Below are 254,361 nucleotides of genomic sequence, written 5' to 3' on the forward strand. Positions count from 1 at the left end.
AGCTTTGTTTCCACACAAAACCTAAATAAACCATATATACACTGACCGTGTACAGGTTGTACCATTTAACTCATATTTACTGTATGTGCCAGCATATCATTAGTTGGGTTTTAGGCCAGTGTGTTCACATGGTATCCTAAGCTGATTGATTTTACTATGGATCAGGCACATCGCCCGGGTGGAGATTAGAGTTGATTAGTTTAATAAACTGCTAAATGTGTTAGTTTTTATGACCACACCAGGGGTGATTCTATTGTGTAACAGCTGTCTTGTGTTATGACTACTACTAAATAACTGTTTCCAGTGCCTTAATTGGGCACAAGACTACACCCTACAGAGTGTGTGCTCTGTGGTAGTGTTTAGTTTTTTGTAGACACACTATCAGCATGTCTCTCTAGGCAATGTTGGTCATCCACTTTAGTCATAAAATTTATTCATGGTCCTCAGAAGATGACTGACTGACTGACTTTTTCCTTATAGAACATTATATAGTGAGGAAAATAAGTATTTGCACACCCTGCTATTTTGCAAGTTCTCCCACTTCTTACTTATTTGCTGCTGTATCATACATATAAATAGTTAAAAAATCATACATTGTGATTTCTGGATTTTTTTATTTTAGATTATGTCTCTCACAGTGGACATGCACCTACGATGACAATTTCAGACCCCTCCATGATTTCTAAGTGGGAGAATTAGCAAAATAGCAGGGTGTTCAAATACTTATTTTCCTCACTGTAAGTGCATTATATCATGATTTTATATCATATCATATATCGTGATTTCTCCAAAACTGCCGAATGGATTTCAGAAAATTTGGTAGAGATATCCATGCATTTTCAAAATTTACTACATGAGTTGGCACAGATTTTTGTAAACATATTAATGGCCTATTGGCTATACACTAATGATATGAGTGAAATATCTTGACAACTACTGGATGGACTGCCATGAAATTACATAGACATGTCCCCCTAAAGATACTTTGTAATAAGATGATCCCCTAATATATCTATGTAGCGCCATCACCTCAACATTTCATTTAGTACTTGTTTAATACTCAGTTGTACTTGTTCAGTGCTAATGTTAACACACAAACACACTAAACTTAGATGGCGAACATGCAGAACATGTTAAACATCTACCTGTTATTACTGTCATAGTAAGCATTTTAGCATCCTGATGTTAACATTTAGCTTAAAGCCACACTTTACGTAGTTGCTAGCCTATTTCTCTTGTTATGACCATCCTTGGAATGACAAACTGTTGTGTAGCAGTTTCCATGTGTTATGACTACGACTAAATAACTTTCCAGTGTCTTAATTGTGTACAAGACTACACCCAGGGTGTATTCCTTTTGGTAGCTATTAGATTTCTTACCCTCGCGTTTTGTTGTTAACATCCTCTGAGTACATAATTTCCATCTCTCTCTGTGTCTTCCTCTATCTAAACCAAATATGGTGCACGTTTGATCGAAGTGATCAAATAAGGTGTCAAGTCTCCTCTGCTACCAAACATGGCAGTGCCTTTAATTCCATCAGTGTTGCTCTCTCTGTTTAACAAATGCCCACATCCAATGCCAAAACCTTGACATAATGTTTATGTGTGGGAACCAAGCCTAACCCACTCCATTAAACCATCAGTGGTGCAAGATTTTCTCAAAGATATCTTCACTTGTAATTGAAAGCGATAGAGACTGCATGCTGGTATATTTTTAGTATTCAAAAGTTCAACAAATGGCACTGTCCTTTGTTTTTTTCACATTTTCAGCTGGACCCATTTTTCTTGTTGGGATTCAAAGAGGCTTTCTTGATCAACGTTACCGCTTAACATTCTAATAATGGAATCCTTTTCATGTGGTTTAGAGAAAAAGCTGTTGTGTTTTCCCACCGCAGTTTAACCCCTATTATTTGTGAAGTAATTACCCTGTGTGATTTACAGATTCTTCTCATGAACTTAGTAGCCCTGTTGTGGTTGCTCTGAAGAAACTGTTTACCTCCTACACATACACACACACACACACACACACACACACACACACACACACACACAATGACTGTAAACGACCACCCTCTTTCCCACTAAAATTGTTGTCAGTCACATCTGTTTCCCTTGAATGACTAAACTGGTGTAATTTCTCATCACACAAACACTGTACTGACACTATAGAGCATCTTTGAGTTGTCTTTTTCAATGTGAGAGCTGTTTTTGGCTGTCCCAGGGGTGGTTTGGTCAAGCTATTGAGGAAAATACAGCCATAATCAATTTGTAGTTTTTGTTAAATGCTCACTCAAGTTATGAGGCGTTAGAAGCAAAAGAAGAAATCTGACCTGGTTCATTATTCTAGAAAGGCTGTACTTCAGAAAGTTTGGCCTGTCTCTCCTGCAGTGAACTTGAAGCCTGTCATAGTCTGACGCCACATGACATTATTGGCAGTAGTTGCTGAGGTCATTTGTCCTCTCCCTGACAGATGGAGGGATGCTGAGAGGAAGCTAGGCACACCCTCCAAATGCCCTGGCTGATAAGTGACCTCATTACAGCTCCACTGGGCATGTTTTTCTTATTCACAGAACACCACGATGATGGCTGGCTCCCCAGGAGACCCCGGCTTTTTAGCAGTGCCAAGCTCTCGGACTTTCTGAGAGTTTTTCTTTACTTGGCTCATGGCACACAATCAGTTTCCAGGACTGTCGTTATCAGCCTGAAACACTTACATATACACAGAAATGCACCACATGTTTAATCCCTCTCTTTACGAGAACATTTGTTGCTTGTAAATGTTCTGTTTGAGTGGACTGAAACAAAAGTGAGGCGAAGATAGCAGGCCTTGAACATGTTATGTAAGTCTTCTATATCTGCCCCTCACTCATCCACACACAATCTAAGCCGTAATTTTAGCCATAATATGTTGTGTACGTGCCCAGAAGCACTCAGTCTTAGAGTACTTTGGGTTGTAGTGCTGCAGCTGTAAGTAATTCTTTCTCTGTGTTTCCCTCTTTCCCTCTTTCTGTCTTCATCCTCCCCTGTGTCTGGAGAATGTAAACATCAAGGGGGAGACCAAATCTCTGCCATCACAACCTTCCTTACAGCTGATATGGAGACAGGGCTACACTGACCGGGAGCCAGAAACAGTCTAATGTACACAGAGGGATCATAACATTTTGTTGACAGTTTAACCCTATCCTGGAGGTTTTCCAGCTCAACATCCCCATCAACGTCCCCTGAAGTGTTGGAAGTGACACCATGGATGCAGAACAATCAAAAACATTTTTTCTTTATAGTGTATTTTATTGCTGGCAATGGGGCCTCAGGATAATGATGTCGGTCAGTCTTTTGGTAAGTAACAAATACTTTGTACCCCAAAGCAAAATATCTTAACAACATGTTTTGGGAAGCAATTACTGCCATGAAATTTGCTCTGGTTATTTGTGGTCCTCAAAGCATCATTCTTAATGACTTCTCTGACCTTTTGTCTGATGCCACCATCAGGTCATGGTTCGGTCATTTACCCTTGATTGACTATATTTCAAGACAAGGTATCCTGAAAAACTGCGATGGACTGGCGACCTGTCCAGGGTGTACCCTGCCTTGCGCCCAATGTCAGCTGGGATTGGCTCCACACCCCCCACCCCCCGCAGGCTAAGCAGTTGACGATGGATGGATGGATGGTATCCTGAAAAACTATTAGCTGGATTTTCAAAGAAAATGTTATTGACTTTATATTTTTGACACTCCAAAAGCTTTCCGCTAACGTTACTGTTAGGAAATATTTCCGATATCCAGATATCCATTACATTGTTGAGTTTGCTGATTTCACGAGGAAGATCCCTGTTACGGAATTTTACAACCGGGATTCCATCGGGATTCCAACCGTTTTCGTTGTGGCATTGAATCATTAGCTCCCTCATCATTCCTAACCACTTGAAAATTTACCTAACAACTAACCATTTTTGTTTCATGACAAGGTATCCAGAAAGAATATTGGCTGTGAGTACATCTTGTCTAGAGGGCAATTTCCTCTTTTTCACAAGATACTGTTACATAACACAAAGGGCTTATTGTCATGACATTTGCTTAACACAATGACACTCACTGAGAAGATCCCTTGTGAATGTGGTAATTCCACAACTAACCTTTATTCCAGTGACATCCCGGGGTCAAACTTTACAGTGTTAGCTCCCCTAACAGCAAGACTGTACAAATAGAAAAAGTGACAATGTGTTATTGGTTTTATCCAACAATTACTGAGCGGGGTTATGAACACCGAAAGCTCTACTACAGAGGCTACAGACCTTTTGTATTGTTGATTCCACAGTCACGTAGCAACTTCCATAAAATCTCTAAACACATTCTTGCATGTTACTTGAAGTTCTTCAAATGTCATTTGTCACAGAAACCCCTCTTCCATGTACCCCAAAAGACATACCTCCACCCTGGTCCCAACCTCTCAAACTGATTTCCAACCCACAAAATCCCAAGGTAATTTTCCCCCTCTTATTTCTTTCTCTGCTGAAGAATTCAAACAAATTACCTCCATATGTGTTTGAAGGAGCCCCAAGGGAAAGGGGCCAAGAAGAATATACTGCTGACAGAACACAAACATTGACTTCATCAACATTGAGAGCAGCATGCTCTGATGCTCTCCATATGTTCACCTGGCACCAGCAGCCATTTGCTGACAGCACAGCAACATCTCATCAGTGAGACTCTTTATCTTATTATGCCACATGTTGTTTAGTATCCGCAATGAGGAGGTGGATGGAGGTTGGGCGGATGAGGTTGCTGGTTGTTATCACAACTGAGGTAACATATCAGCATACAGCCAAACCATTGTGGCTTCCTTCAAATTATAAGCTAATGGAGAGATTACAGAGATTTCATGTGTCAATGAAATGTAAATGTTTCAGATGCATTGCATGCATGGATTTCGTAATGGTGAACAAAATCCCAGAACCCCTCTAAAGGGCCTTGTGTTTTCAGCCAGTAACCAGAGAAACTGCAGAGGGGGTAAGCATGAAACAGGACAGAAAATGGAAAAAGGAGGGGGAAATGAGCATAGAGGAAGACAGGGATAACTTTCCCTGTATGATTCTTTCAATCTCAGCTACCACACTCATTCTCACTGAAACCTGTTTTTCCTCTGGAACCTGGCCAGAGGCTTTTGACCGTGTTCACTGTCTTTTTCATGTCACTCAGCGGGCACTCAGTTGTGACCTTTCCGGCAATGAATACAAGTCTCTGGAGAAAGATCATTTGCAGAATGTCCTAAAGAGAAAAATCACCCAACAAGTACAGCTATATTTCACACAATCATCAATGTCTCTAGAGCTATAGTCTACCCTTAATGCTGACCTCCAATATTAGGAATGTATGATTCACCGTGGGAGGAAAAGGGAGCACTCTGCTCCTATCTCGTTAACTCCAAGCTGCTCTATAACAGAGCTACAGGTTGATCCAGAGGAATCCTGTCCGTGGTTTCTGTCTCCTCCTCGGCATCTCTAACACCACAACATGCACAGAAAGTGAGGGGGAGAGATCGACAAGGATTTGGCAATAACAGCTTTTCTGAGAAAAAGTGGAGCTATTAAAATACAAGGGGGGTTCATTGTGTAGCATTCCATTTGGATCATTGTTTGACAGGCATTTTAATGGTGATTAGAGAGCAGAATTTGAAATCCAACATAAGTCTACATAAGACTGCTGAATTATAGTACAGTGCAACTGCTTGGTCATGTAGTATTATTGTTGTTCCGCAGGACAATGACACTAAACAAGTTAAATGTCTTTGAGGGCAAATTAAGCACTTGGTTTTGATACACAACTAATTTTTTATGGAACATTTTGCATCTTTCAGCTAATTATTTTGGTTTTACATCCAGCAAAATTGTTTTGGTAGAGACTTGCTGCTCTCATCAGTCAGTCTTTTAGCTGCAGCAAACCTCTGTTTTCATTGTAAAAAGCTTTAAAAACTGACTGCACGCTACCTGCTCAGCTGCTTTAGAGACAGATATTTCCCTCTGAATTTGGTGGAGAGCAAAAGGAACTTGGACTAATATCAGATGGTCACAACAAACACGACTCCTGTATCTATAGGATGTTTGCTAACACGTTCACCATTACGAAAAACTGCTCTGCCATTACAACTTCACTATTGTGTTAGAAGCTTGTTATGCTATCCCCAAGTGGCCCAAAAAATCAATTAATGCAGGGTTTTTGTTTTAAGATGGAGAAGTGACATATAATCATTCTTAAAATGAGATGCAGCATTGATTGAAAGACTCAGATGCTCTCCATGTGGTACCAATATTGATTTAGATATTAATCAATATTTTATAATTGGTTCTGACTGCTTATAAATGCCTAAATGGCCAGGCCAGACTATTTACAGCTACAGACCAGCAAAGGTATAATTCAAGGCATTGTGAAACATGGTGAAATTGAAAGACATGGTACATTTGGATCCAAATCTTTTAAATGTGTAGGGACTACGATTTGGAAGACATTATGGGAAAGCTCAGAATCTATTATACTTTTTAAAAACAGATGAAAAACATTTAATTTAATAAAATAGAAAGAGCACAGATGGGTGAATGTAGAATACATATATATATGTTATTATAAATAAATATGTAGAATTTGTAAATGAGTAATAATGAAATCTGCATGTCCCTGTTTCAGGTTGTTAAGGAGCAGAAGCACAGCAGTCTTTGTTGTTAAGGTAGGATTTATGGCAGGGCTTATGCATTAGACTACATTAGTTTTAGCATGGTGAAACTAATAAACTGAATGTATATTGTACTATAAAATGTATTAAACTGTGCCTACGAAACAGTTTCCATACATTTTGAACCTAAGGGGCAACAATGCAAACTGAGGACTCATTTTAGCACAATGTAACAATGTACACATTTATAGAGTTTCCAGCATGTGTAATATGCCATGAAAGAGTGAAGAGGTCTGATGGTGCAGTCAGTGACATATCCAAAATGTCACAATATAAACAGAGCAATGAATGTGAGTAACAAAATTGCCTAAAAACACTTGATATTTAAAGAATTCAATCAAGCACAAGATAGTATTATATTTAGTACAGAGAGAACTGTGGGAAATACCATCGTTTAGCAAAGCTTACATCAGGTGCTTTTTAGAAGTCCCTTGCTATACTTAACCCCTTCACCCCCACTGGTCCTTCTCAGTGTCCATTATTACAAACACATGTTGCGTGGAAAACAATGTGAAACTCATAGTGCAGTGAATATAGCAGCTTTAAGAAAGATCCCAAATAGACAGCATTATGCCACTTATTTCAAAAGATTGAAAATAAAACCAAAACATGGGGTTTGGTCAGATGTGTTAGTTTGTACACTTTTGATAAATGAGGCAGTACCAGGAAGGATAAACCTGAATCCCCCAAATTCTCTCATGTGGTGCAATTTGCTGCAATTTTAGAGACTGTTTTAGAGCTTTTTTTTCGAAGGATGAATAAGACATAAGGGGTTTAAAAAGCTCTTCTTTTTGGCAGAGGGTTCTTCAGCTCCTCCTGACCCCGGGCGATGGAGACGCCGGAGTGATGCCTGGCCGTTCTCCTGGGCTCTGTGAGGAAAATCCTGTTTAATGTCTCCACAATAACATTCCCTGGGGTTATTTATTCAGGAATGTTAATGTGCTTAGAATCTACTAGCCCCTGTGGCCTCTGACACAGGCTCCTCTGGGCTCTCCTATCAAGCATTCAATCAGGCACGGCACAAGCTCTTCGGTGCCGCTGCCATCTGTTAAAACAACAAAGATTGATGCAGCCAGAATCTATTGATGACCCTGCAGTCAGACAGCATGGGCTATCTGTATGTGCAAAAGCCTGACTGTGCATTCACACAATGTGAATCTCTGTCAATGTTGTGCCCTAATTTGACATTGCACATTGGAAGTTGATGTAGGCCATTTCAAATATGCAAGCTTTTCAGTAGATATTCATGGACGTCTCGGTATGCCTCTCATGCACTGTAAATACTGTATTTATATGTCTTCTCAGCTCCAGGATATGTACTTTATGCTATGGTTTGAATAAACACAACACAATTACAGGATGTAAATGGGCCTCTCCATACATATGAGAATCATTACTTCTCCATACTCATTTAATCCCTCCGTAGGTTCCTAAATGGAAACAGATGCACAGCGCAGCATGATCACCTAACTAAAAATTCATAAGCAGCGGGGGTTATTAACTAACTGTTTCTCTTTTAATTTAGAGCCTTTTTTAAATATTTCAGTTAGATTGTCAAAGAAAACACACTTTATATACACGCTTTTTTGCAAAGATTTAGATGAGAAGAGCAATAAGACTGTGTGAGCTGTACAATAAATATGAAGCTACCGCCAGCAGGCGGCTAACTTAGCTTAGCATAAAGACTGGAAACAGCTGGCCTGGCTCACCACAAAGGGAACAAAACTGGTCTCTGAAGCTAGCTAAATAACTTGTTGTATCTTACTTTTTTAATCAATACAAAGATGAAGTATAAAAAAGAAAAATGAGCAAATATGTGTTGGACTATATGGACTGGAAACTCCCTGGAGTCTCTTTTGCATGGTTGCCTGACAACTGGTCCAGACCAAGAGGTTGTCCAACCTCCCTGTAAAACAGTGATTTGACATTTTACACCTCGGTTTTTGTACAGATTAAACAAAAAAGAAACAACGTGTTAATTAGAATAGAAGAATACAACCATATTGTCCACAAGTGTGGAAAATTGTGAGTCTGAACGGTGCTGGCAGATGCAGTTTGTAACCGCTGGATGGAGCCAGGCTAGCTGCTTCCCCGTTTCCCGTCTTTCTGCCCTAAGCTACGTTAGCTGTCAGCTGGTGATAACCATATTTTTATTTCATATTTACAATACAGACATGATAGCGGTATAAATCTTCAAATCTAGCTCTTGGCAAGAAAGTGAATAAATGTATGTCCCAAAATGTCAAACCTTTCCTTTAACATCATAAAATTTCTTGTGCGCTGTACATTTTACATGTGAAGATTTCTTGATTTGATAGCATATTTTTCTTGGGAAATCTGAACAAAACCATTGAGTGTTTTCTGACCTAATTGTGCTGTAAAGGTCAAGGGTTCCCCAGCCTCCCTGAATGGCTTTGTTTGGGCCTTCCACAGACCATGTGAACCTGGAGGATTTCCTGGTCCAGTGGCTTCAGTTATTATGCTGTTTCCTGATACTCGACTCACACACACACTCACCACACTTGTGGGTTATATCTGCTCCTCTTTTCCCATTAACATGTTCTCCATGTGTAACAGACTTCAAGATCAATTCAGTCAGTGAATGTGGTTCCGTGTTCATTTCTCAGCTTTTCACGTTTCAGGTGGTTTGGCAAGAACCTTAGGGCAACTCCCCTAATAAATCCCGCATACTCTTAATGATTCATAGTAAATCACACTGACAGATGCTGTAAAATCTTATCTGCTCATAATGCTGGCCTTTCAATGACATCCACATTTTGACCATTTTTTAATGTTTGTATAAGTTTATGATTTCCCCAAAACTGGAAGTCAGGGGCGCTGACTCGTAAAAAAACATAATTCTTGCTATGTGTAACTTTTTTATGATCACCCACTACCTCATGTAATGCTGACCTCTGGGTCAGTCTGACTTGCCCTGAGAACACTTGCTTATACGTGGGTATTATTTTATAGCCCCCCTTTGGGGTTGCAGTAACCTGATTTTGTATTCACTTGTCATTCCAACTTCCCACTCACTTTTTCACTCCAAGAAATTAAAAGAATGTTGTCTCAAGTATGACAAATTTGCTTTCAGTATTACGCTTCTCTCTGGTGAAATCATGGAACGTGTTCGCAGCAGGAGGGTACATTTGTCAAGAAATCTGGACAATTAGTGGCTGAGACTCTCCTATAAAATTACAGAAAACATATTCTTTATGATTCCTAAGTAGATGAGATGACCTCAGAGTGTTGACTTAGGCTCGGTTTTCAGGGTTGCTGTGGGTTTGACAGCCTCATCTGTGAAACTTGATCTGCACTCTTAAGAAAACATACCTAATGAATGTGTTCCCCAAGGTGCAAAAATGGGGCTCAATTGTTAAACCTCCAAGAATGTCATCCAACACCTGAAAGCTTAGTGAAGTTGGATGTCTGCTGCCATCTACAGGCCTTTTCACAGGAAACACGCTATTTGAATCTAGTTAGCTGATTCTCCAAAGCACATCAATTACCAGATTGCATCAAAAGAAGAGATATGTTATGACCAAAAGCCAGAGAGCGTGGCAGGCTGAGCAGATGTCCCCTCTCTCACAAAGACTTACATGCTGTGTCCTGCAACAGACCACTAATGTGGAGATAATATTAATATCTCTTATTGTGTCTATTAGAAGTACAGGGAATCTAAAGCTTTTAAATCATGAACATTATTGGCAGCTGTAACAATACAGTGACTAACTGGTTCAGCTCTATTTATGTATACGAACATTTATTATTATCTTATGTAACGTATTTAATCTCTCCAACAGTACTTGGCTTTGTTTCTCATCTTGGGTGTTCCAGTTTTAGCAGATGATATATATTTCTGCTTTTATAAACTGTTTCAGCTTCTAGCTGACTGGGAGTTCAAAACATGACAAACTGGGGATATTTATTATTAATCATGCTGGAGTGATGCTTTACAAATGTGGTCAAGCTCTTTATCAAAATTGTTTAAAGCTATATGTTTTAAGTGACTCCTCTTCACTTGTTTCAATTTGGGCTCATATTGGACCCCTTACATTTTTGTGTGAAAAAAGTGTTACACATTGTTAAAGGCAACACATGTGCAAAGTACTTAAAGTGCACAGTAAAAGTGACCAATGGGCAAAGTGATTTTGTGATACAATCAAATTAAATGTGGGCAGATTGCTTTGTCGAACATTATGTTTTAATTACTCCTCTAAAGGTCTGGTATGTTGCTGGCACATTCATGTTATGTGTTAAAAAGTAAATTACAGCTACTCTCTTCCCAACTTTCATTTTGTTCAGAGATGCAATTTGCATGTGGGCAACAATCCATAGCAGTAACTAAAATTTTCTAATACTAACTAATATGATATTGCATATTTAAGCACATATGTATATCAAACAATGCTAGCTCGTATTCAATCACTCTTCACCTGGGAACTGCTCACAAACTACTTTTATTGGCAGCCACAGAGCAGCTCCAGTAAGTCAACCAGGGGATTCTGTTGCACTGTTGAGATTTAAGATTCAAGGTGACTGAACTTTATGAGCCTCTAAATTGTGGAGCAACCCACTGAGGGAGGTAAGGCTATATGCTAGTAAAATTTCATCTTTTAAATCACACATATGAGATCATGATTCGTTCTTTAAAACGTGATTCTACCCACTTGTGTGTCCATTTGTACTTTTTTGTTGTTGCGTGTTGTTGATTTTTCATGTAGCATATGGGTGTTGGTTGTGGTGCTCGTACTGCTGTCACGTTGTAATATTCTGCATGTAAATATAAATATAATAATACAAACTTGAAATAAAGACGTTTGGTGTTTTTCTGACCATACCAACAGTAGTTTTCCACCCAGATCTTTTAACCTACAGCCAATCTCCCAGGCCCAATTGCATATCCATTGTTAATTAAGTGCTCTATAAAAAGTTGGGAATGTTGGAGCTTACTGGTTCTCAGTCAGAGCTACTTGGCAGTTAACAGCTTGTACTGATCATCATACATCTGTGTTGAATGCTGCAGTGTTTGTCTCCCTCTAACAGCGGCCAGTGGTAAAACCCTTCTGAATGTGTTCTCCCAGAGACACAGTTGCCTCCCTCTGTCTGATTTTTCACATAAAAATAACATTTTCTGAAAGCTGTTGAAGCATCATAAACTTATTTGCAGTCTTGCATTCTGTAAGTCACTTTACCTTTTCTCAAGCTGCTGCTTCATCAGTGTGCATCACATGCTCCTTAAACTATGCCATTAATAGGGGGCTGGTGATGGCACAATGGATGGTTCAATTTCCCACTATGACCCCTCTACAAATGTGTCCCTGAGCAAGACTCTTAATCCCTAGTTATACTGGCCTTAACCTCAATCATGAGAAAGCTCCCATAACTGTTGCCCTGCTTTTGAAAGACATTAAAGTGGGGCAAGATGACAGATGAATAAAAATAAATCATCTATTTGAGTGGGTGGCAGATGCTTCCTCTATGCTTGTATGGCCCGTCGCTGTGTCTAAAAGTATGTTGTGCAACTATACAGACCTGTTTCTTCTATAGAGTCTTTTTGGAAAAATTGAAGCACTTCCACGCTGCAAAATAAAACATATTTTTATGAGACAAAATGTTTGAAAACACATTTGTACATGGCATTACAATTAATTTACATATTAATATTTTGTACAATGAATATACCATAGGCTACACCTGACTTGCACCTACACCTACTGTAGGCTAAATCCAAAATATAGCCAGTAAATATCACTTTTCTTTTGTCAGGAACTAAACTAATTTGATTAAGTACTATCAGCTTTTATACATTTTAAAACAAATCTTAACTACATTTCATTCAGTAGGCTACATCACCATGAAAACACCCAAACATCCAACCAAGTGAGTGAACAAACAAACATAAAAATGAATTGTAAATGAATGAGAAATTTGGACAAATGTGGTGCAATGTCTAAGCACATACTTAATTTAGATCTATAAATTATTATGTAAGCCTTACAATATCTAATTTCACACAGTGTATGTTTTTAACCAGCCCTGGTCAAATACACGTCATTTAAAATACTTTTAGTAATGTCGCATGAATGCTAATTTTATAAATGTAATAATTTTTGCGTCAAAATTGGGTTAGTGCAATTGCAAACAGCATATTTGGGGGCTAACTGTGTACAGAGGGCGTGTCATTTTTACAAAAGGTAAAGTAGCTTTATGTCCACCACAAGCAGGGGAGAAGCAGCCAACACAATAGCCACACAGAAATACAAAAACAGTAAAAGTGGTAGTGGTGCAGACAGAATATGAATAATAGTACTTATAATGATAGCAATTTTAATAATGATGATAATAATATAACATTAGGCTGTAGGCTATTTGACTAAATAGGCGTCAATGCCTCATCAGGGAGAGATTTAGGCCTAGACATTAAGCTACCTGTAAATTAGGCACATACCCCTTGGCCTATTTCATTTATGTGGCTATTGTTTACTTAGGTTACATTCTGATTAATACATTTAAAAGGTTAGCCTACATGATAAAATATAAGTCTAATATAAGTTGGCTATGGACTATTTATCTAATAAAGATTTCATATTAGTGGCTAACTAATAAAGTCCTATTTGTTTTTCATGTGGTCAAGGTTTTTATTTGTAAGAGCAGGAAAACAATGTTTTAAGTTGACTCTAATCAAAGTCAACTTGTTCTGCGCTGTCACCAGTTGCTCGCACAGGTGTTACTGAAGCCTCTTCATGTGACCGCTGGTATGAAGCTCCCACTATTGTTTGTTTAAGGACTACACAAAGAGTATTTCCACTTTCCAGCATCATGTTCTGGGCTACATACAAGCAGCACCTCTGTCAGCAGGGCAGGTGATTTGCGCGTTCACACTTCCAGCGTTTTCATGGCTTGTTCTGCGCTTCTGTGGCGGGTTTGTCAGCCGTGATCATGGTTTATTGTGGAGCGTTCAGGAATATAACGCGTGGACTTTGTTGTTGATCGACAAGCGTAGGAGAGTAGTATCTGTGTTGTCTAACTTCTCACAGTGGAAGTTGGAAAGCCGAAGTGACTTTGCGTACTTGGCTCATCCAAAGCCACCGATCGGATTACTTGGGAGCTGTGTGATTACTGCGCGGTGGTATGGCAGAGGAAATCCTCAACGATTCCTTCCCAGATCTGAAAGAACTGGAAAATAAGGTTGGCAGGAAAACTCCGGAAAGTCTTCTGATTTGGATGAGGGATGCTGCAGACTGTGAAGATGGTTGGAGGTCTGATGCGGTCGACAGGGGAGACCGCGGCTCTGCCTCCAGCGAAAGCTTTTCTGACAAAATTAGCAACTTAAAACAAGAGATGGTAAAGATCCCTATTTTCTCAGCAATGAATACTGTGTGCCTATGCATGTCTCTAAATGGACAAAACAGTTCCCTTCTGTCTTGACACTGTGTGTGTGTGTGTGTGTGTGTGTGTGTGTGTGTGCGCCTGCTTGTCTGTCCATCTTTTCATATTTGAGGAGTTCCACAACTTGCACAACTTGTTTTAAGCGATCACTGCTCTGCTCTCTTGGTCTGATGACATGTTTTTCTCTGGACTTTAAAAATGTCACTCTGAGCCACTTCACCTGCTCATTTTAATGCCTAATGACAGACACTGTCACCCATCTTTCCACCACACCCCTCACCTGGCTTCTCTCTCATACACCTCCATTCGTTTGACACATTCTCTGCCTCTTCAGTTCTTTGTGTTTTATTGCTATTTTCTTCTGCTTTATGTAAATGGGGGCGGGGCTCACTAGTGTGTGTGTGTGTGTGTGTGTGTGTGTGTGTGTGTGTGTGTGTGTGTGTGTTTGTGTACCTTCCCTTATTTACACCTGTATCACGCTTAGCCTGACACTCCACTATTCATGCAGAGGTGGCTGCGTTCTGCAGATGTGAGGATTCTGCGACAGCTGGTGGCCGTGCACGAGGGTATAGAGGCCATGCGTTGGCTGATGGAGGAGCAGGGTGCCTTAGCCAGCCGTGGCAGCAGCTTGACAGGCAGCCTGAGCAGCCTGGTGACTGTGGAGGAGCATGGGCCCTCAATGTCCCCCTGCAGGTACAGAACAGAGTTTAGTTGGGCAGGTGCACAGGAATCTGTTCTCAATGAAATGTGCATGTATTTTCATACAAACTAATATCACATTATATGTATAAAAAAATGCATTTAACAAAGTAATAACACAATCAAATCTTTCCATGACCTTAGCCAAAATATTGGTTTAGTAGAGTTGAGTCTTCATTAACACCAGGGACACTTGCATTGCAGAAAGTATGCAATACGACAATATATGTTCAGATAAAAGAACCGTAAACATAACATTTATTTTCAACTTAACTGAAACAGCTTTATCTCACATAATTGACATAATTTAGTGTTTTTCAAGGAGTACATGACTTGAATTTTCAGGATGTGAAAAATAGAATAGGATCAGATCAGCAGTCAGGTAAAAACTCTTGACCTGAGAATTTCCAAACATCTTTGCAAATCAAAGCAAATGTTTTGCCACTTCTTTCCTTGGAGTGTAGCTGTTTTCATTCAACACACAAAAATGTTTCCCAAATAGTATTAGTACATTTACTTCACTAGTGCTCTGTGTGTGTTAACCAGGGATGCAGATTAAAGCAAAAACCCTGAGACACTTTTAACAGCTGAATCATGCTCAATGTAGATCTAGAAGCATTTTCAGTTTTACCGCTGAGGAATTCATATGTGAGTCAATATTTCTGCTGTTGCTCCCACAGAGGAAGCCTGAGTCCAACTCAGGATTTGACTGAAACCACTAGTGAGGATTCAGAAGATCACCCACCACACACTCACCATGGTGAGATGCTGAGCCCCAGACCTTCTGAAGCAAGACCTCCTAACCCTTCCACCTCCAAGTTTGAGGTTGGTTGTTCCACACATGGCAGTCATGGTCAGGCATCATCTAGTCCTGCCAACGGTTTGGCAAGTACCAAAACACCAAAGTTACAACCACAAAAAATGAATGCAGCTCCATTACAAGACATCAAAGCTGGTGCTGCCACCATCAGAAGAGCTCTGCTCAGATCAAACAGAACAAGAAGAGAAGTGGATACTGGTAGTTTTCCCCTCAATAAACAGTCAGGGGAGATAGAGACAGAGCACAAAACTCAGGAGAGTTTCCGAGCCTCTCAGAACAATACAATGGAAGAGGAAGAGAGGGAGCCCAATAGAGAGACGAGTTTGCTGGGTTATGATGCTCAGTGGTGCTGGGTGGAGTCACAGGATGATGTGACATTTTTATGATCTTCTACAAGCACAATTTAAATGTATGATCTTTGATTTGAAGCTACTTTTCCCAACAGTTAACTGCCAGTAAGCCAGGGGTTTAAAATGCACTTTGACACTGATGAATGAATGATGAATGATGCTTGAGAATGATTGTGTCACAGCCTCTGTGTCACTACTCACTCTGTCTGTGTTTTTGGGAAGGATGTTTGCTTTTTTCATTAGACTTAAAACACTTTTAGTAAAAAAAAAAAAAAATCACAAACATGAAGGAGCTTTTTTTCAAGGTGTTGTGTCATTCTCTAATTAGTTTTTTTCACACCGGGGACTTGAATTTTAGATATTGTTGATCATCAACTTCAGGTTTTAACTAAGTCTGATGTCAATGTCTTATCTTATTTATGAGACAAGAATAGTAGTAATTTTTGTGCTTATTTCTCATTCATTGTCCAGTCTCTTTGAGTTTTTTCATAATTGTGGATAAAACGCAACAATAAACCTGTGAGGATTTTAAAGATGATGCCATTGCTCCGCTTAAATTGTTGCGGAATGAGTCTGATGCATCTGTTGGTAATAAACCAGACAAAAAGTTGCCTATTTATTGGAGGTCTTTCTTGTCTCTCAACCCAAACAGCAGAGAAGTGAATGTGCTGATTTATTTCTCAAGCTTGTACTTTTAAGTGTTAACATTGTAATTAACACATGTGCTGTTGTTCATGGACTAATATATATAAATTTTAATAATGCACTTTATATTGAAACAAATCCTAAAGTAGTACATGATAAAACACATAGAGAGCACGAAAATAACAATAACAATAAGGCAAAGAATATATTCTACCTAATTCATATTTGTATATTGTGTTTGGCTTTATTTTATTTCTATGTGTGCATCTTTTGTGTATTTGTGGTGTTTATTTTGATCCTTGTCAAAATGTATGTTTTAGTCCAGTTTCCCACTTGGGATAATAATAGGTGAACTGAACATAACTGAACTCAACAAAAAGTTGTTGTTAATGTCACATGAATGATATTCTATGCTATGATTTGAAGAAATGCCAATTCGTTACTAACAAGTCGTTCATGTGTATGATGTTCATCTTTCCGACAGACAGCAAAGGCAACACTTCTGTGACGTTGTCGTGTATTGAACCATGGAAATCAGGAAGTGTGCAGGTGGGATGGTTTACCCGCATAGATTAGGTTTGTGTGACATTACAGGCGGATTAATGACGATGTAATGATTCAGACACTCGTAAAGAAAACATGACATTTTGTTTTCTGCGTGTTCTCCTTTTCATCGCCCTGACGGGTTGCACATTGGGAGACGGTAAGTGTTCTCAGCGGAGGAAACTAGTGTTAGCATGTTTGCTAACTCTCTCGACTTGCTCGTTCACCAACTTTACCTAAATGCCAGAGTGCGTCCAGTAAAAAACATAAAGTTGCTTATGCTCACATGCACGTTGTTAAAGAGGTACAACATGTATCATTACCGTATACCTTATCTCATTCAATCATGCTGCTAATTTATTATTTAACTTAACTTCAAGGGGCTGTTTGTAACGTTACATGCCGTTTAACAAAGTTTAGCTTTCAGCCCTAAATTAGTTTGACAGCATTTCTCTGATGTTCTACATTACATTTACTCATTTAGCTGGCGCTTATATCCAAATCGACTTACAACTGCTATATACACTCACCCGGCCACTTTATTAGGTACACATGTCCAATTGCTTGTTAAAACATATAGTTAATCAGCCAATCACATGGTAGCAACTCGATGCATTTAGGCATGTGGACGTTAAGACAACTTGCTGAAGTTCAAACCGAGCATCAAAATGGGGAAGAAAGGGGATTTAAGAGACTGAACGTGATCGTTGGTGCCAGACAGGCTGGTCTGAGTATTTCAGAAACTGCTGATCGTCTGGGATTTTCATGCAAAACCATCTCTAGAGTTTACTGAGAATGGTCCGAAAAAGAGAAAATATCCAGTGAGTCCAGTTGTGTGGACAAAAATGCCTTGTTGATGTCCGAGGAGAATAGATAGACTGGTACGAGATGTTCACTGTACTTCAACGGCCTCCACAGTCTCCAGATTTCAGTTCAGTAGAGCACCTTTGGGATGTGGTCGAACGGGAGATTTGCATGATGGATGTGCAGCCGAGAAAATCTGCAGCAACCGCGTGATGCTATCATGTCAGTATGGACCAAAGTCTCTGAGACTTCCAACACCTTGTTGAAAATATGGCACAAAGAATTAAGACATTTCTGAAGGCAAAAGGGGTCCAACCTGGTACTAGCGCGGTGTACCTAAATAAAGTGGCCAGTAAGTGTATGTCAGAGGATGCATGCCTCTGGAGCAACTAGGGCTCAAGTGTCTTGCTCAGGGACAGATTGGTGGATGTGTCACTGTGGGAATTGAACCTGGTTCTCCACTACCAGGTAGGCACATTATCTTCTCCACTGTTCCCTCTTACAGAGTCTAACTTTGTTAGTTGCACTGTATGTAGTTGCATCAGGTGTTATTTGGATGTATTTATTAGTTTTTAATTGTTCCATTGTAATGTTGCAGTTCTAGCATAATGTGTCCAAGGAAGGTTAAAATCAAGGTACCATCAAACAAGTCCTTGGATAACTATGACCTGGATGCCGGAGAACCTTCACAGACATCTAGTATAATGTGGCGAAACTGCTTCCCCTTTTTTCCTTCATTTTCTCCTTCACTTTTATCACCTCTCAAAAATACAATATGGAAATTACATTTTAAAAAGTAAAGGAAAAATCTGAACGATTTCTACATTAACATCTAGAGACACAGACACAATAATCATATGGCGTGTAATTTAAACTTGTTTACTTCCAGGTTAACCCTGGATGCATAATCTATTGACATGGGTCTTTTTCTTTTCTGCAACCTGTGTCTACTATACTGTGCATTTTCATACAATGAAGTCTTGTGCCCTACAGATGGACAAGTGACGTTTGTATCAGAGCTCTCGTCCAAACCAGCCCAGAAGTTGTCAAAGTATGGTTGGTATGGAAATGTGAGGCTGCAAAGGTTTCATATACCAGAGGAGACTGCCATCGCTCGCTGGCTGTTCTCTGTCACCAAGGGCCACACCTTCCACTGTGGACAACACAACGTCAGCATGTAAGCTACACTAAGTCCTGCATCATGAAAACAGCTACTTGTTTTCACTGCTATTTATTTAAAATTTCTCTCTCTCTCTCTCTTTTGTAGCCATATTCAATGGGGTGCCCCTCCAGTTATTAACCCAATAGGATCAGTGTTCCCTAATGCAACACTATGGAGCCCCTGTCTGTCTCTGATCCTACCAGTGACGTCACACAGCTCTACAACAATTAACATCTCTAATCCTGCTCCAGGTGATTGGTACGTCGCTGCCCACTTGCCTGAAGATGACGGGCGCATAGAGCAGAAGGTTTGTATAGCGCTGTACACAGTGCATGCTTGTTGTTGTGTCCTGTGGCCTATACTACCGAACCTACTCAGATTTAACTCGGGGAGTTATCAAGCAAACTCAGGGTTGACAAACTCTAACCGCCTACACTGGTGGTAAACGGTACTACGATGTTGAATAGGATGTTGGTTAGTTGGGTCAGCTTAGTTTTCATAATGACCATTTTGAAAGAAGATTTGACACAATTTTTTTGGCCTGAATATGTCAAAACTTATTTTAACTTTTGATGTTTGTGTCTGTCATATTTGTCTGAATAAGAATGTTGTTTTGCATTGATGAGTCCTCCAGCTGCTCTACTTTTTAATTTTCCCTGTTACTTAACCTGTTCCACCGGAGCAGGAGGTAGATGCTTTGTTTGTTACGTTAAGTAGCCAAACCACATTCTTCTGCTTTGTTTTTTTCTTGGTCCCTGTTCATATTACAGTATTGTTCTTGATAGAAGGGGCACTCTTATTTACCAAGGGCTGGCCTTGAAAGAACATTTCTGTTCACAATTATCTCTTTACCGGTATTTGACATTTTTTGTGTAGAATAGTCCCCCATGGTTTGACTGTTGATCTTACTATTGACTTCTCTTATTTGTGTGTCAGTCCTCTGTAAAACTGTGTGTGTCTGTCTAATATATATTTTTTTGTGTTTATCTGTTAGGGCTTTCCGTCCTGCTCCTACTTCTTCCAGCCTCAGCTATCAATCAGGAGAGCAGTGGACACGCCCATTTTACAGCAGGGTGCATTCCTCCAACAGACTGCAGCACCTGACAGACCTGCACGCCTTAAGTAAGAAGTGCCTGTGTCTACAATTGTATGCATTTCCTGTGGTCCCGTTCTGTTTTATATTTTTCCTATGAGTCTATGTCAGTACAGTTAATGTATTTGTGTCTGTCTTAGATTGTATGTTCCAGAGTTTGCCTCTTCTCTCTTTGTCTCTGTGGCTGACTGTTCGTCAGGGGAGGGAGAAGACAATGGAAACTGTTCACTGGTTCTCAGGCTTGGCTCCGCCTCTCTGCAGCATGGCCCGGTAACGGTGAACTGCTCAGGGATTGGCTGCTCTGCAGCTCTTTCTAACCCTCCTTGGGCTACCTGGTTACGAGTTGTCGTGGAGAGCAGCCAAGACAACCGCACTGTGACCTTTAGTATCGTCTCAAACTACACAGGTGAACACAAACACGTGGCCACATCCTTAAACATACGTTTAACACATTATATCTCTGTTCTAATCCACTACCTGTGTGTATTTTCTCTATTCTGTATTTGTGTGTCTGCCTCAGTGATATGTAAACCAAAGAGTGTAGGCCTTAAAGCAGATGATGACATCAACAGGCTCCGTGGCAACAGCAGCTATAGCAACTTAACATCAGCAGGAAACAACTCTGTGGTTACAGACGAGGTCGCGTTAAGCGACGAATCAGCATCACTGTTAACTCCGCTATCAGCGTCGGCGTGTGTGTGGAGCATCCCTGTGCTCTACGACGAGGTGGATGTTCTGTCGCTCAGATTCACTCCTGCCAACGGACCCAACGTCAGCGTTACGGATACACACCCCACACTGCTCACCTACCCCCTGCAAATACAAGCCACTGGTGGTACACTCAACCTAGAGCTCACACTCAACACTGTGAGTACTACAGAATTACTACACATACATGTGCGATTTGATTCAGAGTTAAGCTTTCATGGTTTTTTCAACGTGTGTGTGTGTGTGTGTGTGTGTGTAGACTAATGTAACCCTGGGGAACAGCAGCAGTGTGGTGGCCTGTCTCTCTCCCTGGGCTCCAGTCTTCAAACTCAACAACTCTCAACCCTGTCACACAGGTAGAACAGATAACTGCTGTAGGTTAACTAATCAGGAAATCAGCTGATTAAACTGGAAAGGTTAGGTTTTTACTACAAATGGAATGACTGTGATGGGATAGGTTCCAACTTCATTATGACTTGGAAATAGTCATAAGGATATTCTAAGCAGCGATGAGGAAATAGGTGTTATTTTGGAGTAGTGTGTGCTAAAACCAATTCCTAGCAACACATAATTAAGCAGGAAGCTTGACTTTGCATTATGAGAATAAAATTTGGAGACAATTCTCGTGTGTGTGTGTTTATCTGCAGGCTTGTTTGGAGGATTTGGTGTTCGTGTAAATGCCAGTGTTCCTAAAGCTGTCGTCAGGCTGCCTTTCCCTCAGGCAACAACATGGTACCTCACCCTGCAGCTCACATGCAACAGGTAACACACTCACATGCATATTACATGTTTATGACCATACTCTCAACAGGCAATAGATGTTTTTGAAATTCACACACACACTTAAACAGTCTGCACATTGAGGATGCAATGCCTCTGTATACTTGTTCATCGGGGGGGTGGGGAAAGGGGGAAAAAAAATTTTTTTTGCACATACACAAATGTATTGTAACTGTTAAATCTACTTATACATGAATACTTTTTTACAGTGTGACATTAGACACACACACTATATAAAATGTTTTATGTAACACTACAGTTTTTTATACATTTGTTCTTATTTTGAAATCTATACTTACAGCACAAATCCATATTTTTTTGTGCGTATGAATGTGGCTGTTGAACGACTTACTGAATAACAGGGAAATGCCCATTTGCAGTCCACACGTAGAGGTCTCAGAAGGTTGAGCCACTGAGTTCCAGTTTTTAAGTGTGTGTGTTTCTTGCAGCTCTGACTGTGGTAATATGTCAGTGGTGTCTGTGGTCCCAGAGGTGTTCATCACTGCCTGTGTAGAGGACTGTGGGACATATGGTGAATGTAGACTTTTGAGATCCTACAGCTACCTTTACGCTGCCTGTGTCTGCAAGGCTGGTATGACACACACACACACACACACACACACCTATGTATCTATCTATCTTCACTAAACTCAACATTTAGCATCAATGTTCCCTGTAGCCCAGTCACCTCACTGCAATCTACCTTTTTAAATACATCACTGTAACTTTTTTTTTCTTTTTTTGATGTATAAATTAAATAATTAGGCTTTTTGCCTCTGTGTGTGTATGCAGGCTGGAGCGGTTGGGGCTGCACTGATGGTTCCACAGCTCAGTCGTACAGTCACCAGTTGACGGCGACTCTGCTGCTCACGCTCAGTAACCTGTTCTTCCTGCCTGCCATCGTGGTGGCCGTCAAACACAGCTACATCACTGAGGCCTCCGTCTACCTCTTCACAATGTTCTTCTCCACGGTAGAAACACACATACACTGTTTCATACATGTGGAAATACTTATTGCAGTTTTTATTGCTCATATTCTTTTGGGTTGCAGTATGAAGTTTCAATAAATCAAAGCGAGCATCTCTTCTAGTACAATTCCAGGCGACCTCAAGACAAACTGACCATCATCACAAGACTGTGAAGACTGCCAGCCACAGTTTTATCACAGAATGTACCTTTTTACAATTAAGTTTATGACCTAATTCTATGTAACACAATAGAATATTGGTATGGTATAGGGATGGAAAAATCAAGACTGCAGCCATGTACATCCTTCAGCCATGCATCAGCTAATAATAATAAACTAAAAGTACTACTAAACAATAATGTGCCTATCGATTTATGTTTTTGAAAGATGGATGCAGTTTACTGTCTCACTTCATCTATTTCAGGACACTACATACAAAACATTTTATATGTAACTATGGTTTCTTTTTTTTCTTTTTTCATATTCTAGTTCTACCATGCGTGTGACCAGCCAGGTGTAGCCGTAATGTGCATAATGGACTACGATGCGCTACAATACTGTGACTTCCTGGGGTCAGTCTGTTCCATCTGGGTCACCATCCTGTGCATGGCTCGAATCAAAGACACATTCAAATATGTAAGAAGACAATGACTCGCGCCTATTTTATTTATTTTATCTGCAATACTATTATCACAATTTATAGAGGACAGTTTGTGCTAAAATGTGTTTATTATTGTCTTTTTCTTAATGCTTTGTGTGTGCAGGCTCTGTTTATGCTTGGGGCTCTGCTGATAGCCATGTCAGTGCAGCTGGACCGCAAAGGTCTGTGGAACATGCTGGGCCCCATCCTCTGTGCCATTCTGTTCATGGTCATTTCCTGGGTAAGATATACACCATCATACTACAGGAAGTATCTAAAACACTATCTGATGGGAATCTGCTGTTGCTCAATGCACATCTCTTTTGTTTACAGGTGTACCGAGGGGTGCGGCGACGACACTGTTACCCGCCGTCTTGGAAACGATGGGTCCTCTACCTGATACCCGGGGCGGTCTGTGCTCTGATCGGGGTATGTTTGTACATTTTTGCCGAGACAGAGGACAACTACTACTACACACACTCGCTGTGGCACATCCTGGTGGCCAGCTGCGTTGTCTTCCTGCTGCCGCCGAAGGAGAAGGACAGGGAGGCGTTGGGCTGGAGCAGGGGCTGGAGCTGGAGCTGGAGACCCCGGGTTTGTGGATACACGCTCTGTCAGAGCAGCAAGGATGAACTCTACACTGTCACATAGTAGGACAAGTGATGCTGTAAGGAAGTGACAAAGTGACTACGCATTGATTGTATCTCAGCACTCAAGCACGTGTGTCTGCTCATGTTGACAAAATCTTACAATATGTTTGTTCATACTCAAACTCAAAGTTTGTTAATATCTTGAATAGAGCCTTTTAAAATCAAATCTAGACCGATATTCTCATAAGTCTACCAGTTCCATGTTCACATTTACATGGTTTGAAACTGGGTTTTTTTGTTTGTTTTTTATTGAAATAAAAATATCTCTGAAAGTCATAAATAAAAATATTTGCTTACAGACATCCTGAAACACACAAACACTCCGTTTAACCCAAATCCAACCTGCTGAAACCTCCAAGGTCATTTGCACCAGCTTATGGGTGAGCATCAAAGCCTTCAGCTAGCACACCACCTGACTTTGGACCTCAGGACCAGGAGTTTGTACATATTTGTGTATGTACTTGTTCTACTAGGCTAGGAAATTCATGTTTGAAATATTTAAAAGTATTAGCACTTTGTGAAACTCTTTAATCTTTATATTCAGCCTATCTTGGAGTCTGCTGATAAATTATACTATATTTATAGTTGATGTAAAAAATCATCATTCTTGTATCATCCTCTATTTTCATTTATCCCACTGGCCTGGGCAAATATTTATTTTTAAATCCATTTCAGAACTCAAGGTCCACTTTCTAGCTTTTTTTAAAAAATCTTTCAACCATATAACATGGCCTTCATCATCTGATGAAATCAGCTTTTTGACTTAAGAATGAATCATTGCAGAATTAAAAGTAGTTAAAAGCTTCAACTAGAAATTATTTAAAACCATTAAATTACTTTTTCTGCTTACCACATGTATCATGCCTTCCCATGATGTCAAGTTAAGCTGTAATTCATGGGCTTTTAGACAAGTGAGCATGTGAAATGTAGACAGATGACAGCGTAGTTTTGGGATACAGGGTGCCACCTTATTCCATTTAAAAATAAATAAATAAATCCACATTTTTAAATACAATACTAAATACTATATAGCAGGATGTTAGGCTCATGTACAGAATGTAGTGAAAGTGAATGACTCTGTCTTTTCTTTTCTTCTCATCTCCTCTGTTTATCTTCACTAAATCCTTACCAGTCCTTACTTTTTACTGGCATTTATTCCACTGCACTTTTATGATTACATAGTGGAATCTGTTTTTAATGTGTATATAGCCCAAATGTGTGTGAATGGGCTCTTTATGAATGTATATTGAGATTACTGTGTCCAGTGCCGCCTCTTGCCTGTATGTTTCTGTGAATGAGTGTACCGCATGAGTGTGTGTTTTGTCTTTTGCACCACTGAAACACTTTCCGTACTAAAGTGCGTCACCTGTCTTAAGTGTCCCATTCTGTGATGATTGTCGCATTGCACAGGTTGAAATTGCAGTCTTCCTTTCATTGTTGAAATTGTTTTTTTGCTTGTGTGTGAGAGTGTGAATCACTTTGTTTTGTTTTCACTTTTAACTAGGAGTATGAAAGGGCGTTCTTCCACTACAACATACTTTAGCTCACACTGCATGTAATGTTCCATGTAAAACTAAACATTTTACTTCCATTACTGAATGGCTGCTGTTCAGTCTGTTAAAAATCCAAACAGGATTTGCCTACCAAAAATAAATCTGTGGTATAAAGAGTTTCAGGAATGTTTTTGCTTATTGCTTTTTATGTGGATAGTCTCATACAGTTTTATTTTCCTCAGGCACTCACACACACTCGCACATGAAGAGAGGATGGGGAATGGAGGGAAGCGGATTATTATAATCCTCAGAAATCTAGAAAGTGCTTCTTTGGCATATTGAAATACACATTTCACTGTGCGCGTGTGTCAGTGTAGTGTGCCTACATATAGCTTACCTCCATTAGTAAATGGGATGGGCTCTCAGGTCCTGCAAAGCTGACACAGATCAGTGCTACAGATCACAACATGAAGCCTAACTGCTCATTGTTTTTCTGAGAGCAGCAAAGACATATTTGCACTACTGTCTGCATATAAGTGTGTACTAAAATCTAATTTAAAAACTTTTAATTGTGCACCTTAAATGGAACCTGGCTTAGTAGTAGTGGTGATATGTTATCATACGGCCTGTATAGATGATAAATAGGGGGTTAAAAAAAAGATTTCTTGTCCACCAAATTATTTCTTTTTCTTTTAAATATTCTCTCTTTTGAAATACTGGCTACCTTCAGCCATCTCCCTTAAATAAAATGGTCTGAGAAGAAAAAAATACACTCTAGTTACACTGCTTGCAACTCATGTTCACACTTAAACCTTAAACTGTAATGAGGGGTAGACATTTGGTCATTTTCAGTGGTCACAAGCCGATAAGATTGGGAACCATCCATCGTCTACCGCTTATCCTGTGTACAGGGTTGCGGGGGGGCTGAAGCCAATCCCAGCTGGCATCGGGCGAAAGGCGGGGTACACCCTGGACAGGTCGCCAGTCCATTGCAGGGCCACACCTAGACAGCCACTCACGCTCACACCTAAGGACAATTTAGGGTAACCAATCAACCTAGTCCGCATGTCTTTGGACGGTGGGAGGAAGCCGGAGCACCCGGAGAGAACCCACGCACAGGGAGAACATGCAAACGCCACACAGAAAGTCCGGGGCAACCGGGGTTTGAACCCACAACCTTCTTGCTGTGAGGCTAACCACTGTACCACCGTGAGATTGGGAACCACTAATTTACATTGAGCATGAACACTGTACTGGTGATGAACACACACAGCCAGTAGAGGGAGCCAGTCCCGTAGAAGAAACTGCAGCTCCCACGGGGTTAATGGAGGGAAGAAGAGGGAGAAATAAAACCTGAAAGGTTATTAGATGGAAAAGAAACATGTAAAAAGAAGTTTGTACGTTCCAACACAGTAGCAGTAGAGAAAGTGAACAACATACAGACAGATGGTACTGTAAGAAACGGATCTGAGCCAATGTTTTCTTCAAATAGCGGCTGGTTTTTAAGCTTCTACAAGTAGGTGTAACATGGGCTGAGTTACTGACATTCTATAATTCAATATTACAACTTTCTGTGATGACAAATATTTCAGTGTCTACATCTGTATTTGATCTGGTGATTGCCTAAATTATATAGTAGTTCCTGTGTTCATGCGCCTTCACATCTGGAGATTAATAAATGCTAAAACAAACTACATAAAGGCTTTGTGCTTGAAATAGTTGAGAGAGGACAAGAGGAAGTCGGTTTAAAAATAACAGCCTGATCACAGGTCCCACACACACTCACAGTTTACCACGGCATGCAGAGCTGAGAACACAATACAACACTGGATGCCGTAATGTAGTGACATTTTATTGGGATGAAAACATGCTCGAGCAAAATTAACAGCGACAGCCATCACAATGTGAAGCTTCGGCATGGAATGAACAAAACAAGCAAACTGTACGATAATCACAGACATGCTGAGGCAAATTTTTGACTACATACATATTTCACATCTCTATTGCTCTATAAATATCCCAAACCTGCTTGAGAGACAGAGTAGATTCTATATAAAAACTATTGTTGGACAAAGGAAGACTTGGTATTAGGAGTCAATATCAAGAACAACAGAGTTTTTGGACTGAGATGGGATGTAGATGTAGGATGACTATGCAGTAAAGGCTGTAACAGTAGCTCTAAATTCTCTTTTCTCTGCTGTTCACAGCTTGTGCGCTAGGTATAAGATGTGATGCTGATGAGGTATGCATTAACAACTGTGCTCTGAGAAGAATTTCTAATGTGGAAATCCTAGCTCTGATAATGTTGCAGCGGTGAAAGAAAAGCTCTGGCTTTCACACAGTTTGACTTGAAAGAAAAGGTGGAGGAGGACTCCTTGGGATTTTGCTATGTTGCCCAACGGAGACAATGGAGACTGATGTGATTGAGTCTGACACCTTTTTTGTGCCCAGCATCAGACATTGGAACCAGCTGCAGAGTTAGTACCTGCTTGCCCGGCCCCCTTAGCCTGCCCGTCTTCCTCCGCCGCCTGGGTGACAGTCTGAGCGGGGGATGGGCTAGAGTGACGCTGGCGTCTCATGAAGGGGAACACGCTGAGTGAAAGGAGAGAAAGAAAGGTGAAATGTAATATTAGAGAATTACTTTATTAGTAATTAGTATTAAGTATTAAGTAAAAGGAAAGTAAGAGTGCTAATTAATGTGAAATGTTACCTTTTCTTTGTCTCCTGGGGGACCACAGCTTTGGCCAGCAGGTTCTTGTATAGGTCAGACTTAAGATATCTTGGATAAGAGTCCTATACGCACAAACAAGCACACACACACACACACAAATACAATGGCATCACACAAGATTACCACCTAAGTTCTAATAACAGCTGACCTCAACAGTTGATGCGTCGGCTTTTAGTTTATATATTAAAAAAAGGCAATTCCAAATCTACCTAGCAACTTTACAGAAAATGTGTGTTTTGACTAAACAAAAGTTCTTGGTTTCTGAATGGATGACATTTTGTCTAGGAAAGATGACATCATATGTGGCATCCCTCAGGGGTCAATACTGGATCCACTGCAGTTAAGTTTGTACATGTTTGCTCTTTGCATCAAAATCTGGAAACACAATGCAAGTTATCATAATTGTGCTGATGACACACAGTTATACCTGTCCTTGTCCCCTGGAGATCTAAACCTTGGTAAATCACAGGGTGAATTAATCATAAACAATTAGATATCCTGCAACATCCTGCAGCTCAACAAAGACATTGGATCTAAAACCCAGCTCTGAGTATCATACCAGTCATTGGGTTCGTTTTCCTTAAGTCTTTCTTTCCATAGCCACATCACCAACAACACCAAAAACACTTTTGTATTATCTTAAAATACGAGGCTTCTCTTCTCAGGCTGATGCAGACATGCATTCATCTCTTATTAGTTGGACTATTGTGATGTGTTCCTAAATGCCGAAAAAGACTCAAAAAACAAATGCTACAGCCATAGTTCTAACAAGAAAGAACAAAAGTGATCACATCACACCTGTCTGCTTTGGCTTCCAGTAATACCATTTTATTAATATACAGTATATTTATGAGCATATTGTGAGCGCACTGTATCTCCCCTGAATGACATGTGCTATGCAAATAAGGTTTTACTTACTTGTGAGTTCTACAGTGACTGCTACAACATTAAAACTGGAAAGACCATCCCAGTGTGTTTGCAGGACTTAGCTCCTTAACTACATTTGGTTTACATTTTGCCTGACCATTTTTGAATGCAGGCTAAACTGTTTCAGATCTTTTTTTGTTATGTATGCGTTTTCCCCAACTCTATCAGGTAGCCAATAATGTGAAAATCATTTAGCAGACTACTTCTTATCACATTGAACATCAAGAATGCATGGTAATGTAAATACCTTTAATCAACCACTTGATAGTGCCTGCAAATGATTATACAATTCATTTCAAGTAATTATCAAAAGTTCTGTTAAAGGATTTTCATATTCTATGGAAATAACCATTGGATGCCTAGAAGAGTAGAAGTGCATTCAATCTTTCATGGTTTGGGAAATGATTAACCGTAATGTAAAGTATAATTGATTTGTGGCAAACAGGATAAAACATGCTAAACCATTGGTGTGTTTCTTTAAGACAAGCCAAGACAAGTGTCCTATCTTTCAGAATCTATATCCAAAGGGTAAAGTTTCAAGTATAAAACTACAACAGGTCAGATGTCAGACCTTCTTCATGAGAAAGTAGATGTGCATTTGTGCGTCGTCCATGACAAAACGATGCGGGTGTCTGATCCCCTCTAGAGTTTTATCCATCGTCTTACTGTCGATGTTGACCCAACGGGCAGCTCCAGGAGCCAGGAAATTTCTGAGTCACACACAAAAGAGTAGCTGTCATCTGATGACATATAAGTTTGTATTTCTGTTTGTGTGCTTGTAAACTTACTTGTAGATCTCTTCCACTTTCTCTATGATCCTAGAACTCTCTCCATGTCTAACATCCTCACAGGCCTGCCAGAAACACAGGTTCTCCGCTAGCAAAGAGACAGACAATGAGGCATGAGGGTATGCATGGAAGTGAAGAAAACAACGCGAGGAAAAAGTGATGGCTGGCCTCTGCGGAAAACCTTGGCCCCTGGCAATTTCATACGTCTGCATGGATGAACAAATCTCTTTCCGTCCTTATACCTATGTTTTTCCTTATCTACTCCTTCCATCTCTCACCACTGGGATTGGAAAATGTCATAAGGGAAGAAAATTCTAAACGCTAACAAGAGTAAGAATCAATTTAAGGTTAATATGAGTAACAATTACATTTATTTTTTAAATAATTTTTTTCTCTTTATTATTGTAATAAGCTTCTGCATATGAATAATTCTCCAGATAACCATCAGGATTCAGGATGAGCACATTGTATTTTTAGTAGGATCCAACATTTCACTCCTCATTACCACTAAACTCTTTTTCCAGGTAGGTCATGAACTCCCGCCTCCCCATGCTGTCATTAAGAAGCTCCATGAAGCTGAAGCTCCAACGTTCCACCCGAAGACGTGTCGGTGTGGGCACCCTGTTCACAACGACACACCAACAACACAAACACAGCCAAGCACAAAGGCGTACGAATATAACAAACTACTGTGATTACTTGACATTTTAATAGATGCTACAAAAGCTGAAACCAACCAAACTGTATGCATATTTGACTGTGTGGGCACTTATTGTGCACCGTAGTTTGGACTTGTGATTGTGTGTGTATCTGTATGTATTATCTCACAATTCTGTATTCATTGTCCAGTGCGCGGTGTCATCAGAGATCCAGGGGTTACTGGGAAGGCAGCCTTGCATAATGGGATCATGGTTCAGGTACTGCTCGCTGTATTTCACAAAGCTGCGCATCCGCACACAAATGCAGTTGCATGCACACGCATACACACACACACACACATACACACACAAAAAATATACACACGGTATTATTGCATTAGTGCTGCAGATCATAAGAGTTAATGGCCACTAATTCCAACTTGCCTCAGGAAGCATCCATTAGTGGCTCTTATAGTGGAAGCCCTAAGCCTTATGTGCTAGAGATGTAGAGTCTCAGACGTAGAGTTGAGGCAGCATCAAGTCCATTACTCTGTGTGTGTATGTGTACATGTGCCTGTGTTTGTGTCTGTATATGTGCGTTCACCAAACTGACACATACCCTTCTAGGCAGATGGATGACTTCACACGGTTTCTTCCAAGGGCCCTTTTACAGGTTTCAATCTAAACAAAGGCAGAAATCACACGTCTAAATGAAAACACACACAGGGAGGGCTATAACATACACTCAATGTACTTAAAGTGAGGGTAGTTATATTATGCATGACGTTTACCTCTCTTTTGTAGTAGTCACTATTCTATTTCTGTTAAGAGAAACACAGTTTCATCACTTTAGGTCACAAAATGACAGCATTATACATTAAAAAGGCAGCTCTGTGTCTTTACTGTATGTGGTCATCCAAACAATGGCTTTGAATATTAAAACAGGATATAACCTGACAAATGAGCAATGCATACTATATTATATACTGGTCAAAACATACTATTTGATTATCACCACAGATGGATATGTTTCTGGACTGCCACAAATTAGAACTTGTTCTAATCAGCCATCAGTTCCATGTGGCACAATGGAGACGGCTACCATGTCATGTCATGGCCTCAAATTTGTAACCTCTATACTGTACTGTCCTCTAATACTGTCCATAGTATCACTTGGACACTTACTTTGAAACAATCCCAGCAGCAAGAAAGAGGAAAAGCAATAAAACAAGGAGAAATGAAATAGATAGTGGATGTGTTATTGCATTCGATTTTTCAGGGAATAAACAGTAAAACAGGAAGTAAAGACATGGGATGATGTCACTGACCAGTGTAACTGGTAAGCTGAAGTTATTTGGTCTCTCTAGACCCATGTCCAACACATTATGGGCCCCAGGCTGAAAAAATACACACATACACACACTAATAACTAAGTGTGTTTGTCACAGAGCATGTGTTTGAGTGTATGTGTGTGTGTGTGTGTGTGTGTGTGTGTGTGTGTGTGTGTGCGTGTCTCTGATAAAACTATGCGTGTGAGGGAGCACTTATCCTTCCTTGAGCTTTCCACTCCACTAGCTCTGACTTTTATTCTCAGCTTCGTCTTTCTTTTTCTCCATGCCCTCCTCCCTAATTCATAAGGGCAAGACGAGATGGAGTTCCTCCTCCAAACCATTGTCCTCTGCTTTACCCTCTCCTCTCTCCCACAGTACCTCTACACTTCCCATCATGCCTTTCCTCCTTCCCTTTCTCCACCCCACTTTTTTCTTCCCTTCTGATCCATCTCTCTGTCTCCTTCTAAGAATCAAATAGGTTGGTGTTAACACCAACATCTCTCTCTCTCTCTCTCTCTCTGTATTTCCCTTGTTGTCAGCTGAGGCTTTTACCAGATGGGTTGAATATTTTATGTAGGTGGCAGAGGATGACATTAGTGGGACCTCTGACTTTTTAAAAATACTGTAGCATGGAGTATAGTAAAGTATAGTATAGTATAATACAGAATAGAATAGTGTAGTATAGTATTGTATAATGTAGAAAAGTATAGTACAGTAGAGTGTAGAGCATTACAGTATAGCATAGTATAGTATAGTATAGTATTCACAGTATTCAGCAACACATTAGAGAACACCATAGTGTAGAACAGTTTAGCATATTATAGTGTAGGATAGTATAGCATATTATAGTGTAGGATAGGATAGCATATTATAGTGTAGTGTAGTATAGTATTGTATAGTTTATTATAGTAAAGTGTAGTGTAGTATAGTTTAATAAAGTATAGTGTAGTGTAGTGTAGTATAGTACGGTAAAGTATAGTGTAGTCTAGTTCAGTGTAGCGCAGTATAGTGTAATGTAGTGTAGTATAGCATAGTATAGTACGGTAAAGTATAGTGTAGTGTAGTGTAGTATAGTAAAGTGTAGTATAAGTAGCCTATAGTGTAGTAAAGTTTAGTAAAGTAGAGTGTAGTATAGTGTTTTGAAGTATAGTGAAGTGTAGTGTAGTATAGTGTTGTGAAGTGTAGTGTAGTATAGTGTTTTGAAGTATAGTGAAGTGTAGTGTAGTATAGTGTTGTGAAGTGTAGTGTAGTATAGTGTTGTGAAGTATGGTGAAGTGTAGTGTAGTGTAGTATAGTACATAGTCCCAACTCAGTAGAGTATAATAATAGTGAACATACCGGGGGTCTGTTGATGAGCCAGTAAGCCTGCTCCTGACACTCTAGAACAATGCGGTCAGCCTTCCGCCTCTGTTTGGATGCTCTAATCATAAATCACACTGTAAGTTAGTGTCAGTGTGGGTGTGGGTGTGCACGTGGGTGTGCATGTCTGAGTGTACCTGAGTTGCTCTCTGGCTTGCATCACCACAAAGTCCCAGGTGTGGTTGATCCTCTTGTGCAACAGACTGTACCTCTCCTAAAAAAGGAAGAGGAGAAGGGACAAGGGATGAATAAGAAAAGAAAGAAACTGAGAGAGAAATGAGGACTAGAATTTATAAAATGAATAATGACATAAACCCCAGACACACTACTGCATAATTCATGACACGCGCACACATTCTCTCTCTTACTTCCACACGTAGACACACACTTTCCTCACCTTTTCATATTCCATCAGTTCTCCTTGTTTTCTTATGTTCTTTTTAGCCAAATAGATTGCTGATAAAAAGGAAAACAAAAACAGTTAAGAAATAAATTTAAATGGAGGTTAAGAGATTTATGCCCTGATCTACATCGTTCTGCCCAAAACTCCTATACATGTAGGACTCTTGTATGAGGTCATATTTGAAATGAAAGCTTTCATGCGTAAAATTATTGGTAGTTTGTCACATTTTATAGAATGATGATGGGTGGAAAATGGTTGCTTCCCCTCAATATGTAAAGGGCTTTTACTTGCGCTGACAACGCATGTCATTTCTCGTCACCCTATTGAGATCCCTTCTTCAGTTTGTTTTTGGCATTACCATAGTCTAGCTCTGAGGCAGGCCACCGGGTACTAGTCCAGAAGTACGGAGTCTGAGAAACACAAGAGACATTTTTTTGAGACATTTCTGATAGAGATTGATAGTGAAGCGGGTGGTGAAAACGTGGCGGCAGAGAGAGGCAGATTGATGGGGGATTAGGAAGTCGGCTAATGGAGTGAGAGGAAGAAAGGGAGCTACACAGTGACAGAGAGAAGGCGACAGCTCAGTAAAAAGGTGGTGAAGCATTTAAACTGGTATGTGGGTGGTGATTTTTTTACACGCAGGCAGAATGAATGTACTACATGGGGAATGATCGACTTACCTGGAAGCGGTAGGGCGACTCATCAGGCCGTAACACAAGAGATCTCGGCTCCTTGAGAGGGTAAATGTAGCCGTATCTCACCAGCATGCCTCCAACGTGCAGTGCTTCTGTTAAACGCCAGAGAAGAAACTAATAACTGGACTGTTTCACAGTTTGTGTAGATGATTGTCAAGCCGGCTTTTGTTTTTTCGAGCTTGGACACCCTGAATGATACCGTGAATGTTTTGGATGCATATTCATAGGACAAACTATACTAAGTTAGAAAATAATTAACATATTATCCAGGTTTATTATTTATTATTTAAACTGTATCATGTTTGATGGCACCTGAATGAGTTGTTGATTTCATTAGGGATGAAGCACTTAGATTGAACAAACTGAATGCAGAAAATGGCCACAAGGAATGAAGTTAGTATAAAATGCTGAGGACCTAATTTGTCGTGCTTTTTTTGCACCCTGTCAGCAATCTCGAATCAAGGCTTTGTTCCAGTGATGAAATGCATCATCAATCTTCAGTCTCTCCTCATTTGTTAAAGAGCCCTACTTTTATGACTGACAGCTACCAAAAAAAGCTGTGCGCTGCATTTTAATCAGCTTTTACCACTCTCTCTATCTCTCTTTCTCCCTTGTTGGCTGACTCCTTCTCCTACCTCCTTTAGTCTGCTCTGGGGCAAGAGGGACCAGAGGACTACTTTTTTTTTTCCAACATCTAATTTAGTTCAGGTAGGGTAAAGTCTCCTGAGGTGAAAATCTCCACAGGGATGCTAATCAAACCCAGATCATCAGGTGAGTTAATCAAACTTGGATCCTCTGAGGCTCGCCCTATTCCTGTTTACTGGAAATAGCAACCCCAACAATAGGCACACACTCACACACACATCACTACCTCGTCAGCTTGAGAGAAAACACCATATCCTGGCAACGACACACAACAAGCAAGTCATACTGAAACTGAGAATTACAGCAAATACTTTCTATAACACACAAAAAATGTATGAATTAGTCTCTTACCCTCCTCGCAGATATTGTATTTCTGGGTCAACCAGTCTATTATATCACGGCCTGAAGAAAAAGAGAGAGACAGTAAGAAAGGAGACAAGAAAAAAGGATAAAATTCCTCCTTCTACTCTGCACAGAATTCTCCAAAATTCACTACTGCATTATGCATAACCACTGGGAAAAACACAAGCTGCAGTGTGCAGGTCCACACACAGATGCTAATGCAAACTGACATAAATGGAAACATATATACACACACAAACACACACATACACACACCTGTCATGGCGTGTGGAATGACAGTAATAAGGAGCCTCTGGTTTCTCATCTTCATGCCCATGTCAGGGTCCTGCATGGCCACAATCACTCTCTCCATCTGTCAGGAGAACACACACACATACACACACACACACACACGAGCATGCAGATACACACTATTAGGCTACAGGAAAACAGTCAAAACACACTAAACTGTATAAGTCAGAAATAAATTCAGAATAACAATGCCAATATTAAATGTTCCACTCTTTCATAGCTTGTTTTCATTCTTGCACTCCTTCATAGGCTATTGAATGTTTTCGATTCACGCATGGGTTATATCTACAGTTCAATGTTTCAAATCATGAAAACAAACACAGAAGACAGAATCACACAGTCTTACCTTTCGAAAACAGGCCATTTGCTCCCGGTGCCATCCTCCTTTAGCCAGGGTGTTGATGGTCATCTTGCGGGCTGCTTGGGATCACTCGACGGGACGGTAAAGTGCAAGATCGAAGTGCAGGGAGCGCGCCGCCGAGAGTGCACCACTGCCCCCCCCCCATCAACCGGTCCGGTGTCTGGCGGGCGCGCCCCCGTGTAGATTAAAAGGGATTACAGTGATTTTCAAATTACAAAGATTTTCAATATTGTGTATAGCCTAGTTTTTGCACAGAAAGAAAAACAACAACTTTACTATAGATGTTTGCATATAGTTGAACTCATTGAAAACATGTCTACAAATTCTCAAAAAAATAACTATCGTATGAGATATACTTCACACGAAATCAGGTCTACAAAATTACTTTTAAACTTTTGTGACATGATACAAAATGGACAGGGTAACGCAGGGTTACAACACAACAGTATAGCCTACTGCCAGTTTTTTGAGAAAAAAGTCTACTAAAAAGCAGTTAAAAATATCAATAACTGCAATATACAACATATACATATACAATTATAGGCCTATACATAGGCCTATAAATCAGAAAAGATATTATAGATTTTCTTATCAAGTAGACTAATTATGTGTGACGTAAAAAAAAATCTTAATTTTGACATGTTGGTAAAATAGGCTAAATTACAATGTAAAAACATACGTCTGGAATGGAATACGTCTATAAGGCCATTCAATCATATGAACAGATAAAACAAACAATATTTGTTCTTTCATGTAATTGTACTGAAATAAATTATGTAATTAAAAAAAGCTAGACTATGCTTTAATTTTGAAAACGTTAGGCTTTGTGAGCTAGCCTATTAAATAAGTTAACTTGTAAAAATCTCTAACGGAAATGTACAGGCCTAATATAAAAATAAAAACTTGCGGTCTTTGTTTTGTAAAATTACTTTCAGTAATTTAGAGTCACCCCGTTTTTGGATTTCAATTTGCCGCGTGCATACATAGCCTACTTTATGGCTAAGATAATGAGTTACAGTCTTTATTTACATTTACAAATAGCACATGCACTGATCCGCTGAAAACGCAATGGCAGTCATTTTTCCCACGTAGGCTTCCGTAGCAATAGGAAGTGGTTCCGTCGTCGTTTCGTGTGTTTTGTGAGCATTCTCTGGTCTCATCTCACCATCGGACGACTTATTGAGTATATTTAGAGCTCTTTTGCAGAGGTAAGGGCTGAAATGAACATGCATTGTTTTCTTGAACATGTGGCTCACGTGATAACTAACGAACGTGAGATTTGTTGCGGAATAGAAAAGAGTATTTTCAGCTAACCTTGCTAGCTGCAGCAGGATGGAGGAGACAGGTTTACTGTGAGAAGTGTGGAGTTACAGCTGTGTACCTACAGTTTTCAACACCGATAACGTTATTTAGAAATGTACCGTTACACTTGTCTTTATAATTTCTAATTACTATTTGTTTCGTTATTCTTCTTTCGTGTATGGACAAATAAGCATCAGCGGTGGATCAGTGCATTGTTCAGTTAGGCTAAACTGACTTAGCTAATGTTAAAGAAAACTTTCTCTGAGGTAAATCAGACACATCTCTGACAAAAAAAAAATAGTCTACAAGATCATGACCATGTTTCGTACATTGAATGTTGAAAATCACAGTTAACTCGTTAACTACAACAGTTCAATGACCTATTCTATCTTGACACTGCTATTTAACATGCCACTTGTAATGCCGATTTAAAGTTTGTCCAATTTTTCATAAGGTGGTGATGGGTGACATTCGTCAGTCGTTGCTGCCTCGCGATGTGCTGAGTGCAGCCAAGGAGCTGCTGTATCACCTGGACATCTACATCTGTAACCTGGTGCAGTCAGGGAGGCAGCCTCCTCAGGTCGACTCTAAAACCCTGGAGCTGGTGGAGGAGTTCATTCTGCATGCACCCAAGGACAGAAACATTCCAGCCAGGGTATGGCATGGCCCTGAAATGCTTGTGCGCCAATATACAGTATATAAACACAACAAATGTGGACAGCCAATAAATTGTCTGTGTTTTTCTTTCAGCGGATGAGTGCTCTCCAGGAGCTCCAGCTGTTGGAGATCATGTGCAGCTGTTTCCAGGAACAGAGCCGTGACACTGTCCGCCAGCTTATGTTCTCTGCCCTCTTTAGTCTGCAGGGCAATCAGGCAGACGAAAGTCGCATGGCACTGTTAGGCAAACTGGTCTCAATGGCAATCGCTGTGGGCAGGGTTCCTATCTTGGAGTGTGCTGCTACCTGGTTACATGTAAGGACAGAAACATACTTTCATAATTAAATGTGCATCAAGTCCATTCGGTTGGACTTTTAGATCTTTTAGACTTTTAGAGTGTGAGACTCCTTGGTGTGTTTCTGTATCATTGATGTTCTGTGCATATATGCGTCTGTTTGTGTTTGTGTCCTGCAGAGAAGCCACCGTGTGTACTGCGTGCGCTTGGCTCAGGTGCTGGTAGACGACTACTGTAGTATGGTGCCAGGCTCGGTGCCCACCCTGCAGAACATCCACAGCGCCAGCCCACGCTTCTGTTGCCAGTTCATCACTGCTGTCACCACCCTGTATGACCTCACCTCAGGTACTTTGTTGGGACAATACAAAAAGTACAGAAACATCTAAAAACTGGGACCTCCATGATGGATTTGACCTCTGTTAAAAACTGAATTTGTGCAGAAGGAATGCGTTATGTCTGCCTATCTCCTTTTTAAATGGCTGAAAATACCCTGGAATATTTTTTTGTAATATTTTGCAACCGTTTTAACAATGTCCTTGTGTGTGTGTGTTTTTAGAGGAGCTCACCCCTCCTTTAGAACTCCTCCAGATGATAGTGTCGTGGATCCAAGATGATCCTCGTCTAGTCCTGATCACCTTCCTAAACACGCCCCTTTCTGGCAACCAGCCAATCAGCTCACTAGATGTCACACCATTAGGGGGGTTGGTGCGCTGGTGTGTCAAAGCGCCGCTGGCCTACAGGATAGACAAGAAGCTGGCGTTAACCAACGGCACCACTGAGAGTGAGCCAGAGGTGGGGCCTCTTTTCTCCGCCCTTCATCTTAGCGTCCTACAGGTGTGTGGTATGTTTAGATACATTTGCTTACAGCATATAAAACACCTCCAACATACACAGGGAATATAATTGAGCCATTTTCTCGTGCCGCCGTCCATCTCCTGCCGCATTTAGGTCTTCATGCTTTTGCCGAACATACTAAATGAGAAGGGGCTTTTCGGTCGCCTGGCGCTGCTTCAGATGGAGTCCCTGGCCACACTGACCTCAGACCTCTCCAGGCTGTTGGACCAGGCAGACAAACACGCACACACATCATCCGCCGACACACACGCACTGTCCCAGCTGGCCCTGGACCGGCTGGCACAAGCCCTGCAGGTGGCTATGGCCAATGGCGCTCTGCTCTGCTCGAGAGGTAAGATGACTATATAAGTAACTGATAAATGGGTTTGGTCACTTGTAATATAGTTTGTCTGTTTGAGTGCTTATTTCATGCTGTCTTGTCTCTACAGAGGACCTGAGAGCCATTTGTTCCCGCCTCCCGCACAACAAGTAAGAACCATTAACTGTCCATTGCACATTGACCATGTGAACGATTTCCACAGTTACTTGGTTTCAGCTAAAACTGTGTGTTTCATCAAGGTATCAGGGTTGTTTGTATATCATTATATGACACAAGGGTGCTACACACAGACCTTAGCAGATAATGAAATATCAGGGGTGGGACGAGATCTTGTGATATTGAAACGTGACAATGTTTCTTGTCGAGGTGAAAAGCAGTATCATGATATCAGCATGAGTATGAGGTTGAAATTAGTCTAGGAGATGCCCCTGCCACTTTTAAATCGTTTGTGTGGCAGGGTGTTTGGTACCCAGTGGAAACAATAAACGGCGACAGAGTGACAGACAAGACATGAACAATATGAAAGTAACATTTCAAAATGCACATGCATCGTTTTGCATTTTGTGACTTTCAGTTGAATGAAAGACCATTTTCCAGTCATATTTCATCATTGGAAGATTTCTTAAAAATAGTGTTAAAATAATCATCTTATAAATATGACTCTTTTTCTGGTTCCGTGTCAACATTTCTTCTCTTTTCTCTCCTCTTCGTGTCCTTGCGTCTTTGTGCATTTGTGTCTCTAGTTTGCTCCAGTTGGTGTTGTCAGGCCCTGTGATGTACTACAACAACATCCACACCCCTCCACTGGCCTTCAGCCCGCACACGGCTCACTCCCCCATCACCTCTCACCCGGCACTACCCACACACCCTGTGCATCCAGCACACACCCCACACACACCACTTGCCACCCATCCCTCATCTCACCCTCAGTACCCTGCTCAGCCTTTCATGACGGGGATGCCATTCCCCTTCCGACCCAGCCACTAAAAGAAATAATTTCTGACTTGTTGCGTGTTTATGTGTGTATGTGGATGCTGGGTAAGGAATGTTGTTGTGTGTATGCTGCCGTGCATGAATGAATGTATGTGTAAGTGATGTGTTATGTATTCTGATGTTAATAAACCTTTTGCTAAAAGTCTGTGAGGCCAACATGTTAGTCCATTAAATATTTTTATTTTTACCTCACTCTTGGTGGTGTTCTTGATACCAACCACACGTGGTCACTGTTGTCCTACTCATAGCTGCAAATACATAACTCAGCTTTAAAATGTCTGACAGTTGCATATTTCAGCTTTATTTGAATTCATGTAAAGTACAAGATAGCATGGAAAGAGAACTTTAATCTGGAAAAAAAATATCTTGTTCGCATGAAACAGAATCATCATTGGTGGAAGGTGGAGATCATGGAAGGGCTCTAACATGATCTGACCCATGTAAGTGCAGGCATACATGCCACCAGAGGCTAAATGATTCATGCTGAGCACAAAAGGCACAAATATCTAAAGGTGGACTGTTCGCCTCTGAAGCAAACCAACGTGGGACATTACGTAGCTGAAGATGTCAGCATGTGATGGAGCCGAGCCCTGTGTGCATAAGCGTGGCCCCTGTTATTAGACAGATAGCATATCATTTGTCTGCAGCACACCAAAGAAGATGTTCAACCCTTCCTGGGACCCCCTGCTGCCCTCATCCAGGATCAGAGTTGCATCATGCATAGTAGTCTCTTCACAGCGTCAATGATGGCGTCTTTTTCCTTCAACGTTTGAGCACATTACACAAAGGTTTAGGACAGCTGTGAATTGAAGTTTTTATTTTATTTAAGTGTTTATTTCGAATATGTGTAAAACAGAGACATCTGACAAGAAACAGTAATTGAAACAAATCAAAATGATTAAACAACAAGATAATAAATAAATTAATAATAACTGCCATGGATCTTTTTAAACACAATTTGTTTACATATCAGAAAGAAGTAGGACTAAAAAAAATGTAATCCTCCCTGTGTCTATAAATCAAATGATTATAAATAATCCATCCACTTTCCAAATTACTATTTACACATGCACTTTGTTATACCCAAAATCATTTCAAAGTTTACATCCATTATTTAAAAAATATATATATATGAGGAAAGAATACATTTCAGCAACTCAAAACAACTAAATGACAACAATAACAATAATAAAACTCAAAATCAACCCTAACCCCAGAAAACTCAAACTAATGAGGGATCCTAAAGGACATACATGATGTGTGTACATCCCTCTTTTTTTTAACCTTACTTCCTCATAGTCTATTAAACTTGCTCTGTAGGCCTACATGCTGAGAGGGAAATAAACATACTGGGAGATGTGAGAGATTGTGTGCTCTTAATCAGTGATGTTGGCATATTTTAAGCAGTTACTACTTCCGTATCTATTTTTACTAGACATGTCTTCACATTGTCTCTAACAAGTGTACAGCGGTTGCTGCTGAAGGCTGTGTTCACATCAGTGGTCTTCTCCCTGCAGAGCTCATGGGCGGGGCTGTGATAAGGATATCTCTTCTGGGAAAGTGATTCGTTAATGTTAGGCAGGCAGCAGGTGACAACAGATAATATTCAAGTGAAAAAGGCGGGATCGATGAGAGAGAGAGTGTGCGTGTGTTCATGCTAAAGAGAGTGCATGAGACTTGGTCCTGTAAATCATACAGGAGCTGTTTGGTGGGCTTGATCAGGCCTCCAGATTCTGTGCACTGAAGTCACAATCATTTTGAAATGACACTGTAATTGATCATTCACTTTCAACCTAATATAACTAAAAGTTGTATGATTATATGTGACTTTGTGTGAACAAAGCTCTCTTCAATACTTGCATGTGTCTGCCTAAATATTCAACCTAACCTGATTCAAATTAAGTAAAAAAAAAAAATGTTTTGGCTGTGTACACTGAACATGCTGGCCAGAGCTGGTTTTGTCTGTGCACATGTAGTTATAAATAAACAGCAGCCTTTTCATGGGTTTCAGAAGAACTCTTGATTTATTTTGTTATACTTTCCCCTCGCAGGTGTGTTGAGGTTGTGAAGGACTGTCTGTGTCAGCAGCTGCAAAACCATGGTTTCCTGTAGCAAAAATACCTCACAAGGCCAAACCCCAAATCTGACTCCATATTCCAAACTAACCATAAACCAGATGGGTGAACTTTAATTTTGCTCTGCTTCAGCATTTATCAGATGAACGTCACAACGAAGTCCTAAGCTTCAAGCGTGAAAACCTAAGTTTGATTCATGCTTGAAACAACATAAGGGAGAAACAGAGAAGAGAACAAAACTGATTTTCACTAACTTCTTCCCCTCTGTATTGTGATTTTGCATAACTCGAACTGCAGGTGTTCAGTGGTTGGATCAATTTACACTTCCTCTGCCATAAAAACAGTAAATGGAAATTACCTGCCGTTTCAGAATAACTGAGCACCTGGCTATTCGAAAGCAAAATGAGAAAACATGAAACCTTCACTGGAGGAAAACAAAGAATAAAAACAAATCTCTTTCACCTGGCTTTTGCGATTCATGTAAATGACAAGATACTGTAAGTGAATATGTATACAGCATAAGGTATCATTAACAGGCTTGTTTTGTCAGATCCTATCCACAAAAGATTATTAGTCCAGCTGTGGTTGCTGTGAGATCAGCCTCATCTGCTTTTCTCAAAGAAAGGATAGCCTGATCTCATAATTGACTTTACCTTGAAAACAAACACATCTGAGTGGTACTTGTTTTTGAAGAGAACACGAAACAGTTTTTTTGATGGGATTTAGCAGCATTATGGGAAACGGAAGACATTTCTTTCTCATGCAGCCTTGAGCTCCTCCAAGAAGCTAAAGGTTTCTCTGAGATTTGAGTGGGTTTTATTAGCAACAGTAGCTTATAGCCACTTCTACTAGATGTTGAGCGGACCTAAAGTTGCATGAAAAGTGATCTGATCCAAGCAATGCTATTTTTCTAACCTGGGGAGGGGGGGGGGGGGGGGGGGGGCGTAATGTTGAGAGATAGAGTTTGAGAACCACTGGTTTAGCCTATAAACATGCATGCATTTGCTAATTAGCACTTGATACAACATACAGATGAGGCTGATGGAAGTGTCATTTAATTAGCAGGTATTTTTATTTCTTAAAGCATATACCTGGACACAATGAAAATATGACCTGATGATGGAGCTAGATAAAAAGTACCGGGATCATCCAAGTCATTTGAATGTATCCCCCAGAGACCTTGAAGTAAAGACAGTTCACTAAAAATGTCAGCCTCATAGTGGCACTAATTGGATTATCATAAGATTTATTAGCCTACATCATCTGGAACCATGGATGTCCATGCAAATGTTTGTCCAAATCCATGAGGAAGATGTCAAGCTATTTCACTGAATAAGTGAATGGTTTGACCTGCTGGCAGCGCTAGATGGAAAGTCAGTAGATGACCAAGGTCATTACAATCTTTCCCCTGGTACCTTAAATATCTGTAGCAAATTTCACATCAATCCAGATTTAAATATACACTTTATTACACCTTTTTAGACCTGTATAGTGCAGGCCAATACAACTGTTTTGCCATGCTACTTATTTGATGCCAGTAATGTTATATTTTTGTGTTGTGGTGGCAGCCCGGCTGACGGTGAGTGTCCTGGATTTTTCTACTTTTTATCAGTTTTTCTGCTTTTTCCCTTGGTTTCCGGTTCTCTGCCCGCCTCTCTGTGTTTTCTCCCCCGTGTGCTCTCTCTCCCTCTGCTCCTGAGCCCAGCCAACTACCTGCACCTGCAACCCATCATCCACCTCGTCAGCCTGCCACACCTGCCAGTAATCAACCTCATCCCAGCCTGTATTTCAACCCCGGTTCTCCACGCCGTCCTTGCTTGATCGTCGCTGCTCCATACCTGGTGCCACTTCCGTGGTCAAGCTTCCATGTTTCTTGTTTTTTCACACTTACCCTGTGCCTTGTCTTTGTCTTCCCTAACCTTGCCTCTCTGTCTGTTTCCCTCCCAGGTACACTCACCCTCGTCCTCCGTTCGGCTGGGCTCGTCCACTGGCCCACTCCTCTCCGGACTTCCCTCACGGCGTCCTCCCTGTTCCCCCCCCACCTCTCCTCGCTTCCTCGGCCCCTGTGTTTCCCGGCTCCCTGGCCCCCTGTCTCCTTGGTTCCCCGTGCCTGTACGTCCCTCAATAAACCTCCTTCCCTCTGAGTGCAGCATTTGGGTCCTCTCTGTCCACACACCACACCCTGTAACATTTTTGTTGACACAGCCATATTCTGTCTATTCTGAAATAAAGTTTATTTGCAGATACTAAAGATTTTTAGGACAAAGTCAACACTGCATAATCTCTTACTGGACATCTCTTTGTCGCACAACAGAATCAATTAACTGTTAACATTTAGAAAACATACATTTCATGTGCTTCTGCTTTGGAGGGGAAAAGGGGGAACTAAAGTGTTGCATGAAGTGTTTGTTAATCATTTCAGCACAGTGGTTTGGTCTTGCAGCCTCATGAGTCTGCATGTGTGTTTCTCAGTACATTTAAAAACAATCCAGACATTTCCAGTGAAATTTCCAGACCTACCTCCACCTTTTTCTGAGAAAACATTTCCTCCACTGTTTTCGCAAGGTGTATTGTTACAGTGCCATGGAAATCTGTTCGCTTGCTGTGCTGTTCACCTCTAGCATATCTGGAGAGTTAAGAGTTCAACCAAACAACAAGGCCAAGGCATTATTAGCTGTTGCTTGACACCACCCTGACCCCATCAGAGTGTCAAGTAATAATTACACTCAACAAAAGACATAATTAAATCTGCTGTAGGACTCTATGGTAACTTTCCATTCTTGGCCTGCGACTGCATGGAACTACAACAACGGCTTGCTTTAAAACAAACACACACACACACACACACACACAAAAATGCTGTTGAACTTTCAGAACTCCTAAATCCTTGACTGTGAGGCAGTTCTTTGTAAGAGAGGACAGAAATACATTCCCAACATGTCCACTGTTTTGTTTAGCAGGAGATATACAGTACCCGCGACCCTGTACGCAGGATAAATGGTTGACAATGGATGGATGGAGATATACAGTAGCTTTATGAAGGTAATCTTTGGTTCTAAAAAACACTGGACTTTGAGGGGGTTGTTGGTTAGCTACTTAGAAAACATAGGTCTTCTAAGTCACATCACATCTTCTTTCACTTCTTAGTTTCCAATTTCAAAGCAATGCCAGACAGTCACCTTAAATCTGGGAAATGTTTTCAGTGGGAAAATGATTAAAACCTGAACTCAGACCACCCAATGACTGGTTTGCACAAAATATAAGTTAGCAGCCTGGCACCTGGCATAAACATGTAATTACTGAAGATACCCAAAAGAGCAATTATAGAGACAGTAACAACCTTACTAACGCTGTTGTAGTTCAATAATCAATAATTAAAAGACATGGTAAATAAATGGGATTGCAAAACCAGCTATCAAAAATTTAAAGAACCACTTGTTTACAAAGATTTACTAATAATTTACCACCACTGGCGACTGCTTTGCTCCTGCCCACCACAAAGGCCCAATCACAGGGCTGTTGATTTGTCAACCATGTCTGTATGAACATAACATTGGGTGATAACCAAACCAAATTATCAATATTTTCTCAATTTAAAGCAAACTACCTCTGTCTTTGCACTAAATGATTCCCCAGTGTTGTCTTCAGGAACAGAGGGCTGCGCTTTAAGCTTTAATTGTACAATGCTGCTCTTCTGGATATTAGAAAAAGGAGCCAAAATGGTCCCAGACAACTTAAATGGAAAAAGATCTGTGCGTCTGACTTAGTCAGCACACTGATGACCAAACTAAATAGGCTTGCACTTCCTTTTCTTTCCCAGAGCTGATATTTTCACAGCTGCAGCATAAATAAAACACTATTTTGTGGACTGCGAGGTCAGAAAAGTAAAAAAGTCCTGGGCACACTGGTGTTATGTTTGTTCTCATTTCAAGGTGAGCAGCAGATGGAAGTCGCCGATTTGTCTGTGACACACTGGGGGTCATTCAAGTTAATCTGTTACTAAGATGAACCATAGGCTTCTTCCCAAACTGAAATACTGGTCTGATTATAACATTTTTTACAGGACCTAAAAAAACATTGTCTTTGTTTGTCTTGTCTATTGTTTGTCTCATTATTTTTACTTTATGACTTAATCAACTTATCTCTGTTGGTATGGCTATAATATTCATCTATTTTTTAATTTATTTAAAAAGGACAGAGTACATTAATGGCATTTTAGTGTAAATATTCCAGATTTAGCCAAAAAGCTCATTTTCATTTGTAATACCAGGCAGGTTACATAAGTCATTACATTAAAGGTCTATATAAGAAAAGTACAACAAAAAATAGAATGAATAATACAATACCCACAATGCAACACAAAAAAATCACATATAAATATATATATATATAAAGTGCAAGTTAATAAGATATGCTATTCTATGCAAATTAGTGTAATTCAAGTGCTGCATCTAGTGTGGGAACACAACAACAGGATGAGACTCCAGCTGTATGATCTTACAAGGTGCTTCACTTTGAGTGCAGAATCAAGGAGGGTCAGTGTACTTGAAAGCCAGACAATTATAAGTAACTATCCTCTTAAAATGTCTCTGTACATACACACACACACACACACACACACACACACACACACACACACACACCCACAATGTAACAGATTCAATTAGTGATCACTTGATGTGTCTTGTGACATCGTTTAGGACATTCCCTTAAGCTGTTGATACATAGGGCAACTTTTTGAGCAATGTTGCTGATCAGTCTTCCTGGTGGCAAGTCCAACTAGGGGTGGCGAAGTAGTGGGAAGGGGATTATGGTGGTAATCTTTACTCATTACCATTGATGACAGCATTGCCCAGTACCAATAAACAATACAGTTTGTCCAAATGTAGTGCATCTACAAGCCTCCTTTGGTAGAGGCCATGCTCACAGTTACGCCACTACTGGTTGATTTCAGTTTAATGTATTTATTTAATGGGGGTGGAGCAAGTCCATCTTTTATATAAAGCAGACATATTTAAACTAAAAATTTCAAAACTTAGGAGGTTTTGTGTCTGAAAGGTTGTGGCAGTGATGAAAAGAAAATGGTCTTCTAGAGTTTTATAACTTTAAAAAAAATAGATTCTATTGGTTTAAGTATGGTTGGATTTTTAAGTGACCAGTTTGTGTCAAGTGACCCTAACCCTCAAAATTGTAATTGTACTTATGTACTTGAGAAAATATACATTGGCTAAATACTTTCCACTAGTGTCCACAGTGACATTGTTGCAACTTTATGGTATAGAACAGTATAATTTTAATTAAAGTTTTACTGTTTTTCAAATGTTCAAGTACCTTACAATGGCCTACTCCTTCAGTACAATTAGTGTAAATATATGTGGTAAGAAAAAAAGCACCAATAATATGCACACCGGTATGTAAACCTTACTGAGAGTGTCAAAAAGCATGTGTATCCCTCACCCACAACTAACTGGTAGGGTGACAGGATCTCGCAATAATTTGGCACGACAAGGGAAGTGACTATGTTTGTTCGTCCCTCCAGACTCTAGCCAATCCCAATCTGATAGATAAAACTGCAACTGGGTGTTTTTGTTTTTGGACTTTTTATTTGGCAGGGCAACAGAGGTCAGGGTACCAACTTCTTTGTTGATTGTAAATATAAAAGTGGCGCCTCCAGCAAGATATGCCCCAACTACGAGTACCATCAATCCAATCCAATCCAATCTAACTTTATTTCTAAAGCACATTTAAAACAACCAAGTGCTGTACACTGACATGAAACAATAAATAGACAAAATACAACACCAAACAAATACAACATACAGCTCTCATGCCTGATTAAAAGCCAAGGAATGCAATGAATAAAAATGCAATTCATTCCACAATCTCGGGGCTGCAACTGAGAAAGCTCGATCCCCTCTGTTCTTGAGCTGTGTTTTAGGGACAACAAGAAGAGACTGGTTCGCAGACCTGAATGACCTTGAAGGACAATGCGGCTTCAACAGATCAGTGATATAGGCTGGAGCTAGGCCATGAAGGGCTTTAAAAACAAACAATAGAATCTTAAAATCAATCCTAAAAGTAACTGGGAGCCAGTGAAGGGAGGCAAGAAAAGGGGTGATGTGATCTCGCTTATGAGTTCCAGTAAGGAGATGAGCGGCAGCATTTTGAACCAGTTGTAGATGAGAGAGGGAGGCCTGGCTAACACCTACATACAAAGCATTACAATAATCAAGGCATGTTGTGATAAATGCAAGTATAACCTTCTCTAAATCTGTGAAGGATAAAAAGGTCTTTAGCTCAGTAAGAAGCCTAAGTTGAAAGAAACTTGATTTCACAAAAGAATTGATCTGCTTCTCCATTTTAAAATCACTATCCATTTTAATGCCTAGGTTTGTTACAACAGACTTAACATAAGGTTCCATGGTGCCCAGGTCTATTTGAGAGACATCAGAGGCGCCACTGGGTCTAAAAATCATGACCGCAGTTTTACTCGCGTTGAATTTTAAAAACTTTAAGGCCATCCAGGCTTTAATATCATTAAAACAATCAACCAGTCTTGTTAAAGAGCTACCATCTTTTCTTTTGATGGGCAGGTAGATTTGCGAATCATCTGCGTAAAAATGGAAGCTGATGTTGTGTCTTTTTGAGATAGATCCAAGGGGAAGCAAATAGATTGAGAAAAGAATTGGCCCCAGAATCGAACCCTGGGGAACTCCACATGTGAGGGACACAGAAGGTGAAATACAGCCACCAAAACTGACTCTTAAATCTCTGTCTAACAAATATGAACTAGACCATTCTAAGGCAGTGCCCTTAATCCCCACACCATGCTCGAGGCAATAAATAAGTACGCTGTGGTCAACTGTGTCAAATGCTGCTGTAAGATCTAAAAGCATAAGAATCGCATAATCTCCAGAATCAGATGAGATTAAAAGATAATTAAAAACTCTTAAAAGTGCAGATTCAGTGCTATAAAATTTCTTAAAACCAGATTGAAACACCTCAAGAATCAAAAAGACAAAAACACAGTAAAGCCAGACGGCTTTTTTCCATGGTGGTCCTTTAATATTCAAGACTCTACAAAGATGAAAATGGTACTCCATAGGGCAGTATGTTGTCCAGTGCTATTCAACATTATGATAAATGATAAATTTGAAAAAGTTGAAAGAAATATTGGGAAGTCTTTATATGTATATGATGGGGCCCTAAGGATGAAATTTGAAATTTATTCAGAAGAAAATATGGGCAGCAATTGTGGAGGAGGAACAGTGGGAAAAAAACTGGGGTTTTGCGGTGTCAGTTTCAAAGACACAAGTGATGTTTTTCCAGGAGACATTAAGAAGTGTCCTTAAAATTATATGGGGCCACTACAACATCATTGTCAAAGATATATCAGGCCTTATTGAGATGATATTATGGATGGACAGCATATATGTCAGCAGCAGAATGCCATCTTAAAAAACTAGATGCGGAACAGCCTTAAGCTTTAAGGACGTGCAGCGGAGCATTTAAGACCTCTCCAGTTGCTGCCATGTAAGTGGAAATGTGGGAACAGCCACTAAGAAGAACAAGAATAATGTTAACATACTAGGTTGATCTTCAGGAACACTATAGCTCTCACCCTGCTGAATCCATCTTAGAAGAGGGTTGGGAACACAATAAAAGTAGGCTAATTGTTTCAGTTTTTGATGGGTGAGGAATGCTAAAGCAGAAAGCCTTGGCCTGTGCAGCATAAAATATTGTGCAACAGTCCCGTATTCAGATATTCGTATATGGTTATTTGTAAATCCATCTATTTACTTGAACATACAGTGAGTAATCAAAAAGAAATCCTAGCATGCATACTCAGGAAGGATAGAAGAAAGTTACATAGAGCAGCACTATATTGATAAGCGCATGGTGTTTACTGATGGCTCTCAAGACCTAGAGACTGGAGGGACAGGAGCCGCCAGCATGCAAAATGGGCATTAAGAAGAGAACCCCAGATCATCTGTCGTTATACTGAGCTTATAACCATTTTGATAGCATTGTAGTGGGTAGAAGAAAATAGTGAAGGCAAAGTAGTCAATGCATCACAGTGCTGGGCAATGCTCACCAGTATTAAATCTGTTAAGTCCTGCAGACTGGTTCTGGTATTTATTATCCATCATTCTCTGTTTAGAATGTATCATAAGGGATTGACTGTCTGCTTTGTTTGGGTTCCTGTCCATGTAGAGGTAGAGGGAAATGAAGACGCTGATATTCTGGGAAACTAGCCCTTAAATCAAACATGCACGTCCTGTTAAGTAAAGCTGAAGGTAAGACATTAATTAAAGAGCAAATGCCAAAGAAAAAATATAGCAAGAATACTGGGAACTAAATGAAACTGAAATACATCTTTACAGTATACAGAAACATGTTGGTTTGGGAAGAAAGTTGGGCGGGAGCCGGAAGACAGAGACAGTCATTACCTGTCTAAGGATAGAACACACAGGGTTTAACCACTCACTTCGTGAAATAGATAAACACCCAACTGGACACTGTACAAAATGTAACAGTTTAGAGCCAATTCAACATGTGCTGGAGGAAAATAGCAGCAGTTGTAGGAAAAGCTAAGCTTAGGTTCACTGTAGAGAACCTCATTGGGGATAAAGACTGGAGAATATCTAAGCACCTCATTAAATTTCTGAAGAATACTGAATTAATGTTGAGGATATAGGTGTTGTTTTATTTTGTCTGTAGTTTTTAATTGGTTTTGTTTGTTCATGTACGTCAGTCTGCAAAGCATTTGAGCCACACTCCAGTCCGGTAGGTGGCGGTAGTGTACCTAATCGCTGGTTTCCAACAAAGAAGAAGATGAAGCCGATAAAACCGCTTGACAGCGTGGTTGAGCCAAGGGCACCGGTTGAAAGACGAGAGATAGCAAGGAAGCTGCACCGAGAGTTACTTTGCATCAAAGGCCGTCACAGAAGAAGTTTGCGGTGTGTTGGAGAGAAGGTGAGAGTTTTATCCGCGACACACACAATAATTCAACCTGAGCTGGATAGGCGTTACAGCTTAATGTACTGAAATAACGATTACTGCCATTCAAAGACGCTCTGTGGACGGGCACGAGCCCTCGTTTTTCTTTAGAGAGTGTATTGGCCAGATGTATTGCATATGTAATCCTTTTTAAAGTAACTTTTAAATGCAGATTACCTGTATGAATGAAACGTTATGCTGCCGTGTCCTTAGCACGTACGACAAAGCCTACAGAAGCAGAAACTGTTACACCACCACCTGTCATTTTTTTAAGACACGTGGAGGTTTCCAGTACTACAGATGGAAATCTTACATTCACAATGTTGGTTGTTACATTGGCAACGTGACAATCAAGGGCGCCATAATGAAGAAAGCCGGTAGTCACGTTCAGCAAGTGAAGCCTTCCTGCTGAGGGGGTAACCCTGTCATTAGGTAGACATTACACTAGCCTGTTTACTGACCTTGATCAATGCTGTATAGATATGCTTGTAATTACAACAATATCATTGCTCTAACCTCCAGTCTAGAAGGTTTTAAAATGACCCATACTGCTTTTTCGCGTTTAACGTTACGCGAAGCTAAAAGACGATTTTATGGGCAAAATGCCTTTTTAGGAACCAGATTTGGTTATGAGTGAGTTGTACCTAATGCGGTGTAACATGACAAGCCGGTGAACTGTTGGCTGTCTTCCTTTTTTTGTCCTTGAAGAGTAACTTATTATTGCCTGTTAGTGCATTTTAGGTCACATAACATGGTGACAACTTATATAAAGCAGTGTTGGGAAGAGACCTGCTTTCAGTTTTAGTAGTATCTGTAGTAGCAGTATTAGTCAATTATAGTAATCGTTTACTGTCTCAAATGTTGCACAAAGCCAACCGCAAAGATTGAGTGTGTGCCCTTTTTTTATATACAGTCTATGGTATGTGCCAGGGAGACATGCACACCATGGTGCCACCTGGTGGGTCCCCTGTGTAAAGGTGTTACAAAGCACCAAAACCTGCATCATAGTTAAACTCTGCTTTAAGTTGACAATAAGTCATTGTGTCCTCTGCACAGAGTACAACTACATCCTGTGTTTTGCCGCTCATGTCTATTTCAAATGCGCTGCTGTTTTTAAGAATACGTGTGTGTGTGTGTGTGTGTGCCTAATAATAAATGGGATTTGCCAACCTCACTGTTCTACTTCATTTTCCCATGAGCAGCTTGCAGCTTTCCCCAGTGTGACTCTCACATGATTTGCCACCGCACAATGACTCCTACGCACCCTTGACCCCTTCTCCTCCACTGCTCCCCTTATCGTGTATCCCTTTTTTATTCTCACCATGCCTTGTCTCCCTCGTTTCCTACCTTTACATCTCTCTGTGCCCTGGTTTTCTCTTGTGACCTTTTTGTGAAAGAGTTCGGTTGCCAGAGATCTGTAGACTAGACCAATTTCTCATTTAATGTGGGGGGGATGTAATGGTGAATGAAGAAATTTTAAAATTAAACTCCTAAATAAAGAGAATTATCAGTAAATCAAGTCTTAGGAAAAAATGTTATGCTTTTATACAAAATTTCATGCGGCTTTAAATATGTTCAGCTGTATTAATCAGTTTAAGTCTTTCAAGTATTTGTGCATTAATTTATTTAAAAAGGCAGGCAAATTAAATATAGTTACAATTATAGTGTGATTAATGTAGGCTTGGCTTGTCAGCTGCAGGTAGTTGTATTGCCTAGGATATATCATTTGTGTATATTTTTTTCAGTTATAAGTACAAGCTGCTGTAATATTTCTACCATGTCTAACTAGGCTACGTACACATGAGTGGCTTGTCTATGCACCTATGATTTCTCAAATTTCACTTTTGTGTCTTTCTGTTGAATATACACAAACGCATACAAGATGTATTAAGAGCCGAGAGCTTGGACAAATAGGTTAAGTTATCATTGTTATGCTGATGTTTTTAAGGTTGCACTGCCTAGTATTAATTATGTAATGTTGAATGAAGAGATTACTTCACTGTCCACTAATGGTGGACTCAATTGGGTTACTTCAGTGAGTGACCGACTCTGTAATTGCACGAGAGAAGGGCATTTTGCTATTTCTTTTCTGCCCCCCCCACCCCCCCAGTGATCGTAAACTGCATACACAACAGTGCTGTTGAAATGTAAGAACGGAAGTCTTCTTGCGACAGCTTCAGTAACCTATTTATAAAGCAATAGTTTACTACTCTTTTAAAACAGGATTTGTTCAGTTACCAATAACACTGAGGAAGCTAATTTTGCAACAAGCTTTAACCCTGGAAACCAGAGAGGAATTCACCTTTCTCACACTGACAGTGATATTTAATCAGCCTGCAGTGCTGTGCAGTCCTTGAGGGTGAACTTGCGTTGTGCTTTATTCAAAACAATTTCCAGGCTCTTGCATGCTCTTTGCAATGTTTTCTAAAAAAAATTAAGCAGCCCTGATATGTGAGAGTGGCAGGCTGTTCCACATTATATTTGGTAATGTGCAGATGAACTCTGCCCAGTATAATCTCCAGTTAAAGCTTAAGGGACCATGCTGCCCTGCCCTCATTTAGCATGACTGTCTAAAAGGCCAAGCCTGCGAGTGTCATTCCCAGAAGGGCGTGACTCACTTTTGCTCCTAATATCTCTCTTGCACACATGTCTAAGAATTATTCAATGGAGATAGTCCTGGTTCAGAGACCGCTACAGGCTAATGGACGCCTTCAAGGACATAAAGCGCATGCTTTAAAGCGCATGCTTTATGTCCTTTCTTTCTAGTGTAGTGTTAAAAGTTGTTTTGCGTTTGTCTTCTTTTGAATGTGAACTATACATTCTTGATTTGTGTCTTATATTGCTAATACCCATAGGTCTCTCATCTGAAAGGGTAGCTAATCTGATTAAAGTATTAAAGCCTGGTATGTGTGGTATGTAAGATTATAGATGGGGCTCTGCCCACCTTAGAGGGCAATTGGCTTTACAAAGCGGTTAAGTGTGGTCTATCAATTTTTCAAGTCTATTGTGAAGTGTCTTAAGTTTGTGTTGCAAAGCAGGCTGTGAATAAGAAAAATGGGTTGTTAAGCTTAATTTTTTTTTGGGGGGGGGCAGCGAAGTCAAGGGAGTCCTGGGGCTGGCTGATGCAAAGCCATGCTCTAAAGTTAGCTGTACTTCATACTGCCTAGAATAGTCGGTGTTGTCTGAACTAAGTTATGTCCAGGTTCCAACATGTCTGCACCCCTGTTTGCTTTATTTAAACACACTTGGAGTACAAGGTTAGGCTTTATCTATGCTGTCTTGGAAGCATGCTGCTCAGAGTTTAGCAAGGCCATGCTTTGGTGCTGCAGATTAGGGCAGGCCTGCCTGCCAACACAAGATCTCCTCACGCAATGTTGAGTTTGGGATCTGCCCCTTCAGTGAAGCTTGTAAAGCTTGGCCTCTGGGGGTCATTATGAATTTTTCTCTGCTGAACACGCATCACTCCAGGCTAGCTCTGCGTCTTTTTTCAGCTTAAATTCTTCTGTTTGATTGTGTTTCGTTTACATTTAAACAGGCAGTATACAATGACCTGATAGTGCACAAATAAGGTTGTGAGAAAATTAGACTATGAAGGGTATGGTTGAGCCTGCGGTCAACAAAGCAGTGTTTTAGTCAGTCCAAAGTTCGGTAAGTGTGGAAATGGTTTAAGCCCTGAGCAAGCCCATGTTCTTCTCACACAGAAGTGGATTGTTAAGGGCTGTTTCCTCCTTAAGGACTTGATAAGACCAGGGTTGTTTGAGAAGTTTTGTTCTTTTCTGAAGGTCAAACAGGGTAGGAGAGGCCATGAGGGTTTGCTTGGTCAAATCATCCTGTCTGCTCACTAGACCTGGAATTAGGGTTGGTTATGAGTTGCTTTACATGTGGCTTAAGCAATTTGTAGGTTAGTTTAAGGTGGAACTGTGACATACTGCAAACTCTTCATGGAAAAGCCATTTGTTGGAGGTTCTTGCTATTATATGCTCACCTATGAGTCATTTGCAAATACTTTGAATGCATAGTTCACAGTGATTTGGGTGAATCAAATTGTTGTGCACCAGGCACTGGTATCCCCTCCCAGTACATATTTAAGAATACATTTTAAAAGTTGCTCCATTTGAACAGAGCCCCCTCTAGCCAAGAGATGGAGACAAGGCAAAAAGTACACACAAAGCACAATTCTCTTACCTGGTATTAATGGTGCCCTGTTAACTATTACACAGCCTTTTTCAAATCCCATTTATGTTTCCGCCATCTACATTGTTGTCCAGTGTGTACTGTAGAGCCCAACCGACATGGGATTTTTAAGACCGATCTCTATTTGTTTTTTTGTGGTTTTTTTGTGGTTTTTTTTTTTTTTTTTTTAAATCCAATAGCCCCCCCTTTATATTAAGAAACGCATTACATAAAGATTATCCGTAACATTTTATGTTAAGACATACCACGATACCATGACATGTGTGTAATGTGTTTTTTTTTTTTAATATTACTGACAGATATTGACTAATCAGCCACTTTCTCGACAGCATTCCCAACAGCAAGGTTGCACAGATTTATGGCTGTGGAAAGACCATGCTTGTGGGTCGTATGCATGCGCAGAACCACGAAGTAGCACATCTCAATAGGTAGCATAAATCGACAGAATGCCAGTGTTCTGACGATATATGCTGCCTTGTTGAAAAATGCTACGGTAGCGAAAATCAATAGCAGAGTCTCAAGTTGCTAATGTGCAAATAAAATGCACCTCAGAAGGGAGGTGGTTTCTCATGTTGCCTTTTTCTTATATTAATGTCTACTGATAAATGTCAAAAGCTGTAAAATGAAGACACAGAAAGAAAACATGAACGGTCTATAATGATTCTGAGGTCTTATAACAGGGTTTTCCTGCCATTAAGACTTAGGGGTGATGCCCACAACATGCAGTGCCATCACTGTGGAGCAACAGAACCAACCAAATTACTTTCTCCAGATCTAAAGGTTGTAGTTCCTCCTGTAGACTGATCTTTGGGTGTTATCTGCTCTAGCTTTTCCAACTATTTGTTCAGAGATGTGGTGAAAATAATGGCCCAATATGATGTGAAATTACATATTTTTCATTGGAAAACACAATTTCCTTTTGGAGGACCCAACCCCCCTGACCAACACCAAAACATTCTCTAAAGCTCACATTAAACTGGGAAAACACTGCAGTTTTAAGCTATTCTAAGGTGCATTGCATGCTCATGGACACGAGAGCAATGTTGCTGAGACATTTTGTTGGGGGTTTTGTCATATTCAGACAAAAATTTTGCTTCACCTCCGCTGCTAAAACTCCATCCTAGGGGAAACACTGCTTTTCTAGTCATATCGGCTGTTATAAACACAGATGTATTTGCAAATGGCTTATATCGGCCGATAATATCTGCAAAATGAGAAATCTGTTGGGCTCTAGTCTATTGTCATAGAAATATGGCGTAACTTTTATGCTGCTTCTATTAACATCCCTTTGTACAAGCCATATTTGAACCAAAAATCCCTAACCTGCCCACAATTGTGCTTTTATGGTGACAAAGGATGTGATTCTACTGGTTGTTTTTTTTTTTTTTTTTTTTTTTTTTTGTATAGCAATGTTGTTCATTGGGCCAAAGGGGATACCCTTTTAGAAAATTGAACAACATTGGCACTTCAGGAAAAGTTGCAGTGCTTGGTTTTTTTGCAGGCCTATCAATTTAACAAGTTTCCAATTAGACAAGCTCAGTGTTTTTGTAAGAACATGTTTACATTTCTCACACGTTTGATCATTTAAACTGTTTATTTTCACTAGATGTGTTACTATTCTACATGTTGTAAACCTTATCACTTGAGGGTGTTTCTGTGTGTGATAAGCCAAGCTTCTTGACCACTACAGTCAACATACACATCTACTGCTATGCCACAGCTAAATCCTGTGTTTCTTACTGAGATTACTAACCTGACACCTGTAACTAATAATTACATTGCCTTAAGTATCGGCCAGTATCATGAATTGGGCTATGTAGTCAATCGGCTTCACAAAATTGACACTGTTACTCAAAGACGATCCTTAGCCAGCATTCAAAAGCAGCAGTATTAGGCCATGACGTGGCTATGCAGTGTCCAAGTGTCAAATACCAGTGAATCGATAGAAAACTCACTGAGTGGTCAGAAATTCTATACTGTGACATTGTTTCTCTCATACTTTAATGTCCATTTATAATAGAAATTCTTCTGATATGCATATGTTTAAGAACTGTGTATATAAAAGCCTTCTGAAAGCAAAATGGTTCTGATAAGTTATTATCAAGCATATGTCTTGTTAAAAATGCATTGAGACACAGGACCCATTTGACCTCTTGTATATGATGCAGCTTACGCAGCAGGCCTCTCTCCTGAGGACGATCACATGCATGGTTCTTATTCCACGGGTAGTGCGTTACAGTGTTGAGAAAATCTACAGAAGACATGCATTTCAGGTCTCGTTCCTCCTGTTAAATTGAGACGTTGCTTTGTTTGGCTGGTCTTTTAAGTCGGAGCTAGTGGGAAGCTAGTTATTCTGTAATTGTATTCTTCTGGCACTGGAGTTCATGTAGAGGGATGGAGTCTGTGTTAACCAGTGTCAGACACTGGTCTTTTGTGCCCAGAAACTGTGCTGCCTTTCTAGTTGGCAGCAAAGGAAACTCTATGGCTGTTTAGACAAGAGGTGGGATGTGTTCTTTGGACACCCCATTATTCCCACAAATGAAACTGATACACACTGTATAGAAATGAAACCTTAAAATATGTTTATACACCTAAAATTTATCTTTTAAAGATAAAACACATCCCTTTTGTTGACTAGCAACTAGTTTTACAACTACTACTAGTTTTTAGAAAGGTGTATTTATAGCCACTAAGTCTACAGGGATGAGCATTTCATACTAGAATAGATGGCGTTTGTGTTATATTTGAACACTTCAAACTGTGAGAGAACAATCAATTTTGAGGCCTGATTGCTTCATTAATACGCCTTCTTTGTCTTGTTTTTTTTTTTTTTTTTTTCTTAAGCATCCTGTGAAGCAGAAATGGACCAGGCAAGGTCAACGATATCCAAAATTGTGAGTATTGTAACTAGCATTACAACTATAATCTTAAAATAACAAGCCTTGCCATAAAGAATAATCCTCCCCTCATTACCACTTCTGAAATGAGTGTTATTATAACTGTCTTTGTTGCATAATTGAATGTTTTGGGAACAAATATTTATTACTTTACACTTCATCAACATCATGCTGAATGATTATTAGGCAGAGGAATGTAAATCTCTTCAGTGCTGTTAATGTTGCATGTTTAAGTGCTATAAGTTTGTCTTTATCAAGAAGGATGTGATTATATTCTAATCGCTGCAAGAGACAAAAATTGTACCACTTTGAAATAATATACATTATAAAGAGTTTAAGTTATAACGTCTAGTTATTGTAATTCATTACATTTTTATAGATTAGTATTAAACCATTAAGAACAACTTTTGAGAAGTTGTTTAGCTCTGTAGTTCCAGTTAACTGTTTCGCCACTTTCGAAAATGACAACGGAGCATTTAGGCAAATCTGTTATCATAGTAACAAGTACAAATGCAACCCTATTGGACTTTTGTATTGGAAACCTATTTTATCAATGAGTTACCACCATTTGTAATGGCAGACTTGATGGCTTACCAACATTTTCAACATGCAATTAGAAACCTATGAGCCTTTTTATTAAAGAATTGTATAAATCCAGAGCACAATTTTGCGATGGAAAATCATTTGTAACTGCTAGCCAGGCACTGGCAAATTGTTGGCTAATTAAAAGGCAGGAAATGTAGCGGTCAAATGTGCCAATAGAAACTCATATGCAACATCCGTATAGAATATAAAACGAGTACAAGAAAGGAACTTGCAGCCATTGCTTTTTGATGTGTTTTCAACAAAACTGACACTGCACACCACACAGTCCTGTTCCCCACCAATGGTGAATAACTTAGTTTTACATTTTCCTTTAACCCAGCACAAGCAATTTGTGTTGAAGTTTATTACCAAAATTTTTATTTTCATTTGAATAAATATGTCTACATGTAGTCTGTAACGGAAAAGGGAGTACTTCCCATTTCCTTCTGAGCAGATCCTCCTGATAGAAGAACTAGTGCTTTGTGCTCATTTTCAGTCGTCGTTCATCCTTCATTTTTAGTTCTCAGAAAGCTACTACTGTAAGTTAATTTTGTTATACTATACCTTGACATTCTATATTTCATATTAGTACAGTATTTATCATATTTGCAGGTGATGAGGAAGTATTCTTCTAGATTGTCTGCCATGTGCTTAGGCCCGAAAGCCAAACTGATTTGTCTATTTTCAGAGAGTAAAGTCTTCTGATCACACTGCATCACGCACTGAAGGGAAAAGTTAAATGTGCTACTTAAAACATTGACCGAGGGGAAAAATAAATAGAAAGAGTGGGCGACCGTAAAAGTGAAACGAAATAAACTAAGCACTTTTTGGTTCTCTCACTAAGCTTCAAAAATGCAAATATGTGCTACAGGCTGCTGAAATGTCATTGTCGGCAAACAATGAGTTTGGGTTTCAGTCTTCTGATAAATCACCAGATCTGCAGGATTCCTTCACTACAAAAACATTAATCTAGATTGTAACTATTCAATGTGTTAAGCTTCTTTTCTGTGCAGGGGTGTCCAGAAGTTCTGAGGCTTTTTTTTGGTTGTTGAAGGGTCCATCAGAGGGGTCTTCCTGATGGATTAAAGTGCTAGCTAAAAGAACAAAGAAACTCATGCTGGAGCACTTAACAACCTAAAAGTTGGTCGTTATTACTTTAAGCATTAACAAAGAACATTTACATTAGTGAAGCCATTAGCTACAACTTATATACCCTTTATTTAAAGTAAGACTTATTAGAAAATGGTAAACTGTAGTGCTGCTGAAACACTGGAGGAACTTTTTATACATAAACTTCTGTAATAAGTGAAGTCATAATTGTACAAACCCCCACTGGTCATAAATTCCAGGTTATGTCCTGCAAATATCGATCTTCAAAAATATGTTATAGTGCTGAGCAATAAAACAAAACGATGTAATCTTCCTCAATAACAATATAACAGATGTTCAATAAATGTGTTTTTTTTCATTTGATTCATGAAAGAATTGGCCCTTTAATCTTAAGATTTATTTGGTTGAGGAAGGAAAAGAGGCAAAATTATTTAATTTTACTCATGCTTAATTATGAATCTTTTCAACAAATGTTTTGAATGGTCTACCACAGACTTAAGTGAACCACAATTAACCATCTGGTTTCTTCTACTTTCACTCGGAAGCAAAAATCATCCTTTAAACTTTAAAGAAACAATGAATTAACATTTATTGTGATAATTATCAAATGATATGAAATTTATTATCGTAACATTTTTGGCCATATCACTGTCCTGATTTGTTCGTAGCTAAATAACAAACCATATTTTCTCCTCATAGCCACATTGTTCTGTCTTCACAGTTTAACGGGGAGCCACACTCCTACACGCGTTTCAACTTGACCCAGAATATGGAAGGTGATAACAGCCAGGTGGAGATGAAGCTGTCATCCGACATGGATGAGGAGGTCGGGGGAAATGGCGTGGGAGACCACCTCAATCACAACTCCAACAGCAAACCCTACGTGTCTCCAAAGCTTAAACACACACCCCAGAACCTTTTCTTCATGGCAGCCTCAGCCCTCCTCATCTTTATCATTGGTAAGAGGTCAACCAGGACAAAACTGAAATATTACTGTAACTTGATGCATTGCGTCCTTGGATGTTTGCCTTCTTCGTCTCTGTCAGTGCAATTGTTCAGTCTTTCCCTGGTTGTTCCTCATTTAAAGCCACTGCCACTTTCAGGGATCTTGATTGGCTACTTGGTTCAACATAAGAAGGATACTCCTCCTCCCAGCTGTGCAGCCTCTGTCCTGCCTTTTGAAGACCCTGTTCCCCACGAAACGGGTGCCGCCCCCCTCATGGATTGGGACGATGTCAAAAAGCTCCTCGCTCAAAAACTCAGTGCAGAGAAATTTGAGCCTATTTTCAGGTAGCCTAAATATAAAAGCCCACACGCTGTAGAATCTGCTGTGAGGCAGTATTGGCTTCTTTACAAAGTTACTATTCTTGGAAAATGTTGTCTTTGTACTGCAGTTTTAAAAGCTGGTTTCTTTTTTTTTTATTTCCACCTATCCTAGTGAGTTTTCCAGTGAAAGTCACCGGGCTGGTTCTCCAGGTGACGAGGTTCTGGGGAACAAGGTCCTCAAGAAGTTTAAAGAGTACGGCATGAACACCTGGACCGACGAGCACTTTATTAAGGTTCAGGACCCCCCAGCTTCTGGCTTCAACAAATTTGTTTACAAAGGAACGGAGGAGCGTCCAGAGGGATTCCTGTCCTACAGTGCCAGTGGAACTGCAAATGTAATTTACAAGCTAAATTAAATGGATAATATTTAAAATTAAGTAAAATGCAGTAACTTATTTTTTATTTTGGGGGGGGTCCAGGGTTCCATCTTGTATGCATATTACGGGATGGAAAATGATTTCATGTTGCTGCGGGACAGGAACATAAACCTGAGCGGCAAGGTCATGCTGGTCAGAGCTGGTAAGATCAGCTTTGCTGAGAAGGTGGGTGCTTTTAGTAAGATACAGCTTTTTGTCCCCTCAATCACTCTACAATACGTGATTTTTGTACAAATGAGATTACTGGTTGGTGACAATAATAGACTGTAGTAACTTTATTTCCCCCTTTTTGCTTACAGGTAGCTAATGCTGCTAAAATGAATGCCTCTGCTGTGCTGATCTACCCAGACCATGACAATGATAACACTGCTAAAGACATTGCACTCTTTGGACATGTGAGTGTGGACAGTTCTGAAGCATAATGTCGAAGGATGAAACCCACTGGACAGATGTACATATGTAGTGTTTTCATTTTGTGCTCTAACATGCCGGCGGGGGGGGCGCAAATTCTTGCCAGTGGTTCACATTAATCCATTAGTGGTGGTTTGCCCAACAATGTGGCAACAAAAAGCAAGGAGTAAGAAGACTGCTTGACACACGCAACAATGCATGTATTCTGAACACTGTCAACACAACTGTAATGTAAGAGGCAGATACACTTCACATTTAGGTGCTCTTCAAAGGGGGGGGGGGGACTTCATCGGTACAGTACTTATACAGGAAGTACTTATTTGTTTTTGTTTGTGCAAATTCTGAGTTGTTTTTATTAAACAACTTCAAATTGAAGCTTGAGGGTAAGGCTCCAGGCTACTGGGATTAAGATTATTCTGAAACACAAATTTAAAAACGTGACTGTCGACTCATAACTGCTTAGCAAACTCTTTAAAACCTGTCTTTCCCTCTGACCTTCCTTCTGTCTCTCTCACAGGTCCACCTGGGTTCAGGGGATCCCTACACCCCAGGCTTCCCCTCATTCAACCATACCCAGTTTCCACCTGTCCAGTCTTCAGGCCTGCCTCAAATCCTGGCTCAGACCATCACTAAAGTCATGGCTGAAAAGATTCTGCGGTAAGGCTCACATACGCTGTGGACCATCTTAAACAACAATGCTGAGGGAAGCATGATGAATACAGTGCCGATCCTCTTTAATTTATATTTGTTTAAATATTCCTTGTGCACTGTGAGTTCCATAGCATTGTTTGTGTGCATCCCACAGACAGCTGGGGGGTCAAAGTGTCCCAGAATCGTGGAGAGGCGGCTACAAACTGGGAGATGAGAGCGATCTTATTACCGTGGAGGTCAACAATGTTCTTACTGAGAAAAAGATGCACAACGTCTTCGGTGTCATCAAAGGCTTTGTGGATGCAGGTATATTCAGATGTTTTAACAAGAGACGCATGCTGTGATCAGGAGTTCGGTGTGCTGAAAAAGTGAACATCTTCTCATTGTCTTATTTATTTTAGATCGATATGTGATTATCGGTGCCCAGAGGGATGCTTGGGGTCCAGGCTTTGCTGCGTCGACCGTTGGCACCAGCATCCTTGTTGAGTTGGCACGTTCCATCTCAGAAATGGTGAAGAATGGTAAGTCTAAATGTTTTAACATGAAATGGTGCAGGATTTTGTCTGGAAATAATTGTACAAATCAGATCCTACCTGATGCAAGTCATTAAACAGCTGAAGAAAGTAGTCGGAGGATATGCTAGTCGAATTCTTGAGTATTTCGTATTTAGCGCAGGCACTGTTCTTTTTCTAAATGTGCATTTGTTATCCCCTTGACAGACGGATTGAAGCCGAGGAGAAGCATTGTGTTTGCTAGCTGGAGTGCTGGAGAATATGGGAGTGTTGGCGCCACCGAGTGGTTGGAGGTGAGAAATGAAACATTTTGGACATGAGGTTTTCCCAACTGCACTTATTTTGATCGACAGCTTAATGCAGTTATCATTGGTGTTAGAACACTTTAATATAATTTTTTTGTATATCCAGGGTTATCTGTCTTCTCTCAGCATGAAAGCTTTCTGCTACATCAACCTGGATGGCGCTGTAACAGGTATTAACTGTCATTAGTTAAAAACATTTTGGGAGCCCCAAGAGGTCTTCCTGCTTGACTCTAAATCAGGCAATTAAATATTGAACACTTTCCTTATACCTATAATATGACACTGTTTTCAGAATGGCTGAGTTTAATTCTTCTTTTCCAGGTCAGACTGGATTTAAAGTAGCAGGCAGTCCCTTGATGCACAGCCTGTTCGAGAGCACTCTGAAAGAGGTAAATCCACAGCTCGAGCACATTTAATACAAGCCCACAGTAATGGCAGTTAAATGTTATCAATTTGTCTGAATGTTTTAAGATATAACGAACCATATAAAATTCTCTCCTCCACAGGTGAAGACCCTAAACAAGGACATGAACCTCTTTACTAGCTTTGGAAAGGGGAACTGGGAATCGAATGTGTAAGTCTGAGCAAGCTATGGGTCCAGTCAGTGTTTACACATCACCTTGACAGCCAAGCCTTTCTCACTAGTATCATACACAGCTGGAATGTATAGGATAGTTGTCACTCATGTTTACTACCTAATCTCCTAATTCCACTTATTATTTTTTATTATTTTTCACCAGGTTGGAGCCTCTGAAGATGGATAACGCAGCTTATCCTTTCCTTGCCTTTTCTGGCATTCCCTCAGTCTCATTTAGATTCACCCATGCAAATTCAGTAAGCCATCCTGCTGTGCTATAAGTTAAACACCACTTTTTTGCGCCAATAGCTGTAACCCAAGACAACCTTGTACATAGCCATTATGTTAATGTTTGGTATAGAACACCAATTCTCATCACATCTTGGTTTTCCCCTCTCAGGACTACCTGTACTTCGGCACAAAGCTTGACACCCAGGAGAAATTGAACGGGGTCACGGGCAACAAGGTTCCTCAGCTGGCTGAAATGGCGACCCGGTTCGCAGGTCACATGGCTCTGCGGCTGGTCCACGATCATCTCCTGCGGATGGACCTGGCGAAGTATGACAAGCTAATACGCATTCAAGTGGCTCAGATCAACGCGAAAGTCAACAATGTTCAGAGGGTAGGTGTTCAGTGTTTTCTTGCTGACTTGAATTGAACTTTGCCCAACAGATTCGGCTGTTGTTGCTTCCAAGAGTCTGTATGTGAATACCATGTCTTTATCCATATAGATGGATAAACATTAAATCTACAAAACTCTCATTGAAATTCTAGCTTTGTAAAGTAACCAGTTTACTTTTTGTTAATTCCTGCTTTGATTTATTAACTCTAATGTGGCCAGACACATCCATTTAGTTGTGTTTACACTAAATTACCCTGGCGGATGCTGTGTCTGCTTCCAGATGCAGCCCCATCTGTTTCCCAAGGCCCTGACAGTGCAGTGGTTGATCTCGGCCTCCGGGTCCTACAGCCGTGCCTCTCGCAGCCTGGCGGCAGACATCCAGAACAGCGACCTGGAGGACATCGAGATGTGCCGCATCATTAATGACCGCATCATGACTGTAAGACCTGTACAACTTGGGGTTCATCTCTTAAGATGAGTGCAAAAACACTATTGATGGGGATATCTGGAGGGGTGTGTGTGTGTGTGTGTGTGTGTGTTTTTTTTTTTTTTTTTTTAATTAAGGCCCTAAAGTATTTTCTTAATCTGTGTCCTACATGATCACACTATTTTCCAAAGTTAGAACAGTTTAGCGTACCACCCATGAGACACTATATTTATATTTTTGGCCTTGCTTTTCTCACTGGTTTGAAGGGAACATGTATAAAAGGTGCCTGGCATAGTACAGAGAAATAAAGAACTTGTCACAATGCGCTCAAAAGTTCTAAAGGAGAGAAGGGGACTGGTGAATGTCATGTTTTTTTTTTTTTGACTGGAGGTAATTAAAGATCACTTTATCGTGATCATCAAAGCAAACCAATAATCCTGTGACTTGAGAAAGCATTGAAAATTTCCATCTATACACCATCCTGTGTTCCTCTTTGTGTAGGTGGAAAGGAACTTCCTGTCGCCCTATGAGTCTCCCAGAGAGAATCCTTTCCGCCACATCCTGCTGGGCTCCGGACCTCACACACTCAAGGCTCTGTCCGATCACCTGGATGCCCTCAAGACCAACAACCCTAAGGCAGACACCGACCTGTTCCACAACCAGTTTGCCCTGGCGACCTGGACCATTCAGGGCTGTGCCAACTCGCTAGCAGGGGACATCTGGGCTTTGGATAATGAAATCTAAAAACTATCTCCCACCCCTCCTCCCTTGTTTATGGTTTGGCCCTCTTTACAATCATTACAGTTGTCAGCGTGAAAACCAGTAGGCTGTGATCATATACCAACAGTTGCACAGCTTTTTAAATGAGATCAAGGGGATTGAGGAAATGTTTCTAAATGGATGGCAACATCAGTCATCACCTCTGTTCATAATTTCCAACATTTCAGTGATTTTTTTTTTTTCTTTAAATCCAAACAATATTGTTAAAAATGACTTAAGCCTAACAGTTTATTAGGTCACTACTTTTTTTTTTTTTTTTTTTTTTTTTTCCCCCCACTTTGAAAAGAAAAAATCTTGAATTATTTCAACATGTGCTACGTCACATTGTGAATACTTTGGTGCTAGTAACGACTACCTTCAAATGGCCATGTTATGTGACCATACTACTTAAATTGGCATTGGTCTATGAATGAGTTGAATGTAGCGAAAGTGATGCCTTTTCAGCACAGTATCGGGTCATAATCACAGCAGAGGCTGTTTCCCAGCTCATGAAACACAAAGTGGCAATGTGAGATAATGGCAAATAACTCTGCATTTGTTTACCATAATGATTACAAGATCAAAACTGCTGGTATTTCCACTGCTGCTGGAGCCGCATGTTCAAACCTGAGCTGGTTTACGTTGGTAGCTTTAGTTTCACACTGTGCTGAAATCTGTTACTCAACTCATTGTCAGAGATTCAGAAGTTGCCTAAAAGGACCAGAGATTAATTTTCAATAACACAGCTGTTGCACAGAACATGCACCAAAGTGGATTTGGACAAGTAACTGTCGTTACTTGGTATTGTTAAACACTTGTGCTGCGTTAATCATAGTCCAAATTACCCGCAACTTTTCAATTTGAATTAGTTCATTATCTGAATCGTCCACCTCCTGACATGAGAGCACGTCTCTGTAGGACTTTCAAAAACCAAGGGAGAATATCTCCAACCTTGTGGCACTGCAAGAGAAACCGTATGTCTATTTATTGTGTTATTTATTTATCAGTGGCAGGGTTCACTATAAATATTTTTTTTATTGCCTTTTATAAAAATGTATAATTATCGGAAGCAGTGCCTTCCATAATTATGACAGTTATACTGTCGAAATGACAAAAGCAGCATCTGCTAAAAGAAGTGTACATGTTGACCGAAAGCCAGTACTGAACACACAACGGCACAACTCAAAGCTCTACAAAACTGACACTGGATTGGTCTATCAGGCACGGCCAGCTCACATATCGCACCTCAGAAAATATTTACTGAGCACCTCTGTCAGACTGGTGCCTCTGTACATGTACACTTCTCATCCTGACAACATTATCGGGAGCAGTGTCTTCCATAATGTGCAAAAAGAAGGTAGTTTTTGCCTACCTGTGTGTGTGTGTCCGTATCGGAGGCAGTGCCCTCCATATTTCACTGTAGGGGTGGATGTTTTTATTATCGGGAACAGTGTTTCCCATAATGTGTGTGTGTGTGTGTGTGTATATACAGTACAATGCTACACAATACCAATGTTGTCTGCATCTTTAGAACACTTGTATGATGCTTCCATGCTAATGTACCCTCTGTAACTTCCTCTTAAGGTCTGCAGCTTCTGCCCACAGATCTCAATAGTGCTGGGTTTTAACATCACCTCTTATGGAAACATTTCTGTAATAAGGTGAAGAAGCTTCATGTCTTTTGCAGTGTCTCATTTTATTCAAATGCTAAAAATGTGGTGTGTTGGTTTTTTTTTTTCATCCTTGGGCTTCATATGGAACTGATGGAAGGCCTTTTACTTTAAAGAATGAATAACAAACATATTTGAGACCACTGGTTACAGCAGTTTGGTCCAGGATTTCCAGAAAAGCTCACCACTCTGCAAAATGCATTTTATTAATGATTCAGTCAGTGTGAAAGTACATTCTACTTTCTGTGTTAAGAGATTTCCATGTGCCTTTTTCCTCATGACTGCATTATAGAGCTCAGTTTCTACATACAGTACAGTATGTAAAGAGGTTTTGGAGAATGTGTATTTGGCTTGTTTTGTTTAGTTTTTACATTTTCTCCCCCCCATGTCTGCTAGAATCAAGTTACTTGAAATGCCTGTTGTGCTACTAAAGTTACTGGGAAATGGAGAATTGTGGAAAAAATGAAGGACTATAATCAGTGTAAAATTCAAATGTTACAGCAGTTTAGCAAATCGTAAAGTCTTTAGTTTTTATTATGAAAAACCACCTGAAGCTCAGAACAACATTGTATTGTAGCTATTTGAAATGATCTATTAACCATTCATAGTTTGAGTGATTTTTAAACTGATCTGCCAGGCTACAATGAGGCAGGTGCTCAAAGTAGCATTTCTAACTTTGGTTATCTAACGCTCAAATCTAAACATCTTTACTGTGAAGATGTAGGAATTTGTCTACAAAATTGGTCTTTGGTTTCCGTAATTCTGACAACGTGGATAAATGATTTAGAAATTGTTAAAATAATGAATTTTTTTTTTTCTTTAAATACACAAGTTTGCTTGCTTTACGTGTTGCTTCAATAAACAATCGCATCACAGCTGTTGAGTCATGTTGTGACTGTTGGTGCTTGATACTATTAAGTAGCTATTTGAACTCTTCTGTGGAAATAAAATAAGGTAGGTTTATTGGTCACACTACAACAGATTGTAAAGCGAAATTTACTGTGACTCCCTTCTGCTATGTAGCAGACAAATGACAGTAAATCAAATCACAATGATCCAGAAATAACTATAACCATATTCAGTGGAGCAGAGCTGAGGATGAGTTTACAAGTCTCATAGCTTGGGGGGAAGCTGCTCTGCAGTGTGGTGATGCAGAAACTTCTGTCAGAAGGCAGCAGGGTGAACAGCCTGGTGGGTACTGTCCTTTTAATATCCTTTGGGCTCTGTGTCAGTATCTTGCCTCACTGATTCTTGGTATATGGGTACCAATCACCCCCTACAGAGCCCTCTGGTCCTGGGCCATGCACATCCCATGTAGTGTTTCCAGGCATGATGCTTTCTATTGCTCCTCTGTAAAAGCTGACAAGAACTTGGCACTGGGAGCTGAGTGGAGGGCTGTGGAGATGGCATCCTCTGTGGATGTTAGTTCTGAAAGCAAACGGGTGAGTCCAGGCTGGCTGGGATGTCATTCTTTATGTGCTGGAGCACCAGTTTCTCAAAGCACTTCATCAGAATGGAGGTGAGAGCCACAGGGCAGTAGTCATTCAGACTAGACATAGCAGACTTTTTAGGTACAGGGATGATGGTGGCTGTCTTGAAGCAGGTGGTAACCTGAGACAGTGAGATGTTGTGTCATTCACACTCTGCAGGACAGACCAGACATAAATTATTTTCAAAGCAGAATATTTTTGTTTCTAAAGAGGTCTGGACCAGAGGTCCTGTCCAACCAGTGCAGAGCCCTTTTTTGGGGGGGGACCTGACCAGCACACTGCAGAAAAATATTGTTGTTGTGACAGCCTTTGACCAGATGATGGAGACAAAGTAAACCATCCGTCTTTATACTATTTTAAGTTTTCCAACTCTAACCTTTAATCTCTCACTATGGTTGGTTATTCATAAGGTGAATGTCTGGATTTAAAAAGGAGGTGGTCATTGGAGCCTTTTCCTATCCTTTTTTACCACAGGATCCCATCACTTGTTGTTCTTCCGCTTAAATTGGAGTGCCATTAATATCGTACTGCTTGTGGGTAAAATAGCAACTAGGAGTCAGAACACATTTCATCCAAAGCACTAAACGTGTACGTAGAAGCTGTTAGTCACCCAGTGTAGTAGTATTGCAAAATTGTGGCATGTTCCTTTAAGAGTGGGCTGACAGCCTGAATGTGCTCCAAGAGATGTCAGAGAAACAAAGAGCTCTTACTTCGCCACTGATTCCTGCTGCAGCAAACACCATCACGAAGAGTGGTGGAGATTCAGATGAAATGAGACGACCCGTCCTCGGGTTGAATGACAAGAAACATAAAATGAAAATAAAACAATGGGAAATATGTAAATGTTGACAGCTGACCACTCTAACACCAGTGAGGACACGAACATAAGAGCAACAAATGCAGAAAAGAAATCTGAACGCTGGTCCTTCTTCTGGTGTGGCAAGAAGAACAATGTGTAGCACTAACAGAATGTGCTGCATTAGTTTTACCTTGAACTATAGTAGTTGTATAGGCTAATAATTGAGTAAATAGGCACAACGTACCCATTTTAAACCTTGATTGTGAAAATATATATGATCATTTTTCTTTTGCTACATGTTTTTTTCCCCATTTCTTAGGCTACAGCTTATAAGCATAAGTAATTGGAAATGTAATTCATTCACTCTTGCAAAAGTGTAGAAAACAAGGATGGTTGCTGAACATTTTTATTCATTACACTCATGTCTCATTGTTTACACAAAAAAATAGAAAAGGTTACTTTCAAAGCCAAGGAATCAAGGCAAGTAAATCAAGTACATCTGCAAACAGGAACAAGTGCACAAACACGAGCCAGTTTGTTTCCCTTATTAGAGTGATCCCTCCATCAAATGCACAGACGATCTTTGTGTTGTACAAAGACAGCAAAGAACTGACGCCAGCAGCAGCCACAGCACTCAAACCCCGGCTGTGTTTATCGGACAGCGCTTTTGTGCAAGTGATCCATTCAGCGCGGTTGGTACAAACTTTACTCGGTTTCAGTCTCACTCACGCCATGGCCAGGGCCCTTTAAAGCCTGATACAGATGTCAGGACTTGGGAACTTGTAGCCGGTGTGTCGGAGTGCTACAACACAGCGGAACAGGAGGTGACAGCAAGTGACAGGAGCTGAGATTGACAGGTAATGCGCGCACCCTGGAAACGCCATAATTAGACTTTTATTCATCGTATCTGTTCGAAAGTGTTGCTTTGCAATGAAAATATAGTAGAGAAGATGCTAATTTGTGGTGTAGCCACTTGTTGTAATGTCACTGGAAGAAAGCAATATCGGGCCGGTTACTGAGTTTGTTTGTCGTGCCGCATACTGGTGAATCTGCGGGTAAAGTTTGGCGCACATTATCTACAAAACTCTGTTTTTTTTGACTGAAATCCGCGGTATAACCTGAGGCTACATATTTATTGTACTTACACTAAAAAGGTTAAAATAAGACAAAATACAAAATTAAAGGTTTAGTTGAAATATAATGATAAAGTTGCTGTATGAAACAAACAATATGAGTTTTAGTGGTCCTCTATCAGGCTTTATTATCTCAACAACAAAAAAAAGCGCTGGTGACCCCACCTAAATAGTTTAAAAATGTGGGTGTTTGGTGTTTGAAAGATAAAATCTCTAAATTTTGCAGGCATACCCTGCACATCTTTTCTTTTTCTGTTCTTTGTTTTAAAATGATCTGTTAATGGGTTTACATTTACTTGCATGAATAACAAGGCTGGGAGCGACATAGACAATCGAGTCACACCTGTAACTCCAACCCAAATGGAAAAAACTGCCTGTCTATTTTCTATAACAACTAAGTAATAGAGGAGAAGACATATAAAATGAAAATGACAGTGCTGCTTCAGTCAGTCCTGTTGCTGCTAAAATGTAATTTAAGAAGTTCTAAATTAACCTCAAATATTTGGGAACATTTTTGGGACACTATTAAATCTGTCCTACATATGTATGTTCATTTTGATGAACTATGTAACTGTCCTATCAGGTTTCATGTTTGCTTTGGGTTGTACCAAAATCAACCTATTGGGTGAGGAATTGCACTGGAGGTGTCATTAGTCCCAGTTGCAAGTTGGCTTGGATTTTCTGTGTTTTCTGAAGGATTCTTTGTCTCAGCTGCACTCATCAAAGGACACTCCCAGAAAATGGTAAGTTAATGTGCTTGACCTTTCATGTACATTACAGACGTTACATGTTGAAGGCATCATTTTTATAGTTGACTTTCAGAATTTACCTGTAAATTAAGATATACACTACTGTTAGTGTTAGTTCATGTCTGTTAACTGTTTCATACAACCCTCAAATTCTTAGATTCTGAGGTGTTTTCCGTAACTCTGGATATATTTTCCAAATCATACATTTACAGCTTGCTAGACTGATAACGAGATTTTAATAAGACCAGGCTGTAGATGGCTGTGGGTTTGATCTTTGATTACTGGCTAAATGTTTCATAGAATTGACTAATTGGTTGAGATTACACAAATATTCAAGTGAGTTTGGAAGGTTACATTTTTTTTTACAGCCTTTTCATTTTTACAGCCTTTTCATTTGTATTCTTCTAGATCATTTTTCTTTGCTGCAACTCCGATGTAAAGGTAGAGGACCCCAAGCCAAAGATGGCAACACTTCATAGTCACCTCAGTGGATTTGACCCCTCTTTTTATTTAATTTTTTTATTTATGGCGACCTGGCCAAGAAAGTGTAGATGTGCAGAACAACATATAGTTACACATTGAATACACATAGTACAAATTACAAAATACGTAAAACAGTAATGAGTCTTTAAGGACAATATTTTAAAGTGCAGTAGCGTCTATGTACAATTAGTGCAGGTGCCTCCCTCTTGAGGACCCTAGGTAATTTTATTTTTACCTGACTGGACAGCTGCTTTGATGGAAGCAGAGACGACTTGACTTGGATGTTTGTGATGCTGTTAGATGGATGGAGTAAAGGTTCATGAGCAGAAGCTGGTGTCAGAGATAAATTGAGCTTGGTTTGTGTGGCTTTCCAATGGTTGGAGCTGTATAACGCAGTAATTACTCATGTGATCCAGACTTAAAATACACACAGCATTAGACAATAGTTGGATAATTAATAAAATGATTGCTTGTCTTTGAAGCAGCCAAAAGAAGAAAAGTTACCATTAAAAGTGATGACTGAAGAGGATCCACAGGAACTTCCTGGGATGCTGAACTGAGATCCACAACACCTGGTTGTGCCTCGTCCTGTGGAGTTTTGCTTGTATTGATGTATCAGTTCATGTCTATCAACTCACTACTTCATCACCGAACACCTCCATCTTTGCTGGCTTCAAAGTCCCCTCTAGTTATGGCAGATAAAATGTCTGCCAGCACAGAGTCATAACAGAATGAGATTGGCAGTATTTGTACTGACTTGTATGATTTGTATATACAGCATGTTTTGTGGAAATTTGTTTGTGGAAAAATGTTATTATTTTTCAACTAAAATAAAAAATAATGTACCTGCCTATTCTCCTTTTTAAACAAAGTCTTGTAACAAATCTGCCAAATTCAAATGTTTTACTCAAAAAAATAATTGGAGTAGGCTATTTATTTATTTCAAACAAATCAAGAGCTGGGTGAGGGAAGCGTTTTGGGATGTGGGTGTGAATCAAAATATTAGCATTACAGAGCAGATGAGCTGAAAGGAGGGGGTTGCTTTCATTCCTAGCGGCATGGCGTCATGGGGCCGACCGTTAACTGGTAACGACCTGCCTGCTGCCTACTCGTGGCAGAATGTGAGCAGTAAAGTTGGACCGCGTTCAGTTACATAGGCAAAACAGGAGTCCGTTGCCTGATGTGAATATTTCTTGCTAGTTGCTTACCCAGTTTATGAGGCTGCATGGCATAAAGGAGCAAAATACGGTGCATTTTGACATGTCACGCTAAGAAAAGCACAGGTGTAAATGATAACATGAATAAAGGCTTAATTCCAGTTATAGCTGCTTCATGCCATGGTTCACTGGGACACCTGAATACAATAGAACCATCTAATATTATCAGTAAGTTCTGTGCTTTTCCTACCACGACAGGTCAAACTGTCAGCTGTGAATGAATGTTCACTTGCACCCTGCTCTACAAATTAATATGCCAGGTGGAACTCCAAGTAGTGAATATAAACCTATCCAGGCTATAACTTTTTTTTTTTTAGACAAATAGCAAACATATTGCACACCTGACCAGAGACAACATAATAATTACAGTTTAAATAAAGACAAATAGGGAATAAATGTGAATGCAAAGACTGGAGACATGGCTGTAATTAGTGCAGAGTTTTTAAGTCTGGGGAATGTTTTCAGTAAATTAAATTAGATAAATAAGATCAGCAAGCATCCCCTCACCCTTAGAATTTTAACCTCACTGTAGTGCAGTATATTCTACATGATAAAATGTAATTTTCTTTCTCTATATTGTGTGAAGCAGCAGTATATAAAAGACAACATCCAAGAAATGTGACCATACAGGATTAATAAAATGCCTGCAAGTTGAAAAAAAGTCAGCAAGACAAAGTTGCTGTGCGCTCTCTCTCTGGTTCTCGCTCGCTCCCTCACACCTGACATACCTGGTGTCAGATATGAGGCCTGAAGGCATTGGAACAAAGCTGTCTACCTCCTATTCAGTAAATTAACTCAACTGTGCCCTGCCTCTAACTCCTCACACATGTTTGTTCCTCTATCCCCGTGGAGACATCTCATTGACATAATGCATTCCCCAGCCCCTTATTTTAACCTTCACCATCACGACTACATGCCTAACCTTAACCCTTACCCCATCCCTGACCTTACACCTAATGGTAACATTAACCCTAAAATCAAGTCTTAACCCTCAAAAAGCCATCTTTACCCGTTATACGAGTACACGTCAGTTGGTAAACTATCAGGTTAAAGTCCCCACCAAGATATAAAAACATGAAATACACACACACCCCATCACATCATACACACACCCCCAGCATGCCATAATAGCTGTCATTATCTGTAGATCTATGAGTAATGCTCATAATTTTGCACATAACAGATTTTTTATTGGTATAATTTAACCAAGTAGTTGCCAGTGTTTGTAAAATCAGTCTGACCCACTGTCTTTCGACAGGGTAAAGTCCAGGTCACTTGCGTACAAGAGACTGTGGATAAATCAGGTGCACGTTGCTGAAAGCCACATGGGTCTGTGTCATTAGTATGATTTTATGTTCTAATGTTTGAGATTAATGTATATGAATAATGTCTTTTCTGACTTGCATCTGAATTCAGCGTGGAACAGTCAGTACACATTGTAGTGATGATAATTATTGACTTTGACAGTTTCACTACAGTTTGTGGAATGGAATTATAATGGAATCTTTATCAATCGCTTTTATTATTCCGTTGTCTTTTTATTTGTACTTTACCATAAAACTCTACTGGATAAGTCACTGAACATGAAACCAGACTTTAATAACAACAATAGTTTGAGGCCAGTCACAATATTGTTTGAAAATGTTACATACATGTACCAAAAGGATACTAAGTCACAAGCTAAAATAAGTAAGTACAGAAGCGTATTGCCGCCTTGCCAGAAAAAGGAAAAAACAATCAGTTCCACCGTAGAACACAAAACTTTTACTGTTATAACTAGATGTTCTTCACGTTATAACAAGATATTTTCACTTTATTACAACATACAAACTTATAACATTACAATAATAAACTTTTGTTGTTATAACAATATTTATTTTGTTATGACATGATAACTTATTGTTATAACAAAACGTACCCTGCCGTAAGTAAGACACTTCGTACAATTGTAGAAACGCATAATTGTTTACATATTTTACATATACGTGATTGGATTTGATTGAAGTGTTTTTATATTTACGTAAAGATTCCCCAAATTATCTTTAGTTTCCAAATGGGTAAAAAAAGAGAGTAGCATTTTTGAAATCTCTTTTTTTGTTGTTTTTGTGGTCTTGGTTTCTAATAATAATGCTTGCATGCTGTCATTTGTATTAATAGGGAAGAGTATGATCTCCAGCCCCTGCATTGACCCAAATCCTCACAGACTTGGATTTAGTTAAAACAAATTCCATTGTTCACATGCTGTAGCATGTAAATGTCTTCTGTGTTTGTGATGGATATGATCCAGTTTTCAACCACCTGCTTCCACTGAATATTACACACCATTGATCTGTGGTGATAGTAGGAGTGCTCACACAAATACACAGCATGGCAGTGATAGTGCTGTATTAGAGCTCGGTTACATGAGCAGATTCTTGAGAAACACTAAATCTTGGTTGGGCTATCCCAGAGGATTTACATCGTGCAGCCCACATTTCCTATACTGTTAAAGCATCTTTGAGTAAAACATTAACTTCCAACTGTAAATGACTTTTGAAATTATTCTGCATAGTTTCAAATACTGAAAAGGGCAATTTTTTTTCAGAGAAAATGTTTTCTATGGGATTTTATACTAATTTGTTTCTATTGCTGTAATAAAGTCATACTCCAGCTCTGATCTAAGTACAGGAAGTTCTAGTTAGTTACTAAACCCAGTAGGTGGATGAGGCTGATGATTAAAGTTAAACACATTTACTGATGTCATGCTCTCCTTACTAGAGACTGATTTAGTGGCCTTGATTGTAGACTGGTACTCATTATACGCTTTACATAAAGGGTTGACAGGTAAAATTTTATTGTTCATTTGGGGGCTAACACAGGTTTACAGGTGCAGTAGAGACACATGCTGTCCCAGCTAAGACTTGTAGCATTTTTAAACACCTATACCGTAAGTTTGTATAGCAGTGAAATGATTGGATCTTTGATTGATTTATTAGGTCTGATGTTAAAGGTTTCGTTCACCGAAATTACACACACGCACAAACACACACACACGCAATAAGTCCCCCAAATTTTTGTCATACTTTGCTGACAGATAAGCTTTTATTTGCCCTTAGACCTTGCTGAGAACAGTTAACCTTGGAAATACTTTTTATACTTTCTTAATATTTTTATGTTGTTGTAGTATGTCTAGGAGATTTCTAGCTTTCATAACAAGATGTTTGCCAATAAGGGCGAATTTCAGACGTTACGTGGGAAGCAAAATATTTTGTAGACTGCCAGATTTGGTCTCTCTCTGCTATTCGATGACATTTTAACTGATTTTTTTTACTGGAATTAAACAAGAAAATTGCAAAATTTGAGACGCAGCTACATGTTGCTACCTGCTTTATATGGTGACATTGACTAAATATCAATTGGTGTTATTAGATTAGACAAACAAGAGTCAAATAAATCATTGTAAAGGAAGCAAACTTGATCAGCATCAGCTTTTATGACACAATTAGCTGTAGTGTAATGTGTTAATATTTATTTGTGCGAGAACTGTAGAAATGGAGCTGAATTCTATATAGCCACAACTCCTGTGCTCTGTCATTGTAATGCTGTATGTAGTTAATTAGATATATAGTCATCAGGAGAGATCAGGAGATCAAGACAGAAAAAATGGGTGTGGGAGGGGGATGCAGGATACGAGAGTGAAGAAGAGGAGTCAGGACGTGTGGGTATTTATGGAAATGCTGGCAATGATTGATGTGTGGTCCGCTCCTGAAACTATGCTAATTAGCACCACTTCTCTCCAAAAGATTGTGGCAATTACACAAGCTTTGGCATTCTCCTGTTTATTTCTTATGTTTGAATTGGAACAACAACACAAAAAAGCAGAGAAAAGTCTGAGACGTTCCACACAGAACTCCAAAAATGGACCGTACAAAATGAGCGGCTACTTTTCAAAATCTTCAGAAATAATTGCATTTCAAACATGTGATGCTCCTTTAGTTTGTAATTAAACTCACCTGTAGAAATTCACAGGTGCTGGCAATAGGGTGGGGGCAGCTATGGCTCAGGAGATAGAACGGGTTGCCCGTTAATCAGAAGATCGGCCGTTCAATATCCTCCAGGCTGCATGTCACTGCATGCAAGTGTCCATGGGCAAGATACTGAACCCCGAATTCAGTGAACATAAACCCAGGGGTTCATTGGTAAATAGCCACCAATGAACCACTGGTGGTTATTCCACCAGTGTACGAATGTGTATGAATGTTTCTGTTTGAGCACTTAGGCTTAGTGTATGAATATGTGTGAATGGTAAATGCAGTGTAGTGTAAAAGCCCTTTAGTGGTCGCAAAGACTAGAAAGGCAATATACAAATACAGAGCATGTACAATATAGAAATCACACAACCAGATAAAATGATGACAGGTTGACTCAACCTTTGTGTTGTGTCTACCACACTGAGCATGGACAAAAGAAAGAAGAGAAAAGAGTTGTCTGTGGATTTGAGAACCAAAATTTTGGTTCCATCTCCAGAGATCTTCATGTTTTCGTGTGCACTGTGCGCAACATTGTGAAGAAGTTTACAGCCCATGGCGCTGTTGCTTATCTCCCTGGACGTGGACGAAAGAGAAAAATTGATGAGAGATTGCAACAAAAAAATCTTCAAATAGTGAATAAAAATATTTGATCAACTTCCAAATAAATTCAGACTGATCTGCAGAAATGGGGTAAAACAGTGTCAGCTTGCACTCTGAATAAATCTGTCATCATCTGAATAAAAAAGGGAGGACCCAGGAGGAGCCTGCTGCTGACACAGAAACATAAAAAGCCAGATTAAAGTTTGCCATATTGGGGCGGCTGTGGCTCAGGAGGTAGAGCGGGTTGGCCGTTAATCGGAAGGTTGGCTGTTCAATCCCGGCTCCCCCAGGCTGCATGTCGAAGTGTCCTTGGGCCCTGGCGGCTGTTCTGCCTGTGTATGAATGTGTGTGAATGGTGAATGCAGATGTAGTGTAAAAGCGCTTTGAGTGGTCGAAAAGACTAGAAAGGTGCTATACAAGTACGGAGCATTTACATATTGGACGAAGCAAAAATCCTTCTGGGAGAATGACCTGTGGACATATGAGACTAAAATAGAGCACTGGATGTCTTGATTGTGTAGATAACATTATGATATCTGAAGACTCCCAAAGAATTCTGGGGTGCAATGTAGGGCCCGGTGTCAGAAAGGTGGGTCTCCTGTCAGAGGTCATGGGTCTTACAGCAGGACAATGACCAAAAGCATACTTCAAAAAGCACCCAAAAATGATTTAAGACAAAGCACTGGAGAGTGGCCAGCAATGAGTCTAGATCAAAATTCCATAGAGCACCTGTGGAGAGATCTCAAAACTTGTTGGGAGAAGGAACCCATCAAATCTCAAAGAATGGTCCAAAATTCCTGTACTCATTGATGGTTACAGAAGGGGTGTGCTACCAAATATTAGGTTGAGGCTGCCAAATATTTTGTCCAGTCCATTTTTAGAGTTCTGTGTGAAACGTCTCAGATTTGGCTTTTGTTCTCTGATTTCTGAAAATGAAAGGGACCAGACCCTTCTTATTGCTGCTCTGACACAGCATGATTACAGGTGGTTGGACATGTAAGATGGGTTGAGAGGAAACTAATACTGGCTTGATGCTCAGCGAGCAGTTAGTAATACAGGAATAGTGTAAAAATGTTTGCAGTGCCAACTCCCCAACAGGATGTCACAATCAGGAGTTGCGCCACCTTCCTGCATGGGAAAGACACTTGATGACTCAGAGCAAGCAAGCAAGTCAATAATTAAGAATGGCAGCCAGGGGGATGAAATGTCAGCGTACAGGATGTTTTCCATTGCTGGATTGGACCAGCTCGACTGTTCACTGGGTTCGTGAGCAGAATGTGAACAATTATATAATATGAAGACTTGAAGTTGTTTGACTCATTTGGGACCATCTACAATAAACATTAATCTCATACAAAAAGAATAGATGTATTTTACCAGATTTTAGCTACTGGCAAATTTCTAAATAATTTACTGTAACAGTAGACAAGTTTAAAATGCATCACAGCCTAAGACAAAGACCATTGTCAGTGTTCAAGAGGTCCTGCTAAACTAAAGATGATGCTATTCAAAACACTATTTTTTTGGTGAGTGGTGCTATATTGACTTCATCAGTTGGGGGAGGCAGCATGAATGAAAGACTGTTGTGTTGACAGCGAAGTGCATGAATCAGCAGTGACTCTGCAATGGAAAAGACAGGAGCGGCAGGCTTTCTATTCAGCCTGACCAAATCCTGGTTAATTATGAGCTTATTTAAAAAGACAAAAGAGTGAGAAGACAGGATGATGGGCTTTATGTACTAGTATTGTTTTAGTAATGCGGATGTATGTGCATAACATTGTAGTAATTATAATACATTTTATTTCTATAGCACTTTTCAAGACACTCAAGACACTTTACAGTAAAAGTAGAAGTTATGTACATTTAAAACAGATTAAAAACATAAATAGCATAATATAAAATATATGAACAGTAGATTAGTGATGTGAAAGAGTCCATGTCATTGCAATCTCAGATGTGTATGGGTAAGGAGTTCCATAGGGAGGGGCTGCAATGGTGAAAGCTCTGTCTGTGGTGAACTGGTATCACTATCCTTAGTTTCGTACAGTTGGACTTAGGGCTGGGCGATATAGCCAAAAATGTTGTCAGAGCTCATCATTCGATATCGATAATTATCAAGATAAAGGGCAAATCATTATTTCTTTCAAGTTAAAAGGCTAACCTTTCAACAAATATGCACGTGTAAAATTAAGTAAAATCTTTTTTTTAGTCCCATTCCTCAACAAAATGAATATCTTTATAAGAGTGTAATTAAATCAAATATTCATTGAACATTTATTGAACAATCGTTAAATTGTTATTGAGGAAAATTATAATTAATTAATGCCAACAGTCCATTATCTACGAGGGGATACTGTAATTAAAGAGGACAGACATTTTAGAAGTGAGCCAACATAAGAATGGAAATGCATGCACCGATATGAATACAAGAGTCTAGGCAATGGGAGGCTGTAGTTGTGCACAGTGGCTGCTGACAGACACTGACATGCTGACAGTGACGATGCTAACATGCTGATGGATTGCAGGTAATGTTTGCCTTGTTCACCATCTTTTGTGTTAGCATGCCAACATTTGCTAATTAGCATTAAACACAAATAGGAATGTCATTTGTTTTTCAGGCATTTGGTAATAAAAATGTTTAATTTTGGCCTAGTGAAACGGCAAAATGAAAGGTTAACAGATTGTTACAACTCATCCTGAGGGGGACATGAACGTCTATTCCGGCATTCATAAAAATCGTTGTAACAGTTGTCAAGACATTTCACTTGAAACCACAAATGTCATGATTCATCCTCTGCATACCATGAACATCTGTACAACATTTATAGCAATGCATCCAACAGTTGTTGAGATATCAGTCTGGACCATTAGTAAATAGATGGTAAACACCACTCTTTTTGTACATTTTTAGTGTTTTAAGTGGCCTCTGTGCTTGACTCTGTTTGTGCAGTTCATTTTTGGCCTGTCTTACACTCTCTAGGGACTGGGTGGTGTTTGTGTGTCTTTATGTGCCATGGTGGGGGCTGTAGCCATAAACTACCTTCTCCTCCCTGCCCTGCCCCCTGACAGAGTTGCATAACAAATATGTAAAATCCACTGGGGGTCATGTGATGTCGCCCTCCAGCATGTTATAAATTGTTGTCAATAGAAAAAGATGCAGCTTACTGTTTCATCCTGAGCCACTAATGCACGAGTAGCGCATGTGTCGATAAATGACATCCCTGTTAAAAGCTGCCAGACTGTTGAGTGTGTGTGTATTTGTTTATAGTTTACGTCTATGAGCTAGTTTGTGATTTGTGTGTATTACTGTCCAGCGTGCTCGTGTTGCACACTTACATACGTAGTCTTTTTTTTCTCACAGACAAAGGAGTCATTTGTGGAGCGTATGCAGGGAGGAAGAATAGCTTGGTGTTTCTCCTTGTTGTGCACTTCTCTTCTGGCACTGTAGGCTCCAGTCAGCTACTTTACTAGGTGGTGGGTGGTGGGTGGACTGTGTCCTCGTGTGTCCGTGTGAATTGCAGTGATTCATTCATACTGCCCTCTCCTGCGCAGGGCCCCTCAGGCATTCCTACCACAGCCCCCAGACCTGGTTTGGAACAATGTCAAGTCAATTCACATCAAGCATCGGAAGTTGCTTCCGGTTGAAGCCAACTGTAGTTTATTGATTCAGCAAGCTACAGTGAAATAAGGCCTCATGTTCTTTTAATTTTGGCTTTCAAGATTGATATCAAAATATGGATGAACTCCAGTTGTGCTTCTGAGCAGAATGGTTTCACTTTTCTGTTTTGCAATGGTGTTTTGAAAAGATTACTCATCTCTGTGGTTTTCTCTGTTCAGGTGTTGCCAGTACTCTGTTTGATCATGTGTAAAGTGTGACTGGTTGGGTGGTTGTTGCTGAAAGCTTGGCTTCCGCTTCATCTCAGTAGATGGTAGGTTGTATTTGTGTTGAGAAAGGGACAAAGGCAAGCAAAGACTAGCAGATGTTAAACCAAAAGATGAGAATTGCATTTAGGTAGATGATTTTATGCTTTATATACAAAATGTAATGATGTTTATAGTCTGTGGTAGTAAGTTATTTACACAAAGTATGTCTATAATATCCCAAACTGCTAGGCCTACCATGCTGTCAAACAGGGACTTGAATTTTAATTCTTTCATTTTCTTTCATTTAAATATAAGCCGTGTTTCATGCTGCGTTGTAACTTTTTTTTTGTGGCAATCCATGAATACTGTCTGTTGTGCTAATCATTGTGTATGATCATTAGACATTTAATGGTATGTTGATATCTGCCTATGTTTGACCAGATGTTAATGACACTGTTGAATTGACCTTACCTACTATGCTGTACCAAAAGCAAATCCCACCGACCTCTGTCGTGTGGTCATTAATAATAATAAATAATAATTATATTATAATATCGTTATAAATGATATCAGATTATGTAAATAGGTTGATAATATAATTTATTTAACTTGTCTTTTATGTTTTTTCACTAGTAGGAACTGCTGTCCTGTATCCAAAGAGAAAACTGTGCTTGTTAGCAGCCTGTGTATCAAGTCCTTTCTGTTGAAACCGTCCTTTCTGTTGAAACCCTGTACACCTCTCCAGTTTCCTGGCTCTGACTCATTCTCTCATCACAATATTAGGTCTCACTATAGCCCATGGGTGTTCACTTTCAGCCACTCAGGAGAGGGGTGCATATAAATGTGTTTATCTGTCTCTTGTTGTGGTCGGCACAGGAAAAACAGTAGTTCTGCAGTTAGGGGTGATGATACAAGCCCTCCATAAAGCTTGAATGAAAGTGATACATGACCATTTTTTGTTTGTTTTGCTGGGTTTTTTTCAGGCAAGTCCTGAAACATACTCCTGGTTAGTGTTGACCAATGGATGAGGATGAAATCATGTGAGCGTGTACTAGCCTCGCAGCGCCATGGACTTGTAGCTGAGCAAACTCTCACCTCAATGGACTGGGGGCCTCGTCTGTACGTGGTTGACCTTCTCTCATCAACCTGAGATCTACGGGGTCAGAGAAGCATTGGACTCAGACCAGGAAAGAAAACCAGGTTTCAATGGCTCAAATAGTGCAGGTAAGAAGACTGTGTGCGTGTGTACTGTACACACATGCTCATACATTCAGAATCTCAGACAGTGGCACTGTATCAATGCTATTCTTTTTTGCAGCTTAGTGCGACAGCATGCTATGCATGTTTTTGCAGATGTGTACACTGTTTAAACACACAAACAAGTTTGGTTGTGTATCTAAAAGTTTATCTGCCATATTTGTACCTGCCATACTATGTTTACTATTTTGTCTGTGTGTGTGTCTGTGTGTGTGTGTCTGTGTGTGTGTGTGTGTGTGTGTGTGTGTGACATGCAGACATGAGATTATGCCGTACAGTTACTGTGCTTTCCACAGACCAGCTCAGTGTATGTCTCAATGGGAACTATTCACCTTTGAAATGCAGAGGAGCAAATACCTGGATGATGTCATCTTGGGTCACACTGTTGGTTTCTCGTGTGTGAGTTAAAGATAGTATGGCAGGATGATGAAGAAAAGAGGAAATGTTTCTTTACATCTTGCAGGTTTCTTATGGTCTCCCTGCAGATAGACGCTTAAAAACAGAAGATGGATGTGGTTGACCATTTCCTGTTTCATCACACTTAAGTTTATGTATCCAAAGGGGATCTGTCCCAAAATCATTTATTTTCCTTTTTTGTGGGACACAGTCACTGAATAACAATTCTTAGCTGATGAGGTAGAGTAGGAGGAAGTGAGAGTCACACTGGTGGCTTTAATAGAAACCCCACTGTTCCTCAGGCACAAACAGACCCACGCACAGGATGCCGGCCAGCCAGACACTCCCAAACAGGTGTCTGCAAGTCTCAGTACAAAGAGAAATAATAACCGAGCGTGTGTTTGAGAGCTGAGATGGAGCGAAAGTGAGGGGAGCAGTCTATGTGAGTGTGTGCAGTATGTTTGCCTGTGAATATGGGAATTGTGCCAACATGCCTTTGTGTGAGTGGGTGCACTCAGTGACACTTTGTATATGCTTTTGTTTTTGTGAAACGGCACACGATTGACCGAATGCTGCTGCCATGCCGTTTGTTTACTTATCAGATGCAGACCATCAGTGTCTAGCTGTGTAAATGGCTCTATAATTGGAGCAGTGCGGATGGCAAGTGGAGTGGCAACTGATGTCTGACTGAAAAATTGCAATTGTACCAGTAAGTAATGTGAAACTCAGTGGTGGAAGTATATGTACTCAGGTGTTGTACTTAAGTATAAGTTTGAACTGCTTTACTTGAGTTTTTCCATTTTATGCTATTTTCTACTTCTACTTCACTACATTTCAGTAGAAAAAAAATTACTTTCTACTCCACTACACATATTTAACAGCTAAAGTTATCAGTTACTTTTCAGATGAAGATGTTTACATACAAAACAATACATTGTTATATATCAAACAACCCAAGATAATATGGAGAAATTAACTTAATGTGATCTAATAATATAACACTGAGGTACCGCTGAGGTTCTGCTGCCTAATGTACTATAAAATATTTTTAATTTGCATTTGTTTTACTACAATTTCACCCTTATATTTCTGTACTTTAACTTTAAAATGATGAATGCAGGATGTTTCTTAAATTAAATTCGTAAATTATCTTAAATATTTTTTACTAAAACGGCTACTGGTGTTACTGAAAGACATAGCCATACTTTACAATAGCCTTATTTTAGCCTATAGACAGGATTCCTACACAGTATGGGAAATGGGGGAGGGGGCATTATTATTATTATTATTGTTATTATTATTATTATTCATTTTGGGCTAATTAAGCTAGTCTAATATGCAGGTATGATCACTTGACCATGACTGGACCAAAACAGTCATGTGACACATGCAGTTGGAAGACAATAAAATAGGTGTACATTGTAATATTTACAAAATATAGGTCTACAGCTTGCCCTAACTTTAAAGAGTTTCCCACATATAGACTTTATTTGGGCAGGCCGCCCAGGTATATTAACAGCTGCCAAAGAATATTTGGCAACCTATTTTACCATTTTTCTAGAGGACGTCGGGCGCTCATGCCACCCTCATGGAGTTTGTTTCTGACAGTTTGGTCAGAAACATGCACACCAGTAGCCCACTGGAGGTCATTTTGTAGGGCTCTGGAAGTGCTCCTCCTGTTCCTCCTCGCACAAAGGAGCAGAGACTGGTCCTGCTGCTTTGATGCTATCCTCGTGTAACAGCCCATCTCCTGTTATCTCCTCTATGCTCTTGACACTGTGCTGGGAGACACAACAAAACTTCTTGTGACGGCATGTATGGATGTGCCATCCTGGAGGAGCTGGACTACCTGAGCAACCTGTACCGCCTCATGGAACCAGTAGTGATGAGGACACTAACAAAACGCAAAACTAGAGCAATCAGTTAGGAACGATAAGGAGAGAGTCTGTGGCCACCACCTGCTTTACCATTCCCTTTTTGGGAGTTGTCTTGCTGTTGCCTCTCCAGTGCACCTGTTGTCACTTTAATTTGCACCAAAACAGGTGACATTAATTCACATCGCTTAACTTTTTTAAGCAGTGTAGTATAGGGAGCACCGGTTAGTATACTTCCTCTTTGGACAGAGATGTTTGATGTTTGTTTCTGTCCAGTTGTCTGTGTACGAGTGTGGACTAAACAGCCATAACATTTATTTGTCTGAGCTACAATTTTCAAAACAACATAATAGCACACATAGTCAGACTGTAACATACATGTTAACAGAATTAGAATTTTAAAAACTATTTATTGTCATGATCTTGGGTTTTACTGTGTTGTTTTTCTGTTATTTTGTTAATGTCCATTTCTGTTTACCCATTGTCTGTGTCTTCTTGTTTAGGTTTTGTTAGTTGTTCATTGCTTCCTTGTTCTCCGTTGTATTTAGTTACTTATATCCTTGTGTATTGTCAGTAGCTTTACTTCCTGTGTTATTTTGTAATTTCGGTGTTTGGTGTTTTTGCCTTGATTCCTGTTTTGTCTGACTTGTGATTAATTCCCCTGCCTGCTTGTGTGTGTGCGGTGTGCCCTTGTACTGTATATATTGCCCTCAGTTGTGTTCAGTCTTTGTGGTGTCGTCATCAAATGTTGAGTGTTTTGCCCTGTGCTCTGTTTCCCGTGTCCTCCAGTTTTGGATTACTCTGCCCTGTCCTGGATTTATGTTACTTTTGGATTCTTCCTGTTTTTGAGTTCTCACTGAATTAATACTCTTTGAACTGTATCCTCCTCTCAAGTGTCTGCATTTGGTTCCACACCTCTGTTTCGCTGCTGTTGCACTCAGCCTGTCTGAAACAGAAACATCTAGCTATTTGTACTCAGATCTCAAAATTGCTCTGAAAAATCTACAGAGAAATCTGGAAAACTATGGAATTTTGAAATGGGAAAGTGACTGTATAGGAGAGTTAATGGCGTAGTTTTGAATATTTGAAAGGACCTTTAAAAACATCCCTAGGCGGTATTATGCAACATAACCCTTTCTGATATGCTGCACTGGATAGTACACTGGCACGAACATGTAGTGTTGCACAGCAAGTGATGTATTTTTTTATTTTCATGAACAGTTACTGTTGTTACTGTTACTATTGTACAAGTTATGGACGTTCCACTGCAAGCACCATGCAGAACGAGATTGTTTAAAATCATCCAAAGTGCAGCAGAGTAACAAATTCTGAGCATCTTAGAGCTTTGAGTTGGCACCTGTGCTTTGTTGATTTGTTGAGTACCTTGCTGAGCTTGAACCCAGCGGTGCAAATGTACCCCCGCCAATCAGTGACTCAACTGTTCAACCATTGAATATTGAAAGTAATCACCCACTATCAAGTTCCTAGAAGTCTAGGTGAGAATTTTAGGTTTCATCGGTTGTTATGAGTTTAAGGTAAAAATGTAGTTGTGTCACTGCAATTGTCAAACATATGATCATGTGTTTCGCTATAGCTTGTGATGCTTCAAGAATGAATCCATGCTTCCTAGAAAACTAGTAATTGAGTTACTTAGGATGCAAATACAAAAGTGATGGTGAGAAGAAAGGTAGAGACTGGAGGATGGAGGGAAAGGGACTAATAGGGAGCGGGAGAGTGGAAATGAAGCTCCCAGAATAGCAGCAGCGACCAGTGAGTGTGCTTTTTGTGGAGAGTGTCTCTGAATGCTTGGAGGGCCTTGGGGGCCCAGACTGACAGAGGAGAACTTGGAGGAAAGGGAGCCTCTGGGAGTCAAAGTGTGTGTATCTGTGTGTGTGGGTGTGAAAGAGAGGACAGTGTTATTTTAACCCCGAACTTACATCCGGATGTCACTTACCTTCCACCCCCACCCTGCTGCTCCAGTCTGCTAACTCCTCAATCAGTTTACCTGCAGGCCAGCTGTCACATGCCACTCTGTGGCTTTCACTCCCTGTCTAGCATTCTAGCCTCCTTCTCCTTTCACCTTTAGCTGTTTTCCCCTTCATTATCCTTTCGCTTTTTTCTGTTGCTCTACACAGATACACAGGTATTACATTACCAGCCCCCCTGAGAACTGGCGTGCTGTCTGTTGCTTCCGGGTGTTCTGTGTGTTTGCTGTGTTGTTAACGCATCAGGTTTCCTGATTAAGTGGCCCTGTAATAGATCACCTTGTGACACTGGCAACTCACAGCCACAGGCTAGAAGACTAGAGCTTCCAATAGATCGACCAAATTCAAGCTCCGCTTTGAAATCTGAAAGGTAAACTTCAGAGTACTGGCCATAATTTACATGTTATTAGTCTTGTAGACAGTGTATGTTTTACATCTGGTGTCAGTTCTATATTTACTGATCATCTCAACACGTTTGACTGGATTTATCTCTGGTTTTATTCAAGTTGTCTCTTTAAGGGGAAATTCTGTGTGTCTGTAGGCTTGGTATAAGACAGACTCAGACGTAAACCATATAACAGCAAAGACCTGTCTGCATCTCTACTGTCTCTGCCACTAAAGGCTAAATGCCTCATACAATCTTTAAAAAAATATTGAGATATTCAGATATTTCTCAGTCTGGGTGGTAGTCTTATATTTTTGTCCACTGGTCATGAAAACATTTTACGCACAACCATTGGGGCAAGGAGCACTTTAGTGTAACAGCGATCATCTCAAACACTTAACTCTAAATCCACCTGAAAGTAAACATAGAAAGTAGTCCTCTGAACATCCATATAGCTGTTGTAGCAAACCGCATAGCAGACAGAAAACAAACCCCAGCTTTACACTGTCAAAGTGGTGGTGAATATGAAAAAAATCTTTATAAAAAATTTTATACAATGCTATTGGCAAAAGCAAGCCTTCCTTTGCAGAAGCCACTAGAGTAGTTTATAGAAAGAATAACCAGACATATATGTGAATCCAGATTTTATCACGTTGGTACAGAAATCCTATAGAGTCAAATAAAAACAACTGTCCTGCTGATTAATTTACAACGCTGTGCACAATGGCCCAATACATTCATAGATATTAAAGGGATAGCTGCTTTATTATAAACGGTACGATAAAATCTCTGACAGTTGAGACATTTTTAGCGTCTCATGATATATTGTCATGACGTGTCTGCCCCTACACTTATTAAAACCTGCATGCATGCATTAATAGAGCATTTAAGTCAACCTGAAAGTGGAGCTGCTGAGGCTCATTCTCCTTGCCCCAATCAACGCTGTTATCACGAGTCATGACCAATAGTCATAATGCACAAAAAGTACAAAAGTAAGAAATGACAAAAGTAAACATGCAGGTTGAAAGATACCAGAATTTTCTCTTTAAATGGTAAGAGGCCTATAATGGAAGTTCAGGGTTCACAGTTTAAAACCATGCAATACTGTCGCATTTCACATACACCTTAAAGGCTATGTTTTTGCTTGATCATGTTGAGAAAGAAATCATGACAGATGAGTCTCACTGATAGCACATGTGTATCAAGGTTATCTAAGCACCGAGTTCCTCGAGTTGTGTGTGTCTGAGGGAAGTGATTGAATTTAGTTCAGTTTGTTTTTTTCTTTCATGCTAATCTTATTTTCATTGTCTTTGTTCTTCTGTAGAGTTTTTGTTCCTTGTTCTCTCTCACTCACTCACTCACTCACTCACTCACTCACTCACTCACACTCACACTCACACTCACACACCTACACACCTACAAACACACACAGTACAGTGCAGTGTGTACGATTGTTTCTCTTATCTGTTGTTACTCTGCCCGATCACTCACTCCTTCCGGGTAGAGGGGACCGGAAGAGCAGCTTACATATTGACCAGGCGCGCGCACACACACACACACACACCCTACACCACTGTAGACACTGATGATGCAATTGTGCAGTCTTGCAGTCAGAGCCCACATCACCGCCCACACACACACACACACACACACACACACACACACATTCTTGCACACCCACACTTACAGGCAGTGCAGTGAACAGAGAGTGAGACAGCGAATCCATTAGACATTATAACTGCCAAAGCTCTTAAATGCTCAATTTCAAGGCATTAAAAGTTTGAAAATCTTGATATTTTACAATGACATGCTATTTTTTGTAATACTTCAGTTGGATGGGAATGTGTAGCTAAATGGATTGTTAATGTTTGCAACTGCAACACAGAGTTTGTCATGTATATTGAAATGTTCTAGTCCTTCCTAAAATGCCATCTGTCAAGCTGTTTTTAGGGCCGTGGTGAGTGTGTGGATAGAAATCATTAAGCTGTTTTTGTCATTGCCAAGCTGAAGGACAAACACTGCACAAACTGCACACCGATTAACTGTGTGCTTTAGAGTATTTTGAATTTTTTTGCTCACAGTGTCTTTAAAGCATGAAATCAGATTTGTGCTACAGTACACCTGCCTCATAAACATGAATGAAAACGGCTTTAAAACTGTTTTCCTCTCACTGCCTCAGGCTGCCACCATGTGGTCAGATGAAGAAATGAAAATAGCAAGTAGTTCCAAATACATCAGAAGCTAAACCTTATTCACAGTTGACTGGGAACTTTGCTCATTTGGCCAGATGTAGTATTTGTCTCCCCCTGTACTGTATGTTACAGGTGGGATATATATATAATAGTTTGCATGGTCCTAAGAATATGCTACCTCTAACAATACAGTTAGCTCAGATTCAATCAAGAACATTTTATGCCCCGATATATCAGGGTATGGCAAATGTTTGTAAAATGTCATGATAAAACCAAATAGATTTTTAAAGCAATTAACTTCGTCCATGGCTACGCATTAAAAATGACTAAACGTATCACATGTAAAACAAGAACTTAGAACTAAATAAGTTGCTTTATAAATAAAATTTGCTAAACAGTATGTTTTCGAAACATTAACACACATTGTCATATCATATTATGAAAGTTGATAATGACAATATTGGTTGATGTTTTAATGTTGCTAAACCCTTGTTCATGGTACACAGTTTAAACTGAACAAACCTGAGGGATCTGTCTTGATTTCGGGACAGCAGCGTTGGCACATGAGCTTGGGGTGAATGAGTCAGTATGTTCGGTGTCACTTCAATGTCACACTCACACACAAATAAAGCCCCTGGCATGATATGTGCGCAGGCACCCAGATGGCAGTGAAAGACCAAGAGCTTTAGCTTCTGATGATTTGCATACCTCATCACCTGTGACCTTGGCACCATCATGCACGCAGATTAAGTGAGACAGTGAGACTCTCGTCCTGTCCCCCAGTCCCCCTAATCCTGTACTCTGCTACCCTGCATGGCCCAGTGTTGCCCCACAGGCTTTAAATCACCCTCTTAAATCCCACCTGTTTAGCCTGGAGGGACAAGGGAAAGCCAACACCACACACACACACGTGCCCCTTCACCACTTCCTAGAAAGACATCATGAGAGCTGAGGATTATATAGCATGGAGGTCTATCTGTCGCATTCACACAAACACGCACATGTATTCTCTCTTTCATCTCTCTCACACACACCTCTCTCCGCAGTGGATTTGTTCAGCGTGCCTGTCCACCTCTGATTCAGCCGAAGTGGAAATCCTTCTGGGAAAGGCGTGATGAGAGAGGATTTGTTGAGGATAATATTTCTCCTGACAAGTCAGTGGGAAATATTGTGTGTTCTACAGTAAATGGAAGCCGTTGGGACGCTTGACTCTGTGCCCAACCATAATTAATACCAACTGAGCAGGCTGGGTTGGGGACGAGCCATCTTTCAACCACATCCTCATTACGTTTACTGTTTTGGACTTACTGAAGCTGTGCATGGTCTTTTTTTACTGCTGATACAAAGGTGACCACTATGATACAAAGTACTTTATTACTCCATACAGTAGAGCAATTTGTCATTATGCTCCTCCCCTCCAGTGGGCTATCTGAGTCAGCTACACTTAATTATAATCATAGCTTAGATCTATTGTGCCCAGTGCTCAGTCTGATGTGGCATCTCAATGATATAGAAAATGTACTGATGCAGTACTTTGTTTAGCAATTTGGGCATTTTAAACCTTTATAGCTGATAGCAGAAATATGACAAGATAAGAGTGAGATGGAAAAAAGGTTCCCAGCTGGAATCAAATCAGGGACGTTGCAGTTCATGATGAGGGTCTCATCTACGGGGTTACCCTCTAATTAGATAGTTAACAGTAGAGAGATGACAGGAATTGAGGGGAGAGAGAGAGAGGGATGAGAAGGTATCTGCAACAAATGTCTCCCAGCAGATTCAAAGGTTCATGTTCAGGTAGGGCTGGGCGATATGGCCAAAAATGTTATCATGATATAAACATTTCATATCATTCGATATCGATAATTATCAGGATATATGTCAAATCATTAACAAGTTTAAAGGCTGATTTTTGTGTGAAAACTGAAGAAACCAGAAGGTTAATTATGTGTTTTTTTAATTTTTAATTTTATTGCCCAGCCCTATGTTCAGGTTCATGGTCGGTGCTCTAAACCCTCTAGCTTGTTGAACACTGACGCCCCCTGGTACCGGGGCCAGCACGCAATCTTTAAAACTGCTGACTGACTTGCCGTTTTTGCAGTTTTAAGTCCAAAAATCAGCTGATTTGTTGCTAGAGCAGAGTCTGGTGGGGGTATCAAAGGAAAGGTCTGCTCAATCCGGATCAATTGATGCACCCCATCACTGTGGGATGTTCCGTTCTCATATAACTCATATAACTGTTGTTTTTTAGTTTAATTTCATCAAATTTACAGTTACAATTGCATTCCAGGTGTATTAGAAGATATTCATTTGCATTATAATCTATCTTATGTTTTGATGGTTTATTGCATTAAACATATAGCTTTTTTACCAGGCGAGGATGAAAATATCAGATTTTTCTTTATTGCATCTCCATTTAGTCTGTAATGGTAAAATAAATATGTTAAATTACAACAGATTGATATTCGTTAGCTTTTGACCTTTCAAAGGATTATGCATCTAGGGCAAATGGTCGAGGAGTTATTCATGATTCTTTTTGGGTATGTTATTTTTGGTGTTTTTCCTGGAAATAGGGGCAAATAGCTGGCAGTCCCCAACAGGCTAGGCCAGTGGTCGGCCCATGGGCCAGAACCGGCCCGCCAGCAATAATATCTGGCCCGTGGCCAGATTGCTTTGATAGCAGAAAAATTTAAAATAAATAAATTGATGGCGGCTGGTGATAAAATAGATCTCAGCCATGACAGATACAGTTAATCAGACAATTACTTCCTCTTAAGTGATTGTGCCTCCAAAATAAAAGCGCAAAAACTTTTTTGCAGCAATGCTTTTTTGACAAGTTTATTGAGAGATTTTACTTTGGAGAGTTCTGAACGACATTCAAAAGAGACTGGCTTGCTTGACACACCTCTGAAAAAGCCGTCAGTAAACGTGTGATTGGATTCCCCTGAATTTCCTCAGGCAAATGAAAATAGGCATTGATAGATTTATGAATGCGGATCAAACGCTGGGACGCACATGAACTGCAGCACATGCTTTATTGTGAGCATGTGCAAAAGTGTCCTTATTATCAATTTGTTTAATTTCTGGCCCGCCATGTAGCCTAACGGCTTGAAAAAAAACTGGCCCGATGCCAGACTTATTTGGGTGTATCTGCTGACTTCCTAGGGCTGAGGGGCTGTTGCTGCTGTCGCGGGGTGATTGCTGTCTCTTTTCTTTGGGGACAGTGGGTGTGTGTGTGGGGGGTGCTTCGCTGCTAGGGAGGGAAGGGCGCGGGGGGTGGGTGTCTTCTGGCCTGGTCTGGCCTGGCCTGAGTTGCATTGCCTCCTGGGTGTGGGTGGACCTTCGGGTCTGGGCCCTAGGGGCCGTTGGGCCGTTCTGTCCCTGGGCAGGGTCCTTGCCAGCTCCGATAACCTGGTGCTCCTGATTGTGTGGGAACGGTGAGGTGGGGGGTGGCAATGGGGGCTGCCGGAGGGGCCCCGGCGAGGGCGGGGGATTGTTGGGCTTTGGGTTGGGGCTGCGCTGAGCTGCCTCAGGGGTGTGTGGGGGTCTGGGGCTCAGGGCTTTGGAACCTCTGGGTCTGGGGCGGATCTGCGCGCTGGGGGGGCTGGGCCCCCCTGTACCTGTCCTGGGGCTGGGCGGGGTTGTCGCTGACTCTGGGGTGCTGCCGGTGCTAGAGGGGCTCTTGCTATAAGCCCTGGGCTGGAGGGACATGGCGTCCTCCTGCTTAGCGGGGTGGGGGATGGGACTGAATGATGGGGCCAGTCAGGAATCTGGTCCCAGTGGGGAGGGCCATTCTAGCCTCCCTATGACCTCCTTCACCTTCCCCCGTTTGGTCATATCTCACTACATACACCCTTAGGACTCTGGGGGGCGGGCAGGCTGCAGGGCGTTTGGTGGGTGGGGCTGCTTTATTGCGGCCTCGCCCTTCTTCCTCCCCCACTGGTCGCCCCTCAATTTTAATTACATATTAGACACAGAGGGCTTGGGGGGTAGGAGGGGCACGATGGGAGGCTCTGACAGTTGTGGGGTGCCTGTGTCACAACTACCCTCCAATAATAACTGCACCTTAGTTACCACACACCTTATCTTTACTCCACCATACAACACTTCACAATCCATGACATGCATCCAACACAAAACATACATTTACAGAGGCAGGCAGAGGGGTTGAAGGAGTGGGGTGATTCTCATGGCCTCGTGTCCTGTGCCTGGAGCCCCGGGCGTCGGGGGTGCCTTGGGGTTGGTGTCCACCTTGCCTGACCTGGGGTGGGTCGGGGGGGGGGCGTGCCTCCCCTGGCTTGGGGGCCCGCTCTGGACCTATTATGGCTTTTGCTCATTTCTGGGCGGGTGGTGTGTCCCTGGGCCTGGGGGCCTGTTGTCTCCTCTCCTCACCTGGGCCCTCTTTGGCAGGGGTGGGGCTCCCGCTGCTTCCCCCTGCCGGCTCTCTCACAGTGGGGGCATTTGGGAGTCTCTGGGGCACATGGCCGGTGTTGTCGTGCTGGGTTTTGGTGCTCTTCCTTGGGGGTGGTTGAATGGGGGGGCTGGGGCCCTGTCCGGGAACGAGACCGGCCTCGGGTTTACGAGGCTCGGGGGCTGCTGGCTCTGTCTGCACTCTGGGGAGGGATGCCTCTCTTTCTGCTGTTCTTCCTCGGGGCGGGGTGCAGCTTCCCCCGGGACATGCGGTCTGGGGTCCTTTGCGCTTTGGAGGGTCGCGGGGTGCCCTGGCTACTAGGTGTGGGGTCTCTGGGCACTGCGCGGGTTGATCCGTTTGCGGTTTGGAGGGCTGCGGTGGGATTGTAGGGCGATAGTCGATGCATCTTGATGCATTTTGTTGTTTTTTGTTTTGTTTTTTTCCTTCCCTGTGCAGGGTCTCTGGGTGGCTGCTGGGCGTTTAGTTTGTGCATTGGAGTCCGGGGAGGCATTTCCTCGTTGGCTTGGAGGGACCAGTTTGCGTCACTGGCCCCATTTCTCTGTCGGCCAGTTGTTGGACCCCTCTGGATACTGAAGTATAAAATTAGTTTTCGGGATGTGCAGTGTGGGTGCGGGGCAGGGCTGTGCTCTGGTTTATTCTGGGCTTGTGCCTGGAGTTCTTGGCCCTTGACGGGTGGGTGGGTTGGTGGTGGCATGCAGCTGAATTAGTTGATTTTGCCTCGTTGCTGGTTTGGCTGGTGTTGCATGGCGGCCTGGGGGTGTGCTATGCATGGGGGATGTCGGCTGGTGCGGGCGGCCTGAGTTTTTCCGGTGGTTGACTTTTATTGGTGGGTACACGGTGACCTACGTGGCGCGTTGGCTGCTGGGCTGGGACTTGCTGCTGGTGTTTGTCTCCGCTGGCTTTCGCTGTCATGTTATGCTGCTCGCTCTCTCTCTCGTTTGCCCAACCTCGCATGTGGGATTCGCGGGGGGCTGCCGGGCACTGGGTGTTGCCATGCTCGCGCAGTGCGCACATTGGGCTCGTCAAATGGGCATTGATGTTGATGATTGCGTGGCATTTGGGCGTTTTGGTTGTTCGCTGCACGGCGGTGGGGTGCTTGGTGGGGGGCGAGCATGTTGTGTGCGCGCCGCGGTCGGTCCGGGCAGTACTCTTCCGCGGGTTACACCTCTTGCGTTCCGTCGGCATTGCGTTGTCAATTGGCATTTGGATGGTCGTTTTTATTTATTATTAAAAATATAAATAATAAATCGTTATTATTTAGTCTGTTGGTTGGGTTGGGGTCTTCTTCTTCTGGGTGCATCTGGGGTCATATTTTTATTTATTATTATTATTATTTTTTAGTTTTTTCTCTCTCCCACCCCTATTGGCTACTGGGGTTCTTGCCTGCCTGTTGCTGGGGTCAGTGTGGCACAGTCGTAGCATCCCACTCTCAATAACAACTACATTCTTCAACAGGCTTATGTGCACACCCATGTACACACACACACACACATACCGACACATTCACCCACATGCACACAGACACACACAGTCTCACACAAACAAATTTAGGTTGTCCCTGGTAGAATTATTCCTGATGCTTTTCTTTCAGTTACTTATTTAAATTAATTGTTATTATTCCAGCTCTCGTGGCTGTGCTGTGTTGCTTATTTATTGTGTGTGACTGTTTCTTGTTTTCATTTTTCTCTTAGTTGCCTTACTATGTCAGCTATTTATTGCTGCTGTTCGGCTGGTTGTCTTTTACTATTATTATTATTTTTATTGTTTGTTTGTTTTTGTTTTTGTTTGTTCGTTTGTTGTTGTTTTTCTCCTCCCCAGGCCTCTGTTCTATTGCAGGTTTCGTTGCTTTCTGCAAATGGTGTTTCCCTCTGCTATTCCCTGTTGTCCCCACCTTCCATCCCCCTTCTCTTGCAGGTGTTGTTCTTTCTCTGTGCTGTCTGTTTGTGCCCTCCCATCCCCATGTCTGCCCCCGTGTCCGCCCCGGTGACAATCAATACATAATTAAATAAATAATAAAACAGACAAAGGAGTATATTAATACTCTCTTGTTAAAGTAAAATCTGTCTGGCACAATATGGTATCCAGCTCATCATACTCTATACCAGGCTGCTGGGCAGGACAGGTTTAAAAATATAAAATATTCAATTTACAATGATTTAAGACAAGAAAAGCAGCACTTCTTCACTTTTCAGAAGCTGGAGTGCTTGATAAACTACTTATACAATAAATAAATGCTAAATAACATGTTGGTGTGACCCCTGTACCCTTCTGACATTCTGGCTGCAGTATTTTCTAGAAATGAGGAAGCAACAGCAACACATTTGCACTTGAAAATCTTATTAAGGTTTTTCAGCATATGGTGAGGATTTAGGACGAGAAAAGAGGTTTAGTTTTGTCTGACAGCACGTGGATCAACAGTCAGGTTTTAGCCCACTGGTGTTGGGTTTTAAAAGTAAAAATTGAACTGCAGAACTGTACCATTTCTTCACAGTCCACACCCTGACCACAGCTACATCAGCTTCCTTACTGGCTGATTACGTTTTCACTGTGTCAACAGCACAGCCACAGAGTCATTGGTCAATCTTAACGTCTCATGGAGTAGTGAATCATCTGGGAGCATGTCTGCCGTTTTTCACCCTGAGTGAGGTGAAGTCATCGCTTAAGTCAACAAGATTTGATCTCTGACTAGAAGTTGTGGGTGGGTGTTGCTACCATGACCTATAAGAAGAAATATTTCTTTTACATGGGTACTTTTAGGTGTCAGGTCCCATATTGGTTATGAAAAGGATTTATGTGGAGTCCCTCCAGAAACAGGTCTGTAACCCATTAAAGTTCACTTAAAGTTCCAGAAACAGATTTTTTATTATTAGATTATTGTTAGAATAGTTAGTTTTCCTTTGCCAGTAAATTACAAGATTTTACAAATGATGAATTGCAAGATGTTGTATATGGAGTGGCTGTACAGCATGAGATGGCAAAACTTGACATTTCTGTTGACAGGGTCATGGTTCTTGGAGAGTAGAGGGTCAGTGTGGTGGATTTGGCCCGAGTCTGGTTTTCTTTGAAATTTCATCTTCAAAGTTAAAGGCGCACTCCACTACATGTCGTTGTGCTGGGAGTTGAATAATTGTATAATGTCTTCTGGAGGAGTTGTGTCTGAAATGAGAAAATAACCCTGATAATAACCCTGTAATTTCAATTTGGGCTTGAAGAGTACACTTTTTGAAGTACACTGTGTGAGTTTGAAAAGATGTGCACATTTAGGCAGCAAGGGTCTGATGAAAAAATGCATTTCAGCAAGTATAGGATCCAGTGTTTTTGGATCTTCATCCATACTTAGCATAAAGTATCTCTGTTGCATTGACCTGACTTCTTTAGGGCTGCAACTAATGATAATTTTTTTTATATAATCTTCTGATCGTCAGGTTTATAAATTGTCAGGAAAAAGTGAAAAGTGTCCATCAGTTTCTGAGAGGTGAAGGTGAAATGTTCATATGTCTTGTTTTGTCTGACCAAAAATTCAAAACCGAAGGATATTCAGTTCACAATTATATAAAAGAGAGAAAAGCTGTAAACCCTCACAACAGCTGATATATTTTCTGTTGATTAGCTAATCAATGAATCGATAATACTTTTGTGTGATCTGTCTGTTGTGAGCTCCTAAAATTAATGGAAGACCAATTCCAAATAGCTGGAGAGCTACAGAAAAATATATCCAACACAGTGAATGTAATATGTGAATTGAACTACATGACATGAAACATTTTGAAACCAGTACATTTTGTGTTTTGATCATGAAAAATTTAGTTGCTTCGATTTTCTCATTTAACGACTGTATTTATCATTTTGTCAAATATTCACTCATATGGATAAATGTCTAATCGTTACATATCATATATTGATAATATATCATATATAATATATATATATATTGTTAAAGATGTTATAGGAGGCATGTGAACTCCCTTGCTCTCTCTCTCAAATACACAAATGCACATATACATACAGTAGATACAGTACAGCATAACCTCTTCTGCTGTACTGTCCAGTTACTACCCCTGATTAAATTTCCACCTTACGAGCCACAGATCAGTAGTAGACATCAGGGATTTCATCCAGCTCCTGTTCAAAAGCTTACTGCTGCCCCCAGAGCCTGCAGTCTACCCACCAACAGTCGTAAAGAGACAGGAGGGACCCAGTCCACAGTCCTTTTAGTCTTTAAGAGACCATTTCGAGTCCTCAGAGAGAGGGTTTAAACGGCCTGTGATGTTTGGGCTGGGAACACTGTACCGTTACACCCACAGCCTGTCTGCTGTGCTTCTCCTTGCCCTCTATCACAGGGACAGAGAAGGCGTATACAGGTTTTAACAGGCTCAGCTTTATCTTCCCCCTGACACAAGATGGCTGACAAATGAAGCCTTTGGGGTCAAAGGTTGAAGCCCCCAGCGTTTGGTTATTAAAGGGGTTTTCCAGGTTTCTGGAGGAGAGTGTGTGAAATGTGGCCTGTAATGGAAGCAGAGAGGTCAGAGGTGAATGGTGGTGCTCTCTGAACAGTTGATGTTACTGGGAAATTTTGATGCCATGTTTGACAAAAGAATATAACATATATGAGAAAAAAAGAAAGTTTGCTCACGTCTTTGCATCAGCTCTATAAAAATGACACATTCCTATTGATAACTAACATGTTTATATTTAGCTCACTAATAAAAAAATTATTTAAAGCAGAAGGTAATGACATACAAATACACATTTTCTGTCCAAATTTCATATTTTATATACAGGGCTGCAACTAATGATTATTTCCATTGTAGACAAATCTGTCTCTGATTTGATTGATTGATTGATTGATTAGTTGTTTGTTCTACAAAATCTACAAAATTGTCAATGTCAATCTGTGTTTCCCAAAGATCAAGAGAACATCCTTAAATGTCTTGTTTTGTACACAACCCAAAGATATTCAGTTAACTGTCAGAGAAGTAAAGAAACTAGTCACATTTAAGAAACTTCTATTCATTGATTAATAGTTGCAGCTCTTGTAAACAGTTTATTTCAAAATACTTTGAACACTTGAATATTTTCACACTTTGAGCCCAAGGCAGACTCAATTAAAAAGATTAAATATTATACTAATACAGTACATTAATAAATATATCAGAATTTCTGGCCAAGAAATTGTGGAAAGAGTTTCTATAGTATAGTATAGCTGTATTGAGTTGACTTCTGAAGGATAGAATAGTGAAAGGCATCCTATCTGAGCAGAAATGTAGTATAGACAACTCCTTGTGCAAAATATGTAAGGACACTATGCAAGATATACAAAATATGGGAACTCACTGAGTCAGGAACACATCAACATACTTCTTGAGAATCCATAATATCCACATAATCAGTATTTTCCTCCTACAGAACATTAGTTTTATTCCAGAAAAATGGTGTCAGGCACATTGTCTTTGTCTTTGCAATTCTTCTTTTTCATAACTTTTTTTAACCACATATTGCATAGTAAGAATGCAAGAAAACAAATTGTATGATCACATGAATATTTTCATACTAGTCAGCTTTGCACTAGTCTTACCAAAGTGCCATACAGTCTATAATGGAGCACGTTAGCGTCATCAGGGGGAGGCGGTGGAAAGCCGCGTCCCCATATGACACCAAGCTCAGCCCTGCTCCATTTATCATGGCCTCAATCGGACAGGATGTCTCTTCTCTTGTCTTTCTGTCTCTCCCCTACATCTTCTTTATTAACTTAATTTTAATTTAGTGTGAAAAGGATACTAAGCTGCAGTGTTTCTGCTTTTGTTCTACGTGGGATGACAGCTCTCATTGTCAGAGGGACTGTCAGTTAACCTGCTGGACTGAGACAAACAAGTGGGATGCGTCCTTGTTTGTTGAGACTGCCATGGATGTTCATTCAGTTTCTACTAGACTGGAGATCTTATAGGCTGCCCCAGTGGCAAGCCTGACCAATAAGGATCACTGATTTGCAATTCAGTTGTAAGAGAGGGAGGGGAACAACAGAACAGTACACCCCAGAGACCAGAACACAAAGCCATATCCATAAAAAAAGAGAAAAGGAGGGGGCACTGGTTCATGCAAAGGGGATTTGATTGTGATTGCTGGCAATGCCTTCAAGACATATACAGATATAATTATGTCCATTGCTAAATGCAGAAATACAGGCCTCTTTGTTGCTTTGTATTGTGTCTGCATGCAGGCACAGTGTTTCAGTATGTAGAAATGTTTGTTTGTTGATGCGTACATGTGCCAAGTGCATGTTTGTGTATTTACTGCGCAATGTTGCATGTCGCTCACGTGTGACAGCCGGCCTCCAGATTCAGCAGATTCAACAACAGAGCAGAGGAGAGGCGGAGGAATGAGAGCAAAAGGCGAATGTTGCTCAGCGGGCTGCGAATAACCGGCCCGAGGACATCAACAGGACTGGAATGTAATCAGAGAGGGGGAAAAGAAAGGAGTGGTATGGAACAAGAGGGAAGCTACAAAAAACATTAGAGAGAAAAGTGTAGGATGGAAAGAGGGAAGAATAAAGAGTGAGTGACATGGAGAGAGGGGTGAAAGGAGACGTGTGAGTCAGCTAGCACGAGCTGTCATTAAGTGGCATCAGGGCTTGGACTGCAATTGTGCTTGTCACACTACCACTTGGAGAAGACCAGGAGGTCTTTCACAACACACACACACACACACACACACACACACACACACACACACACACACACACACACAGTTCTTTTATTCTATTTTCCCCTCCATCCAGATGTCTACTCAGCAAGGATCCAGATGGCCTGGATACCCTCCCTATAGTGGAGAGGTGCTTTTAACACACATATATACAAACACACACGCGCACATACACAAGACAAAGCAGCATGGCCGTGTTTTTCTCCCTCTCAGAGGGAGGATTAACTCTCCTCATTAGGGCTCCCCCCACCTCTTGCTACCGTCTCTCCTCCCTCCCCTGTCGGCCGGCCTCGTTGTCATTGGCTACTTCTATCAGGACCACCTCTGACTAGATTGCCGTGACTACAGAGCACAGGACGAGGTGGGATTGGTTAATACTGACACGGTAATAGAGGAGGCGACCACTCACCAAATTATTGAGCCGGGGCTGAAATGGGAAAAAAATGGAGGAGTGCGAACAGGGGGTTAGAGGGTGATGGACTGAAAGGAGGAGAGGAGAGGGAAAACATTACCAGCGAGGGATTAGGCATCCACCGAGCAATCAGGAAGTCCATTTAGAACAAAGCAGCGTTAAAATCCTGATCGTCAGAGCTGAGCTGCTAGTCCGATTGGACAGCTACTCAAGGGGAAAAAAATAGAAGCGTACAAAGGAAGGATGAAATAAAACAGGTGAAAAATAAAGAAAATCAGCTCTCCCTTACACTGCTGTGATACTTCACTCCTGGCAATGAGCGAGAGGAGGTAAGCTGGCCGCAGTGATGCCTGGGGCACAGAAATAGAAACAGGGAGAGAGAGGGGGGCAGAGATAGAGAAAGAGACAGTGACGGCAGAGATGAGCGAGGTAGAGCGAGAGAGAGATTGAGGGTAGAGGTGATTACCGTGGCGTGAGATGGGACGACAGAAATAGAGCCTGCCGGATTTGTCACCTCCAGTGCCACACCTTGGCTGCATCCTCCCAGCGCTCCATCCTGACTGCAGCAGCTTCTACACATGGGATTTCCTTATCAAGGGGGACAATAACGATCATTAATGATCAGTTTCACACCTCGGATGCTTCCTGAAGATTTAAACCATCTGCATGTGAAAGGGACAAACTGTACATCTTTTAAAAAAGCAGATTGTCTTCTATTTTTCTTAGGGACTATGTTCATTCTGCATCAAGACTTACTGTCTGCTGCGTGCCAGAGGAATGCGTTAGTAAGACTTATTTCCATAAAGATAAGCACCTGTGTTTTTACAGACTGGTCAGTTCGTGAACGCTGCCCTGTTATCACTGTGTGAACATGAGATACTCATTGTCCGGCCATTTTCAGGGAAAGCTGACGCTACCTAAATGAGGGAGACAATGAAGGCGGGATCACTGGAGGTATACAGCATAGTTAATAGGAATGATTAGAAATATTGTGCTCAGCTATCTGAAATAATGCTGTGCTGTGAATGACATGCAAAATACTGTACTTGTCTTCCTAAATGACAGCACAGACCTCGAAGCGAGCTGACTGACCAACTGACTGACTAAGGGAGTGGGTTGCTCACTGACTGGAGCTGTGGCTATTTGAGGAATTTAAGGACACATAGCCCCTGGCAGGTACCGGCCGGGTGTCGGAGCCCCACCATGGGGGAGACGGCAGAATACCAGAGGCTGCAGGAGACGTCAGAGCCTGACTACCAACGCCTGCCCAGCGATGACGAAGAGGTAGACCTCTACAGTTTCCTTGATTATAATAGTGATCCTGCCACACAACTTCAGTTCAGACAGACATGGATGACAGATAAGCAGTGAGCAGCAATTTCAGCACGTGCTATGAATCCTGTTAAAGAGAAATGAAAGGGTGTGAGAGGCTTTGTTGTGGTGGCTTTAGAGTGAGGTGGATTTCTCACTGAGCTGAAAATACATTTCAGATTGCAATAACAAGAGATTATAGTTCTCTGTGCAGTACTGTAATATGCATCTTTTGTTGCAGAAAATATATGTCTATGTGGCAGTAACTTAAGCAACAGAGTTGCAACTTTATCGTGTGTGCAGATGTGATTTTGGATAGTCAGGGATGTTTCGTGACATTTTAGTGTGTTTTTAAGGTTATTTTGCGTGTTAATAGTGGTGTAATGGGGTAGCACCTGACTAATTAGTTATCATTTATTTTGTCAATAATCTGTGAAGATAGGTCTTTTTCACAGAAGACATTTTGATATGTCACAGTAGAAAAAGCACATGTGTAAATAATAAAATAAACAATGGCTGAAATACATTTAGCTGCTTCAGTTTCAGGGTCCTGGTATTATGCATGATGAGTCACGGTCACACTGCCATGGCTTACTGAGACACCTGAATAAAACAGAGCCAAGACAAAATGTCTGTTTTGAAAACAACCTAATGTGCAAATATGGGTCCGTCTCACAGCTCTCTAGAAGCACTCTGTCGCACAGAAAGCAGCTCTTTTACACTCGTATGTCACGATCACCTTCCTCAACCACCACCATACTCGTGTATGCCACTCACAGCACTTTTCGCCCCCACACAAGGCCAGCGTCTGTGTGTGTGCACGGTTATTGAATGCAGAACCATGAGGTCATTGATGAAGTGCTGTTGCATGAGCTCGGTGACAGGCAAAGTAGGACATTTTATACCCTCCCACCTCTTCCACAAACCCCCACCTCCTTTCACAAAACCATGTGATGTACTGACGGGCCTGTGCCATTGCCACTAGGCTGTCATTGTTTTCCCTTTTTAAAATCTTTATTTGGAAGCATACTGTTGCAGATATGCAACAGTATGTAGAGAGAAGGATGACATACAAAAAGGTTCCTGGCTGGATTCGAAAAATGTACACGTGTCAGTACAGTAAATTGGACAGGCCAATATTTCAGCCTGTTAATGCAGATATTTCGTATCGGTGTATGTTGGTGAATAGATAACAAGAAATTGCAATACAGAAATATGCCATACTAGGTTTGAGGTCATTTATAAACCGTGTCACCATTTATGACAATGTTTGTCCACTAAAGACCGCAGACAAGCTGATTTTTCAACTTTAAAATGTTCCAATCGGAGCATTTCTTGGCCACAATAAAAAACAAAAACAAATGTAAGGGATCCATATCAAGATTGTGTTTATGGAAAAAAAAATTACTATTGGCAAAAATCTAGTATGGGTTATAATGTAAAATGTTCTTTTTGCTTGGTTTGCACAAGATTCCTGAAAATGCTGAAGTGAAAATGGAGTGGCTGGTTGTGTGTGAGTATGTTTATTCATATGATGTAGACATTTGAAAACAATAATAACCTGTGTGGCCTTACATGCACAATAACGATATATAATCCTTACCTCACTACTCTTTGGTGCCGACCAAAATGTGTCCGTAGCACTGAATATAGACAACTGTCATATTTTTTTCTGATTAAACTTAGAATATCCCGCGTTTTATGTTTTATTTATTTTAAAAGTTTTTTTAAGTAGGCAAAGTTCTTTTATGGCAGCTTGTGTTCAGAGAACCCCCTTTTTTCATTTAACAAGAACAGGGGGTTCAAGAAAAACTGGTACCAAAACTCGGCACCAGGATCAAATGATTTCAAACGAAACCCAGCACTCAGTGTGCACTGGGATAGACTCCAGCCCTCCACAACCCTGCACAGGATAAGCAGGTATAAAACAATGGATGGGTGGAGGAATGTGTAGATCTGTGCAACAGTTTCAATATCGTGAATGTGGACTTGTGTGCGGCGTTCAGGGTCTGTGTGCTAGTTCAGCAGGGTTAATCCGGCGGACACTGCAGCTGTCCGGTTTGCTGGGGGCTGAATCAGATCACTCTCTTTCTACAGCTGCAGCTTTGTGCTGAATACAGCGGTTTTCTGGTTTAAACACACACAACACCAACACACTGCATGCAGCCATCTCCATCTCGAGACAGAGAGAAAGAAGACGAGAGAGAGGGAAGGGTGACAAACTCTCAAATACGAATACACATTGTTTTATCAGAGCAACCATTTAATCCTTAATACATAGATCTGATTTGAGCATGAGTGTATTAGAGCTTCAACCAGCACTGTTGGGCATCTGCTGTATTTTTTAAATTGGTAACAATAAATATTCTCCATTTCTCTCATTGTGAAACTCACTGTTCTGCTTTTATAGCTCACACACTGCTGGCTGTCGGTAGGAGGTCAATCATGACGTTTGACAGACATTTTTCACTAACACCAACCTTTCGCCTCTTAACCAGCTTTAGCAGATAAAGAAGAGATGGCTTAGGATGGGTGTTTTTTGGGTGGAGGCGACGTTAGGAAGTATTAGTGGGGGTTGTTTTGGTAGTCTGGCATTATGCATATTAGGCCAAGCTACCAAAAGGGGACACATATGTTCTGTGTTGGCCTGGAAGCAGTCTGTTTGTATCCAAAGCTGTTTTCATTCCCACAGTGGGTCCTTTCCCAACGTCGACGCCCACCACCAAATAATGCCTCTCCGCTTCAGACTTTGTAAATGATGAGGTGCTGTGGACGGTGAAGGGATTTAAGAAGAACGTAAAAGCCAGACTTTGGCAGAGGGTTACTATCTGTGAGATCAGGAATGACGCATCTCTGTCTGTCTGTGCATGCAGGCTTCCGTCAGAGGCATCCTCTATATGTGTGTGTGTGTGTGCGTAGATATTTTGCTTGCACAGTTGTAAGAGGGATTAATGATGTTTGTTCTACTACTTCTTCATTCTGCTCTGCCAGTTTTTGGCACCCGACACCAAACTGCAGATTGATGTTTTGCCACCAAAAGGTTGCGACTTATTTTACAAATGCACTGGCAGTGCGTCCACCCGTATCCACTAAGCTATCTTAATTCCCAACACTGCACGTCAGTGTGAATCCAGCCGATGTGAGTGCATGCCTCTGCGTGCCTGTGTCTGTGTACAGTGAGCATCATATTACAGAATCAAGCTCTATGTGTGTGTGTGTGTGTTGCAGTACTCAGGACATAATGCAGACCTCACACAGCGCTTTGTTCTTCCTAATGTTATTAGCCAGCAAACCACTAACTTGATGTCAATTGATGATAATACAATCTCCACAGGCAGTCATTTAACTTGGGCTTCACGGTATTAGCATCCTTTTCATATTCCATTTGCCAGTGAGTCATACTACTGTGTGTGAGTTTGTGGGTACACACAAGAGAGGGATGGAAAGAAAGAGAGACAGAGATGAAGGCCAGATAGGAGCAGCTGGGCAGGCCTACAGTAGCTGCTTGATTCACAAGTGTAAGGGACCAAGCAAGTCACATAGTTTGATCTACCCAAATTTCAAACATTCATGAAAAACAAACCACTTTTCTTGAATTGTAATACATATACATAACAATTAACTGGGCAAAGTAACAGAGCTCTTCCTCAAAGACCGAGCTAGAGTCACAAACAATGAGGACATTTATAGTTTTGAGTCTTATCCAGGCTTTTATAATTTGTTTCTGGCATCTGGTGTCTGCGTGCAGGTGCGCCTTGATTCCTGAACATCTCAGCCACTCAGCCGACTGAGTTACCTCAATAATTGAAAAAGAAAACAGTTTGCTTTCTGGCCATTTAAACTCTGCTGCTTTTACAGCTCTGTTGGCTTCTCTATCTGATAAATGCTTAATGGAAAACAAGAGCAACGGTACAATTTATGATCTGCATCTGAAGCCAGACTTCCCTTTTATTTCAACATGTTCATCATTATATACTACATAAGCTGAGTTAAAGACACACCTCCTAGCATGGCAGAGAAAGACTAGCCAGCTGGATGTTTACATGTCAGAGTATCCTGGATTCTGTCGTACTTCAGCTAGCATGCATATGCAGATTTTATGGATAGTGTTGTTATTATGCAGCACATAACCAGCATACTCCAAAAACGAAAGGAAGCGTGTGTGTAAACAAACTCAAACTCATCTCAGTGTGCTCAACAAAGAGAAAAAGAGGAACATTTATACCTCTCTGGCCAGACAATTAAGAGAAAAGGGGGGACTGGGGCACATTATACCAAAGTGAAGGGATAACATTAAAGGACCAGTGTGTAAGATGTGAACTGTAGATAGTTCCCCAGCTGTACATTTAAAAACTGGATTATTTTTAAATAACACACATGAGGTCATGACTTAAGTGCTGAGCTTTTCCACAAATCCTGATAATGATTACTCCACCTATAGTATGTGTAGGAGGTAGGTCAACGCTTGAGCTCTGACAGGAAACAAACAAGACAGAAAATAAGGCAACCAAGAACTCGAATGTACTGATAAATACAAACAGCATGATGTATGAGACAATGCGTCACTTGTAAATCGACTGATGACAAAATTGAGGTAAAATTAAATGGTATGAGGAGGGGCAACACATCCTGTGCACCTAAAGATTACTCATCCACCCAACTTATACTAATGTATAAGATTGGCGCTACCTAGTGGTATCACAGTGGAGCTACAGGTCTGCTGACCATTAATCGACCTGGTCTAATCTTCTTAGTCTGGTGGCAGCTGACGGCACTGTGACACATTCCTTCCACTCATTTAAAACTACCAAGCATCAGTGTAACTTGCGTATCTGATGCTCTGCATGCACTGATCAGTAAACTGCACTGTCATGCATTCAGCTCCCTGCTTCACTAAATATACCTTCCACTGCCACCATCATGTTTCCTCCTTTTTTCCTGCCCATGATCTGTCTTAAGTTATTTAAAGTGCCGTTTCCTGCTCCATTACTGTCAGCAATGTAGATGAGCCCTGACCTGAACACACCTACCTGTGTAGCTGAGAATCAGTTATTCCTCCATTGCATGTTCATACTGGAAAAGGCTTATTTTTGCTTGTGTTCAGAGCAGTGCAGAAGTTCAGCGATCAGTTACTGGCTCTTTGTCCAGCTGCTGATTTTAAGGAATGTGGGCTATTTTAAATCATCTGTTTCATAGCCATGTGATTTACATAACTGTTCCTATACTTAAGCAAACGTTAACTGCGTTGACTTTACTGCGACCCATTCCTTCGCGAAGCACATTAACCATCTTAAGGTTTAAAAGAGCTCTCAGCAGAAATTATGTGGTCTTCAGGGAATTTTTATGCTATTAATGGCATAATTCACTTCTGGGAGTTGTGTTTCCAGGCTCTGAGTGTGTGTTTATGTATGGTTGCAAAGAGGGCGGGGAAGGGTCTTTCTACCCCTCCTGTCATGTCATATCCCGTGTTCTAGATGATTTAGAGACAGATTCATGACGTCTCCTCTGCATCTGTCTGATTGTGAGAAGGAAACAACTGATGGCTAGACTCTTGAAAGAAAGGACAGTGGGCATGCTATCCCCCTGAAATATTTCTCATAAAACATTTATGAAAGCACAAGAAGGTGGCTGTGGAACTTTTTTAGGAAGCGTGTCGGCACTGCAGCATACTGCACGTGAGGGAATGTTAGAGCATTGATTGTAGCAGAAAGTGTCCTTCAATATGGATGTCATCAACATGACATTCTATCCAGTTTTGTAAAACTGATGTATGTCTTTTGCCACAAATGTTTCCTGGAATCTATTTTATCTGGTTTCTCTGATAATGGAGGATTTATTTAGTTACATACTGTATTTCATTGGGAGTTTTCCACATGCATTGCATTGGTTGCATATAGTGTTACACAGGTGCAGTCTTTAATGAAGAAGTAGTTTCCTAGCCCATGTACAGTAATAAAATATATTGTCACCTGACACAGATCCATTTTTGTTCCTTGATACGTCTGCAACTTCTTTTATATCACTGAGGTAGATTTTTACAAGGTCTTTTTTCCAGACTAAAATTAGTTTTTTACTCCAACGAACTAGGGCAAAAGAGATAAATGAATCTAGGTTAATGACTGTTACTGTCATGTTTATAATGACATTTTGATTAAAGTGTTAAATTTAGATAAATAGGTCAAATGTATGCAATGTTCTTAGATCATAACTATAAGTTGCTTGTGATCTCCTGACAGATGTTTTGAGAAATTATACCTTCAAATCTTAACATGCATTCTTAAGCTCTTTTTTGAATGACTGTTCCTGGTTCAGCTTCATAGAAAATCTGATAACTAGTTTTGTTGTGAATGGCACAAACTAACACACCAGCATACTCATAAACAAAACCGTAGCGCACAGCACCACATGCTCTTCAGACATGTCCTGTCTTTAATTAAAGTCAGACATTTTATGACAACATCCCTGTTTTGTTGTTGTGTTCTCTTTCCTTTCCCACCTCCACCGTCTGTTCACCTCTCTTACTTCCCTTAGTAAACACAAAGCGCCCTAATTAAAAGCATAGGAGTGCCGGTGAATGAGGTGGGGAGGGGGGAAAGATCCAAAGTGGAAAGCCAAAAGCCAAGTCAAATGCTGAATAGATTGATTAACTAGCAAAGAACAAAGAAAAGCAGAGGGCAGAGAGAGTAAAAACCTGTGAAATTAGAAAACCAATAGCTTAATATTGTCTGGCAAGAGAGAAAATGAAAGGGGGCTCGCAGCTACTGAGGGTCTGAAAAGCAGCTGGAAAGGGTTTGTTTATAGTCAGCGAAGGGGGAGAGAGATAACATTTTTGGAGGATTAGAGGCAGGAAATAAAAGGCAGCACCAAATAAAGAAGAAAATGCAATGGGTTGGCCAGACCCTGGGGAGGGAGGGAGACGAGACGGAGAGAGGGGGAGCAGAGTGAAAGAGAAGGGATTAATGAAGGAGTGAGGGATAGGGAGGAGAAGGGTGAGGTTTGGTTAGGACTGTCATGCTGCAGTGGTAAAAGCCAGAATAGATGTCACTGAGACCGAGAAGAAGAGGGGGAGGTGACAGAAGTCAGGTGGCCTGGGCAGGTCTTATTCAGATAATTTGCTTTTATATTCAGCTGTAACTTAAAGTATTAGTCACCCACTGACAGGGACATCTGCTGCCTTTGTGATTTACACTCACCAGTGATTGTTTATACAGTAGATAAGTGGATTCAGTCTGCAAAGCTACTGCTTCCTTTTAAACATATGCTTTTATTGTGCAGTTGTGTGTTGCGCTGCAACTAACAACTATTTTCAATATTAAATAAAGGATGGGAGGTATTATGTGGTCAACTCAGTACTTTGTTTGTATTTAAATATTTCTTTATTCTGTCTGTTTATTAGTTTATTTAGATGTTGCCATTGTGCCTATTACTTTAATTCCCCAATGACTTTCTACATGCACAGTTGTAACAACCGTGAAAATGAGTTTTGAATGCACAAGTGAAATGTATCTGAAATATAAACACCCAATAAAAAAGTGATTTGGGGAAAAAAATGGTTGTAAATTAATTTGCTGTTGATCAGCTAATCAGTTGACTAATCTTTTTAGCTCCAGCTGTGTGATTTGTCCTTGATGGAAGCTTCTGGTGTTGTTAAGCTGATACCTATGCAATGCCCTGGCAACTAGTGAAAAAATTAAATCATTTGTATAGGAGTAAGATCTTCACGTAAATATTCCCATGCCTTGTTTTAAGATCAGTCACGTATTTTGTGACAGTCCTCATCCCCAGAGTGTGTACCACAAGAGTATCACAAGTTCAATTAAAGCCAGTGTTTTCAGTGAAAGTCAAACTAAAATCCCCAAAATTGAAATTTGCCCACCGTGGTGAATTCTAAGATAAGCACGCAGGGATATAAGAAGAGATTGAGCAGTGGAGAAGGGGAAGAAGTGGTGAGTGGTGGGTGTGTGTGTGTGCGTGTGTGTGTGTTTGGGGGGTTGCATCACAGGAAACAAGCTCTCCATCCTGCAGTTGAATGTGACCCTTTGGCCCTGGTTCAAATGTTCCTCGGGCCGAATACCATGAAGCCTCTGTCCTCTGCACCACGCACTGCTCTGCTCTGCACGGACCGTCTAACTGACTGCGGGGTGGGGCTGGGGGGTCCAGAAAGATAGGGTCAGGAGTGGAACAGGGAAAAGTACTGCAGGAGGATGAGGGAAAAAGGGTTACATAGGGGAGAAAGTGGGAGAAGAAGGGACAAGACAACAAAGGGGGAAAGAGATGATACAGGCTCAGCATACAGAACAAACTCAACAAACACACAATTATTGTTTTCAGAAACCACCCAGATGTCTTGTTGCACACTAAAATGTGAAACCAGAGATGCTCACTCGCTTTGGCTGTCGCGCCTCTGCTGCCTGCCCGACTGGCAAGCGTTTGAATCGGGGAGATGTCGCTCCTATTTTTAGCCCCATGCTCGATGGAAGGATGGAACAGCAAACAGACAGTAGCTGCACACGCAAAGACAGAGAGAGAGAAAAAGAGAGAGGCAGTCTGCGTGTGTGTCTGAGAGAGAGAGAGAGAGAGAGAGGCAGTCTGCGTGTGTGTCTGAGAGAGAGAGAGAGAGGCAGTCTGTGTGTGTGTCAGAGAGAGAGAGAGAGAGGTAGGGAGGGTGAAAGGAAGGGAGGAAGGAGGAGTGACTTTGTGAAGTTCTGCAAGTTTGGCTCACCGCTGTGTGAGGAGGACACATGGCTGGACTGGGCACAGGGGAGAGCTGGGCTGCTTTTTCTGCTACAAACTGCAGCTCTTAATCACTCTACATCCTTTTCCCCTCCCACATATTATAAGACAGCTTAAGCTCTCTTTTGCACACTGAAGTGCTACATTAATGCCTCTTTGCCTTCTTGAGGGAGTTGAAGCTAAAGAGGGGGCTTACAGGACGATTGCCCCGCCATGGAATGTTGTAGATTTGCTTACAGGATCGTAGGAAGCTTTTCTTCCCCCTCTCGGGTTCAGAGCTGCGGGTCTGGATCCGAGGAGTGCGTGCGTTTCTTAGAATTCCCTCAGAGACCGGGGACGTCAGACTGGGAGGACTGTGGCTCTGGTTGTGGTTTAAAGGACGAGCAGCCACCTCTGGCTATTTAAACGCGCACGTACAGTTTTTCTGCACCTACACTCATCCAGACGAAGGAATTCAGGATGCGGCGCTTTGACAAGCTGAAAAAGTCATTCCCCTTCCTGGCACACTTTCACGTATACCGAGTAAGTCTGGTATCTGTCCTCCATGGTCCACTGAGGGATTTCATTATTTGGAAATATGGCATGAATAGTTGTAACTATAATCAGGATCATCTGGTCTACCCAGATGTTTGAATATAGTGTTTGCATCATGAATATGGTATGGTAGAGGTCAGTGTGTGTGTGTGTGTATGTGTGTGTGTGTGTGTAAATGTGTGTGTGGACTCCAGCTGGATTGAGGCAGTCCTCTGGGAGGGTTGTTGTTATTGCAGCAGGATGTTGGAGCAGAACAGATCTGATACAGGACATGGCTTAAGCCAGGAGGTGTGTGTGTGTGTGTGTGTGTGCGCATGTGTGTGTGTGCGCATGTGTGTGTGTGTGTGTGTGTTCCTTTCTCCACCACCATGAGGAATGAGTTCAGTCCAGAGGCATTTCTCAGCAGGCATTTGTTTCTCTGCATCTGAATTCGTACATCTCTCTTTCCCCACTCTGTGGCATACTTGTCTCTTTCTTTTTTATTTTGTTCACCGTATTGTCGAGCAGTAAATGTAACCTCTTAATGGTTTATTTGAAACTAAATGCTAGTTGGGTGGTGGTCCTTATTTTGTAACATTCAATGTTCCTTTTAAAAACACACAGATTTTTAAGATTGTGGGGAGTTAGAGATATGACTCAAGATGAGCCCTGAGCATCTTCCTCTTCATCCCATTATAGGAGATGTCAAGAAAAGCACCTGATGTTTTATATACATGTAAGAACAGCTCCTAACTGACTATTACAACATTGCACGACTATTAACAGTGTCAGTTAGAGACGGTCTGTCTTTGTTAGATTCATACACAGACAACCTGAATGTATGATAACTCTTTGCTGTGCAGCACCAGTCTCTAAAAAAATTAAAATATTATATATATGTGCTTGTTTAATGAGTTGTGTATATGAATTAGCAAGTCGAAAAATAAATCTGATATGTCTTAAGCACCTTTATTTTGACCCCTCATGCCTCAGATATGACACTTACATGGAAAAAGGCCCAAGAGGAAGCTGACTTACGTCTTTGGCACCGTCCAGAGAAATAACACTTACATGTTGATCGACAGGGAAGATCAGACTGGGGGCTGCATTGTGGAGGATAAAGGTTATAATGTGCCCCACATATGAGTATGTTGTGCTTTATACATGGAAGCAAAAGAAAAAAAGTAGGTCTGTTTAAATGTTTCCAGGGAAAACGTTTGCTGTAAACTCTTAATAGCGTGAACTGCAGCTTAGCGCAGTAGTGGACTGGCCAAACAGGACGCTGTATCGTCTTTCTCAGGGTAAGGGTCAGGCATGATACAGCAAAATGCAAAACATGAAAATGGATTCAAATGACTGCAGCTGTAGTTAATCCTAAAGCCACAGGCACGGCAGGCATTCAGTATAGCCTGCATCTCTATAAAGTGGATCTCCCATGTTCCTGCTTCACTCTTCAAGCTAACATCAAAGACCGGTCTTGCAGTGTGCTTTTTAACAGAAAAGAAGCTAGGACTATTTTCAGTTGAGCTGTTAAAAGTGGACTCCCTCTGACTTGGAGAGCCAAAGCTGCAAGTTTGGACTTTGCTAAAGAGATATCAGCTGACCCACTTTTATGTGCATCGTGATGAATTGTATCAGGATACGAACATCTGGCATAATCATTGGGGATCGAGCTCTCCCAGCAGATTCGGCTCAGTCAGATCTCACATCAGAAATTTATGGAAAGTACAGGACGACTCACTTATTTGAATCTTTCCATTGAAAAGGCATGGGAGATACATATTATCAGTGTTTTGGGGTTGCTCGCAAATTATTTTCAAAACCCAGTGTTAAATGTGTGTGTTTGAGTGAGACAGTCATTAAGCAATAGGAAATGACCTCTAACCAAGCACATTAAGATGTTTAAATGACAGAGAGGAAGCCGTGACTCCTCTGACACTTTCCTCCGGACCTTGAAACCTTGGCACTGCTTGCACAGGAAGTTCTCATTCACAGAGTCCAATTACTGCAAAGTGGAGTGACCCCTAGCATCCCTCCTACAGATCTCCTATAAATCTCTGCAGATTGGGAATTTTGGTTTGCAGGTTCACTTCCCCATTGAGACTGGAAATAATACTGTGGACCAGTGTGAGCCGGTGTGATGGAAGAGTAGATGACTCTTGTAGTAGTTCATCTTTTCCACTGCCTTTATTCTAAATTTAACTCCATCACTTTGAATAATTGCACCTTGAAGAAGCCCTTCAGCATTAAAGCTGATTTTGTGTTAATTTCAGCTTGTTTATGTTAAGTAGACAGTGATGGATGATGTTTTAAGATGGAGTGTTGTGTTTTGATGTTGAAGATTGATGGCTCAGTGTCTCATTGAGGGATGTAGTATATATATTGTGGTCAGATTGTTTAGGAGTCTCCCGTTTATCTTCTGTAGTGTATAATATATGTGCATTTGACGCATAACAGTTTACACTTCACTTACACTTATGGACACCAGATGTGCTTCAGTCATCTCATGAATCTTCCCAAAATACTTCCATCGTTTTCCAGAGTATTTATTGATCTCTTTCGTTGTCATTTGAATATTTTAAAGAAGATACATTGCAGACTAAGCGGTATAGTGACACCATAATGACACAGGATCTGTATTTTATTTTTTTAATAATTCTTTGGCCCACTGACAAGCAGCTCCTACTATATTTGACCCCTTACTCTTCATGTCTTTGTTATGTATTGTCTATTTGAGGAACCCAGTCTGTTGTGTGCGTGTTTGTGCCCAAATGCGTGTGTGTTTTGACAGTATTCGCATATTTATAATTACCCTTTAGGTATGTGGACCCTGATGTAAATATCTGAACATCTAAGCAGGTATTTTAGTGTTCTGTAAGCAAATACTGGCAAGCACACAATGAATCTGAGCTCAGTTTCCTCTTTTTGTTTTACGGAAATAAATGGTTTGATTGTTGCGCGGTGACTTTCTGGGTGTATTGGGTGTATTTGGCAGGTCTGAGACCTAGCACTGAGAAAAATGTTGAAAGAATACTGAATGTTAAATGTTCTGAACTCAGTTTCCTGTATTCTTTGTGTGTGTTTTGCAGAAGCTGGGCAGTAGCATGCAGTGTGAGGAAGGCACAGAATGGCTGTTGGAGCTGCTAATGGAGGTGCAGCTGCAGCAGTACTTCCTGCGGATCCGAGATGACCTGAATGTCACGCGGCTGTCACACTTCGACTATGTCAAGAACGAAGACCTGGAGAAGATCGGCATGGGTCGACCTGGTGAGAAACTGTGTGTGTGTGTGTGTGTGTGTGTGTGTGCAGTGTTTGTTGTAGAAAAATATTAGAATTTGTTTGCACAGTATGCGTTTTTGAACATGTGTGTCTAGTCTACCAAAAGGCCTAATTCTTGTTCAATTTTGCAGGGATCCTGAATAAAGTCTTGGTACAATAACACTTTGCCCAATATTTAAGTTTATGTCTAAATACCTTCAAAGCGAATGGCATTCCCATCAGCCTTAGTTGTACTTTGTGCTTAGTGTTAATTAGCAAATGGCTTGCTATCACATTAAACTAAGTTGGTGAACATGGTTATCATTATACCTGCTAAGAGCAGCATGTTAGCATTTTCACTGTGAGAGAGTTAGCATGTTGACCAAAGACTGTAGACGTCGCCGTTAGCATTTACTTTAGCTCAAAGCAACACTCTTCATATGTACTCCATTACAGAGTCACAAGTGTGGCTTTAGACCCTTAGTCTTGTTTTGACTTATCATCTTATTTAAGACTGAAAATGAACACCAGACAGATGGTAGTAATCTTTAACGGTGGCTTGGTTGTTTCTTCAAGTCACATAAGGCAGATAAGCAAGCACCTTTAGGTGGTAAAAATCCATTTGGCAGTTCAGAGAGTTAATTTTGGAAGCTGCCAAGCATGCTAGTGTCTAACTGTCTGGCTTGTTTTCACTGTTTGCTCCTATTTCCCCTTCTTCAACAATCATAACTGGGCAGCATGTGTCTCCTCATCTTTTCTTTTCTCTGATTAGATGACAGTTTTTCCCGATTTAGGGGTACTCTGCCTGAAATACATAATTTACTTAATAGTGTCCTTCCAATTTTCTCTTGGCTGATGTATGACTATATAAAGGGGTATTTTACGTATATACAGTATATAGCCTGACATATTATTTTTGTCTGCAGTAATGGCAGTGTGTCATTTGGCTCACTCTCAGCATAGCTGGAGCAAATCCTCCATCACTAACACCCCTAATAGAATTTTAAAGGCAGAACTGGTAATTAGGCATTAGGAAGGGACACTGAAGTGCCAAGTCTTTTGTTTGCGGTGTGTGTGACGGGGAGGGCAGCGGTAATGTTTTAAATCCAGTTATTGAAGCCCTCAGGGCCTTGGCTACCGAGCCGCTTAATGCTAATTACACCCATTTCTCCTGCTCATATATTCATTCACATCTTTCTCCTACACTCACGCTCAGTGTTCTACAGGCTCTCGATCTGTTATCCTGTGTGTGTTTGATGTTTTTTTCATTTCATACTTTGTCTCCAGTCTCTTCTCAGATATAGTATGTATGCATCCTCAATATTTTCGCCCCTTTTCTTCTAATTATGGGAGATAACTTGGAATTCAATGCAGTACGTCTTCTGTATCTCAGATCCTTCCTGGTGCTATGAGAAGAAGCAGCTGCAGTCTTCATCCTTTTGTGTTTACTGCTGAACATCACATTTCTCTTTTTTCCTTTCATTCTTTTGATACAGGACAGAGACGACTGTGGGAGGCTGTGAAGAGGAGGAAAGCCATGTGCAAGCGCAAGTCCTGGATGAGCAAGGTGACAGACATAGACAGACACACACCCACGCTTATTATGGTACATGGTATGCTTGACATTATGTCTCCACAGTGGCGTCAGTCTGTCTGTCTGTCTGTCACAGTGTGGACACATTCATGTGAACATAATAACTTATGAACAATACATGGTAGAAACTTTACACTCAGACCACAGTTTCCACCTGTACAGATGACATGATCACATTTTGCAACACCTTGCTGAATTTGTGTCATATTTTTTTATGTGACAAAGAGTATGCCAACATTGACAGATCTTCGAAAATGCAGCCTTTACTATAGTAATGTCTTAGTTTGATGCTGGGGCCTATTGGACTTACTCAAGGTAAGTCCAATAGGGCTGAGTCCATGCAGTGAAACACATAAATCCACAACAGGAAGAAACTCCAAAAATCCACAGAAGAAAACTCACAGGAGTACAGGACACTCAACATACAATGATGACACTGTAGAGACTGAACAGAACTGACAAACATTTATACTCAGGTAAACGAGCAGGGTGGGAGAGCAAACAGATGACAGGGATCAGAACTAACGAGACAGGCAGGCAGAGAGACAGCAGGGGAGAACAGAGAGACTGGCAGGCAGGCAGATTACTGGGAGAACAGACATAACACACGCAGAGAACAAGAACTAACAATTAACAGACAGGCAGACAGAAACAGCGCACAGAGAACTCAGGACACAATTGTGACAGGTAGTTACATAAAAGGCATGATGGCAAAAATTACTCCAAATCTTCTTAGTGGACAAGGGGCATGTAACGTCTAGTTGCAAGCAATGGATCTATATGTGTCAAACAGTCAAATGAGAACACTCAAAACAAAGGTGCAATTGTGAACCCCCTGATGAGTTTCTGTCTGTTTGGAACATTGTAGTGTTTCTGGGTTTGATCTTAGCACATCTCTGCTCAGTCACATTAAAACTAGTTTCAGTGCCGATCCTGAATGTGACATTAATACATACAAACAATAATAAGCAATGCAGTGCAGACTTAAAACTGTTTTACTAGTGAAATATGCTTAACTGGAAGTTGAGTTTAACTAGCAGCTCTTACCAGTATAACATTTCTTAGCACATTCGTAAACACATTTTAAGAACAATTCAGTATCAGTTCAGTAAATTTTTAAGGCAATGATCACTAATAATGTAGAGCACTGTTTGTGGTGATAGCAGTGCTGAATGCGTAAAACTTTTTAATAACTGAAAATAGGACCTAGACATAAATAAATGATTTGTGCATCTCAGTTCTTTTTATTACCGTTTTGTTCTGGTGCCAGCAGCTGTAACTGAAAGTGTGCATTAGATTATGGAGACGCTAAACGCAACCTGATTGTGTCGTTAATTATTCATGACAATTTGGAAGTTTGAGCTCCAAAAGGCAAAACTAAACAATATTGCATGTTTCAATATTTATGGGTCACCAAGTGAAGTCTCCTCAGCTTTTTGACTTCAAGTAATTCGAGTCTCACTGCAGACAATTCCCAGGTTGAGTTTCAAGACCTCATTTTTGATACTCAAGTCCAAGTCTCAAGTCTACAGCTCTGGTGAATGGTCACATTGTGTTAACATAATGTCAAGGTCTTTTGTGTGACAGAAGCTTACGGTCTTACTGAGCCCGTTTGGGCAATTTATTCTGTTACTGCTACAGACCATACTGTGCTGTATGTGTGTGTCTATGGTGATTATGGAGGAGGTCTCAGTGATTTCTCGATTGGTTCTGTGACATCTTTTTAAAAGAAAAAAAACTTCTGATAGATATACTGTAGGTAGGTACAGATGCATAGACATCTGTAGGGAACATTCCTCAAGAGAACAAGACAGCTTGACCCACACACATGAGGATAAGCACGTCCACATAAAGACACTCACACACAAGTCAAGTCACAAGAGTTGGTGACAGACAGATTCAGAGCATGCTGCATTCATAGAAATGTTGTTTTCATGAAGCAAGGTTTCTTTCTTAAAGCGACAGAAGCACGTATGAATGTGACTTATTCACTTTCTTTAAATAAAGTCTGAAAGATTAAAGATACCTCATACACAAGCTCATTACAAACTCTGATACACCTAGACACACAAGGCTCAGAGCAATGAAGTGTGTGAAGCAGTACTGATCAGTCTCTGTGTGTGTTGGCTGTTGTAAGTGGAAGTCGTGGTGCCCAGAGGATGGTGCTTGCCATCTATAATTACACCTGTCTGTTGCCCCCTCTGGCACCATCCTCAGCTAGAGTAATCTGCCTTCTCAGCCCCCGGTGTGTGTGCGCGCGCACGCACTGCCATAGTCAGAATCTTTTGAATGTCGAGCCTCCTATTTGAAACCCACTTACCACACTGTGACCACAGAGATGTGGTGTTTTTAAAAAGGTCTGCAGCATTATGTCATGTCTGGTCCAGTGTGAATGTGAAACCACACACCGCTTGCTACTGTTTATATCTGGCCAGTCAAATATGTTTGGCACTGGGGATTCATTGACACATCTTTTTCACTGACGATACTGTTTCTGAGTACTGACCTTCAGCCAGTAATGAGCTCACATTGGTTTCATCAACTTTTTTGGAATGAAACAATGCTTAGATTTAAAGATTGCTCTACCTATGAAAAACACATGTGCATGTGGTATGTGACATGTTAATTGGTGTATATTACTTATTTGATATGCAGCACCCGTGTCTGTGCATTTTTATTTTGGGCTTCTAAACAAAGGTTTCTCTTAATGGTTCTACACAGCACACACATTGTACGGGTTCAAATTTAGGGGAATGGAAAGCTCTTAAGGACTCACACAAATACACACATATATATGCACACAGAAACATTCAGGTCACTTAATCTAATAGGGCTTCCTAATGAGTACTTCCTAGCAGCTCACGAACATTCCTGCTGTGTTGTCAGTGCTTAAGCCCAGAGGCAGGACATGTCTCTCCCATAAAGATAAGTGTATGTGTTTGTGTGTGTGTGTGTGCTTGTTTTGGTACATATCCATAGTTGCTTACTGACAGCATATCCATCAGTTTTTGTTGAATACTGTGTGTGTGTGTATGTGTGTGTGTTGGTGGCAGCGAGGCTCCTTATGTCCTCAGATTAGAGCCTAGGGACCACTGTATAATGGTTAGTTGATTCCCCTTTTCTGACTGCTGGATGCTGGCCTTAACTTGACTCTGCTCGCTTAACAATTACGCTCACACCACACAAGTCAGACGTACTGTACATCAAAGTGATTTCCAGTGTAAACCTCCTCTGTCGTCCCACTGTTGCTAACATCACAAAGTGAACAAGACGATGTAAACCTGTTATCACTGCCTGATACTTTCATCTCGTGGTGCAGGCCTGCCACAGTGGGTGAGTGGGTCACTCCTGTGTGTAAGAGGGGAGAGTAGGGGGAGAGCAGACGAGAGAGAAAGAAAATAAAGTGAAAACTAGTTTTCTGTGAGGCTGACAGAGATGGAAAAGAGTGGAGGATGGAGGTCATAACTGAAATGAGTGTCTGGTGTCTTCCCTCCATCTCCACCCACAGTCTCCAGCCAAGTGTCTCCTGAGAGCAAAGGCAGATAGCTCATTTACTAATAAAGGTGTAAGATGAAACTCAAAGCCCTTTGTCAGACTTTTCAACATCCTGGGCAGTTGAAGACACTTTTATATGTTCATCCCAGATTGGGGTTGATACTATTGTTTATAAGCAGTGGTATTCATCTCATTTTTATTGCAGCAAAGATGTTACTTTGGTCTTATCATATCGACATAAATCATCTTTTAGACACTATTTCACCACATATTTCTCCTACACACACACACACCGGACCGAACAGGCAGGGTGTTCTTTCTCTCTATATGTGTCCAGTAGTCCCTTTTTGTTTGCCTTGTTTCATAGCCAGCTTCATTTGTCCTTTTTCTTCATGTGTTCGTCTCTAGGTGTTTAGCGCTAAGCGTCCAGACGGAGGAGACTTCCCCCAGCAGGGCCATCCGGCCTCCTCCTTTCGTAAGCTGTCTCCCACACCTCCTTTGGGCCTGGGGGAGGGAGTCCTGGCCACACAGTCCAGTGGTGATGCTCCTCTTGACGGGCAACAGCAGACCCTGACCTGCCTCATCCCAGAGAAGGATCTGACGCTGTTTGAGAAGCTGGGGGACGGCTCCTTTGGCGTAGTGAAGAGAGGAGAATGGCTGACACCTGCAGGGAAGGTGGTGAGGAGACCCGTACTTACTTTTTAAGAGAACTAAATAAATGTAAACTCCTGTATGTTGAGGATATGTGTTAAAGAAGAAGAACTAGATCACGGCCACACTATGATATTTCTCAAAAATTGTGTGTTTGTTTGCATTTTGTGCTGATGAAGGAATAAATAAAAGCAGCCCCAAGAATCTGTGTACTGAACAGAGTACATTTGCAACTGTTATATTTGAAATCTTTGTCCTTGTTTCCAGCTGAATGTAGCTGTGAAGTGTCTGAAGACAGATGTGCTCAGCCAGCCCGATGCTCTGGAGGACTTCATCTGTGAGGTCAACGCCATGCACTCCCTGGACCACCAGAACCTCATTCGCCTCTACGGTGTGGTGCTCACACACCCAATGAAGATGGTAGTGGATACACAGAAACGCACACACACAGGGAGGACAGATAAACACATATATATGCCCAGGTGTACATTAGTCACTGATATACTCTAGCTTTCTCTTGACTTCCCTGTACTCTCACATACACCCACACATACTTCAGCAAACACAAACGTCGCTCTCGTGCACTCTCTCAGGTTGCTTTGTGACCTTTTGAAATCAGGGCAAGCATCTCAAGGCCTTTGTCATGACTGGAGAAAGCGATGGAGTAAAAAAGGGAGACAGGAAGGGAGGGGAGAAAGTGGATGGAGGACTAAAATAAGGGCTGACATTTCACATTTGTTACCCTCTAGTTATTTCCTCTGGCATGTTTTTCATTCATATTGCCAAATGGTTTTTGGAACATGGATTACCAATTACCAAAATTTCTTCTGTTTTTCTCATTATATTCTCCTTTTTCTTCTATATATTTCTTCCTCATATTCTCACTTTGCACTTCACACCTCTCTTTCTCATCTACATCATCTATTCCTTTTTGCTCCCACGTTCCCCTTTTCACCCCCTCCTCTCTGTGTGTTCTGAAGGTGACTGAGCTGGCTCCTCTGGGTTCTCTGCTGGAGCGTCTGCGATGTGTCCGTCCACAGGGCCCAGTGTTGATCCACACCCTGTGTCAGTATGCTGTGCAGGTGGCCTGTGGCATGGCCTATCTGGAGCAGAGGCGGTTCATCCACAGGGACCTGGCAGCCAGGTACGAGAACAGAGAACTTTCTGAGGTGGACTTAATAAGTTTTAGCCACTATAAAAAGGCCAGTACCTATTTTTTTAAAGAGGGTGTAGTCTTCACATTCTCTGTCTTGAATTATTTATATTGCTTCTCCTTCTTCTCCACCCAGACATTTACAGACCATTATAGGGAGACTTGGCCCATTAGCACATTGAGTAACTGGTTGGCTGGCTGTACTGGGTGGTCTAAGTTCTTAGTCTTGGTCAAATTCGTCACTTTCACTTAACTGTTGACACAATGTAGATGCTTGAGAAAATTGTAATGGCTTGTAAAAATGAGTCATTTTCCCAGTTAAAACTGTGATAAAATGCTAATGACTACACATGGCTGTTACAGTATCCAAACACTAAGCAAATTTTACAAGCTGTGGTTTTAAATGCTGGATCTGTTGAATTTAATGTTATGTTGATTTTCTAACCTATCAGTCTGTTCCTTCAGTTAAAGGCTGAAGTAGGTTCTGGATGCATTCAGAATAGGACACTGCTGACACCATGCAAAGTCTACTGTAGTTGTATGGCACATGGACTATATTTCATATAATTTACGCATCAATTCTGTGTGTTGCTGAAGATTGACTATTACAACTACCCCTGTTTTTGGTTGATCTAGTAAGATGCACCTCTTAAATCCGGTTTAGTTTATCTTCTGTTAGGGTTACATATATTATTTTATATCATATTTTAGGTCAAATTCCTTCTTTCTCCTCTCAACAAATTGTCAAGCGAAAAAAATAAAAAAATAAAAACCATTACAGATTCATTCTTCCTCATCTTTGCTTCTGTATGTGGAGAGTTTTGTGAACATCTGTGAATTTATGAGTGTGTTTATGGCATCAGTAGTATGCTGCCTAAGCGGAACTTTAAACTAGAGTTAAAATCAAATTCCAATAATTTTAAATTATAGTTATAAGATTATATGATGATAACAGATGCAACACAATTCCCCAAAGAACTATTTTGCACTGCATTGTTTAGATTAAAAATGTACAGAAAGATGTTAATTATGTGACCATCTTGTCTGTAGGAACATCCTGCTGGCCTCAGCTCACAGAGTGAAGATCGGTGACTTTGGCCTGATGAGAGCACTGCCTAACAACCATGAGCACTATGTCATGCAGGAGCATCGAAAGGTCCCCTTTGCATGGTGGGTGTCAGTACAGGGATGGATACGAGCGGTTTTAAGGGTTAGGATGGGAACCTGATTTATTTTTTTGCAGAAAGTTTCCAGAGAGATCTGATCGGTCACAGCTACATTCCAGCCATGCTGATAATTCTTATAAAACACTGCTTTCTGTGTTTTTTGGAGTTTCTTTGCCAAAGTCTGTCAGCCAAGCAGCTAGCTATCAATCTATATTTCTTTCTACTGTTAAGATTATTTACAATACATTCTCTGCCCAAAGTAAGCATTATCGTTGGACAGACCTGCAGATAACTGATTTAATGTAGCCCATTTTAAATTTGTTACCTGTGCTGCTGCAGGTGCGCCCCAGAGAGTCTGAAGACCAGAACGTTCTCCCATGCCACAGACACATGGATGTTTGGAGTCACTCTCTGGGAGATGTTCACACATGGCCAGGAGCCTTGGCTGGGCCTTAATGGGAGCCAGGTAAACACACACAGAAAAACATATACAGTATGTAACCAAAAACTCAGGCAGACCCACAAAACTAGTCACATTTATTCACATCTAATCTGATTTTTCTCCTTTCTGGGAAAAAATCCTAGATCCTACACAAGATTGACAAAGAAGGTGAACGCCTCTCTAAGCCTGAAGACTGCCCGCAGGACATCTATAACGTCATGCTGCAGTGTTGGGCTCAGAAATCAGAGGACAGACCTACCTTTGTTGCACTGCGGGAGTTCCTCCTTGAGGTAGGGGAGCCTGCAGCAATTTGGGTAGCCAAAGGTGTATATCCAGGCTGCTATATGTGAGGGTTTTTTTAAGGATACTGTGTAATCCTAAGCTCTCCATTTCCACTAAGCAGAAGAAACTTAATGATGATCTTAATATATCTGGTACAGATAGACAAGTGTTCCCTCACCAATTCATCATTGCGTAAGTGGACCTTTAGCTCCACCTAGTGGAGTTACTGCATAGCAGAAACAGAAAAATGCTGTCAGCTGGAATAACTATTTTAACCACCTTACAATATGGCCCACTCACAAGTATTCTTATGTGTGTGGGTTTTTCAGACCATGCCCACAGACATGTGTGCTCTGCAGGACTTTGACGAGCCTGACAAACTCCTGATCCAAGTCAATGATGTCATCACCATCATAGAGGGGAGGTGGGTATTAATAAGCATTTTAGACTTTGAACAAGGCTGCCCCCACATCTGTATCATTTACTGAGCAAACCTACCTGCCAGCCTAATTTCTGATAGTGTTTAAAGGGAAAATAGCCTACAGGTATTTTCCAGTTTAGATATTTTGACTTAAGTAGCTCATCAGTGCTTAATAATAAAAAGATATAGAATTTCTATTAAACTAAATGCACTACATTGTTAATATTAAGTTGTTAAATGTCCAGTAGAATTATTTGGTGTTGTAAGGCCCTGTAGATGATTCTCCTTATCCGCAACTGTGGTTCGTCCTGTTTCATCCTCAGCATTTTGATGTCTTTCAGGGCAGAGAACTACTGGTGGCGAGGTCAAAACAAGCGGACCCTTAAGGTCGGACAGTTCCCCAGAAACGTGGTGACATCAGTAGCGGGTTTGTCAGCACATGACATCAGTCGGCCACTCAAGAACAGCTTCATCCATACGGGACACGGAGACACCAACCCTCATCAATGCTGGGGCTTCCCGGACAGGATTGACGAGTAAGGACCAACTTCTGTTGATTAACTTAAATGTGGATTCAGTAAGGTCTAACTGTGTCTTCATCACTTTATATACAGTATGTGTTATAATTATGCCCCATGTTAGAAGTTGGTGTTAAAAATCTGTCCGATTAGTTTTTACTGAGTTGTAATAATACACTCTCACCAATAGATGGCAGTAGCACAATGTTATCAACAGTATAAAACCCTGCTCAGTTACATTCAGTATATTGACATTTACTGTAATTAGGTCTGCCGCTCTCTTACCCCCAGCTTGTACCTCGGTAATCCTATGGATCCTCCTGATGTCCTTGGTTTACACCTCAGTGGTGCTCGGCCCACACAGCTACCAGGACGAGCTAACAGTGAGTAAAAGAGCTCTAAATAAAACTTAAAGCCATAACGGTGGTGAATACCAAGAATAAACACAGTCTTGTAAGTCTGTTCAGTATCCACCATCTTTGGGTTCACACTCTTTAGGTGGCACCACTGACCCAGACCCGTTTAGCATTTAGCTTATGAGCTAAAAGTCACTGCTGGAAGGGTTGGTCTCAGTTTAAAGGCCCATTGTGAAATGTTTTGGTCCTATATGACGGATGTCTAAAAAGATTCTCAGTTATCCAGGTCATAATTATCTAAGGAAGGTTAAATCAAGGGTAACAGGACTTGGTTATCTTCAACCAAGTCCAGTTGCTCTTGATTTAACCATCTTTAGATCATATATGTCATTTAAAGATACACATTCACATTCTGCTAGATAAACATTTATAACATTTGTATTTCTCAACTGATCATTATTTAAAATGTACAGCTGTTTCACTCTGTAACTATAAACATAACTGTCAACAATAATCAATTGTTAAATGATCAGATTTCCTGTTCTTCGCAGTGCTTTGGAAAAATGGCTACCAAACAGCTTTTCATTTTTTTTAACACTTGGCTGGCAATCTTTCACATTCAATCTGACATTTGCTTGCTGCTTTTTATTTTCTAATCTTTCTTTCTTTGCTGCTGTCTTTCCCCCCCCTATACTTTGTGGTGGCGGTATTTGCTTTTATTCTTCCAGAGGAGCCTCCTCCCCGTCCTCCTCAACCAGCAGTGCTAATCAAGAGTAAGTCTGGTTTCCCTCAGCAGCTCCTCACCCATTGCTCCTGCCCTCTCTGTTCCCTTCTAGCTCCACTCCTCAAAGGTACATCCCATATTAGTTTTTCTCTCCTTTGTCTACTTTTGCAGTGATTATGTCTTCTACTTTTATTTCCTTTAACATCACTGTTTCTCCGTCTTTCCATCCTCGTGTCCCTCTAACAGGTGTGCAGTGTCCTTGCTGTGCACTATAGGACTAACTTCAGACCTGGAGATTTAATTTGACTGAACTGTGTCTTGTATATTGAGGTGTGAAGATCTTAACGAGCATGGGGGTCATCACTCTCTAAATTTTTTGATGGAACTTCAACACGCTTTGGCAGCCACAGTTTTCACAGTAGGAGGCGGAAATTTGTCATAGAGGTCAAGTGTGTTTGTGTGTGTTTGTGTTCATGCCGACTGGCTAAAAGTGGCCCTGGGAATGGGAGTGGCCTATTGCAAACAAAGCTACACCCACTGTATAGCAACCACAACTTTCTATCAATGAGGCTGAAATTTGCCATGGAGGTCATGTGTTTGTGAGGTTGTGTGTGTGTGTGTGTGTGTGAATGCATTAACACAGAATACATGTACGTGGTCACAGGTATTGCAAATTCAAGCTTGTTTTCAGTAAAGTAATGAATGTATTGTGTGTTTGTGTCTCCAGAGCCTTGCTATGATCCAGTAAACGATGATGAGGATCTGACTTCGGCAGGACTAAAGAGGTTATCACTTCGTAAAACAGGTTCTGTCAAAGGCTTAAAACTTAAACCCGCTGCGTGGGTCTCTGCTTCCAAGCAGGGGAGTGGCCGGATTTCAGGCTCAGGCCACATCCTCAACAGTGAAGTGTCCCTCATTGACTTTGGGGAGGAGTTCCCCCCGCCTGCACCCTCTCCCTCCCCTGTGGTCGAAATTCAGATTCCTTCACTGGCAAAGCTAGCTTTGCAAGCAGAGAACATCCTGGACCGGACTCCACCTCAGAGTCCATCTAGATCATTGCCCCGTCCCCTTCACCCTACGCCAGTAGTGGACTGGGATGCTCGGCCATTACCTCCACCCCCGGCCTATGATGATGTAGCCCAAGATGAAGACGATATGGAGGTACGGTAGGAGGTGTTACAGCACATTTCACATTGTGTCAAAATGTCACGGAAATGGAATGTTTACCTCCAGTCCTGGTATTACCTAGATCCATAGCAGAATGTATTGAAGATGTAAATCTTGTTTTTCCATACAGGTGAGCTCCATCAACAGCTCGGAGCAGCAGCATGAAGAGGAACAGAGTGACGTCTGTAACCCAGATGAGGCTCTCTCCTCTGGACAGAAAGTGGAGGGTGAGACTTTTGTCTCCAGGGGTCCAGACAGACCAGACCTGGACGACAACCTCTTTCTTCCTGGCAAGCAGAGCCAGGTGCTGTCCACTTCCTTCTCCCAGTCAGCAGAGATCTTCCAAGAACTCCAGCAAGAGTGCATGAGAAGGCTCAATGTACCGACTAGAAGTGCTACGCGGTCAAGCTCGCCATACCAGAGCTCAGCCTCGTGTCCCCAGACTCCACAGACCCAGGAGGGACATCAGCAGAGTGTCCTCTGCTCCAGTGAGGACAAACCCCAGATCCCTCCACGTGTCCCCATACCTCCTCGCCCTATAAAAAGGGGCGACTACACATCTGCTCGCTGGTCAAGGGATCTCTCCCTGTCACCGACGCCAGCTGACACCACAGAGGACGTTTCTGGGCCAGACCAGGACCGGCCACCTCAGATCCCTCCCAGGGACCCTTTGTCCCAGCCGGGCTCCCGGACTCCCAGCCCCATGGGCCTGGTAGTGGGCTCCCCTCAGCAGAGAGTCTACTCTGTCAGTCCCACCACCATGCAAGCTCCCCTCTCCTCTTGCCCCTCCACACACACCTACGGCTCCTACCTCTCCACCTCTCCAGGTAAACTCATGCCTACCACACACAGCTTTGCCTCAGATCCTAAATATGCTGCACCCAAAGTGATCCAGGCCCAGGCACAGGGGAAGGACACTGCCAGCAAGGGCCCCTGTATCCTCCCCATCGTCCGTGATGGACGTAAAGTCAGTAACACCCACTATTACCTTCTACCAGAGAGGCCCCCATACCTCGACCGCTACGACCGTTTCTTCAGGGAGGCAGAGAACCTCCCTGCCAGCGGTGTGGAGGAAAGACATGTACGGCAAGCTAACACTGCCACTGTCAGACCCATGGTGGTCAGCAGCCAGACACTCCAGGGACACGCCCAGGGACAGGGGCTTGTCCAGCCAGGCGAACTGAAGGCTAATTTCTCCACCAACAATAACAGCAGTCTGGGTGGACCACGGTCAGGGATGAAGACATCAGTTAGTCTCCCTCGTGTCTGTTCAGAAGGGCTTGCAGCACTGGTGGTCAATGCTTCCTGCACCAGGACAGACGGAGGAGGAAACTCAGCTGAAAGGGTGAAAATGGTACGGTCAGAGATATTTGGACTGCCTTTTGCAACTTCTCATTTGAAATACACTGTATAATTTTACTATTTAAATCATATGAAAGGTTTTATTTATTGCTATGATAAACTGGAAAGCCTGCTCACTGTCTCTCTCATTATGGATGTCACTGCAGGGGGATAATTTACCTGCAATATATAGTTGACCTCATGTCCTCCTTAATTCTACTTTGATTGCTTTTTCGTAAATCAGATAAAAAAGTGCAGTCCTTAAACTAGATAGCCATCCCTTCTTAGTTTCTTATCACTAGTATGAGAGCATAATTATGGTTCTATTATTATGAGATGAAGTCATTATCACACATCTATGAGCTGAAATATGAGTACAATGTTCAGGGTAATCCAGTAGGATTGGTCTTAGAAGTAATAAGACTTTAAATGATGTGATGTAATAGAGTGCAGTGCAGTTTTATAACAGTTAATGTAGCTTTTGAGTGAAACATTATGGTGTATAGCGTATTACATTTGCTCATACACTGAACACAAGGGGGCAACAGAAGACCATTTTTAGTAGCCGCTTTTAACTGCTTAAATCTGTTATAATTGAATAGATTACCTCCCTATTTAAATCATTATCAGAACCAAATTATGATTGATGTGTAACAAAAGCAAAATAACCTTTTTAAACTGGAGCTGAACTTGTGAAAGTCAATGAGTCAGGCTAATTAAAAGGGGAAGTTCCATTTTCTCCGTTCCCTTCACAATGAAAAAAGCACTAAAATGTTCTTGAAAATGAAAACTTCTCATAACTTATTTAAAAATATGCCAGCATTCTTTTGAGACAAAGGCCTTATTAATTGTTGCTGTGAATTGACAAGACAAGAAACCGTAATTTCATTGGTTTGTTCTTGCTGGCCAATTGATTCTGACACTGACTGAACTGGAGTTAGAATCACCAAAGGCTCTACATCGATCAGGCACTTGGCATTTTGTAATGCATACTGAGATCTGTGGCCGCACATGAGGTGCAGTGAGAATGTGGGATCGTATATAAACTGTATTGCAGAGGAGTGCATTGCAAGAAGTAGACATCCACATTTACTTCCTGTTGTAGTTGAAACAGTACAGTAGCATAAATAAATAAAATCAATCACTATGCCGCCAGGAGCACACTGTCTGCATTGTTGAAATTAGACGTGGTGGATTCGGAGAAACATAATTAGTAGAGCTCAGACTACTATATAATATACAATTTGGTTAGTGAAGTGATAGTGAACTGTGCAAAAAGCTTCATCAAATCCATTGATGCTTGAATCCACGCAAAAAAAACTTGGATAAGTGCAAAAAAATATTTTCTATTAGAAGAATATTACATGAGGGATTAATGCTAAATTGATACAGATGATTTAAAATCTTTAAAAAGGACCCAGTCGTGTACAGGTGTTTCTGAGGTAGGTCAATGTAATGTAAATGTAATAGTGAGGCCCATCAAGTGAGGAATCAGAGCCAGGGGAATATAAGGGTTGTTGGAAGCTGCAGAGACTTACACTGTTGTGTGATTCAGGTGCAGGAGGCAGTTCACGGTGTTACAATAGAGGAGTGCCAAGCTGCCCTTCAGAACCACAACTGGAATGTCCAGAAAGCTGTGCATTATCTAAAGGTGAGAGCATTTCTTAGTATGCTGTGAAAATGCTTAATGCACAGCAGCCAGTTTTTGAAAACCAAATTATATACCATACCATACTATATCTGTAGTTCATATTGTGTTTCTATAGGGATAGACTCAACGCGAAAGTATAAATTGGCCTCAACATAAGAAGAACAATCCAGACAATTAGCTTAAATGAAAACACTGGTTTCTATAAAACACTGAGCTCAGCCTTTTCAGTATTTCATACTGCTGTGGCAGCACTGTAAGTATTTTAGATGGCAAGCTAATGTTAACAAAGTGAGCTAGCTCATATCTTGAAAACATTATCTTCAAATACATGTCTTTTGTCTTCATCAAGGACTACAATTGATGGAAGACTTGAACTTTACTGTTTCATCCTTCACATTTGTAGATGTGTGCGATTTAATGTTTCCTTTCTCATAATGTCAAAAAAAAATTCTAAAAACTAAATTAAGTTTCAATTAATTTTATTCAGTCTCACACTGTTAAAAAAAAGTAAGCTGTATCACTGAAAGGCAAACTGAATTGGTGAAATAAAACCCTATACCAAGTAAGGTCAACAAAAATTTTATGGTTCTAGTCCATCAAAATAAAGACCCTATGAAGTGTAAGACTATGTTGGAGCACAGCAATTACCAAATTAATCAGTGCTGAACACTGCTATGCTGCAAAAGAGTCCTTGAGTCCTTTTCTGTAATAACCCATTTTGTAGAGGATATAAGTACAAACAGGCATTCAAAGTTGCTGAATGTAGTTTTACTTTATAGGTTCATATCAGGATATGATAAGAGCAACTTTGTTGAACCTTTAGGGAAAGTCAGATCATTGCTGCTGCAATGAGCCGGCTATAAATAAAAAGGCATGCAGACACTGATGTGTCTACAGCAGTAATCAACAATCTCTCAGCTGCCTGTGGTTGGGGCCACTGTGGCAGGATAGAAGGTGTGTTTGGGCACAAGGGAACACTTGAGTGCTGCTTAATAGTGGCAGCAACGTTTAGAAGATAAATAAAACAGACTGTGTTGACCCTTTTCTGCAGTTCTTTCCTGTACAGTACCTGACCCTGTGAGCCAGCTATACTGTCTCATCTTATCCCTTCTCCTGGCCGCTTTGTACAATTGCTCTCATCTTTTTTTTATTGTCTGTCTCTCTGCAGGTTGAGCAGTTGTTCTGTTTGGGTCTGAGGAACAGGTCAGAGTGTCTAAAGCTGCTGGAGATGTGTGACTGGAACTTAGAGGTGGCCAGCACACAGATGTTAGACAACTATGGATCCACAACAAGACCGAGGTACTGTACTGTATTCTATAGCTTTGTTTATTCAACTTTGGGTCATGACCTTTTAATGTACTGTACTCTCATCACTGGCCAGCAATGACCATCCATTTGACTTATTTAATACTTTAGCTATCACTTCAGATAGCACCCAGAGCCTCTAATCTACATTTAAAACTTGGTTTGGATATTTATTTTATATTTTTATTGGCATTCAGTATCACTGCGTATGCACATGACACATTAAAGTCCGTCACATATCTCCCGAAATAGTACCCCTCAGAAGAACACATACATAAAAAATTAAAATAGTGATAATAATTTTAAAAAACTATGGACAATTAGGGAGTGATCTTTGTCCACAATACAATCATTGATTTGTGAAAATAAAATCAGATCTATGGGGCGTTACATGCTTTGGTTTGGATATTTAATCTTGCGTCTGTGGCATTTTATCCATCGTTTTGACAGTAATGTTCATGTTTGGATATTGTTTCCGGAAATTAAATTCAGTTACTTATGACCTCGCTTCACATGCTGAGATGAGATCAGTTTAGGCACATCCATCTTTGGAATACATACCATTAAAATTGGCTTCTTAGCCGGGCTTAACTGCTGGAGATATTCCCTCCTCCATATGTCACTGCAAGTTAACTGAAAACGTCAACGGCAGACATATACAGAAAGGAGACAGGCAGCAGCATGACGCAATGAGAATGCTGGTGTGCTCTGTTAATGAGGCTAAGAATCATATTTGGCTGCTAGACTGAGAAAGTTTTCTTTTCTATAGAAAATATTAGGGAAATGTTTTTAAAATTTTGAACAATTTAATGTGTCACTTCAAAAGCATCACAAGTGGAAGGTCTCTCTTGCAAGACAATGTAAATATCATTCAAGTTAATTTAGGAGGATTTTGCATTTCATCGTTATTTTCTCAATCTAATCTAAAGCTTCTTTATATTTTTAGACGGTGACAGAAATTTCAAGCTGCTGAGCTATGACTGGAACTTCATCTTCAGTAAAACATCAGAGGAGGAGGTGAATTTGCTCCTGACCCTTCCTGTTTATGCTTCAGACACACAGAAGACTGTAATTTGACTGTGGAAGAATCCAGCACATTTTCAGTGAACTAGCACAATATACCAAACTTTACAATGGCTCCATTCATGCATAACATGGACAAAAATATTTAGCCTGGGGCAAATATAATGTTTTGGGTCACTTTTTGACTTTGATCAGAAAGATATGTGATTGTTGCACTTATTAGAGAATTGCAGACCGCCATCTTCCATCTTTTTAAAGTTATTGAAAGACAAAGACAGTGCTACCACACTGCCTCACTGCTGCACTTACACTGTTGACCAACTGCAGAGAGATACTTCAATCTTTTCTTTCATTTACGGCATGAGCACTTCCTAAAAAGATCCATACTTTACCATGAGGTCATTATATTTTGTCAGAATATGCCAGGAATGAGCACAGTCTGACTAAAAACTGGAATCTCATTTAGTGAACAGTGTCAAAAACAGTGTCATATTGTAAATCTACCATGTAAAAGCACAACACAATACAAAGCTAGTATTTAATTGGCTCTCCAGGCCACACTGTGCAGGAAATCATTTGGCCCGTTTACAGTTATAAAGAGGGGTGGGGATGTGATTATGAAGATTGTTTGCTGCTGAAAGTCGAGGAAAAATATGCAAGAAAAAATGCTGTTGCAAAAGAAACATTTAGGTTTCTCTACAATAACAAAATGCTTACATCCTCAATAATCTGTATTTGGCGCGGGACATTTATCAACATTGACCCCATGCTGTGCTCTTTGTGCTAAGAGTCAAAGGTCAAACCGGTAAAATATTGACCTCAATTTAGAGAATTAACAGAAATAAATCAGATTAGCAGTTTGTCCAAGATTCACTTATTTTTTTCAAAACTGTCTAATTTATATTCAGAGGGTGTAAGCCGTAAACCCATTATAAAGAGACATTTATGTATTTGTGAACTAAATATTGATATTTTAATATATTTTCAACACAAAGTTCAGAAACAAGAGAAAACTGTTATGTCCATTCCTGGGCAGGCCATTATATATTTACAAATGTGTCACTCATTAAGTTAAATAGTGTAGCACCTATTGCCACGTCTGGCAGTAGAAACGTCCTACACCCCAGACATAGTCTTTCCTTATTCCTTCCCTCTAAGCACTTTGCCCATACAGAACTCCCATGCATCAGCTGAAAACTCTTGCCAGCTTGGTATTTTCTGCGTGCACACAGACTACATTGGCAGCTAATATCAGCAACGTAGGGACATTTGTCCCAAGGCACAGATCCTGTCCCTTAATCATCACTTAACCACAACTGTGATATTTTGGTCAGCAGCTTTAGGGGCAATAATTTAAATCTCGGCAGACGTCTTAGCTCTGGGTGAACTCACTGCTGGACGTGACAATACATCTTCTGACTAGGTATCATCATAGCAGAGCCCTCAGTAGTGAATGGCTCTCAGGCTTTTGTTCTCCCGTTTTATTCAAGATGCACTTAGTTTGTGAGGACTCTTCTAAAAGGAATAGTAATAAAAGGCATTCCACCGGCTTTGACATCTAAAATTGACTTTTATGTGGTCAACCGAAAGTGAAAAAAAAACAATACTCTACAGGCAATTTAAAGCTTCTTTCTTTAGTAAAAAATAATTTATTTAAATTACAACACAAGTCCACATGTAAACTCTGGCTTTGCTCCAAACCAACCAGACCCTCCATATATTCACTAAAACCCTAGAATCTGACTGGGCTAAGCACAAGCCGTTTGGGCAGATTTATATGACAACCTCCAGTAAAAGTTCTCTCCTGTGTGCAATAAGCACATGAAACCACCCAGTCTGTCCATCCATGAGTGCCATCCAGTTGTGTGAAAAGATCTCTGTCATGATGGATCCTAAGTGAACTCACAGGAAACACCGTCTTCAGTATGAAGTGTTTGGTGACTTAGTTTTCCTTTGCAGAGTAGGATGAAGTTCTGTTTAAACAATGATCCAGAGTCAATTTTGCCATGTCCCCCTCTGGTGTGCTATGATAAAGCTGATTGTTAACCAGTGCATGAAGACAACTTGATGTGAGAGCCGCCTCCACAGTCTGTTCATGTGTTGTTTGTCTTTATACCAAGCTGCTGTAGTTGTATTGAAGGACTGAAGTGAACCTTGTGGTGTTATGATCAACCCAAAGCTCCTGTTGTGGTGTTGAGACTCTGATGTTCAGTTCTGTTTAGTCTTTGTTCGCCAGATCTATTTCTTTAGAAACTGTCTGTGATTTTAAGTCATTTATATTGTCTTTGCTGTTTTTCCTTCAGTCCAACTTGCCATTTCTTCCTCATTTGTATGTATGTGCTTCCCAGAATGTGTTTTATTTTAAATGCCTACTGTACAGTTGGTTTTCATTGTTTCTCTCCTCCAGGGTTGATGGAAATGTTAAAGAGAAGTTCATGCTGCCGAATTTATAAATGTATTTTTTATTAAAGAATGAATTATTTTCTACCTCTTTTGTTTATTCATCTTTTTTTCAGTCGCCTTACTTATTTTTGTTATTTTTTAAGTATTGAGTGCTGAAGGGGAGACATGCTGGATGCTGATTTTGTTCCACACAACACTCAGATGCATAAGAGGTATTGATGTACGATGAAACAAATACCATACTAATTAGCCTTACAGTATTTTAATGGACACTTGTGTCCTAAATGTTTGAGCCCTTTTAGTATTAATTAACAAGAACCACAGAAAGCCTCTGGAACATACGCAACAACTGCGTTTAAAGGGTACTCATCTGGTTTTGTGACTTACACTTCTGATCAAATGTCTAAAGTTTAAAGTGCTGAAACAATTTGTCAATTAATTGGTTGACAACCATTTTGATAAAAGATTAATTTGTTTATTGATTTGACTCATTTGTCATGCAACCAGAGTCTATACCCTTGTTCTTAAGCTGAGCATCGCTTTGAGTTAAAAGCGAACCTGCTGATGTGTAGCAAGTAGAGTATAATGCTTACCATGTTCATCATTTATGTCCCTTTTGTACTGTACAAGACATCCACTAAAGGCTCCTGCAGACTACACGACTTTCAGCGTCAGCACATCGGCGTGCTGTTCAGACTACACAACTTGCCGTCTTGTGACGGTAGTCTTGAAGTCGTTGTGGCGTTCAGACTACATGACTGATCGGTGACACACTACAAGAGCTGACAGCGTCGTCAGAAATGTGTCGGGAGCTGTTTTGATGCGTCGTTGAGTAGTTCACACATTACAACTGGCGACCGCCGATCAACCGCTGATTTCTATAAATGTTTCATCCATATGTTTAGTTTAGCATGCAAGGCTAACAGCCCATCAGCTGTGTGACTATATGTTTCGCTGTGACGTCTTTCAGAGCACAAAAAACACCGTAAACCTGCATGTCACCTGCAAAGGACGGTGCTGTTAACCACAATAACAGAGGCTATACCTTATTTATTACAGTGTATAGGCTACACACAGCAACCATGGTAATATTGTCACTGGCCTCCATGCTGCTTTCTGCTGCTATCCCTGTTTTTGACATCACAAATTCGAGACATCAGAAAAAAAAATTGGCAAATTTGTCTACTGGTAATGAAAGGCAATCACCTATTTTAAGCAGGTTTATCTGTGTCAAAAAAACCTGCAACAGGCTAATTTTGATATAAAAAGGGTAATGTTTAGTATGTTAGCATGCAAATATTTGAAATGGAACACCATTAGTTTTACAGGAATTTGGTTGTAAACAAACGTATTGGACAAGTTAATATTTTGAGCAAATGTTGCTGATGTTAGATAAAAAAGTCAAATGAACACCAAAGGCATTAGGATTCATCCACTGGGGACCACGAATGGCAATTAATCTGATTTGTTGAGATATTTCACTATGGACCTAAGTGCTGGATTGACTGTCCAACATGATATCCCTTTCCACCAGTGTGGCTAAAAATCACAACATTTGTTTGTCTCTCAAACAATATTTATTCTCAAACAAAATAATATTTTTTGGATTTGAACTGCTATGCAGACAAACCATGCAATCTGAAGACATCGCCTTGAACTCTGGGAACTTTTATAGAATAAACGATAAATAATTTAAACAAAAATGATTTTAACAAGGTTGAAGGTTTGAAGGTTTAAACAATAATGAAAATCATTGTTAATGGCAACCCTAAATGTGGCAAATAACCAGCTGTTCGCTGCTGTGCACAGTAACTGTACCTGGCTGGCCCTCATGGCCTTAGTGTGTGATGTGACGGATCGATCTGAATAAATTAGTCTGTGTTGGTGGTCATTGACATTCCGAAAACACAAGACCAAGCCCAGACCTTGCACGTGTCGACTGGATTGATCCACACAAACACATATCAATTGAGCTCATATTATATATTCCAACTGCAACACCAAGCACTTTATGGTTCATAGTTCACAAATTGATACCGATGTATTGGGACCTAAATGAGCACATCATAGACTATTTTATTTATTGATGATATAGCTGGAAAAATGTCTTTGGGTTAATAAAACAAAACTTTATGACAGAATAAAATTGGACAATGTGGCCAATCGGAAAACAGCTCGCTGGAAACTTGGCAAACCTTTAGTCACACAAACACACATTATCTCCAACACCACTGACCATCTTTGTTTTCTATACAAACACATCATGCTTTCTGTTGGACCTGAGAAACTTCTGCTTACCAATGAGAGACCCAGTAGACCCTCCATTCATCTCAGTGGTGTTTGTGTATACAGTATCATTACTCAGTCCCTTGGCAAATTATTAATATCCAGTTGTTTTGAGCACCAGAGCAGTGGGCTCAAAACAAGAGAAATTATTGTGGTTTTCACCAAACAGAAGAGGATAAATAAAGAGGGAAGAGAGAGATAGCACAAGGAGGAGGAGAGCTGCCAAGAAAGTGCAGAGAAGCAGATAAGAGAGTACCTTGTGCCACCTGGAAAAGAAATCCTCCAGTATATATATGTGTCTACAGTTTGCTTTATAGAATGTGATTTCAATATCTCTCTTTGGCCTTTTTTCTATTTATCTTTTTTTTTTCCTAAGGAAAGTATATTTTTCCCCAAGACTGTCTGTTTGCTTCCTCGCCATCTCCTTTGTTCAGGGTTGAAACTTTAGCTCGGAGTGGAGTATACAGGTACAAACCCTCAGTGTGCAATGGAGGAGACAGGGAAGGCTTTTGAGAAGTCAGAGAGGAGAAAGAAAGAGAATCCAGGAGAGGAATGGATTGGTGATTGGACTGAGAGGGACATGGTGCTATAATCTCTTCTCACTTCCACTTTCTCTCCCCTCTATCAGTAAAAATAACCACTGTAATAAACATTATTTCCAGATAAGTTCTCTCTATGCAGTTAGGACTGGGCAATGGGGCTGAAAATAATTTTACACTTTGAATACACACCTTTTTCAGATACCAGTAAATATCATGATATGGTTTATGTATGAAGGGTTACATATAAAATACTCAAATTAATGTATAATGCAATGATCTGTTCTATTTTTATATGCAAAACTTTATTTTAGTTTTTAATTACAATTTTCTTGGAAACAATTTGCTTTAATTTGCTTTTTGGCTTTATTGCAGAAATACAGTCATTGGAAAAGGAAGAAGGGGTTTTGTATTGAAGAGCAGCGGACCGTGGACAATCCACCAGCCAGATCAACCTGACTGGGTACCATGGCGCAGTAATTGCTCATAGGAGAGGAAAGAGAGCTGGGATAGGAGCCATGTTGGCCCAGCTTGGACTTACGACTGTTACTAAAGGTCCTGTCTGGACAAAATGGGACTTGTGTTGTCCTAGCAATGGAAATCAGACTATTGTCCCCACATCTTTGAGAGACCTGCCCTATCAACATCCTGGATCACGCTCTCATTGGGCGAACCGTGTTCTGAGCTGTCAACGCAAGACTCCGACAAGCAGTTACCATTACGATGCAATACTTTTGTTGCAAATAGGTTGTTGCTAAGCTAAACAGTACTTGTATATGGCTAGTTTCTTACAGAACTGAATTCAACAACTTCATTCAGCAACTGAGAAGTTACTACTGAATTGATGAGTCAAAAGCATATGAATTGTTCTCATGGCTAAAGGTTGCCTTTTGTTCAATGCCCCAGTGTTCTTTGCAGATTATAAATTCACTGAACAAAATTATAAACGCAACACTTTTGTTTTTACCACCATTCTTCATGAGCTGAACTCAAAGATATAAGACTTTCTCTATGCACACAAAAGGCCTATTTCTCTCAAATATTGTGCTCATCAGACAGCATGGGTATTGCAGAGGTGTGCCTTAGGCTGGCCACAATAAAAGGCCACTCAAAAATGTGACATCATTTGCCTCATGCAGTGCAACACATCTCCTTCATATAGAGTTGATCAGGTTGTTGATTGTGGCCTGTGGAATGTCTTTAATGGCTGTGGGATGTTGCTGGATATTGGCAGGACCTGGAACACGCTGTCGTATTCGCCGGTCCAGAGCATCCCAAACATGATCTGTGTACAGATCCTTGCAACATGAGGCCGTGCATTATCATGCTACAACATAAGATGATGGTTGTGGATGAATGGCACAACAAAGGGCCTCAGGATCTCTTCACAGTATCTCTGTGCATTCAAAATGCCATCAATAAAATGCACCTGTGTTCGTTGTCCATACTGCCAAATTCTCTGATATGCCTTTGGAGACAGCTTATGATAGATTATATCTGGTGGACATTCCTGCAGTCAGCATGCAAATTGCACGCTCCCTCAAAACTTTCGACACCTGTGGCATTGTGCTGTGTGATGCAACTGCACATTTTCGAGTGGCCTTTTATTGTGGCCAGCCTAAGGCACACATGTGCAATACCCATGCTGTCTGATCAGCATCTTGATATGCCACACTTGTGAGGTGGTGAGGTGGATTGATTATCTCAGCAAAGGAGAAGTGCTCACTAACACAGATTTTGACAGATTTGTGAACAATATTTGAGAGAAATAGGCCTTTTGTGTACATAGAGAATTTTTTTTTTTTTTTAATAAACAAATGGACTCCCACTTGATCTCTAAACTCCACCTCCTAGCTATTTATTACCTTGTTTCAGTACGTGGTGTCCCAAGCCTCCCCCTTCTTTTAACTTAATAATAGTAACTTAACACTACTAAAATAAATCTCCTAGAAAGCCTTAAAATATGATGTAATCATATACAGTACATGAAGTGGAGTGGATTTGACATAATGAGACGGGAACGTCAGCTTTGTAATGTCTAGAGAGCTGGGCTGTTATTGGGCTTATGAATGACTGACTGTTATTGGTACATTATGTGCATGTTCCCTCTGCTGACCTCCACTCGTGGATGTAATTGGATTTCTGAAAGTGCCGATACACATGCATACCCAGACGTACTGTACAGGGCATATGTGAAGTTTGCGACAGCGGTGGCTTAGACAAAGGAAGACAAGGAGTGTGAAGTTATTACTGTTACTTTTTACAATTCTTTTGTATTAAAAACTAGATGTTAGTGTATGCATATCAGGTATACTGTTATAAACATATACTGTATGTGTGTGTAGAAAATATTGCCTCCTCTGCATTAAACTTTGACGACCTCTTTGAATCTACAGAGAAAAAGGATGACAAAAACTTTTGAGATAAAGCCACACAGAGGCCATTCTGGTCATGTGACAGCAAAGTAATTTAAGAAGTTACTGCTCCTATAGGGTAGTAAGAAAAAAACAATCTTAACTCTTTAAATATGCACAAAGCAATGACTTTAAACCCTGCAGCAGAGATTTTGAATCCTGATGTGAGTTGTTGCAATACAAACACAATCTCAAAGTCATTTTAAGGTTTGAGAAAGACAGTAGGAGATAAACCTAGAGCTCCAATGGGTGAGCCTCTCTCTTCTCTGTCTCTGGCTGTCTTCCTCTGGATTGCTTTGCTCACAGTAGAGATTCTGTTTGGCTTCTGCTCTCTTGGTGTTCACCTGGTGTGAAGAAATTCAGGTAAATCCCATTCAGGTTTATTCCCCCAAAAGCCAGCCTCTAGCCCAGTGCGATAATTAGTGTAAAACCAGTTTGAACTTCTCAGGCTGAGCGCTTTCCAAACCTGTCTGCTCTTATAGCTACTATTTAAATTAAAAAATACAAATTGCAAAAGATTGCTACAATTTGTGTGAAAAAATGTTTAACCTGGAGGTAGAGTTACTATGTGAAGGACAGTGCGGTGGTGCAGTAGTTAGCACTGTCGCCTCACAGCAAGGAGGTCGTGGGTTCTTTCTGTGTGGAGTTTGCATGTTCTTCTGCGTGGGTTCTCTCCGGGTGCTCTGGCTTCCTCCCACCGTCCAAAGACATGCAGGCTAGGTTAACTGGTGTCTCCAAAAATTGTCATTAGGTGTGACTGTGAGTGTGAGTGGTTGTTTATCTATGTGTGGCCCTGCGATGGACTGGCGACCGCCTTTTGCCCAATCTAAGCTGGGATTGGCTCCAGCCCACCGCAACCCTGTACGCAGGATAAGCGGTTGACGATGAATGGATGGTACTATGTGAATTCTTTTTTCTAAAAAAAAAAACCTAATGCTTACATTCATTGTTTCTCACCAAAAGCATTGTGTGTATCCTTGAGGCCTGACTACTTCCTTATAAAAAGTTTGATTTTTTTTAATATTTAATATTTTTAAAGCCATCATTGTTTACCTCTATGTTTACTAGCTTACAGTCTTCTTTTTCCCTGGCCTTTGCTGGCACGTTTAATGAAATGTAATAGCCACCAACTGTCAGTGGAATAGTGTGAAACCGTCATCTGTGAGCACATGCATATAGATGTGCATCCTTTGTGTGTTAAAGCAGGAGTTGCAAACCAAACGGGGCCCGCTCATGGCTGGACAAGGTGCCAGGAGTCCTATATTGTAGTTCTGTTACCCCTGTATGGCAACTTTGCATGATTCAAAGTTCAAAAGAAGAATTTTCTATATCTTATACTGGCTATTCATGTAGGCCTTCATTTCAGCCTCTGTCTGATACAATCTATAGATGCTCCGTAAGCCCCCCTCTCAAAGCCCACTGTGGCCAAGACCTGAAGCATGTTACCAGGGGCGAGTTCAGTGCTGACAAAACGTAGCAAAAGGTTTTTTTTCAACGGAAACAGTGGTTCCCTGAACACCCTGTTGTGTATACAAGCGAACTGCATTTCCCTGCCTTTTAACACTGTTGTTTTTACAAACTTGTCGCAGCTCATTGGGTGACACGCCCACCAAACAAAAGAAAACATACCTCAAAGCCCGTTGCACAACGTTACAAGGAAACATGTTGTTCAATCCGAAAACGTTGCAAACTGGTGCAAAACGAGATTGAACTCGCCCCAGGCTGTTGTTGCCGCTGAGCATCAGACAGACTGAACATAGCTGCGCGGCGCAAATGACCATATATAGAATACCGGCTCTGTCCTCTGTTGCTGTCCATTTTCACTTGTTCCCTCTGCCTCTTTCATCTTTAAACTTTTCTGGGTAGAAACAGAAGGGAGAGCGTTGTAGCACTTATATCAGGGTACCCCCAGGATTCTCAAAGTTAAATTTAAGACTTTTTAAGACCTTTTTAATACCACCTAGGATGAAATTTAATACCAACCTCACTGCCATATAATCAAAAATCTGTATGAATTTTAAGCCAGAGAAAATTATATTCAAAGTTCCATGAATTTAATAAAACATTTTATTATAATACATTAATATTTAACACACTATAGCTTTTTGGGGTGTGTTTGTACTTGTTTGAATCAAGGGTGTCACTATGTGTTAAAAAGTGGTGGGGACATACAGGTTCAAATTAGGGGTGTGGTGATACACTTAGCTCACATGCACGATTTACAATATTGGGTTCACGAGAACAAGACAAGAAGATATTTTAACACTATTTTGATGAAATATTCAATGCTGAAATATATAAAAATTTTGAGCAATAAACACTTAATTTTCTGCATTCTGGAGACATTTTCTGCACCAATTTATGGTAGAATTGTCTTTATTTATATAAAGTGATTCAGATGACAATTCAAACAGAATATAATGCAGTACTCAGCAGCTTTTTTTTTAGCTTAAGAAACATTGCACATTTGTTTCTTCTATATTTAAATGGAATTGCATGTTTTCTTAAACTGCAAATAAACCTTTTTTGTTTGTTTGTTTCAAGCCATTTTTCAGAACCTATTTAACAAATGCTTCAAAAAAAGTGATGGAGACATGTCCCCAGTATCCCCAGTGTAAATTACACCTTTGAAATGAATCCTACGCTGATCAGCGCATCTGGCTGATGTAAGTTTAATGTGCGTTAGCATGTCGGATGTTTCAATTCAAATAACATTACACTACAACAGTGGCGCAACGCCGACACACAGACACGGTCCTCTTACACAACTGTCTCTCCGTTGCTGTTGTAACATTCACTGAACCGGAACCTGCAGGCGGGTCTTCCAGCTCTGCTGTTTCATTAGTGCTCGCCATAGTGTGAGCGCCACTGTCCTCGGCCTCAACCGCCACTTGTCCGTGTCTCTGGCTTTCTGAATTTCAGACAGACACTTTCCCATTCTCAGGCGACAAGCTAGCGTTAGCTTGTTAGTAGCCCATCAGAGACATTTTGTTTTCTTTCCTAACTGACTGATTCACCCAGAGCTTGGATGCCAGAGCTCGTGACCGCGAACACTCCACAATCCAGAGCGTAAAGCTAAATACTGACGTAAACAGTAACGTTACCTGTACTGCCGTATAACATCAGAGTCACACCAAACGGAGTAAATTATGAAGTCACACACATAAAAAGTGTTTCTTTATGACGTTACGGCATTTATTTAATCCTACAAAAGGACAAGAGCAAGACCTTGGTAAACGAAATTTAATACTTTGGTAATGAAATTTAATACTTTTAAGGCCTTTTTTAAATACTTAAGACCCAGCGGGTACCCTGTATATGCACTGTACAGGGCCAGTAATGAAGGCAATGAGAAGGACACAAATTTGGGAACATTTGTCATAAATTTGAGAAATCTGGAGAATTGTGAACCAGGGAAGAAACCGGGCAAGAGCAATGAAAACCGGAGCCTCCTGTGAAAATCGGGAGAATTGACAAGTACGTGTTTGCAATCACCACGGCTCCTGCTTCTGCGCAGAATTGTGACGAGGGTCGCTCTAGGGCAGAGGTCACTAATAGGCGGACCGCGGTCCGGATCCGGACCCAGCTGCCGTCCTCTCCGGACCGCCGACCTACAGCACATTTATTATTGAGACTTACTACCTCGTGACGGAGCGTTTCTATTTTTAACCCGCGCAGCTTTTCTAGCATTTACTGTACTGGTTTAGAGGACCAGGAAACTCACAGACCAATCGCATGTGCTCCAATCGTCTCATGTGACGCTGCTCAGCCAATCAAATCTGTGCATACCGAGGCTTGCGAGTCGAGTCCGCGAGATTCACCAGAGATGTTTTGGAAACACACCCGAATTGAGGAGACGAAAGATAAAAGAGATTTCACATGACTTTTAATCAAGAATGTACAGATTTTTACATGTACATTCCTCCCACGGGCAGTTCAAAACCAGAATATCTCATAGATCTCCAATATGCTAGCTGGAGCTCACGTTTCTCACTGAACAACAGAAAGTAGGAAAGTGGTAGCTCTGTAAGAGGAAATGAAAGAGAAGGAGGCATTACAGCTGTTCATTTGTTATGATGTGTTGAGTGTTTATTATAAAATTGGTTAAGACTACACTTCATCACTTCAAGCTACACTTTTTATTACATTTTTTCTAAAAATTAGGCACTTTAGTTTACTTAAATTTAGAATTTATTATTTGAATAGTTATTATTTATTATCCCTCCAGTTTCATGTGAAAACTGACTGAAATATTATTTGATTTGACAGTCCGTTGTTGACTAAAAAAATGTGTTGATACAACTATAGGTTATAGTACTGAATGATAACGCAAGTTTGTCGTTTTGATGTTCCGGACCTTTGCTTCAGGAAATTTTCTCTAACTAGACCTCTTTGAAATCTAATTGAATACCCCTGCTCTAGGGTAACGTCAGAGTCACATGAATTCCGATTTGACTCACTCTGATCTGTCGCATTTCAAATAATCCAACTTGTATTTGATTTGGACCACATTTGAAAGGGGCCCATATACAAACTGGAAAAGATCAGATTCCATGTGACTTGGGCTGTTCACACTGTTACATAGATAGATTATACAAAAATCGGATCTGAGTCCCTTAAAATCAGATTTGGGTCACCTTGGCCTGCAGTCTGAACGCTGCCTAAGTTTCTTGATTATACTTGATATTTTACTTTAACTGGTACATTGAACTGTATTGCTTTGTATTAGATTTTGTACTTTTCTGCCCATTGAGTGTGTATTTGCTGTGAACAAGGTCTACATACATTTACAAGGTTATGAATTTTTTTTGGGGGGAACTGTTATTCATTAGCTTGCAAACTGGTCTCCCAGACAATTTCACTACTTAATTTCAGCTGGCATCGACATCTCACCCCCAGGCAAGAAATGATGAAATGGTATGCTTATCAGAGGGGCACATTGCAGAACTGGACACCAGACATCCCAACTCTGCAATCTTCATTCTCAGGGATTTGTGCTAGAACTAGTTACCTTTCCAACCTGTGAGGACAAAATATTCAATCTTGTTTTTCTGTTCGTACTTTGCTATATTACGGGAACATCTTGCCTGAAGCAGCTCTGACCAGGCAGTTATTGAGATTGTGCCATCAGAATTTCAATTAAGCCAAACTGATATGGACCCCAGAGGAAACTGAAAGACTCTGACACTACAAGCAGGTAGGCTTCACATTCCTGCACACTCTGTGGGCATTCTGCCGCCCCAGGAAAGCAGACTATTGTAGAGAGCATCTCATGTAATAGTCTTCCATCGACAGTTGCCATCACTTCACCCTCATCATCTCTGAGGAAGAAGAGACAATGACATAAACTCCTTAGCGAAACAACAAAAATGCTGAAGGCCTCAGACACATCAACCAGCATCTCCAGTCTCTCATGTCCACAAGCTTTTATTCACTTAAACTTAAATGGCGGGAGGACCGTCAGACATAGTAAGAGCACGGCACTCTCCTGCCTGGTGATAGATCTGCCCCTCTGTGAATGCAGCTGTCAAAAAGGACCTTCACACTGTCCTGGGCCCAGTTTTTCAAAAAATGTAATCTGGATCAAATTGATCCGGATTTGGAAATCTCATGTTTTGCTATCCAGGATCACCTGATCCATTTTACTTTTATGCCAGTTTTTTAAAGGAACATTGGATTGGATAACTGTAATCCAAATACCAAATTTCAGGATTAACAAATCCTGTTTACCAGAGCCTTAAATGGAACCAACAGTTCAGCCTACTAGCCTAGCAAAGAACAACAGGTAGGCAAAATACCGGTGGTCACAAATAGCCATTGTTTATTTTAATTTTAAGAAAGAGAAACACTGTAATAAACAAACATTTTACTTTCCTTATTTTGTTATAATGTTAAATAACAAAACAAAAACAATACTATCAATAGTCAAAAATCATTTACAGGACAGATACCAGCTCTTTCCATCTCTGCCTGTAGGAGATGGATCTCCATCTGCACTTTTTTCTGCTGCAGTTTGGTAAGCAAGATTTGTTCTTTACCCAGTTCAATTTGTATTTCTGCTCTTTCAGTTTTCTTGTAGGAATGTCTTGGACTGTCTTCATTACATCCACTGGGAATCTATCTTCCTCTTCATTGACTTAAGTCAAGTCCAGGACAAACATTTCCTCTGCAGGAGAATTTTGCTTGCATTCTTCAGAAGTCCTAATCTCTGTAATTGTGGCCTCTCCATCTGCTTCTATGCCTTCAATGTCATGCAGAGCCTCTGATTTTTCTCCTCCTATGATATCAAGGACCATCATCAGTGAGATCCGTTATGGCTTGTTACCTGTTTGGGGGTTCTTGCCTTCAGTAAGGTCTTTCGTTGCCTTAGGCGTAAGGTTCTTCCATCGCAACATAACTTGTTTTATGGCCCTCTTTTGGCCAGACCCCATGGCATTGACATGATTGGTTATGTCCTTCCAAATGTTGTGTTTTCCTTTTTTGGTCAGTTCTCCACCTTTTGCAGAGCTGAAACCTCCTACTATCAAGGCAAAATTGGCCCGAACACCCTCCAGCATTGCACAGGTTTCTGCCACAGTGAAATTAGGGCCTTTTGATTCCATGGTTCCAAACCTGTGGTGTCGCCAACACTGATATTAAAAGCCTTGAGCATGATTGCTTTGGCTTGTGCTCAATTAGGCTTACACCAATCAGCTCATTGCTGGTTAATGGGTGACACCATTTAAACATGTCATGTCTTTGCACCCATTTCTCTTAGCCTACAGAGGCATCCACATGGCGGGTATTGTTCATCGTTATCGTAGGAGAAGGTACCGTCAAAGGGTGCACGCTGAGCGTGCCAAACCACTAGAGCAATACACATCAGAAGAACTGTATGTATGTTTTCGCTTTGGGAGAGATGACATTAAGTACATTGCAGATTTTGTCAGGCCAACACTCCAACACCGAACCCAAAGGAGTCATGCTTTATTCGTGGAGGACCAGTGCTTAATCTTTCTACCAAGTCATTGGTGACAATATGGGAGTGAGAAAAGCAACCGTGAGTAATGTGGTGAAGGCTATGTCAGTAGCCCTGGGAAGTCTGATCAATCAATTTGTTTCCTTTCCCAAGGATGGCCAGACAGCTCAGACTAAGCACAAGTTTTTTCAAATGGGGAACATGCCTAGCACTGTTGGTGCTATTGATTGTACTCACGTGCAAATCCAAGCACCTTGTGAAAGGGAGTGGGAGTATGTCAATCGAAAGGGGAGGCACAGCATCAACATCCAACTTGTGGGCAACGCCAACCTCATAATAAACTGTGTTGTGTAATGGCCAGGGTCTGTTCAGGATGCACGTATTTTAGGAGAGAGTGCACTATACAGAGAGCTTCAATCCCACCAACCAATTGGCATAGTATTGGGAGACAGCGCGTATCTACTCCTACCATGGCTAATGACCCCTTTTCCAGTTGCAAACACACCTGAGCAGGCACGCTTCAACTCTTCACATTGCAAAACAAGATGTGCCATTGAGCGCTTAAATGGAGTCCTGAAGAGATGGTTTGCGTGTCTTAACTACTTGCAAGTACAACCCAAGGTGGCATGCAACATAATTTTAGATTTTTTGTTTTTTGTCTACCATATCTCATTAGATGTGACATGCTTCATATATGCTTCAAATATGAAGAAATGTATATATCATCAGTAAATATTGATTTTGTGATCATTCACTTAAATAAAAAACTCCCTTCTGATGGGATCAGGATAATCCTGTTTTTTTGGATCAAATAGATCCCAAACAGAGTTAAAAGTTTTGAAAAACCCAAAGGGCAGGTTTGATCCAGATCAAATGTAAGATCGGTTTACATGCTCTGATCTTAGTTTGGAATCCCTCTTTTGCTTTTGAAAAACCCATTTTCAAGATCTGATCCAATCCATGATCCAAAATCCCACTGGATTACTTTTGAAGAACTGGCCCCTGGAGTACCATGTCACTCCTGTTCCCTACTATATGTCTAAGTCGTGTTTGTTTACTACATTGATTACGCCTTCCATCATATGTCGATTATATGACCCAACTTTAATACAGGGTTATGCAAAGAGCAGATTATCCAATGTTGAGGTTGAGGTCAAGGGCAAGTGGACTTGGTTTAAGATACTAGAAGGTGTTTCATCCCTCATTCAAGAGACTCAGGGAAACTCAGCTATTTAACCTGTGTGGAATCTTGGATCGCCGATACCACCGGTTTGTTAGTGCTCCTGGCTGTGGTAACAACAGTCGTTAGAACCACCCATGGCCAAGTCTGGACTACCATCGTTGGTATCTTCACCTGAGGCCAAGAGGAAATGCTTGTTCAGTTTCCTGGGAAATGATGAAAGGACAGCATTGTAAGTGGGTGATAAGTGGTGGCGTAGACCCCCTCCTCTGTTCAGTGACGGCTTCTCAAGTGTGGATGGCTTCCTTGAAACCTCTTTCAAACCATCCATCTCAACCCTCAAACAAGTGTCCTTTATCGTTCAGATGTAAATAAACTGCTGAGTAATGACCTGAGGAGTTAGCCCTTCTATGTTGAGCCATGCGTTTGTGTAGGGGTTTTTTAGTTTCCCCAATATACAGGTCTGTGCATTCCTCACTATACGGGATCGCATACACTAGATTCCTCACTGAACAAACATTTCCTCTTGGCCTCAGGTAAAGATACCAACGATGGTTGTTCAGACTTGGCCACGGATGGTTGTAACGACCACGACGACTGTCGTTACCACAGCCAGGAGCGCTAACGAACCAGCGGTATCGATGATCCTAGCAAATGATCCCACAGAGGTTAGATAGCTGAGTTTCCTTACCAGTCAGTCAGAAGTCTCTTGGATGAGGGACAAAACGAAGGAACAGATATATGTTGAAAAGTAAAGAGTATTTACTACAACTACTAACAAAGGTGTCTCTTAACAACCAATTAAAACAGAAAACAACTCCCGAAAGGGGAAGTGTACCACAAGTGTCTTTCTAAAGGGAACTAAGGCAGTAGGTAAACCCAAACACAAAGGTAGCAATAGCACACAAGCACATGGTGCAAACAAAACAGTAAATCACACTACACTTAACCACAGTGCTCCCACTGTTGCCACTGTCGGTTACACTCGGCTTCACTCAGCCGTTGGGCTTCACGAATCCACTGACTCGACAGACTGTCTCTGCTGACTGACTCAACCAATCACCACACTCTCACTTTCAGCAGCTTCCTTCTCCAGCTCTTGTACTCTCCACTGATTAGGAGAGTGAAATCAACCACGTTCCTCAGCCTGCTAGCTGCAACATTGGGGGCAGGGCAAGGTCCTGCTTAGGGCAAAGAGGAAACCACACAAAACATACTATAGACACAAACGGCCCACATGTTGTAAGAAATGCAGTTTGCCAATGATATGCTACTTGGCTTTGGAAGTAATGTTGGGTTAACTGTAAGCAGTAAACAAGTAAGCAAGCTAATGTTAAAAGGTTTTGTTTGAACAAACAAATACACCTTTTAAATCCATTTGCATTCTCTTGTGTTTTGTTTGGGAAGGCTGTAAAAACGGTTGTTAAGCTATGACTGGACCAGGGGTCACCAACCTTTTTGAGACTGAGAGCTACCTGAAGTTTAGAGAGCAACATGGAGGGCGATTTGTTTGATATAATCTTCCCAAATATTATACATCTTCTCGGTTTACCTTTAAATAATGAATATTATGCATTAAATAGACTACACATATTAGGAGACTGTCGGTCTATGTTCACTGATAACAGTTTTCATTATTAATAATGTTTTACTATGTGATCATAGGACATGCAAGTTCAATGTCTCTGTTAACCTCAACAATTAATGTGATGTAACATATTTCTCCCATTTTTGTACAGTAATATTAGAGTTTAAATTTAAAGTTCCAGAGTCTTTTAGATGTCAATCAGTAAGAACTGTTCTGTGTTTGTTCTTAATGAAGTTCAAAAGTCTGATTCACAGAGATAGGTTGAACCAAAAACACAGGCAACTTTAAAAGCTGTTGTGCATATATCTATTAACTTTTTTGGGTCCACAAGGGACCAAAAGTTTGGTGAGCCCTGGTGGACTTTGAGGTGAATTTATTTTGCAACGTGAGAATCTCCATCTCTACCTCACCAGCATCCATGTTGAATGCTGCACTTAGTTGCTCGGCAATGCTTGTCATGTCCTCTTGCATTTAAGGATTTAAAATGAATGACACACATGGCTCCACCTCATCAAAGTCACAGAACATACACATCTTCACTCGCCCAAGTCTATTTATGATTTGAGAGTACTTTTCTGCAGCCCTGTCCAAGGCCCCAGATGTAAAGGCATCCTTCCCTCTGGATTCCATGAACTCTCTGAATTCACCCAAAAGTGGAAGAAGAAAAAAACAATGCAAAACCTGGGCACCCTCATTAGGGTAGAGCTAGCACACCATATACCAAAGCTGCAACTATTCTAGTTGCATGTCATACCCTCTCTTGTGTCTTCAGCTTCACTATCCAATGAAGGCATAAAAAGCCCCAAAAACCGCTGCAAAACCCTTCCCCTGCTGAGCCACTGGACTTCATTGTTTAGTAACCGGTCACCATTCAGCAGAACAGAACCTTGAATGACCTGTATTGTTCTGCTTCGGAATGGATGCTGTTTAGGATCTTAATGGCCGCAGCAGTCATTAAGTGATCAAGGCCCATCACTCTTGCACATAACGCCTGTTGAATGATGCAGCGGTAATGTTGAAATTTGGGGTAATCTGGGTCACCTTTGCATTGCACCACGAATCGTGTGTGACAGTCAGTCATTGCAAAGACACCAGCTTTTCCAGCAGTACCTTTTTCTTTGCAAAAACCACTTCACCGCAGATACCAACGCCCCTTGTCGTCGTCGTCGTTGTCGTCGTCAGGGGCAGTAGTGTCAGGAGTTCCTCTTTCATGGAGAAATCATGGAACACCATTCATACAAACAAAATTAGCTGTGCCGTTCTGCTGGTGTCCACTGACTCGTCGCACTGGATGCGGAATCACCTGCACATACTTAGATCTCGTCCAGCTACTTTGTTAAATTCTCAGACAGCTGACACTCTTCTGGCTATGTGCTTGCCACCAGTTGGACGTGGAAGAGAGTGGAGATGAACAATTAAGTGTTTGTGTACTCCTTTCAGTACATTACCACGTGAAAAAGGTTGAAACATCTAGTGAAAGAGATTGCCGTTTGCCCTAAGCTGCCGTTAAGTCTGGCTTTCTATACCCATAATAACAGCCCACTAATCTGTTTGCTGGAGGTATTGAACAAATGTATTTGTGCCACGGACGGACAGGGAGAGAGCAGAGGGAGGGTATGAATGGGGAGATGGGAGCTGGTGTGTGTGTGTGTGTGTGTGTGTGGATGGGAGTGTCGTAGAGGGCTGATGAAAAATGAGAGGATGAGGAGGTTGGCAAAACTTCTCAGACAGCGACAACAAGAAGGAAAGAGGGAGAGATGAGGAAAGAGAATGAGCGAGGGGCAAAGACAACGCGGGTGGATGGAGGAAACCAACTGAGGTAATGACAGAGACAGATGAAAAGAAATGAGAAAGAGAAAGACTGGATGAAAAAATGAAAGAGAGAAGCAAGAGATACAAAACAGAGAAGGCGTGACAGTAAAGGTGAGGGAGTCTGGGAATGACGGTGTTGGATGCTGAGGATGACTGATGTTTGATTATATGACTCGACCCCCGGCAAAAAAGACACATAATACCGCCATGTGAAAGCAGGTTTTAATCACCACAAACATTATTATAAACTTTAAATATGCTTCGCACCTTACTCGGAAGTCTCTTCTCCCCACGCTCAGACACACGAGGCCTACACATCAGTTAAACACACCTCTCTATGTCTCCCCCCTCGCCCGTCTACTTTGTCATTCAGCAGTACGTTTTATAAAGTTGCCTAAAAGACACAGAACTCGTCTTTTTCCCTTATTTTTCCACCCTCAATCCGCAGCAGGTGAGCCGCTCGTGGGCTTGTTAATGATGCAGCCTATCAAACAACCCGAAACCAATAACTGCACCGTGTGTGTTCAATGCTGCTTTACCTGGTCCGTGCTTGTAAAAATTTCCTCCCCAACTTGTAACGTCATAGGCTACCCCTAGTTGCTCCAGAGGCATATGACCTCTACAAAATTAATAATTGTAAGTCGCTTTGGATAAAAGCTGTCAAGCTGTGTTCTGTAACCAAGTGGTGTATTAACAACAATGGAGGCTGCTATACAAAAGACAGACACAGAAAACTTCGACAGCACGTCTCTCCTCAATATTGCCCAACATTTGTTTTTACTTCGCTTCCACTCTTAAGACCCTGGCAAAACCAGTATGTTGGCATAGTTAATGACCAGTGTTAAACGACATTACAATTACACATTACACTGGTCTCTAGTGATTCCTTAGGGGAAAATAAATCCCCCTCACCCGTGGACATCGGAGGCATGACAGGCACAAATAAGTAATTGTGGAAATTTGCAACTGCAGCTTTTTCACCACACCCATCTGACTAACTTCACTGTGCCATTCACTGGGCCGTTTGTCAGTTGAGGCTGGTGGCAGTTGGGCTGAGGGGTAGTTGGGTGTTACTGTGAGCCCCGGGGCTAGCAATTACCTGAGCTCAGAGAGCCTCTCTTACGAAACGCTGAAGATTGCAGAGATGTTTAAGAGGAGAAGGGGTGGGGTGGAGTGGGGTTGTAACACCCTGAACAGTATGTCAAACACAAGGAAGGACATACTTATACACCTGTTTTCTCTCCCTTCTTTCTTTCATTCATTATGCTCATAACATCTCTTTATCTTCCTTTACATCATATTCCTACTTTGCATTTCTGCTTTTTTTCAGTTTGTAGTTTGCCTCTCTCTCTCTGTCTGTCTCTCTCATTCTCTCATGTCATCTCTTCACCCCTGCTATCTCTCCTCTCCCTCCCGTTCTGCTGAGGCCCTGGGGCCCCATCCAACTGCACCGGCTAACCCTTGTATAAGTTTTCCAATCTATGTGGCAGATTGCTAGCATTGAAGGTGTTGTGGCATTCCTGAAGTGCCTCTATATGTCGTGTTGCTTCACTGTTGCCACAGTTGTCCCAGAAATGAGACATACACTTTTCTTTCACTGTTGTGTAGAACTCTTCCTCCCACTGCTTGTGACTGTAGTATGCTTTTTTCCACTTTTCTGCCATTAAGGGATTAAGCTAATGGTCAATAAGAAATTAGTTGCAGTTGCTGGTTACCTCTTCCAAAAGTAACTGAATTACTTACCAATTAATGCATATAAAAGTAATTACAGGGAAAGTAACTTTTGCATTGCTTTTAAATATCTGCTTCAATTCTCTTATTAATGCACACATAGCTCTATTATTTTAGTTTTGCCAACCCGTTCTTGTCACACATGGATGAATGGTCAAGACAAGACCCGTCGGCTACAGTTTGACAAGTCGGGAGTGGAATGTGTTGCAACAGCACAGTGCGGGACACCTGTCAAATTTTGTACAACATACTTGGCAAATCAGTCTATTTAGGTCTGCCTGGCTTACAGACGGTGCAGGCAAATTTGTGGGTTTCAACAGAGTGGCTCCACCTTGGTCAGCGGAGCAAGCACTGGTGTCTTTTGCACTTAGCTCTGTAGAATCATGTTGTTTTGCAAGGCGCCTCAGAAGATTAGTCTTTGATGTGGATAAAGGTCTCACACCTGCTCATAGACTGCAACTCACCCCTATATTTTTGTCCTTGAAAAATAATGTCCACATTTCCAGGACAGCAAGCTCACATTGCCTGAACTGCCATTGTTTGCAGTCTAATGTTGATTGATACACATCATTCATTTCGCTGCCGTAAGGTCGAGAAACGTTAGATCATGTGATAGGGAATAGGCGGCTGACAAAAGTAATGATTAAATAGCCTGTTTAAATTTCAGTAATTGTGTTATTTAATTTGAAAAGGTAATTATATACATTTCTAAATACCCCACATAGGCAGTGTAAGTTACTCCCAACACTGATTATTACCCAACACTTTCAAAGCATTTGATGTGCACGTTCCTCTTGATGATTGCCTAAACAACTTGAGCCACCACGATCAACCTGGATCAGTTGTGAAGCTAGTTGTTCAAAGATCAGCTTTATTGTGACTTAGACACTCTTTCCGGAAATTAAAAAAAAAGGTTTTAAATGATACTTTGTTTCAGGAAGACATCTTAATCTCCTCAGTCACTGTCTGGGTCTGTTCATCCTCCTCCTGCTCCAAAAATAACATTGTGGGTGCTTTCTTTTGATTTAAATCAGCTGTCATCAGCATCAGTAAGAAGGAAAGAGTAAGAAAGATTGAGACTGTTATGATCCTGAATACTCACCTGTCTATTATTGTAACAAAACAAAAAAAACTCAGCAAACATCTGCTTGGTGCAAACAGCTGTGTAAAAATATGTTAATAGGCATTAGTGACTTTACAGACATTAATCTGATGAAGTAAAAAAGCACAAAATAGATCAAACAACAGAATACAGCAGCACTGAAACCACAACTTAAAACAGCAATGTAGAGATGTGTGTCTGTGTGTGTCTGAATACATTTACACAACTTACTCCCAATTATAAGCTGCAAAACAGATAGCTCTACTTAAAATGCATTTATGGCTAAAAGGTTATAACTATGTAAATGCTACATTCTTTTCTTATTTGCACCGTGGAGCTGTTTAGCTGTCCTCCATAGTTTGTGTGACTTTATGCCCAGTCTGAAAACATTATTAGGATGCACTGTGCTGCTTATATCAGCTCTTATCTCTGGGTAAAAGTCGAGCAGCTGAATTGTGAAATAATTGCAGATAAGAAAAAAAAAACAACTTTTGTACGGAAGTGTCCTTATTACAAAAATATTTGGAGCAGTAGGTGGTGTAAGGGATTGCCGTCTGGTACATTTCAAAAATGTTAGAAGCAACACTGAATTTCTTTTTGGACTTTCTGACCAGAATTCCACATTTTCACTCTCACATTGTATTAATTGCAATGTTGTTCTGTAAAATGCATTTGGTGGCTAAATACAATGTAATGTGATGTATTGTCATTAAACTGAAAAGGATTTTGAGTTTTACAGCATTTACTGTAAGCATCTCAAGACTACTTGTATTTTTATAATAAAATCTGTTCAGTGTTTAAGATGTGGTAGGCTACTGAACAAAACTTCATGAAACTTTAACTGCAACATTGAATTCAGAATGTATTCGCTCTATATGGATTCATTATGTCATTAAGTCATTATGTCCTTGTTTTTTTCTGAACATCTTTCATGTCTCTATTTCTGACTGATCTGTTGAATCTGATCAATTTGTGGTGACCCCCATCTGCTCTGAATCAGACTATGTGTTCCAATTAGGGCTGACACCGAATAGTTGAAGATTTGATGCTTCGATGGGAGGAGCCTGATTCAACTGTCAATGTCACAGTTGAAGCTTCGCAGCGAAACGAGGAGCATGCCATTTTGGTGATATGGGGGTGCTCAACGTCTGATTTTACATAGACCTACCAGTTTTCTATAAATAACTTAATATACTGCCTTGTTGTGAAGTGGACAGAGTGGACCCAAATGCAACGCTCAAGATTAATAGGTTTTATTAGGGGAAAGAAGGGGTGTCCTTGTCCCCCCCTCTTGTTTAATGTGATATGTAAATTTTAATGACCTCAAATGACCATTGGCCATTATGAGAACAAAGCTAATAAAAATCTTCTGCGTCAATGCTGTGGCTGATCTTCACTGGCCTGTTTCTGTTCTGCCATCTGTCCATTTATTTCTGTCATGAACAGAGGACTATAGAACAAAGCAGAACTGTGCAGCCAGCAAACCCAGGCGGACCTAGGCCTGTTTTCAAATTTTTAAGCGAAAAGATGATCAAAGTTCCTCTAAAAGTACCAGATTTCAGCTCTCACGAACAATAATAATCATCATCATCATCATCATCTTTATTTGTAGAGCACTTTTCAAAAACAAGTTACAAAGCACTTTAACAAGTGTAAAGACAATAATACCCAAAAGACAATAATACAAAAACAATACAAGCACTGAAAAGATTAAAATACACATTTAAGATAAATATAAAATAAGTAAAATAGAATAAAATAAAAGGGATAAAATAAAGTCAAATAACATCAGGAAAGGCTCTCCTATAAAAGTATGTTTTAAGAAGGGACTTAAGAGTTCATTGACTCAGCCGACCTGATTTCCTCGGGCAGGCTGTTCCAGAGCCTCGGGCCCCTGACAGCAAACGCTCTGTCCCCTTTAGTTTTCAGTCGAGACTCTGGAACAGACAGCAGACCTCTGCCCGAGGATCTCAAGGTACGTGCTGGTGTGTATGGGACTAAAAGTTCAGAAATATAACAAGGCGAGAGGCCATGAAGAGCTTTAAAAGTGATCAATAAAATTTTAAAGTCAATTCTAAAACATACTGGGAGCCAGTGTAATGAAGCTAAAATAGGGATGGCAGTATTTGCCATCTGCTGGGACCCGATGACCAGGATTTCTGTTTTGTCTGAGTTCAGCTTGAGGAAATTATTTGACATCCATTTTTTAACTTCACAAAGGCAGCTGTTAAGTGAACTCAGCATTCCGGGGTCTGTGGATCTGACGGGCAAGTATATTTGTGTGTCATCATAAATATGAAAAGAAATACCATGTTTATGGATAATATGTCCAGGGGGAAGCAGATACAAGGAAAACAAAATGGGTCCGAAGACCGACCCCTGAGGCACACCATATTTAACTGGACAGAATGAAGAGACATAGTTGTTTACAGACACGCAAAACTTCCTATTTGACAGGTAGGATGAAAACCATCTAGGGCAGTACCAGAGATCCCCACCCAGTGCATCAGTCTGTCTAACATGATGTTGTGATCAATGGTGTCAAAAGCAGTGCTAAGGTCCAGGAGTACCAGGACTGAGCACATGCCTTCATCAGCAGACATTAAAAGGTCATTGGTGACTTTAAGCAGGGTAGTCTCAGTGCTGTGGTACTTCCTAAAACCAGACTGAAACTTTTCAAATAATTTGTTATTTTCCAGTACAGTGAGCAGCAGTTTGGACACAATTCTTTCTAGAATCTTTGCAATAAAAGGCAGTTTTAAAATCGGTCTAAAATTATGTGGGAGGGAGGGATGTAAACCAGGTTTCTTTAAAAGTGGGTTCACGCAAGCCGTTTTAAAATAATCAGGGACACAACCAGTAGATAGGGAGCTGTTAAAAACAGATCAAATGGGGCCCAACAGAATCCATTATTTTCAGTAAAAACTTTGTAGGTATTACATCAAGTGGGCTGGAGGACACTCTCATTTGTGATACTGTTTTTTAAAGCTACACAAAAGGCAACAGAACAAAGAAAGAGAAGAGGCAAGAGAACAAAAAGTGGTCTACACATGGCCTGCAGTAGGACTGACATTGAGGAGACAGAAACAAAGTAAATGTAGCACACTATAGATTTTCCCCAGAATATAATCAGAATAGGAATTTGAACAATTAATAATTGTGAGGTGACACTAAGTGCAGTGTCAAGGTAGTTTAGGAAATGTGTCAATAAATAAGCAACATGGACAAGATAAATAAGGAATAATGTGAACATTGTAAAGTGAATCTTGTATCCTCAAAAAGAGTTATTAAAGTGGTATTCTACCTAAAATCTAACTTTGAGTGTGAAAACACTTTTTCCCTGTAATCTTCAAAAGTTGAATTTAAAAGTTTGCCGTTTGCTTCTTAACAGAGAATTCCAAAACTAATTTTTCTTTCATCTAAACATCTGTGGAAAATTCTCAAACCACCAATGCAGCATCATCAATTTCTTTCTTGTGCATCCTTGTGTGGCATCCATAGGTTCTGACACGTGGTTTGTGCATGAACAGTACCTCCTGATCTCCTGTTAGTCAGAACCACTCTATTCTACATAAACCTGTCACGACCTTTGATTTGAGTGTGATGTTTTTCTACTATTCTGTTAATCTCCATTCCGGTTTTACTCTGCCTCTGTGTTCTTGTTTAGGTTTGGTTAGTTGATCATTGGTCGCTTGTTCTCAGTTGTATCTGGTTTCACATTTCTTGTGTATTGTCAGTAGCTTTACTTCCTGTTTTATTTTGTAATCATTGGTGTTTGGTGTTCTTGTCTAGTTTCCTGTCTGCCTTTATTCCTAATGTGTCTCACCTGTGACTAATTGCCCTGCCCTGCCACTAATACTTACGGTATGCATGTATATGTATAGGCTATGTGTTATCAACACTGGGCTCAGATTAGAGTTGTGGCAAAACACTTAGCCCATGAGATGCGACAACGCAGAATATTGGGGTCATTTGAACTAGACTAAAATATATTTTAATAGTCTTAGAAATATTCATTGATGAAATATACAATTGGGGGTACACATGTCCCCAGTGTCTATGCCTTACCTTATTGATACGTATCCTCTTGCTATTTTAAGTGGTTATACAGAAATCCTTGACCTTTCTTAGTGGGTATTGTATCATGTAACAGTGGGTCAGTTGTTTATCCTTACAGGGATCCTGGGGGTTCATGGGAGCTTGCTCATCACACACTACATATGCTTTGTGGACTTGAAGAAGGACTATGAATATGTCCCCTGGGGTTTATTGTACTTTGGGAGTACGGGGTACTAGCAGTGTTATTACAAGCCATTTCATTCTTGTATAACCGGAGTTAGACTTGTGTCCACAATCTTGGCAGAAAGTTATTGATTTTTGTTAGTGATTTTCTTGGACCAAATCTGAAGGTGCAGCTAAGCTGTGGAGAGTGTCCAGTGTTGGGGCCTCAGAATTGCATCTCTGCTGTTTGCAGGCGATGCGGTTCAGCTGGCTGGTGCAACTGCAGCCAAGTGTAAAGTTTATTAGTTTTTAGTAATCACCGAAGAACTAGGGTGTGAGTAGAGGCAGCAGAAATGAGTTCCCTTTACTAGGTCTTCCTCGAGATGAGAAGCTAAGACATCTGGAAGGAGCTAGGAGTTGAACCACTGCTTCTTCGGGTTAAAAGGAGCCAGCTGAGGTGGTTCATGCATCTGATTTGGATGCCTCCAGAACTTTCCTCCTCCTGTGGAGGTTATTTTGTAGGAACATGGAAATGGGAAAAATTAAATATGAATTCACATGAAACATGAAATCCAAAAAACAAAACTAAATTTGATCCTGTATGAGACATATTCTATGAGACATTTTTTTTCATCACGATGGATTTTCTGCTGAACATAGAGAATACAGAATGAAGCAGATGGTAGATAAGCATATTTTTTGTCATATACAGTAGACCGCACAGTAGATTTTTTTGTAACAAGTGAAACGCCCCAAACCATTCAACCAACTCCCTATCCAATTCAGTTAAACAGAGCAGAAAAGACAGAATTTGACTCACTGTAAACCACACATCTGTAATTGCTAGTCTCCACACGATCCATTTCTCATCTGAAAAGAAAACATAATTTAACTTTCTCAAATAATTACACTCTGGGGAACTTCTACAATGGCTAAGAGTGAAGAACAGACCTCAGGGGCTGACGCAGCAGTTTTATATTTGTTTATCTATGGTGCGCTTTATCAATGTTTACATCACATTGTTGCAGTGGTATTTCACTTTGGTTGCTTGCAGCACACGTATAGTCAACTAAAATTATTGGCCAACTGCAGCGATGTCATCACTTTTGATTTGAAATTGCTCTGTAAGAGTCAGATTCATTTCTCATACGCACATAAACTAAGCATTTATGGACTTTAAGTTTCATTGTTTTCTGTATTTATGGCTGTTATTATGTGCATTTTCTGTAAATGACAACAACCCTACCACACACACACACTATAGGTCAATGATGCAGCCCAACATCTCAGTTTGGAGGACGATTATGAACATGTACCCTCTAGATAACATAAAAATCCAACATAAAACTAAAAGCTTGCAATCAACGTGTGGAATCAATAAATGTTTTGTTTTGAACACTGCCTGGATGATCGGGTCAATCAGCCACCTGACACACTTGCAAGAAAAACTGGCGCTAACAGATATCACCTGCTGTGTGCTCAGTACACCGCCTTGCCCATGGGGCTCTGGTATCGATCAGTCTCTGTTTTACCACACTACTCTACTGTCCTCCTCTCTCACTCAATGCCCCATTATGCTGTGAACAGCCGCCAGGGATGCCAGGGGCTGCTGGGTAAAACACTGAGCAGAGCTGACAGGAGAGAAGGAGCAGAGGGCAAGAGAAGAAATATACCAGTGATGAGAGCAGGGAGAGACGTCAGGTAGACTGGTTGGAAGCACTGTCTTACCATGCCGACGTTGGAAGTGGTGAAAAAACACTGTGCTCTACAGAATGTACTGTATCTATAGGTAAAGTTAGAAATATTGGATGTGAATGCACTTTCTCTGCAACTTTTCCTGCTAGGACGCTTACACTTTTTCTCCAATTTTTACTCAAACAAGTCACTCAGTCCCCTTTATATGATATTGGATTAGAATAATTTTGTCAGTGTTTTTTTTTTATAAAACAAATAAGACCTTTTCCTCACAAACTCCTTTATTTACTTTCCTCTCCCTCTAAAATTATTCTGATTTGCTTCTTTCTAAATCTCAGTATTAACTCCTCCATCCATCATCAACATATCCATCATAAACAGCTTTCCTCATTAAAAAGTTCATTTACAACTAAAATGAATTAGCAAATATCTTTTTCAGTAAATGTAATGCTGCCAAGATAGTGTTTTTTTAATCAACATAAGGAAAACTTTATAATGAACACATGTGCAAACTGTTCACATTCTGGAAATTAACATGTTGGCAAAATATTTACTATAACATCCTTCATTTGTAAAATGTTGAAAGCTTCAAGCCTTTTGCCCCTTAACCACCCAAACAGTGATGTCCAGGTGCACTGACAACCTAAAGTACACTTCTACATCACTGCAGCAAGGTGAGAAGTTTAACCAACGAAGGTCAGCAAAAAAAACCCAGTTTAAAAAAACACTTTGCAAGTGTTTTATGAGGGGGCAAATACATTCAATACATTTCACTCAGGATGGATGTCATTTGACTGAACAACAATTTACTGACATGTGCATAACATGCCTTTTCTTTTCTTTCTTTTAACCAGCCATCTGAAGATATTACATCCTCAGTTGAACTACTCAAATGCCTTTACTTGGTCTTTAAGATGATTTTCAAAGATCTGAATATTTAAAATGATTTGTGTCTGAAATATCAGGATGTTATACGTATACTGTACACACAGGTATTATCTTAACCATAATAATTACATGTGCAATTTAATAAATTACTTTCCCTTCAGAAGAAGATTCCCTTAGGAGCTGGTTTTGTATTTCTCCATGTATGTGTTGTCTACACATACTGTATGTGCAGCTGCAGCAGAGAGAATATTAAGGGTTGGCAGTATCCTGCTCCCAGCTCTTAAGGAAATACCGCTCTTCTCCAGTCCAAATAAATCTTGTCTTTTCAGCATAATCTTATTTATCTCCATTTTTTATTTCTGTATTTAAGGGTCTGATGTCAGTAAACCATCTTAAGTCAGCAGGACAGTCTCAGATGTAATGTCACGTGTGCCTTGATCTGTCATGTGGTTCAACCGTCAGGTTGGATTTTAAAGGCCTATGATGTAAATGAAGAACTGATAAAGGAGAACAGATACCAGATTAATAGTAGCCGAGATGACGTAGGCAGCAGAAACACAAAAGTACTAAAGACGCTTTCAATAAAAAAGGGTTTGACAACATGAAGATTAATCAGACAATTTCGAAGACTTCCTGAGATGAATGACTGTTAGCAGAGACTAAATTAAAAAGGAAGAGAAGGTCTTGCTGCCTTTCACTCCCATGAGTCATTCATGCAATTCGATTGAAAAAGCTTTCTAAGTGTCTTTACATTGTTGACACACGTATGTGTTAATTTGCAAGATATAAAAGACTGTGCCATGTGATAAAATTATCTCGTTGTAGAAGCATGGTGACAAAGTGACTACTCACAGCAGGCTAGAAAGTCGCAATAGCTTACCAAGCTTCTCTTTATTTTCTCTGTACTGGGCCGTTTACTCCCCCCAGCATTTTGTTCTTCTGAGTGCACATCCTATCCCTCAATATAGAGTTACTGAAGAGGGGGAAAAGCTCTCCAAGCTAACGAGCTTGCTAACAAGCAGATTCTGACCTGCTTCTTAGCTTGGCTCAGTTGCTAATGGGACAATATTCACCCAGTTATTCAAAAACACATTTGAACCATCAACTCTATTAACTGTCTGTGGATAGTAGAGCTAATAAGCTTCAATAGCTTCCTCCATTTTAAATCCTATTTTTTAATAAGGGTCTATGAGGGGTGGCTACAGGACCTACAGACCCTTTCTGGGAGATCAGGAAGAGAGAATGTGACACCTCAGCAATGATGCAAGACTGTGTGTGTCCATGTGCATGTATATGCATGCTAATAACCAATGCTTATATGCATATTTGATGTGCAATCACCCAAACCAACTTTTTCACCTTTGAATGTTAATCTTTGTTACTGATATCGTTTCAAATGCAAATGTGATTTTTGCCGCTTGCTGACTTTCAAGTTTGAAAAAAAAAAAACTGCAATAGAAAATAATTAAATAAGCGTGACTGAATTTTTGGTGTTGCAGGTTTCTTCTCCCTCTTTGGCCTTTTGCGTCCTCCCAACATGAAAGACTTCCATTTCACCCATGAAAGATCAACAATTTGAAAGAGATAGCTTACTCATTTTCCATTGCGCAGTTCAAAATCAGTGCAGACAGTTCACCTTTCCCATCAAAGGGGAACAGAAGCACACAGTCACCTTTGACAAAAATCTGTTCAGTAATGATTTTGCACCGACTAAACTCTTCCATCGCAAAAGACAGAGGCTGCACGGTCTGGCCAAGAAGTAAAAATATTGCTGGTTCTGTCCTCAGCACAACCAGGAAGAGACGGATTATACAGCTATAATGCCCACCACAACTAATGAAGTGCCCTTGAGCAAAATATGATTCTATAGGTGTGAATGTAATAGTCCATGATGCACTCAGATCTTCTCTACGTTTACAATATGCCTTGAAAAACCATGTGTGCTTTATGTCAGTGGTTCTAAACCAAAAGGTATATGTTTAATTCCCATTATAATTCCAATATCTGTTGTCTCTCCATCACAGCAAAGACAGATGCACTGTTGGAGGAGACACAGACGTTGCTTTAGTTCAGCAGCAGGAGCAGTGAATTCAGAATCTGTCCCACAACTCTTCATACACCCACATATACCCACTGTACACCAAAATGAACGCGTACAGTAGATGAGTTTGCCTTTTCAGTTTTCAGGTGCGTACCGGGTGTCATGTTTACTTCACTGCCGATCAAAGCTGATTCTACGCTTTCACACAGAAGACAAAAGCTAGATGTTAGCAGGTCTTAGTGCGTTTTTTGTCCAGTGTAAAAGGGGCTATACATAAATGTGCATGTGTTGCACATGCACAAGTAAGGCAACGGCTACTTCACAATCTTTGACAGTACCCCCTGGCAACTGCAGGAGTATCCCCAGGGGTACAGGTATCCCTGGTTGAGAATCACTGAAATATAGGACACGTGTACTTTTTCAGGCAGGTACACACACACACACACACACACACACGTTCCCAAGGTCCAACACCAACAACAACAACCTAGGATTCTTTACAACCTCTGAAATAACATTTGACTATCACATGATAATTACTCTGTGGACACCCAGATTAATGACAACAAGTCATCTTTAAGGTAAAATGCCCTAAAAGAGTGACCTTAACTTTGACCTTTTCAATGGCAAAGAAAGTAGCCTATAAAGACTGTAGTCGAGGACCTCCATCACATGAGGGGTAAACAATGTGACAACCATTATTAAACAAAAATTCAATACCCACCTAATCTATTTGGCATATTGTTTTATTAGTCTTCTAGAGGTGACTTTCTATTCCTTCTTCTATTTGTGTGTCAACGAACACTGTCATGTACAGAAACAATACTATGATCTGGTAAATGTAAAGCTCTTTACCTGAGAAAAATATTATAACATTTTCCTCAGTGTTGCTCTGTGCAAAACAATAAATAATAATAATAATAATAATTATTTAATAACTTCAATAATACCAATATTAAACACGCCCTCCCTCCTTAAATGAAAACAATGCTTCCATATAGAGGATAAAATACACGGAGTGATGTACTTTTAGAGGGAATCAGCTCTTCATATCTGAGCGGGAAAAATTAAAATGTTTTGTTATCCTATAGTAAGGACAAATTTCAATTTGAGACTATCTGTGCTGTTGGGCTATAAGCAGGGAGTAGAGTAATAAAAATGACAAAACTGATGCAGTAGAGCAGCTGATTATTCCTCTGGTTTTCCTCTGTGGAAAATAAACTTTGTATGCAAGTTCCTAAAAAATAAATGATTTCATTGTAACACAAGCCTCTGTGGGTACAATCTGGATCATGTATGCTCAGTTCATAAAATTTATATTTTTACAGCTTTAATTGTTCGTTACACCTGGAGCACATTTCCTTGGCTAATGGTTGGATAGCAGATGATTCAATATATTCAATCATATGAGATGTCATTTAAAATCGAGTCATTCTTGAGGTCTAAGCCTCCCTGAAATGTATACCGTTAATGATCCCTGTTGTGTCAAGCCCTCTGCAGAAGACAGTGAAGCAGTGAAGTATCGTGGAAGCAGTGCATTCACACATCAAGTTGTTAAAACTGTATCCTAATCATGTTGCGCTGCCACCCACAGCATGAAGGGGCCTCTTCATCTGTCCCTCTCTCACACACACACACACACTTAACCTAGAGTGCCAGACCTCACAGACAAGCAAGAGCTAAGTAAACAAATGTGAAATAGAATTCTAATTCAAGAGCTTTGTACCAAGGAGTTCTCCCTGCAGCTTTCCCACTGACACCATGATGAATGGCTTTGCGCTTTCCAGATGCGCTTGTATGCGTGTGTGTAGCAAGGTTCAAGGCACAGAGGTTGTCACCTCTTGGACCCCCTCCCCCCCATTAAACTTTGTGGATAATTAAACCTTTGAAGAGCGGCCTTGGTAATATTTATTTACTTATTTGTCTCACATGATACATGAGAAATGAGAATATAAGAGGGAGGCTTGGAGTGCATTCTGCAAAGCATGGCATATTCAGGGCCATGCTCCCAGTTAATAGAACAGAATGATGAGAAATGATGCACTTTCATATGTTTTGTGCGCATCGCATCTACACTTCTAGTTGTACGCAAATATTGGTGTGTTAGCAAAGGATTTTTGGACATTGCTTAATCCTTCTGTAAGTAATGATAAAAATTGACTCACTGTTGTTGGGGATTGGGGTTTAAATGGCATTAATATATACATATATATTAAATAATATATCACAATTATTTAATAAATTAGGGCTGGGCACCTTAACGCGTTATTATCGCCAGTCAGCCAGCTGAATGGGAAGAAAAAGATCCGAGCCATCAACACCTGCGCCCTGCCCTGCAAAGTCATCAGATACCCCGCTGGTATCTGAAACTGGCCAAAGGAGGAGAAAAAGTCCCCTCCAAAAGCAAATTCCTTTGTTTTTGTTGTTCACTGAAGACATTTGAATTTAAGATCAAAAGATGAGTATGAGAGTTCAGAATTTCAGCTTTTATTTCCTGGTATTCACATCTAGATGTGTTAAACAACTTAGGACATATCGCCGTTTGTATTAGACCACAGCATTCTTAGGTGAGCAAAAGTAATGGAACAAATAATCTTAAAGTAAATAACATTTTATATTTTGTGTCTTAACCCTTGATTGCAGTAACTGCCTCAAGCCTGCGACCCATCGACATCACCAAAGTGTTCCATTCTTCATTTGTGATGCTACTGCAGGCTTTTACAGCAGCTTCTTTCAGTTCTTGTTTGTTTCAGGGTGTTTCTCCCTTCAGTCTCCTCTTAAGGAGGTGAAATGCATGCTCTATTGGGTTAAGGTCAGGTGATTGACTTTTTCCCCTGACGAAGTCCTTTGTTTTGTTGGCACTGTGCTTTGGGTCATTGCCCTGTTGCATGATAAACTTCCTCCCGATTAGTTTAAATGCATTTCTCTGTAAATTGGCAGACAAAAAGTTTCTGTCCACTTCTGAATTCATTCTGCTGCGACCATCATCAGTTACATCATCAATAAATATTAATGAGCCTGTTCCAGATGCAGCCATGCACGCCCAAGCCATGACATTACCTCCACCATGCTTCACAGATAAGCTTGTATGCTTCGGATCATAAGCAGTTCCTTTCTTTCTCCACACTTTGGCCTTTCCATCACTTTGCTAGAAATTAATCTCGGTCTCATCAGTCCATAAGATTGTGTTACAGAACTTTTGCGGCTCATCTCTGTACTTTTTCAAATTTCAATCTGGCCTTCCAATTCTTACTGCTGATGAGTGGTTTGCATCTTGTGGTGTGGCCTCTATATTTCTGCTCTGAGTAGTCTTCCAACAGTGGATTGTGATACCTTTACCCCTGCACTGTGGAGGTCGTTGGTGATGTCACTTACTGATGTTTGGGGGGTTTTCTTTACGATATTTCTGTCATCAACTACTGTTGTTTTCCTTGGCCGACCTGTTGGACGTCAGTACACCAGTAGTTTCTCTTCTTTTTCAGGACATTCCAAATTGTTGTGCTTGCTATGTCCAATGTTTGTCCAATGGCTCTGGTCGATTTTCCTTCTTTTCTCAGCTTGCTTTTCTCCCATAGACAGCTCTCTGGTCTTCCTGTTGGTGTATCCTCTTTAACAGGAAATGCAGTCTTTATAGGTTTGAAGGATGAAAACTTAGACTAGTCATGCAGAGCTATTTAATGTTTGGACAATCAACCTAAAACACCTGGGCAACAAGAAACATCTGTCAGTCACATGTTCCAATAGTTTTGATCACTTGAAAAATGAGTGGGTTCAAACAAAGGGTGGTATGTCCTGAGTTGTTTAACACATCTATGATGTGAATACCACGAAATGAGAGCTGAAATTCTGAACTCTTTGTCCCCCAAATGTCTTCAGTGAACAACAAAAACAAAGGAGTTTGCCTTACCGTTACTTTTGGAGAGGACTGTAGAGGCCACTAACATCAAGACAAGAAAACTCCTCACAATGTATGGAGGGTTTCACCCCAAATCCAGCACCCTGAGACTGTACACTAAGCGTAGCGAGGGAGGCCGAGGGCTAGTGAGTGTCAAGACCATTGTCCAGGATGAAACGACTAAGATCCAGGAATACATTAGGAAGATGGCCCCTAAAGATGAAGTGCTTAGTGAATACCTCAGGCAGCAGAAACACGAGGGTGAGGACAAGGAAGACGAAGAACCTTCATGAAGAGACAAGCCGCTGCACGGCATGTACCACCGACTGTGTTGTTGCAAAGTTTTAGAGCATCAGAGACACCGTCCCCGTCAACTTAGTAACTCTCTCACTCCTGCCTGTGGGCACATGGTGCGAGAGGAGAGGGAAAGCCGCTGTGCTGCTGCCAGAAGAGCTGCTGCCAGAGATTACTCTTAGCAGCATGCAGGGAATTAAATTAGGATATATTTTAATTTCTGGATCAAAATTAGTGCTAGGGACAATGCAGTAAGTGTTGGATAGTGGTACGAACTGTAGTGACATATCCCAATCGTCTCAACTAAACTCCACTACGCCCTTGGTTCAATGGCTCAGACTCATGACAAAAGTTCAGTTTAGGTCACAAATGAATGAATATCCCTGTGGTCCCAACAGTGTTGTCCAGTTAAACCATGACAATGACCACAACTTTAAGTCTGAATCAGAAACTAATTTGGCTAGTAGGCCTGACTGTGATAAAGAAACTGCTAGCTTAGTGTAGCAAGACGAGGGTGTGATTCTGTATTAATCTAAATTCTAAACAACGCCACCTGGGGAATTTCACCCCAGGAAATATTATTAAGAAATAGGTCACACGGGTTCACCTGAAATACGACCAGGGCAGAGAGGGTGTTTCACATTTAAACAAATTATTGTATTGATTAACAAATACTAATTAAAGACAAACAGACCTAAATTAATTTAACTAAATTAACAAATACTTTGTATAAAATTTAATTAAAAGGCATGCCATTACTGAATAAATAGAAATATGGGTCTAATAATTTAAAATACAATATACTATTTTTTATACCCAGTGGCAAAACAGATAAATCAAAACACACCAAAAATGAATCAAAACATGCAAATCAAATAATTCAAACCCAACAAAATGGAAACGGAAGATTGAATATAACACACAAACCCACAACAAAATGCCAACTGTTTATATATGATATAATTAGACCCAAACAGCAAAGAAATACTAAAACCGGCAAGCCCGCTTAGAGCCAAGACAGAGCCGGAACTGGGCCAACCAGGCAGGGAGCAATCCCACAGGGGGAGATAGAGAAATCCAAAGCCAAGACACGAGGCAGACGGACCAAGCCACCGTTCAAACCTCCGCCAAGGCAGCAGTGCAGCGGATCACTTGAGGGAGGGAGAGATTTAGCACCATTAATGTTTAGCATGGTATATATTCAATTAAATGGCCTACAGTGCGGGAGAAGTGCATACATACCCACACGGTTCCACAGCGCACACATAGTCAGCCCACAGGCAAGAGCGAGACAGCCAGCCCGGCAAATGGTTTGCTCTAAAACAATCAAGGAAGCAGTGTGTTTAACCGCGATGCGCTGAGTGCACGCAGCAGACAGTTAAATCTTCATGTAAGCAGACAGCACACTTACTACACGGACCAGGAGCAATGTCGCGTGCACATACACAACGCCGACCAGGCGACTCCACAGATTTAGGGCCGTTACCACCAGCTAAACTGTTCAGCTAAAGGCCATGAGAGCTCGCAAACAGCGCACAACAACGCCGGACCACCATCGCCAACTGTCGAGACGCCCAACCAAGGTGAGAAAGAGACCGACACAGGTGCATCATCACCTATACTTATAGCCCATGACAGTGGCATCCGGTTCTCAGGGCACCAGTGCAGCGCCATATAGTGGCGGAAGGGAGAAAAACCCTCAACCTGCCACATTTGCATTGTAAACCTGACACTGGCTCAGGTCTCTCTGAGTAATGATCTCTCTAGGTTTGTCTACAAGAAGGATCATTCCAAGAGTCTTAGCAAACTTAAGTGAAATAATAAAAGCAATGATAAGCAATAACTTGTAGCTCAAATGACTAGATCCACACAGTTTTATTAAAATTACTTTTTACTTTAGTGTGCATCTTTAATATCCTGTATTGAACAACATTAACTTTGCACATGAACGTGTTTTTTTTGTGAATTTTGTGTATTATAAGCCTCTTTCAAGTTTCCAACCGCATATACTTTTACATTCGATCCACCATCAGATAATTGGCTAAGCACAATCCCTTTCTCCAATTACATTCTTTGTCAGAGCCGAGCCCACTGACCAAAGGTCACAGTGCTGTCATTTTCTCTTTCGTATTGACTTTCTTAGATAGGCTATAGGTTTATTTTCTGCATAGAACAGAGTGTGGAAAACAGAGCACGTCATTTTCAAACCCATTACTGTAAGCTCTACAAAAACTATTATTAAAACTGACTTTGATCCCTGGAGGAAAACATAAAATCAGCCTCATCAATTCATTCTGACACAATTCAAAGAATGTTATAAACAACCAACATACTGTAGATTCATTATTGTGGCCCCCAGACTGCTGATATGGTGTGATTGCTTGAGGTTTCCTCCACAACTGGCATCCATAAGGGCCAGCAATGCAGCTCATGTACTGTATGTGCTGAAGTGTTCCTTTGTGGCTCTACTGAACTGTATGTTTAATGCACAGCTCCCATGGTAAACCATTACTGTGTATGCCTTGAGACACAGCTCCCACTCGGGGGAAAGCTGCAACCAATTAAAAGAAACCTTGAATGGGAGTTGCTCTCAAAGAGGAGTACACGCCAGTGTGACAGGTAGATAGGGTGCCATGTTGGGCTCAGTACGTGTATGCAACTTTCTGATGGAAGAGAGCTATAAAGAGAGGCTATTGTGAATGTTTGCTTGCACATGGGATCTTTTGCTGCATCCGTGCAAGCTGTTCAGACAAAAACCATAATCACAGCAGGGGAGGGTTGGGGGGCATATGAAATGAAACATCAGCTGTATCGTTGTGTGCATTTTCACGGCTGATGTACCTGTCACTCGCTGTGTGACAGTGAGTAATGAGCTCTGCATTTCATTTACTGGACAGACCCTTATTCACTCCCATTTGAAGTTTTACAGTTGGTTTTTTTGGAACCAGAAGTGCCCATACTTATCCAAAGATTTTTTTGGGACATTTTTCACCTTTATTGATAGGATAATGAATTGAGGGGGGAAACGAGGGAGAGAGAGAGATGGGGAGCGACACGAAGCAAAGGGCCACAGGTCGGATTTTACTGCTGCAGTAAGGATTTACCCTTGTACATGGGACGTGCGCTCTATTTCTATATTCTATATTTGAATGAGAAGGTGGAGCTAGCTTGCTTAGTCAGGCACCAGTTTATGGTGGAAATGGGAGGTTTATTTACATAAAGGGAAAAACAATCAGGTGGCAGGTGACAATTCAAACAGAATATAATGCAGTAAGGCTCTCAGGCATTTTGTGTTGCTTTCAGTTATGTTTTCTCATGTATTATTATGCCTGCTGAGTCAACACATATTCAAGCATGATTTAGTCTTCGCTCCTTTGAGTCTTTTGTTTGTGGAAGTAACCTCTTTAAATGTGATTGTGGCACCTTTTCATCTCAATGACAAATGATTTAATTTTAATTAAGTTATAAACTCCTGGACTTTAATAGTTCCTGTGTTTCAGAAGATTTTTGCTCATGGTCAAAACATTTGCACATTCAAAATCTATCCCACATATCTGTGGTCTCTGACATGTCGCGAAAAAAGTTGTAATATTACAAAAATAACTTTATCATTTAATAAGAATGTATATTATATTGTAATATTTATAATAGGGCTATAACTAGCTCTACACTGTAATACAAGAACAATGCTGTTTCTTTATTTTCATGGATCATCAACCTGTCAGGATGCTGACTTTTTGCCTGGAAGCTCTTAGCTTTATAGCTTCACTGATTTAAGATGCTGTTGCATGTAACAAAGTGTATATTTAAGACCACTTTTATAGAGTTCTTTTTTTTAAATGAGACAGGCTGGAAACAAAAAATTATCTGGAGATGGTGTTTTCAACAAACACGTTTAAATAATTTCACTCACAAAAGGGAGAAAACTAGCTAGATACAGCGGATTGATAGCACTTTATAATAACTACACACTATGAAGCATTAGTTAAGCATCAGTAAATATGGAATTCACCATTTATAAAGTATTGTTCATGCATTGATACACATTAGTAAGTCATTCATAAATACAGGTATAAATGTTTTATTCTTTATTATCTACACACAACAAAGTAGTTGTTCAGTATTAATAATAATAAATGATTAATTAAAAATGTACTAAGTGTTGTTCTTGTTAATACACATTAGTAAGACATTTTATTTTCATTAATAATCTCTGGTTGAGATGGACGGCTTGACCAGAAACCGTACTTTTTCCTGTTTCCTGTGTTAAATTCAATGTCAATATTGAGTTTTTTTATTTGTTTGCGTAACCAGACGTTGCGTATTTATTGTTGCTAACTTCACTGCCAAGACGTCCAAAAACGACACAAAAGGGGTGTTAACTCAGGCCGTAAAAAAGCTGAGACTTCAGAAGCCTAACTGAGACTTTTTTCAATCTCATTTGTAATGCTTTGTATGGCCTAGACAGTCCTTACTTTAGAGGGAAAATACTTATAATAAATAATTTCCTTAAACTTTCTCTTAAGTGGTCATGATCATATGAACCATAGGCACATATATATGTTTTTTCATTGTAATAATACTTTTTATCAAATACAAACATTAAGCACATAATTGATGAGCTGGTAGTGATAGATAATCCGTCTCAGAGATACGGTACCTTTATTATTATTATTACAGAAACTTCCTAAGCGGCAGATCCTATACTAACTGCTTGGTAACCATGGTAATAAGGATTAGCAACTGATTTAGGAAAAAGACCATTACAGATTAACATTTCCAAGTCAATATTCCTTTCCTAACTTTAGATAAGAAAAGTGTATTACAGAAGCATCCTAACTTCGTAAAATCTTGAATAAACTCTCCTAACTTTAGGATAACTGTTGAGCTGTCCTAACTTTTACTTTTCCACCAGGTAGTGTTTGCTAACTCGTTTAATCCACATGGCTCTTTAATTGCTTTTACAAAATCAACAAAATGTCAACAGGCAGAACTTAATTGATTTGATGCGTTTGATGAGGAAACACTCATTAGTAGAAAGGCAATGTAACACTAGATAACATCTCATTATATAACATAATATAAAGGCTTGATGTAACAAAAGGATCCTAATGCAAGTCTTTGATAGGAGGAGATCAGACAGCGGCTGGCTTCCCTTGGCATCATCCTGACTAATCAAAGTTAATCAAAGCATGACAGTGGCCTCATCTGATTGGTTAATGATTTAATTTTTTTGTCACAAAGGGATGCCAACTCTGCCCAGCCTCCTCGCGTAGTCAGACTGAAGGCCAGTCTACGGTGGTGCAATATATTGTTTCACCACACATCCAACGTGTAGCATTTAGAGGGGCGCTGTTTCACTTATTGTAAGATAGTGAGAAATGGGGAAGAGAATACCACAACAGCTTATAATATTTATCGTGAGTATAAACATTGTGTTTTTACTGAAATGATAAATAGAGTCTGATAAAAACAGGGGAAGCCTGGCTTCCCTTGGCTTCTGGGAAAAAACGCAAGTCCCCATTAAACGCCTGGTCTGGTTTTTATAGAAGTTCTTTGGATGTATAAAACCTCCTAAACCTCGCTGTGTCACCCGCTTTAGCTGCTTAGATCATTAATACAAATATTAATGTTAAAATTTATGTCAGTCAGTATGGACATGCTACACATCGTTAGGGTTTGATTCTCCACAACTCAATCATTCAGTTCATTTAACGGAAACAACGAGCCCCAAAGTCTAATTCTTATAGATTTACCGGTGTAACCTTACCTGGCATGGTACAAGAGATGAAAAGGGAAAAAAGTGCCGACTCACATTACCTTTGAAGCGCTCGTTAGGTCAGGTAAGCCTGAATGTGTCCCTTCCTTGATTATTTATATTCCCTTAGTCTCTAAGGGTCCCCCGATCAAAAGAATCAAAAAAGCTTCTCATAAAAATGAATCCAAGTTGTGAATACTGTCAAGTCCATTGCTGTCTGTCTGCTAACTTCTCTCATCCTGCACCCTGTAGTTGTTTTCCTTATGTTGCTGCCTTCAAAATAAAAGCGCATAAGCCATCTGTCGGAGCTAGATCAAATGAATGACATGTATTTGATATTAATGGATAATTTTTATACAAGTAATATTCTGTTTGAAATAACTTTTTCATAGTAGCCTATTTCAGTGCAAGAGGAATAAAAGGCATGTACCATATGGACGCCTGTCCCAAATAAAGGCAAGGTCAATTCAGTGATTTAAGCAAATAAAGCCCGGGCTATCAATCAAAGTTTTATGGTACTGAACTAATGCTTCATAGTGTGTATTTATTATAAAGTGCTACCAGCTGTTCTATTTCGTATAGGCTTCGCCCTCTAAGGCTATCGATATTGGGCTTACTCCTCTGCGCGCCTGCGCGGCACTGAGAAAAGTTGTCTACGTCCACCCACCGCATGGGCCTCTCCTACGTCTGCACCTTGTTTATATATAGAAAACGGTGAGACCTGGCCTTCGGCTCCCATTTTTCTTCAGCACTGAGCTGTCTAAAGAGCAGAAGATTTCCTGTCGGAAATGAAGAGCAATATCTTCAAGCAAGTTGGCCCAAACGGGGCGGGACGCCGCTACATCAGTATGGGTGTGCGGCTTCATCCTGCCGGGGGACCTCAATCTCCCATGCTGGGTGCGCCTCGGACCGTAGCATGCCAGCCTAGCGCTCACACACCTGTTGCTATCGGATGAGCAGGAGTCCCCCAGCGACTCTATGCTTCCCCCATTCCAACCTCTGGTGATGCCGGCCTCGACGTTGCGATGTTGCCGCAGCGAGGCAAGCGATTGTTAGGTTACAATGATGCTACCGTCAGGCTAACATGTAGCTAAAGGTAAGCTAACGTGTAGCTGACATGCGGTCTGCCCCTGGATCAGCTGACCAGGGAGACCCCATGTGTCCACGTTGCACCACATTAACGGCGACAAATGACATCTAGCAACGCGTTTCATTGCTGCTGGCCGACCCTCGTCTGTCAGAGCGGACCACTGGTAAGCTAAGGGTAAAAAAAAGCTGTGTGTGAAATCTTGTTGCTCCTTTTGTGGAAATTGTTGAACAAAAGCCCGTCTCAGTCGACCCAACCACACCAAGCACACATTTCCCACACTGTGTGAGCCAGCTGCCGTTAGCCAGGTGGCTAATCTGCAGCTTGAAACTCAAAGCAACAAGCAGTACACTCTGTTCACGATCAGAGGTACCTTCACACATCTGTAGTGAACAGCCCGTGTGGATTTGATATTTTATATCAAATAAATTTGGAGATCCCAAATTCTTTTTCTCTCCCTGAGAAAAAGAGGAGGGGGGTTGAAATATCAACCCTCAACAAACATCTGAAGTACCCCAAAGGAGGGAGTGAAAGGTTTGCTTTCCCCTAAGTGCTGTTATGGGCAGTTAGATAAAGTAGTAAAACTTACCACCTCTGGTGAAGTCGAGATAATAGACTCTATGCCTGACTGTTGTGTAACATTACACAGAGACTAACCTCAACCTGAACCAGGCTGTGAGGACCAGAGAAGGACCCTTCCCCGAATTCCTTTGTGTGGACAAATGAATACTGTCTCCTTATAACTTGCCTATTACCTTGTTTAATTAAATAATCTTTGTTAAGTTACTTAGCAGGTCTCTCCACTCCATTTGAGCAGTTATATTACCATGTTGTTGTTGTTGAAAAGAAGAATCCATAAAGAAAGTTAATTTGCAGTGTTTTAATCTTCCTCAAAACTCACTGATATTCCTTTAATTTAGGTTATACTAATGCCATGCTTCAACACCGTTTTATATAGTTTCTTAGAAATTATATGATAAAGAAATGTTATCCTATGCTACTTGATTAATTTTCCAGCTCGAATTTAATGTTAAATAACTAATTTCCCCAGCTCAAGTGTTTAACTGTTAACCATTCTAATATTCCAGCGATTAAGTAACTTTCCTTTCCTTTTTATCAAATGCTTAAAACTAAGAACGGTATAACTGTTTGACATTAAAGGTTTGATTGTGGGAAAATATTTGATTAAAATACGCGCATATAGTCTTATACCATATTAAAAGTTAATTCACCAAAGTCTTGGAGGAGACCAGAAGCCAAGCCCCCCTGGGGACACATTACATTACATTTACTCATTTGGCAGACGCTTTTATCCAGAGCGACTTACATTTGAGGAACAACATAAAAGCATCAACAGAGCATCAACTACAGATCTACAACTGACAATACATACTAATAAGAGCAGCAATAAATACTAGTAAGAGCTCACAGTACATATCATACCAATGGGGTAAATACCTAGGGAAGGAAGTAAGAGTTAACAAAAAGTGCAATCAATACAAGATCATTGTAGGGGATAGAAGAAGAAGAGCACAGGAAGTGCATGTCAGAGGTTAGGAGTTTGAGGTGTTATAAGAGAAAGTGTTCTCGGAAGAGATGAGTTTTCAAGAGCTTCTTGAAGTTAGAGAGGGACGCCCCTGCTCTGATGGCGTGTGGTAGCTCGTTCCACCATCGTGGTGTCACAGATGAGAATAGCCGGGACTGGGATTGCTTTGTGTGAGGGGATGGCAGAGCCAGGCGGCGTTCGTTGGAGGAGCGTAGCGGCCGAGAAGGTAGGTTTGTATTATGGAGTTTAGGTAGATGGGTGCAGACCCAGTAGTCACTCTGTATGCAAGCATTAGTGACTTGAATTTGATTCTGGAGGCCACGGGGAGCCAGTGGAGGTCACTGAGTAATGGAGTGACATGAGTCCTTTTGGGCTGATCAAAAACCAGACGTGCTGCTGCGTTCTTAAGGGTTTCACCGCACAAGCTGGGAGACCTGCTAGGAGGGCATTGCAATAGTCGATGCCGTGCGAGCAAATGATCGGCCCCAGTGAGGTGGTGTAAATTGAGAAGAGAAGGGGCCCAGGCACTGAGCCTTGGGGCACCCCTGTGGAGAGGCAGTGGGAGGAGGATAATTGTCCTTGATTCGAACCACAGGATGTTATGAGTTGTAGTTTTTTCCCTGTGAGTTTGAGTTTTTGCCATTGTTTCATATGTCTATTTGCCTGTTTCTCTCGTTCCTTGTCCTTAGTAGTTTATGTCTCGTCTTTTATCTTAGCTCTTGGTCCTGTGTTTTCTTTGTCTTTGTTCCCAGTCCTGTGCCTCGGTTATGTTTTAGTATTTATTTCTTGTTCCTCGTCTGCATTATTTTAGTTTAGTCTGCTCTGTATTCCTTGTCTTAGCTCCTTGTTCTGTGTCTCGGTTTATGTCTTAGTGTTTTGGGTTCTGTCCTGTGTCCAGTATCAGTTATATAGTCTGTTGTGTTTTGGGGTTCACTCATGTCCGTCTCTGTCTGTCACTCATGTCTGTCTTCTTGATGCCTTAGTTTCCAGTTCAGTGTTTTACTTCGCTTCGGTCGGTGTTCAGTGGGGATGTGTCTGCTTGTGTCTTGATTCATTTATATTTATTCCTCTGATCTGTTACATGTTCAGTAACCTGTGTCATGTCTATTCCCTCCAGTATCCCTCTGCCTGACTGTCTCTCTGTTCTCCCCTCTGCTCTCTCTCCCTGCCTGTGCCTCGTTAGCCTCATGTCTTTCACCTGTATTGCTCCCGGCCTGCTCGTTAGTCCCTGTGTATATATACCTGGTGTTTCTGTCTTGTCTTTGTCGGGTCATTGTTTATTGTCACCCAGTGTTGCAGTTTGTTCTCATGTCTTCAGCCTTACTTGCCGTGTCTCCCTGTTACCCTGCTCATTTTTGGATTCTGGTTTTTACCCTTTTGGATTTCTGTTGGACAGTCTTTGTTTTTGGACTCAGTCAATCAGCCACTCCGTTTCTAAGTGTGCTCGCCTTTTGTTATATTAAAACCCTTCTCTCTTCGTTGAATTTATCTTTTTCTTTTTTTTGGAAAGTCATCTTATTTTCTTTTTGTTGAAGTTACCAGACTGTTAAGTCACGCAATTTTAATTCAAGAACGACAAAGTTCTTTTTAAGCTTTATTTCGTCGAGTTAACTCACTCCTCCCCTCGACAACGGAGTCGGGAGGCCAGCCACGTGGTTAATTACGCGAGCAGTAACGAAGGACAATCAAACCGACAACCCGAGCCAAAGTTAGCAGCCTATCCCTGCAAGGTTTACCTAGGGAGTCCGGAGACCCTGGGCGAACTGAATTTCCAGTGATGCCTGGAAAAACGAGGATTTATGAGTTAATATTTCTGAAATATTAATATTCATAATTTGTATTAAAAATCATACGTAAACATGCTACACACCCCTTCCCACAGAAACTGTGTATGAGCCCACGACAGCGGACATTCCCTTCGTGTGGACAGAACACATACATAACCTGTACAGATATTTTTCTGAAGAAGAAATCTGCCGGGCAGTGTGTGATGCTGTTCACATTATGCACGTTCCCCCGGCAGTGCCTGGCTGCGAGCTCGTGCATAATCACGGCAGCACTTGCACGGTCCTTCTGCGCGTACCAGGGTTCCTCCTTGGTTCACAGAAGGCAGGCTGTGTCATATGAGCCCTCAAAGCGGTCATATGCTTCATGCGGACAGGATATCCTATCGCCGCTCCACACATTACGCCTCTACTCAGTCCTCTTACTCCTCCAAGTGGTCGGCGTTCCAACGCTGGTGTTTTAACCAGGGGTTGGAACCGGTGGCCTGTCCGCTGCCGGGGGTGCTTTCGTTCCTCCAGCTGCACGTGGACAGGGGTCTGGCATTCACTCAATTAAAACCTACGCTGCCGCCATCTCATCCTGTCACGAGGGTTTTGGTGACAGGACAGTGTTCGCTCACCCCCTGGTGAAGCGTTTCCTGAAAGTGGTGTTGTTCCACAGTGGGATTTAGCGCTGGTCTTACACACGCTAACCCAAGCCCCTTTTGAGCCTTTAGAGACGGCCGACCTGAAGTTTCTTTAGGTCAAGGTTGCCTTACTTGTGGCTCTGACATCGGCCAAGAGGCTCAGCGATCTGGCTGCCCTCTCTGTGGCTCTGTCATGTCTCAGGATTCAGGGTGACGGCAGCTCGGCAGGTGATTCCTGGTCTTCCCCGTGCTCTTTCGTCTGTTTCTACCTGCGTGATGTCTCCTGTTTCTCGCTGACTCACTCAGTACTGAGTGTTTTGGCTGAGTGATTTTCCCTTGTGAGTGTGCGGTGCGCCCTCTCCCACGGGACGGTGGGGGGGGGCTCATGCAGTCGCTGTTGTAGCATGTCTAAACTACGTATGAATTTTAATACATTTGTGAGAATTCATACCCAATTATGAATTTTAATATTCAGAAAATATTAATCCATAAAAAGCTCTCGTTTTGCAAGGGCACCACCGGAGTTGTTATTAACCTAGAGTCTCCAGACCTCTAGGTAGCTTTTAATAATTATACAATTATTCACCAGTGATCAGTTAGTTAATAATCACTCAATTATCTTAAATCAATCAGTCAGTCTCATATCTAAAGGGTAAATTCTCTTGGCAAGGACTTAGAAGTAGGCAATACACACTATTCCTTGGTTACAGTGAATTTATTAACTAACTAAGGTGATATAAAAAGGTGGTTAAATACATCAGAGAAATAAACAATGGCTAAACAATGAGAATGGAGGTTCAATTGTGGGAGGACTTGACTCATACGGCAGAGGAGAACTAAGGAAAGTAAGCTATGAGTTTAGGCCGTTTACCGCGGGCTGCTGGTAAACGGCCTCACACTGGCAGAGTCCGTGCGTTCTCGTTTACATGATGGCATGTAATACTTATTTTGTCCACTTGGGGGAGCTCAGGTTACATGACGACAGCGTAGATTAATCTGAAAACAATCTTTCCTTAGGAACTGGGAAATTTAGTTATTTAGCCTTAAATTCAAGCTGGCAATTAATAGCGTATAGTATGACCTTTCTTTATCATTAGTTCTAAAGGTGTTGTCAGAAAGCATTGTGAACAAGCATTGGTTACACATAAAATGAAGGAGTGTCCTTAACCTTGCTGAAAATTAAAACACTGCAAAAGTAACTTATTCTTTTCAGTAATAATAACAGATAGCAACAACATGGTAACATAACTACTCAAATAGAGGCAAACGTAATCAAGTAAGAGTCTTTGGAGACTGCAGTCTTTGTTTGCATAAAGTTCAGGGCTGTCCTTGGTGTCCTGGATTTTGTCACACCTGGGTGTGACCAGGAGTATCCCTTTGATGAGAGGTAATTAAACACAGAGCAAGGACAGTTGCCATGGTTACATGTGTGGGGCAGTTTAGGGTTTCCTGACCCTTTCTTTAAGAAGAGTTCTGATAGGCTGTTTGTAATCTCTAGTTAGTTTCTTTGTCATTTTAACAATTCAGGCACCGAGAGGTCTCTTCAGCCGTCTGTTAAAAGTTGATATCTTTACCCCCTCCTTTCTCTCTCCCAGGGAGAGAAGAGGAATTTGGAGTAGCCCAAATTTATTTAATATAAAATGCACAAATCCCCACTGTTGGTCCACTACACTGTCGTGACCCCACCTGCATCTGTACAGCTGCAGGGGCCCCCATCCAGTTCCCCGACTATTACTAGTCCCCTACCTCTCATGCCGCCGACGACACCAACCCGCCGACAGCGGGTGACTGGGTGGCTCATGGCTCTATCGGCAGGTAGCCTACAACATTTGTTCTGCTGAATTATGCATCCATCTCTTTAAGTCCTTTTCAGACACTTTGCTGTGCTCATTTATTAAACGTGGTAATCCAGGGTTTTTCCTGCATAGAGACATTTTTGGCGCCCCACAAAGAGATTTTAGCAGTCGTCAAAGGAAAATCACCAGCACCAAAATGATCAGAAATGAAAGTGAAAAAAGCAATTCATATTCTCTCCGAATGTGTTTTAATAGCTATATATAGTTAATATCTTGCGCGGATGGCTGATTGATGGATTGCTGGGAAGTGATTAGTATCAGTAGAAATTTAGCAAAACTTCAATAAAAAAAAAAAAAAAACGCAAATCGAATTATAATCGCAATATCTACCAGAAAAATTGCAATTCGATTTGTCCCCCCAAATTGTTCAGCCCTACTTCAAGTGATGCATTTACCCTCCGCATTGTATCTATTGGGTTAAATACATAAATAAACAATAAATGGAATATTTAAGGGGCTAACCGCATCTCATTAAAGGTGTGTTCGAGATGACTGCGGTTGACTTTCCCCGACTTGATAGCCAAACGCGAGCTGCCGCCGTAAAGTCGGACACGTTCTACCTGCATGAGCTTACTGTGAGCTACTCCATGACTAATCTTGTGGCATTTTCAAGACAAAGGCCACAAGATTAAGCAACGTGGTCCAATTTGTGCAGCCGGAGAGACGCAACTACGGTTGCTGCAGCGTCTGAAGCCACCTTGCTCCCGCAAGGTTTCATGTCACCTGACATGGTGACGTTTTGCAGAACCAGTGAACATTTCTTTATCATATAATTTCTAAGAAACTATATAAAACGGTGTTGAAGCATGGCATTAGTATAACCTAAATTAAAGGAATATCAGTGAGTATTGAGGAAGATTAAAACACTGCAAGTTAACTTTCTTTATGGATTCTTCTTTTCAACAACAACAACATGGTAATATAACTGCTCAAATGGAGGGGAGAGACCTGCTAAGTAACTTAACAAATTTTAACCACCATGCCAATTCAAATTTTATTTATATGGCGCTTTCACATCAACAGTTCTCATAGCGCTTTTCAAATAAAGCAGGTGTAGACCGTACTGTAATATGTAAGTTCAGCATGCATCACATAAGTCAGCGCTACGCAGCGCAGCTCAAAGTCAATTGGCTATCTTTGAGTGCTTGTAAGCGCCTCCTGCTGGCTTTTCCATATACCTTATGGAGGGCCAGAGAGTTTTGCAGGGTGTGGTCGTTTTGGGGGTTCTGCTCTGTCAAAGGGCAGGGAGTTCAGAATTACGGCAATGCCACCAGTGTCTCTGCAGGGAACCCATGACTCAAGTTCGGGTTGCCTCTCGCCTTGCCTCCTCTGCAATTCTGCAATCTCCTGCATAGCGCTTCACCATTCTCTATCAGAGAAGAAGATTACCTTCTTTTGGAAGCAGTGCTTTGGTGTTGCTCCTCCTCAGTGCTCAGGGTGTCTTATTCCCTCAATGTTTTGTGCTCTTGGTTTTCTTCCTCTTCTACTCTCACCTCTTGCTGTAGGCAAACACAATGAGAAAGACAGGTAAACACAAAAGCCTTAAATTTTACATCACAATGTCAGTATCTTTAATCCAAAACAGATCTGAACAAATTGATTAAGAAAACACATATTTACTTGTTCTACACAACATCGACAACCTTGAGTTATTATGTAATACTGTTATTTAGTCAACTGGATAATGTTAATGTCTTAAGCCCAGAGGGACATTTTGCATCAAGCAAATGAAAATAGAATTACCTCCACTGATACAGCCTCAGCAATCACTCTTATGAGCAATCCTCTCTCTCCTCCTCAGAAAGGAAAGGCATGGCCTTGAATCGCGGGTCCAGAGCAGAGGCTGTGAAGAGAGTGTTTCTATACTGCTCGCTAATGTATTTCTTGCTGAGGTCTCCACTAATGGCCTAGCTTTATCTCCTGGACCACTGATGACTCTCCAGTGCTGTGCTTAGTGTCCTGGATGAGTTGAGCTTGCAAAGGAGCAAACAGATGGTGGGGCGCCTCACCTCTGACATGAGTAGTTGCATCTTTCATTGGCTTTAGGGCCTTGATAATGTCCTCTGCATTTGAGATGTCTGCTTCACTAAGAGTGCAGATATCAGACTCTCCTCTCCTTACTTGAGGAGACAGTAAGGCAGCGCAGACTGCAGGCTGGTTCTCCAGAAACCTGTCAACCATCTCGTACGCACTGTTCCATTAGGTTTTCAGCTTGTGTCTCGGCAGAATAAGTAGCTTCTGCTTCTCTTCAAGCTGGTGTTTTGCAGTGGTGATGCGGTGAAAAAAACGTAGTAATACGTCTCACTCTCCCTAGTAGCCTTGACACAGTGGGCAACTTGAGTGCTCACTGAGAGGCCAGGTTTAGCGTGTCTGCTACATTCTTTTAACAGTTCAGCCATATTTGCACCAGTGTGGCTCTCATTAACTGCTCTGGTTGATTATGTGATAAAATGCGCAGTTACGGTGACATACGATTCTGTGGCAATGGATGTCCATGCATCACATGTTAAAGCTATCCTACCCGCTTTCTTCAGTGATTCCATGACTTCAGTTGTAGAGTGTGGGGATCGCTGTTTCAGTAAAATATTTTCGAGATGGGACGTTGTCATGTTATCTCGGCTCCAACGTGTGCAACATAGCACGAAAGCCCTGGTTTTTAACGACTGAATATGGACGCAAATCCTTGGCAATGAAAGTTGCAATAGAGTTCGTAATTCGCTTCGCCTTTTCCGAGTTTCGTGGAAGCTTTGACAGCACCTGCTCGATGGTCCTCTGGTTAGCTGCAACTCCAACCGGGCGTTTTTCTTCCTCCTCCAGGTGGAAACATGTAAAATGGTTTCTCATATTTGTCGTGTTTCCAAAATATTTCAGTTTAGTTTGACACAACTTGCATATAGTGTGGGTCTTGTCCAGTTCATTTTTCCCTTAAACTTCATAGAAGCCAAAGTGCTTCCATATGCTTGATTTTAATACAGGATGCAGGTTGTATTTCCCTCTCCCCGCCATCTTGTGTCTCTGTTGTGTGCAGGGCACAGACTATCCGGGCACTGCACTTCCGCCCTCTCGAGTTCCGCCTTTTTTGTTCCGTCTTTTTCGCGCCATTAACATTATGTTATCAATTAACATTTAGAAAATCGATTATCTGACATTTGCTAATCGATTAATAATCGTCCACGTCCACATCGCGATGCTTCTAAGAATCGATCATTTCTCCGACCCCCAATCTCATTAGGTTTTAATTGCAGTAGACATAGTTATCATTAGGTCTAAGTGAAGTAAGTATCTGCAAATTTATGTTTTGCACTTGCATCTCATCTGCAAACTACAATGACAAAGAGTAGCACCTGCCATGACTCCCCGCTGTGTTTCTGCTCAACACAAGACTTGAGAGACCACAATCACAAAGGCTGCGGTTGTATTGTTGAGTTGACTGTGGCCCAAAAACTGAAAAAGACTTGTACTACCCTCTTTGTCTGCGTCCCTCTCACATGAATATCTACCGTGCATTTTCAGACATTTGTGTCACAGAATGTCTGTTTCCCAAATAGAAACTGGGACAAATATCAGCATACTTATCCATTATTGACAAGCTGAAACATTTACCATAATTCCAATGAAGATCAATTCATTGTTTGATAGCTTCCTTATTTGACAAATGACAATAATCAATAATATATTAACATAAACACCTCTTACTAGGAGCACTGAAATGAAAAAGTGAATGCTTTTGCTGCCTCTCTCAAGTACACTGCTCAAAAAAATAAAGGGAACACTTAAACAACACAATGTAACTCCAAGTCAATCACACTCCTGTGAAATCAAACTGTCCACTTAGGAAGCAACACTGATTGACAATCAATTTCACATGCTGTTGTACAAATGGAATAGACAACAGGTGGAAATTATAGGCAATTAGCAAGACACCCCCAATAAAGGAGTGGTTCTGCAGGTTGTGACCACAGCCCACTTCTCAGTTCCTATGCTTCCTGGCTGATGTTTTGGCTGCACTTTTGAATGCTGGCGGTGTTTCACTCTAGTGGTAGCATGAGACGGCGTCTACAACCCACACAAGTGTCTCAGGTAGTGCAGCTCATCCAGGATGGCTCATCAATGCGAGCTGTGTCTGTCAGCGTAGAGCATGGTGGCGCTACCAGGAGACAGGCCAGTACATCAGGGGACGTGGAGGAGGCCGTAGGAGGGCAATAACCGCTACCTCCGCCTTTGTGCAAGGAAGAGCAGGAGGAGCACTGCCAGAGCCCTGCAAAATGACATCCAGCAGGCCACAAATGTGCATGTGTCTGCTCAAACGGTCAGAAACAGACTCCATGAGGGTGATATGAGGGCCCGAAGTCCACAGGTGGGGGGTTGTGCTTACAGCCCAACACCGTGCAGGATGTTTGGCATTTGCCAGAGAACACCGAGATTGGCAAATTCGCCACTGGCGCCCTGTGCTCTTCACAGATGAAAGAAGGTTCACACTCATTTTGACTTGTTTTAAGGACATTACATCAAAGATGGATCGGCCTGTAATGTGGTTTTCCACTTTGATTGATTGAGTGTGACTCCAAATCCAGATTTCCATTGATAATGTTTGTGTGATTTTTTTTTTTGTCAGCACATTCAACTATGTAAAGAAAGGAGTATTTAATGAGATTATTTCATTCATTCAGATCTAGGATGTGTTATTTTAGTGTTCCCTTTATTTTTTTGAGCAGTGTACATAAACACAGTGCCCCCTTGACAAGTTAACACATACACACACTTTACATGTACACAAGCACTTAAATAAATGCCAAACATCTCCATGTTACTCACACAGTATTCACAGTACTCATTACAAAGAACCAAAACATTCCTGTTTATATTTAAGATCTAATATCTGCAGGGCACACAAGATCCTTCCCTTCCCTCATAAGTGATTTTCATAATAATGGGCTGCCACCAAGTTCCATAAACCAAATGGTTTATTTTAAGTGTTAAGTGTTAGAGATGAGTGTTATGAATTTGTTGCAAGCAGCACATAGTCAAATGTATTAGCAAAACATTTTGTTAGTTTTCACTTGATTTTGGCTTGAAAAAAACTACGTATCATCAGCATACTAATTTCTTTAACTATTAATTTGTTTTTCCTCCAGTCAGTCTAGTCTCTGCATTATTCACACCCACACCCACTTGTGGCACTATCTCCGTGGGGACAAAAAGCAGTCTCTACCTGTGGGGAATCTTGACTTTTATCCCCACGTTGACACAAGTCCCTATCAGTTGGTGTGCCTTCAGGTAAAAGTCCCCACTGGGATATAAAAACATGAAACACACACAGTCACACACAGTCACACACAGTCATGCACCTGAAAAACTCCATTTACATTATTGCCTTTTTAGAGGTAACGGCAGGCAGCTTTTAATTTCCATGAGAATTTGAGGAAAAGTGTTGAGTTAGGCAGCTGCCATCCTCTCATTCAAAGTGACAGCGAGTGTGCACAGGAAGTGTGTTTTCAAGCTGAATGTCATCATGACCCAATCTCAAAAAATGTCACCAATGATGCCAACGTGAATCTGGCTAAGGAATGTCAAGTATTCATATTTCAGCAGTCTGTTTTTTCAAAGTATATTCGCTCTCCTCACCTTCCCCAACTCCTCGTTTTTTCAGAAGAAGATATAGCTGCTTTCCTTCTCTCCTCACTGTTTTCCCCACTTTTCCAAGCATCTAATCCCTTCCCATGATGTCGACCATTGAAGCGATGAGTTTGTCATTGCAAATAGTTTTTTCCTTGATTAATGGTGCATGATTGGAGCAACCTGACCTTGGCTGCCACGGACAGGCTTCATTGTCTTCATATAAATCACAATGAGAAATGACTCAAAATAATTGATGCTCCTAATTGATGTCTGTGCTCAAATTTCTATGAAAAAAAGCACATAAAAATAAAGCATTTTTTTCCTGCTTTCCAAGGTCCATCCGACAGACGTTCACTCGGACTTAGAGGTCAAGGTGTTACAAAGAGCGCTTAAATGCAGTAGGAACTTGTTTGAATTTGAGCAAAAAACAACTTCACATTATTTCTGCATGCATAATTCTTCCTGACATACCCTACAGCAAGGAAGGGCATTGGAAATTCCACCTGAATAGGGATTCTATGAAGAATATGCCCAAGCACGTTCTTTGGTAAGCAGCAGAGTGTGATCGTGGTCTGGGTTAAAATAATCACATAACATTGACTTCTGGTTTCCCACAGGACATGAACTGTAGTCTCCTGGGTGAAAGTCCTGTGTCACCTGACTTTCTAAAGGCTTTCTGGCAGAAAACTAACAATATTTTACTGTCCCATAAACACCACTCCCACTTTCTCGCTAAACTAAACTCACTGATGTGCACAAGCCAGGATGCTAACAGACCATCACAGGTGGAGCTTCATCACAGGGCCCACCTGCTAGTCATTATAAAATTACATAACAGATTTAAAAAAAAATAAATAAAAAATAGGTAAAATCACTGATAAATTCTTATGTTATAATGTGTCACTTGTTGAGCTAAGTAAGCCTATGTCAAATAAAACACAAAGAAAAGCTGCACTGTCAGACAACTTTGTACTAAAGAACAAAGAAAAAAGCTTGCCATTCAAGTTACGGTTTCAGCATTGTGCAGACAGTGACAGCTGCTTGACAGCGTGGTGCATGCTGAACAGGCCTGGTACACTCTCTCAATCACTGCCAAATACAGTCAGCACTAGTCTATGAGGCATATTCTAATACAAAGTAAATTTACAATTGACACAGTGACACATAGGCTACAGGTGAGGAGATGCAGTAAACTAGGAGTAAAACAGGAGGGGTTTATTTCTTACCAATTGCTGAGCAGGGCCTGCTCTGTCCACTTGTTTGGTCCACCCAACGATCCTCCAGAACAAATAATCCAAACAAACCTGTATTATGGGCCCTTTTAAAAAATTTTTTCCTCCTCTCCTTCACGGTGGCAAACCTGGCAGGACTGCATGCGTGTAACTCAGAATACAATGAACGAAAAGTGTGAATCTTGTCCACTGCGTCCACCCTTAACCGGGGGTCCAATTTGATCCTCCTCTGAGCTGGAAACGTTGGTAGTAACATAGACGGAACAATGTCTGTGTGAAAAGCCACAGCTGGCATGCCACTGGTGGATCTGGAAAGCTGGATCACTGCATTTAAGCACACATGGTTGCAGGATTATGCCGCAAAACTTTGTTCAGTATGAATGAGGAAATGCGGCTTATTGGAGGATATTCTTTCCGCATTTATTGTGAGATCTGTGTGTATGTATATACAAACGTATACACACACACACACACACACACACACACACATATATATATATATATATATACACACACACACACACATATATACACACACACACACACACACACACACACCTAAAGTATTATTAGGAACACCATACTAATACTGTGTTTGACCCCCTTTCGCCTTCAGAACTGCCTTAATTCTACGTGGCATTGATTCAACAAGGTGCTGAAAGCATTCTTTAGAAATGTTGGCCCATATTGATAGGATAGCATCTTGCAGTTGATGGAGATTTGTGGGATGCACATCCAGGACACGAAGCTCCCGTTCCACCACATCCCAAAGATGCTCTATTGGGTTGAGATCTGGTGCCCACAGGACTGCCGCATACTGGATGTTTTTCCCTTTTCATACCATTCTTTGTAAACCCTAGAAATGGTTGTGCGTGAAAATCCCAGTAACTGAGCAGATTGTCAAATACTCAGACCGGCCCGTCTGGCACCAACAACCATGCCACGCTCAAAATTGCTTAAATCACCTTTCTTTCCCATTCTGACATTCAGTTTGGAGTTCAGGAGATTGTCTTGACCAGGACCACACCCCTAAATGCATTGAAGCAACTGCCATGTGATTGGTTGATTAGATAATTGCATTAATGAGAAATTGAACAGGTGTTCCTAATAATCCTTTAGGTAAGTGTATATATGTGTATAAAAACTAAAAAACGGTCTACAATCGCCCCTGCTTTATGATTTATGTTTTTTGTTTATGTTACGTGTCTGCTTAGAATATAGTGTTTACCATTAAAACCAGGAGTGAAGTGACTGTTACCATTGATAAGAACAGCTGAACCTTTTCATCTGAACTTGATGCATATAGCTTTTCATCTGCAAAGTAACTCTCAAAGGGTGTTCTTCTCGTCTGCCTATGTCATCAACACCACAATGTAATCAACTGACAGAAGCACACTTCATCCGCTTATGATCACAGGGTTATTCTACAAAAATAGATAGATCAGTGATTGAATTGTTAAGGGGAGAAAGTTATCAGAAAAACAGCTGATCCTGCTGATTTTTTAAAGGACTGAGATGACAGGCATAGCTATGTGTTTGATGACGTCACAGGTGCATGTGTACATTTAGAAAACATGTAGGTGTTACAATTGGATCCATTCTCTTCTATTGGTCAAAAGGGTGTATCTCAACCAATTCCCAACAGTTACTGAAAACTCACCCACATTACCTGTGCCTCAATACCAAAAGGTTTTGCGGTACATTGCCATCCTCTGTAATGTAAGAAATTATAATAAACACATTTATATTAAACTTAATTTGAAAACCAAACTGTATGCTCCTAATATTTGGCCCAACATAAAAAGAAGCATTTAACCATTTCTTTAGTGGCTGTAAATGCACAGTGTAAGTCACAGTTGTGTCCATTATATAAAAGTCTGTCTGTTGTTTCTCCAACTGCTGGAGGGTGGTTAGTGCTGGCTAACATCTGCCTGATTCTTCACACTCCGGTAGTGAAGCTGAGCAGGAGTGGATGGAGTGTAGTCACATGAATACACAAATGCGGTAGTTTGTTTTTAAGGGGAAAGTACATGACCACCATGATGAACACACACAGTGGGGGAACAGTTTGCTAACCGCAAATCCTGCTTTGTAGTACAGGCATCGTCTCTTGAAAAAGATATTTTAAACTCAACGTAACTTTTAATGGTTCATTAAATGAAAATTAAAAATGCCAGGTCATGATTTTTTAAAGACACGTCTCATGAGAACTTGTACACATGAGAAGGAAAACAAAGGAAGGCAAAGAAGTGGAAGAAGAGAGAAAGTCAGGTTAGAGATGGAAATGTCTGTTATGTGTGGACTATTTCTTTCTGTTTCTCTTTGAGATTTTGTCATCATTTTGTCTCAGAATGGAAAAGGGAAAACCTTGCTAAGCATACCAAGTATATTTTTTTTTCTCCAAAGCACATCCGAGATCTCATTTGATCTGCGTAAAATACTGCGTAAAAAAAATAAGGTTAGTGGCCTAGGTAGTAGGTGGCCTTTCAAATCCTGTAATTTTTGTGCCTTCATTACAGTGCCACCATGAGGCCGATTGGTGTAAAATTTCTGTGACAGTGCGAGCACATCTGTTACAGTTACTGTGCTAAGTTTCATGTTTCTAGCTAATTCCAGCTCACGGCAAATGGAGAAAAGCAGATTGCCAACACAAAAACAATCGCTAATATAGCCGCAAGCGGCGATTCGCGGGTTCATACCTTTTTTCCCCCCAATATCACCATCAAAATAATTTCACAGTTCAACATTGTTATAAAACATATCCTGTAAGTTTTGTAACAACTGGACAACCATTTTCTGATCTATAGCGTGATTTGTATCATTCCACGTCCAGCCTGATTTGCATTTTATCCCCTGCAGTTTGTTTGCATTTATAGCGCCCCCGGATGTTTGATTTGAATGAAACTTTGTTTCATTTACTTATGAGGACACATCCCGAGAGATTTGTGATGATTGGAGAATGAATTTGTGATTTATAGTGCAATTTGTGTAATGCTAAGCACCTTTCTTCCGCTTGTAGCACCTCCTATGGACGTATGTACATCAAACTGTCCAGGTATATCCGGGGCACCTATCTGAACATATCCTGTGAGATTTGTGATGATCGGCCCTACAGTTGCTGATTTGTGGATTTATGTCCAGAGCCACGCCCCTTACAAAGTTCATTGGTCCATATCTTGAAAAGTAATTGAGATATTGACATGCTTTATTCCAACTTTTAATAGGCTTGATCCAATGATGATTAAGTTTAGTTGGATTGGTTTATTCTCCAGCACTGGCTTTGGCTTGTGGTGTAAAATATGTTGTTGGATTAGTCTCATGTAGTTACTCTCTCTCCAGCGCTCTGTTTTGGCTTTGTCGGTTAAGTTTATGAGATAATCAGCTGATCACTAATTGGCAACAAAACGGTAGCTTACAGCTGAAAGCTCAGTTCAGACAGCTAAACTTTTACTGCGCTGGTAGAAAATTTATGTAGTAGGATAGTAATTTCACTGGCGACCTGTCCAGGGTGTACCCTGCCTTTCGCCCAATGTCAGCTGGGATAGGCTCCAGCCCCCCCGAGACACTGTACACAGGATAAGCGGTTGACGATGGATGGATTGTAATTTCATGTAGTTCTTCTCCAGCCTCGGTTATGGATTTGTTACGTGGACAGAAATGTGCCGTTATCTTCCTGAGACAGATGAATATTATTGGCAATAAAACAGCAGGTACGCTCAGATCGGCAGCTAAGCTTCACATTTTACTGCCCTGGTGGAAAACATGCATTTCTTTTTACTGCTAATGGTGATATATAACAAGACCGTGAACATGTCAAGTGACCAATAATGAATACTTTCAGAATTTGCATTTAAAAAACATGTTTTTTTGATAGAGCTTTGCCACTGTGCACACAAATGTGTAATTTGTACTTTCACATGCTAAATGCCCATTAAAAACATTGCACCGTTTTACCACAAGTTGAAATTATGGCTGTCAGTACTACTTTGTGTTTCTGTTGTATTTTTAAAAATTTTTAAATAAATTTTGGTACAATTTGCAGATTTACACATGAACTTAAATTACTGCATGCTTCTCAGTCAAAAAAATAAACTGCAGGTTACCACAGAAAAACCTGGCTGATGTTAGTGATCTGACATTGAGCAAACTTTACTATATAGCTATACGTTAGCTATAGATAGTGTTTTGCTAACTTAAGATGTGACTATATCCACTGCAGTGTCCATGAAGACACATTACATTGTAATGGGTATTAAAAGTGTTATTTTTTACAGGTTCCCAAGCAACAACTTTTAATCATCTTCAAAATGTGTTTTTCTTTTCAACATAGACTTCCATGTGCTGGTCATGTTTAAAAAAAAAAGGGGGGGGGGGGTATATTTGGGAAATTTTTACCTTTATTGGATAGGAAAGTGGATAGTGGTAGGAAACAAAGGAGCACCTGCACGTTCTACCAGGTGAGCTAAACCACGCAGCTGGCCGGTCATGTTTTACAGTCCCCTTAGCAATTTCAGAATCCAACAGTTACCGTCTGACAACAATTTGAATGCAGATACATTTAAATTGATAATCACCTCAGTGTTTTAAATAACCATTAAGTGACGTCAATCAGTATAGCACCAATGTTTGCCTGATTTTTACAGTTTTTCTGGCAAATGTTAGGTAGCTATGGCTCTTTTTTACACTTGGTGTTTGAAAGAGCTGCCAAAAAGAAAGTGACTGACCTATATTATTACCTATATGAGTGTAAAAAAGCCATAGCAACCTAACATAAGCTTAAGCGGTGAAAATCAATGCTAAACTGAGTGAATAGCTAACGTCACTAACAGATATGACCCTGCGGTCATTATCAAAATGATCAAAAAAACTGTCTCCAAAAACACTAAATACTATGAATACTTAAATATGTAAATAAAGCTAATGTGAAAAGTGAACGGCAATGTTACTGTAGAGCTGACATGATCTGGTCCAGGCATTGAAAAACACGTCGGCTTCCATAATCACTCATTTCATTTTCTCTGCAGCTTCAGCCTGTTGGGTGGGGAGGAGAACAGTGCAATGGAACAGGTTATTATCCTGCCTCTCGTGTGTTTATGAATTGGATGAGTGGAATTCTGGGTGGAATTGTGTATGAGTGTGTGTGGTAATCCCTGTGTGTAGGTGATCTTGTTAGATGTAAGGAAAGGTAATCCATAAAGTCTCTCTCTCTCCAGGTTACACATTTCTCATCCCTTGTTTTCCCACCCCTCTGAATCGTTTTTCCCTGTCTGTGGGTTCTTTGGTTACTGCTGAAATGGGATTTTGCTGCAATATAATATATCTGAGAGTACCTCACGGCCCAGTGGACCATACATTCACTCCTAGCACATGAAGGAGAGTCAGGAAGAGAGCAATGAGGCTTCAACCATGTTTCCAGTCAACTGTATACAATATAAGTTATAGTTGGTCTCATTCGACTATCGACTCGACTCAGACCCACCCACAACCCACTGAGAAGTGCTGTAGTATCTGTGTGCTAGTTACTTTTCACATGGAAGCATTGCCCATGTTCATCTGCCAGAAATAATACAAAGAAAGTTTTGAACCACTTTTGAGGAATGCCTTGCTCGCTGAAAGATGAGGTCAAATAGAAGACAAGAAAACAAAGTGCTAGCCACTCTCTGTGTTTTATGTGCAGCATCCTCACTCAGTTGTCGGCACATCACTGAAAAATCATCTTTGAGATCCTAACTCTGGGCTAATTATGCTATTCAACCTGTCTGCCAATCTTGCACGTTTTTCCCTCCCTGCTTTCGAGTAGTGCTATTGATTCCTTTTGTCCTGCTCACATGTTGCTTTGACAGGTGTGCTAAAAACAAGTCACGACTAATGTCTGCTGACCAGCTGAATGATTCCTGCTAAATGCATTGCACATAGACCGCTGCATCCTAACTGAAGCTCAATCAATAATGGCAAACACGTCACGGATAAATAAAAGCAGAAGAAAGCGCATCTAATCAGTGAAACATGAAGGAATTTTATTTTTATTTTATTTTATTAATTTTATTGATTTCCAAAACAGACCAAAAAGAGAAGAAGGCCAAGATAAAGAAGATGGCCATGATAAGTGAATAAATAGATTACACCTCACCACTTTGCCCTTTGGCCAAAAGGTTGTTTTGCAGCCAATGTTAAACCATTATGTGAAAACAGTAACTCCTATAGTACAACCCCCCTCCCTTCTTTAATTTTATCCCTCTGTCACTTAAACACGCCATCTCTCCAGGTGTATTTCTGTGATATGTTAAATGAGAGGGAGTTTGATAAATGGCCACATGCTTCTTTGATGAAGTATGGAAATATCTACACCACCTACACCATCCCTATTATTATATTTAGAACAGAGCAGTTAACTGACATGTCTGGCCTTTTTCTCTCCGAGGGAGTAAAATTAAAGGGGTCCTCTCTCTGCTTTACGTAAGGCTGAGTTGTCTGGCTTTATCATATAAAACCATTTGTAATATTGCCATTTGGAAATGAGTCACATTAACTGACTCGAACATATTAATTTCATACACAGATATATTAATGCAGAGCAGCTATTGATGGTGATGGTGCACTCATAGCATTTTAAAAACACACTACTGAAAAAAATCTCTCTCTAAAATACTGGTGTAATTTATTTTGGAGAAATAAATGCTTCAAAACAACTATACTGCAATGTGTACCACACAATCATTAAATTAAATGGTAAAAGGAAACCGGTCAAATGAGGGAGTTTTCAAATCCATGATGTGACCTGCCACATAAGTCAAGCTATTAGCATGTTAATAGACAAAGCTGAAACCTGGTTCAACCTTTGCTGCAAAACAATATCATTCTATAAAGCTGTGTTGGTATATTTAATATGTGCCACATTCTGGTTAATGTAACTGTACTTTTTGGTTACTGGTTATTACTGTCTACCTTGGGATTATTGTGATGAAAGATAAAATGTTTGTGACCCTGATAACTTTTTAGTGTTGTACAATCTTTTGTGATGTGCAGTGCTTTGGTGTCAACAAGTGTTTTGTATGTTGTGATCAGTTAGAAATAATCAAATATTTACAATAATGTGAGAGGCGTACTCACTTGTGAGATACTATAAATCTCATGGGTCATTTGATGATTAATGACGCAGGAAAGGCAAAAGACCATTCTGTGACACAAATTTATAATTTATAATTTATTGATTTTCTGGACTTTTCTCTAATCTTTGTGTAATCTTGGATGAAATAAAATCTTTGGGCTAAATCATTTAGCCATCTGAAAAGATTAGAGGATAAATGTCTCTTTGGTGGAACTGCTAACAGCTCCTTTGAAACAGGACATGGGGCCCCAACTAGACGCTGTTTTGTAAAAGGTCACAAGCCAAAAAGTATGGGAACCACTGGTTAAATGTTTAATTTTTATATATTTTGATTCATGAGATTATAATGTTATGTAAAATCTTAATCTGAAAAGTAACCAGTAACAACATCTGTTGCCAAAGAAACAGTGGAGTGGATATACTTTAAACTGCGGATGCTCCCTCTGACGCAGTACCTTTTTGCTCCCAGTAACAGGAGATACTGCAATATTTGTTTTTGCAAAGCAAATTAATTAAATTGGAGTGAGATTGATGTTGGCTAAATATAAACAAAGCATTCTGCCTCTGTGTTTCCCCAAATATGACGATATCTTTTCCCATTCTCTACTACACCACCTCTTCAACTTTGAGCCAGAAGACCAGTGCCATCAGCGGTTCAATCCCCGGTCCTCCAGGCTGCATGTCGAAGTGTCCTTGGGCAAGATACTGAACCGTGAATTGCCCCTGGTGGCTGTTCCACCAGTGTGTGTGTGAATGTCTGTTTGAGCACTTAGGCTCAGTAAATGAATGTGTGTGAATGGTGAATGCAGATGTAGTGGTCGAAAAGACTAGAAAGGCACTATACAAATAGCAAATATGGAGCATTTACATTTACTACTGTGGGAGAGGCTCCAAAAGATGCAAGTTGAAACCTCCTGGGTTACTGACTACCCAATGGACAGACCACAGTGTGTGACTTACGGGATGTGTGTCTGAGCAGGTGGTTAAAAGGTGAATGTTCCGGCCTGACCAACCTCCCCCGCAACGTCAATTCCAACCAGCTTCATATCCACCCAAAATATAGTCTTATGTGGGTTCCATTAAATAAATTGACAAAGACGAAAACTAAGGACATTTATTCTATCATTTTAGTTTATTTTAGTTAGTTTTGCAAGTTACAGTTATAGTTATCTTTTTTTTGTAAACAGGGAAGACTACTTCTTGAGGAGGCTTAAGTCCTTTAACCAAGTGGTACCTGACCAACCTGGTATCGGGTAGGACGATCCAAAATGCAAATTGGGGCGAAGGGGGCAATGCGAACGCCTTCGTGTGAGTTGACAATTTCCAACTCGACCAAATTTTTGCAGGTTCTAAGGAAAGCATCGCGAGGATTAAATTCGCGTTTGGTCTGAAAGCACCATAAGAGGCACAGCTAGCATCTCAAACCGACCATTTTTATCCACATCAAACACACATCAAACACCTCATCTAAATGAACTTATATCACAACATAAATCGCTCTGTAATCTAGGGGTGTAACGGTACGTGGATTTATACCGGACCATTTCGGTACAGGACTTTCGGAACGGTGCACATGTGCACCGAATGCAGTCTTTAACGTCATAATTAGGCTTGTTTTGTGTGTGGAACATACGTAAAATCCGAGTTTCCACACGGAAATATTAAGTGGTGGACCAAATCTCCGCCTTGCGCCGCTACAGCGCTGCACAAGCAGCACGCTTTAGCCCAGCCTCTCGCTATCTAGCGACTTGAGCAGCATGGTCAGTGCCAACGCCAATACAACTGTGCCGTCACCGAGTGCTACACGCCTATTTCTCCCCCTCAACACTCTGTCCCTCTCCCCTTGGCTCACACACACACCCCCTTCAGCCTAGCAGGAACAATAACAACAATCCCTCTCTGTTGATTGACAGGCTTCTAAACATATCGCACATTCACTGACATCTGGGAACACTGGAAAACACAGTGCTTATGGAAAACAACCCTTCCTGCCTTAGCTGACTAGAACAATCTTACTAGTGACATTCTGACTTAACAATAAAACACCAACTAGTCATCCTGTCCATTACAATATATTTTTTATTATATTTTATTAGCTATATGTGGTATTCTTTTGAGAATATTTTATTTAGTGGAGAAGTTGGTAGTAGTTTGCAGCAGTATTTTATTTCTTATTCTTTTTTATTTTGTATAATTTATTTATTTATTATGTGTAATTTGAAAGTTTGTTTAAAAAATTGTAAACTAATTGGGATGTTTACAAAACTTAATAAACCAGCAGCAATTTAAAAACATTTTTTTCCCGAACCATGACTTAAAACCCAAGGTACGTACCGAACCGTGATTTTTGTGTACCGTTACACCCCTACTGTAATCACTGTACATGGCTGCACAAGTTGCCTTATACCAAAGTCCTTATAGGCAAGTCATACCACTCAGCCACCATCTTGGCAACGGTTCGGGGCAGCTATTTCAGACTAACAAGACCAGACTCCTATCTAAATGAATGGGGAGAGAGCCAGAACTGCACTTATACAGGTCACTGGGACATAAAAAAATACATGAATAGAATCAACATTGGCACTTTGCCGTTACGGGCTTTCCCTATAGAGTTGTACTGAGGATGCAATTGAGTGGCGTGTCTCCTCTAAAACGTCTCTCCTTATACATATGTCTCCTCTCATCCCACACTAGTCTTACATAGAGTGTCCCCTAGGGAACACTAAAGACATCATGTTCCCTTGATGAGATAGTGCTCCGACCCTGAGATTAGGTTAAAAGCTGCATGTGCTGAAACACTGCAGCTCACTCGGATGAAACTCTGATGCGTGTCTCCCAGTGAGTTCCTTTTGCAGAAGAATAAAATTCACAGAAAGACAAGTGTTTGCCTGAGCTGTTTATTTAAACACTCTTTTTCCCGTCGGCAGGATCACGCGCGAGAGGACTTGGACGCTCTGAGCTGAAGGTGAAAAACCGTACAGCCAGAGTCTGAGACTCTGGGACTTCAGATCTCTCCTCTAAACTGTTCAAGTGTTAATGATTCTCGCTACCAAACGGGGTGTGCGTGACAGACGTGCATGGGTATTGCACAGGTGCGTCTTAGGCTGGCCACAATAAAAGGCCATAGAAAACTAATTTCTTGACTGGCTACTCTCTGCTGTCTCATCTCATCTTTTGTCCTGTGTCAGCATAGCTATCCTACACTCTTTGGAATGGTAGACTAGACACTTGCTTGCAATTCACAATCTCACTGCTAGATTCCACTAAATCTGACACACTTGACCTATATAGTTGACAATTAAAAGGATTTAATCAGATTTATGATGATTTATAATGACATTAGATTCTTACTTGTTTTTCACTGCGTCTATAAAGGGAGGTGAGTCTCAGATTCACAGACAGTAAATGGGAGGACCTCTTATAAATTAAATAAAATACACAGTTTTTCTTTAACATTGGCTGTGACATACTGAATCACTCGATCTATAGTAAATTTCTAAAAACTGTTTCATTGCCCTGTCAAAATACTGGCCTGCATTCCATTAGTGGCTGATGTTAATTTACAACCCAGCCACTAAATAACTACTGTTGAATATGCTAAATTATTCTATGTCATTTGTGATCAGCTTTAGGGTGATTTCACTTTTATACACTACCAAATGCACACAGTGTACTGATCTCACTCAGTAATGGAAAGTCTGGAGTTTGGAAGCGTTCTGCATTTTTCCACAGGCTTTTTCAATATTGCCAAATTTATCTGTGCATGTCCAGGAATAATTGCATTGACCCTCATTGTTTGGCTTATCTCCTCACCTAACCTAGCCAAGCCTTGTGCTAAACCGATTGGCACAACAAATTGTTTGTGCAGGCAACTAGAGAGGCAGCACAAAAGTCTTGTTGTCTCTCTCAGGGGTGAAGAACAAAGAATGGACTGCAGCCACTGAAAGCACTGTGAATTGCACATCACTTGCAACCGCTATCTGCCCTGTCTCAAGGTCCTTGTTTTGCATCTGTTAAATGTTCATCAGCAATTGTCTGTAGTTGTCATTAGTATTTGTTCCTAAATGGTGCTGAAGTGGCATATCACATGACACATCACATGACACAAAATTTCAGGCAAAAAATGTTAAATAAATGCAGCTGCAAGAACAAAAAGAGGTTTGATTTGAAAGAGAAGACATTCAAATAATAACTTTTCTAATTATCTACTGTATTAACCAAGGGTGTGAATCTCATCTTACAGTTGGGGGGACAATAAATATAAAATTTCTCAAGCTAAACTTTTGAAGGGGACACAAATAATCAAGCCAAAACTGTACTTGTATAGGATACATGTACACAGAGGAAAGCCTTACTACTATTACTATTATAACACGAAAGCAGTGATGTTACCAAACTGCCATAACTTTTTGTACTTACTCTTGTCTGTCTTTATCTGGCCAACAACACAAAGCAATAGTTGTTTAAATATGAATTGAGTTCATAGGTTCACCACGTGGTCATATTATCCTATTTATCTTGCATCCTCCACATACTAGTAATTTAGGTTTCCGCTGGGACAGAGGACGTCTCATATTCAACTGCAGCTGATCTGCCACATAACATCATTCTAAGCAAAACCCAACACAATGGTAGATCTACAACATTAGCCCAAGATCAATTCACAAACAGGCTTATTATTAGTTAGTTGTGAGATGCACCGATTGCATTTTTTCTGGCTGATTCCAATTACGAATTATTTAAAGGTCTGATCTACTGATTCCGATTCTTTCTTTCTAAGAATTATAACTGACAGCATACACAAGTTTTGTAACTTTTCTTAGTAATTTTATTAGGATCCCCATCAGCACCAGCATAAACATTGACGATTTTCACTGGCGTCCATTCAACTGTATGGTCATAATGAAACATTCATTATTAGATAACATTCACATTTTCAATGTAGGAAGCTGTTTTGCCACAAAGCTACAAATTAAAATCAATAAAAAATTAGTCCATTTTAAATTATATTTTAATTGAAAATATATGAAATAATACATCACCCTATTTCTAGTATGTTATTTCTAATCTCACTATTTTAATTCTACTTCATTCTCCACTTTATTTTAGTGTTTACTCACAAACTACAGTAATCTGCTCATCTTGGTTTTCACTTCAGACACACATGCACCTACACCCCTCTCTCCCTCCCTGTATCCGTCTGCTCTGACTTTATTTGTCAGCAGTTTTATAAAAGACAACTTGTGTTTGGTATTTTTTCACCCGCAATTCCGTTTTCACAGCAGCATGTGAGCTGCTGAGGAGGAGGTTTGTTATTAATTACCAAAAGAGCCACCGTGGTATGAATGACAACAACTGTGTTCACTGTTGCTTTGCCCGTGTTTGACTTACTATCCAACAAGCTATTAGAAATGCTACTATACAAGCTAGGTAATGTTATAATAGACAACATAGTGGACTCATGGAAAAACACATCAGCATCATCTGTATTAAAGACAAAAAAACAAATCAGTTCATCTGATGTTCTAAATTAATAAAATAACACTGTCAGCCTTACTAGAGTCTCACAACTTTCTCTCCCTCGAAGAGTTGTGTGACGGTAAAGGGAGGGGGGGGACCAAACCACTCAAAATGTTTCTAAACTTAAAATGAATAAAACTTTAAAAACTTTTTTTGCGCCATTTGCGTTTGTATTGTTTTACTATTTACATAGTTATTTTAAGTATATATCATTATATTAGGCGGCACGGTGGTTAGCACTGTCGCCTCACAACAAGAGGGTTGTGGGTTGAAACCCCGGTTGGCCCGGCCTTTCTGTGTGGAGTTTGCGCATGTTCTCCTGGTGTCTGCGTGGGTTCTCTCCGGGTGCTCCGGCTTCCTCCCACCGTCCAAAGACATGCGAACTAGGTTGATTGGTGACCCTAAATTTTCCTTAGGTGTGAGTGGTTGTTTTTCTATATGTGGCCCTGCGATGGACTGGTGACCTGTCCAGGGCGTACCCCGCCTTTCGCCTGATGTCAGCTGGGATTGGCTCCAGCCCCCGCAGGATAAGCGTTTGACGATGGATGGATGGATGGATGGATGGATCATTATATTAATTAATGATTTTTTTAGTGGGGGAAAACCTTCAGATGGAGGGGGTCCTGACCCCCGCGTGTGCGATTTCCACCTGCTCCCCTGCTCTTTCATTTGTTTCTATCTGGAAGGAAGTCTCTCGTTTTTCTATGACTGACTCTGTATGGACTGTTTTGTCAGAGTGATAACTGTTATTTGGGTCAAGTGCATAGAGAGCTGTTTCCTCCACTCTGCTCTGTACTTAACTGGACTGTGACAGTGCGTAACCATCGTCTCCGCTCCTCACAGCAGTTGATTTTATGTGGTTTTCAGCTCACCTCTGGCATGATCATTGGAAATTCTTGATGCGACACCTAATTTACGCCAAATGTTTGCGTATTACCTCATTTAAATACATGCAAATAGCACTTGAGCACTGAGCACTTGAGCATTTCACCGCTTGCGGGTGCTTTGTGAATTACTGTTTCTTTTGTATTATTTGTGCAGTCTTTTGCAGCTGCAAAAGTTGTCCCTCAGTACTTTTGTAGCTTCCTGCTGCATCTCTGTGGTTGAAGTTTTGTGTAACTGCTACATTCCCGTTGATACTTTAAAGTAACAGGTGATCACCGTTTACTCATCTCTTCCCTAGAGCCGTATCAGAACTGTATTTTCTGTGTTAAGTTACTGCAAACTGAACATGTCCTTCAGCACACATTAAAGCTTTCCTCTGGCCCTGAACAATACACCTGCAAGCACTTACACTTCTTCTAGGTCATACAATTAAAGCTATAGCAAATCTGTACAACACCCTGACATAACTGAAATTTTCATATCAGGTAATTTATTGCAATTAATGTTAGATTTCTGAATAAAATGCCAAATCACTTGGTGAAGGAGGAGAAACGAGAGATTTAACACATTTACTGTGGAGAATGCATGATTGCTGGCCTTTTTAATAATTGCTTCCTGACATGCCCTGCAGTTGTGCTGCCGTGCCACACTTTGACAAGAAATTTATATTCCAAGGCAAAATAGTGTGGCCAGCTGGGTGAAGGCCACTTTCAGCAAGTCAGGTCAGATTCAAATGCAGCGCAAGAAAAATCTCCTGGTCAAAAAACTCAGCAGCCTGCAGATCAAAGACAACCTGCTATGAACCTCATTACCCCTCATGGCCAGAGATTCATTGATGTTTAATGGTCTTTTTAACAAGATCACATGTCCTTAATTTGAAGGAACCTCATTTTGGTTTTGTAACACGGTATAACAATTTGATTTGACAACTATTACTGCCAGCAATGAAGGCAGGTAAGTGCAATGTTATACTGAGCATCTGGCATACCGGGACAAATCCCGGTGGATGGCTGCATTGGTGGGCCAGTGGACTGTCAAAACATTTTTTCAGTATCCCAAGTTTTTAGCGGCCCTGTCTCTTTATGAATGCTGTTCAGGGATTGAGCTTACTGGCCAGTCACAATCAAGTTAGTAAATTTGTCCTATGTCAACGACTCTGCCATAGCCTACTCTGTCGCTACAGTAAAAACATGGATAAATAGTTTGAGTGAGTGTGTCAAAATCCCTGCGAAATTACTTGTTTCACTATCAGAATTTGATCCTGAAAGAGCTGCACAACTGAATTATTTTATCCCCACTCAAGTAAGTACAAAGGCTTAGAACTTGCCGCAACTGCCCGGGTTCGAGTCCGACCCGCAGCCCACAATTCCTGTTACTCCTGAGTTGTTCTATTATGAATAAAAGCAGAAAAACCTTAAAAAAAAAGTGAAAAAACATGAAGTTAGCTAGCTTGGCTGGTGCATGCTCTGCCCATAGAGTATGGTCTTTCTTAGGAGACATAACTTAAACCATACCAGCCTATGCTTGTTTATTGGGAATAGTTTATGTCCTGTGGAATAAAATGAATACATTTCTTTTAAGTCAAAATTTGTATAAAAGCTAAATGCGCAATACACGAAGTTCCATCCATCCATCTATTGTCAACCGCTTATCCTGCGTAAAGGGTCGTGGGGGGGTGGAGCCTATCCCAGCTGACAAAAAGGCGATACAGTCAAGTTACTCCAACTTCAGAGACTATAATAACTACAACAGAAAAAGCTATAGCCAAAATTTTGTTTCAAGTCAGTCTGACCATCTGTACTGCATTTTGCTGTCATTCAGTATCACACTAGTTTCTCCATCCTGTCCTCTGCTCTCACCAAGGGTGGGCCCTTCCAAACACACAAGGATTATATACAAGTGGGGTGTTGATGAGCAGTGGATAAGACACATGCCTTTCGGTGTGGGTGAGAATTCCCCACTGTGACACATCCACCAGTGTTTCCCTCAGCAAGACACTAATACCTAGTTGCTCCAGAGGTGTGCAACCTCTGACATATATAGCTATTTTAAGTCGCTTAGGATAAAAGCGTCAGCTAAATGTATAAATATGTAAATGTAGAGTTACAGGAAAAAGTATGTGAACCATTTGGAATTACCTGATTTTCTGCACTTATTGGTCATAAAATCTGATCTGAACTTCATCTAAGTTAAAACAATAGAAAAACACAGTCTGCTTAAATCAATACCACACAATTAAATTTTTTTTAGTATGTGAACCCTTAGACTAATGACTTCTCCAAAAGCTAATTGGAGTCATGAGTGAGACAATCTGGAGTCCAATCAATGACACGAGATTGGAGGTGTTGGTTAGAGCTGCTCTGCCCTACTAAAAACACACACCAATTTTAATTTAGTTATTCTCATGAAGCATTGCCTGATGTAAGCCATGCCTCAAACAAAAGAGCTCTTAGAAGACCTAAGATTACAAATTGTTGACTTGCATGAAGCTGGAAAGGGTTTCAAAAGTATCTCAAAATGAGATATTTATGTTCAATAGTCCACTGTAAGACAAATTATCTATAAAGAAAGAAAGAAGTTCAGCACTGTTGAAACTCAACAGAAAATGGGTGATGCAACAGGACAAAGAACCAAAGCACAGAAGTAAATCCACAACAGAATGGCTTCAGCAGAAGAAAATACACCTTCTGGAGTGGCCCAGTTAGTCCTGATCTCAAGCTAATAGAGATGCTGTGGCATGACCTCAAGAAAATGATTCACACCAGACATCCAAAAGGAGGGTGAACCAGTTATGAAATCCAAGGTTTCACATAGTTTTTCCACCCTGCACTGTGAATGTTTACATGCTGTTAAATGAAAACATGCTGTGGCCCTACAGTGTTTTCCAGCTAATAAGTCCCTAGTTGTCTGCATGCATTTGTTAGGAAGCATTTTCCAGCGGAAATGAAAAATATATTAGTTTTAGTGTGTTTAAACTTATATTAATCAATTCCAGTAGCACTTACAATCATTCTGACTTTTGGGTTAGACACTTCAGAGTGTTATCTTTCAGAGAAGCACAATGCATATTAAAGAGGTGGTATTATGCTCATTTTCAGGTTCAAAATCTTAATTAGGGGTTGTACCAGAACAGGTTTACATGGTTTAATTTTCAAAAAACACCACATTTTTCTCATACTGCACATTGCTGCAGCTCCTCTTTTCACCCTATGTGTTGTACGCTCCGCTCTTGAGCTACAGAGTGAAGCATCTTACTTGTACAAAATCTTTGTTGGGAGTTGCACATGCGCAGTTCCCAGGTAAGGACTACTGGCCAATCAGAAGGGCGGGTCGTAATAAACAAGGTAGTGTGATCCAAATCAAAACCGCTTCAGACTGCGACCGTAACCTAGCAGATGGTATAAGTTACTCACAAGTCCACAACCACACTACATCATTGTTCCATCTTACCATAAACCACTACAAAATCAACATATTTCAACTAAATTTTACATAAAAATTGGCCAAACAATTTGAACATTTGCTTTCACATTAGGTGTAACGTTAGCATTATAGCTATAACTTTAGCTGTGTTAGCCAACGTTTACAACAACTCCGTACTTGAACAGTCTGTGAAGTTACATTGCTGTGTTTATTTTAAATATAATTCACAACCAATAAAGCATACTTACAGGTTGTGATTGTGAATTTCCAGGTCCAAACAGAGTCGGAGTTGCATCGTCTTTTAGGACTAAACGTTGAGCTGTTGACGGTGTTCTGACGATCTAACGTTATGCTGCCTGGCTGAAAAATGCTACCATGGCGCAAATCGACTCGCCTCTACTCGGCCCTGCTCCGTTTTCCATTGCAGACAGTACCCAGAGATAGTACGTAGCTTGTCGTCATAGCGACGCCACACACAACTGCCACGACGTAATGTTCAATGTGACACACACACCAGCGATCCACACAGCTTTCTCTTTTTAAAGGTAAAACGTTTCAACATTACTCAGAATGTAAAGACAGATAAGCAGTATGAAAACAGCTGTGTTTTCCTCTGCTGTTGTTGCTGCAGCGGTCTCTGTGACGGTGGGAGCTGAGGGCTCTGTGAGCTGGTGGCTGGCCGGCCTCACACGCTCCTCCTGCGGGTTGGCACAGGCTTCCCCCGCAGCCACGTGCAGAGCTCCTCATTTTTGTTCCACCATCACTTCTCGTAAAACTGTCAATATTCGAAATCTACACAGCTGATTTCTCATCTCAAAACTTCTCAGAAGTGGATTTAATGATGAAATTCCATATGAAAACTGTAAAATATAAAACTTTCTGTTGCTGGCCTCTGTCTGGTGCACGCAATGATGATGCAGTGAATAGTGAATATTCTCTCTGACCAATGAGCAGTCTGTTGTGTTTTCACATTACATTTTAGTATCCCTCAGCTGGCTTGGAACCTCGACGGAGGTGAGGTGATACGAAACAAAGTACCTTGAAGCAGGTACAGGTGCAACATTTCTACAATGGAAAACCAAACAAAGACGAGTCGAGCCAAAGGGCCTCCGCTCAGACTAGCTTGGCAAGCTATATGACACGTTTTCATAGTGATGTCACAAGTAAGTGAAGTGAGGAAGTGAAGGGCTGGACTACAAACGGGCTTTTTCACTTTGCAAACTTGTTACATGCACAAAAAAGATATAACTCAATAAAGGAGAGGGGAAAAGCCAAAAGGCATAATACGACCTCTTTAACATATTATCGCTTTTTAAGTTGATATAGTGAACTTGAATCGAATATTGGGCTCGTTTGTAGTCCAGCCTTTACTTCCCTTTCTTGTAAGACGGCCTCAAAAACACTGGTGGAAAAACACTGAGCTGCAGCACACCTCCCTCTCCCTTCCAAACACTAGCTACCCTCCAAGCAGTCAATGGACAAGAAGTTGTTACTGTGATGTAGAGACAGAGCTCAGTTAAAACTTTATGGATGAAAGATACTTTTGTTACAGATTAATAACTCACCACTCTGAAACTCTTGCTCCAGTCCAAATTGCTAACCTGGTCAGCAACATGTAGCCTACAGCTGAATCGAAGCTGTTTACTGTCTTTTGGCTGACCCGCCTTTCTCTGCTTCTGATTGGCTAGTAGTCCTTAACTAGGAAATGCGCATGTGTAACTCCCAACAAAGATCATTTAGAGACAAGATGTATCACTCCATTGCTAAAAATGAAGCTTCCAACACAGGGTGAAAAGAGGAGCTGCAGCAATGTGCAGTATGACAAAAAATATGGTGTTTATTGAAAATTAAACCATGTAAACCTGTTCTGGTACAACCTCTAAATAAGATTTTGAACCTGAAAATTAGCATAATACCACCTTTTTAATGTGTGTAATGTTGTTCCTGCTGCCAAGCGGCCTAAAAAATAATGCAGGTTTAAGCAACTTTCTTCTACGTTTAAACCTAATTGGCAATAAACCTGGTTCTGAAGTATAGTCCCAGTGTTAGCATTCAAGCTAGGGATAATAGCTCTGTTGGCTGCCCACATTGCTGGACCTTCTGGATTGGGCTAAAGGAATAGTTCAATGTTTTGGTAAATATGCTCGTTAACATTCTTTAGTCAGAAGAGAAGATGCCAGTCTCATATCTTTGATTTGAATAAAGTGAGTAAGGAGGTGGTTAAAAATGTGTCTATCTACCAACACCCCTAAAGGTTTTAGGCACTAACATCTTAAGACGTGTGGGTAGGAAAGATTAAAGTGCTCTAAAGATGAGGTCAGTATTCATATTATACACATATTCTGCCTCTGCTGCAAGCTGACCGCATCATTGTAATGAGGCCCCGCTTGTACTGGTTTCCAGTCTAACCTCTGACCTTAAGGAGATTCTCAACTTTCCTTTTGAATCCACATTCTACACACTCTCCTACCTCATTACAGATGCTGAACATGGTCCCGTCTGGCTGACATAAACGCACAATTGCTCAGGCACACACACAGACAGACACACCATTGTGAAGACACATTTTACACCACTGAAGAAATACTGACAAAAATATTGGAGTCATTACTGTAGCCTCACTTCATATTTGCAGAGCATTAATCAGCTGTTGGCAGAATTATATACTGTAACTTAATTTTAATACTTTTAGAAGCCATCTAAGGGAGAGTTGTCCAAGGTTATCATGGTTAGTGTATGAGCAGCAGTTGAAGGAAGTTATAATTTTTGTTGTGCCTCCATAATATGATTTTCTTATCTAGAGTCAGGTCCTTTTTTACATAACAGACTCAAATCTCATCTGCAGTAATCACCCACCAGCAGCACTCCCGAGAAGGAGAACAAGGCAGTCACTATGGCAACCTTCAAGACCTGCAGAGGTGCTCAGTGTAATTGATAATCCAAAATGTGTCTCTGAGTAGCAACTTTTACAAAACAGGTCTTTATTTTTTTAAGGTAGAGGGTGAGGGTCCATCTCATGGTGTGTTGATTCAGATCTGGTGGGACAGTATAATTTTTTTCCTTTTTTTGTTTGGCAGGAAATTATGTCCGCATTTGACTTTTTGTCTAACATGCTGGACTACTTCTGCCAAGCTTTCTGCAGTCTGACCCTTCCCCTGCTGGGTAGCTCAGACAGTGAAGGAAATATAATAATAAAATTAGATGAATGAATCTGAACCTAGCAATCAATCTGATATTCGAAGGGTGAGACACATATCACTGATGCAGAAGACAGGGCTTAATGCAAGAAAAGTTTCTGTGCCTGAAATGTGTTCAGGAGTTACAAGAAAGATGGAGGGTTAGGGGGCAAGAATGTTACTTTGTGTTGAAAAGTAGTAGAAATGTTCAATGTGGAAATATATGATTTGGGGGGGGGGGTTCTCCCACAGAACATGTTAAGCAATAAACACTTCATTTCCTGCATTCTGGTGAAAGTTTCTGCCACCATCTATAATCAGTGTGTAACGTGGCACACACATTATATCTGTGTGAGTCCAGCGTAAGTATCCTAGTAACTCATCAATAATCATTCACGCAGAACAGTGTCTCTGAACCAGTTCAACATTTCTTAAGTTTGCTGTAACGCGTCAGCCTTTTTTAATAACTTTGATGTAAAAAAAAAAAAAAAAAGGTAATCCGTCCAAACCAAGACCAAGTCAAGACCAAGACCGGAGTTTATCTTGACCGAGATAAGACCAAGACTTTTAGGGGCTGAGAGCAGTCGAGACCAAGACCAGTTCCCTGCATTGCATGGCACGCAATAAAATGTGGAAGGAGATCATAGGTACTTCACAAATTGATCTGAAAGATCCACTTTCCCATTACAACACCCACATGCAAACACTAAGAGCTGAAATCAACGTAAGCATCGCAGGGAGGGGTGACAGTCATTAATTAGGGTTATTGGTTGCATTTGAAGCAATGTTTTACTTCCAGTCAAAGTTAGGATGTTAACAAATCAGACAATGCAAAAGCAATTTATTGATATTCCCAAAGTTATGGTCTTGACTGGTCTTGAAATAAAATCCCGAGTCCTCAATGTCCGAGACAGAGACAAGACCTAGTGCAAATGCGGTCGAGTCCAAGACGAGACCAAACCATCAAAAAGTGGTTTTAAGACCAAGACCGGTCTCGAGTACTACAACACTATACTCTGACGAGCCACTTTATGCACATGGCTGCATGAAAGGCACCCAAGATTCTCCCTGCTCTCTCTCCGCCGACAGAGATTAGCAGGCAGGAGAGAGCAGGAACAGGTGAGCGTCAAAAAGAGAACATGATATGGAGGGCAGAGAAGAGGAACCGGCAGCTTGTGAAAAGAGTAAAATGTAGATGTACTGGTACCTGCCCACTTCAAGCACTGCATATAATCAAAATTGACACCACTTATCTGTGAAGCCATATTCCACTGCTGGATTATATTTTGATAAAAATGGCCTTTTTACGTTGCCAAAGGTCCAGATGATCCAATCCAGTAAAATATTTAGTCGGAAACACATTATTATATCAATAAATACACACAGACTGCTGTTGCAGAACTTTAAGCCCTGAGAAGATTATTCACTTGCTTATATTAAAATGACAAATTTAGAATTTGAAGCAGACAATGCAGAATTGATAAGATGTTAATTAGTAAATGAATATGTATGACAATAGTTTTTATGGCATGAACCACACAAGCAGTTTAGGTGTGACTGCTCTTAAGAATAGTAAAGCTGATTATAAGGTATGTGGAGAAAATGTAATTGTAACTTCTTTCATATTTTGTGTGACTGCGCCATGTCAAGTTGCCAGTATGAGAAGCCAATATTACATGTAAATATCTGCAGGTATGTGAATGGGCTATGTGAAAAACAGTCATGTTTACACCCCTACCCAAAACAAGATTACTCTCTATCTTACTTTGCAGTCCCAAAAGCAAGTGCAATTACTATTTATGTATCACCAGTACATAAATCAACAACATCATGACACGTCCTGAACATCAAGAGAATTAGCTCACCCACTAAAACAACTTAATTCAAAATTAATACCAATGCAAATACTGCACATAACTAGGTAGATGGCAGCAGTGCAATAGCAGTCTCTAGAATTCAGTTGACACCATGGCATAGTGTACAAGCACATCTGCAGGACAACAATTAAACATTCAGCAGTGTTTGGAGCTTGTCCCTTACTGCGCTGACTAAACAGACCAACAACATCACACGCAAGTCTGTAACACAAGCAGCTTTTTCTGACCTCGATGAAGTGAAGCAGTGCTCAGAGGAGTATCAGCAGGGAATAAAGCCCCAGAGTTACCCAGCGGGGTGCAACAGTGGGGACAGTATTCCCTCCATAAAACTGTCTTGGAGCACTTGCAGCAGTAGTAGGTAAGGAGTAAAGCGCATGGCATGGTAAAGTGTTCAGAGGATTCAAAGCTTAAATGCAATGACATATGGCAACGTATGTTGTCATGAGTGTCTGCTTCTTTCAGTGTTGATAAATATAATTTTTAAGCATAGCACACTCACTTATTAACAATAAAATTGGAGTAAATATCACATTTAAATACAACACTACAGTAGTGAAGAGTCAAACATGTAAAACATGTACAGTATGTACAATGGCATCAAAGTCTGGCGCGATTATAATGTAATTTCATACCATACTACCCAGAAATAAGCCAGTGGCTGCCTAGAAGGCAGGAAACATTTATAGTATACTTTGAAAAATGGTCAGCAGTAATGTGGTATATGCAATTTGCAGTTAATGGGCTAAAACATGCAAAAATCACTCATACAGACCATTTCAATATAATTTTACTATAATTTTTATCGCTATCTATAGTTAGCATAGTGATTCAGCCAATGTTTTCAAGTGAATTACTATGTTGTGGAACCTACACGCACACTGGTAGTTTAGAGAAAGGGTGTTTCATAGTGCATTTTAGAGCCAAACAAAGGCCTGACAGCTCAAAAATTCTTTCCATCTTCCGAATGAGCACAATTTTTATACAGTCAGTGTGAAAAAAGGCACAGCGTTCACAGAATTTACCCAGCTCCTCGCCTCTCCACAACCTCTTCCCGTCAGTCATCAGAGCTGTCAGCGCCACATCCAGATACATAATGAATGCAAGGTCTGTTCTGTCACCCCTCCGTCCATCTCTCCATCTGCCATCTCTTAATCAGGAAGGAACCTGTTGGGGCGTAATGTGGACATAAGTCTTTTTCTAAATGCTGCACACAGGTTGACAGGGGAGGTCGCCTTTCCCTTCAATCAAAGGAAGTCAACACACATGAGGTACACACTCAAATGTTCGCATGTGGACGGACACATTCGCCACCATCCCAGTGGGATTTGGACAAGGTGATACGGAGGGTTACTCTTACGCATTAAGCTCATGTATATCTTGCATTAATGTAATATATATATACTGGACTGTATGTTGTAGTGTGATGTGGTGTTCACACAGACATTTTGAAGAAGACGGTCCTATTTTTCAACTGACACATTTGTTAAATAAGACCCCACATTGTATATTTTGTGTGCTAAAATTAGAAAAAAAAGAATAGTTGAAGAAACACTTTCAGCCAATCAAATGTCAACACTAAGGAAATTTATTAAACTTCCTGCTTGGCCAACTTAAGCGCCTAATTAATTCATATCCAACTCTATTAGGGGTTTCGTCCCCACCAAATGGGCTTCTTCTCCCTCTTTTTCACCACATGTCTGTTATTCTTCACCCTGTGTCTACTTATGTCCCTGAGGATGTGATTATAAGTGTCCATGGTCCAGGTGGGAAATCACTCGTGCTGCTGCTGGCATGTCTATAGTGACAGATTTGGCCCAGGACTCACTAGCTGATAAATTACTTTGCAGTGCTGCCCAGGTCTGAGGAAAAGGTGAGATGAACATGGAGGAATAAAGGGAGATAGATGAGAATCGAGAGCAAAGAGGGAAGGAACATGAGGCTGATGTGTGGAAAGAGGCATACAGTCAGGAGGGAGGGAGTACTACAGGAATGTGGAAATGGAAAAGCAAAAGGAGATGGTAGAATAGAGGGAAGGCAGGGGCTGACAAGAGAACGAGAAGGGGAAATTGATAAATAAATGTGGAGCCATGGATGGGGAAATGGGAAGAAGCATAAAGAATTTAAAAGGAAAGAGAAGAAGGGGAAATGAGATGATAAATGAAGACAAAGAAGAACAAATTATTACTGAATAGAGAGCTCTCATAGCCTGCTTACTACTTCCAAGGGTGTGCAATCCTCTAAATTTGTTATTTTAATATTCATTCATTCATTTTTTACTCTGTCTGGATCAACTGGATCCAGATCTTCATCACAATAAACATGGTAATAGTGAAATACATTTAAAAAATCCTGTAAGGGAGTATTAGGATTTTGCACAAGGATGAATAGTATAAAATTTCAAGTGAGTCAGACTTCTGAGTTATGACCATCCAAAATCATCACGTTGTTGCAGTATTGTCAAGGGATGAAATTGCAAATGCAAATATAAACTTGGTTGCATTTATATAAAGCTAACATGTTACATAAAACTAACTTGTTTATTGTTTGCTAACTGATTAAGGGAGAGTAGTATGTTTGGTTCAAGAGGTTTCTATATGCATTCTCCTCCTCCGTGGTCACTACTGGAATCAGTGATACATCAAAATGTATTTTAAAATAAGATACCAAATACCTTCATTTTAAGTGTATCAAAATAAACAACAAAATACAGCAGCCACCCCATGTATTAAAAAAACTACTTTATTTTTGTATTTCGCTATACAGTTAAATCAATCGCAAACCTTCTACAATATCTATCTATCTCTTCAATACGAAGGGTAGGATGTTCCGTTCTCAAGCTGTCGCCTGTAAAGCATGGGAGTGCTTTTGGTCATATATATTGACTTTTTTTTAATCAATATTTCAATGTTTTGGAAGCTTTATGTTATTTGGAACGTGGTTGTATGGAGAGAAATAGTGTTTTGAAGAAAAAGTGAACATATAAACAGTAAATAAGGCTAAAAGATGGACATTTGCCTGGTATATTTTTTGAAAGATTGTGTAATAACTGTTGTATTCCAGGTGTATTTGAAGATATTCAGGTGCATTATAATCTAACTTATGATGGTTTATTGCATGAAAATATCATTTTTTCTGTATTTCATCTCCATGTAGTCTGTAATGGTAAAATAAATATGTTAAGATACAATGGATTAATAATCCTTAGCTTCTGACCTTTCAGAAGAGACCAAAATTATGCATCTAGGCCTAGTGGTTGAGGAGAGATTACTGATTTATTTATGGTATGTTATTTTAGGCGTTTTTCCTGGAGCTTAACAGTAATCCTTGACTCTTCTCTTATGATGTAAAGCGAAAAAATCAAATTAAGGTTACACTGTAATGTCTGTGGAGGTTCTCAGTCATCCAGGTAATGCTAATATCTTCTAGTAGCATTCAGAGTTACTGGGCTTGCTGTGAAAAATACTTAAAGATGTTGCAATGTCTGACCATTTTAATGTCATAAGTGTACCACCCAAAGAGATATCCCCACCAGTCAGTAGAACTGAAAAAGCTTCTTGGATGGGCAGCAAAAGTCTTCACAGCAGGTCCAGCTGTTCTGAATACAACTATTTTTTCTCCAAGACTCTTTTTGTAATACTAACCAGGAGATGGATGGCAGGCATAGTCATGATCCTCCTCTGTGCTGTCCCCTGGGACAGGCATCTCCTGGAAGTCACGCAGGCCACCAGCACCAAGAAGCTTTCTTGCTCGCTGGTAAACTGACTTACAAGCTTGTGAGCCTCTTCCTAGAGGTGTGTAATATGTTAATATACTTGATGGTCATGATACATTTTTGGTTATCTATCTATTATATATTTTTTTAATCAGGTTTAACACTGTCCTCCTACCTGTATCCCAATCATTTGAGGGGAATATAGACTGCACTGCTCCTCAATTCATTCGGATTCGTCTCTCTCACCTCATTTCTCTTGATTGCTTTCACCCAACAGGCATGTACTTCTGCATCTACAGGAAAATCGCAGAAACTCAAATAGGGACATTTTTGTTTGTTATTGGAACAATAAAGAACACTGCAATAACATGTTTGTTGGATGGGCTGCTGTTGAGAGAGATGCACACAGAGAAAGTAAAGAGCAAAATGAGGAATCACATCAGCATATGGAAATGGTTTTGCATTTAGCGTTAATTTAAAGCGGTGGTATTATGCTTTTTGGCTTTTCCCCTCTCCTTTATTGAGTTATATCTCTTTTATTTGCATGTTACAGGTTTTCAAAGTGAAAAAGCCCAAAGTCTAGCCCAAAGGGAGTTCCCATCTCCCACAGAAAGTATTGCTCTCAACTGCTTAAAAACAGCTCGTTTGTAGTCCAGCCGTTTCCCTTCCTTCACTGTGACGTCACAATGAAAATGCAACATAAAGCTTGCCAAGCGTCTAGCGGGGGTCAGGCACGCCCTCAAACCAAGCTAGTCTGAGCGGAGGCCCTTTGATTTTAGTTAAGCCCCTTTTCCACTGCACAGTACCAGCTCGACTTGGCTGGACTCGCCTTTGTTTGGTTTTCCATTGTAGAAATGTTGTACCTGTACCTGCTTCCAGGTACTTTTTTCGTATCACCTCACCTCTGTCGAGGTTCCAAGCCAGCTGAGGGCTCCTAAAATGTAACGTGAAAACACGTCAGGAGTGTGTGAGGCCGGCCAGCTGCCCGCTTACAGAGCCCTCTGCTCCTGCCGTCACACAGACCGCTGCAGCAACAACAGCAGAGGAATACCTCCGATCTTCTTTACATTCTGAGTTATTCTATTCTGTTCAAGTGCGGAGTTGTTGTAAAGTTGTTGAAAACTACTGAGCAAACATTCAAATTGTTTGGCCAGTTTTTATGTAAAATTTAGTTGAAATATCGTGATTTTGTAGTGGTTTATGGTAAGATGTGGAACAATGATGTTGTGTGATTGTGAACTTGAGAGTAACTTATACCATCTTCTAGATTATGGTCGCAGTCTGAAGCGGCTTTGATTTGGATCACACTACCTTGTTTCTTACGACCCGCCCTTCTGATTGGCTAGTAGTCCTTACCTGAGAACTGCGCATGTGCAACTCCCAATAAAGATTTTGTACAAGTAAGATGCATCACTCTGTAGCTCAAGAGCAGAGCGTACAACACATAGGGTGAAAAGAGGAGCTGCAGCAATGTGCATGCTGTGTGCACTTAAGCTGAATATGGGTGCACGACATGACAGCCACCCCTCCCACACAATACCAACAAAATTTAATAAGCCTACATATCTCACACACACACACACACACACACACACCACATTAGAGACATGTTTATATTAATGATGGTTTTACCAAGTAAACACAACATACCCACCAGTTGCAGCAGTATCCACAATAATGTCAGTTGGCACAGTGGATGTAAAATAAAATTAGAACTGGTTACTTTTTAAATACACCATCCCCCAAACCCTTTGTGCTAGTATCACCCTTATTAGAGCCCCATTTGCATGCTTATGCATGCAGTGAAATCCAAAGTTTCACAGACCTGCCTGCATTCATTTGCAAACTGATTGGAACAGTCAATAAGGTATCCAAGTGGCCCAGGGGTCTAAGACAGACCGTGAAATCCGGGGTCCAGTCTTTTTGATCTTTGTTACTTATCAGCCTCATCTCTGTCTTTCCACATTTTCTGTTGCTCCACTTTACTAACTAATTAATAAATGGCACACAGTTTAAAAATGAAGTTGTTCTAAAACAGATAAGTGATTATGGTAAAGTGAAATAATTTGAGAGAAAAAAAAAATCCTTCCAAATCAATGTCCAGAAATACAGAGGTTGCATTTTGTAAGAACATGTTTTCAGTGGCGTAAGGAGAAGACATGCATATTCATATTTTAAATGGTGACCTGTTCCTAGGTTAAGGGCACTTGTCAAACTCAAGGCCGAATCTGGACCGTCACGTCATTTTATGTGGCACACGAAAGCTTTAAAGCTTCATGATGTCACAATTCGGAGGTGAGCGCAGAGGAGGTGAGAGCCCAAATGCAAGACACCAAGGCAGAGCAGATGCCGTTCAGGGTATTTAATCCAAATGCGAACAGGTACAGGCTTACACTTAGTTGAATGGAAAGTCCAAAATAGCAGAAAACATGCAGAATGTTTCACATACAAACACAACAAGAGTGTGAACACTACACATGACAATGACCGGACAGAGACTGAACAGAAACAGCAAACATTTAACACCAGGGACTAACGATCTGGGAGGGGTAACACAGGTGTAAGACATGAGGGACTAATCAAGCACACAGACCGGTAGAGTGACAGCAGGGGTAAACAGACCGATACTAACAGATGCAAAACACAAGACCATACATTAACTGGAACTCAAAGTGTTTAGTGGACATGAAAGCAGAGGAATTACTGGGGGAACCGACACAAGCAGACAGATCACGAATACACTAACAAGGAACACAGACTGAAGCAAAGATAAAGCAGAACTCAGATTAGACATGGGCAAAACACCACTAAACAACAGCTGATGGATAATAACCAGACAAACAACAACATATACTACATAACAGATACAGAAGAGACTGAAATAACAAAACTAAGAACTAAACCAGGCAGGCAGGCAGGCAGGCACACAGCGTGACACATGATTGTCCTAAAATAAAAGTCTATACATCCATAAACTACATCTCCCGCAGTGCATCTCGATTTTGTGACCCGAGACAGCATCCCGCAATTAGATTGCGATGTTTCCACACCCACTACGGTAGTTTTCCGACAAGTGGCGATGAGAAATCTATACAAACAATCCCTAAATGTCCAAGACGAGAAAAATTTATGCAGAAGGAAGGCAATTTCATGAATGGTGGGAAAGTGAATACATATTTGTGCTTCAAGGAGAAAAACTGGTATGCTAGGCCTATGTCTTTTGTGTTATGAGGCAGTATCAGTGATGAAGGATCAACGTTAGTTAAGGCTCCTGCAGACTACACGACTTTCAGCGTCAGCCGATGGCTGTGCTGTTCACGCTACACAACTTGCCGTCTTGTGATGGGAGTCTTGAAGTTGTTGTGGCGTTCACACTACGTGACAGATCGGTGACAGGGGGTCACAGACTACATGAGCTGACAGCGGCTGTGTCACCCGACGCTGGTCTCCAAAGTCAAGAAAACACATGTAAAATATCAAACGGGAAATGACGCAAACCTACAGACAAAACAGCTGTTGTTTGTTTTGTTTTGACAGCAATTATAAAGACAAAGCATATGGGTGAAAGAATGAATTAGCACACGCAGGTTGCAGGGATTGTCTGAGCTACAGAGAGCTGAAGGTGAGTAAAATGTGTTTTGCAGTGAAAAAGTAGCCTGCTCTGTCAGTTGCCTGCTCTCATTGGCTGGATGTGAATGTCTAGTTGGCTGACTTCTCCAGTAATTTAGCATGCTAGATATCTGGCAGATAACGGTGATGTGTCAGAAATGTGTCAGGGAGCCGTTTTGATGCATTGTTGAGTAGTTCACACGTAACAACTGGCGACCGCAGCCTAACAGTCGCCGAGCTCGCAGAGTGGCAAATCGGGCTAAAAATCGTGTAGTGTGAACTAAGCTTAGGCTACAGTAGCCTTCATTTTTCCAGGTAATCACACTATCTCATTAGTTGGATGTATGCCCTCTGCAAAGCTGTGTGCAGCTGGGCTATTTGTTTTATCAAATGCCACATCTGTCCCTCATGTTATTAGCAGCTCACAATTATTTGTTTTACCATGGTTCTGCACCTCTGGACTGTGAAAATGTGAAAAGTTACTGTAAAAGATTATGTTTCATGATATTTGTCTTTGTTATTTACTTGAAATGTTTGCTCTTTGATTGAAGGAGTAATGAGGGTTTTTAAATCTGATAATTTATTTGTTATAATAACAGAGAAATTTTCATACTAAGGATATATTTTTACATCTGATAAATGTCCTTAACTTGAATACATAATCAAATAAAGACACAGTTACAGTATTTAACAATATGTTAAGGAGTAGTTACATTTATACAGTCTTACAGTTGCAACTGGCCCTTTGAGGGTAACCGTAATGCTTATGTGGCCCTTGGTGAAAATGAGTTTGGCACCCCTGGTTTAGGGGTATTTTCATATGGGGGTGAAAAGGGGAGTAGTTGAATGAAAGATGCAGACACAAACTTTCCTCAGATCATGTGTGTAATGACTGTTTTCAAGAAGTCATTGCAGTACAGTTTACATATACAAAATAATAGTACATGTGTAATACATACAATTCTAACCATTATCTGTAGTCAGCAACCTGCAGAAGCATTTCCCACTTTTAACTTCAGAGTAAATACAGCAATATAAAAGAGATACACACACAATTATGCTGATAACATATAACACTTTACATTGGTTTTAATACTCAGTACATTTCAGAAACGTATACAGAACAAAACTACGACGACAGGTACAATGTCTCTGCATGGCTACTAAGTGCTGCTCTTTCATCCACAATGTTAGCATTGCTAAAGGCTAATTTGTCTAGCTTACTCATCGTCATGTAATTAACGTCCAAACTTCCCAATGTTCGACTAACTGTGCTAAAAACACTCCTGGACATATATACACATTCACATAACACTCTGTTAAACATTAACACTTATTATAAAATACTCATACCTGAAATGGGGACTAGTTGAATGAAAGATGCACGGACACAAACGTTCTTCAGATCATATGTGTAATGACCATAGACTGTATATAAAAATGGACGTAGCGTCCATGACGTCACCCGCTGGTTTCTGAAGAGCCATTTTGAAGCTCAAAATTGGCGGAGCTGGCCAGCACCATCTTGGCAGCGCGTCACCGCGCGTCACTCCCAGATAACCAAAAATGGGCAAAGAGGCGGGTCGTAGGTGGAGCTGAGGTGATGTGTTGCTGAAACCACTCCCACCTAGGATCTGTATGGTGGAGGTCGTAACCTGCAGCCGTGTTGTTACCAGTTTACCGACATTACCAGCTACAGTCAAGGTAAGAAAATATTAAAATAACTCACATATCTGTTATTGACATTATACTTAACAAGGTTTTAAATGCTTGTTAATATATAAATGTGGTAACGTTATTTTGCAACACTAACGTTAGATTTTGTTGAGTTAACAAAACAACAGTAACAGTTAACTATGAATCAGTTATTAATTACCTTAAGTTTACTTAACGTTACAGCTCAAACAAACAATTTCAAGCAAATCAATTAACCCTTTTACATACCGTTGGTTACGAGCGGTTAAGAGTTGTTTATTTGGACGTCACCTCGTATGTTTGACGTATGTTTCTTGTAATAAACGTAATAAACTAGCGGTAGAGTCCTCAGTTACATGATGGAAACTATATCTTGTAAAACGTTAGCCATGGCTGCTATCACGTTAATTAATTCCCCACACCGCTATATTGAGTAACGTTGCTGCTGTCGGCAGGGCTGTGTGAGATTATTGTCTGGAATAGGACACTTGAGAGAGAAAGGTACTTTTTATATTTATATTATATTTATATTCTGATGCCTCCACATCTGCTACTCAAAGCTTAAACTTTGAGTCTAAAATAACATTGCTAGTCTTGGATACTGGACATTAGACAGCTGATATATAATTTTCTGTCTTAAAAGGACAACACAAAAACATTTAAAGAGTCTCCCTTGTTCCATTTTCTCCCACCTATGTGACATAATAGTGCTGTCAACATTAAAACACTGAGGCATCTTTTAGAGGACCATCTCAAAAAATTTGAATACTGAGGAAAAGTTCATTGTGTGCATCAGAACCTGAGAGATTACAGGCTTCAGAAACCTTTGCAGGTGTTTTGAGTTAATTAGCTGATTAGAGAGCTCTTCTCCAGTTCACATTTCTGTATAATCATCAATCATCAAGATGAAAGCAAAAAGGGTTTGAAATGCTTCACTTTGTGTAATGAAAAAAGATTCACTTTTTGAATGTTAGAAAATTAACTTCACCACAATATTCTATTTATTAATAAATCATCTGTATTTACTTTATATTTTTTATCACCTGAAGCATTTATTACACATTTTCCTCCTAGAGTCACACTGTGGATCAGATGTCCCACCTGCTGCCAGAGAGCTGCAGAGACCTGGAGTCGGCATTGTGCTGATGGGGAGGACTGACGTGGAAAGGCGTTCTCTTTTTCTGTTTACTTTGTCTTTTAAATATTGTCCACATTTGTATCAAAGATATGGTTTTTGGTTCACTTGTAATAAATTCTATATATATTAGCACTCCCTATCTTTACTACTTACTGAAAAGCTAATCGTATACCACAGATAAAACATGAAACATTAAAACTGAACTCTTGCTAAAGAACATCAGTCTAGTATAAGTTAAAAAGTGAAAATACTCCCAAACATGTTTCACATGAAATGTTGAAAAGTAATAAAGCAGTGTATTTTTGTGTGTGCAGGAGTATTTTTACTTCTACCTCCTACTTGAAGATAAATTAGGAGCCATACACCCAGTAACAGAGCCTGAAGTTTCTGAAGAGTGCCTTGTTTGCTGCTCTAAGTCTAATTTAAACACAGAATAATGTGGGCACATCCAAACCATCCTGTGGGTAAGTGCTGAAACAAAGAATGATCTGCACAGAGTAATTATGAATCCCACTAGGTGGTTTTTATTGTGACCTTGCAAAGAGCTGACCGAATGCACATGTAGTAAATAGGTGAGTCTATACAATGTAAAAAACACAAGACATTCTTAGAGGTCGCAATAAATGTCACCTACAGGGCTTCAAAACTATTCAGTGTGCAGATAATTCTGTATTTCCACAACAGAGTAACTTGTCAGTCAATATCATATTTGTATCTTAAAGAAATGTCAAAATAAAACAGTATATAACATTAACCTTTTCATTTTTTTACTTTCTACTAACATATATGCAAAATGTTAGCCTATAAATAACATCTTAATATAATAATTTCACATCATTAGTAAAAAGAAAAGAAGGAGCTGAAGAGCTGGAAGCTGGAGCTGTTATCTCCTGTAGAGCTGGACACCGCAAATCACATCTGGAGGGTTCTGCAATCAGCTCCTCTGGCACCTGTAAAGACAACAATGGGTAGACAGTTAAGCAGCTTCTTCCAAAGAGCCATAAAGCTACTGAACTCTGAGATCGCCTCAGCATGATAACCTCTCTGGCATGTGACAGTAATTAGGGGTGGCAATGTGAAATACACTGTTTACTAATATGTGCAATTTACGGATTTCTGCTGGACACTATGCAATAATAACTACTCAAGTCAGATCTTACTGAACGTTTATTATAAGGATCTTATTTTATATTTCTTATTGAACTGTACTACCTTTTTTTGGCAAACTCTAATCCACCAAACAAACTCAGAGGCGGCTCTCACACACCTAAATTCTTGCCTTAACTAAACCATCGCCCTAGTTACAGCCCAGCTACCTGTCTGCAAGCATAACACGCATTATGTGCTGAAAAAAAAGGTGGATGAAAATCTTTGCAGGTAGCCTACAACAGCTGTTCTGCTGAATTATGCATCCACCTCTTAACCTCCTTATCAGAAACGTCGCTGATCAAACGCGTAATCACCTCAGATTGCCTGCTGAATCTCAAGGAATGCTACATCTACTAAGTGTATTAACTTATTGATGACTCTAAACTGCATTTAATATGTACTTCGAATCAATCATCCCCACAGATGAACCCCACAAATAATAGTATAATGTTATCGTTTTTAAAACAGTAACGTCACACTTGAGGTGCACAGCTCTCCTCAGGAGAGACAGCTAGCTCAAATAGTGGCATTGGTGCTCCTCTGTGTGACAGTTTCAGGCAGAACTCCGCAGCCGCTACCCCTCTCTGCCTTTAAACCCTCCTTGTCCATAGGGATCAGGTGCAGCCACGTATAATAGTATCTGACTAGTATCTAACTGAACAGTGATTCCGTTACAGGACGTAGCTAAATCTCACATCACCCGTAAAAGTTACCGTTACCGTTAACATAATGTCAGCTAACAGAGCTGAGCCTTTACTTAGAACTTCACACAGACGCCTTTTCTTCAAAGCATTAACGTTATCACCCTAATGTCTAACACTAAGGTTAATCTAATAACGTTACATTTTGGCTTCTACCTTCTTCTTGTTGACTTGTCTTTGACTCATTAAAAGCTGCGGTTAGAACACACTAACTTACTAACTTACACTAACAGCAGCTTGGGGCTGCTCGTATCTGGCTAATTAGCGTAACGAGCTAACGTTAAGCTAACAAGCGATACCTGTTAAATGTTAACACATAAATAAAATACAGGAATTTCACTCACCAAGTAGAACACAGATTTACTGGAGGTTCTCTCTCCAATGAACTGCACAGCCTGCCATTATTCATCCGGTATCTGCATGTAGAAATGTCCAAAAGGCTCCGACAGGCTGAGCCTTAGAGCTCCGTGTAGCTGAGTGAGGCTAACAGACGGCGGACCGAGTGCTAGCAGTGGCAGCAGCTAATGGCGCCCCTAATAATGCAGAACTTTAAGACTTAATATAATTTAAACAGGTGAGTTATAAAAAAATTCACCCCCCTCACAGTTGTCACAAAGGGCAATGGTAATGACTGAAGGGAGGAAGCGAGGTGCACCGTAACACAGCTCAACAGTTTTAGGTTCCCCTGCTGGAGCCCTCTAGTAACTACAACACTACATGTTAGAATGACATTTTGCACATGAAAAATAAGAAATAAAAGTAAAATACTGTACTGTAACTGCTGCAACTTACAATAACAACTTTAATCATAACATGATATACCATTAAAGCTGTTGTTTGTTATTATAAAGATGGCAATTAAAAAGACAAAGAATATGGGTGAAAGGATGGATTAGCACACACAGGTACCAGGGATTGTCTGAGCTACAGAAAGAGCTGGAGGTGAGTTAAAAGGTGCAGCTCCCCAACACGCAATGACTGTGAGGTTACAACTTATGGCCCAAAAACGAGAACAACAAACGCACGTGTGTACATTTTCATCTGAGGTCTGCGGCTTACTTTGGCTAGCCTTCAACTCAACAATCAATCAGGATTTCAGTAAAATGCTAAAGTTGCTGTTACTGTTACCTTGTCTGTGGACCGGCTGCTTTTTGTTCAGGTGCTGTTGCAGAGGCGACATAAGTTTGGTTTTATGGTTGACGGACGGTGACATTACACAGTTGTTGTTTTCTTTAGCTTGAAATAATCCCATACTTTGGACACTTTCTTCTTTGTCCCTTCTATTTTCTCTCTCTGCCTCCACTTTGCAAACAGCTCCATTATAATCATGTGGTGTTCACAGCATAAGCGCGATGTGCGATAGTAATAAATGTCCCTGTGAAACACTGTGCTGTAAAGTAACATGGATTAAACGAAGCATTGATGCAAAGAATTTGTGTCGATGCATTTTATTAATCAATGAATCGTTTCAGTCCTAATGAGAATGGCAAAATTACTAAATATGAACCCATTAACTGTTACTCTATTTTGCTTACTGAAATGCTTGCTATGACTTACTGGTAAAACACATTATTTCCATCTGTCACAGGGGCACGTTCCACCACCGCTTTGGTTCATCAAAAAGGCCCCTTCACAGAATTTGTTTCTGGCCTTTAACAACAAAGCTGTGCGTTCTACTCTGTTATCATCTATTATTCTCAGTTGAGTGCACACCTCCCCTGACAAATGACTTCATTCTTTCACTGTCAAATAACAGAGCAACGCTCTCTGTAATTTCACACTCCCCAATATCTGTTGTGTTTATTAAAGGCAAAGGAGCTCCCTCAGCTCAAATATGAATAATTGAATCACATTGATACATCACAGATTTGTGCTTCCTAAGCTCGTCACTTTGAAAGCTGCTATTGTATCCATTCAAACTGGGAAAATCAACTCCCTCGCCAACAAAGCTGATCAGATGGCTTCAATGGACAGAAAATATGAGGCAATTGCTTCTGATGTTCATGAACAAGCCATAAAGCTAATGCAATACAAACATCATACTATCATAATCTCTCACTAAGTGGCCAGGAACAAAAAATAAAGCATTTGGAGTCACAACATTCAAAGAAATGAATGACCTTGACTGAGTGGAAAATAGGTCCCAAAAAATTCTCTGATCGCACAATCTAGCAGAGAGGATTGAAGATAACAAGATGAAAGTTTACTTGGCACCAGTGTTGATGAAAAATCCAAATCGGGGAACTCGACATGAATTGGCCCATCAGAGTGGACAGAAGGTACTTTTCTGTAGGTAGCTAATCAGCCAATCAAATGGCTACAACTCAATGCATTTAGGCATGTAGACGTGGTCAAGACAACTTGCTGAAGTTCAAACATCAGAATAGGGAAGAAAAGGGATTTAAGTGACTTTGAATGTGGCATGATTGTGCCAGACGGGCTTTTCTGAGTATTTCAGAAACTGCTGATCTAATGGGATTTTCGTGCAAAACCCTCTCTAGGGTTTACAGAGAATGGTCCGAAAAAGAGAAAATATCCAGTAGATTGAAATGATTCATCAATTAAATTGAGTAATTCGATTACTAAAAAAAGGCTTCATTTAATCCATATAACTATATAGCACACTGTTACGCACAGACATTTATTCCTCTTGCACATCGCGCTTACCTGCGTGAACACGACATGATTTTGATGGCGCTGTTTGCAAAGTGCAGGAAGTGAGAGAAAATAGCGAGGGACGTGTCCGAAGTATGGGATTATTTCTACCTAAAAGAAAACAACAATTCTGTTAATTTACTGTCTGTCTATTGTATGCGAGTCATGAGTTAACTGGCTGTCGGGGAGTCGGGGAGTTGCATCTTAGTATAACTTGTATAGCACTCGGGTGATGTTTGTGTTGGTAAAGCAGTTGTCTGGTTGTTGGTCTGATGTTTGCTGTATGACACACTGAATTTCCAAAAGGACGAAGTCAAAGTCGAAAATGAATTTGGTATTTAGGATAGGGCATTTTGTATTTAGGATTGGGGATTTGGTATTTAGGATAGGGCATTTTGTATTTAGGATTGGGCATTTAGTCATTTAGCCATTTAGGATTGGGCATTTGGGGATTTAGGATTGGGCATTTGGGGATTTAGGATTGGGGTTTAGGGGATTTGGGGATTGAGGATTGAGTTGTGTATGCAAATGAGGAGGTGTGACCCAAAGGCTGCAGGGAGGGTTTGGAACGGCTAAGGCGCAGAGGCACTTTATGGACTGCAGGGGGAGCTCTGACTGCCAGCACACTGCCATGAAAGCAAGCAGAGGGAGTGAGCAGGGCTGGAGGGAGGACTATTATTTATAATACCATAACTAAAAGTGTACAGCATTTCTGTCCATGTGGCCTCACACACAAAGTCAATAGCGAAAGGAATGCTATCCATCTGACGAGAAAGCAGCGGACAGTGCAGCAGGTAAGATATGATAACATTAGCAAGTTAATTATATTAGGCTAACTGTTGCTGACATGCACGAGTTACATACTGTCGGAACATGCAGGTTTTAAATGCGGCTATTAATCCTGCTGTGGGCTGTGTGTATAAGCTGTAAAGATAAGGTGTAGAAGCTGTGTTTCTGGGTAATAGCACCATGCTGGGCAGATGACGTGTGTGTTTACAGTGTTTGTGTGCTCTGAAAAACATAACAGCGCAGCTATAAAGTTTGATTTCTACTTTTAGTTTCTGATTTCGACTTTTAGTTTTAGTCCTGACCCAATAATCCCTCCATATCTATCATCTATCAACGTACACAGCTGATCCCAATACCTTGGTGAGGGGCGCCGCCGCCAAGCAAAAGTACTTCTTAAATGATGCATTGATGAACTGATTGATCGATGGAATCTATAGAAGCTTCGAGTACTAAAATCGTCGTTAGCTGCAGCTTTAACATCCAGCAAGAGGCAGTTGTGTGGACGAAAATGCCTTATTTGATGTCAGAGTTCAAGAGGAGAATGGGCAGACTGATTCGAGATAACAGAATGGCAACAGTAACTCAAACAACCACTCGTTACAACCAAGGTATGCAGAATAGCATCTCTAAAGGCCCAACACGTGGAACCTTGAAGCAGATGGGCTGCAGCTGCAGGAGACCATTAAGCTCAGCTGTCCACTAAGAACAGGAAACTGAGGCTACAATTCACACAGGCTCACCAAAATTGGACAATAGAAGATTGGAAAAACGTGGTCTGGTCTGATGAGTTTTCGATTTCAGCTGCAACATTCAGATGGTAGGGTCAGAATTTGGTGTAAACAACACCATGGATCTATCCTGCCTTGTATCAACTGTTCAGGTTGGTGGTGGTGGTGTAATGGTGTGGGGGATATTTTCTTGGCACACTTTGGGCCCCTTAGTACTAACTGAGCATCGTTTAAACACGACAGCCTATCTGAGAACTGTTGCTGACCATGTCCATCCCTTTATGACCACACTGTACCCATTTTCTGATTGTTACTTCCAGCAGGATAATGCACCGTGTCACACAGCTCAAATCATCTCCAACTGGTTTCTTGAACATGACAGTGAGTTCAATGTACTACAATGGAGATTCGCATGTGCAGCCGACAAATCTGCAGCAACTGCGTGATAATATCATCATCATATCATAAAGTCTTTGAGGAATGTTTCCAACACCTTGTTGAAAGTTTGCCATGAAGAATTATGGCAGTTCTGAAGGCAAAAGAGTGTCCGACCCAGTACTAGCAAGGTGTACCTAATAATAAAGTGACCTGTAAGTGTATGTTAAGCTGTGGTAAGTAAGCCAGTTATCCATTTCATCCATCAAGCTGGCTGCACCTGCCTTGCATACTAACTGTTGGTTTTAGAAATAAATTGTTCCACATTTGCTTTGTACCGTTACATCATTTCGTGCAGACTAAAATCAACACGTTGACATACCGGTTATACAGGATGGTAATATGGATCACGTTAGCTGGTAGAGTATAATGTGGCAAGCCATAACTTAACTACTACTATAGTATTTTACAGTGGACGATGTTAGCAACTGGTTAGCAAGCTAATGTTATCTAACTTTAGCCAACTAAAACTCAAAATCACAATATGTTTCACATTCTTTACAGTAATGTTAGTTTACCTTTCCATTAGGATAAAAGCCAACTCTGGATAATTTTCCTTACTGTAATGTCTAAAAGAAAGTAGGTCTCTCCGTGACTCAAACACTTTTCCGATGTTGACTGTTTTTGCCCAACATTGATCTAATTCTCTTTGGCCTGAAGGGCTTCAGCACATGAAACTTTTTTGTTATTTTCTATCCTTACGTAGGGTTTAGGGCTGCAACTAACGATGATTTTAGTACTCAAAGCTTCTACAGATTTCATCGTTTAAGAAGTACTTTTGCTTGGCGGTGGTCATTATTTCACTCATCTCACATATAGATAAACTGTTTTGTAAAATTTTAATGTTGGCTTTGTTCTCATTTTTATTGCAAAGGAGATATTAACTTACCTCAATTCCCGGTTTTGATATGCTGCTTCAAGTTCGTAGTATTTTCCAAAAATCTTATAACCATATTGCTTGTCGTCCGTAATTAGGCACTCTGTTTTTTTGTGCGCCTCACTGTATTTGAAATGGGACTAAATATCTAAGCACCTCTCTCTCCGTAGCATGTGGTGTTCATCACCAGAGTTCACATCCTCCACATTACAGTAACGTTTTCCCCTCGCACCAGTAGTCGCCCCAGTCGGCCAGCATTCAAAGCACAGGAAGAAAAAAATACCGCTGAATGAACACACTGTTCAAGTGAAAATTTAGTGGGAGAAAATATGGCCAGTAATATTGTTTCCCCATTATACTGACAAAAGATCAAACATTTTTATTTTATGAATTACATTTTAGTCATTTTTCCATCAACAACATTGCATGTTAAGATAGTCACACAGTTTAAGTGCATTGTCACCGTCTCATTTCAGTCACGGAAAAAGGTTGTTGACGAATATATTTCATTTAGTTTAGTCTGACGAAAGTTACACTAGCGCAAAGCTAGACAGTAATAAATGTCTGTGTGTGCTAAGAATTTGCGTCAGTGCTTTTGTGGTGGATCAGCCAGTGTGGATCATTTTAGATCAAATAAATTTGGTGATCCCAAATTCTTTTTTTCTCTCCCTGAGAGAAAGAGGAGGGGGTGAAAGGTTTGATCCGCTCCCAAGTGCTGCTTGGGTAGTTTCAGCCATAAAACCTATCACCTCCGGTGAAGTTGAGATAAACGGACTCCATGCATGACTGTTAAACTGACAATATTAACATTACATAGGGACTAACCTCAACCTGAACCAGGCTGTGAGGACCTCCGCAGCCATAAACTAAACAACCTCTAAACACTCCCAAGACCAAAAGGGCAGGGTAACCAAGGTAACGAAGTTCCTCTTTCAGATTACCTCAGACATCTAAGACTCCTTCAGTCTTGACTCTCTACCCCACCAAAGAGCCATTTATTTGGACTCTTAACATGCCCTCTCTCTTTCACAGCTAGGCGTGAGGAACTCCAGGCGCCAGAGGACAGCCCACATTCCTTTGTGGGAACAAATGAATACTGTCTCCTTATAAATTACCTTGTTTAATTAAATAATCTTTAAGTTACTTAGCAGGTCTCTCCACTCCATTTGAGTAGTTATATTACCATGTTGTTGTTGTAGAAAAGAATCCATAAAGAAAGTTAATTTGCAGTGTTTAGTCTTCCTCAATACTCAGTGATATTCCTTTAATTTAGGTTATACTAATGCCATGCTTCAACACCGTTTTATATAGTTTCTTGTTAAAGAACATGATACAGAAATATTATCCTGTGCTACTTAATTAATTTTCCAGCTCAAATTTAATGTTAAATAACCATTTCTTCCCTAGTGAGAGGGTCAGTTGTTCTCTCGTGGAACCAGTGTTTGACATCTAAGGTTCCATTGTGGAGAGGTATTTGATTAAAATACGTGCATATAGTCTTTAGGACCATATTAAAAGTTAATACATCGAAGCCTCCTCCTGAGACCAGAAGCCAGTGCTCCTGTCTCCTAGCAACCTAAGGGTCCGGCGCCATGATTTCTAAAGTTTTCTTTGTCTTCCAGCAAACGTTCGTTGAATTTATTTTTCTTTTGTTTGTAAAGTCATCTTATTTTCTTTTTGTTGAAGTTATCAGAACGTTAAGTCACGCAATTTTAATTCAAGAACGACCAAGTTCTTTTTAAGCTTTATTTCATTGAGTTAACTCACGACAACGAATTCGGGAGGCCAGCCACGTGGAAGGTTAGCAGGCTATCCCTGCAAGTTTTCAATAAGCCAACAAAAGGGGACCTCCCGGAGCAATTCCCTGGCAGAGATATCGACCGGCCGACTGTCTCAACCGAGAACCCACGAAACGCTGCCAGCGTGAGGCCGCCAACCAGCAACCCGGCTGGGAGAAACAACAAGCAGTAAGGCTAAAACCCTGCATTCTGTGTTTGAGTTGATGTCCAATAGTCTTTTAATCCATTAGCTTTGATCCTTAATCATTCCAGCCTAAAACTCCTAGACAAATTTAACAGAGTTAGTATCCTATAACCTGCGTCTATAAGTTCTCTTTCTCCCTATGAATCAAATTCTCCCCACAATAGAACTCAATTTACATTGAACTCCACTACATTCTCATTGTTTGCATCATGTTTGTTTAGCCATTGTTTTTCTTTGATGTATATTTAACTGCATTTATATCCACCTTTTAGTTAGTTAATAAATTTCACCGTAATCACAGGAACTGTGTGTGTGTATTGTTTAGCTCCAGGTCACTGTAACGGAGGATTTATGCCTTCGAAATGAAATTGACTGACTGATTTTATAGAAATGATTAAGCAATTACTACTAACTGTTCACTAGGAGTAATTGTGTAATTATTCCTAATTACACATTACCTAGGGAGTCCGGAGACCCCGGGCGAACTGAATTTCCAGTGGTGCCCGAAAAACAAGGATTTGAGTTATTATTTCTGAAATATTAATATTCATAATTTGTATTAAAAATCATACGTAGACATGCTACACTTTAGTAATCGAATTAATCGATGGATCATTTCAGCCCTAGTAGAGGCTGTTTGAGTATGTGTTGTGTTGGAAGCCGGTTGTTTTTTAGTGTTAGCAGACGACATTTTGTTAGCTGTGGTGTGTAGTTTAGAGTTAGGAGTTCAGAATTAGCAGGCAAGAGGCTCAAGAGTTCACATGAATGTCACAGTCTATCTAAACCAATGGACTTTACAGAAAGTCCGACACGATTTCTTCACATTAGAAGCAGCTTAGCGGCTGTTCCAAGCAACCAAGAAAGGAAGTGAATGGTTCATTTCTATGTGATGTTAAAACCCATTCAAAAACAGGCAATAAAAAGTGATTCATTTCATTAATAAAAAATAAACTACATATAGCCCCTTCAACCAACAATTAAAATGCAATAAAAAGGTCTTGACGCACCTTGCTAATTGAAAAACCTAATTCTGCAAGTTGTTGGCAAAAAAAAGGGTTGGACAGATTTTGTCATGTTAAGGAGTAGAGGAGTAGCAGTGTTAATCGATAAAAATCTACCTTTTTGAATGGAAAAAATCATCAAGCATAGCATTACTTCAGGCAGGCAACGAAGTCAAGCAGTGGTGGAGAGAAAACAATCTGAATATATGAGGCCTTAGATAGGAAAAGTAGCATGGAGGATGGACAAAATGTCCCCTTTAGAATAGGAGAGTTAAAAAGGGCACTAGATAAAGCAGGACAGACGGCTGTCAGGATTGTGGTGGTTGAGAAGGGTAAGCAGGGTGGTGGACCCAAACACATTACGCAGAGCAGCGGAGGTACAGTTCAAAAAGGGGTTTATTCCATAAACAAACAAAAGGCAAGCACACTTACTGGCAGAGTGGCTGAGACTAATCCAAAAATGAACATAGAAAACCAACAGAAAATCCAGAACGAGTATAATCCAAAAAACCAAGAACTAACAGGGAACAGGCAACAGGACAAGACAGAACAACTACAACCATGACAACAAGGGACAGAGCGTATACACACAACGAGGACTGAAGAAAATCAGCAAACATATACACCAGGGACTAACGAGCAGGGTGGTAGCAACACAGGTGACAGACATGAGACTAACGAGACATAGGCAGGCAGGGAGAGAGCAGGGGAAAACAGAGGCAGCCAGGCAGAAGGATACTGGAGGAACAGTCAGAACACAGGTTACACATCAGAGGAATGTAAATAACAAATGAATACAGACAGATAACCAAAGAACAACAACCAACAATGAAAACAGAGTGAAGCTGGGATTAAAGGGAACACCAAATAAGGGAAATACCAAGAGACAACAGACTATATAACAGATACTGGACAAAGGACAACAGCCAGGGCCGAACCCAAAACTCATCAACTCTAGACAGATACTGAACAGAGCAAAATAAACACTGAACCAGGAGTAACTACTATGACATTAACACTGGACTGGGAACTAAGACATGGAACCAAAACACAGACAACGCCCACGGTGTGACAACGGCGGGGAAAGATGAAATATGTTATAGTTTAAAGAATCTAAGTGTAGGAAGTCTGGAAAAATTATTGATGTTGTACAACAGAGTGTAGGTAGAGGGAATAATGCCAAGGAAACCTGGAAAAGTTGCCAGCAGACCTGGAAGCTATAGACCAATTGCCTTGACATCTCATATCTGTAAGTTAATAGAATGTATGGTGAATGAGAGGTTAAGATACTTCCTGGAGGAAAGAGAAATGGTGGCTTCATATCAAAGCGGTTTCAGGAAGGGAAGGAATACTATAGATCCAAGGCTGGGGCTAGAAGATGAAATAAGGAAAGCTCAAGTAAATAAAGAGACAATGGTTGCAGTATTTTTTGACGTGGAAAAAGCATATGATATGTTATGGAAAGAAGGGTTGCTAATTAAACTGAACCTAATGGGTGTTGGAGGGAGAATGTTTAATTGGATTATGGACTTTTTAAATGAAAGAAGTATTCAGGTGAAGAAAGGACCAGAATTATCTAGCCAATATACTGTTGAGAACAGGACACCTCAACAGAGTGTAATAAGTCCAACTTTATTTTCCATTATGATAAATGATGTATTTGTAAATATTCCAATGTATATTGGGAGATCATTGTTTGCAGATGACAGAGCATTGTGGAAAAGAGGGAGAAATGTGGAATATGTAGCTAAGAAAATGCAAGATGGAATAAATCAAGTCTAAAAGTGGGGAACAAAATGGGGATTTAAGTTTTCAGTGGAAAAAACAAAAGTTATGTTCTTCACAAGAAAGAAAGTCAGGGAAGGGTATTTGAATGGAAATAATTTAGAGAGTTGAAAGTTTTCGTTTTTTGGGAGTGTATTTTGATGTGAGATATGTAGATATGTCTAGATATGTAGTTGATAAGTGTGAAAAAGTTATAAATATCATGAGGTGTCTTGCAGGATTGGGGTGGCGAGCTGATGTAGCATAGCTGAAATAGAAAAAACAAGCTTTGGGTGGACAGGGGATCAAATAGCAAAGGATGCAAGAGTATATGATAAAGAGTTTGGCGCAAATGTGGTGTGGCCTGTCAGACCTGTCTGGAAATTAGAAATACCTTGTGTATATTTGGAATAATTTAAGATTAAACACAATAAAACTGCTGATTAACTAGTGTATATTATAGCTATTGGGAAAGTAAGTATAAGGAAAGTATTCAGATTTTCACAGATGGGTCAAAGGACACGTAAACAGATGCAACAGGGTCTGCAGTTGTTGTTCCTAGGCATCAAGTGGAACTTAGCAAAAGAACATCTGATTGTCTGAGTGTGTTTGCAGTTGAACTGTTTGCCATATTGATGGCATTGGGATAGACAGAACAAATTATTGATAAGGAAATATTAATATGTAGTGACTCTGTCAGCTCTTCCAAGCATAAAGAAAGGTACAGCTAGAAGTCACCTGGACCTGCTGTATGAAGTCTTTATGATATTTATGAACTCAAGAATAGCTAGGCAGGGGGAAAATGTCATATTTTTGTGGGTCCCTGCACGCTCGGCAATTCAGGGAAATGAGAAAGCAGATAATTTGGCAAAAGAAGCCGTTAAAAAAGGAGATGTTGAAGTCAATATTAAATTATCAAAATCAGAGGGGAAAGGGATAGTGTGGAGAAATGTAAATCAACAATGGTAACAGAGCTGGGATAATGCAACAAAAGGGAGACATTCACATACACGCCAAAGCAGAGTAGGAATATCAAGGAGTAGGGGAGGAAAGGTGATAATAAGCAGGCTGAGAATTGGGCATAGCTATCTTAACAGCAAACCTTTAATTATAGGAAAGCATCCTACAGGAATGTGTGAACAATGTCAGGAGGCTGAAACAGTAGAACATATTCTTACAACATGCAGGAAATCTACTCAGGAAAGACAAGAAATGATAAAAAATAATCGGACGGGTAGATAATACAGTAAAAAGTTTATTGGAGTATGGAGAGAGTGTGGAAGGTAGGAAATGGATATTTGTTTTTCTGAGGGCGACTGGATTAGATTGGCGGATTTAGTATGAATGAAAGCAAAGGGTAAATAAAGCCTGAAGGTGGCAGTAATGCAACTCAATGGATGCCAGCTGCCGTAAAAACCCAAAGAAGAATAAGAAGTCAAGCTGCACTCATTACAGCATATCAGCGATAGCAGCCTTCTTCGGCAGCACATCAGCTGACAGCTCAGCTGATTCCTCTCTTAGCATTCATTGGCAAATTCCTGAGGGCGCGCCTATTTAAGCTGCTGTAACCTACCTGCCCATCCTCGCTGCTTCCTATGCAAAGCTCATAAGCAACTGACATGAGGATGACCGGACTATCTGTGTCCACGCTTCAACTTACCCCTGCTTGTAGTCCAGTCGAGAAAGAAGATCTGTGCTATCGCTCACACATCAGCATATGAAGCAGAGAAGCTATCTGGCAAGCAATATCCAATACTCAGCATTCATGAATGGCATTGCAGAGGCTCCTAGAAGACTGATTTCAAACAATATTCGGCTCCAGTCGTGACTTTTCACAAAGAGACTTTAGAGTTTGGGGAAAACCTCTGTATCGAACACCACCTGGAGTTCCTTCAACTCCTTGATCCAATGGGAAGCCACCGAGCAAAGGGAAAACTACTCCCGCAACCGCAGTCCAGCTACGGCCGTTGCTCCGCGAGTCCCAGCCCAACAGATGGCTGTTTTATATTTTGTTTTTCTTTATCTTGGCGCAGGCCGCCGCCACCGATTGATGACGTCACTTCGGTGGCCTCCATGGCATCACCCACCCGCGGATCGCTGGGACATACAGTCCAGTTCCTCCAGGGAGGGGTTCCCCTGCTGCCACAATATTTCCCTGAGCTGGGGAAGGCTCTGGGAAAGCATCCCAAACACTCTTGTTAATATTTGATTGATTCAGGGGCTAATAGCTGGCCTGACTTGGTTGCCATGTGTCATTTATTCGCAATAATTTAAAGTCACATTATCACCTTAACATTAACATGGTTAGCTAGCTAGCTAACGCTAAATGCTACAAACTAATGCTAAATGTTATTTAATGACTCCCTCCAATGCAAAAACATGTCTTATGGGAATTTTGCTTCTTTTGAATATGTGGCTCTTCAGCTGAATTCCTCTTCTCGAGCTATTTTCTAAATATCTACAGGCCCCCTAAATACTGTGCAAACTTTTTTTGATGAACTGCTGTCTATAATCTGTAATGACTTTGACTGTGTGGTTATTGTTGGTGATTTTAGCATCCATGTTGACAACCCCCAGGACAGAAGGACTAAAGAACTGTGTTGTGTTCTTGATAATTATGGACTGACCCAACATGTGACAGTCCACACACAATAAGGGGCACACTTTGGACTTGGTCATGTCCAAGTGTCTGAACATTTCCAAGGTTGTGGTGACTGATGTTGCTCTCTCTGATCATTCCTGTGTTTTCTTTGAGAGTGCTATCTGCGTGCACAAAAATGTACAAACAGAGGTAATCACAAAACGGCATATCACTGAAAACACCAGTGAAAAATTTATTGAGGCTTTCTCCTCGACACCTGCCCTCTCATGGGTCTCAGTCAATGAGCTTGTAGATAATTTCAATTCTAAAATTACAAATGTTATTGATGCCATTGCAACAGCCAAGGTGAAGGTGGTCTCTGGTAAGAGAATATCTCCATGGAGAAATGCTACGCTGGTTAGAACTCAAAAAAGAGAGTGTCGAAAAGCTGAACGCAGGTGGCGGAAAACAAATCTCCAGGTTCATTGTGACATCTATAAAGAGAGACTTCGCATTTATAATTTAGAACTGAGAAATGCAAGGCAGTCCTTCTTCTCTGACATCATCACCAAAAACACTAATAATGCACGTGCCCTGTTTGCTACTGTCAACAGGCTAACCAACCCTCCTGTGTCTGTAGCCTCTGAACTTCTATCCACCAGGGCCTGCAATGAATTTGCCTCCTTCTTCACAGACAAAATTCAAACAATTAGACAAGCAATCAGTGCCTCCATGTCAGTAACAGGATATTTCTTGTCCCTGTGTCCACTTAAAAACAATTCATATAGCATGAGACAATTTGATTCTATTAACCATAAAAACCTGGAGAACATAATACAACATCTGAAATCCTCCTCATGCTGCCTTGACATTCTGCCAATAGGTTTTTTCAAAAATGTTTCTAAATGCATGGCCTCAGATCTACTACAAATTGTCAACATGTCTCTCCTCTCAGGTTTTTTCAGACAGTTCAATAATGAGCAATTATAGGCCCATATCAAATCTCCCATTTTTAAGTATTATAATTGTGCTTTCTTGGCACTAAATAACTGTTTTGATGTCTTCCATTCAGGATTTCGACCGCACCGCAGCACTGAGACGGCTCTTGTTAAGGTCTTCAATGACATCAATTTAAACACTGACAGTGGCACAATTTCAGTCTTAGTATTATTGGATCTCAGTGCTGCATTCGACATGGTTGACCACAACATATTACTAGACATACTTTAAAACTGGGTTGGACTTTCTGGCACAGTACAAAACTGGTTTGAGTCCTACTTAAAGGACAGGGACTACTTTGTGTCTATAGGTAATCATTCTGGAGCCTCTTTTGTTGAACATTTACATACTTCCACTGGCCCAGATTATGGAAAACAACAAAATATGTTACCTATGACTATGATCCCATACAAGCACTGAGTAACTGTATTGAACAGGTCAACGGTTGGATGTGCCAGAATTTTCTTAAATTAAAGATAAAACTGAAGTTATTGTTTTTGGAGCCAAGGAAGAACGATTGAAAGTCAGTGCTAAGCTTCAGTCTATAATGTTAACAACCACAAATCAAGCCAGAAATATTGGTGTAGTCATGGACTCAGACCTGAATTTGAGGAGCAACATTAAGACAATTACAAAGTCAGCCTACTATCACCTGAAGAATATATCAAGGATTAAAGGACTTATGTCTCAGCAAGACCTGGAAAAACTTATCCATGTATTTATCTTCAGTCGACTCGACTACTATAACAGTGTCCTTACAGGGATCCCTAAGAAATCCATCAGACAACCGCAGCTGATTCAGAACGCAGCTGCTCGAGTCCTCACTAAGACCAAAAAAGTGGATCACATCACTCCAGTTCTGAGGTCTTTACATTGGCTTCCTGTGTGTCAAAGAATTGATTTCAAAATCCTACTGTTAGTTTACAAAGCACTAAATGGTTTAGGGCCAAAATACATTTCTGATCTTATGCTTTGTTATGAACCATCCAGACCTCTCAGGTCGTCTGGGACAGGTCTGCTTTCTGTCCCCAGAGTCAAAACTAAACAAGGAGAAGCAGCGTTCAGTTATTATGCTCCGTATATCTGGAATAAACTCACAGATAACTGCAGGTCTACTGAAACTGTCAGTTCTTTTAAATTAAGACTCAAAACTTTTCTTTTTACCATTGCTTTTAAAATGAGTAGGTAATTGAGTGAAAAGATAAAGTGAGTGAGATTGAACAGAGTGAAGGAAGTGGTCTTAAATACTATGAAGCTAACGCTACAGCTCATGCCACAAGCTAAATGCATATGACCCTTCCCCCTACCTTATGGCTTTCCACGTAGGCATGTGGAAGGGCGGTGTGGTGTTTTGGGGGGTTCTTTACTGCGGCTTTCTGCCTTGGGCTTTCCATGTATGCACATGGATGGGCAGGGAGGTGCTCTCCCTACCTTATGGCTTTCCACGTAGGCATGTGGATGGGCAGGGAGATCCAGAACAGAGTCATACCGCCAAATATAATGCAATATCAGTCTTTGATGAATGTTGTCATGACTGAAATATAGTTGATCCAGAAGTCAGATTTATGTTTTTTTAAGTCTTTATGATAAGCCAATAATATTTAAGCCATATACTGTAAGCGTAGTTCATGTGCATATTTACGTTGACTTACGTGGACATATTCAAACATGCAATTGTAGTGCAACTTACCCCCAAAATATGCCTGCCTCGGGCTATATACGTGTGTGTGTATATGTGAATATAGATATATATGTGTAGAGATGGGAATATGTATATGGATGTTGTGTGAGTATAAGCATGTGTCATGATGATTGGAGGGGTGATGTATACAATCCAGGAACTTTTTTTTTTTATCTGTACCTGATCCAATATCGGCAGTATTTTGTTTTAAACTTTTTTCTCCTCCCTGTGCATGAAATCAATAAAAAAAAATTATACAATTGGTGAAGACAACTTCTGTTGATCTGTGCACAACCTGAGAGAGAGCCGTCACTGTACATTTATTTTTCACTCACTTTGCTTCTCATATTGCCACTGACAAAGACTAATGAGTGCCAAATAAAAAAGATGATACTTCAGGAGGGACATTGCTCCTGTCAGGGTGTAACTGAAACACGTGCTCCTGCATGTAACATTTCATTTAAATGAAATGTTGCATGTTACATTTCATTTAAATGGAAAGTATGTTTGTCTCATGCACTTCTGATGTAAGTAGTGCTTACTTAGACCCTCCTGATGCCAGGTATAGACAAAAAGCACATCCGGTGATTATAACATGTCAGTTTGAACTTGTCTGTGTCAGCTGCCCATTAATTTTAAATTTGACTGTGAAGTGACCATTTCATATTGCTGCCTGTGGGAGATTTCTGGCTTACATTGCGGTTCATTCTCCCTCCTCCACCTGCTTTCTAATTGATTTCCTTTCTCTGCACATAATCAGCTAGTCAACAATGGACAAAGCCACCAGGGAGCAGGATAACAAAGCTTTTTGTCCCTGAGCAATAAAAGCAAATGACAAAGCAATATTATTGTACAAAGTTACAGCACTTAGTAGGATGATAAATCACCTCTCGGATCTTTATGTCTTTAGATCTCTGCTGTAATTAGTGTGCTTTCTCTGCTTTATTGTGTAAAGAAGACCGTAATGTTTATGTTACTTCTGTCTGCATTTCATTAGACCATCCAACCGTCTAGTTTCTAAACCAGTGCATACGCCAGCATGTGCTTCATGCTTGTGTTTTTTCACTTTGTTATTTTTCAGTTTCAAAAAGGCCATATAAAATACAAATATTTATCCATTTCTATCATTTGTACAGTCATCTATTGAGCTTTCTCTCTCTCTCTCTCTCTCTCTCTCACTCTCACTCTCACTCTCACACACACACACACACACACACACACACACTCTAAAGATCTATCTAGCCTTATGAATATGTGATCCTATAGATTGGGCATTGCTGCCTTTCACTGCTCACTGTCTAGGATTCAGTCTCAGTGTTCCTCACTGATTTGCTCTACATTGGTTCTTTGTCAGCCTATAAAACATGTAATCAATCATCCAATTTCCTCATTGGTTATTATTTGTTTATAATTTCTGGAATTAAAAATAACTGGCTCCCCAACTATGGCAAAAAGAGGGGGCAGTCTTCCATCATTTTCACAAAGAATCCATTCCTCTATCTACTGGATGACAATAAAAAAAACTTGAATTATTATATTCACAGCAAATGTCACTTGATGAATTTATTATGTGATGATGTAATGACCTATAAAGAAGACAAATGTATATGTAAGATTAAGTCAAGTTCTTACATCGTTAGTCAGCTGTGAACACGAAGTAGGGTGATTGGAAAATTGGACCAGCAGGTTTTTTTTGTGCCCATTGTGTCCATTCAATTTCTAGCCTTTTCATTCTGGACCACTGTGTTACAGTTTCTAAAGGTCCATTATAGTGATGTCCTTTACTAAAGGACATCACTATAATGGGTCATGCGGTCATCCTAGTCATTTCTTTCACAAGTTGCAAAGCTGTAATTCACACCCTAAACCTTCCTTCAACAGCAAAGAGTATTTACAGGCCAAATTTATATTTTTCACCCTGTCTGTAACATCTTCAGACACCTTCTTTCACATGTCATCCAGTTTGTGTTGAAATAATGTAGCTGCTTAAAGAAAAATAAATGTGGTTCCAAAATTATTGAATAAAAGGTTTTAATGCTAAAGAATATGATTTTCTTCTTTATTTAAGCATCTTAGGGCACTTTCACATAGAAATATTACTTTTGTGTTTGTGAATTGCAGCTCTTGGACTTAATATCCCAGTCAGTTGCCAACAATGTGATTATTTTTTCAAAGTTAGTCAGAATTATTAAGGAGTCATTAATTGGCTTCCCATGAGCTCAACATCACGCATTGTTGATAATTATGAGCATACGCGACATTACATGAGGACAATGCTTGAACTTTTAAACAATTAAAATAAAGGCTTGATGGAGGTGCTGGTTGGGGCTGTTGAAGAATCTTAAGAATGTGTTATTTAATTTCTTATTTAAGAACCTGAAAACTTTTACGTTTTATTCCCCCAATGTGACAAAAGATTTCTGGACAGATCAATCCTCAAACTCCTTCCCATTAAGTTAGTTGACAAGTCAACAGCTGATAGGTGGAGTAATTAATGATTACACCTGATTCACACATAAAAGAAAGAGGAGGCATTTGAGTGAGACTTAGGGAAATAAAACCTTACCTGAATCTTTTTTAATCTTTCAGGAATAAGACAGATTAGCTACATTAAAACACATGCTTCCTTTGAAAGTATATAAAACATTGATTCTAGACTTTACTCAAATGTGGTAAGATGACAAAAGGGGAATGACTCTAGCCTGGTTCTAGCAGGTTTGGTTCGTACATCTAACTCTGTAAAACAGCACTGCAGACAAAGATTCCCAGTGTGAAATTACTGACACTATATCTGCTGAAACTATACTTTTCCCTCCCCAGAGAAAGTCCCAACTCTTCATAAAAAGGAAAGCACTGACTGTGCAAAGCTGGACCAATGACACTGTTCCAAAAATGTAAGGGTGCTTTGAAAACACTGATTAGGCAAACAACAAACATTGTGCCGGACCCTTTTCTAATTGCATGGCCAAATAAATGTTTGCCGTTTATAACGTAACCAGGCTAGACATTTATGTGATTATAGACAATAATAGAAGCCTGTTGTTGCCGATGGATTATGTGTTTGGTAGGCCTATGTCTATATCCTTGTTTATATTTGGAAAACGGAATGTAGCCTATAATTAACATGACTTACTGCTGAGTTATATATAAAATAAAGACATAATCTATTTTTGCATTTATCCTTATGACTCTACATTATTTAACTTGCAGTATACCAACCAATCCAGTCCTTTTTACCTGTTGAAATACCTTTAAATGTCCAATACAACCCAAGTAGTGCAGTATTCTACTTGACCGAAAGTGATTGCAGCTTCTACTTATTGACTGAAAGGTACATTCTGCCTCAAAATGACTTGATTTCATTCAGAAATTATACTTGCTTTCTACCTCTTAAAATACATTTAATTGGCCAAAAAAACACAAAAAACACAAAATGCACACACAGAGGCACACAGAAAAAGATGCATTCTTGAAGACAACGATGGATGATTTACCTGGGACCAGGTAAAGCAACAGTGAACACAGCTGTTGGTAATGATGTCATTCATACCACGGTGGCCTCTATCAGAGATGGGGATTCGAGTTTGAGACTCGGACTTGAGTCCGACTTAAGTCGCACACACAGTGACTTCAGACTTGACTTGAGACTCGTCCTCAAAAGACTTCAGACTTGACTCGGACTCAAGGTGCGGGACTCGTGAACAATGTTTATTTTTAGGAAATGTCTGATGAGCTTTCTGTTATTTGCCTCCCTGCGTTACCTATAACCTGCCTACGTAACACGTAGTATCAGCTGTACGTGGCCACACGTGAGAGAGGAAAACAAACACTGACAGCTGCTCCGCCATTCATCATAAAGTTTGGCTTTAAAACTTCATACAACAAGGCCCAGACAAAGAAGCGCTGAACCCAAAATAGGTTAGTAACCTGAGGTTCTATCTCAGGACGTCGCTACCGATGTGTGCGTGACGTATAAATAGCAGTGTCCCTACTGCCTTAGCATCCTTTTTCCTTCAGCAAACGGCAAACTGCTCACTGAATTCACCACCTCCACGGATGGAGTCACCTCTTCTAGAAAATTATCTTTGCACCCGGGCGAGGTGACCCATGTCCTGCCCGGACGAGTCCAGGCCCGCACCCCCCGCCAGCCGACCTGCGGCTGAGGAAGGGAGCGACTGGCCAAGTGACCGTTATGGAGGGAGAGAGGCCAGCTCACGCTGCCACAGTCCCCTGTCTGGTGTTCAAGACGCCATTGTTTTACATGTGCTGCTTGTATACACTATGGTAAGGCTTTTGAGAATATGGAAACCGTTTTTTGAGTAATATATGTTAGTTACATTCCTCAAAGAGCAAAATTAACATCTCTCATCAAAGAGCTAACGTTAACTCCTGGCTAAGGGTTCGCCCTGCAGCCTTGTGTTCACAAAGCCACTGTTCTAACATGTGCTGCTTGTGTGTACACTGTGGTGATGCTTGTGAATGTTAAACGGTTTATTAGAAACACATTACATTCTTAAAAGTGCTAATTTCCCACCACCAACCCCATCCCATTGAGCTAGCTGTGTTGAATGCGCCTTTGCGCTCACCCACGCTAAGCTAACGGTTTGCCCCGCGGCCCACGGAGTGAGAGGGTGGGTGAGGCCCGGGCGTCCACTTCACTAGCCTGACTGCCGAGTCCGCGCGGCCATAATGGTCCGCTTCCATGACGTGACAGCTGAGAAACGAGCTGTTCTTACCGTGGAAACTGGGCAATGCAGCAGTCCAACTGTAGCTCTGCATTCCCAGCGCGCCCACGAGGACTCGCACAGGCGTGTTGCTAGCTCACCGGTGGTGAAAGCGTGTTACATAAACAGACACGCCGCCCTGTCTACTTCTCTTTCACCTAGCGGTCACAGTGCAGCTACCTGTCTACCCTGCTGCCGCTTCACATGGAAGGTCTGAGCTTGATGCACACCACCAGTCCTCCTCGTTATGTGTCCAGCATGCATTTGTTTGTGTTTCATGTGCTGCTTGTGTACACTGAAAATGCTGAAACACTGAAAATGTTCAACTGATTAAATACAGTACATTCGTAAAGAGCATTCTCCTCCCCACCGAACCCCCTCCATCTTCGGCTCGGTACGTAATGCATTTCAGTCTCCACAAAACTGCACGGGTCTTTGCTGTGCTAGTCAAACCACTGGGACAGAAGCCCATGTCCCACGTCGCTCTCCTGGTGGCATCCGAGCGAGACGGTAGTAGGACCTGGGCTTCCTCCTTGCTAGCCAGCTGTCCTGCCGGTGACAAACTGGGTGGACAGCATTCTGAGACGAGGCTACTCTCTTCAGTTCTGCTGCATACCACCAGTTTTCCTAGACATAATGGAAGCCAGTCTATCCTCTCAGGAGGAAGTGGACTTCCTGGCTGCCGAGATCCAGCAACTTCTGCTGAAGCAGGCTATCTTAGGGCATCTCTGCGCATGACATGCACAGAGATCTTGCACCATGTACTTTTTGGTCCCCAAAAAGACGAGAAGCTTCTGAGCAATTCTGGATCTCCGCCACCTGAACCAGCATAATGGACAAGGGGGCGTTTCCACATGCTGATGATCAAGAAAATGCTGGAGCCAGTGCAGCCCGGAAACTTGTTCACCGCCATCTACCTGAAAGACACCTATTTCATGTTGAGGTGACACAGTAACAGGGAATTAAGTAACAGGCTTCTCCTCTCAGGGGGTAGCCTACAAACACATTAGGCTCCGCGTCAACTACTCGCTAGCCCCCCACACACTCAGCAGATGCATCGCACTGCACTCGTTGCGCGAGAAGGGCATGAGGGTTCCTTTCTACTCACAACCTCATGGTCATGGAGAGATAGAAGCCTTGAGTGATCTCCACACAGCCCAGTTGATTTTGCACCTCAACAGCCTGGGGTTGCGATCAATTGGGAAGAGAACTCCCCCCAGCCGGCAGCGAGCGGAGTATTTGGGGATTGTGCTCAACAATCTGTGCGCGTTGCTTGGTGGTCCACAGGCTGCAGCAGGGGACAGCTGCGGCAGCACTGTCAGTGATGCTGCTGTTGGGCCTCAGGGCAGTAGTCCATCAGGTGGTCTGTCTGGTTGGTTTGCCAGCCTGCATCTGGACCTCAAGAGGCAAACGTGATGCATGGTGACCCCCCCCCCCCTCTTTCAACTCTATTGCAGGATTCTGGGGGTCTCTCACTGTCTGGCAGCGCGCGTGCTGCTCGGCAGGGTGTCTTCATCCGTGTCAGTCTTCATAGATCTATCACTGGATGGGGAGGGACCTGCCAGGGGAGTGCAGTGAGTGTTGTGGCTCCCCGAGGAGAGCCGACAACACACCACACATCCACAATACACTCCAGGTTGTGTTTCTAGTGTGGTGGTGCGTTTCCTCATATACATCAACAGAAAGGGCGAAGTACAATCCACGGCTCTGTTGGCGCTGGCAGGGAACATATAGACGTGGGCATCAGAACAACTGCTGTCTCCGAAAGTCCTTCACATTCCAGGCTTGGAGAACTGCGGTGGCTGACCTCATGTCGAGGGCTGGCCCCCAACCGAGTGTGTGGAGACTGCACAACAATGTGGTTCAGCAGATCTGAGCTCGCTTCAGGAGAGCGGAGGTGGATCTGTTTGCCAACACCCACTGCCCGCTGTGGTTCTCAATTCAGCAACAGGACAGCCCACCCTTGGGGATGGACGCATTACACACGCGACATTGCCAGAAGGGCTGCTGTTTGCGTTCCCCCCCACCCCATCTCATCCCCCCAGGTAGGTGAGGTGGGAACGGTCGTTTGTTATTATGGTAGAAGTGACGCAGCCTACAGTGACAGAGCCCGGCCTGTACCTATGGTCTGGGGGGCTCTTTCACAAGGATGAGACTTCATATGCACAATGCTGGTGTTGGACCAGCCTCTCCAGGTTTTGCTTCTAAAATTGTGGAGAGGCAGACTCAGGCTGGTCTATCCGCTGAGGTCACACAGACCATCCAAGCGGCGGGCAGTCTCCACCACGTCTTGCTGTAAAGCTAAGTGGTTGGGCTTTCAGCGTTGATGCATTGAGAGGGAGACGGATCTGCCTACCTGTTCGGTGGGATCCGTTTCCTCTTTCCTGCAAGGTCTGAGGGAGAAGGGGCTGTCGCGCTGCAGCTATCTCTCCTGTCACAGGGAGTTTGGTGACAGAACAGTCTTCACCCCACTCCCTCATGAAACGCTTTCTGCAGGGTGTGAGAAGACAGCGACTGGTGTCGTGTCTCTCTGCGCCTCAGTAGGACTTGCTGCTTGTGTTGGTGGCTCTAATATCTGCACCTTATGAGCCCCTGGAGCAGTCCTCATTGAAAATGCTATCTCTTGAACAGCCTTGCGCCTTGCTCTCACCTCTGCTAAGAAGGTGAGTGAGCTGTGTGCCTGTCGGTTCACCCCAGGGGGGTCCCAGAACAGAGCCACACTGCTAAAAATAATTACTGCATCAATAAAGCATTTGTTAAGCATTTGATAAAGTTGCCCTGACTGAACTACAATTAACATGTGATAATCCTATGTGTGAACTGATGTTAGGCCAGCACTGTAGAACTACCATTGTGTTAGGTTTTGCTCAGTATGATGTTAAGTGGCAGATTAGTCGGCTTGCTGCAGTTGACTATTTAAGTAAGAGATGTCCTCTGTCCCAGGGGAAACCTAAAATACTCTGTGGAGGATGCCAGATAATTAGGATAAGGCAGATGGTGAACCTCTGAACCTAAGTCATATTTAAACGACATGGTAACATCACGGTCTCCATGTTACAATAATAATAGTAGTACGGCTTCCCTCTGTGTACACGTATCCCATGCAAGGACAATTTTGGCTGGATCATTTGACTCCCCTTCAAAAATTTAGCTTGAGGAATTTTATGTTTATTTTACATTTTACATTATTTTACACATCACATCATCAACATTTACATGACAGCCCTGCTTTGGATAAACAAAAATAAAAGCATTTAGTATAGTTGCAACTGACACCGTTCAGCAGAAGTGATTGTCTCACTTTACAGTAATGCACGGTCCCAGTATTAACAAGCTGACTTCAAGCAACAGGTGAGCGACTGTGTTGACCCAAGTCTACAGTAATATAAATTGCTTGTCAGAAGCTTGTTGAAATTTTACACGGTCCCAAAAGTTATTCATAGTTCAGTATGGATTCAAACAACTCATCCATTTATTTAAAAGGATTAATTTGCCAGAAATGCCTTGTCACATTTTAACACCTGTAAACACTACAAATCTTTTTTTGTGTTCACACTTAAGATACAATAAGTGAGGCAGAGAACGTTAGAAACTCCTCAGCTTAACAGCTGATTATAATTATAGTATGAGAAGGGAATAACATGTTTCTCACTTATATTTTTGCCATATAAGAACTATCCAACGAAGGTTAAAATCAAGGGCAACTGGACTTGGTTGAAGATACTGGAAGACGTTTCGTCCCTCATCCAAAGGACTTCTTCAGTTCAGAACTGAAGCGAAACGTCTTCCAGTATCTTCAACCAAGTCCAGTTGTCCTTGATTTTAACCTTCGTTGGATAACTATGACCTGGATGACTGAGAATCTTCATAGACATATAAGAACTAGTTTTTTGTCATTGTTCTCTGGCTATAAATAGTACTGCAATTATCCCACAATACACCGTTAAGGGCTCTTCTTGTTAGAGGTTGATTCTGACTGGAGCAGTTATTTCTCCAGCATACCGTAGATGCATATATGTATCCACCACAGTTTGGCAGTGTTTATGTGAAAACCCCTGATGCCAACAAACTAACACTGCTGTTATAAAAAAGGTGGTGCAGCAGTCTACACATACCATTGAAACTCCAAATGTTGTCTCTGTCTAACTAGTATTTATATATACATAAAGAACTGTTTGGTTTTGACATGGTGCCATATCATAATTTGATGGTAGAAAAATATGTTTTGATGTTGCATGAAAAGAGGTGTCCCTACAATTACCACCCAAAGAGGCTCTTCTCATGGCTTAGTGCTTTTAGCACCCGTTCCCTCTTAGACTCTACAGCGAATAGCCTTTATTCATTTAGTAGCTGCTGACCTGAAAGGGGGTTCAGCTGACAAAGCTTTATGAGACACTTCATAAGGGTGATCTCTCAAAATGTTTTGATGTTCAGTGGACTGACAGAAAACATAACGTGCTGCCGTCTGGAGGAAAAGGTGAGGGAACTATAATTAAGACGCCTAAAAGCACTGAAATGAAAGAAAATTGTGCACTTTCTCATTTATATCTTCCAACTTGCTCTTATTGGTGGAAAACATGTTTGATGTTTAAAAGGACCAAACCTACTTTCACATAATGCATGAGAGTGGGCAAATCTGTTCTACTAAGTCAAAACTAGTTTATAATAATAATAATAATAATAAACTTTCCTTTCCAATGGCAATGTCCTTAAAGACATCTGGGCTTCAATTGGAGTTGGGTTATAATTTAATGGAAATAAAATGTTTTTTTTCTCTTGGCAAAGCCACTAGACCCTGTCCAAGCAATGACCCTGGTTCCTGTGATACCGCCACCCTGTCATGAGATGATAGAGTAGTGATAAATATACTAAAGTGTCCTTTAGCAGAATAGTGACTCCAATCCACACTAAAGGCTTCTGTTTTCCAGGAACTCTGACCTCTGACCTCTTTGTGAATAGAGAAGATCAATCAGCGCTGGGTGATGCATGGCATCTCTGGCTGATTAACCTGCCAAGTCTGTTCTAAGACTGAATTACAGGTGTAATTTTATTTCTAAAGCCACTCTGGCCCTACTTCCTTGTGTCTGCGTCCTTACATCTGTAGAAATAATGGTGAACATAATTATCAAAGTGTCTGTTTTTATATACTGAGGAGGCTTTGGTAAAGCCTATGATATTTATCTTTCCCTGAGGTCCCAGTGTCATTAGTCATAAAGACTTTCACATGCTGCTTTTCCTTAAGTCAAGCTTTTTTAAAAATTGATAGGGCTCGTAAATTTTCCATAACAAACTGCCTTTAGTGAGGTTTGTTTTGCCAAGAGCCATTTACCCTTTGCTCAGCCCCTTGAATCTACTGGACTGGTATTGTGGACAGAGAAATGAATAGTGTCATAACTTGTCTAAATGTAATAAAAATGTTTTGGTATTTTTAATGTTTTCTTTGTGGTATTTTGTCCTTGTATTCATGTGGTTTCTCCACACATTCAAAAAGACATCAGTTAAATGGCCTGGAGACAAAAATGCTAATGTGAATTTGAAAATAAAAGTGACTGTGCCTGTACACCTTCGACCCATATCCATGCTTTTCCCTGGACTAGGAATTAGCAGGTATGGAAAATGAACCAATGAGAGTAACTTAACAGCGCCACTTACAATGAAGCAGTTTTATTGTTTAGTTTATTGTTCAGTTCAAAACATCTGAAGGATACATTTATCACACACAAAAGACAGTTGTTCAAACTGAGTGACAATCCCTTATTCCATATCAACAGACCAATACAAATTTTAAAATCGCTTTATTAAAAGATCTATATCAGACAATATTCAAATAATTAAGTCCACGCAGTTGTTGTTCAGCTTGAGTTAGTTCATGCTGAGCACTGTTGTCAGCTGATCTTCATCAGCTATTTCATCAATTGATGTGTCATCTGTTTGGCTACGAGCTGATTAGTAAGATCCAGACACTTCATTCATAACTGTGTACATATCTATAGATTGTGAATTGCCAAGAGCTGAAGTTCATGTATCTTTACACTTATCTTTTAAAAAGATATTCTGTTATATGTTAACAGGGCATTAGTCCTCATGAGCAGAATGATATGCAGATCAGATTCTTTGAGAACTCAATCAAAGTGAAAAAGCTTATGTAATGTTTTACCCATTCCCGCACACACTCACACACCAATGCCCACACCATGCTACCATACAAGGCCAGACCATCGGGAGCAATTGTGGTTGCTGCTCAAGGACACTTTGAGGTGAGGACAGAAGGAACGACCAACACTGTGATTAGTGGACAACCCACTCTACCTGAACCCACTCTATCAATGAACACACAAGGTATTACATATATATTAGCTGGAGAGAATTTGATAAACTTTTCCAATGATGTGTATGTATAATGACATCACTTCACTATTCCTGAAGTCCTAAAAGCTGTTTTCATGCTTTCTGCTATAGTCAATTGTACTAAATTGCAGAAAAGACAAACAGGAAATATGCTGATCCCACAATCAACTGACTGTAGACTGCAGTTTAAGATTGATTATGATAGATATCTGAAAGTCATCCAGCTAACTTAATCAAGACTCTGGTCAGTATTATTTTATCTGGGCAATCATGATAATGAACCATCTGTACATTTTAAACATTTCCACCAAAGAATATCTTTAAAAAACATACACATAAAAGGGTAAAACAACACCACAACCAATACAAATCTGCTGTTGCACGGTTCTTCAGATTGCAGCTTTCTGGCACGTTGCACTGACCACATCTCACTCAGTTGACAGACATACCTACTGTGACATCACTGATTGGAGTGGGGCCAGAGTGTAGTGTAGCAGCAGTTTCCTGTCATATAATGATTTAGGCTACTCTTTCAATTCCTTGTTGTTGAATCAGAGACATAAAACAAGTTAAAATACTGTCAAGTCAAGCAGTCGGAGCAGTTCACAGTCCAACCATGTTCACTTTAACCTCCTGAGGAGCATAGGGGGATAATATACTACTTGAGGTATACTCTATGTCTATGAATATTAGCCTGTAGACTGCACCTCAGTGGTGTAACCTTGTGGCAGGTGTGACCACGTCCAGTCAGTTTTCACACCAGAGAGTGAGGTGCACTTTACCAACAGGAGGAAAGTGTCATTCTGTTTAACTTCTATTTTTTATTGTATATGTCACATGTTCCCTTGTGCCTCCTAGCTCTCTGTGGAGAGGGTCGAATAACAGTTTGAAAATATGTGAGTGGCCAAAGAAAATCAATAAAGTGGAAGCTTATATGCTGTATGTCCTTGCTTGTATGCCAAGTGATACACTCTTGAGCCAAATGAAGCTGTAATGAGAGAGAGGTCACTGATCACCATTGGTTTCAATCAATTTATAGTATAAACTGAGAGTTTGCTTGTGAACAACTGACAAAATTAGCAACTATCTGGTGAACATAGTGGAGCATTTAGCGGCTAAGGAGTCAGGTATTTGCCTCAGTTGATGTTGGTGGAGATCAAAAACAGATCAGGTGGCCTATAGCACAACACCATATATTACATATTTGGTAAATATATTTATGATCAAAATGAAAATTTAGAAAAAAAATGTATTTGATTGATTTAATTTAATATTATGATGTTATTATAATAGTACATTCTTAAAACAAAGGTTTTATAACAAATGCAGAACAATATTTTTTTAATACATTATTTGCCACCATAAGCAAATGCTGGTAGGGTACAAGAGAAAAACAAAACTAGTAAAATATTGAAACATTGACATTAGAATTCTTATGTCTCTGTTTTCTGTAAAGTGTATTAGGACCACACAGCTGGTGATTTTACACTTTAAATAAATTTGACTTGACTTGACTCGAGAATTCAATGTCCACTATCAAGCTCCAAATGCATCTCAAAGTCTTCCTTAGTGGATGGAGTTTACAGTTGTAGTACAGGAGTTAAGTGTTCATTGAAAGACACACTCTTCATTGTCTTAGGGTTCAGAACATTTGAATGTTGAAAGCGGGGGACAGACGTGCATGGACATACACTTCATTAGAAACCTGTCAGTCTGCCACAAGATGCAATGTTGCATCATGAATTGCCTCTCACCGGCCGCTCACAGTGTATACACAGACAGCTTTTCCTCGCCATCCCTCCCCACACAACATCCAAGATATATTCTCCTCTCCTGTATCATATCATGACAGGCTGTGTGTGAAGCATTTAAAGCATGGTGCTCGAGTGACACACGTGTCAAGATCAACCCAGGGCTGCGGTGGACCCCAGTATTAGACCTGTGGACCATAAATATATATGATCCATGGCACCGCACCTCATACGAGCTTTCCTTAAAGCCTCCAGCATATTAAGTTACAAAGAAGCAGCGGCCACTCTCCCAAGGTCAATGTCAAAGAGGAGGGCAGTGGTGAAGGGAGACATAATGTGTGGGGAGAGGTTGTATGGGGGGTACTGGGATCGAGGGAAGAGTGGAGGAGAGGGAGAAAGGTGGAACAAAATGCCAATGTGATGGGGGTTTTAAATACACTTTTACTAGAGAAAACATTTGTGTACCTGTAGCAAACTCTGACACAGCAGTAAACCCCCTCATGTTCATTCCTCTCCCTACATCCTCTCTCTCCTGTACTTGTTTTGTTCTCTATCCATACCCTCCCCTTGACTCTGTGAGATGTCACCATGTTTTCTGACAATATGGTAGTATGGTTGGATCACTTGCATACAAAGATCTACTGTATAAACTATACATGTGGATTATTTGAATGCAGTGCAGGAATACCTGGTGACACTTTTACCTTGAGTTTCTCACCGTTTGGGGCCAGCGTGTCAGCACAAACACAAAGCACCAAGGCAAACTATTCTGCGAGACAGCATAAACAAATCAAGTGTACTAAATACAAAGATATGACACCAAATTGAAACCAATGGATGACGTCACGGTGGCTACTTCCACTTCTTTTATACAGTCTATGGTTAAGACTCCTTAGGGCTAAATTCTTTCTAAATCCAGAATGACATCTTCTTGCTTTGCACGACAGATGTAGATTCTGGAGAAAGAGGTACTTTTGCATGTGCAGCTATCAGCAGTAAATACTGTGTGCTGACCTTTGTGTCATCTGTTCCGAACTAATCTGTGAGAGAAGGTGTTTGGAACAACTGGATAACTTGTGAAATCACCTGTAGAAAAACATTTTCGCCGACTCTAGGGATGGTATTGTTGGTCCATCAATCAGTCACTCCACCACTTTAGTTCTAGACTCAAATATCTAATATCATGACTATAGTCTTAACTATTGGATGGATTGCCATTAAAAATGGAGCAAAATATGCATCACAGTTCTGGAGTGGCACAACAAATCTATGAGACAAGGCAAAGTTTGAAGCGAAGGGATAACTTGTGATATCCTCAAGGAGAAATGCCCTGAACTGCCCTTGGTCTTTTAATGACTTAATGACATTTAATTAGAGACTGAATTTGTGTAGCTGTCCTCTAACTTAATTTTATGTTCAAATCTTGCTCTGTAATTCCATATTTGGCCGCAGAAAGAGCCCAGGAGACTTCATAATCACAATCAAAACAAGATAATAAATTAAGAAATAATGCATTTTAATGTTGCAATTGACTGACCAGCTGCCAGAGTTAATTTATTATTGTTTAAATGTTACTCCAGCAAGTGTTGTAAGACTAAGTTTGTACAATTCAATTCAATTCAATTCAGATTAGCTTTACTGATCTTTCTGTGCATGTAGGCAGAACATGTGGCACTGTAGTTCTAGGTTGAATAAACAAAGTCTTTTGGAAGAGACTGACAATAGTTTCCATGGACATGCAGTCCTGGAAAGGGAACAAACCCCCTTTCATCATGCCAGCGGTTATCAATGAATGTAAGAATTTATACAACTCAGATTGGGGTTAAGATATGTCTAGGTCTTCAGGACAACATCAAAAACTAGACCGAATGAATATTATAATATGGTAATAACAGCCCATAACGAATCAAATACATGAGACAATAACCATAAAATAACATTCTGGTTATACCTTTTATCTGATTAACACATAACATAGATTCTCTGTGTTGACCTTCCAACCCCATTTGTACTTTCCCTTCCTAAACATCTGCCCAGAGAGCAGCCAGCAAGTTGACCCCAAAATCCAACTAAATACCAACTGCCCAATCCCACTGAGATGATTAAATGAGGGTGGTATTCACAATAGAACCCAAGTGTCTTAACTCAACCCAATTACAGGTAGAACGATACATGGGAAGATGTCAGAGTAAATGTCACTGTACAGTTTTCATGGGCAATTACCTTGCTCCAGCATTGCAGGGGGGCTAGTTGGGGATTAGAACAGACCATGAAGCATATAGGGAAAGAATCTCCCATCTGATTCAGTAACTTTCCAGTGTGCAAAGTCAAGTGTTGCAGAGGGCACACTTTTAACTGGCCATGCATAATTAAGAACACTTGCTTTTACACCAAATGCCAGCGTTTGACCATGCGGATTTGCTTTTAATTACCAACTAATTGCTGACATTTTATTCCCGTGCTCGACTGTTTGGGTGGATCATATTGCGGGTGTCTGTACGGGACTAGTATTGCATCAGCACACACACACACACAGACAGTACACTTTCACCTGCTGCCAGATGCAAACTGTTTTCTTTGGAATCCATTAGAGCACCTTTGGATCTGCTTACTGTCACTTTACTTGAAAAACTGAACACAATATTCTTAATTTGGGACTGGCTAATTAAAATTAGGACGTGCTGTTCTTTCCCTGAAGTAAAAAAGTGTCTCCATTTGGTGGTGCTTTATCTGTCAGCCATGTAAAGTAGGTAACACATTATGTTGCAGTGCAGTGGTAGCTGGTCCAGATTATGCTTGTTTGACTCAGAAGGCAGCCTAGGTGCAGTAGCACAGGGTGTCTTATTTGCAAACAGGGATTGTAGCTTCTCTCAGCCTGTCATATAATATACAGGCACGACGAGGGTAGATACCCGACACTCATCATGTTTTAGCTTTTCACTGCTGCTTATTACTCCAGCCTGGAACTGCCATCCCTGGAGTATATGTTTTCAGTGCTGACAGATGGAAAAATGACGAATCAATTTCACAGATAGAATCAACCAAAACAGAAAAGAAAATAAGCCATCTGACAATGAAAAATTTGCTTAAAACGATGTCCTCTGTGGGAGAAAAAAGCTACATGCCAAATATCCAAACATCTGGATATCTGTGACTACCCAGAGCCAAGCAGAGTTTACTTGTGCTTTAGCAAATATTACACGATGCTCCAAAGTGACCTCATCAACATCTTCTGTACTGGAACAACCCCAGTAGCATTAGCTCAGTCTGTTCGGACTTAGCTTGGAAACCGAAAGGTTGCCGGTTCAAGTCCTGCGTAAGCCAATGCCGAAGGTGTACTCTGGGCAAGGCCCTGAATCCCGAATTGTTCCCCGGGCATGTATGATGGCAGCCAACTGCTCTTAAAAAGGATGGGTTAAATGCAGAGAATTAGAGAACTAATTTCCCCTTCACCTTTTGGGGCGGTGTTAGCTCGGTCTGTTAGGACTTGGCTTGGAAATTGGTGGGTCTCTGGATCGAGTCCAGCGAGGCCCTGAACACTAAAACGCTCCCCGGGCGCCGTACAATGGCAGCCCACTGCTCCTAAATAGGATGGGTTAAATGCAGGGAATCCAGCTCGGACCAGAGTTGTGGAGCTTGGACTGGTAGCTAGAGAGGTGCCAGTTCACCTCCTGGGCACTGCAAGGAGGCCTTGAGCAAGCTCCTGAACCCCCAACTGCTTGGGGCACTGTACTGACTGGCAGCCCCCTCACTCTGATATCTCTCTGTGTGTTGCTATGGGTCGTGTATGTGCATGTGTGTGTCTTTCAGACCTGTGTGTATAATAACAGAGTGAAAACATTGAGTTTCCCCTGGGGATTAAATAAAGTATATATCTTTATCTGTATATATCTTTATCTTTAAATGGACTCGCCTGGAAATCTCATCTTTGACATGGCAGTGATTCAGCCCACTGTGTGTGGCTAAATGTGGACAGTGAATCAGCGCCTCATTTCCTTGCCTACAATAAAATTTTCTAAATTTTCTAAATTTTCTAAATTTTCCCTCTGTGCCAAATCATGAACAAAGTACTTAATTTGAAAAGAAACCTAAGTCAGCAGTGGAGGATGTAACTTTTAAATAGTAGATCTTCATTTGCAGTTTGACCTGGCTGTGAGAATCATTAACTCACCTAATGCATTTTATAAATTAGACTTAGATGGCATTTGTATAATACCAAATGGTCCTGAGCTCATACTTTCATCCCGTATTTATAGCTTTGTACTCAATCATTTTCATTTACTTCAAAACTGAAATTAAAATGCACAGACTAGAGTAAACAGTTGATCAATAGAGTTGCTGGTGTTTCGCGCCTCAGAGACCGGGTTCAGCACCGCGGAAAGCGCCGCGCCTTTTTTTCAGCCGAGCTCTGAGCACGGCGGGTTGGCTACCGCAGTAGTATATTGTCTTTGAGCCACATGATAATCGTCTGATTGGTCTACCGCCTTTTTTTTTTTTT

General features: G+C 40.7%; 6 protein-coding genes and 1 long non-coding RNA gene across 13 annotated transcripts; 5 read left to right on the forward strand and 2 right to left on the reverse strand.

The window, feature by feature from the left end:
* Positions 1 to 13,540: 13,540 nt before the first annotated feature.
* On the forward strand, positions 13,541 to 16,604 carry LOC119902409 (leucine rich adaptor protein 1-like). The gene is made up of 3 exons (XM_038718569.1): positions 13,541 to 14,071; positions 14,625 to 14,809; positions 15,496 to 16,604. The coding sequence occupies exons 1-3, from the start codon at positions 13,859 to 13,861 to the stop codon at positions 16,019 to 16,021; spliced, it is 924 nt and encodes a 307-aa protein (XP_038574497.1). The 5' UTR covers positions 13,541 to 13,858; the 3' UTR covers positions 16,022 to 16,604.
* Positions 16,605 to 17,269: 665 nt separating this feature from the next.
* pgap6 (post-glycosylphosphatidylinositol attachment to proteins 6) lies at positions 17,270 to 25,649 on the forward strand. The gene is made up of 13 exons (XM_038718570.1): positions 17,270 to 17,333; positions 18,971 to 19,154; positions 19,245 to 19,446; positions 20,134 to 20,261; positions 20,373 to 20,638; positions 20,753 to 21,099; positions 21,200 to 21,296; positions 21,588 to 21,702; positions 22,170 to 22,312; positions 22,513 to 22,691; positions 23,177 to 23,323; positions 23,452 to 23,568; positions 23,661 to 25,649. The coding sequence occupies exons 1-13, from the start codon at positions 17,270 to 17,272 to the stop codon at positions 23,976 to 23,978; spliced, it is 2,307 nt and encodes a 768-aa protein (XP_038574498.1). The 3' UTR covers positions 23,979 to 25,649.
* A 1,735-nt stretch (positions 25,650 to 27,384) lies between these two features.
* On the reverse strand, positions 27,385 to 36,512 carry rgs11 (regulator of G protein signaling 11). The gene is made up of 17 exons (XM_038719406.1): positions 35,988 to 36,512; positions 35,606 to 35,702; positions 35,339 to 35,389; positions 34,328 to 34,434; positions 34,006 to 34,057; positions 33,642 to 33,700; positions 33,382 to 33,458; positions 33,224 to 33,305; positions 31,883 to 31,951; positions 31,346 to 31,369; positions 31,174 to 31,235; positions 30,745 to 30,858; positions 30,422 to 30,537; positions 29,917 to 30,004; positions 29,700 to 29,838; positions 28,181 to 28,263; positions 27,385 to 28,062 (listed from the first exon to the last, which is right to left on the reverse strand). Exons 1-17 carry the CDS (start codon positions 36,048 to 36,050, stop codon positions 27,924 to 27,926), a joined length of 1,422 nt encoding a protein of 473 aa, XP_038575334.1. The 5' UTR covers positions 36,051 to 36,512; the 3' UTR covers positions 27,385 to 27,923.
* A 558-nt stretch (positions 36,513 to 37,070) lies between these two features.
* On the forward strand, positions 37,071 to 40,615 carry cunh7orf26 (chromosome unknown C7orf26 homolog). 2 transcript variants are annotated; one of them, XM_038718571.1, is made up of 8 exons: positions 37,071 to 37,210; positions 37,759 to 37,959; positions 38,055 to 38,276; positions 38,436 to 38,601; positions 38,813 to 39,090; positions 39,205 to 39,442; positions 39,540 to 39,579; positions 40,174 to 40,417. In XM_038718571.1, exons 2-8 carry the CDS (start codon positions 37,765 to 37,767, stop codon positions 40,415 to 40,417), a joined length of 1,383 nt encoding a protein of 460 aa, XP_038574499.1. In that variant the 5' UTR covers positions 37,071 to 37,210; positions 37,759 to 37,764. The 2 variants fall into 2 exon arrangements, with proteins under 2 accessions (XP_038574499.1, XP_038574500.1); XM_038718572.1 differs by lacking the exon at positions 37,071 to 37,210 and having other exon boundaries at positions 37,765 to 37,959; positions 40,174 to 40,615.
* Positions 40,616 to 51,323: 10,708 nt separating this feature from the next.
* On the forward strand, positions 51,324 to 68,796 carry tfr1a (transferrin receptor 1a). Its single transcript, XM_038718573.1, has 18 exons — positions 51,324 to 51,474; positions 58,537 to 58,586; positions 61,006 to 61,243; positions 61,388 to 61,574; positions 61,723 to 61,945; positions 62,030 to 62,152; positions 62,287 to 62,382; positions 62,916 to 63,055; positions 63,204 to 63,355; positions 63,451 to 63,570; positions 63,769 to 63,854; positions 63,973 to 64,036; positions 64,188 to 64,255; positions 64,373 to 64,440; positions 64,607 to 64,700; positions 64,844 to 65,065; positions 65,346 to 65,504; positions 65,994 to 68,796. Exons 2-18 carry the CDS (start codon positions 58,554 to 58,556, stop codon positions 66,234 to 66,236), a joined length of 2,316 nt encoding a protein of 771 aa, XP_038574501.1. The 5' UTR covers positions 51,324 to 51,474; positions 58,537 to 58,553; the 3' UTR covers positions 66,237 to 68,796.
* A 1,985-nt stretch (positions 68,797 to 70,781) lies between these two features.
* Positions 70,782 to 135,486, forward strand: tnk2b (tyrosine kinase, non-receptor, 2b). 6 transcript variants are annotated; one of them, XM_038718574.1, is made up of 20 exons: positions 70,784 to 71,067; positions 83,250 to 83,490; positions 102,797 to 102,849; positions 102,961 to 103,179; positions 115,542 to 115,719; positions 117,207 to 117,277; positions 121,208 to 121,477; positions 121,718 to 121,870; positions 122,431 to 122,594; positions 123,654 to 123,773; positions 124,109 to 124,235; positions 124,355 to 124,501; positions 124,823 to 124,917; positions 125,256 to 125,450; positions 125,724 to 125,815; positions 127,240 to 127,673; positions 127,810 to 129,033; positions 130,576 to 130,671; positions 131,840 to 131,970; positions 132,923 to 135,486. In XM_038718574.1, exons 4-20 carry the CDS (start codon positions 103,099 to 103,101, stop codon positions 132,927 to 132,929), a joined length of 3,585 nt encoding a protein of 1,194 aa, XP_038574502.1. In that variant the 5' UTR covers positions 70,784 to 71,067; positions 83,250 to 83,490; positions 102,797 to 102,849; positions 102,961 to 103,098; the 3' UTR covers positions 132,930 to 135,486. The 6 variants fall into 6 exon arrangements, with proteins under 6 accessions (XP_038574507.1, XP_038574502.1, XP_038574504.1 ...); XM_038718576.1 differs by having other exon boundaries at positions 121,208 to 121,474; XM_038718579.1 differs by lacking the exon at positions 130,576 to 130,671 and having other exon boundaries at positions 70,782 to 71,067.
* Positions 135,487 to 168,979: 33,493 nt separating this feature from the next.
* LOC119902416 lies at positions 168,980 to 169,642 on the reverse strand. The gene is made up of 3 exons (XR_005444325.1): positions 169,458 to 169,642; positions 169,289 to 169,363; positions 168,980 to 169,197 (listed from the first exon to the last, which is right to left on the reverse strand). It is a non-coding gene; the product is annotated as an uncharacterized LOC119902416 (long non-coding RNA).
* Positions 169,643 to 254,361: the final 84,719 nt, after the last annotated feature.

This window comes from Micropterus salmoides, unplaced genomic scaffold, assembly GCF_014851395.1.
Source record: "Micropterus salmoides isolate LMB-PRFRI ecotype aquatic unplaced genomic scaffold, ASM1485139v1 Ms_hic_scaffold_14, whole genome shotgun sequence".
Lineage (NCBI taxonomy): Eukaryota > Metazoa > Chordata > Actinopteri > Centrarchiformes > Centrarchidae > Micropterus > Micropterus salmoides.

What these genes read in the sequence shown, in the direction of transcription:
- LOC119902409 (XM_038718569.1), top strand. Translation starts at nt 13,859, where the DNA reads ATGGCAGAGGAAATCCTCAACGATTCCTTCCCAGATCTGAAAGAACTG. An exon ending in GCAACTTAAAACAAGAGATG is followed by an intron (nt 14,072 to 14,624) that starts GTAAAGATCCCT and finishes CTATTCATGCAG; the next exon opens with AGGTGGCTGCGTTCTGCAGA. An exon ending in CCCTCAATGTCCCCCTGCAG is followed by an intron (nt 14,810 to 15,495) that starts GTACAGAACAGA and finishes TTGCTCCCACAG; the next exon opens with AGGAAGCCTGAGTCCAACTC.
- pgap6 (XM_038718570.1), top strand. Translation starts at nt 17,270, where the DNA reads ATGACATTTTGTTTTCTGCGTGTTCTCCTTTTCATCGCCCTGACGGGT. An exon ending in GGGTTGCACATTGGGAGACG is followed by an intron (nt 17,334 to 18,970) that starts GTAAGTGTTCTC and finishes TGTGCCCTACAG; the next exon opens with ATGGACAAGTGACGTTTGTA. An exon ending in TAGAGCTCACACTCAACACT is followed by an intron (nt 21,100 to 21,199) that starts GTGAGTACTACA and finishes GTGTGTGTGTAG; the next exon opens with ACTAATGTAACCCTGGGGAA.
- rgs11 (XM_038719406.1), bottom strand. Translation starts at nt 36,050, where the DNA reads ATGACCATCAACACCCTGGCTAAAGGAGGATGGCACCGGGAGCAAATG. An exon ending in TCATCCATCTGCCTAGAAGG is followed by an intron (nt 30,859 to 31,173) that starts GTATGTGTCAGT and finishes GCGGATGCGCAG; the next exon opens with CTTTGTGAAATACAGCGAGC. An exon ending in CCTGGAAAAAGAGTTTAGTG is followed by an intron (nt 30,005 to 30,421) that starts GTAATGAGGAGT and finishes TCTCTTTGCTAG; the next exon opens with CGGAGAACCTGTGTTTCTGG.
- cunh7orf26 (XM_038718571.1), top strand. Translation starts at nt 37,765, where the DNA reads ATGGGTGACATTCGTCAGTCGTTGCTGCCTCGCGATGTGCTGAGTGCA. An exon ending in GTGCTGCTACCTGGTTACAT is followed by an intron (nt 38,277 to 38,435) that starts GTAAGGACAGAA and finishes TGTGTCCTGCAG; the next exon opens with AGAAGCCACCGTGTGTACTG. An exon ending in CCTGTATGACCTCACCTCAG is followed by an intron (nt 38,602 to 38,812) that starts GTACTTTGTTGG and finishes GTGTGTTTTTAG; the next exon opens with AGGAGCTCACCCCTCCTTTA.
- tfr1a (XM_038718573.1), top strand. Translation starts at nt 58,554, where the DNA reads ATGGACCAGGCAAGGTCAACGATATCCAAAATT. An exon ending in CCTCCTCATCTTTATCATTG is followed by an intron (nt 61,244 to 61,387) that starts GTAAGAGGTCAA and finishes TGCCACTTTCAG; the next exon opens with GGATCTTGATTGGCTACTTG. An exon ending in GTGCCAGTGGAACTGCAAAT is followed by an intron (nt 61,946 to 62,029) that starts GTAATTTACAAG and finishes GGGGGGGTCCAG; the next exon opens with GGTTCCATCTTGTATGCATA.
- tnk2b (XM_038718574.1), top strand. Translation starts at nt 103,099, where the DNA reads ATGGGGGAGACGGCAGAATACCAGAGGCTGCAGGAGACGTCAGAGCCT. An exon ending in GCAAGTCCTGGATGAGCAAG is followed by an intron (nt 117,278 to 121,207) that starts GTGACAGACATA and finishes GTTCGTCTCTAG; the next exon opens with GTGTTTAGCGCTAAGCGTCC. An exon ending in CACAGGGACCTGGCAGCCAG is followed by an intron (nt 122,595 to 123,653) that starts GTACGAGAACAG and finishes TCTTGTCTGTAG; the next exon opens with GAACATCCTGCTGGCCTCAG.